Source organism: Hermetia illucens, chromosome 2 (genome assembly GCF_905115235.1).
Source record: "Hermetia illucens chromosome 2, iHerIll2.2.curated.20191125, whole genome shotgun sequence".
Classification (NCBI taxonomy): Eukaryota; Metazoa; Arthropoda; class Insecta; order Diptera; family Stratiomyidae; genus Hermetia; species Hermetia illucens.
In genome coordinates, this window is record NC_051850.1 from 135563600 (window position 1) to 135816749 (window position 253150).

At 43.5% G+C, this 253150-nt stretch overlaps 4 protein-coding genes across 4 annotated transcripts; 3 read left to right on the plus strand and 1 right to left on the minus strand.

The window, feature by feature from the left end:
• The first annotated feature begins 25966 nt into the window (after positions 1–25966).
• On the plus strand, positions 25967–26655 carry LOC119648329 (protein LLP homolog). Its single transcript, XM_038050021.1, has 2 exons — positions 25967–26248; positions 26338–26655. Exons 1-2 carry the CDS (start codon positions 26066–26068, stop codon positions 26590–26592), a joined length of 438 nt encoding a protein of 145 aa, XP_037905949.1. The 5' UTR covers positions 25967–26065; the 3' UTR covers positions 26593–26655.
• A 404-nt stretch (positions 26656–27059) lies between these two features.
• On the plus strand, positions 27060–37675 carry LOC119649864 (syntaxin-17). Its single transcript, XM_038052234.1, has 2 exons — positions 27060–27517; positions 36095–37675. Exons 1-2 carry the CDS (start codon positions 27211–27213, stop codon positions 36610–36612), a joined length of 825 nt encoding a protein of 274 aa, XP_037908162.1. The 5' UTR covers positions 27060–27210; the 3' UTR covers positions 36613–37675.
• Positions 37676–44330: 6655 nt separating this feature from the next.
• Positions 44331–150419, minus strand: LOC119649870. The gene is made up of 6 exons (XM_038052242.1): positions 150180–150419; positions 118676–119162; positions 51336–51580; positions 45074–45295; positions 44821–45008; positions 44331–44767 (listed from the first exon to the last, which is right to left on the minus strand). The coding sequence occupies exons 2-6, from the start codon at positions 119095–119097 to the stop codon at positions 44636–44638; spliced, it is 1209 nt and encodes a 402-aa protein (XP_037908170.1). The 5' UTR covers positions 119098–119162; positions 150180–150419; the 3' UTR covers positions 44331–44635.
• A 75400-nt stretch (positions 150420–225819) lies between these two features.
• LOC119649977 (transmembrane protease serine 9-like) lies at positions 225820–240987 on the plus strand. Its single transcript, XM_038052416.1, has 7 exons — positions 225820–226106; positions 226194–226301; positions 226532–226666; positions 232413–232523; positions 232770–232910; positions 240641–240810; positions 240875–240987. Exons 1-7 carry the CDS (start codon positions 225981–225983, stop codon positions 240945–240947), a joined length of 864 nt encoding a protein of 287 aa, XP_037908344.1. The 5' UTR covers positions 225820–225980; the 3' UTR covers positions 240948–240987.
• The last annotated feature ends 12163 nt before the right edge of the window (positions 240988–253150 follow it).

Genomic DNA, 253150 nt, shown 5'->3' on the forward strand with positions numbered 1-253150 from the left:
TCCCCTGTGCTTAAATAGAGCTGGTGACGAACCCCATCCCACCTTCCACAAGAAAAAAATTGTGGTGGGCGTCGTCCACAACTCCATTGCACACAATCCGTAGATCGCACCTTTCCAATCTTGTGCAGGTAAGACTAAGAACTGCCATGCCTACTTAAAAATTGGGTAAGGAAATAATAAGTCTCACCGTGCTTCCGATTTTTCTGAAAGACATATATATTTTAAATTAAGTTAAAGAGTTATGAAAGCTCTTGGTTTTTCACAAGAGGAGTCCCAAATTACCTGCATGCTTCCTCCTTGCGTACACCTAGGGCTCCTGAGCCAGCACTATTATAATGTTCTCTTTGAAATTTGCCCTTGCAATTACCGCAGATGCAGCTTTCGCATGGGGGAGGGTTATCTGATCTATCTTAGTGCTAGTTATTGGCTCCGTTATTGTTTGGAGCTCTTCTCTACTGTCGGAGTATCGCTACATGGCGCTTTCTTGCGCGTCGCTATCCATTCTGAGCCCTAAAAGTTCTAGGTCTAAGTCGTCCAGCTTCTGCTCTTCACTGCTACTTCCCTGGTTGATCCAGTCCTTTCCGCCTCAACGTTTGGTTGACTCCAGCGATCTGTCATCTACCCCCATCAGGAGGAGTGTACCCTTTCCCTCCACCTTGCTTCTAAAGACTTTCCATAATCGCGTATGGAGATCCTCATTCTGCACCATGAGATCTTCCATTTCTATTGTCGCTGCTTTTGCGAGAAAAACTGTCACCATGTGTGCTCCAAATATATCATCCCCAGCACATGTTGACAGTTCTGATCCTTCCCAGTCTGGTAATTTAGGAACTATGGCCCTAATCCACTCTGCAGTGTCTTCCGTCGCGCAGTCCACCACTATATAACCTGGTCGAAAGCGTATCCCGGTGAACACAATTTTCGCAGTTCATCCCTTCCACATCTGCCTAACGACAAGGTCTTCGATTTCGTGCTCCTCACGAGTCAGTGTTTGCTCGGGAAACATTTTTGGCAGTATGGCCAGTTGAATGCCCTTAACCGCACCAGCATAGCTATTGGCGACCTTACTGAGTCCTGCCCTCACCTCTGACCTGCCCGGGTTTTCATGTTTGAATTTTTTTGGAGCATTCCTGTCATGCGGGCTTATCTCTGCTGCTCCTCGCTTTTCCGGCTCCGGTAAAGATGGCTTAGGTCTATCCTGAGCCTTCTTAAGGGCTTCTTCTGGTTTTAGGCCTTCCTTCAGGTAGCACGGGTACCACCTGCGCCACTGAGACCTGTCTCCTTCCTGACGTCCCATATACTATATTTATCTCAGACGTGCATTTGCTAGACCTTGCTTTTTGAGCAGTGACGTTTGTTGGTTATTGTCCACGCAGTATACCAATGTTGACCTTGGATCCACTGTTTGACGTCCCAACTTCTCCCTCTTGGCTGTATTCGTCTGGCTCTCAGCATTTCGGAGATGTGCCTCCGCCTGATTAACCAGTTTGTGTGCGACACGGGGTCCCGCTTTATTGGTTGTAGTTTTTTTTTATTACTGGTACTTATTTGATTCCCACGAGTATGGGGGTAGGACGTCGGCCGTGCCATAGCCCCCGGTAGCATGGTAAGGTCTAGCCTACTGACTGAGGCGATGATGTATCAGTAAGGCTCCATTCGAATACAGTCAGTTACCCCCGACTACAAACTATCCAATGGGCACGGTTCGCATGACGCCCGCATAATTTCGGGAGGTGTTTTTCGACTCCCCAGTGTAGATCCGTAGCGTTTTCTGATTAGTAGGGTAACCTCGTACAGGTTTTGGCTATCACCACTCACGTGAGGGGGAGAAGAAAGGAATTCGTTGATTGAGAAAACCCCCTGCCATTCGATCTCTCCACCAGTCGAGCTCAATTTTCATCGGTAGAAGATTCCGAACGTAATACACAACACGGGTTTGTATATCAACACTCCCCAGCATCTATCTAGCAATATTTTCCGGAGCAGTTCTCCCGTGTATGGATAAATTTTCTAACGAATCCCATCTCACCTTCTATAAGAAAAAAAGGTTTTTTAACTGTATCGTCCGCCACTCCATTGCAAAACACACAGTTAGGGGTTAGTGTTAAGTAATTCTTCACATATATGTATTTTTGAAATTCTAAGTTTAATTCTTATAAATATTTAAGATATTTTTAAATTAACAATTCATATGTTATTTTCATTAATGTACAATTAACATTACTATTTAATTCAACGAACTCAAAAAGACTTCGGTGTTCAATTCCCAACTTGATATCTATAATTTGTGACAGGTCTCCTAAAACAAAATCATTCATCGCACACTTTTTTGAGATCTTCCACTCCCTTGGCGTGCCACGCAAAGTGGATAGATCCGCGCCATCTATTTGCTCGCACTCGCAACATTCGAAATAAATTTCGAATGCTGCGAATCCTGCCGCGCCACATCACTCCGCCCCCAGATGAAACCTAGGGGTTTCAGCGACTGATCCCCGAACTTCGTTCGCCGTTAATCCACAAAGCGGACACGACGTTGCTTCGGGGCGCACGCGGGTTTCAGTCTGGACAAAGAGACCGCCTTTTTGTGACCACTGATCTCGAGCTGGAAGAAATGTTCTCCCCGCTCGAGAACGCGGTACGGGCCCTCATATGGAGGCTGCAGCGGCTTCCGGACGGCATCCGTCCTGATCAGCACGTGCGTGCAAGTGTCCAGCTCCTTGGGCGAACAGGCAGGTATGGATGAGTGTCGAGTGGGTGGTGGCGCTTTGATGCGTCGGAGATTGTCTCTCAGCAGACGCACCAACCCCGACTCCGTGAGACCCGATCTCTTGTCGAAGACCGGATCGCTTGGGAGTCTCGGGTTCTCCCCGTAAACCAGCTCCGCGGGGCTGGCAGCAAACTCCTCTCGGCGGGTTGTTCGAAGGCCGAGTAGGACGAGAGGCAAGACTTGCGTCCAGGACGGGTCGTCGCGTGCCATAATGGCGGCTTTCAGCGTCCGGTGCCAACGTTCCAACATCCCATTGGATTGTGGGTGGTATGCCGTAGTCCGCTGGCGTTTAAAACCAAGGAGTTTGCCTAACTCGGAGAAAAGGGTGGACTCAAATTGCATTCCCTGGTCAGTGATGACCACTGCAGGGACGCCAAAGCGAGGTATCCACTCTCGACAGAGGGCTTCAGCACATGATTGCGCCGTGATGTCTTTCAGAGGTATTGCCTCAGGCCACCGCGTGAACCTGTCGATGATTGTGAGGCAATACTTATAACCGTGCGAGTCTCGCAAAGGCCCTATTATGTCGAGGTGTATGGTGTGGAAACGCTTGGTAGTGCGGGGGAATGAGCCCACTTCTTTCCTAACATGCCTGGAGACCTTACATTTTTGGCATGCGATGCACTCTCTGGCCCAGGAATTAATATCCTTGTTCATGGAGGGCCAGAAGTATTTTCCGGTGACTAACCGGTTTGTTGTCCTGATGCCGGGGTGCGCCAAGTCGTGAACTGCGTGGAACACTTCCTTGCGAAATGTGGCCGGAATGTATGGCCGAGGTCCCTTTTCCGAGTCTTCGCAGCAGAGCGAGAGGCTTGAGCCGAAGATGGGCAACTCCCGAAATTTGTATTTGGGGTTGGACTTGAGGCTCTGAAGTGCTGCGTCATCCACTTGCGCCTTGGCAATAGCCGAGAAATCGAGTGAGGCGGGGATGTTAACTTCGGAGACACGAGACAAAGCGTCAGCAACAATGTTGTCCTTCCCGGACACGTGCTGGATGTCCGACGTAAACTGGCTTATGAAGCTCAGGTGTCGAAGCTGACGAGGGGACGCTTTGTCGGGCTTCTGTTTCAAAGCGAACGTGAGAGGCTTATGGTCCGTGAACACTGTGAACGGCCTGCCTTCTAGGGAGAAACGGAAGTATTTGATGGACAGGTATGCGGCGAGCAGTTCGCGATCGTAGGTGCTGTAGTTCCGTTGAGCGGGATTCAACTGCTTCGAGAAGAAGCTCAACGGCTGCCAAACTTGGTCCACCTTTTGGTGAAGGGCAGCACCTACTGCGTTGTCAGAGGCATCAACAAAAACGGCTAGGGGTGCATCTTGCAGAGGGAATGCCAAGAGCGTAGCGTCAGCCAGTTGTTGACGAGATTTGTCAAACGCGCAGATAGCCTCTTCAGACCACACGATCTCTCGTGTGTCCTTAGTTTTGGGGCCAGACAAGTACGCGTTCAAAATGGACTGGAGATGGGCGGCCTTGGGCAGGAAACGACGGTAGAAGTTCAGCATGCCCAAGAATCTCCTCAACTCCCTCACTGTCTTTGGACGCGGGAAGCTTGTTATCGCTTGCACCTTGTCTGGGTCGGGCTGTATTCCTTCAGGGGAAATGAAATGGCCGAGGAATCTCACCTGTTGTTGAAGGAATTTGCATTTCTCAACGTTTAGGACTAAACCGGCCTCAAGGAGACGTTGAAAAATGCACTCGAGATGGGCTAAGTGCTCAGACTCAGTGGTAGAAGCGACCAAAACATCATCCAAATATACGAAACAGAATTCGAGGTTTCGCAGGACTGAGTGAATGAACCTTTGAAAGGTTTGCGCCGCATTGCACAATCCGAAAGTCATTCGGGTGAACTCGAAGAGTCCAAAGGGTGTGCATATTGCCGTCTTTGGAATGTCTTCAGGAGCTACTGGAATTTGGTGATAAGCCTTGGTTAAGTCCAAGGTCGAAAAGATGCGGCAATTCGCGAGGTGATGCGCAAAGTCATGGATGAGTGGAATTGGATATCGGTCAGGAACAGTCTGTGCATTTAGTCTTCTGTAATCCCCACATGGGCGCCATTCGCCGTTTGGCTTAGGGACCATATGCAGTGGGGAAGACCAACAGCTGTTTGAGGGCCTGCAGATACCCTGTTGAACGAGTTGTTCAAACTCTTTCCGTGCAATTGCCAGTTTCTGAGATGGTAGAGGACGCACCTTCGAGAAGATCGGGGAACCAGTAGTGATAATGTGGTGCTGCACATTGTGCTTCACTGGTTTGGAGAGACTACAGTTGGTAGTAATCTGGCTGAACTTTTGGAGAAGTGCCCGAACACGAGAGTCGGTAATGTCTTCTAAAAGAACGGAAAGATTATTGCCTGGGTGAGATACCATATGTCCCGACGTATTAAGGTTGGTCGTGGAATCTATAAGAGACTTGTTTTGCAAGTCCACCAGCAATCCATAGTGACACAGGAAGTCTGCGCCTAGTATGGGGAAGCTGACATCCGCCAGGATGAAACGCCACGAAAACGTCCTACGCAAGCCAAGACTCACGTCCACTTGCCTATACCCGTACGTGTTTATGCGGGAGGAATTTGCTGCCGCAAGTTTGAGCGGTTGAGGGAAAAGTTGATGATGCTGGGGTACGGGAAGGACCGAAACCTCCGCACCCGTGTCGACGAGGTAGTTGCGCCTGCTGAGAGGGTCGAAAATAGTTAGGCGACGTGGCGCTGCGTTCTGGGTGGCCGCCGCCAAGACCCCCCGCGGACCTAGTTTTTTGCGGTAGGAGAGAATCTACACGGTAGCGTACATCTTGTCGCTTTATCCCCGAATCTGCGGTGGTACCAGCAAATCCCTGGGTCCGTGGACTGTCTTGACGACCTGCTACCTGATCGCCCTTTTCGGATGGCAGACCGCGAGCGTGCTCGCGATCTGGCGCCCGAACGCTGAGCGTCCAACGTCGCCCTCATCTCGGCCATACTGGCTGTTAATGCAGCAATCTCGCGCCTCAATTCACCCACCTCATCCGACGGTGGTTGAACGGCCGCCAAGGTTGGGCGTACGTACACCTCCTGAACCTGGTCGGCCGTCGCTGCCAGTTCCTCCAAGGAACCGGAGACGCAAGCGAGGATCGCCTGGGTGCCCTCCGGGAGCCGACGCAGCCAGAGCGACTTGATCAGGTCTTTGCCGATCTTACTCCCACCCAATTGCCTCATTTCACGAAGCAATTGGCTGGGAGTTCGATCACCTAAGGTTAAACCTGCCAGCAAGTGGTCTAATTTTGCCGACTCGCTTGCCGACAGGCGCCTGATCAACTCGCTCTTGAGCTGCACATACGATGTCGACTTCACCACGTCGGACACCAGAAGTATGGACTCTTCGTCCAGGCCGACCACCGCGTAGTTGAAGCGGGTCGCGTCCGATGTGATGCCGGACATTTGGAATTGTGCTTCCAAATGCACGAACCACAGTTCGGGGTTCCGCCGCCAAAACGGAGGAACGCGTACGGCGAGGGCGGTCACTTGCGGGTTCGATGGGCCCGCCGCGTCCCTATTGTCAAAAGACATCTTGTTTCACGAAAAGTACGAGATTGAAATGCAAACGCGGTGAGTTTATTCTGAAACGCGGTGGACTTTACACCGACACGGCAGGCCGCACCCACAAATGCACGCACGAAACGAGAAAAAACGAAGCGGACGCTATCCAGCGCAGACCAAAAACACCGCCAATGAGAATGGAGGACTCGCGATGTTAAACACCTGCACGCCGTCTCTTGCAGCGATTTCAATTTTTTTATTATTATTTATACAAAAAGTTGGGACAAACTCATTACGCTTAAAGAAGAGTGAAAAATACATGCGTGCCACGCGAGCATTTTAAAGTAAAACTAAAGAGAATTTCCTCAGGTCGTTAAGTTGCAGCGGTTACATTTGGTATGTATTTCGTCGTGGGGTCTTCTTATTCCGATAGCCGAGTAATCTGATGGTGATGAGTCTAGATCTTGCGACGGGCGCTCCCCGCAAGCGGTGGGGCTGCCGTTTTAATGGTAGCGAAAGTAGAAAAGGATGTTGTGCAGGAGGACGTGCGTACGGGAAGTCGCGTGAAAATCCACTTCTGGTGATGGTCCGACGTGTGTCGCGCAGTACACTGTGTAGAGAAGGTTTGTTGATGGGGATGATGATGTGCTTGAGTTTTTCAATTATATGACACCTCGTGCACAGCATTGAGGAATTGAGACTTCTGCATTTGGAGCATATCGATCTTCTCGATTTGTTCTTGGACGTAATCCGCTTTCCGTTTGAAGTAGTCTTTGGAGTCTTCGAGGTTCTTTTCTACGTAGTTGATGTTTTGGTGCGAGTTCCGGGGTCACCAATTAAGTAATTCTTCACATATATGTATTTTTGAAATTCTAAGTTTAATTCTTATAAATATTTAAGATATTTTTAAATTAACAATTCATATGTTATTTTCATTAATGTACAATTAACATTACTATTTAATTCAACGAACTCAAAAAGACTTCGGTGTTCAATTCCCAACTTGATATCTATAATTTGTGACAGGTCTCCTAAAACAAAATCATTCATCGCACACTTTTTTGAGATCTTCCACTCCCTTGGCGTGCCACGCAAAGTGGATAGATCCGCGCCATCTATTTGCTCGCACTCGCAACATTCGAAATAAATTTCGAATGCTGCGAATCCTGCCGCGCCACAAGTGCCTTATCAAGGAAATAATCCGTCACAACGCGCTTTCGGTTCAACGATGGACCTAGGTTTCTGCCCAGTTTACGTACTTGTGCGAAGCACCTCGGGTACATTTGCTTACACTACACTAGTTCTTTCTTTACGCCACGGAAGTATAGTTGAATGGACTGGTTTGCAATCATGAGAAGACGTCCTTTGCTAAAGATGTTCATCTTCGAGGCGACCGTGAATCTAAGGTACTTAAAGGGTGAGCTTTGACCTTATAATCGCAGGTCGATATTGAAGGCAGGGTCGGAATTTTCTTTTTAGTAGTCAAAGTGGAAATCTTCATTAGGTCAAATCGATGCGTTGGACTATTCATGGCTTCACCACACTTCTGGTACCATCGACCCTACTAGCGACATTTTCGCTGATTTCTAAAGTAAAGATAAGTTGAATATACGCCTTATCGAGGTTTTCCTTGTATCTGAGCTTCCACGCTATGGCAAGCTAAGCCAGTCAAGAATTTTGGAGAAGTGATTTTTCAGACATTTTAATTTTGAACCACCTGCCTTAGTATTTGGCTTTTTACAGAACTGCCATTCTACCCATAACGGTCGCATGTTGTGCAACTTGAAAAAGGGAGTGGACAACCGCCACCTTGCAGCCCAGCATATAGGAGGGAACTGTGTCATCAGGCTAAATGAGGTTGATATAAATCAACCTCAACCAATGCGACACAGCTCTACATTTGCCCTCGCAAACAATTCCATAGTCGGATGTGGACATGATACTAATCTGCGAACCTTACGGAAATTATGGTAGTGCCACGTGGGACTCATTTCGAAGCGCGGCAATAAGTGCAAGTGGCGGCAAACTATTCAAGAAACAATGGAATTCCCGGGGACCGGCTTTGTAAGAGCAAAAGTCAATGGCGTTCATATCTACAACTGTAACGTTCCTCCTATTGCAACATTAGCGCAATATGACGAGATGCTAGACGGCTTGGCGTCGGACGCTAGAGACCATAGCCCCAAAATCATCGGGGGTTTCAACGCGTAGACTTTAGACCGGGGAAGGCGAGTGACGAACACCAGGGACCAAATCCTGCTTGAAGCCTTTGCGAAACTGGACATCGTACTAGCCAACGTTGAATATGTGCCGACCTTCCAAGGTAGAGGGCTAGACCCAATCGTCGATCTGACTTACCTCAGTAACACTTCGGCGAGAGGGATGGTCTGGCGGATGAGTGAACACTACACCCACAGTGACTACCAGGCTATCTTTCTCGGCATCAGAAACTGGGCAGGCGACAGTCAAGTGAGCAACAAGAGTGAAAAAATCAGGTTAACTGATCTACTGAAGCATTCGAGGAAGAGAAATTCCTAGCGGCTTGAGAAGGAGGTCACGACCCGGCGATGAAAAAAGTGAGTAAGTTATGTAATTAAGGCATGCGACTCTACAATGCCACGACGGAAGTTCTGCCACAGTAGGAAACCAAACTACTGCAGGAACTAAGAAATATCGCAGTTGAGAGCATCGTATCTGCGTTCGTCGAGCTAGCGGATGGCCTATCGGAGCAGCAGTATGGGCTTCATGGGCCCACGGTCGACGCAATAGTAATGGTCGTGGACCTAGCTCGGGAGGCATCCGCCGCTGGTAAGCGCTGCGAGGTGGTGACGCTCGATGTCAAGAATGCCTTTAACTCTGCCAACTGGGGTTGAATTAACAGAACCCTGGCACCCTGGCTAATCGAGAGTTACCTCACGGAGAGAGGTCGGATGAAGCAATGGGGGAAGGAACATGTTGTGACAGCAGGTGTTTCCCAAGGCTCAGTATTGGAAGATAAAACGAAGCGGGTTTTTATTACCAATCGCAGGGAAAACAATACTGTCAAAATCTGGGTTGGTAATTACGAGGTCGTTTCAAAATCGATCATCAGATGCCTCAGGGTAATGATCGGTGCCAAAATGGGTTCTTCATAAACACGGGATTTCAAAAAACCCCATAGAAAAAAATTACAAGGGGACAGATCGGGAGAGCGTGCCGGTCATTCCAAATCGCCTCTAATTGAGATAAGGCACTCTGGAAAGTGTTCCCCCAAAACAGCCATCGATGCTCTTGAAGTGTGTGCTGTTGCACCGTCTTGTTGGAACCAAGTGTCCCCCAAATCCAAATTTTCTAGCCGTGCGAAAAAAAAATTCTGTAGCATGTTTACATACCGGTCCGAATTCACTGTCACTGTAACCTCATTTTCCTCAAAAAACCAGAGACCAATAATTCCAGCTGAGGAAATTGCACACCACACTGTGACTTTGGGTGAATGCAAAGGCTTTTGATGCAATTCTCGAGGGTTGGTGTCAGCCCAGTAGCGCATGTTTTGTTTGTTAACCGACCCACACAAATGAAAATGGGCTTCATCGCTAAAAAAAACAATAGCACCCTCGGGAACGACATCAAGAAGAAGCTCACACACGTTCATCCGAGAATTGAAGTCACGTTCTGAAAGTTCCTGCACTATCGCCGTCTTATAGGGATGAAATTGAAGATCATCACGAAGAATTCTTCTCACAGAACGATCGGATAGTCCAAGGGCAGATGCGTGTTTGCAGAACGCCGTGGCGATCGCAACATTGACGCTCTCACTACTTCAATGTTCTCAGGTGATCTAACGGGCCGAGGGACTCCAGTTCTTCCTTTTGTCGCACTTGCAGTTTGTCTGAATGTAGTGACCCATGTAACAATTGATTTGCGGTCTGGGACGGGAGCCAACGGGGCTAAATTAAAGCGATTCCGAAATGCACGCTGTGTTGCAATAACCGAACATCCGCTTGAAAAGTAAACTTCAACGGCAAAGGCACGCTCCTCACTATTCCAACGCATGATGGCGACTGAACCGTGTCGGGACAAAACTTTACAGTATCCCCTGTTGAACGAGGCCACTAGCGCTCCGCTATGACATCAACTAACTGAGTGGCGCGCATTTTAAAAAAGGAAGTTATGCTGCCGCACCCTGTAGAATAATATCCGGTGAGGCAGTGAGTGTTACCGCGGGGATGATTCCCTTGGAGCTCCTAGCGAATAGGGCACACTGTCTGTACCGGAGAAGGTGGCATATCTGGCCGAAGTGACTGCGGGCTTCCGAATGTCACTATGGCAGCAACGGTGGAATAATTCCGAAAAAGGCCACTGGACTCATACACTGATACCGTGTATTGAGAGAGAATTACCACCCAACACAATTCCTATGGGACACAGCGGTTTCAGGAGGTACTTGAGTCGCTTCGGGTTGAATGCGTCCTCAGACTGCCCTGAATGTGCCGCTGCACTTGAGGGTCCGGAGCATGTTATGTTCCATTGTCCGAGGTTCAGGATTGAAAGAGGGAAGTTAAGCAATGCCCTCAGCGCAGTTATCGCACCCCATAATTTCGTGGACAGGTGCTGAGGTCAGAAGCAAATTACAGTGCGACAAACGCAACAGTAGCTGCAGGAATTGGATCAAGGTCGGAAAGCGCGACGGATGCATGACAGATATGGGCGCAGACGTTGGGGTGGTTTCAGTGGGTGAGAATCTAAGATTCGACCTCCAACCATAAATATAAATATAACAAAAAAAAAACTGGATGAGGGTAGAGCAGAGGCTTCATTGTTCCCAATTTCTTCCCTTTGTTTCCAACTCACGTTTTATTTCCCTAAAAAATCTGAAACTAACATAAATTTCCAGTCGATTTGATTGCTACGGAACGTTCGACCATTCTATTCGCACATGTCCGAATCGCATTAATTTGAATAAAAGAAGGGATTGATTCATGCCCAGACAACTAGCTCTTGATCATGGTTACCACTGCTGCTGCTTCCAGTCTATTACCATGAACAGAAATGAAGGCTTTAAATCCACTTCGAGGGTATTCAATTACCGTTCACGCCTTTTTATCACGTTTTGGAACAACATATGCGATGTGTGTGATATTCATCAAGAGCCGGGTACTTGGTATATTCAAGTGGGGAAATGTTCGAGTGCAGACAGACTGGTGCCATGCATCAGCTTCGATCATGGCACTCAGGCTCCCCATAACGGCCGGGGACTGTTTTGGTGAGAAACATATCAACATGTTGTGCATGGCGGCTATAAAGCATAAAAATCAAAATGAGGCCCTCATCGCCCACCGAAATACTTCGCCCTGCGTATGTAACGTGTGCGTCATAGTACATAATATGTGCAATCACGCGTGGGCTATAAACAAAGAGCTCGATTTAATTGCTCCGGGATGCAGTCACTCAACCAGCATTTCCCTCTTCCAATTATGCAGTTTGTATTTTGGGAAGTGTAAAGTACTCGATAAGATTTAAGGCTGATATACGTACTCAAAGGAGCATGTACACTTATTAGGACCAAATGAGAGTAGTCTCATCCTGCATCAGGTGCATGTTGAGCTCATGAAGTATGCAACATGAATTTTCTATATAAGGATATTTGTGGCTAAGTGACTTGCCTAGTTATAATGAAACCCGGGTAATGCATCTTGCGGCTTTGGATATCTATCAGCCCCCGTATGTTGGGCTCTATTTACTTTGAATAGCAACTTGAATATTCGCATTAAGAAAATTGGATAAAAAAGGAACAATGTTACTAAAAATGTAACAATGGAGTCAATCAGAGTTGAAAACAAAATGGGCCAATGGGAAATTTGACCGAATCAAGATCCGATTATCTCCCGTCTTACCCATTTCAAGTGAAATGCAGACAAAATTTGCTATTCGAATGAACAAGTCGGAAACCGTAAGTTTGGCGCTTCAGATATGAAAGGTTTTAAAAGGTTGTGGCAATATAAGCGTGCACCATGTTTTTAAAGTTTTGTGTAAAGCAAAACCGTATTAAAATCGGTTCACTATCTGTCTTTTTTTTTTAAGGAGGTGGAAGTCTTCAAAAGACTTTGGCCTGGGCACGCCAGAGTGTGGGATTTTTACCCGTTAAAACTACCCCCAACTCTCCCCTACCCCGAGGAACCACCTTTGTGTATTACCTCACAGAGCGGAGTTAGCTTACTTTAGCTAAGTCTCCTTCCGTCTTCCCACGGGGCTCGTAACTGCACCTCCCTCACTTCTTCTGCTTTTCGCAGTTTATCCTGGATTACTATTTCCGAGTTATCACAATCTCGGCAGATGCTAGCACTAAGTGCCAAGCATTTAGGCTCGAACGATCCTACCTACTTATAAACTAAAGGGGCAGTGATGGTGATGGCCGGTGGTAGGTTAATCCGTCGAGAACTCTCCGCAACATCGAGCACGAATGTAGAATGGTGTACTTCTGCATGGTTTGAACAAGACTGTGCGAAAGTCCCAGGACATCAAGGGAAGCCGTGAGGGATTTAGGTACAATACCTGTAGCTGACAATATTATGGGAACTACAACCACCCGCTCGCGACGACAAATTTCTTTGATTTCCCGAGCCAATGGCTCATAGTTCACCTTCTTCTCCACGTATTTCCGTTCAATGTTGCTATTATGGAGGATAGCAACATCAATAATATACGCGGAGCGACCCGTCTTGCCAACTAGCAGTACGTCAGGCTTATTGTGTGCGATATGGCGATCAGTCAGAACTTGCCGGTCCCAATACATGCTGTGAGCAGAACTATCAAGTACTACTTGCGGCTCATATCGGTAAACCGGACATGTTCCCGTGATCAGCCCATGCTTGTATACAAGGTTTTGATGGATAACCTTACATACAGCATTATGCCTAGTGATGTATTGCACCGGACCTGGAATTTGGACATAGTTGTCCGTATCCGCCGCTGGACGTTTTCTAGATCGGTCTTCATCTACGGCAATACTCCACAAGTCAGTGAAGAGATAGCGAATACATTCAACGAGCTTATTTTATTCTTCCCCGAGAGATGCGGTTTCAGTACCAGCTTTACACGTCGCAGGAATTCGGACAGCAGAGCATCCTTCAGATCACCAACTCGAGCATGGGTTCCTTGCAGAATTCCTAGGTACTTGTAGAAGTCTGTCTCAGTCATAGCTTCGATGTGGAGGTCTCCAATGCTATGTCCGGCATGCAGCTCGTGATGATCTTTGCGGATGGCTTGGATTCAGCACTTGTCTAATCAAAACTCCATTCGAATATCACGGCTGAACATGTCTATTATTTGCAACAGACTTCTAAGATGGTCGTCAGTCCCAGCATACAGTTTGATGTCATCTAAGTACATCAAGTGTGTCAGTTCGCACTTAGCACGTTCAGTGCCATACAAAACCAAAGGGGACTCAACGAATCCCCCTGGAAGATGCCCCTCCGTATACGGATGGGCTCTGAGGTATTAGCACCCTCAGATGTACGCACTGATAAGGTGGTATGCTACCTTTCCATGACTGTCGCCAAAAACTTTATTAGTTTCGAATCAATGCGATACAGATGTAGGATATCGATTAGCCAGGTAAGCGGAACGCTATCAAAAGCCTTGGCATAATCGATATAGCAACTAAAGAGGTTTCTTTGGCCTCTAGTTGCTTGTCCTACAACTACCGACTCAACTCGGCAGCCCTTCTGCTCCTTGGGCAGAATGTTGTTGGTCTCGAGGTGCGCATTGATCCTTCCACTAATAATGGACGTTATGAATTTGAAGAGGATTGGTAAGCAAGTAATCGGCCTTGTGTCTGCGGGGTCCTGCACCGTGTCCTTCTTAGGGATAAGGTAGGTAATCCCCGCAGTGAGGAAGGGTGGAAATTCCTCCGGCCGACTCATGACCTCATTTATACTGCGTGCCAACCGACTGTGTACGCTGGTAAATTTCTTATACCAAAAATTCTGCAGTTGATCCAAACCTGGGCCCCTTCAATTCGTCGAGCTGTTTATGGCTTGTCGAACTTCCTCTTTGATAACATCCGCCAATTCATGCCAGGTATGGCGGGTGCCATCGGTGGTGATCTACTTAGCGTGCTCAGCATGCTGAGTGGGTAACCCCCAAAGTCCACCCCAATACTCTTTCGCTTCCGTCACCGAGAACTGTATTGTCTGGACGCTCTCTTGGGATTCGTTGAGAGATCTGAGAAAGCTCGGCTGGTTCCTCGCGTATGTTGTATTCTGGACACGTCTGGAATGACTTTCGCCATACCATCGTAACCGACTGCATATGACAGAAAGTTTCTGTTTTAGTGCGTTCAGAATTTCAACTACGGGTGTTTCACTGGGGATGGCATAGTTCCGGTAAGCCCTCTGCACTGTATTTCTCACCCGCCTGCTGGCATTGCCAGTGCTTAGCTGAATCAGTCTAGCAATGTCCTGTCTTAGTGAATCCTGCCGACGAAAACCTCCACCACCATGGGAAAGCTCTTTGGTCACTCAAACCAATAACACGAAGGTGAATTTTCTGACCGTGCAATCTGATAGCCGCAACTGTATCACAATACACAAGTGATTGTAGTTGCAGCAGCGACATATCAGCACACAGATGAGATGCAATTTCATCATGGATTTGAGATAGAATTCCCGGAGTTGCTGGAGATGTATAGAGCCTGGGAATACCTGGTCTATGCAAAGGATCCATATCCGAGAATTCTATACACGCTCTTTGGAATTCGTCCCGAACCTCAGTCGAAACCTCAGCTGGACGGTGGAGAAGAGTGCCCCATCGACTCTCGGTCACCAGTTTCCCCGATGACCTCAAGTCGAACACGCTCCCTGATGGTGGCCAGGATTGTGTCACTGCGAGTAATAAAGCGGTACTGGTCTGCAACTCGTTGCACAGTCACGTGCGCGAATTGCGGGAAACGCTCGACGAATCTCTGGTGCAACAAGGGGCGGTAAGATGTTGTACCCGTCCCTGCCGTTATGCTTCTGGTCGTCGTGGCACCTAGACGTCGAACCGCCCCACGACTAGCGGTTTCGACGCCGTGCTATCCATTACGGGAGCCCGACCCAGTCACCAAGTCAGACGACTCCCGCCGGTTATCCGTACCGTACCTCAAATTTCTCCTTCTTCTCATTGGTTGGATTTGCATTTTATAGCTAACTGTCAGGTGTGGGGATAGCTTCCTCAGTGAGTAATCTGCAAGACTGCAAAGTTCCTGCAGTTTCCTAACCTACCCCTTGAGACGCTGCCGTGGCGTACAGCCATTCAGACTGAAGCTATCCATCCCTCCTCCTTTCACAACCGGGCTTGGGACCGGCTTTGGCGGAGTTCTTCTATTGTTATTACTATTATTATGGAATTGATCGCATCCCAGTCTTCCTGGCCAGCTACCATTCTCCGGACAAAATTTTCTGGTGATAGCACTTCACCTAGAGTTTCCTCTAGATTCCTCCTTTCTTCCAGGAACCTAGGACATTGAAAGAATTAGGTGAGGTGTCCAATTTAAACCTGTACAGGTATTGATGGTATCCTCCATGGCCGGTGAGAAATTGGGTGAGATTATATTTGATCTCCCCATGCTTTCTCTCCAGCCACTCCCCGATAGAAGAGATTAACCTGTAAGTCCAACGACCCTTTTCTGACTGGTCCATCGCTGTTGTCATCTGTTACGGATCTCTCCCTTTCGGCTTTTTTCACCTGCGATACGGGAGAGACCTGGTGTTATAAATGTTTATTATTTCAGTTGCCAGAATGTCAATGATGATGATACGATTCCCAACTCTAATGCAGGCGTAATTTCTTTTGCAGCACTTAGTGATAAGGACCGCTTCCGTCTTTTCCTCCGTGAGTGTCAGCCCAGCACTCTCTAACCAAGCCTTAACAACATTAATTGCTTCGCTTGAGTACAACTCAGCATCCTCGAGATGCTTTGCGACCACAACCAGTGCTATATCATCGGCGTAACCCACCACCGTGGCCTCCTCCGGAACCGGAAAGTTAAATACATCATTATACATGATGTTCCACAGTAGTGCGCCCAGTATAGAGCCCTGTGGGACACCCGCGGAGGCAACGTACTCCTTGGGTCCATCATCGGTATTATACCAGAGTGTTAACTCACACCAATCGTCGCCAGAGACTTTCGTACAGGGTGCGGCAGCATAAGTTCCTTTTTTAAAATGCGCGCCACTCAGTTAGTTGATGTCATAGCGGAGCGCTAGTGGCCTCGTTCAACAGGGGATACTGTAAAGTTTTGCCCCGACACGGTTCAGTCGCCATCATGCGTTGGAATAGTAAGGAGCGTGCCTTTGCCGTTGAGGTTTACTTTTCAAGCGGATGTTCGGTTATTGCAACACAGCGTGCATTTCGGAATCGCTTTAATTTAGCCCCGTTGGCTCCCGTCCCAGACCGCAAATCAATTGTTACATGGGTCACTACATTCAGACAAACTGCAAGTGCGACAAAAGGAAGAACTGGAGTCCCTCGGCCCGTTAGATCACCTGAGAACATTGAAGCAGTGAGAGCGCCAATGTTGCGATCACCACGGCGTTCTGCGCGCAAACACGCATCTGCCCTTGGACTATTCGATCGTTCTGTGAGAAGAATTCTTCGTGATGATCTTCATTTTCATCCCTATAAGATGGCGATAGTGCAGGAACTTTTAGAACGTGACTTCAATTCTCGGATGAACGCGTGTGAGCTTCTTCTTGATGTCGTTCCCGAGGGTGCTATTGTTTTTTTTAGCGATGAAGCCCCCAAACAAAACATGCGCTACTGGGCTGACACCAACCCTCGAGAATTGCATCAAAAGCCTTTGCATTCACCCAAAGTCACAGTGTGGTGTGCAATTTCCTCAGCTGGAATTATTGGTCCCTGGTTTTTTGAGGAAAATGAGGTTACAGTGACAGTGAATTCGGACCGGTATGTAAACATGCTACAGAATTTTTTTTCCCACGGCTAGAAAATTTGGATTTGGGGGACACTTGGTTCCAACAAGACGGTGCAACAGCACACACTTCAAGAGCATCGATGACTGTTTTGAGGGAGCACTTTCCAGAGTGCCTTATCTCAATTAGAGGCGATTTGGAATGGCCGGCACGCTCTCCCGATCTGTCCCCTTGTGATTTTTTTCTATGGGGTTTTTTGAAATCCCGTGTTTATGTGAACCGTCCAAGAACCCTACAAGATTTGAAGACCAACATCCAAGAAGAAATTGCCAACATAACACCTGCTATGCTAACAAGAGTCATGACAAACGCCAGAAATCGGTTTACGCAATGTATGGAGAATGGGGGGGGGGGGCGTCACCTAACAGATTTGATCTTCAAAACAATGTAAATAAAAACTTTAGACATGTACCTACATTATAAAAAATAAATAAATAATTTCCGATGCATACAATAGTTTTTATTGAGTTTTGAAAAAAGGAAGTTATGCTGCCGCACACTATATTAACCTATTTTTTTCACTGCAGTTAACGCCTTCCTAAATTCCGGACATTTACCACTTTATCCCGGTTATCCCGTCCATCCTTTCCTTCGCCCTAAATGCATTTGGGGTCTCTATTCCACTCTTTGGCAATATGTCCTTTCTCCCCACACCTCCGACATCGATCAGACCGATCGATGCCGCTAGTGCATGCCTTCGCGAACTGTTCAAACATTAGGCATTTGAAGCACCTCTTTAAAGAGATCTGGTCCCTTAGTCGGCAAACAACCCATTCAATCCGAACCTTCCCCACGGCCAACAACTTTTGCGTTGACTCCACTGGCAGTCGCATTGTGGCCGTTTGAGTACCGCCATAAGCTTTTCTTAGACTCACGATAGATCCTTTGCAGAATTTCTCCAACTTGAAGTGTTGCTTCAAGGCAGTGCAAATCTCTTCTCTGGATCTTACCTCATCGAGATCCTTGCACTGTATATAAATCTGAGGTTTTGGAACGAACCGCGACATTCTCCCCAAGTGAGTTTAAAACTTGGTTACGAAGGCCGTCAGTTTTCCCCATGCTGGATTTTTTCAGCTCTCTGTCTGTCTGTCTTTTTTTCCGATGGAAGGTGGAAAGCTTCAAAAGCTACCGCAGGCTCCTCCCACACGGTTATGTGGGACTCTTACCCACTAAAACCACTTTCTTTTCCTTCCACACTCCCCGCGGGACTTCCATTTGGTATTACGTCGCGAGGCTGGATCAGAATTTATTCTGCGCTTATGTTAATATTCGTGTTCCTCTCGCGTTCATCCTTTCGGATGCCTTCTTCCTGATTAAGCTTCTTTCCGATGGCTGCAATCACCTTTTCAACTTCGGTCCATATCACTTTCCATTTCAGTTCCATTATATTTTCGGGTGTAAAATGCTCCCCGGTTGTAGCTTCTAATGTAGCCCTTTGGGCAATGAAAAAAGACGTGTTCTGCGTCCTCTGCAATATTTGGGCACTTTGGGCAATATGGCGAATCCAAATCCAAATCGATACAGATATGCTCGATAGCCTCCGTGTCCGCTCAAGAATTGAGTTAGGTCGAAACCTACTTCGCCGTGGGGTCGCTCGATCCATTTCCGGATATCCCATATGATAGAGCAGTAGCTTACTCCAAACTGCAATTTTCGGTACAAAGCTAGAAGATAGCTTTGTACTGATCAAGGGAGTAAGTTGCTCAGAATTTCTAGTTCGAAACTCGCTTCTGGGATACAACATACCTTGACATGGATGCGTCACATGCCCGTCGCAACTTTTCGCCGATCTGTAAAGCTTTATTTTCTGCGCTTCTTTCAAGTGCTGTATTTCGCTGCAAAACTTCTTCGAAAATCTCCTCGTCAAACTTATTAGCTGTCCACCTTTCAGCTCTCGTCCGAGACCATTTTATTCGTTTACCATGCCTGATTTAAAGAAAGATGGCCTGGTGGTCGCTATGTGTATATTCGTCACTGACATACCACTGGAGATCCTTAGCCAAAACATGGCTAACAAAAGTGACACCTATCACGAACCCCATTTCTCTCTTACGGAAAGTGTTCCAGTGTTAGCAACTACAAGATTCACACGAGAAAGAGCTTTGAGTAATATACGTCCTGTTGCGTTCGTTTCTCGGCTGCCCCATTCTTCAGCCCATGCGTTGAAATCGCCAGCCACTATCTAAGGGCTATGGTTGTGTGCATCCGTTGCTAGCCTCTCCACCAAAGAATGGAACTCTTCTGTCGTAAGGCAGGAGCCGTATAATAGCTGTATATTCCGCATATTTGTGCTCTAGTGAAGCCACTCTCGAGAATCTTCGTGGTTCCTTCTATGGCCCGATTTCCACATGTCCATATCGCTGATTTTCCGCTCTTATTCGGGATCCGAACTCCACTGTCTAGATTTTTGTACTGCTCGCAGATAATAGCAGCGTCGATTTTGTTTTCAAACATCGTCTGGGAGAGCAGGTCCTGAGCCGTTTGGCAGTGGTTCAGGTTTAGCTGTAAAAACCTTATTTGCGCATAGCGTCGATCGCCTTCCTATACACCAGACATGTGCTGCTGCCTGTGATATGAGCGCTGCCAATGTCGTTTATTTGCTTGCAGAACAGACAATTGAGATTTTCTTCGCAGACTTTTGCAATGTGGCCTTTTTTTCTCATTTAGGACACAGGTCAGACTTATCGTGAACGCTAGTACATTTTTTCGCCACGTGCCCAAATTCTAAGCACCTGAAGCATCTTTTCAGAGTTATTGGCTCTAGTAGTCTGCAGACAATCCAGCCAATCCGAACTTTACTGACCGTGATAGCCATTTTGGCCGCTTCAAGTTTGTGTGCCGCCATATGTCTTCCTTAGCCGTAGAATATCTTGCTCCTGGATCGATTGTATTCCCAGCTGGAATCGTAGGGCTTGAGAAATTTCTTCCTTCGTTGTAATCTCATCCAAGTCCTTACACTCAATTACCACGCGATTTTTACTGAGCTTCACTTTTGCTGCCTCACCCAGTGACGACTCGATTTTTTCTGCAAGTATTTTGAATTGTTTTCGCCTGGTTTGAATTCCAGCAATAGGTCGCCCTTCTGCGTTCGCCTTATTCGGTTCACACTTTCACCTAGCTCTATTAGCGAGGTGTTTCTTTTGACCTTGCGCAGAATATCAGCGTACGTTAGTTCACTATTTTTTTGTTATTATTAGCACATCGCAGTAACCGTCTTTCGCCGAAAGGTCTGGTAGTCTTTCGCGAATTTGCCGTGGAGGCGTTTTCTCCATTTTGCGTTTTTGGTTGCGTTGAGGATATTCCGCTTCCCCATTAGACTCACTTAGTCTTTTACGGGGCTCCGGAGTTTCCTTTGTGCCCAGTATACGTTGTGCATCCTTGATAGTGAAGGGGCTGCCCCTAGATGGGAACACTCTAGGCGTTTACTGCAGTGCTGTAGTTTTTCCCTGTTTCTTACTTTCACTACTTTTTTTAGTCCCTCTCGTACTTCAAGATACGCAGCTCTAATAGCACGCACTTGGCCTTTAGTCGCGTGGTCATTATATCGGGCATTGACATACTCCATAAGGTTTTTTATCATCGTCCCTAGCTTAGTTATCTCCTCAGGCTCACTACTCGCATCCCTCATCGAGGCGCGTTGGCTAATTTTGTGAACATTATCAGACTTTGCGGTCGCGGATCTTAAATGCTCCTCTTAAATGGGTCGCTCTTGCTAGTGGGAACCAGGCTGGATGTTGTAATACCATCCAACGTCCGGACGGATGTCTCTTCTCCGGGTTGATAACATTCACCGTCCATTTTTTATTCAAACAATCTACTACTAATCAAATCAAGCTAGTTACCTATCGTAGCATTGCATTCCATGCACTGTCTATTTGTCGGTTTGTCTGTCACACGTACTTTTCTCAGAGTGGGAGGGGTGGAAAGTGATGATTTCTTTAATGGACCCATTCTCAGAAACTACCCAACCGCAAAATCTGAAAAAAAAATTATGAAGCTGCCTCTATATGGCGTCCAGGCCTCAAAATACTTTCCATATATCTGTTCAAATTAAGTTAATAATAGTATATTACCACATTTTTGGAAAAATAGAGTAAACCTCCCTTAAGTTTATCCCAGAGTTATGAAAGTTGGTAGTATTATAGTATAAAATATAATATGAAGCATGTTATCCCCAAGTTTGATCAAAATCATACTATTAGTAACAAAGTTACAATAGCTGGAAGTTGTTTTTATTTGACATGCTAAATATGCATTGAGTCTAGGTACGTGAGTAAAATCTCTGTGTCTTGAACTGTTAGCATTCGGGTTAGCTTCAGCACGTGCCGTCCGGTCATGCGCAGTCGGTGTTCAGGACTGGCTAGTAGCCTTGGTGACCGTGTTGGTGCTAAGGTGATGCAACGTCGTACTTGTTTCGTAACAACTGTACCGTCAAAGACTCGATCCCCTCATGATCGATTTCTCTGATAATTGCCCAGTAGGAGGTGCGTCGTCATCCACGAAGTCTCTCATCTCTTCACGCAAGGTTTTCTTCAATTTCCCATTTAACGTCTTCTGTGGTTCACGATATCTGGTTTGCACAGATTCGATTTCACAAACTTGCACCAAACTAGTCGCGTTCATGCCTCTAGCTTCCCTTTCTATCGCTTGTTCCATTAAAGGGGTGAAGCCCATGGTGTTTTACGTAGGCACCTGTCGTGAGATTTAATCATACGGTCCTCTTAAGACACGGATTGATTTTGTGACCACAATCAGAGCCCCGCTGAGACAAGTAACAACGGTACCAGTCTATACCAAGTGCATGGCTTAGCATTCATACTGGTGGATGCAAGAATTACCTAAATCTCTACCGAACTATGGAGTACGGCACCCGTGTTGATACGCAACACCACGTCGAGGCCCGAAAGTCTCTTCTCGCTTGAGCATAACCACAACCACCATGAAACTCCCACTAGGGGGGCCAACCACAAATAACCGAGCTGTCCTCACATACAACAGGAGTTCACCCGAAGTATGTGAGTCCAGAGGCTTTCCCGGTTCCCATGGTACCAGTATACCCCTGGTAAGGTTTCGTGACCAATTTGCCACTTCAGAGGAGTCCCCGTGCAGACTCGGGTCTGATCGCCCTGATTAGGCCTTTGGAACATTCGCCTACTGAATCACGGCCGGCAAACCAAAGTGATTACAGCGTCTCCCGGTGCCACCCCTATGGAGGTTCTCCTCGGCCACTTAGTTTTGGTTTAGCCGATAGGGTTGCGCCCCATCTTCCTCGCCCTCACCTCTGAGCACCTCCATTAAAGGGCTGGAAGAAGTTACTAACAGATTGGATTTACTCTGTGGTCGCTTCGCCAATGCGAGTTCTGATACGAGGGTTTCGCCACTATATGCGCCATCCACCGTTCGTAGTTCCATTGCAAAGGAGCGCATTGAAGATCATCATTATCAAGGGCACAACAACCGGTATCCGATTTAGGCCTACCTTAATAAAGAACTCCAGACATCCCGGTTTTTCGCCGAGGTCCACCAAATCGATATCCCTAAAAGCTGTCTGGCGTGCTGACCTACGTCATCGCTCCATCTCAAGCTCAGTTTTTGTAAATCTTTTGATCTTGAAATAAGATCTGTTGACTGACAACAACCGTGCGCGGGTTTCATCATCGTAGCTGTTATCGGTTGTGATTTTCGACCCTAGATAGGAGAAATTGTCAACGGTCTCCAAGTTGTAGTCTCCTATCTTTATTTTTCCCGTTTGACTAGTGCTTTTTAATGTTGTTGGTTGTTTGGTTTTTGGGGCTGACGTTGCCACCATATATTTTGTCTTGCCTTCATTGATGTGCAACCCATCTGGATCTGGATGAAGGCAGTTTGTACGTCTCGGATCGTTCTTCCCATGAAGTTGATGTCGTCAGCATAGGCCAGTAGTTGGGTGAACTTAAAGAGGATCGTACCCCTCGCATTTACTTTAGCACCACAGATCACTTTCTCGAGGGCCAGGTTAAAGAGGACGCATGATACGGCATCCCTTTTTCGTAAACCGTTGTTGATCAAATGGTCTTGAAAGTGATCCTACTGCTTTTATCTGGCCCTGCACATTGATCAGGGTCAGCCTAGTCAGTCTTATCAGTTTCGTCGGGGTACCGCATTCTCTGTACAGTTTTACCCTGGCTATGCTATCATGGGCGACTTTAAAGTCGATGGAGGGATGGTGCAACAGATTCCAACAGTTTTTCCATCGCTTGCTGCACAGAGAAAATCTGATCTGTTGCTGATTTGCCTGGAGTGAAACCTCTTTGGTATGGGGCAATGATGTTCTGGGCGTATGGGGTTATCCGGCCTAACAAGATAGTGGAGAATATCTTATAGTTGGTACTCAGCAACGTGATACCTCTCTCTGATATCTCCCTTTTTATGTATGAGACAGATAATGCCTCTTTGTCAGACGTCAGGCAGTGATTCGCTATCCCACACCTTATGCATAAGTTGATGAACTACTTGGTGTAATTGGTCGCCTCCATATTTAACCAATTCGGCTGTAATTCCATCGGCTCCTGGCAACTTATGATTTTTTAGCCGATGAATTGCACGGACTGTTTTTTCTATACTTGGTAGTGGCAGTATCGGCTTCAGTTGGCGGGACCTCCAACTCACCGATGTTCTGGTTGTTCAGTAACTCATCAAAGTACTCAACTCATCGCTCTAATATGCCCATTCTGTTGGAAATCAGATTTCCCTCTTTGTCTCGGCAGGATGAACATCGAGGTGTGTAGGCTTTATCCTGCTGACTTGCCGGTAAAACTTGTGCGCCTGGTGCGTTTGCTCCCTGTATTTTTCGAGTTCACAGACCTGTTGGTTCTCTCAGGCTTGTTTTTTCAGTCTGTGAAGTCGCTTCTCCGCTCGACGGAGTTCGTGATAAGTCTGTGTGCGTGGCCGCGTCCTTTGAGAATGCAACATTACTCGGTATCCAGCATTCTTTCGTTCAGTTGCTAGCTTACATTCATCGTCAAATCAGCCGTTCCGACTCTTTTGGTGGCTGGGGCCAAGTATGTGTGTGGCCGTATTTATGATAATGTTCTTGCGGTGGTTGTGAAGATCATTTGTTGATGGTTCATCTCCAGGACCTCTGTTGACTGCGGTTATTGCGGTATCCTTTTCCCTCCTATAGGTGTTGCGGTGGGTGTGTTGTGGATGGCTTCAGTGTTAACTCTCACTTGATTGTCAAAGATGGATTGTAGGTGGTGTTGTATTCGAGCTCGGAGAACACTACCACTGAGATAGTGATCCGAGTCTTTATTGGCCCCCGTATATGTTCTGACATTCATCAAGGCTGAGAGGTGGCGGCGTTCGATCAACACGTGGTCAATTTGGTTGAAAGTGGTCCCGTCTGGAGAGGCCCATGTATATTTGTGAACCGCTTTCCGCGCAAACCAGGTAATTCCAACAATCATTTCGTGTGATGCTGCTAACTGGATAATGTGCAATCCGTTATCATTGGTATCCTTATGTAAGCTATGGGAGCCAACGTATCGCCTGAATACTGGCTCCGTCCCTACTTAATTGTTGAAATCTCCAAGTATGATTTTGATATCATACTTGGGACAGGCTTCGAGGGTCCGTTCAACTGCCTCGTAGAAGGTATCCTTCTCCGACTCTGCAGTCTCCTCTGTAGGGGCGTGAATGTTAATGAGACTTATATTTCTAAATTTGCCTCGCAAGCGTAGAGTGCATAGTAGTTCGCTTATGTTTACAAAGCCGATAACAACTGGTTTCATTTTCTGGCTGACTAAGAAACTTACTCCGAACACATGGTTTACTGGATGGTCGCTATAATATATGGTGTATAGCTTTTTCTCCAGGAAGCCGGTCAATGCCAAAAGCACCTCCTGTAACGCTGTTACATCAGCCCTATATTGGGACAGGGTATCGTCTAGCTGCTTGGTAGCTTCATCTCTGTACAGGGAGCCCACGCTCCATGAGAAAATGCGCAAATCGTTATTCCTTTGTCGTTGCCGGGTTCGTCGTTGTATTATCCGTCCAGTCCGAGGCTCCTGTGGCTTCGTAACAAGTTGTTTTCCGTGTTGGGTTGTCAGCCCTACCCAACCCCCAACCTGGACGACCAGTTGGTACAATTTGTCCCGTTTTTAGGCGCGGGAGACTCGCCTTCATCCTCCTCCGTCTGCAGCTTTTCGTTAAGAAAGGGCTCCCAGCGGTCACCACGTGGAGGTGGAGATAAGGTTTGGTAGTAGAGCTGTTGGTATTGGTTCAGCAGGCGTTTCCCGGATTATATGCTCCATCGTGGGTACCGATCCACGTTTCGCCTGGGACCTATACTACCCTTTCTGAGAATGGCCCCCTTAACGGAATGATCACTTTCAACCCCTCGCACTCCCAACCTTTCCAACAAATGTTAAAACTAAGACCGGCTTCGAAAAGTACTGATCGAGTCCTTTAATTTGATACTCCACATGACTATATTTGATGAAAACACCATCTACACCCCCCTTTTGCATGTATGCTGACCAAAATCAATCGTTATTTAGTTGAAAGATGGGTAATTGAATTTCAGAGTCCTATTTTTTGTTCTTACGTCCTTTGGCGAAGGTAATAATGGAGAAATATTCGGCATTTTTGAAATTAAGCTCTCCAAATAATGAAGATGGCAGCTTGTACAGTTTTATCAAAAATTCAACAGGTTCTCGAAAACAGCACGAATAAATCGCTGTCAATTCTTATTTGTTTTGACAGCTTTCTTCTCACACGTGCCGTCGTTGGCCAACAGTCTTCCGTATTTTAGTTTCGTGATTTTTGTTTTTAGAGTATTCTAAGCAGCTAAAATGGGACGCAAAAACAGGTCTCGAAAGCGCCGTGACGCAATGAACCTGATCAAAAAGGAACGCTATGCAAAAAAGGATCTGGAGCGCCTGAAAAAGATGCTTGGCATCGACGACCAGGGAAATGTCGACATGAAAGATTTGTCAGAGGTTGCCGTGGTTAAAACTGCAAAACAAATTAAGCAGGTACGATATGCGGAAATTCGTACGGTTTTCCTCATAAGTGTTTACATGTCTCTTTTCAAAAATATTAACTGGACACTTGTATTTCGTAGGAAAAACGCAAGAAGGAAGAGGAGGAAGTTCAGCGTGAGCTGCAGGAAATGGACGACAAAGGCGAAAACGTCGAAGTGGTCAACGAGAAGACCGGTAAAGTGCACATTTACAATACGAAAACGTTCAAGGATCAACACGGATCGTACCCACCGTGGTTCAAGCCCAGGAAGACCGAGAGGAAGACGAGGAAGTTGTTACACGCCAGAAAGCAGAGATTCAAGCAGGCCTGGTCCACGGCGAATGTCCCGCTCTGAAGTGGAGTTTTAGATTTAAGGAATTGGATGTGCTAGAGTTTGTTAAGAAAATCTTTGAACGAACATTTAGTGTTTTCGTTGCGAAAGTTAAGGGTGTAACCGGCAATTCTACAAGAGGATTTGGCGATGAGGGCGACGGGGATGTTCATTGCCAATTTCGTCAGCTTTTTTTTCGCCTAACAATGGTGTTTTTGGGAAGCAGATTGTATTCTGTATCTTTTGTTTCGACACATACCAAGGTTTAGATTGTTAAAAGCCCTGTAAGTCCTCAGATTTGATTTGGAGAGCGACTGGTGCACGATTCAATTATATTTGTGTCTCTGAAAACGATGCAGCTCAGACCGAAACCACCCCTCCCTTTGTTTTGATACACATTCAACGACATGGCTGAGCTCAAGGTCGAGTAAATGAAAAGCGAAGGAGATACCAAAACAAAATGGAAGTAAACGTCGCGGAAAACAAAGAGCAAAAGTGTCACAATCATATGTTATCTGCTTGAGTGAAATTCGGGAGTGTGTACCTCGCTCGATGGCGTAGTTTCGATTGTGAAAGTTATTGTCCGAAATCTACCATTGTCTACCTTATCCGATATCTTTTAGTGAAGCGTTTATTCGGAAAATGGAGGAAATTCCGGTGAAGCGAGCCGAACTCTCGATAAAAAAGTTCAATGAAGTGGCGATCCCGCATCATCTGGGTTTGCTGAAGAATCACAAGAGCAACATTGAAAAGAGTCTGGCGCTGGGCGACTGGGACAAAATTAAAAAGGAGGAAATCAACGCGATGCGGGTCGTCAAGCAGCTGAGGAATCTCCTGCTCGAGATGGACGTTCTGCGGGGCAAAATTAACGATAATGAAGTGAATAAATTCGATAGCATGATTAAGCCAGGCAGAGTCAAGGCCATGGAAGCGATCCAGGAATATATGGGTGAGTGCCGTTCTGATGTGTCTAGTTTGAGTCTGATTTATTCAATGCGGCAACGTTTTGAAGGATAAGCGCAGTTCATGATGTCAAGTATCGAGTTTCGCTCTAATGCATCGGCATAACGGCTGGAAAATGAATTTTTTTTTTAGAGAACCCCAGATAGAGACAGTACCTCATCTTAGTCATATGTTCTTATCTATGTACTTCAAAGCAGTACCAAATGGAATTTTAATTCCGAAATTTTTCGCCAGATTGAGGTGCATTGAAGTTATGCAATATGCTGGGAAAGCAGAAGTGAAGTTAGCATCTGCAAGTGCCTCAGTGCAAAGCAAATGAAGCTATCGTAACCATCTCCAAGTGAAATTTGAGTGCATGAAAGATCGCTAACATTTCACCCGCTGGCCGAGCTGACAAAAAAGCTTGCGAAACAAAAACAAATCGGGAAACCAGAGACTTGACGCTTCAGGTATAAAAGGTTTTGGGTTTCCCTTTGTGAGGAGCATACCGCAGTTCTCCATTGGTTGATAGCATTTATTTGAGATATTTAAATTGCTCAGTGCTGTCAGTTGCAGTAACCAGGAAAGAACTGAGCGAATTGAATATCTCGGTGCGTAATGAAATTGTTTCACGCATTAACGCAACCTGGATGAAGTGGCATTCCACAACTGGTGTTCTTTGTGATCGACGTATCAGCGAACGTTTCAAATCTAAAATTTACCGCAATGTCGTCCGTTTGCCGCTCTCTATAGTTCGGAGTGTTGGCCGACTATAAAAAACAATGAACGGTGTCTTGCGGTAATGGAGACGAAGATGTTGTATTGGACTCGTGGCGTGACACTTTTTGATTACATCCGAAATGGGGATATCCGCGTTCGATATGGGGATGCACCGATCACGGAGAAACTCCGAGTAAGGCGCCTTCAATGGTATGGTCACGCAATTCGCGTTAACGAGAATTCACTTACCAAGATTGCTCTGAACATCGAAGTCTATGGTAGGCGACCAAAAGGCCGGCCGAAACAACGGTGGCTTGATACGTTGGATGGGCATTTAAAAGCCTCGAAATTGCATCGGCGATCACGGCTAACCGATCCCGCTTGTGAACGGGACAAAGGCTGAAGAAAAAGAAGATGTGAGGAGCGATGGGTGCATGACAACTCCGTGTCACATAGTTAAAAATTCGATTGCCCTCTAGTTTTTAGAAAGCGATTTGAATAAATCATTTGTTGGAAAGCCCTGTATTGATAATAGTCAACCTCATACGCTCCACACTCTGAGTTTCATATTATTAGCAAATGCGAAGTATTTAATCTACAACAGATACACAAAATGGCTAGGGAGAAGTAGATTCTTCATGAATGGAATTTTAATATTTCACTCGAATGTCAATTATTCTCGTTAATTATAACGTCAGCATCATATTTGTATGGCTTAAGATGCGGTAAATTCGCAGCAAATTGATAAGTTTGCACTGATATAACTTTGACACTAATAGTCGGATTTCCCTAAGATGTGGCGTGTGTATTTACGAGACAGTCCTCTATGTCGGTGCAAAATTTGGTAAAATGAACTAGCATGACTCAAGGGGGGTTTTCAGTTAATTTCTAAAAGTTTGTAATATACTATTAATATAATAATAATTGTTGACGCAGCAATCCATGTTGGATCAGGGCCTTGAAGTGTGTTAGAGCACTTCATTCAAGACCGTAACGGTACACTAGGAGGCAATGTGGTCAGCATTGCGCTCGCCCGAGATTATTACCCTGATTTGACTCAGGTACTCATTCACAACTGAGTCGACTGGTATCCGATGTCAAATCACGATACAAATTCCACTGCCACCAGTGAGATTTGAATCGCGACCTTCCATACGACAGCCTTGCGCTCTAACCACTCAGCTATCCGGACAATATACTATTAGTAAGTTTATTTGAGCAAATATCGGAATGGGACATATTTTGAGGTCTAGATTTCGTCTAAGCACACCATCAGTTTCGAAAAGTACTAATTGAGACCTTTCATTTGATACCCTACAAGACTATATCCGGTGAAATTTTTTTTTAAATCCCCTCTTTCCATGCATGGTTGCAAACTCCACCTAAATTTATGTCACTCGCTGTATGCGTGGGATTTCATAGTTCCCATCTATCCATCAAATTTCGTTCGGATCGGTTTTACCGTTTTCCTCCTGCCTTCATTAATGTGCAGCCCGAGATCTCACGCCGCCTGCTCGATCTGAATGAAAGTAGACTGTACATCTTGGGTTGTTCTTCCTATAATGTAGTTGGGTGGAATTGAAGTGGATGGTGCCTCTGGCATTTACGTCTGTATTTTGAATCACTTTCCCCCCAGGGCCAGGCTGAAGAAGACGCATGATAGGGCATCCCCTTGTCTTAGACCGTTGTTGATTTTGAATGGTCTCGAGAGTGATCCTGCTGCTTTTATCTGGCCTCGCACATTGGTCAGGGACAGCCTAGTCAGTCTTATTAACTTCATCTGATCTGTTGCTGATTTGCCTCGAGTGAGGCCCCTTTGGTATGCGCCAATGACGTTCTGGGCGTATGGGGCTATCCGACCTAGCAAGATAAAGGAAAATATCTTATAGATGGTACTCAGCAACGTGATATCTCTATAATTGCTGCGCTGTGTGATATCTCCCTTTTTATGTATGAGACAGATAATGCCTCGTTCCCAATCGTCAGGCATTGATTCGCTGTCCCATACCTTGAGCACAAGTTGATGGACTACTTGGTGTAATTGATTGCCCTCATATTTAACAAATTCGGCTGTATTCCATCGCATTGCACGGATTGTTTCTTTAATGTTTGGTGGTGGCAGCATTTCTCCGTCATTTTCAGTTGGCGGGACCTGCAACTCGCCGATATTTTGGTTGTTGAGCAGTTCATCAAAATACTTAACCCATCGCTCCAATGTGCCCATTCTGTCGGAAATCAGATTTCCCTCTTTGTCTCGGCAGGATGAGCATCGAGGTGTATAAGGCTTCATCCTGCTGACTTGTTGGTAAAACTTGCGCGCCTTGTGCGGTTGCTCACTGTGAAGGATGAAGAAATCGAAAAAAATATTCAATATTTTTGCTTAGAATCGCATGGTGAATCGCCTGGCATAGAGTTTGTTCCGTAATTTTGAAGCACCCTGTATACATGAAGGATATAAATACGAATTGTCAAAGTACTTTTTTAATAAGCAAATTTTACGTGTTTTTTTTCAACTTTAAGCCCTTTGACGATATTTGTCCCCTATTTGTGGGTCTGCCAGAGTAATTTTTTTTTTGACGAAAATATGACAGGCTTGACAACCCGCCCACGCCTTAATCTTTCAGGAAGCCATTTCCAGGTAATATTGTTTGTGTTACGAGTCATGTAAATTTTCATGTAGCCAGCTCTCCGACTATAATGGGTGCTTGTCTGTCAGAATACCTATGTTACGCTTGAGGCTCGCATCATGCTCCAACCATTGCACGTACGCGAGAGTACTTCTGATTTTCCATTGTGCCTTGGCTGGGAAGCCCACAACAAAATTCCTCTTGAAGTTTGGCTTGGGTGTAGCGTAGTTGGGAATGCTCAGGATTTCCGTTGTCTTGCGGACCAACTCCTGACTGACGGAGTGATAGTACTGCATCCTACAGCGTATTTAATATGGAGGTACAGTGGAAGTTGATGTAGGAGTACATTGAGAGCATCTGCGGGCAGGATTGCCGAGTCTCAGTAGCGCCTACACATTGGATCCTACTAAGTTTGGTTCGATTGTTTTTTTGGTTAGCGCCAGAGTTGGGCAAAATCATAATCATGATTACGTGATTATGATTATAAATTTCATGTTTACCTGATTGTAATCATAATCAAGCTCTTGTGATTACAATCATAATCACGTAATCATGTAGAATAATCATGAACTCATAATTCTGCATTTTCAGATGCGATTGCCTTATCTCGTTGTTTAATAATATTATTTGTATGATTTTCAGCTGAAATGAGTTCGAAGAATTGATTTAATTGTGTTTTTTGATGCTTATTTTAATGGCTTCTTTGAGTAGTGCGGAGTGAATGATATTTCTCATAAGAGATCGCTAGAGGGAATTGAATATTTAATCACATAAGAGGGCATTAAATTTCTGGATAGGTACTGACCACGTGAAAATTTCAAAATATTTCGTTGGATATATGTTGGGCTATGGTGGCATCAGATTTTCAAGATTCAATTTCGAGAAAAACGCATTTAAAAAGTAGAATGCGATTTTTAACTATAAAACCTTAACTGACTATTAATCTGCTATACCTAATCCATAAACCTTAGGTTTCTTGAAGAAACACATGTTTTGTGTAAAGCAAAACCTTTTTGTGTAAAGCAAAACCTTATTGAAACCGGTTTACTGTCTGTCTTTTTTTTGTTGTTTTGAGGAGGAGGTGGAAAAGTTCAAAAGACGCTGGCCTGAACACACCAGTGTCCTCTTCTGGCGCTGTGGCAGACTGATCGAAGGCTGGCCAGTTCATCATTGCACCAGTAGTTTCGTCTTCTACTGAGGAATGAGTACCTCCTAGGCATGGACGCGTCACATGCTTTGGCGATGCATTGAGATGCATTGGGCACCATGGCTCGACATATGTCTCAAAAAAGCTTGCCTGGTGATCGCTGTGGGTGTAGGGTTCGCTGACACACCAGGACAAACCACGAGCCAGCGCAAGACTGACAAAGGTCAGGTCTGCAACCGAACCTGACCCCCCTTTCTGAAAAGTGTTTATAGCACCTTCGTTAGGCAACCAAACGTTGAAGTCACCAGCAATCACCTTTGGGCTTTGCCTCCTTGCGTCGAGAATACGATTTTCAAGCATTTTTTCGAATTCAGACAGTGTTAAGTTTGGTGGGGCGTAGCAGCTGTATATATATACACCACTTATTTTCGCCCACGCAAAGCCACTGGCTGCCTGACTTGCAATACATTGTATGGCCTGTCGACCGCAAGCCCATATCGCCGCTCCACCAGTCGAATCTGTGACCCATATGCCACCGTGACAGTTTCTATACGGTTCACTTATGATGACGATTTCCATCTCAGATTCGAACGTAAGTAAATCTTGAGCGACTCTGCAATGATTGAAGTTTATTTGAATAAACCCCATTTTCTCGTTGCAGTGAGCGCCTTCCTCAATTCCGGCCATTTACCACTTCCGGCAATATGCTGGTTATCCCCATGGTTATGTCCCATAGGCATTTGGGGTCCCTATTGCACTCCCCGGCAATATGGCCTTTCTCCCCACAACTTCTGCATCAATCGGATCCATCAATGCTGCTGGTGCATACCTTCGCGAAGTGCCCAATAATGAGGCGTGAGGCATTAAACGGTAGACAACTCACCCAATCCGAACTTTTCCGGCCGCCAACAACATCTGGGCTGCCTCCGCTGGTATTAGTATTGTGGCCGTTTGAGTACCGCCATAGGCTTTTCGTAAACCCACAACAGACTCCCCGGTAAGTTCTTCCAATTTGAATTGCTGCTTCAGGGCAGTACAAATTTCTCCTTTTGATGTCATTTCATCGAGATCCTTACATTGTATGTAGATCTCATGTTTTTGGGCACGCACTGCGGCATTCTCCCCAAGTGAGTTTTTTACTTGAGTGCGGAAGTTATCAGTTTTGCACACACTGAATTTTTTCAATTCGAAAATGAGATACCCTTTCTGGGTTCTTCGGATTCTGTTCACATTTCTGCTCAGATCTTTTAGGTCGGGATCAGCTTTGACCTTTTTGAGTATTTTCGCGTAGGACAGATTGCCCTTACTGGAGATAACAACCGCATTTGGGCGAGTTCGTTCTTTTGCTTTTCCTTTCGCTTTTTTGTTGGTAACTTCTGAAGGACATTACAACACAATCATGTGCTGGGGCCCTCTGTCGAGAGTGGATTCCGCGCTTTGGTGTTCCAGCCATAATAGTCACAGACGAGATCAAGGACCCCCTCTCATACGGGGTGGCTTGTTTTTTAGTGCAACTAGATGTTCAATTTCTTGCAAGGATGTGTTCTTAAAAGTCCGTCATCGGGAGATGCGACTCTAATCTGTTGATTTCGTTATTACCACCACCACTTCAAGTCCAACGCTAACGTTGAGCTTTGCACGATGTTACGAATGGGCTATACTCGACTCCGAGGTTTGCGTTTGTCTCAAATTCCGTCCTCTGAGGCCTATGCGATCATCCGTTCGACAGCCTTTAAGGCTGGTATCTGGTAAATTAAGGAAACGTCCTACATAGGCTCGCAAAAACGTCATGGTTTCGACTGGCAGTCGAGTGCTGTGGCAGAACGAGGTTTAATTCCAAGCATTCGTCGACCACGGAGCATGTTTTTAATTCGAGTTGGCATTTAGATAAAAAACTAGCTAGATTACCGGAAGCTGAGCGCTTTGGGTATAAAGGTTGTGTTCGCCTTATGTGAGAAACTCTCTATAAACGATTCTCCATTCGTAAAAAGCTAAGAATATAAAAATATTCCATTATATTTTGCCAAATTCCAAGATACACATACAGTCCCCGACAAAAAATGTTCGCACTGCGAGTCACTCGAAAATCCATGTTCAAAAGGGGTTTTTTGGATTTATCATGAAGTTGGAGAATAAAGTTGTGTTTCATGTGATTGCATGTTCTTATTATTTACACCAGCAGAAGATCTATTCAAAGAATATGGTGGAGAGGAAGTTTTGAGGGAAAAGGTAGTTTGCCGAAGATTTGTGAGAATGCGATCATACAGACATAGGTCATCGATTAGCCAGGTGTACGGATCGCTGTCAAAAGCCTTGGCGTAGTCGGTATAGCAATTAAAGAGATTTCTTTGACCTCTAGTAGTTTGTCCTAAAACTACCGTGTCGATAATTAGTTGCTTTTTAGAACCCCTTGATCCAACTCATCAGCCCTTCTGCTCCTCGCTGTTCGTTTAGAGGTGCGCATTGACCCTTTGGCTAATAGTTAATGTTATTAATTGGAAGTAAGTAATCGGTCTTGTATCTGTGGGGTCTTGAATCATGTCCTTTTTAGGAATAAGGTAGCTAATTCTTCGGTTAACTAACGACCTGATTTATCGTTTATACGAACTGTGTTTACTGGTAAACTTTTTGTACCAGATATTCTGCACCCGGCGCAGACCAGGCGCCCTCCTGTTCATCGAATTGTTTTTCGGGTACGTTGTAAATACGTCTGGAGTCATATCGTCCCAACCGACTTTATACGATGGAGAGTTTTTGTTGTAATGTGTGCAGAATTTCAATTACGGGTGTCTCATTGGATAGCTGCGATAAACCCTTTACATTTATTCTTGACTCGTCTGCTGTCACTACTCTACGGTTGACGTTCTAGAAAAAATTCCTATAATGAATCCCGTTAGTCAAGCCAATAATATGAACGAATCTTCTGACCGTGCAGCCTGACAGCCGCAACTACACAAGTGACTGTAGTTGTTATAGCGGAATATCAGCACACATGCGAAATGCAATCTTATCATTGTATTGATAGAGAGCCTGAGAACACCTGGTATTATGCATAAATTCTATACACATTCTTTGGAATTCATCCTGAATCTCAGCGGAGACTTCAGTTTGACGGCGAAGAAGAGTGCTTTGACGTTTACTGAAACGGTTGCCCGCAGTGCGGCATGGTGTTGTTGATGTCGAAACTTTTGCCACCATCGATTCTTGGTCACCAGTTTCCGCAATGACCTCCAGTCGAAAACGCTCTCTGATGACGGTCGAGATTCTGTCGTTGCGAGTAATAAAATGGTACAGGTATGAAACTCGCCGTATATTTACGTCCGCATACTGTCTGAGGTGCTTGATGAATCTTTGATGAACGGCGGCGGTATGATATTGTACTTGCCTTCGCAATTCTAATTTCGCAGCAGAAGTGGCTGACAGGCTCATTTGCTCAATTAATTTGATCCGCTGCTCACGCGAATATGCGAAACAACTGTAGCCAGCAGAGTCATGTTTTTGGCGCTCCACATTTAGCGGTTTTGAAGCCGTGCTATCCATTATGGGAGCCCTATTCAGTCATCTCGCCCCTCCACTAGGTACCCATACCGAACCTTTGTCTTCTTCGTATTTAATGGGTGTGTATTTTATCCCCATTTGCGAGGTGCGTAATTTTAATCACAAACTTGCACTCTTCCCATCTACCTCCTGCCGCAGGAGCTTTTTTGTTTTTGGTTCTTATATAAAAGAAATGTCGCGCGATATCCTATGTTTGTATTTTAGGTACCGGATCAAGAACGAAATGTCGCGCGATATCCTATGTTTGTATTTTAGGTACCGGATCAAGAACGCGCGAGAATTTTATGATTGACGTGAAAGGTTAAGGCGTTAAGGGACGCCCCTCCACCCCCGTACTGTACTCAGGTGCGGACGAAATTTCAACGTTAATTTCCCCATTTTCTTATGTTTGGGATTAGCGCAGCTCTCGTGATTCATCTTAGTTAACTCGGATTGTCTTTTGTTCATCCCTCAACTTCATAAATTATTATAAAAAGCTTTTATATTTTTTCTTAGTTTTCTACATATAATTCTCAATTTATACTATTTACAGATATGCAATTTATGACGTCTGCATCAAAAAAATCCCACAACACCTACATCGAAGATGACGAAACTGTTGCAGAAGTTGAAGGAAACTTGCCACAAATTCAAGCCGACTTCCAAAATCAACAACACCAGTTGCAAGCTCGACAAGCATGTTTGGAGCAGTTCGAAAGTCTGCATCGCGAAGTTGAGGACCTGCATTCAATGTTTAGTAAATTCGGCGAACTTGCTCACGAACAAGGTGAACAAGTGAATATTATTGCCGACAATGCAGAAGAAGCTCTGGAAAATGTGAACGAGGGTGAAGTGCAACTTCGTACTGCCTTGAAATACCAAAAAGCCATGTACCCTGTGGTAGGAGCTCTTTTAGGTACAGCGGTGGGCGGTCCTATTGGACTTTTAGTTGGACTTAAGGCTGGTGGGTTGGCAGCAATTAGTTGTGGAATCTTAGGATTTACGGGTGGGAGTATTTTGAAGAAGACTGAAGTTGAGAATGGGATTAAAGAAGAGAAAAAGGAGGACTGACATTGGTGTACAATTCAGTAATGTTATATTTTGTATTCTAAGGGCTGTGTCCGGTTTTGAGTGCTTAGTTGGAAATTCCATAGGTTGGAATCTGGAAAAAATACGTTGAGAAGAAATCTCCTGAGATTTTGAATTAGTGTTATCGGAAACTTAAGAAAGCGTTTAGTAATATTCCGAGGTTGATTAAAAGATGTATACAAAAAACATGACATTAAAATAGGTTGGAAAAAATCTAACAGAAAAATTAAGGGAAAATTACCCGCAATTGGCTTTGCCCGAGTATTATTGATAAGTGCCGTTTCAATGAGATTACACTTTTTAAAATAAAATTTTCGATGCCGTACGCATCACCACGTTCATTAAGTTTGCACCTTGGCTTGTATACCTCCTAGCATGAGTACATTCATATTTGTGATAATAGTCAATTTATTTTTAGGTGTTTACTCCAATTTATGTTTCGTATCTTTAGCAAATCAACAGGAATAAAGATTGTGAAATAGTTGGAATTGTGAAAAGTTAAGTTAAAGGAGTTCAAGGTGCTCGAGTGTAATCCTGGAGAAGCACGGCACGTTATATGTAAAGTCCCCGTTTCGTTCAATTTGTCAAAAAGTTGATTGTTTCCTTTTCGGTTTATTGACAGGCGTTCAATAGCTTATATACTCAATCGTTTCAAGTTGGAATATATAAAATTTTGACCTACTTTTTAGGCCTTCCCCTGGTTACCCGTAGTTCAAATTATTTGTATCTGTTTACAGAATATTGTTTCCCTGGTTTTAGAATAATGTAGCAATGAAGTGTTTTCGAATGGTGCAAAACGTTTACTATACGAAGCCATAAAAAAACTAACATTCTAGTATTTAACATTTTTCATATAGAACATACACATACAACTAGACATTATTCAATTGTATGATATACACAAAAAATTGATAATTTTTTATCGATGTGCAAATGTAATTGTTTACTAACTGTAGGAAAATTGATGTAAATTTATTGTTGTAAAAATTCATATTTCTAACAATTGAGTAACATTACAATAAAATTAATGCTTCAGTTGATTGAATTGTGATTTTTTCTTGTGTCTTCTTCACTAAACCATCAATGGTTTTTCGGTGACAAGAATTCAGTATTTCGTTGGGAGATCGAATTCCCAGCCAATTGCTGCGCGAAATGAGCCAATTGAGTGGGAGCAAGATCGGCGACGACCTGATCAAGTCGCTCTGGTTGCGTCGGCTCCCGGCGGTTCTTGCGTGCGTCTCCGGTTCCTTGGAGGAACTGGCAGCCGACAAGGTGCACGAAGTACACGTACGCTCGTACGTCCATAGCGGCCGTTCGACCGCCGTCGGACGAGGTGGGCGACGAGATAGCCGCCTTAACAGCCAGTGTGGCCGAAATGCGGGCGACGCTGGACGGTCAGCGTTCGGGTCCCAGATTACGAGTTCGCTCGAGGTCTGTCACTCGAAAAGGGCGTTCGGGTAGCAGGTCATCAGGACAGCCTACGGACAAAGGCATTTGCTGGTAGCATCTCAGATTCGGTGATAAAGCGACCAGATGTACGCTCCCGTGTAAATTCGCGCCTACCACAAAAAACTAGGTCCGCGGGGGGTCCTGGCGACGGCCACCCAGAGCGTAGCGCCACGTCGCCTAACTATTTTCGACCCCCTCAGCAGGCGCAACTACCTCGTGGATACTGGTGCGGAGGTTTCGGTTCTTCCCGTATCCCGGCACCATCGACTTTTTCCACAACCGCTCAAACAGGCGGCAGCAAATTCCTCCACATACGGGTATAGGTAAGTGGAGGTGAGTCTTGGCTTGCGTAGAAAGTTTTCGTGGCGTTTCATCCTGGCGGATGTCAGCTTCCCCATACTAGGCGCAGACTTCTTGTGTCACTATGAGTTGCTGGTGGACTTGCAAAATAAGTCCCTTATAGATCTCACGAACAACCTTAATTCGTCGGGCCAAATGGCATCTCACCCAGACAATAATCTTTCCGTTCTTTTAGAAGACATTACCGACTCTCGTGTTCCGACACTTCTCTGAGCCAGATTACTACCGAGTGTAGTCTCTCAAAACCAGTGAAGCACAATGTGCAGCACCACATTAACACTACTGATTTCCCGATCTTCTCGAAGGTGCGCCCTCTGCCACCCCAGAAACTGGCTATTGCGCGGAAAGAATTTGAACAAGTTGTTCAACAGGGTATCTGCAGGCCCTCAAACAGCTGTTGGTCTTCCCCACTGTATATGGTCCCTAAGCCAAACGGCGAATGGCGCCCCTGTGGGGATTACAGAAGGCTAAATGCACAGACCGTTCCTGACAGATATTCAATTTCACTCATCCACGAATTTGCGCATCACCTCGCGAATTTCCGCATCTTTTCAACCTTGGACTTAGCCAAGGCTTATCATTAAATCCCTTTAGCTCCAGAAGATGACTTTCGGATTGTGCAATGCGGCGCAAACTTTTCAAAGGTTCATTCACTCAGTCCTGCGAAACCTCGATTTCTGTTTCGTATACTTGGATGATGTTTGGGTCGCTTCTTCCACTGAGTCTGAGCACTTAGCCCATTTCGAGTGCATTTTTCAGCGTCTCCTTGAGGTCGGCTTAGTTCTAAACGTTGAGAAATGCAAATTCCTTCAAAAACAGGTGAGATTCCTCGGCCCCTCCATTTCCCCTGAAGGAATACAGCCCGACCTAGACAAGGTGGAAGCGATTATAAGCTTCCCGCGTCCGAAGACAGTGAAGGAGTTGAGGAGGTTCTTGGGCATGCTAAACCTCTACCGTCGTGTCCTGCCCAAGGCCGCCCAACACCAGTCCGTTTTGAATGCGTACCTGTCTGGCCCCAAAACTAAGGACATCCGCCCATTTGACAAATCCCGTCAACGACTGGCCGACGCTACACTCTTGGCGTTTCCTCTGCAAGATGCACCCCTAGCCGTTTTTGTTTATGCCTCTGACATCGCAGTAGGTACTGCTCTTCACCAAAAGGTGAATCAAGTCTGGCAGTTGAACCCCGCCCAACGGAACTACAGTACCTACGATCGCGAACTGCTCGCCGCGTACTTGAGCACCAAATACTTCCGCTTCTCCCTAGAAGGCAGGCCGTTCACAGTGTTCACTGACCATAAGCATCTCACGTATGCTTTGAAACAAAAGCCCGACAAAACGTTCCCTCGTCAGCTTCGACACCTGAGCTTTATAAGCCAGTTTACGTCAGACATCCAGCACGTGTCCGGCAAGGATAACATAATTGCTGACGCTTTGTCTCGTGTCTCCGAGGTTAACATCCCCGCCTCACTCGACTTCTCGGCTATTGTCAAGGCGCAGGAGGATGACGCAGCACTTCAGAGCCTCAAATCCAACCCCAAACACAAATTTCGGGAGTTTCCCATCTTCGGCTCGAACCTCTCTCTCTGCTGCGAAGACTCGGAAAAGGGATCTCGGCCATACATTCCGGCCACCTTTCGCAAGGAAGTGTCCCACGCTGTTCACGACTTAGCGCATCCAGGCATCAAGACAGCAAATCGGCTAGTCACCGAGAAATACTTCTGGTCCTCCATGAACAAGGATGTTAATTCCTGGGCCAGAGAGTGGATCGCATGCCAGAAGTGTAAAGTCTCCAGGCATGTAAGGAAAGAAGTGGGCTCATTCCCCCGCGCTACCAAGCGGTTCCACACCATACACTTCGACATAGGATCTTTGCGAGACTCGCACGGTTACAAGTATTGCCTCACAATCATCGACAGGTTTACGCGGTGGCCTGAGGCAATACCTCTGAAAGACATTACGACGCAATCTTGTGTCGAAGCCCTCTGTCGAGAGTGGATACCTCGCTTTGGCGTCCCTGTAGCGGTCATCACTGACCACGGAATGCAATTTGAGTCCACTCTTTTCTCGGAGTTAGGCAAACTCCTGGGTTTTAAACGCCAGCGGACTACTGCATACCATCCGCAATCCAATGGGATGCTAGAACGTTGGCACCGGACGCTGAAAGCCCCCATTATGGCACGCGACGATCCGTCCTGGACTCAAGTCTTGCCTCTCGTCCTACTCGGCCTACTTACAACCCGCCGATTCGGGGAGAACCCAAAACTCGCAAGTGGTCCGGTCTTCGACAAGAGATCGGGCGGTCACAGAGTCGGGGTTGGTGCACCACCCAGCCGACACTCGTCCTGGTCCTGGTCAGGACGGATGCCGTCCGGAAGCCGCTGCAGCCTCCATATGAATGCCCGTACCGCGTTTTCGAGCGGGGAGAACATTTCTTCCAGCTCGAGATCGAGGGACGCAAAAAGGCGGTCTCCCTGTCCAGGCTGAAAGCCGTGTGCGCCTCAAAGCAACGTCGAGCTCGCTTCGCGGACTGATGGGGAACGCAGTTCTGGGTTCGGTCGCTGAAACCCTCTAGGTTTCATCTGGGGGCGAAGTGATGTGCCGCAGCAGGATTCGCAGCATTCGAAATTTATTTCGAATGTTGCGAATATGAGCGGGTAGATGGCGCACCGGAGCTCTCCACGTTTTTTAGAACTCGCCACGGGAGTGGAGAGCTAGCGGTGAGAATGTGCTGATGGTTGGGGGCAGAAGGACCGCATGGAGAAGAACAGGTCTCTTCTGTCCCAGTCGTCGGCGAATGCACCACGGGCTCAGTAATTAAAGTCGTTCAGCCTTTTTCCATTTAAGTAAGAGGTGTACGAATAAGTTTTCAACATTTCCAATTCGATCTTGAGTGAAGTTATTTTAAGCTCCTGCTGAATAAATGGATCCGTGCATAAATAAAACTTAAGGATTTCTTCTGTTCGACCCCAGTAAAGACTAGGACTGGATTAGTTCACTCTCAGGCAAAAAAAAAAAATGGATTTGCGTTGAGCCGGATTCGAACCTTCGGCTGGTTGAGTATTCTGCGGAATCTCTTCTGTGATATCGTTTGTATGAGGCTCATTTATCTCCTGCAAAATGCTTGTCAAGATACGCTTCCTTTGCAATTTGGCAGCTGCTGGTCTTCAAATCAAACATGAAAAATGAATAACAGTGACACAAAATTTAAACACAGTTAGATATTATTAATTAAAATTGGGGCTTGAGAAGAGACAGAGAGAAATTTTAACTTCGAATTTCGGCTTTCATCGGGGTTTTTGTGGAGTTACTTGTGCTGTAAGGCACGGAACAATATTTTACTGACCTTGACATTTCTCTGCCGAAATTAACTTTGATACTTTGATATTTTCATGAGCAACTGCCAGCTGCCTGGTCTACTGAAGATTTTTGATTTAACTTATGACGTCACACAATATGGCGCGGACTTTTCAATGCGTGTGAATTTGGTTGAAATTTAAAACAATGATACTCTAAAAAAAACAGTTTTTTTTTCAAAAATGGTGTCTGAGCAGTCCGCATTCGATTGTAATACTGACTAGCCGTTTTATCCAGAAGAAGCGGAACAACAGATAGTCTTGTAAGATTGCACTGTAGAAGTACTTTACATTGAAAATAAGGCGGAGAGACTGTTACAATCCAATTTCGTCTGTCGGAAATTGCAGTTGAGATGTAAAAACCGTGTTGGATGGCATTGTCGGCGAGTGGAGCTGGCGGGGACACCTATAAGTAGGCGTGGTAGCTAGCAACACAAACTTGTGCGCGTTGGATGAGTTGGATGTTTGTTCCCAACAATTTTTACACTCTTTGACGGTGGGAAGAGAATTTTACTTCCTATGGTGACTTTGACGGCATTATTCTTTATATACACAGCAGATCCAATATCCCCTGTTGCGTTCAATTAGAGTGGAGGAGAATTGAGTACAGTTACGGCGAAATATGTTCTTCAAAATTCGCATGATAAACGGACAACGTTGGTCGTTATGAAAATCATTGCTCAGTTGCAAAAAATCTAGCTAGCTGGAGCGTTTTCAGTTACTTGTCTATTACGATGAGATAGTTCAGATTCGCTTGCTTAAGGGTTGTTGTACCTAGGAATGGATACTCTTGTTGGAAGTATTATGTATTTAGCCTCATCATCATCATCGGCGCAACAACCGGTATCCTGTCTAGGCCTGCTTTAATAAGGAACTCCAGGCATCCCGCTTTTGCGCCGAGGTCCACCAATTCGATATCCCTAAAAGCTGTCTGGCGTTCTGACCTACGACATAGCTTCATCTCAGACGGGGTCTGCCTCGTTTTCTTTTCCTACCATAGATATTGCCCTTATAGACTTTCCGGGCGGGATCATTCTCATCCATACGGATTAAGTGACCCGTCCATCGTAACCTGTTGAGCCGGATTTTATCCACAACCAGACGGTCGTTGTATCGCTCATAGATTTCGTCGTTATGTAGGCTACGGAATCGTCCATCCTCATGTAGAGGGCCGAAAATTTTTCGGAGGATTCTTCTCTCGAACGCGGCCAAGAGTTCGCAATTTTTCTTGCTAAGAACCCAAATCTCCGAGGAATACAAGAGGACTGCAAGATCATTGTCTTGTAGAGTAAGAGCTTTGACCTTATGGTGAGACGTTTCTAGCGGAACAGGTTTTGTAACCTGAAATAGGCTCTGTTGGCAGCTAAGAACCGTACGTGGATTTCATCGTCATAGCTGTTATCGGTTGTGATTTTTGACCCTAGATAGGAGAAATTTTCAATGGTCTCAAGATTGTAGTCTCCAATCTTTATTGTTTTCGTTTGACCAGTGCGATTCGGTGTTGTTCGTTCTTTGGTTTTTAGCGCTGATGTTGCCACCATGTATTTCGTATTGCCTTCATTGATGTGCAGCCCAAGATCTCGCGCCGCTGTTCGATCTGGATGAAGGCAGTTTGTATGTCTCGGGTCGTTCTTCCCATGACGTCGATATCATCGGCATAGGTCAGTAGTTGAGTGGACTTAAGCGTTCTCAGTCCCAGTTGCTGCAAATCGGACGGAGTCGGGATTTTGTAGAAGCGTCTAGCTCCTTGTTATTTTTCTGTGTTGAGGTCAAATGACGAGTAGGCCAATGCCGCCGGCTCTCTACAAAACGTCGCTCGCGGGGCAGTGGAATATTTCTGTTGAGTCATATCTCTGCCGCTGCTGGTTATCAAAGGCTATTTTGACACAACTGGTAAGAGGTATCATATAATCTAGAAGAATGCTGCCAACTACTCTCTATTGAAGATGTTGGGTTATGCGCAGGAGGCAACTTTTTAGAGAAGTAGGGAAGTGGTTGGTGAAGGAGAGGGTGCCATCTACTACTAGTTTTTTCATGAGAGCAACTTGATGGAGTTTTTTTGGCGCTATACTAAACAGCTTGCGTCTCAGTTGCCCCGGGGAACTTCTGTAAAAGTTGACTATTCCTAGGAACTTTTTGAATTGTGAAGTACCTGTAGCGTTACTGTGATGAAGCAATGAAAATCTCGTCCCTTTATATATCTGAAGCTTCGATATCTGTTTTCGCTCCTTTGGAATGTCTGAACCATATCTTCTAATGGAAGGTGGTTATCTTTTTAAAATTTTCGGAAGAGACTAGTATCCGCTGCCACCCTCGTGACATGCTAATAGTGTATGAGCTTCATGGCCACTTCCCCGGTAGTGTTAAGTTTCCGACAGTCCCCACCAGAGAGACAGTCTCCGTTTGCTGTGGGAATCATATGTACAGCCCTGGCCTAGCGGCAAAGAAGTTCGAAGACGTGGAGTTGCAATGACAAAACACCAGTATATTCTTTGAGAGTTTGCTCGGCGAAGATTCAGTAATGAAAGATTTATTATAGAAAATTCTTTATTTATCCACTTTATGGTATCCCTTTTGAGATACGTACATCAATGTATAAAAGATTCATGGAACACACAAGAAAACACCATCTAGATATGTATTAAATGCAACTGAAAAAAAGATCTGTGTTTTTGACTTGGTATCAGTTGATGCTATGCACTTTGACGACAACTTAAAATTAACGGCATCCGGCTTATATCTAAATATTTCTTAATTACCTCTTATTTAAATGGTTTTCTATATCACATATTTACACATAACGGCTATAAAAGTGCCTTATAAGACACAGTACGACTTATTTAGGGACAGAATCCATTTGGAGACGATCTGCATTTGAACAAAATACTAACTAAATTCTCCAATTTCCGACTTTGTGCCTCATAATTTCGTAATTTGTCTTGGATTGCGTTTATTTCGTAGTTTTTGCGTTCCTGGAAATTAAAATATTTAACCGGTGAGAGTAGAACATGATCAAGATACTAACCAAGTTATTAACGCGAGTTTTCAACGAATCAATCATATTTGTTGCTTCCTCCACAGTTTTGTGTAGCTCATTTGCAGCAACTTTATCAGAAGCGATCATTTTTTCTACTTTATGAAGTCGGTAAATGAGAGCTTCATTATCGACTTCATTTTCAAGGTCCTTGGCTTCGATACCATTCATGTCACCGTCTGGAAAATGTGGAAAGCACCTTTATGGTTTTAAAACTTAATATTGGGGATTGAATGAGGCCTACCTAATTTTTTGCAACTCTGACCATCTGTGTGCAACATAAAGCCTTCTCGGCATTTACAATAATAAGATCCTTCCGTATTATAGCAAAGTTGGTCGCAGGGCTTGTGCTCCTTGCACTCATTTATGTCCAATTCGCAATATTTTCCGGCAAATCCTTTTGGGCAGCTACAAAAGTCGGGTTTAACGCATCTTCCTCCATTCGAGCATTTTGTTTTGCAAACAGCTGAAAGATGATAAATAAGGAGAAAATTAATTTCGACAATTTTGCCGCAAACTAAGACTTGACACTAATTATTTTTAATTTTCAACTGGTTTGTGATTGATTGATAAAAATTTCTTTAAGGCTGTAGAAGGACCCCCATAGGCGGGAGCAGAGGGAAGAGTCTGAATGGCCATGTAACACCCAGGAGTCTCATAGATTAGGTGGAGTCAATTCCACTAGGCCAATAGTATTTACTATTAAACCAGAAAGTCAGTGTCTCGCTGGGATAGTGGCTCCTCTGTGAGTCCCTCAAAGTAATTCCTGTTTTTTGTAAAAATCAACTGAAAAGGATAGAGACTAGTGGGCTAGCAATTTGAAAATCTCGAATTTTCTCTCCGCTTTTCGGGGTGGGCTGATCTTTCGGCTATGACATTTTGATTTCGACAACGATTCTCGAATTAGGAAACGTTCCTCAAAGACAGTATCGAGGCTTCCTACAAAGCCCGCTCGCTCTAACTTCAGGGAGAATTTGAGCGATGTGGACTGGATAGATTGGGGTTAAGCGAGCGAAAATGGTCGGAATCTACCTCTTTTGTGGAACTGTACTATTGCATTCTAGCGAGCCTGCTGAAATTAATGTGAGTTCAGTGTCGGATTAATGCTTACAGTATACGCTTGGCGTGCCCTCATGTTCCGGGATGGGTGTGATAGGTGACCTGAGTGTCAACGGGGGTTCTGGCAACACCTGGCTCGGACATGTGATGGAGAAACACTTTATGGGAACTACAATGACAACAATGATTTTTGGCTTTCAGCAGCTTAAGAGATGGATGACTTTTTCATCAAGCTTTTCAACTGTATCACATTTGGTGAAGTTCCACCTCTTGTGGATGATATGGCTGGTCGCCGAAACATGTAAATCCAAACTGTTCCTTCAAGTGAAAGCGAAAAAACCTATGCAATTCATGTACTCAACCGGGGCAAAGTTATTGGATTTGACGGTGTCCCGGCAGAACTGTTCAATTTCGAGAAGGCTTTCAACAACAGAACTGGGAACTGCTCTTCCCGAAAGGAACATTCCGGAGAGACTAACAGCTATTATCAGAGCGGAGCTGTCATACACTGGATCGAGCTAAAGTTTCAGAGAAATTTAAAACCCAAAGCGGATTCCTTCCTGTTAGCCGCCAATTTTTCCATGCTGCTTCGGCCGAAGAACGTAGAGAGTTTGGATGAACAATTTTACCTTTCCTTAAATACCGCGACTACGCTGATTACATCTGTTTGGTCTCTCAGCGATCAAGCAGCTGTAGTCATTGCATTTTTCTTATCTGCGTTACTGACCCTGAAAGTTGGGATTTATGAATATACGCAAAACCTTCCCTGCTTGTTGTAAAAGGTGAATAAAAAGAATGTATGCACGCTCCTCGACAATTATAGCAAGGGTCTTCAGAATGCTCGCCCTTCTCCAACTTGAGCGGGAATTCCAACAATATAAGCTGAACATTCTGAGTCTAATCGAAGTAAGATGGTGTAACTCTGTAGAGTACTCCTCCCTCTCTTCCGACAATGTGCTTTTTTTGGGAACAGGTTAGATGAATGCATTTATGCACAGTGTTGGACTCTCGCAATGCCTGTCATCAGAGAATTAGTCTGGAATCTTTTGACACATTACTTCACGCTAGCCCTTCCGCTCTCCCGGCTTTGGGAGCCTTCAAGTCAGGGAAACCCTTTCACCAAGGGAGAGGCGGGGGGAGGGGGGGGGATAGTTGTTAGCTCAGTCGAGTTCAATCTTCTTCGCAATAAAGAGAGCCCGAATATCCCGAATATAATGCGCAACACGATTCCTGCTGCGTTCGCTCTTCAGCATTTCTCTGATGATATTGTCTGGAGAATGCTCCCTCTCTCAAGAGAAAAAGGTGCGGTCAGCGTCGTCCACCACTCCATTGCAGAACACACAATCGGGAGATCGCGCCTTCCCAATCCTTTGCAGATAAGGCTGAAAACCTCCAAGCCCGCTTAGAAGTTGGATAAGGAAGTAATCAATCTCACCGTGCGTTAGGTTCAGCCACAGGTTTAAATTGTCGATGAGCCGTGGAGTCCATCTACCTCTTGGCTTCTACTCGGTGAGGATGCGTTGACGTTCTTCACGGGCAACAACCTCTCTTAAGTTCTCACCTTTACGGCGGTAGATAGTTTTTGCGCTCCTTGGCAAGGAGGGCAACGGGGATCACTTCCACGATCACCATCACGGCCGGTTCGGAGACAGTGCGATAAGCAGACGCCACTCGCAAACTGCCTCACCTCTGTACTTGAGCAAGGCGCTAACGATGCACCTCCTTGTTAAGGGAATTCGACATTAGCGCAGACTCAAGGCTGCGACTCCAGCTATAGCCCTGTCCGCTGCTGGTTTGATTTGCTCGAAGAAGCTCATCTTCGAGTCGAGCATTAAACCAAGATATTTAACCACTGGTTGTGACTCTATAGTCAACTCGCCGATCGACATGGGTCCCATGGTCGGGATTTTCCCACTGGTCAAGATGACTACTTCGGTTTTTTCCAGCGCAAGGTTGAAACCGTGAGCAGTCATCCATCCGCTTATCCGTCACATCAATATGCCAAGTCTGCTTTGCGCCTGTTTAACAGTGCGTCCGGCAACAAGTGCCGCAACGTCATCTGGTATATCGAGTCTCAGCAGACTAGGATGGATCCCTGCGTTACTCCCGACGTGATTTCCATCCTCCTGCAACTTCCACTGCCTCGTAATTGGTGGTACATTGCTCCCGCGCAAGGTTAGCTGGGTATCAATTGACCGATGCTGTACGGGCAATCAGGTTGACGACTCCATGATCAGAAGTAGATTTAGGAGTTGTCACCTAGATGTGCATAGCAAGAGGGGCGCTGACATCAGCCTCGAAAGGTATCACCATCTTATAGTCGCCTACGTTCGCTTGCGTGTTGTATCTGCCATCTCCTGCAGGGTTGGAGAGCTGCGACCCCCTAACCGCAACATTGACTGCTTGTATGACTCAGTTGTCGCTCGACAGTGGAAAGCTATCTTGCGTAAATAATGAGTAATCTGCCTGAGAATATCGATAAGTGTTGGGCCGCCAACGAAATTGCTCTTTTCTTGGCCACGTCCCGACGGAGCATGATAAGATCTGGCTGACTACAGAATCGTGGAAGCAAATCGATGAACGGAAGGGGTTCAAGGCTCTATTGACCGTTGTGGGTGATGGCGGGGGCGACGTGCTCATACTTTGATACCGAGCGAAATTCTGAGAAGTTCAGCGCAGTGTATGCCTTCACAAAAGAGAATTGGTTAGGGAAGCGACAAGATACCGGAGATTGCAATGATTTCAGAAATGTGTACCGCATTACGAAAGAGCTTGCATGTGGTCGCAAATCGTTCGATGGTCCTGTGAAGGACGTCAACGGTTGACTTCTCATCCACGATGATGAACAACTGAAGAGTTGGAAAAAACACTTCAATGTGGTTTTTAACCGTATCAAATCCGGTAAGATTCCTCCTCTTGTGGATGAAATGGCTAGTCACATGCGGATACGGACTGTTCCTCCAAGCGAAAGGGAAATAATTTCGGCCAACAACGCAATCAAACGGAGTAAAGATGTTGGGCTTGAAAGTCTCCCCAGAGAGTTTGCAAATCTGCAGCTTCCACTCGTATGCAAATTTTGGAAATCCGAGATCTTTCCAGAGAGTAGAAGAAAAGGCTGATCGTTAAGAACCGAAAGAAGGAGACTCGCTTTGAGTGTGACAATTGGAGGGGTATTTGCGTGCTCCCTGCTGTCGCAAAGATGACAGCTCAAATAGTTCTGGAACACACCAAAGAACATCTCGACAGTTTGATCGACAGTGAGCAGGCTGGTTTCCTCCTGCCTTAACCATGTTAACACCCTACGGATCATTTTGGAACAGTGCGCGGAGTTTAAATTCTCCCCGCCTGTGCTGTTCATCGATTTAAAGAAAGCTTTCGATAGCATGAACTGGGAGTGTATCTGGAGTGCTCTACGCAGGAGGGGTATTCGGAAGAGACTAATAGATATTATAAGAGGGACATATGATGGGGCAAAATGTGAGGTGCTGCACCGAGGTAAAATCTCTGAGGATTTTGTGTTCGAAAGCGGAGTTCGCCTTCTTTTTATCGGCAACGTTTTTCATGCTGCTTTGCTCTGACGTCGTCGAGGAATTCCTAAAACATCTCGACTATGCCGATGAGATCCGTTTGCTCACTCACCGGGCCATGGACCCTGGCCAAATCTTGGGCAGTGAGAGCTTTGACCTTATGGTGAGACGTTTCGAGCGTATCAGTTTTTGTAAGCTGAAATTGGCTCTCTCTCTCTTTCTTTGGAAACAACCGTGCCCAGATCATAACTGTTGTGATTTTCGACCCTAAATAGGAAAAATTATCAACGGTCTCAACGTTTTAGTCTCCTATCTTTATTGTTCTCATTTGATTAGTGCCATTTGATGTTGTTGGTTCTTTTGTTTATGGAGCTGACGTCGTTTTAGAGCTGACGTGACCACAGACTGTACATCTCGGGTTGTTCTTCCCAGAATGTCAATATCGTTAGCATAGGCCAGTCGTGGGGTGGACTTGAAGAGGATCGTGCCTCTCGCATTAACTTCAGCATGACGGATCAACTTTTCCAGGCTAAAGAGGATGTATGATTGGGCACTGTTGTTCATGTTGAATGGGCTGCCGATTTTATCTGGCTAGCACGTTGATCAGGGTCAGCCTATTTGGCCTTTGAACGTCGGCAGGATACTGACTTCTCTCATGGCTGTACATATATATGTTTTATTGTATGTTTTACGCTGGCTATACTATCATCTTTGGTATGAGGCGATGATGTTCTGAGGGCATGGGGCTATCTTGCCTAATAAGATAGCGGAGAATATCTTATAGATGGTATTCATCAACGTCATACTTCTATAATTGCCGCATTGCGTGTTATTCCCCTTTTTATGTATGGAACAGTAAATGCATCGCTGCAAATTGTCAGGCATTGGTTCGCTGTCCTATATCTTGAGCATCAGTTGCTGAACCGCTTGGTTTAGTTAGTCGCCTCCATATTTAACCAATTCTAGACTTGCGGTTTTTAGGCCGATGAGTTGTAAGGATTGTTTCTTCCACGATGGCAGTATTTGTCTGTGGTATTCAGTTGGTGGCACCTCTAACTTGCCGATATACTTCATAAAAGTGCTCAACCCATCGCCCCAATATGCCCATATGGGCGGAAATCAGATTTCTCTTTTAGTCTCAGTAAGATAAACATCGAGGCGTATAAGACCTGTTAGTAAAACTTTCCCGCTTGGTGTGGCTGCTCCCTGTACTTCTAGAGTTCACAGACTCATTTGTTCTCCCAGGCTTCCCTTTCTGTCTGTCGCTTCTCCACTCGACAGAGTTCGTCCTTATTTCACTTTGAAAATCTCCAAGTATGATTTTAATATCATGTTTCAGGTTTCGAGGGAACGCTTTACTGCGCCTTAGAAGGTGTCGGGGGAGGATTCACTTTTTGCTGCCTAGAAAACCTACTCCCAGCATATGGTTTACTGGATGTCAACTATAATATATGGTGTTGTGGCTCTTTTTCAGGTCCTGTGCCTGATCAGCGCATCTTTTGCAACGCTGTTACATCAGCCTTGTATTGGGACAGGATATCGCCGAGCTGCTGGGCAGCATTGGTTCGTACAGAGAGCCAATGCTTCATGAGAAAATCCGCGAATTGTTAGTCCGTCTTCCTTGCTGGGTTCGTCGGTGTACTCATAAGTCCGACGTTCTTTTCGTGGTTTGGTAATTTCGTGAGGTCAGCGGACGTTGGAAAAAGTAGTTTAAGATTATGCCAATCCTGTAAAGCAATAAAGCAGTAATGTGGAAAATATTTGAGTGGTTTAAGCCTCTAGGATTTCTGTACGCAAAGACAGGTGGAAAAGGAGGCAAACAGATATTGAATCGATTTTAGATAAGTTTTCTTTCCCGCAAAACATCAAATTAACGCAAGTAATTCGTGAATACGTGATGATGACGACGATGATACTCACGTTTCGTACATCCAACTGATGATTTTGAAGCCTGCTCCCAACCAGGACAACAATCGTAAACGATCTGTTTTGTTGTCTGGTGCCGAATGATGTCCCTATAAGCGGGTTCCTGGAACATTTTTAGGGTTGTGCAGATTTGGTTGATGTGGCACGGTTCGCTGACATGACGCCAAGTTGGTCTTGTGTACACTTCAGTAGTTTTAACCGGCACTTGGATGGTTTTGTGTTGCATGCACACATGCCGTCTGAAAATTTAAAATCGGATAAAAATTTAATTTTCGGAAGTAACCGAAGAGGGTTTCAATAATTAAAACAATTAAGATACTAAAACTTAAATACATTTTTAAAAATCAAATGCAAAAAGTGGTCAATTGAGCTGTTTGGCTGCTCCTATATTATGATCAGCTTGAATAGCCGGAGGATACGAAATCCATATTTATTTTTGTCTTACGACATTTTCTCACAATTTTTCTTGACTTAAACATATACATATAGAAGGAGTTTATGTTTGTTGTATTGAAAAGATACTTTCTTACTTGACAATTTTCGGAGGCAATTACGGGGTGCCCCAAACCGTCCATCAGCCAACACTGCGGGACCACACAGTCCATAGTTCAGATATTTTCTTATATGCTAAGCAAAGACACTTTTCTTACCCACGAATTATATTCAACATCTTTTCTGCATTCAGTTGCATTATCGAAAGATACATTCAGCTTCTAGTTGAAGTAAGACCCATCTCAAAAGTTCGGTAACATTGGATAGCGAAAAGAAGAATCTTTTCCGAAGCAAATGTATCTTAGCTTTGCAGTTGAATTAAGCCTGAAAGCTATCAGTTTAGTTAAAAAGCACAAATTCAGCTTGCACATTGCATGTGGGTATCTGCAGATACTTCCATAGTAGTGTAAAGTAAATTAGCGCAATGTTTCTAATGGACATAGCTACTACCTTCATTCAAACGGAAGTAACTTGGATTTTATTGAGCAGTTCGGCTTTAGCACCGGTAACTAGATAGTAATAGTGATAGTGGACCGATAGTAGATAGATAGTAATAGTAATAATGATAATAACGGACGAGGTAACGAAACGAAATGCGAATAATATGTTAATAAAAATGCATCTGTAAATTGCAGCAGTGGTACTGACTTATGTAAGTGGTTTGTAAAGATTTTACATTTCCGCAAATTTATTCCATTTGTAAAATAAGGAGGGAGGAGGAATAGAGGAGGAAGATAAGAATCTACAAAAATGTCCCCTTAGATAAGTAGGAATAGACTGCGGAATACAACAAAAATGTTGTAAGCATATAAACAAGTGGAGCTGCATTCTTATAAGGGTGAAAGATTTCACCTGTGCAGACAATTTATTACTACATTTTCGTCGGTAGATGCAAAACTTCTGTGAAGCAAGTAATTAATATAAAAATGTCTACATGTACCTGGTTGTTGGAAGCACTTGGTTTGCGCGGAAAGCGGTCCACAAACATACATAGACCTCTCCAGACGGGACTACTTTCAAACAAATTGATCACGTGTTTATGTCAGAACATATAGGGGAGCCAATATAGACTCGGACCACTATGTCGTCGGCATGGTGTTCCGAGCTCGAATAACAACACCACCTAAAATCCCCTCCGACAATCAGGTAAGAGTTCACACTGAAGCCATCCACAACACAGCCCTTCGCGATACCTATAAGAGGGAAATGGATGCCGCAATAACCGCAGTCAACAGAGGTCAAATGCAAAAGTAGTGGATACTATTATGGAGGTCGTAGATGCGGTTCATCGAGCCAAGGTACACAGCTGTCGATCTTGGCGGATAATGCTCCTCATAACGCTTCACGGCAGAAATGCCTTCAATTCCATACGATGGGCAGATATGCTAGGCACATTAGAGAATTCATTTCACGTGCCAAGCTTTCTGTTGCGGATATTGAGGGATTCTCTGAAAGACCGCTCCCTACTCTATGACACCCTAGAGGGTCAGAGGAGGATGGAAACCACGTCGGGAGTAGCAGAGGGATCCATCCGGCAGGACCTCTGGAACGCTTCTTATGATAGTCTGCGAAGACTCGATATGCCAGGCAACGTTGCGGCACTTGTTGCCGGACGCACTGTTGAAGAGGCGCAAAGCAGATTTGACATATTGATGCGACGAGTAAGCGGATGGATAACTGTTCACGGTTTCAGCCTTGCGCTGCAAAAAACCGAAGTAGTCATGTTGACCAGAAAGAAAATCCCGACACTGTGTCCCATATCGATTGGCGAGTCGACTATGGAGTCAAAATCAGCGGTTAAATACCTTGGATTAATGGTCGACTTGAAGATGAGCTTTTTCGAGGAAATCAAAGCAGCAGAGGACAGGGCTGCAACTGGACGACGAATGAGGAATGTTGGGGGTCCTATATCTACTAGGGCGCGTCTCCTTATGGGAGCAATGCAGACGGTTCTGCTTTATGGCGCGGAGGTATGGGCTGATGCCCTTGAAAAGGAGGTGCATCGTAAGCACCTTGCTCCAGTGCAGAGGTGGGGAGCTTTGCGAGTGGCGTCTGCTTATCGCACTGTCTCAGAACCGCCCGTGATGGTGATCGCGGGAGTGATTAAGGGAGGTGGTTGCCCGTGAAGAACGTCAACGTACCCTTATCGAGTGACAACTTTCTTGGCAAAATGAGCCAAGGGGCAGGTGGACTGCGCGGCTCATCGGCAATTTAGACTCGTGGTTGAATTGAACGCACGGTGAGATTGACTACTTCCAAACCCAATTTCTAAGCGGGCATGAGGTTTTCAGTCTTACCTGCGGAGGATTGGGAAGGCGCGATCTCCTGATTGTGTGTGTTCAGCAATGGAGTGGCGGACGACGCTTCTCATTGCGAAGAAGATTGAACTCGACCGGCGGAGGGACCGGGCCGTAAGGGTTTCCCTGAACTAACAACTCCCTTCCTTCCCTCCCCTCCCGTTGGTGAAAGGAATTCCATGACTTGAGGACTCCCAAAGCCGGGAGAGCCGGAGGGCTAGCCCCGAGTAATGTGTCAAACGGTTCCAGGTTAGTTCTTTGATGACAGGGAAGTGTTTAGTTGGTAGTACGACAGCGAATTGTTGCGGGAGTCCAACAGTCTGTGCGTAAACGCATTCACTTACCCTACTCAAAAAAAACTACTAGAATTTTGGTTGTGACTCCTCTCCCCTTGCGCAGGTTGACAACAGTTAGTATATATGTTGTATATTTCGAGCATCCCAAATTTCCTTTTTTAACCAAAAAGCAAGGAAAATTCAAAGCCGCAATCTCGTAGTCCAGATTTTCAACAAAAACCCTCCATTCTGATGAAATAATGATTCCAACCGAGAAATACCAAAGTTCTTTGGAACAGCGTGAGAAATAATACAGTTCAATAAAATAAATTTGGAATATTGAAACAGCTGGGAAACTCGGCGCTACAGGTATGAAAAGTTATGTAAGAATATTCGAAAAGTACTAACGGATAATTATTTTATTTGATACGCCATATAACTACATATATTTGTTAAAAGAAAATATACCGCGCCAATTACCTCGTGAAGAGCGGTTTTTGTGGATTGTCCTTAAGGTAGGCCTGCTGGGACTGAGAGCAAGGCGTTCTCTCCACAGTCGTTCTTAAGAGGATTTATTGAACGTACTCTAGGGTCTTCAACGCGAAAGAGGTGAGGCTGTTGGGTCGAACGTCCTTCGTGGACTCATGGCCACGCCTGGCCGCTATCGGTATGAAAACTACTCGTGTGCGTCTCTAAGATATAACTCCGGTAAATCTCGATAAGACACGATACAGCCTTGCTGCTTCTGTAGCATCATCATCGGCATCAACGGCGCAGCAACCGGTGGTCTAGACCTGCCTTAATAAGGAACTCCAGACACCTCGGTTTTGCGCCGTGGTCCACCAATTCGATATTCCTAAAAGCTGTCTGGCGTCCTCACCTACGCCATCGCTCCATCTCAGGGAAGGTCTACCTCGTCTTTTTTTTCTGCTATAAAAATTGCCCTTATACACTTTTCGGGCTGGATCATCCTCATCCATACGGCTTAAGTGACCCGCCACAACCTGACGGTCGTGGTATCGCTCAAAGATTTCGTCGTTATGTAGGCTACGGAATCGATCATTATCATGTAGGGATTCGGAGTATTCTTCTCTCGAATGTGGCCAAGAGTTCGCAAATTTTCTTGCTAAGAACCCAAGTTTCCGAGGAATACATGAGGATTGGCAATATCATTGTCTTATCCAGTAAGAGCTTTGACCGAATAGTGAGACGTTTCGAGCGAAGCAGTTTTTGTAAGCTGAAATAGGCTCTGCTGGCTGCCAACAACAGTACGCGGATTTCATCAACGTAGCTGTTATCGGTTTTGATTTTCGATCCTAGATAGGAGAAATTATCAACGGTCTCAAAGTTGTAGTCTCCTATCTTTATTCATACCGTTTGATCAGTGCGGTTTGATATTGTTGGTTGGTTGGTTTTTGGTCCTGACGTTGCCACCATATACTTTGTCTTGCTTTCATTGATGTGCAGCCCAAGATCTCGCGCCGCCTACTCGATCTGGGTGAAAGCAGTTTGTAGGTCTCGGGTCGCTCTTCCCATGATTTCGATATCGTCAGCATAGGCCAGCAGTTGGGTGGGCTTAAAGAGGATCGTACCTCTTGCATTTACCTCAGCATCACGGATCACTTTCTCCAGGGCCAGGGGGGATGTATGATAGGGCATCCCCTTGTCGTAGACAGTTGTTGATGTCGAATGGTCTTAAGAGTCATCCTGCTTCTTTTATACGGCCCCGCACATTGATCAGGGTCAGCCTAATCATTGTTATCAATTTCGTCGGGATACCGAATTCTCTCATGGCCATGTACAGTTTTACCCTGGCTGTGCTATCATAGGCGGCTTTAAAGTTGATGAAGAGATGGTGCAACTGATGACCATATTCAACAGTTTTTCCATCGCTTGCCGCAGAGAGAAAATCTGATTTGTTGCTGATTCGCCTGGAGTGAAGCCTCTTTGGTATGGGTCAATGATGTTCTGGGCGTATGGGTCTATCCGGCCTAGCAAGATAGCGGAGAATATCTTATAGATGGTACTCAGCTGTTTCTTCTACACTCGGTTGTGGCAGTATTTGTCCGTCGTCTTCAGTTGGCGGGACCTCCAACTCGCCGATGTTCTGGTTATTCAGTAGTTCATCAAAATACTCAAACTATCGCCCGAATATGCCCCTTCAGATCAGAAATCAGATTTTCCTTTTTGTCTCGGAAGGATGGACATCGAGGTGTGTAAGGCTTCATTCTGGTGACTTGCTGGTTAAACTTCCGCGCCTGGTGCGGTTGTCCCTGTACTTTTCGAGTTTACAGACCTGTTGGTTCTCCCAGGCTTCCTTTTTCCGTCTATGAAGTCGCTTCTCCGCTCGCCGGAATTCGTAATAAGTCTCCGCGCGTCCTTTGAGAATGCAACATTACTCGGTGTGCAGCATTCTTCCGTTCCATTACTAGCTTACATTCATCGTCAAATCAGCCGTTCCGACTCTTTTTACGGATGGGGCCAAATATGTTTGTGGCCGTATTTTCAGATGATTGTGAAGATCATTTGTTGATGGTTCATCTCCAGGATCTCCTTAGACTGCGGTTATTGCGGCAACAATTTCCCTCTTATAGGTGTTGCGAAGGGCTGTGTTGTGGATGGCTTCAGTGTTAACTCTCACCTGATTGTCAGAGCGGATTCTAGGTGGTGTTGTTATTCGAACTCGGAGCACCATGCCAACGAGATATTGATCCGAGTCTATATTGGTCCCCCTATATGTTCTGATATTCATCAGGGCTGAGAGGTGGCGGTGTTCGATCCATACGTGGTCAATTTGGTTGAAAGGGGTCCTGTCTGGAGAGGCCCACGTATGTTTGTGGACCCCTTTCCGCGCAAGCCAGTTACTTGCAACAACCATTTCGTGTGACACTGCTAATTGAATAATCCGCAGTCCGTTATCATTTGTACTTTGATGTAAGCTATGAGCCTGAATACGGGCTCCGTTCCTACTTGGCTGTTAAAACCCCCAAGTACGATTTTGATATCATATCTGGGACAGGCTTCGAGGGTTCGTTCTCCTGCCTCACAACGCTGTTACATCAGCCTTATATTGGGACAGGGTACCGGCTAGCTTCAGCAGCATTCGGTCTATATAGGGAGCGCACGTTCAATAAGAAAATGCGCAAATCGTTAATCCGTTGTCGTTGCCAGGTTGTAAAATCCATCTTGTGCCAGGCTCCTTCCGTGGCTTCGTAACATCGGTTTTCCGTGTAGGATTGTCAGCCCTACCCAACCCCCAATTTGGAGGACCAGTTGGTACATTTTGTTCCGTTTTTAGGTTCTGTAGTATGACTGGCATTATGGCATCTGGGCCCGAAGGTTTATATGCAGAGAAGCTGTTTATAGCCCAGGCGATTTTATCCTCGGTAATTGCCGATTTGATAGCTCCGCGCGGCTGCATAACCTCCAAGGAGGGCTTCGACTCACGGTCCTCCTCGGTGGCGGAGAAATGCGTCCCCAGGATTTCACCAGAAGATTCCGTCCAGGAGTCAATTTTGCTTATTGTGCAGGTAACATCAGACCCTCCACAAAGTAATGCTCATAATCTGAGGGTTCAGAGCAGATTGACTTTTTTGCCATTCTATTTAACCTTCTAATAATTAAGTAACTTTTAGGGAGAAGATCACCTCAGTAAAAATGAAAGTTAGTTAGCCTTTAGTTCTTGTTCCAGGTAATTAGCACCTCAAGCTCATGGCTCTTCGCTAGTTGACGTTCATGCCCCAAAGTTGTACAAAGACTTGTCACCTCTTGGTTGCATTCGTACCGAGAGTTGTTATGAAAATGAGCACCGTATTGTTGTGAAGCAACTTTTATACCTAACTTACAAAGCGCATTGCCAAGGAAGACATCGAAGCTTTGTGAACTGGTAGGATGTTGTCTCCAGTTCTTTTCGAATCGTCAAAATCAGGTTTTCGGTAAATAATTTAGTTAAGAAAATTATATGAACATTTTTAACATGAATATAATTCGTGGGTGTTAAATTTTTTGTTGACCGAATATGGGGGAAAATTCAGCTCGGCTTGAACGTGGTCCTGTGCTTCGTAGTATACGGGTTGGACACATCCCCTAATTGTGCCAATCAAATAAATAGAAAAAACAAACAACCTAGATGAGAATGCGAAAATGTCCTGTAATAAGAAAATACTTGTGACTCTGGGAGCCGCTGATCACATTTTGCTACTTTCAAGGTGTTGGGGTAGATTATAGAATTCTTGATAAGCATTTTCTTGTTTGAAAGCCGCTAAATTGTTTTTCTTTGTGTTTCAGAGCGGAAGTAATAATAGGAACAGAACATCTGCATCCTTTTTCTCATATGCTACCTTGGTTAAAAAGTTCTCGGAATTTGTTCAGATAAAGTGAAATTTACGATTGTAGATCAGTCAATATTGTCCTTCTCAAAGTAATGTCCATTGACTGCAACGCAGTGCTTGATCAAATCCTCAAGTGTGCTTGACATGTCCATTAGAACCAACGAAGAACGTTGCTACACCACCAAGTGTGGCGATATCCAGAGAATTCGGACGCAAGAAAGCAGAACTTTCGGTCGAAGGTGAGGACAAGCTGGTAACCCCGGTGAGATTATATTAGATATTAACCTGCAATATGCCAAAACCTCATCGTATCTACCGGCGGCAAGGCTGGCAAAGGTGCAGGACTGTCCTTATATATTTCTGGTTCAAGAGCCATAGGTTCGTTTTAACGGAATCTGTGGAATTGTATCAGTCAAGGGGAGTAGGAACTTCTTCGATGAAAGATCATCGAGACCGAGGGCCTGCGTTCTGATGTCAAAATTGTAAGTGGCAACTATGCTGGAACATTTTTGCGGTCAACTTACAATACCAGGTTAATGGTAAGAGGAGAAACGTCATAGTTGCCTCTGCTTACTTATCCTACGATTCTTTGTACCCTTCGCCGACTCAAGAACTAAGGTATCTGGTAGTGTATGTAGAATTAAGTGGCCTGGGAATTCGGTATCACGACGAAATTAATAAGACTGACTAGGCTGACCCTGACCAATGTGCGAGGCCAGACAAAAGCAGCAGGATCACTCTCAAGCCCATTCGACATCAACAACGGTCTACGACGAGGGGATGCCCTATCATGCGTCCTCTTTAACCTGACCCTGGAGAAAGTGGACCTGTGATGCTGAGGTAAATGCGAGGGGTACGATCCTCATTAGGTCCACCCAACTATTGGCCTATGCTGACGATATCGACATCATGAGAAGAACTACCCGGGACCTACAAACTGCCTTCATCCAGATCGAGTAGGCGGCGCGAGATCTTGGGCTGCACATCAATGAAGGCAAGACAAAATATATGGTGGCAACGTCAGCACCGAAGACGAATCAACCAACAACATCAAACCGCACTGGTCAAACACGAAGAATAAGGATAGGAGAATACAACTTTGAGACCATTGATAATTTCTCCTATCTAGGGTCGAAAATCACAACCGATAACAACTATGATGATGAAATCCGCGCACGGTTGTTGTCAGCCAACAGAGCGTTTTTCAGCTTACAAAGACTGTTCCGCTCGAAACGTCTCACCATTGGGTCAAAGCTCTTACTGTACAAGACTATGATCTTGCCAGTTCTCATGTATTCCTCGGAAACTTGGGGTTTTAGCAAGAAAAATTACGAACTCTTGGCCGCGTTTGAGAGAAGAATCCTCCGAAGAATTTTTAACCCCCTATATGAGGATGGACGATTCCGTAGCCTACACAATGACGGTTGTGGATAAAATCCGGCTCAATAGGTTACAGTGGGCGGGTCACTTAATCCGTATGGATGAGGATGATCTCACCCGGAAAGTCTATAAGGGCAATATAGAAAAAAAAGACGAGGCAGACCCTGCCTAAGATGAAGCGATGGCGTAGGTGAGGACGCCAGACAGCTTTTAGGGATATCGAATTGGTGGACTTTGGCACACAACCGGGATGTCTAGAGTTCCTTATTAAGGCAGGCCTAGACCGGATACCGGTTGTTGCGCCGTTGATGATGATGACGAGTAGCAAATGCAATCCTAGAGGAGAGAAGCTGTTTGATTTCATCATTTTAGCTGATCTGATGCCCGCGAACGTAGGGTGCGCCCTTACGTTCGTGGGGCTGAGAAGAAGTGGAGTAATTGACCTAACAATCTGCACTTCAAACTTATTAAAGTTGATTAGAAATTGGTGAGTGCTAGATGAAGTCTCACTTTCAGATCACCGTCACTTAGAATTTAGTCTGACTATTGCAAGCGAACAGCCTGTGATACAAAGACGGAATCCTAGGAAAACGAATTGGGCAAACTTCTTAGCGACAAAGATGAGCTCTCTAGGCGACTAAGGACTTTGGTGATTGAAGATCAATTGAAAACTCTAAATCGCACACCTTTAAAGTGCTTTGAAGAGGCTTGTCCTATTTTCCGAGGCCAAAGTGGTAAAACGGTTCCATGGTGGAACCGAGAACTGTAAAGACTCAGGAAATCAACCAGACGACTTCTAAATCGTGCTTCCAAAAGCAGTAAAGATGAAGACTGGCTAAACTTCCGGAACTCACAGCGTGAATATAAGAGACTCGAAAAACGTTCGAAACGAGACTCTTTTAGAGAATATTGTGAGGAACTGGAAGGTGAAAGGGAGACTCCAGGCTGTGTAGAGTCTTTAATAAGGATCAGTCGGCCAAGCTGGACTCTCTTAGAAAACTGGATAGTACTTTCACGAACTCCAGAGTTGAGTCTATACAGACTCTCTGGGAAGTACACCATCCAGGAGAACAGGTCTCAAAAGTGAGAAGAAGAGATTTGGCGGTTTCTGCAAATCCTTCAATACGAAGGTGTTGCAAGGGTTACTTCAAAGCACCTGGCATGGATGGCATCTACCCAGCGATGCTAAAGGAGGAGAGAGAGCACTTAAACCAACTTCTTCAAGGATGTCTTGCTCTGGGCTACGCCCCTACATCTTGGCAGAGGGTGAAGGTTGTCTTCATACCAAAGCTTGGAAAAGATGACTATTCAAATCCAAAGAACTTCAGGCAAATCGGCTTAACATCATCTTCCCTGAAATGTTTGGAGAGACTGGTTGAGCGTCACATTCGCGAGAAGTCGCTAAGCTCGCACCCTTTAATGAAAATCAACATGTTTACCAATGTGGAGTCCTGTGAGTCTGTTCTTCATTCTTTGGTTTGAGAGATAGAGGATACAACTCTGAAGGGTGAGTACGTGATGCGGTTGCTCGTGGGCATTGAAGGGGCTTTTGATTGTGCATCCTAACAAAAGCTCTGTGATGCCGCCAGAGGGCATGGTCTTGACGAAACTCTAATAAAGTGGGTCCACGCTATGCTAAAAGCGCCCACAGACGACAAACCAAGTTGGTGACCAAGTTGGCGGTTGCAGTGCGGTTGGACGTCTGTGGAGAAATTCTCCATACAAACTCAGGTTGGAGCAACGGTTGCAGCAACGGTTGCGCGAACATCAAAATGCTTTGATATTTTGTGGGCGTGGCCTCTAAATGTGAAACGGTTACGAATCGGTTCGGTGTGTGCTTGATCATTTGAAAAGCTTTCGAGCGATTTTAATGTGATGCGAGCGCTTGAGACGTGTTTTCTGGATAGGATGGGAAATGGAGATTAGATTGCTACTATGTAAAATTAAAGTGCAAGACTTTTAATTACCCGGTCGCTATAAGTTAATTACGATAATGTCTTAGTTTTCTTCTTTTTTGTTCGCTCATATGCTTTTCGTAAAATGCATGTAGCTTATTTGGAATGTAAAGACATGTTCTGTGGTATCTTATGATGTTCCTTATCCTTGAATATTCAAACAGATGAACATTTGATACTTCATACATTTCATTATTGGTTTATGACGCTTCGGATGCACTTATTTCTTATCGTTCAATTGAATGGTTCATAATTCTCGTTTGAACAGGTGTTTAGGGTAGTGAATTAGATTCTATGAGTTGAGGAACAGAAGCCGATTTATACTGGATGTACTTTCTTATAAAAAAGACGGAGTTGTTGTTTCGTACGGCTAAATCCCCCCGTTAATTATTTGTATATGTTTACATCAACTCTTAAAGAAAGAAATTACGAAGGAATGATCCCTCTGGTCTACCTTAATCCTTTTATTAGGCTGTTTAATTGCAAGTAGGCGACGAATGGCTGTGTAGGTTGAATTCCCGTGAGGCACATGCCTCGTAATTAATAATTATGTTCTGTATTAACGAAAGCTAAATACCGCGTTTGGGTATTGTTCAAATAGGAATTTCGTTCGTAAAAAAAAATGGGTTTGCGATGTACCTGTACTCTGTAACTTTGCTTACCATTTTCTGAAAACGAGAAATTATAGTGACGCTTGTCCTTTGCTTTATCTTGAAATTAACTCGTTAATTAAGATGCAACAGGTAATCACAGGAAAATCATTTAAGATACAATAATCAGCAATTCGCTTAATATACCGTTAATTTCTTTGTATTTATAAACATGAAATTAAATTAAATTATGGGCACTGAAAAATAAAAAGTTGATCCATCAAATTCTAATTAATTGGTGAAAGATGACGATTAAGTACAAATATAAACATACGAAAATGTATATCATTTTCGTATGTTTATATTTGTACTTAATCTATAGGTAAAATGACCTTCTATAAGCGGAATAGCTACTTCTATACATATAATTTAATTGTTTGGAAGCATTTATTAATTTTTCAGAATAAATATAAATGTATATCACAAGAAAAACAAAGCATTAAATGCAATGTTCAAAGGTGGCACATACATTTCCTCATTTTGCTTTTGTAAATAAGCACATTATTTACCATAGTTTTCCCAGTTTTGCTGTTTAGCAACCATTTCCCTTGCAACGGATCGTCGGCTAACTTAATTAGTTTGCCTGCAAAATGGAAAGTAAGACCGACAATGGCAATCATGGTAATTAGGTTGGAGACAAAATTTCAAATATGTGTAAAAAAGGAGAGGAACGCAATTAGTGAATGTTCACAAGTACCATATATCTATTGTCAGGTTTACCTCTTTATCATGTTTTATAAAAGATTGTTGGTTGAGTGAGGTGGAAAATGCCGACAATGGAAATAATGATGGCCAATAAAAATTGAAGTCTAATAAATGTTGGGATGGGACGCATATATTTTGTTGGGAACCTTTTTTAAATATGCACGGCGCCTTTAAGAATTATGGCTTGCATTTCAGGAAGGACAGCTTCAATTGAGGAATAGGTAGCTGTACGAAGTTTCCATTGTTTTTATTGTTTTGCAAGCATTTGCCTTCTGCAGGATCAGTATATTATATTATTATATTATAGAATATTTATGGCGTAAGTATTTTCCGGCGGGGTTAGCTGGCTAATCCCAAATATGAGGATTATGATAGGCAATAAAAAGTAAGTCTAGTTTAAAAATGAAAGGAAAATTCTTAATACATGTTCAAAGGTGAAACATATTTTTAATATATACTTCGCGCTCGGTAATGATTAAAAAATGGCCCTTTAATAGATGGTGACTTCGCCATACCGAATACGATAGAAGATGTTTTCACGCTGGGGCAATTGGGAGCCCTACGTTTGACTACAGTCAATATTATTGAAGCCTTAGCAACTTCAAGTGAGCATAGCGGTGAATAACCTTCCGTTCTTCTGAGTGAAATTGTACACTGATGAAGGGAACAAGTGATTCCCGAAATATCGGTATTTGCAAGAATAAATATCCACACCAACGAAAAAGAAACAACAAGTTTTATTATTTCAAATTTCTTCCTTCCTTTCTTCCTGTTATTATTTAATCATATAGTTACATATAAATACATACTTATAAGATGAAAAATCCTAATTGTTGTTTTCATTTATAAACAAACTTTGCCAAGGCACTGCTCCAACTCCATTAAAATACCTTGTGTATTTCATTCTTGTTTCTTTTGCTATTGAAGCTGCATTTCTCGATGCAGTTGGTTGAAGTTCAGAAAGCTGCTGGCTGTCTTGTCTCCAAGCACCCAATTGAATATCACCATTATTTATATGTTCAATATCAACACTTCCTCTTAAGTAGACCGAGGGGTTGGTTGTCCTTAAAAAATTGTGGAGATAACAACATGCTAGAACTATTATGCTAGCTTTTTTAGGGTTCAAATTCATGCGGTTTATAAGTATGCGGAATCGCGTTGCCACAATTCCAAAAGCATTTTCCACAATCCTTCTAGCCCTTGACACCCTGTAATTGTATACCCTTTCTTCTATTGATAGATTATTGCGGCTGTACGGTTTCATCAAATTCCTCAATAATGGAAAGGCGTCATCCCCCACAAAAACAAAGGGCATATCTACTTCAAAAAATTCAGGTATAGCTTGTGAGTGTGGAATGTTAAGTAATCCATCATTCAATTTCTCAAAAAATTTGCTATTCTGAAACACACCAGCATCAGAAACACGCCCATTTGCGCCGGCTTCAACCATTAAAAACTCATAGTTCGCGCTAACTAACGCTAGTAATACAGTTTTTTTATAATTGAAATAATACGACCCTGAGCAATTAGGTTTTTTTATTTGCACATGTTTCCCGTCCAAAGCGCCAATGCAATTTGGGAAGTTCCACCTATCCCCAAATTCGGTGGCAACGGCTTTCCATTCGTCTTCGGTTGCCGGCAGCTGTAAATAAATAAATGGTGTATTTACTTTTGCAACTTAACACAGCCAATGAAGGTGTTCAATTTTGTAAATTAGAAGAGGACTTACCTTAATATATGGCTTTAATACTTTAATTATTGCCGAACACGTCTCCATTATCAACACTCCTAAAGATTGTGGTGAAATTGCAGTAAGGAATTTCAAATCTTCAAAAGTCTGTCCACTAGCTAAAAACCGAAGAGTTGCGGACAGACGTTCGTTAGGAGATATCGCATCACACATTATTGTGTCCTGTTTCTTAATGAATGGACTTACTTTTCGCAATAATTCATTATACGTTTCACTGTCCATTCTTAAAAAGTTCTTGAAGTCACTGGGTGCACTAATTTCCAACTCTTTCAACAAGTTCGAATGTGATAATTCAGGCCTATTTAAATACCAACTTTTAGACCAAACCTTTCTCCTCTTTATTTGGGTTGGTTCTTGTATATCATCATTACATAGTTCGTCTATTATGACACATAACAAGGCCCTTTTCAAATTCACACTCATGTTTATTTTATTAACTGCACAATTTATAAAATCCACTGCAAATACGTTCAATTCACTCTTAAATCTCTATATATACACTTTTCCCACGCAATCCAATTCTACCACCCACTTCCAGTTCACGATAATGTAACCAAAATTACTTTCACGATGCGCGAATGTACACTCCTCGAGATATCGCAAGGAAATGAAGTTGCAGCACCTGTGCGGCGAACAAACCGAAACCTCGTTACCAATAGTTATCCTTCCGATGCTTGTAGTTCTTCTAAATAAAAATAAAACTAGGTAGCTTTCTCCTACTACAATATATTTTAATAGTTAGTAAATACGTATTTCGAGAGCTACTTACTCTCTTCCTCAGTACTTAAGCTACTAAATCATTAGGAAGTTTTCCCTGATTTTTATATAAAAGAAATTAAAGGTCTGTAGGGACAGATGATAAAAAGTTGTTTAAAAGTTAAAGATCCGTATGTGGGTACACATTCTAAAAGGTAAAGAGAAAAACGTAAAAAGGTCCACATGCAGGTAGGGATAATCTTATAACTTTTGGGTTGATGGCCATCAATTATGTGGGTGGTGCGGTCCCTATGTTTGTCAGCGAGTTTTTTAATTAGCCTCGATGCACAATTCCCTGCATCGGTGTTCATCAATTTGGCCGCATCCTTCCGCAATATTTCCAAGCTCTCCCATGCGTCCAAGGTGTGTGGCTTATTCCCTTGTCGTACCAGCTCCAAATTTTGCCTCGTCACAGAATGACCCTCCTCGATGACGTGCACCGCAACCGAAGAACACACCGTGTTGGCTCCTTGTCTTTCTCCCTTCTCTACTTCCTTTAGGTGTTCTTGGAACCTAGTCGTGATGAGGCGTTTTGTTTGGCCAATGTAGACCATATCGCAATCATTGCAGCTGATCTTGTAAATCCCACTTTTTTCCTCTTCCGTTAATTGGTCCTTTTCGCTCCCTAATTGTCTTTTGAGGGTTGCGTCTTTGCTTGATCCGACCACTTTTATATTGTATTTTCCTAGGAAGGATTTTATTCTATAAAAGTCTTTGGATAATGGTATGCTCACCCATTTTGTATCAGCTAGAGTGGTTTCTTGCTCGAAGAATGTTGAATGTTGGTTCTTCCATATCTGGTCTTGCTTTCTCTTAATCAGTTTTTTGATTATTTCGACCGTGTAACCATTCTTGATGGCTGTATCAAGAATGAACATTCTTTCTTTATTGAATCCATCCTTGCTTAGGGGGTATGTATCCAGGTTATACTACGATTCGATTTTATAATAATATAATACCAAAATCCCATCAAATCCATATAAAATCTAATTGTAGTATAACCGGGGAGGTCAAGAAACGCATGGAATTACAGGCCCTGAATATTACAATCTCGGGTCTCTACGCGCAATAAGCAAATCAAAACTTAAAGGCATATAGCACCCATTTAAAATTAGCCAGAGAAGCAACATCAATTGGAGCCCCGCTGGATCAAATGTTGGTAAAAATCCAGAGAGCGACACGAAAAAGACATGTAACGAGCAGTTGAGTTGTTAGAGTTGGGTTTGACGATTGGAAATAAAATCATCTTAATAAATAAATCGTGCGTTTTCACTTTCAAGAAAACATATATCTCGCCACACTAAAAGAGAGCGCGGAACATAGCGACGCTCACGACGCAACGACGTGCACTGTTCGATATTTCGCATCGTAATGACCATTACGGCGCGACGATGTGCACTCGTCGAGATCTCGCAACGAAATGAAGTTGCCGGTCGGTTGCTGCGTCTGTGGCAAACGAACCGCAAACTTGGTCACCAACTTGGTTTACCGTGTGTGGACGCTATAACGCAGAGATTGCTGTGTGCTGAAGTGGGTGTTTTCGCTACCTAACAGCCGAAGCGACGAAAGACTGTTCTCAAGGCTCCCACTTTTGTGGAGTATGTTGATTAACTCACTACTATGCGAAATGCAAAATGTGCGAATACACGTTTAAGCTTATGCAGATGACGTGGCTGTGGTGGCTGTTGACCGAGGACTCGGAATGGTGTGTAGAAATACACAACGCGCCGTTGATTTGATTGACAGTTGGTGTAGTAATGCTGTTAATATGTTGCTATTATTAGACTGATGTTCGCACGGAAATGAGAGTATCTCATAGACTAATTCGATTAGATTTATGGGAAAACAATGGGCATGGGGTGCGCAGAGCATTGGATAAGTCATTGGAAGAACTGAATCAAGTTTTCGTAATACCTTCCGATTCCCAGATCTGTTTGATAGGAGATATGATGTAAGATGAAAGAGAAAACTGGGACGAACTAGAAGAATGCGTGTCAGGATATATTGATATCTTCTACGAACAGAGCTCTGGAGCAGGTGTCTATCTCTCGAATAAAACGGAGAAGTGGGCTCTTTCTTTGGGACAATACACAACGATCTTCAAGGCTGAGGTGTATGCGATCCTAAGGGCGGCAACCTAGATGATTGACGAGCGGTTGAAGGGCATCGCAATTCCTAGCGATAGTCAAGCTGCATTGAGAGCGTTTAGTAGTACTTTGATCATTTCAAAAAACGATCAGGAATGTAAAAACCGATTGAACTCTGTTTCTATCGTCTCTATATTCAATACGGTGGAATTACTCCGGGTTTCTGGTCATTGTTGTGTAGAGAGAATCAAACAAACATACTGCAGAGTTTATCCTGTCGAAAAGCAGGAAAACTTACAGAAGTATTGTGGGCATTGTGACTGGCCATAATTCACTAGCTGGGCATATGTTCAGAACAGGAATTATCTAAGATGATACGTGTCCATCCTGTAATCAGGAAGCGGAATCCACGGAACATTTTCTATGTGAGTGCCTCGCCTATGGACGTATCATACATAAGATTTTTGGGGCTGATGTGCTCCAACTGCAGCGGATAGCATCACATCCACTAACGGAAATCCTGCGATACATAAATCCTGGATATGCAGTTAGACGGGGGAATTCAGTACAATGGATCGCTAAGGTCTGAGTGTTCAGAGGCTTTGCCTTTCCCGCACCACAAACACACACACACACATCACAGGAGCTCCGATTGGGACAGACCTGTGTTCGGACTTGAGTTCCAGTGACCTAGTCGTGGTCCAACTGAAGCAAGGGGGGCAGAGAACCGGTATGTTTCCACGACTTGCATGGCTCACGATCGATCAGCTCTATCAGAAGATCTACAACATTTGACGAACAGCATAGCAACAAAGAACGCCAAAATATTGATAGGCTGCGACGCCATATGCTTTGGGGCAGCTCGCGAAACAACGAGAGAACGGAGTCTTTCAATAATTTTATTATCACTAAAAACGTATTGAAGAACTGTGACGGCTGGGAGGAGGTCCTTGATATCACCCTACTAACCGACAATGTGATTCTTAGGGTGAAGATCTGGAGAGTGTCTGACCAGAGATCCTTCTCAAATAGTTGTATACTTTTCAATCTACATCTCGCCGCAGAGGTCTCCAAACATTTCAATGACTCCGGACTGGAGAAAGATTGGTCACATAATTAAAAAGAAACTCTCCGGCGCGCAAATTGGCCAGATTGGCACGACAGACCAACTGGAGTTAAAGAGTAACGGCTCTGGAAAAGACATTCGATACCGCCTTTAAAGTCTCGTGTCCTGCTGAATACAGCACTGCCACCGTGTTGTAATGAAGATTTCTAGTCTCAGGAAGCTGACCAACATCTGTTGCAGGCATAAATATTGGCAGCCATACAAGGACTACCTTGGCGGTCTTGGGTGGACTATTGTCAAAACATCGAAAGCACCACCGAATTCGCGAGGCTTAGTAATATTCCATCCAAGGAATATAGGAGCGAAGCCTTTCTAAAAAGTCGGAAGGCTCCTGAATCTTCTGGCGAAATCTTGGAGCTGCTGGTTCAGATGCATTTTACGCCAGCGAGCGGGACTGTGAGTCAGAGCTTTGCTTGGAGGGTTTGCGGCCACTCCAGCCGTGCGAGCCTTTGCAATCGGTAATAACCGAGGATAAGATCGGCTGGGCTATAAACAGTTTCTCCGTATATGAATCTCCGGGTCCAGATGGCATAATGCCAGTCATGTAACAGAAGCAGCGAGGAAAGGGTTGTGCTGCGGCTTGCTGGGATTTACCGGAGCTATATCCCTTCAGGATATGTACCACAGTCTTGGAGATGCACACGAGTGGTTTTCATGGGGAGACGCGTCCTGGACATCTGCTTAAGAAAGATTACGAGAGAACGTCTTTCTCTAAGATCCAGCATGCCTACCTCAAAGGAAAATCCACAAAAACCGCCCTCCACGAGGTAATTGGCACGGTTGAGCGGTCGCGGCAGTACAAGTAGTATACCCTTGCTGCCTGCTGGGATATAGAGGGATCTTTCAACAACGTTAGTACCAACGCCATTAAGGAAGCCTTGCCCAGTATTGGATTGGAGGGGTATCTTACGCATTGGATTATATCCATGCTAAGCACCAGGATAATCCAATCGGATCTGGGAGAAGGACCGCCAAGCCAAGGGTACCTGAATTCCACCTAATATGGCTGAATGAACAAAGATTGGTTCCTTCCTCTAATGTAAAGTATCTGAGTGTAATCTTGGATCCAAAACTAAATTGGAGATTGAACATAGGGGGTTGAGGGTCCGCGGTCGAGGATGGTTGTCTGGATACATATAGCTGTGGTGCGTCGAATCCTAAAGTACGGCTCCATTGTATGGTAGCAGGCTTTGGGCAAAAAGTACAATAGAACGAAGCTTAATAGGATTCTGAGAACCGCGGGTTCAGGGGTTCTGCAGTCCTACCTGGCAGATGATCTCAATGTACTCCTGCATCTCCTTCCCCTAGACCTCTACATTAAATACGTTGCAGCGTACAGTGCCGTCAGACTACGTGAGTCCGGATGCTGGGCAGTGAAATCCTACGGTCACAGCAACATCTTAGACGAAGTACCTCGGGAAATCTAGACATCTGCCACGGACTATGCCACACGCAAGCTGAACTTCGGGGGAAACGTTGCTGTGGACTTTCCAACCAGGCCAGAATGGAAGACCGGCGGCATGTTGCAAGGTTATGACACAGTATTCTTCATCGATGGATTAAAGATGGTATGTAGGGGGAATTTTCTGGAATACACACAGTGTATCGGAGTCCTCTGGTCTCCCAGGTTACTCCAATGTATTCCAAGCGGAAGTACTGGCGATACTGGAAGTCTGTCGATGGCTGTAGCATGATCCAAGCCCCAAGCGTAACACAGACATTCTGACCGACGGTCTGGGCGGAACGCTCAGGGTCACCATCTTCTAGGTTTACGATCATAGGAACATAGAGGGGAATGAGCGGGCTGACGCATTGGCCAGGTGGGGCTCTGCTCTTTGCAGCCCTTCGCTGGGTACACACGGTGGCTCAATGGCGACTATCAAGGGCGGAACCTACTCGCACTACTTAGCAGCTGCGGGCCTTAGATAGCGACGGACTAGACTACCACCTGTGCGAAGTCAAGGCGGATTTGGCCCGCTTATAACAGAACCCGATCACGAGAGTGCCTGTGCCAGACGCGTGCAAATGCATACAAGATTACGGCAGTCGGCGCGGGGTACTGGCTCATAGGGAACCATATCTCTAAGCTCGGCATACCCTAAAATTCGCATTTCCTTTGTGGCGGGGCGCGAACCTGGGCGCCATTATGGATTTGACTTTACCGGTGCATGCAATAGTCGCGGAAAACAGCTGAGGATTTGACAGTGATAGGAGCAGACAACTGATCACTTGTTGTGCTTGTTTACCAGAAGTGTCATGAAAGAAAATGGAGAACAATTTCCCGTGCGCCGAGAATCGAGTGTAAAATGTAAAAAGAAGCAGTTGTAATATTAAAAACAGTTGTTGTCGTATTAAAAAGTTAAAAATAAATAATCACTGCATTTCCAAGCGTTGTGTTTCGAGTTGGTTTTATTTAGAATGTAATAAACAAAAGATTCCCCAAAAAAGGACATTTTCCCACACCTTTGTAAATGCTACGGATTGGCTGTGAAGATCTGAGCTGGCTGGGCTCTGCCTCATTGCTCTCATAAAAAGTCAAAGTTTTAGGAATTTGTGGTATCAAAACGGCCCACCACAGCGCTTATTGGGTTCCTCGGAGCGGCCAATGATACCTACCTACTTACCTCATGTTCATGGAGTAAAAATATATTTGCACGTGTTCAGCGGTATGGAAACCTTCACCCTTACGTTTTAGGAGAGCACCAAGCTTTCTACAGAAGAACTTAGAAGCACAACTCATTCACTGATTCCAGTAAGATCCATTGCCATTCATCCTAGATGTTTGTTTAAGGAAGCGCTGCCGAAATGTTCGGACTGCAATTTTAGTGAAAGTGATTAAGTCGACGATGGACTTCACGAAGGTCCCATTTGGAGCAAAAAATACTTGATGAAACGAATAATGGAGAAAAATTCTAGTCGCATATGTTCCACGCTTGGTCGAATCCATGTCACTGGCCAAAGAAGGCTGTATATATGTATGCTAAGTCTCCGCACGCAACAACTAGTTGCATTAAAATCAGTTTACATTCTGTCTGTCTGTCCGTCATACGCATTTTTCTCGGAGACGGTTATAGCGCTCACATATGCAGTGAGTCACACCCTTTTACAATAAATTTAGGGGGGTCCCCATACATGCAAAAGGGGGGTGTACAATTTTTTTTCATCAAATATAGTCATGTGGGGTATCAAATTAAAGGTCTCGGTACTCTTCGAAGTCTCTAGTATTTTCGAAGCCGGTATTAGTTTTGACATTTGTTGGAAAGGTGGGGAGTGCGGGGGGTTGAAACTGGTCATTTCTTTAAGGGCGCCATTCTCAGAAACTACCAAATCGAAAAATCTGTAAAAATCAGGAGGCTGTGACTATATGGTGCCTGGGCTCCGAAATACCTTCCATACCGATATCTCTTCAAATAAAATCATAATAGTATATTACTATAACTTTTTGTAATTGGCTGGAAATCCCCCTTAAGTTCATCCTAGTACCACAGTGCAGTGATGTAGGCTATAATGTAGAGCATGATCTTACCAAGTTTGGTGGAAATCGCACTATTACTAACAAAGTTATAATACGTCAAAGTTGTTGCTTCTTTGAAAATTGAAGACTATGAATGTCAATATCACCTGAAAGTGGATATTCTCACATAATGTTTGGATATATTACGTGCTACGTACTAAGAAATACACAAAACCTTTCGTACCTGAAGCGTCCCGCTTCCGGTTTTCCGACTTGTTCTGAGGTGGTTTTAATATAATTATTAGGATTTTTTATTAAGATTTTGTTTGTAAACCAAAACTTTTTTAAAATCGGTTCAATGTCCGTCTGTCTGTCACACGAACTTTTCTTAGAAACGGCTATACCAGTTCACACGAAATTTGGTGAGAAGGTGGAAACTGTGAACGCCCAGACATGTAGTGAGTGATATCCGTTGCGGTTAAGGGGTAGTCCCCATACATGCAAAATGGAGTATAATATTTTTTTTCCACCGAATATAGTCATGTTGGGTATCAAATGAAAGTACTTTTCGAAGCCGTTCTTAGTTTTGAAATTTGTTAGAAAGGCGAGGGGTGGGAGGAGTGGAAAGTGATGATTTCTTTAACGGACCCATTCTCAAAAACTCCGTATGGATGAGGATGATCCAGCCCAGAAAGTCTATAAGGTCAATATCTATGGTAGAAAAATAAGACGAGGCAGACCCTGCCTGAGATGGAGTGATGGCGTAGGCCAGGACGCCACACAGCTTTTAGGGATGTCGAATTGGTGGACCTCGGCGCAAAACCAGGATGTCTGAAGCTACTTATTAAGGCAGGCCTAGATCGGATACCGGTTGTAGCGCCGTTGATGATGATGATTCTCAGAAACTACCCAACCGAAAAATCTGAAAAAAAAATCATAAAGCTGCCTCTGTATGGTGTCCAGATCTGCTCAAATTAAGTTAATAATAGTATATTTCCATATTTTTGCGGCAATTGGGTAAAACCCCCTTAGTTTCTCCCAGAGTTATAAAAGTTGGCAGTAGTGTAGAATATAATGAAGCATATTATGCCCGAGTTTGATTAAAATCATACTATTACTAAGTTACAGTAGCTGAAAGGTGACTTTACCGTGTAAATTTGTTGCAACTAAATATCAATATCACACTAAAGTGAGTTTTCTGACATGCTAAATGCAAATGGGATACAGTGCGCGCAATTTCTATATACGCACCCCATATATTGCTCGTTGTGACTATATAGAAGCCTTGAGAAATATAAAATTTATATGATAGTAAATGTATCTTTATTTAAGTTTAGAATAAGAAAAAATTAACAAAATACATCTTAATTTTTTTTTAAATTATAAAAAATTACATTTTTACTGCGCAATTTCTATATACGCACTTGCACTTTTAACCTTATTGAAATAAATAAACGCATATTGACTAGTTACTAATATTTTGTTTTGCCCCCGTTGGACCTTATGACTTCGTAAATTCGATTTGGCGTTGAGGCTATTAAATTTTTAAAGTATTTTCTTCGATTTGGTCCCAGCATTCTAAAATTTTTGTCATGAACTCAAGTACGGAGCTAAATTGGCGTTCATTCGCATAGACTTTCCTTGTAAGTATCCCCCATATTTTCTCTATGGGGTTAAGATCAGGACTTCGATGGGACCACTGCAAATTTTTTATTTGTTTGTCATTTAAAAATGATTTCGTGTATGCAGTAGCGTATACCGTGGCGTTGTCATGTTGGAAATTCCAGTCAATGTTATTATTCTTATCTAAATGCGGCATCAAAATGTCTTCCAGAAGCTCAGTATAAATTACTGAGTTCATTTTGGTTGGTACGATTCCCTGTCGAAGGTTACAGGCAAAAGAAAATGCCCCCCAAACCATAACACTGCCGCCTCCAAAGTTGCGACTCATTCGAGGAGCTTCATTTTTTTTAGATCGTGCCAAAATGCGCTAAATCCAGCTGGATCGTAAAGCTTGAATTTCTTCTCTTCCGAGAAAGTTACTGCCTTCCATTTTTCGTCCCATTTCATCCACGATCTATCCAATTTGAGACGAGCCTTATTATTTGTCGGTGTTAAATGAGCTACTTTAGCAGGTTTTTTATAGTTAATGAAGTTATCAGTAAGGAAAATATGTTGCAACCGTCTCTTTTTAATAGGAGGAAGGAATTTCGGCATAATTTGGAACGAACCAAATTTTATTTCTAGTAGCTTCCTCTTTAATCAGGGCGATTTCTCTTTTCCCGATTTTTTTATTTCCACGCGGATGCTCATTTTCCCTTTAATCTAAAGAAATTCCGCCCAACTCCGTCGGATCTACTAATTTACCTCAACATCGCTGTCATTGTGCAACCCGAATCTTCCATTCTGGCAAGTGGGGCTTTTTCTTCTTCGGTTAACACTTGTCCACGAGGCCTCACTATAATCTAAGCTAAAAAAGTTAAAGTTGAGCACCGTTTTACGTAGAACACTGCAACATTTCACGTCACTGCAAAAACTACAAAAAAAACTTTTCAAAATTAATTTTATAGACGTTTTACCTACCTGCGTATATAGAAATTGCGCACTTGCAAATGAGCGCTTTCGATCAGAAACAAAATATCGCACAAAATTTTTCCGCTAAACGAAATGCCGCTGTCATAACGAATTCTCAGAAAACCAAGGAACTTATATTCCTTTCAATTGTTTCACACAATCTTCGCATTCTATGCATTTTCTAAGAAAAGAGGAAAAATGTGACTGCATATATAGAAATTGCGCTCGCTGTATTCTGTTGAATTCTTTAATAATTAAATAATTTTTAGGGGGAAGATCACTTCAGCAAAAATGAATGTTAGGTTATTCTTAGCTCTTGTTCAGGGTAATCATAAGAGTTTATAAAGATGTCTCTACCCTAAAAAATAGTACAAAGATTTGTCAGTTCTTGGCGTTGGCTTTGCTGTGAAGCTTCCATAAGCAACTTTTATACCTAACTTACGAAGCCAAGAAAGCCATCGAAGCTTCGTGAACTGGTAGGATGTTGTCTCCACTACTTTTCGAATCGTCAAAATGTATTTTGGGTTAGGTTTTCCGCAAATAATTTAGTTAAGAAAATTATATGAACACTTTTAACATGAATATAATTCGTGGATGTTAAATTTTTTGTTGACCGAATATAAAGGAAAATTCAGCTTGGCTTGAACGTGGTCCTGTGCTTCGTAGTATACGGGTTGGGCACATCCCCTAATTGTGCCAATCAAATAAATACGAAAAACAACCGTCAAAATAAACCTAGATGAGAATGTCAAAAATACGTCAAGTTCTGGTATAGAAAAGAAATACTGTGACTATGGGAGCCTCGCTGATCACATTTTGCTATTTTTAAGGTGTTTCGTGTAATAATAGCATGGTATGCGGTAGATTATTTATTTATTGATAAATACATTTTCTTGAAAGCCGCTAAATTGTTTTTCTTTCAGTTTCTCAGCGAACAGAACAGAATATTTGCATGTTTTTTCTCACATACTACTTTATATTAAAAAGTTCTCGGAATTTATTCACATAAAGTGAAATTTAAGATTATAGATTAGTGAACATTGTCCTTGTCGGGTAATCTCTTTTGACTGCAGGGCAGTGCTTGCTGATCAAGTCCTCAAGTGTGCTTGACATGTCCATCAGAACCAACTTCGGATTTTCCATTACCTTCTTTCGGCTGCCGAAACGCGTATCTCGTAATAGATTCATGTCTTTTTTTAAGGTTTTGTGTGAAACAAAACCTTATTAGAATCGAGACGGTGTCTGTCTGTCCGTCTGTCCGTCTGTCTGTCTGTCTGTCTGTCTGTCTGTCTGTCACACCCGATTTATTCGGAAACGGCTGGACCGATTGTTACGAAAATTGGTGAGAGTATGTAATCTGGTGATCCCTTTACATGCAGTAAGTGGCGCCATCTTGTGTTAAGTTTAAGGGGGGGGTTCCCCATACATGTGAATGGAAGGTGCAAATTTTTTTTTCACAGAATGTAGCCATGTGGGGTATCAAATGAAAGGTATCAATTAGTACTTTTCGAAACTGGTGCAATATTTGATATTGGGTGAAATATGGAGGAGTGAGCGCTCAAAATATGGCCCACAAAAAGTGTAACAGGTCTCGTTCTCAGAACCTATCCAACCGAAAAATCTGGAAAAAATCACAGTGGTGCATCTCTACGAAATCTAGGCCTCAAAATATATCCGGTTCCGACATCTGCATAAATAAAGTTAATAATAGTATATTTCATATTTTAGAAATTTACCCGGCACCCCCCTTATGTTCATCCCAGAAGTACAAAATTTGGCATGCGTGTAATGAAGAATATAATACACAATTTGGTCAAGTTTGAAGAAAATCCAATTATTATTAACAAAGTTATAGGAGGTGAAACTTTACAATTTTTTGTGAATTTCGTGCACTCTACAACCTGCATGACGTCATCATCACATATCAATTCGTCAATACCACACGAAATAAGTTCTTATGAATTATTTTGTTTTAGTTTTTTTGGTTATTTGCCAGCCAGACATGTGTGCATGTAGGTATATAATATATGCGTGCTAATGAACTTTGCGGGTAGTGCCTAATTCAAATAGATATAAGAAGTAAATCGGAAATATGGGTACGATCAATTTATATACGTGCCTATATGTGTACAGTATTCGGAAATAGGCAGTTTGTTTGTTTAGGGTGGGTGTAATATCTATGGCTGTAATATGTACGTATGTCTCGTAGTTTGGAAAAATATGAAGGAGTATGTTGGATTTGTAGCTATATACGGATAGAAAAATATGCGTTGAAATTTCTTACATAAGATGAACACAAAACCTTTATATCCGAAGCGCGAGCTTCCGGTATTCCGACTTGTTTTTCTTTTGGGGTAGGGTAGGTGAATGCATTTACGCACACAGTGTTGGACTCCCGGTTCGGTACGTCGTCGGACTACCAACTAAACACCTCCCCATCGTCAGAGAGCTAGCCTGGAACCGTTTGTCACATTACTTCGGGCTAGTCCCCGAACTCTCCCGCCTTGCGGAGCCTTCAAATCAGGGTATTCCGTTCACCAACGGGAGGGGAGAGGAGGAAGGGAACTGTCAGTTCAAGGAACCCTCTGCGCCCGGCTCCTCCACCGGTCGAGTTCTATCTTCTTAGCAACGAGAAGGGCCCGAACGTAATGGGCAACACGGTTCCACCTGTCAGCAGTCCTCAGCATCTCTTCGACAATGTTGTCTGGAGAAAGTTCCCTTGTGTTGAAATAGAGTTGCTGACGAACCCCATCCCACCTTTAACCAAAAAAAAAAATGTGGTGGGCGTCGTCCACAACTCCATTGCAAAAGACACAATCCGGAGAACGCGCCTTTCCAATCTTGTGCAGGTAAGACTGAAAACTTCCATGCCCACTTAAAAATTGGGTAAGGAAATAGTCAGTCTCACCATTCTTCCGATCCAGCCACGCACCTAAGTTGCCGATGAGCCGCGCAGTCCATCTGCCTCTAGTTTCATTTTGCCACGAGAGCTGCCACTCGTCTAGAGTGCGTTGCCGTTCTTCGCGAGCAACCACCCCTCCCCTTGGCTCATCTCCCTTGCGCTTGTATATGGATTGACGCTCCTTAGTAAGAAGGGCAACGGGGATAACTCCCGCGATCATCATCACGGCCGGTTCAGAGATAGTGCAGTACGCAGACGCCACCCCCAAAGCTCCCCGCCTCTGTACTTGCACGAGGCGTTTACGCTATATCTCCTTGTTAAGAGCGCCAGTCCATACCTCTGCCCCATAGAGCAGGACAGACTGCGTTGAACTCATCAGGAGACGTCGCCTGCTAGACGTAGGACCCCCAATGTTTGCCATTAGCCTACTTAACGCCAAAACTCCAGCTGCAGTCTTGTTCGCTGCTGCTTTGATTTGCTGAGAAAAGCTCATCTTTGAGTCAAGAGTCAACCCGAGGTACTTTACCGCTGATTTTGACTCGATTATTGACTCGCCGAACGATATGGGGCGCAGGGTCGGAATTCTCTTTTTAGTCAGGATGACTACTTCAGTTTTTTCCAGTGCACTTCAGTTTTTTCCAGTGCGTTCATGTCTTGGCATTGTGTAACGGGGCGTTATCATGGTGCAAAAAACATACGGTTCTTACCCACAAATCCTTTCATTTTCGCCGAATTGCTTCACGCACATGTCTTATAATGATATTGTCTTTAAAAAGAAAGAATTCTAATGCATAACATTGTTGTATTCGATGAAAACCGTGAGCAACGCTTTCATTTTCAACTCAAAGCTACGTGGTTTTTTCGGTTTCGGAATTCGTAGCGTGGCATACACTTGCACAATGTCTGGAATGGCATCGTGCTCATAAACTCGCATCTTGTCTCCAATAATGATTCAAAAGACTCCCCGCCTTATCTTCAGTAATGGGGGAAATCGTTTCTATGGTGCGACCTAACCATTTTTGAAAAAATAAAAACTATATTTTCTAAATTATCAGTCTTTGGCAGTTTTTATCCGCGACACCTATTGTGTGATATCTGCGCTCTGCAAGAAACCCGACGGTCTGGTGCCAAAAGCTGCGACATTGAACGCGAACGCGGTAAAAATGGCTATAAACTTCTCTCTTTTGGTAACCCACACACCCAATATGGTGTTGGCATTGCCATCTCAGAGGGTTTCCGTGATGCCATTAAAGAAGTCGAACGATTTGATGATCGGCTCACCATTATATCAGTTGATCGCACTATTCACTTCTTCACCGCGTACGCACCACAGATAGGTCCACCTGATGCCGAGAAAGATCTGGCAACTTCTCGATGAAAAGACTTGTCACGTGCCTGCTGACGATTATATTATCATTGCCGGCGACCTTAATGGTCATGTGGGTCAAGAGTCAGACGGTAACAGGTGCCATGGGGCAATGAGAGTGGCGAGCGTATAATCGATTTTGCGGACACCCATGACCCTGTACTTATGAATACATGGTTCATCAAACGATTGTCTCATCTTCCTATATTTAATAGTGGGGACAGTAAATCACAAATTTACTATATTCTCATAAGACGGCGATATTTTACTACTGTCACTGATTGTAAAGCCGTTCCCTATGAGACCATCGCACGTCAACACCGGTCGTTGATTGCCGTCCTGCGAATTAAGCCACCGATAAAACAGCATGAGGAGCGCACTGGCCCGCGGCGCATTAAATGGTGGCGATTTGGTGAGAAGAAACAAGAAACGATCTCACTCATACGATTGCCGAAGAATCATGGAACCAAATGAAAGACACGATCCACAAAGTAGCCTCTGCAACCCTCGGGCAAGCCGGGTAAGCGGTACATCAACCGAGATATTTGGCTTTGGAATGATGATGTTGAAATGAAGGTCCGTGAAAAGAAACGCCTTTGCCAAAAATTTGTCGACGATAAAACGCCTGCTATTTGGCAAATTTATAAGAATGCCAACCGGGAAGCAAAGAAAGCGGTCGCTGTCACCCGAGCGAACCATTACAAAAATCTTTACGATAAACAGGACACTCCGGATGGCAAGAGAGATCTGTATGGACTTGCTAAAAGCCGTAACGAACGCACACAGGATATCGAACACTTCTGTTGCGTTAATGATGGCGAGAATACTTCGAGGAGATTTCACCTGAAGAATTTGCTCATCCTCCACTTCCACAACCATTGTCGGCATTTGGACCAGTTCCACCTTTCAGCGAAACTGAAGTCGAGGAGGCAATGAAACAAATGAAATTGGGGAAAGCTAAAGGACCTGATGACATCGCATCTTAGCTGCGGAAAGCGAAGAGCTGGGACCCAACACTGTGGCTCAGTGAATTCTTTAACCGGGTTATTCAGGAAGGAAGAACACCATCTGACTGGCAAGAAAGTACTACTGTTCCAATATGGTAAAAGAAAGGTAGTCCGGCAGAATGTTCAAATTACCGTCCGATCCGATTACTTTCCCATACGATGAAGATTTTTGAACGCATTCTTAACCCCCTCCCACCACTCCTCTTTGTTCTTGTTATGGACACCGTCACACGGGATATCTAACGTCCAGCGCCCTACACACTGCTTTATGCAGATGATGTTTTCCTAGCATCTGATAGCAAAAATGATCTCGAGCAACTTGTTCAAAAATGGAATGATCGCCTCATGCAACACGGTCTCAGATTGAATTTAAACAACACTGAATTTTTGACGACCGATCCTCATGTCACTGTCAGTGGCAGTGATCTGCCCAGAACTGAGCGATTTAAAAAACCTCGGGTCAACGCTATCAGCCAATTGAGAACTGCTTCACGCATTAACGCAACCTGGATGAAGTGGTGTTCCACAAATGGTGTTCTTTGTGATCGACGTATCAACGAACGTCTCAAATCTAAAATTTACCGCAATGTCGTCCGTCCAGTCGCTCTCTATGGTTCTGATTGTTGGCCGACTATAAAAGACAATGAACGGCGTCTTGTGGTAATGGAGACGAAGATGTTACGTTGGACTAGTGGCGTCACACGTTTAGATCACATCCGAAATGAGGATATCCGTGATCGTTATGGGGTTGCACCGGTCGTGGAAAAGTTGCGAGAGAGGCGTCTTCGATGGTATGGTCACGCAATTCGTGCTAACGAGAATTCACTTGCGAAGATTGGTCTGAACATCGAAGTCGATGGTAAACGACCAAAAGGCAGACCTAAACAACGGTGGCTTGATACGCTAGATGGGCATTTGAAAGCCTCTAGATTGTACCCATATCAGGCATTCGATAGAGCCAAATGGCGAAACGGATCACGACGAGCCCGCCCCGCTTGTGAACGGGACTAAGGCTGAAGAAAAAGAAGAAATGCACACTCAAACGCCTTATTAAAGAAATACACAAAACTTTTCATATCTGAAGCATCCCGCTTCTGGTTTCCCGACTTATTTCATTTTCTGCGTAATTTTCAAATTGCTAGATTTTGATTGCAAAAACCGTCTTTTACGGAGTTCTTATGGATTGACCGAACAATACTGAACTTTTATGGGAAGTTAGTTTTTTTATAACTCTTCTTCAAGATATTATATTTTGCATTATTCACACTTCAAGCTTTCCTTTCAATAAAACACGACCATAGACTTCCCACAACAAAACCTGTTCCCATTGCAAAATCGATTATCATCGATTCTTAATGCAAGTCGTCAGCATTTCCTAATGAGGGAACTTTCTGCGACTTCATCATCATTGATTCGCATGAACTGCAACAAAGTAAAAGTGAGGCTAATGGACTCTGCAGTTTATTGCGGTCTCCTTGCATTTAATCTATGCAACGATGCAAATGCCAATGTAAAGAACATTTTTATTGGTTCTGAAACGAGTATTAGAATGCTTTCCCGGCATCTATTAAATTTCATAAAACGGTACTTGAACCGCCAAGGCCTCGCGTTACATCAGGAAATTGACGCTGTGAAGGGTAAATTTAATGCTTGGGGCTTGTCAGGCGAAGATGAAAGAACCCACCAAATGGCTTTACATTACATATCGCGGTTTTGATTGAAACTGCATGACAGGCTGATCAATGGATCATTGACGCACAATTTTGCATAAAATACTGCGAGTTAAGATGTTAACAAGAAGCGGGTTTGGATTACGCTATGACGTTCTAACTTATCATCGTAATCGACCTAGCACCTTTTTTTAATCGATTGTGGCATGGGGCTAGAGGGATAGAGGTTTCAATATTTCCTGTCAGAGTTGATTAGTATTTCTTTATTTATTCCCACAATTAATCACGCTGAGTAGAACTAAATTTATAAATCGAAGGAAATATCAGCCTAATTTGAACTTACGAGGCTAGAAATCTAGTGATCACAAGTGCAACCCAGTGCTGTGGTTCTATCGAATCGAGACAGTTTTTCATGTCTAAGACTGTCACTCTGAAAATGAGGAAAGATCTGATAATTTCTGGAAGAAAAGTTTTCGTGATACCATACAGGGATGAGGTAGTTGGCAGTATCCTCCCTGATTATTCTGGGTAATTCAGACTCTGTAAAACTCCTTTGAAAACCCAGGTGAATGTAACAAATTCCTTTACCGTATAACACGAAGAGAATAGAACGCGATGACTGAGTTACATATATAGTATGAGTGTCTGCCTCTCGACTTCGTGCCGCAGGTCCGAATCCTTTGATATTTGTGTTTGCCTTTGTCCTTATTCTGAATCTGCAGGATTGTGATTTGCATCGCATTGATTGTCACTATAACCACACTGAAGCAAGGTTTCAATGAAAATGAAATAGGGGAAAAATAGCAACAGAGGATAGAAGTGGAGAGTGGATATTTACGCTCTACGATTGGTTGGATATACATATATATCCTACTATGCACCCGTTTTGCATTTTTGTAGGTGGATGTGGAAATCTTAGGAAGACGCTGCTACCTCTTCCAATTCCCCACGTATATCCCCCGGCGACCACCGTGAAGTGCTACCGGCCTCAGCATCTTCTCCACGAGATTATGGGGTTCAATCACAGCCATTTAACCTCTCACTTTCAATCGTGAATCTCGCACAATGGCACATAACATGTTCCGGGTGTTTGGGTTTAGCGGCGCCTTCGTGACAGTCTGGGGACTCATCCAATCTGAAACGATGCAAGTACTGTATCCACCGTGTTATCCCATCAGTGACTCATCAGTCAATACACGGGATCAGTATGTGGGTCCAGTGGTCTCAATCGAAATTACCCCACTATTGCTGTCATCTCCAACAGCTCCTTGCTTTTGTATTTTCGGAAGCTCGCAGTCATTTCGGCCGGATTCGCTCTCCTTCTCTGGTAGAGACAGTGTGCCTCATTTGCTAGAAGATCCAATAGAATCATCTCTGCAATGACATACACTGCCTCACCGGATACTGTCCTATATGCTATGCAAATCCTCAGCGTGATTGGCCGGTATGACGAACTCACCCTTCTCAAGTTCATTGTGCTATCCAATGCGCACGCCCAGAGAGGAGCCGCGTACATCAGGTTTTCACCACCCCTGCAATAAGCAGCCGGCGACTACGTTTAGGCCTTCTAATATTAGGCATCATCCTTGTTAAGGATGAGCTAGCTTTTCCTGCTTTTTCGCGCGCATAGTACAGTGCCCCTTGAAGGGGTATCTAATGATGTATTTTGAAACGTATCTAATGATCTATTTTGAAACGATCTCGTGATTACCAATTGGGATTTTGATAATATTGTTTTCCTGCGAATGATAATGAGGACTGCCTCCGCCTTATCGATCGCTAGGTCCAGTTTCACCATTTTGTAGCCATGCTTTGATGGTATGGATTCACTTCCAGACAGTTCCGCATCCTGGGGATGTTTCACAACTTCTACCACCGCGAATCAACGTTGCTTTCTTTGGCACATGAAGGAAGCACTCCGTTATACATTATGTTTCACAGCAAGGGCCCCAATATGTCGTCCGTCTCCCAAGAAAGTCTCTCCAAGAGATAACTCTCGATTATCCTAGTTAAGTAACCAGGGATACCTCTGCGAAACGCATGCTGCCATTTCGGTAGACCACCCGCTAGCGCAACGAACGGAAGCAGCCTGTCCCATATCACCATCACATTTTCCCCATAGTGTCTAAAAGACAGAGAGGGCGATATGAAGAACGTGTGCCAGGCGGTTTTTGGGGTTTCGGCAGTAGAACCAACCTCTGCCTTTTCTACTGGGTGGGAAATCCTCCTTCCACCATGCACTATTCAAATGTACTAATGAACCATGCGTTCCTGATTTTATCAGCCGACTTCAGGGTTCAATTTCGGAGCCTTGTTGCTCCCAATTCGTCCACAGATCTGTCGTAGTTCCTCCTCGGTCTCCCTGGTGATTAAAATGACGTCCTATTAACCCGTTGGTTGAGGTCTACTTTCTTTCTGTTGTGGAAAAATGATTGCGATATTTTGAACAAGAGCCGTGGGCACGTCACTTGGGTTGACTTTTGTGCATGAATTTTGTTCCTGTAAGCTGCGCTCTATGGGTTCGTATTTACCTGAAGGCACAACTGCTAGTAGCAATTCTTTTTACTTTCTCGCATCATCTTTTTAAAGCTGTGTCGAATATCGCGATATTCTTTCTTCGATTGCCGATGGTCTGTGGTGGCATTCTAGAGTCACATGCCTTAGTTATTCGTTGACATAGTTCGCTCATTTTTTCCAGCGCCGTTCCCTTCGGGTTTTGACCTTCCTTTAAAGTCGCCTGGAGTGTCTCTTCTTCGAAAGCGCCTGTGGATCAGCCAACTATCCCGGTTTTTCCACTTCAGTTGCTCATTTGAATGTCATTGTCCGCTTCTGATGAGTGTAGTGTTCACATCTCTCGCCAACGAGCTACTGAGGTAGGTCAGATTGACAATCGAGCCTAGCCTTCTGTTTCGGAAGATGGGCATGTATCCAACATTGACTAGTACGATGTTCAGTTTCTCGAAGGTTTGACCCCTGTGTGCGTCTTTTGACTTCCATTCCCACCTCCCTAAGATCTCTTGTAGCATTAGATGCCAAAGTAACCAAGTTTTCTACTACTGAGGCCCTGGGGTCGCTGGATATCAACGGTTGGGAGCCCAGTTACCCAATCCTAAAAACCGCCGGTACTGGCTTTCAGAATCCCTGACCGAAGTGCTCGCAGATGCAATTCTTAAAAAAATATGTTCAGCTCTGGCCAAGCTTTGGTCCAAAGCTGCGGTCAGGTTGCTCCCAGAGCAGAGGTGAGGCAGCGTCTGACGATTTGCCTCTGCCCTGATAAAAAACCGTAAAGGCGTCATCGCTTAATATTTTTAAAGTTTGGGGGGTCCGTGGACCAAAAAAAGAGGGAGTAAATTGCTTCCCATTTGGTCCGGTCTGATATTAAATGGATGCGGACTTAGGACCCTGCGATTCTTAAAAAAATATATATCTAAATTTTTATATAAATTTAATATGTTAGACTATTCACTTTAATGTGATACTGGTATTCTGTGCTGCCTTGGAGTACAGTAAATCCAGAAGAAGTAGACCTTCGAGTTGTAGGTCCGAACCCAAGACAGCTATTAAGAATATCGAGTTAGTGTGCCTCGACGCAAAACGTGGATGTCTATGGGCCCTTATTAAGGCAGACCTAGATGGGACACTGCGAGATCTCCGATATTCTGGTCGCATTCCGTATAGAAGTATTTTGCATGATGCCCACTTCGGCATTCGGACAACGAACCGGCTAGTTGCTAACAAATATCTCTACTTGCCCATGAACAAGGGCGTTAATTTTTGGCCGAGAGAGTCTATTGCAGTAGTGTAAGGTCACGAGGCATCAATAAAGTGTTTCCACTCAGTACATTTGGTAGGTCCTTGGCAAGACTCGCATTACAACAAGAATTGCCTCGCGATCATTGAGCGTATGATCGTACCTCTGAAGGACATTACAATACAGTGATGTACGGAGGCTCTTTGTTGGGTGCTTGGGTGTTGTAACCGTAATAATCACAAACCCGGGAATAGAATCCGAATCTGCTCTCTTCTCGGAGCTCGGAAAGTTCCTAGGTTTCAAACGTCATCGAACAATTGGATACCATCCGCAGTCAAATGGAATACTGGAACGCTGGCTTCGGACTCTGAAAGGTTATATTATGGCATGCGACGATTCGTTTTGGTCGCAGGTCTTGCTTTCGTTTTGCTTGATCTTTATATAACGCGAAGAATTTCCTACCAGCCCTGTCGATTTGGTTCACGAGGAGAATCTACGATTTTCCGGTGTCTTAGTGCTCGACAAGAGAGATGGTCTTGGAGAGACTGTAGTGTGCGCCAGGAGGGCATGGCCAAATTGAACCCCTCAATGCTGTCGGGTCACACGCAGTCACTGGTCAACACCTCTAGGTAGCTCGAAGTCTGAAACCCACGTTCTGGTGTTGCCTAGTTATTTACTTTTTGTTTCTTCTTCTTCTGTATTATGATATTAATCCTAGAGGCTCAACATCGTTTTCTGCACTGCTAATGGATGGGTTTCTCAAGCGAGAATTCCCCGGTAGTATATCACTGAAGAGGGAGGAAATTTTATCGTGGGGAAGGTGGAAGGTCGCCTCTTTTCAACTCTGATGAAAATTCTTGGTCAACGGGGATCAATGGTCAGCCCTCTTAAAAAGCGATGGGACCCCACAATGTTGTTTTTGATAACATCATGCTAAATTTTGAATTTTCAGCTCTATCCTTAGAGAAGAAGAGGATATAAAGAATCTGCAGGAGAAAGAAGAAGCTCCTTCCTTTCTAAGTCCACTGGAAAATTGCGACCGTTTTCTCCTTTAGAAAGTTATGGCACCTCAAAGAGGGGCTATTTTGATAGCAGTAACTACTTTCTATCTTTAATTTTCTTAGGAAAAGCCCTGAGCTTTTCTTTTTAAGTGCATCTTTCAGACTAACTTTTAGGAGTGCTCGCTCATAGCGAGTGTCTATGAGCTAAATCTTGTTTCAAATGCGCCAGATGCTTAATACTAATGTTGTATATTTAATTTTGTCCTTTTCCTTTTCCTGAAATGCCGAATAAGAATTTATATTTCATCGAGATACAATGTCCGAAGAATTTAACATGCCAAATACGTGCTTCCATTGCCGCATGCCTGAATTGGATTATATCTGGCAGCCTGTTTTTGCCACGAAGAGCTTCCATTTCGTTGCTGGACTTCGAATCCATTGTAACTAATTGTAGAGCCAATCCAATAGCAGGGTGTGAGATGATTTAAATTGTGTACTTCGAGAGTGTTCTTCATTCTTCAATAAGACTACCTCATATAATCCGAGGTGAGGTATTGAGTGATCTTGAAGAGCTTGATGTGATAAATTTGACGAATGGCTCTGGTTCCCACTCTTCTATTCATAAGCAAATTACAAATTGTAGCGTAGGCAACTTCGGCTGCGTCCCAAAATCGTGAATCTGCACTTTTCTTTAACTCCTAACTCGTTTGGTATCGGATCATCCCATTCATGCTTTTCGGGCGCCGCTGGGAATATATGATAGGGGGTTGTTTTGTTTAGAAATTCTCTTCTGTAATTTACAGCCTCCCCTTTGGAGTACTGTCATCAAATCTTGCTGTATGCCTTTCACTCGATCAATATTATCTCCTCTCGTCTACGTAAAAATCGTCAGAAATGGTTGACATGTCTAAGGGTGCACAATCTTTAATCTTTAGCTAATTGTCGTAGTATTTGTAATGCTATGTACGGGTTAGTAGCTGATTTTAGTCAGCTTGTAGTATCTGTCGGTTCCGAGGGATCACTTCCTCAGATTGGTAGACCAGTAGCTTACTCCAAACTACAATTTTATTTTATTATGTATATATATATTTCGGTAGCAACTTACTCCCTTCATCAGTACAAAGCTACTTCCTCAGTTTTCGCTTTGAAATCCGGGGATCCAAGTATATCAGTATATGAGGGAGAGTGTTTCGAATGCGAGGCTTTGTCGGTAGGCGGGTGAGAGACTTTCCAGACGACGTTTCTTGAGATACATTAAGAAACACCCCCGCTTGTTACGCCGGCTAGTAGTTGTGTGGATGAAACATACTTCCTCTGTGCTGGGAAGTCTACCGGGTGTCTCAAATATTGGTAGTCTTCCATGAAGTCGGTATATTGTCGCCTTAAAGCCTCATCAATGTCTAATAACTTCTCTAACCTGTAGGTACTACATTCTCCTTGAATAGGATCCTCATTCTGTATCTTCCGGATTTTTCATGTGTGGTTATTTTCCTGTACCATCAGAGTGCAGAGGTGTTGAGCCAACACCTAATGGCCAAAGGAGAACCTTCAAGTGGTGGCCCTGGGAAACGCTGTATTCACATCGACTTCATGGTCGTGGATGCAGTAGGTGAGTGCTCTCAGGTCTGGGGCGATCAGACTCAAGTTTGCAAAGGACTTATCTGCACTGGCCCTTGCCACGAAACCTCAATAGAGATATGGCTCTCTGAGTGCATATGTTGTAAGGGACTTCGTGGAAGTTTTATAGTGGTTATAATAATAATCGTTGGCACAACAATCCATATTGGATTAGGGCCTTGGAGTGTGTTAAAGCACATCATTCAAGATCGTAACGGTGCACGACAGGATTACAACCCTATAGGAGGCAATGTAGTTAGCATTGCGCTCGCCCGAAATTATTACCCTGATTTGAATCCTGATTTGAGTTGACTGGTATCCGACATCCAGTCACAATAACAAATCTCTCTGCCACCAGTGAGATTTGAAACGCGATCTTCTGCTAGGATAGCTCAGCGCTCTAACTACTTGAGCCATCCGGACATGGTGGTTACGGTTGTACCTATATCGCGGGCAGAGCTTCTTGTGGGCTCAGGCGCTGTACAACTTCGGCGCCGAACCCCTTAGTTGCGGTAGAGTTTTAGGTAGGCGTCGCATCCAATGGTATGAATGCTGAACCTGCGCACAGTATAAACAGATACCCTACATCAGTCACGGCGGGGCCCTGATTTTGGTCTTAAAATCGAACCTTGTCCGAAGAGGACCGTGAGGTCAGGTCGACAAGGGAGGTATTCATGTTAAACTACCAGGACTTAATTATACCATCCGAGTGTTACCCTTTCTTTCGAGGTCACAGGTCGACTAACTTGTGATTCTGTGATTTTCAAGAATCGTCACACTAGCTGCCTGTTTTGTCTTCCGTGGCAATAAAGGATGTGATGAACTCAGCCGAATCATATATTACTTAAGGAGAACCTTGCGTGAAACTTGATACAATCACCGAACTGAAGACATCCGAGCGGAACAAAATTTCGATGCGTCCTTATGTTCCACATGAAGGGTCGGTTAAATCATTGGGTGATAATATCAACTCCTCCCCAGTCCTGGCCTTAAGCTACATTCGTTAAGGCTGCTCCGAGGCCAGAAATTTGCAACGAAGAGGCTTTGCTGTGATCCGGAACCAATTAGTCCTCACAATGTGATTAATTCCGGAGTGGTGTTTCTAACTTTAACTTCGGCTGTGGCCAGCAGTATCGATTGATGTGAATCCTTCTCAGCTGGTAGTGTTTGTACAGTTGGTATTATTAAGGTCCTGGTTGCATGTGCTGTATTCTGATTTGGATGGAAAATTGTTAATAGTGTGCTGTTTGTGTAAGCAATTGTAACATAATTGTTGTTTTCTTACGGCTTCTCGTCGTTGTTACGAGGTCATTGCTTTGAATTGGTCGAATTGTTGTTATGGTGAAGTTAGTTGCGAATATCATACGCCTTCGCTTCACTAACTATAAGTTCATTCACTCTCGAAGTTTTCTGGGATAAGTTCAAGGCTTATAGTGTTTTGAAGCAGCTTGTTAGGAAACTCAAGTATGCCTCCAGACTGGGTATATCCGCCGAAACCCCAGTGGATGCTTCTTATAGTCGTTTCGTTTTGAGGTTCAGCTTCTACATTTAATGCTGTACGGTTACATACATATGAATTTGACTTCCGGTATATGTTCACAGAACTTCATTCGAATAAGCGCAGCCGATTTTGAGAGAAGACGGTCGGTAAACCGATTTTAATATGATTTTTCTTTACATAGCTAGACATATTTGGATTACGACTTTATTTTAGATCTCTGATACAGTCCTTTCTTTCTTTCTGTGTGTTATTTTTTCATTCACTTCAGTGTTCTTCTTACTACCGTTATTATTACATGGTAACTTTGCAGCACCTCGGTCGAATCCGGGGGTTGAGACTGCGGGGTTGATGTTCAGCTTACTCGGATATCACACCGTCACAGAGTGATTTCATCACTGAAATTTTTTGATTCTCTCCATTACATTCTGTAATTGCTTCTAGTGCAGCTTTGTTATTCCGTTTGGTTTGCTTGCAAAATTTATTTTTTTTTCTCTCATTGAGATCAGCAGATTTTTTCTTTTTATCAAAGACATCTCCCTTCGACTATATTTTAACCTCATCTCTGACGTGCTGTATAAAATTTCCCCCAGTTATGGTACTTGTTGATGTTAGGCCATTTTTTGTAAACTTTTGTATTTATTATGAACATATTCATAACGCAAAAATTTAAAATGGAGTTATCCCATTCTGCAGGTATATTTCACACAAAATATTGGATTATTTGAAGTTGCAATTTGCTGTAAATTTTAGTTGTTTATTTTTCCTTTAAAAAGAGTTACATAAAACTCTGAGTCCTTTCACCCATAGCCAAACATAAATATCCACGCGATAGTAGGCCTCAATCGATAGCTGGCGCTTTTCTAAAATAATCAAGGGAATATAAACACAGTCTACATACTCGTTTCACTGTGTTTGAAATGGATTACCTACAACATATTTCCGAGCATATTCCATCTCTTTATGTTCTCGTAATTTCGCACAATGTTTATGCACTATTGATCCCTAGTCAAAACAAACTAATGAATGCAGAAAACCCTAACGTATTCTAGGATTTGTTGCTTTTAATTCTCGGCAAATATTCAGAACCCAAGCAAGCGTTTCATGTGCTCAAATGTACTCTACTGACTAATACTGATGCACATTAGCCATGAAAGGAGCTATTTTAGGAATATCGCACTAAAATTATGAACACTAACTGATCCAAAGTGCAGACACTGCAAAAAAGACACCGGGAAGGAAGCTAATAAAAATCATACACTATGGTGACTATTTCATTAGCGTCTTCAGGGTGTGATTTGTCAATTTGAACTGCGAGTGCTAAGTCAATTTAAATGTACTTACGGTTATGAGAGTATAGATTCAACTATTTGAGAAATTAAATTTTAGAAAAAAGTGTGCACATTAACAGTTTTGGATTACAAAGATTAAGAGAACTGAACTCCACAATTTTATTTTTAAGGTTTCACTTTATGGGGAGTGAGGTTAAACGTAAATTTCAAGTGATACAGAACTCATTCTCAGATACAGCCCAACCAAAAAATCTGGGGGTGTCAAGATTCACTTTACCCCTATATCGACTGAAATAAGGTTTATAATAGCACAAATATACCACCGAGATTTTGAAATTTACTGAAAACTACGGTAGTAGTGATTATAGGGCTAGAAATAGCTATTCAGGCAGGCTATGTTAACCAATCCAGAAATAAACAAGTTGGAATGCCGGAAGCTAGACGCTTTAGGTATAAATGCATTATGTGCATCTTGTGTGAGAAATTTCCTATGCACGTTTTTCCATTCGTACATACCTAAAAATTCAAAATATATGTATTTCGAATCCAGTTTGGAAAAATACTAATTGAGCCTTTTTTTTCATTTGATACCCCATGTGACTATATGCTGCGAAAAAAAGATGTTCCACCTTCCCTTCCCTTTCGGGTGCCTCCTTTAACTCAGTTCAAAATGATGCCATTTGTTGTATGTAGAAGGATTCATAGACCACACGTTCTCACCGAATTTCGTGACAATTGGTTCAGCCGTTTCCGAGTAAATCGGGTGTCACAGACAGAGAGAGAGAGAGAGAGAGACGGACAGATAGATATTGAATCCATTCTAATTATGTTTTATTTCACACAAAACCTTAAAATATGTGATAATTGGCCATGCGGGGCTACGAATACGCACCTGTGTAAGTGCAGTTCAACTTGGTAAGAACTTGCTTAGCTTTACGCTAACCAGGCTCGAGAAGGTGGGTCGAGTTCTTTGGCGCACCACATGTTTCGGAGACTTGCATCGCACAATAGATTGCATCCCTATCTAACGTGTCAACTCGCCTCAAGTGACAGTAATGCATGGTACATGGGGTCTCAATCTAACCTTAACATTTTAAGGTCATAACTTATGAAGATAAACGGTTGCTATATGTAAAAGTCATGTGAACCAGAACACGCCAACTACACCTAAATGTCATTATTATTGGTTCTGGGCAACCAATTACCCAGGACTCAAAAGTTGGCTAAAATGGTATAGTGGATTCCATTGCTGTTATGAAGTTATCGCCCTTTTCCATTGTGTGAGCTATCCACTGGCATTTCCACCAGTCTACTGAAGCTCATTGTTCAAAAGTGTTGTCGAAGGCTTGCCGTTCTCGAGTAACTACGATCGCCACTTCCCATATGCTAACCAATCCCCCGACCCCAGTGAGGATATCAGCATGGGATAGTTACAAATCGATGTTGGTGTAGAGTCAGCGGATTCCAAATTTTGGACAAAAGAGCGAAACAGGATTTAGCTCTGTTAATGTGCTGAGTGACATTACATGGGTTCGGTGCGGTCTTCGGCAAAAAATACTCGTTGAGATACAAATTGACGGCCGCAATATTCCGCCCATTATTTCAAACATGCAGAACATGATGACTAGTCAGGCTAAGAACTCTGGTTATCTTAAGTAAGTCCCAAATTCCGAGTGATTGTTTTTCTTTGAACCTAGAGCTATTTGGGATACGTTCATGATTCGGTGGGGAGTAAATAGATGTCATCAGTGTAGTCCTAGCCCATTGAAACCCTCCATGTCATCCGATCAAGTCAACATGGGGAATATCCTCGATAACGATCATCCCCTGCATCAACTCACTGGGAAAGAAGCAATTCTACAGAAAATAAAAGGAATGCAAGGAACAGTCTTGCGCAGAGCCAGTTAAGGCCATGCATCGTGGTGAAGTGGTCCTTGCACCTTTTGTGTTGTTCATCATTACGAATGAGAAGGCTATCATCAGCGAAAGGTCGACAACCATTTGCAAGCTTTTCCGTGATGCCGTATATGGAAGCGAATTCATTGTTATTTGCAGTAGGTTCTACTTCTCATAATGCAGGAATTTCTTTTGCTAACCTGCAGAGCTTTCGGCTCTTGTATTCATCTATGTGTTTCGTTCGTTCCCGCGGTTAGCTAAACTTTGTGACGTGACAAATACCTTGAAGATAAAAGTACTTTTAATATACACTCCTTGTTGATATTATTGGTCAGATTGTTCAAAGTGCTGCGTACAGCTAGACAACCTTTTCACTGCTAAATCACGAAAATTCCATCGTATTGAATTTGGGAGCTTCTACTTTTACAAGGGGAAACAACCATGACATCCCAACAAAAGTAAATGACTATCAGTTGATGATATCTGTCCAGTGTAGTGTGTGTAGTGATTTGTTTCCCAGAAGTCTCCGAAAATATGGGTTTTCGAAGCTATGTAATGATCAAATGCACTGCCAGCTGAGTTTCTGAGAAGTGTTTTCATCTGTTTTCATGTGAGATGAGAATCTTTTTGTTCAACGATTTCAAAATTTGGGAGCTCCTAAGTCCGCATCTAGTTGATCTCGGCTCGAACCAATTGGGGTGAAACTTCCTTCCACATTTGTGGTTCACGTACCCCTCCTTTTTGAGCCCAAAATTTCAAAAAAATGGCTGACGGTCCACAAACATCAATGGCCTAGTTTGGGTCTGAATATGTAAGGCTGGTTTCACTTGGATATAATTCACATTCAAGTCGCGTTTGCGATTATACATAAAGGAGCGATTACCATCTGTAGTCACTTTCGGTCACGCTGCTCCCAGAGGGGAGGTATCTTCTGATGAATTGCCTCTGCCCTGGACGGAACCGTCAGTCACCTATTTGGAATGTTTCATTATGGTTGGGAGGGTTGAACAAGTCGGAAACCGGAAGTTCAGCGCTTCAGGTATGAAAGGTGAAAGGAAGAACCCATTTATACGTAGCTTGTAATGTATATGTATGTACATATATTTAGCATGTCAAACTACTCACCTTAGTTTGATATTGATATTGAGTATTTTGAATTGCAGTAAATTGACATGGAAAGGCAAATTTGAGCTACTGTAACTTTATCAGTAATGGTTTTCAGTCGATTTCATACAAACATAGTAATATACTATTATTAACTTAATTTGAGTAGATATTGATATGGGGACTTTTTGGGGCCTTGACACCGAATGAAGGCAGCTTCATGATTTCTTTCAGATTTTTGGGTTGGGTAGTTTCTGAGAATGGGTGCGTTAAAGAAATAGTCAACCCCCCGAACTCCCCACCTTTCCAACAAATGTCAAAACTAAGACTGAATTCGGAAAGTACTAACTATTTAATGAAAAAAACACACCCTCTTTTTAATGCATGGGGACCCGCTTAAATTCGATGTAGAATTATGTAACTGACTGTATGCGTGAGTGTTTACAGTTCCCACCTTTCCACCAAATTTGGCGTAAATCACTGCAATCGCCTCCGAGAAAAATGCGTGTGACGGACAGACAGCCAAACAGTCGACAACCAGTAGACCGATTTTAATTAGGTTTTGTTTTACACAAAACCATAAAAAATGACTGATGGTTTTGTCCAGGGCGGAGGCAACTATTCAGATGCTGCCTCATCTCTGAACTGGGGAGGGGGGGGGGTTCTTTTATATGAATCCGCCCGCCGCCTAAACTAGGCGGAAGCGAAAATTATTTTTGTTTGAGAATTGAGGAAGCCCTAAGTCCGCATCAAGTTGATGATGGACCGGTGGGTTTCACTTAGTTATAAGTTGCATTCATGCTGTGTTTGCAATTATATATAAAGGGGCGATTACCACCTGTAGCTACTACCGGTCACGCTACTCGCAGGGCAGAGGTGAGGTAGCGTCTGAAGAGTCGCATCTGCCAAGGACTAAACCGTCAGTCACTGCTTTGAATTTTGAATGTTTGGGTATTTCGCTCAAAAAGAGGGGTCCGTGGATCACAAATGTGGAAGAAAGTTCCCTCCCAATCGGTCCGATCCAATATCAACTGGATGCGTACTTTGGGCTCCTTTAATCCTCAAACAAATATAATATTACTAACTTGGGATCCATACAGATACCATTACCAACTTCGGAGCCATACAGGTGCACTTCCTGTTAGACTTGCTACTACCTGCAAGGTATTTCGGGATGCAGAAGTCCTTGTTACAAAAAAATCGATTTCTCCAACCCGACACACGGGATGACCCCCTTAAAGCGAGCGGATTGATGACGCCACCGGCGCTCTCCGCTGCTTATTTGAACTCGCCACGAGAGGTGAGAGTCAGCGGTGAAAAAGTTCCGTTGGTTGGAAGTAAGGGGACCGCATGAGAAACCAACCGGCATATTCTGCTCCAACCGTGATTGAAGGTGCACGCGTTTTAACTTTCATAATATAGTTTATTTTTTGTTACCTTAAAAACTTATTGCAACTACGTTTACACATTTGTGATGTAATTACGGTGTCGAGTGTGTCCGCAGCACTAGATTTTTGCTTGAAGCTGTTTTATATCAACGCTGATCACTATTGAAAGCGCACGAGAAATCACTGTTTAATTAAAGTACAGTTTGATTAAAGCCTAATGGATGCAGTAAACATCAATTCAATATCGGATGGTATCTACAAGCTTACCAGAGTGTTCCCTACAAGTTGTTTACCTTACCGCACTTAACCCAAATTGTTCGAATATTCGGTGAATTTAGCGCACATTTGGTATCGCCGTCCACACTTCAACTCACAAGTAAGTTTAAGGGGGTCATAAATTTTTTTTTGGCATCAATTATATCTGGATATAGTGTAGTAGTGGGGTAGTGGGGGGGGGGGGGGGGTGGGTACAGGGTAGTGCAGGGACATGCTCAACCATTTTAGGTGGCATGCTCATAGTCATCTTCCTTTTGATTTCCGGGCACAGGAATAAAGGGGGCCTTCAGATGACTTCAGATAATTAAAGTTTACCACCCGCCTAAAGTCAAGGAGGATCTGGTCCTTTTACAACAATAGCCGATTGCGTACAGGGTTACGGCGGGTTTCACGGCATACCTTAGAATTTTACAGCAGGCAGCATTGTAGGATTTTATGGAATTAAAACGGCACACCACGGTGTTACTTGGCGCCTCAGAGCAGCCATTGGCACCTACCCATAAGTCTCTCTCAAACTCAACTGCAGCAATAATTTAGAAATATTCTAGACTCATATTTAAAAAGTTTAATGAATACCATATATTCATACATGTTGAACCTGATTATACGAGTAAAATGCAGGTTCTTTGGGATTTGCCCGCTTGTAATTTGATAGTTCTTCTGGTAGTGAATCGGTCTATAATGTGATGGGAAAGACATCACCAACCATTTTATCTCTTGCTATCTTATATCATTTGCATAATTGCTTTGGCCATTTTATATTATAATATTCATATGAGAATCATGGTTTTCAATAGCTATTCGAAAATGCTTATAATATTGAAAGAAGAAACTGCAAACAACAAGCAAAAACAAAAAAAAAAAACAATAAAACTGAAAAATTCAAAGTGCAATAGCCTGAAAATCAGAAGAAAGATTTATATTTTTAACATTAACCCTCCAAAAAAATATTGTTTTATAAATTTCAAAACCCGGGATTTCTTTTTATCATAAATTCAGTACTTTCAGCTAAAAAGTAATCACTGCCAGCTGTCTGGCCGTGCAATAAATTTGAGGTGCATGAGCATTACCATCGCTATGTAAACATGCCGCACCCAAATCACGAATCGATAAATCTACTTTGTGTAATATTAAATTATTGTTCGATTATCGAACAGTTCACACCTCTTATCCTGGCAATCGGATAATATCGCTTATTTATCGCCACCGTAAGAGCATTATTTTCAACATGACGAAGCTAATCCGCTTAAATTGCCTTTCGCAGATAAAGTGCAAGGCACGGAAGAAGACGGGGGATGCCACCGAAGAGCTCTTCATATTAAAATGCATAAAGGTTGAAATTTGCATTTAGTCAAACAACACGTAAAAGTTAAGATGGAAATGCAGAAACGAATATCGGTAATTACTTTTTTTTCAAAACCTAAGAGGTCAACAGTTAACAATTGTTGGAAACAAGAAATGCATTCAATCTGATTCGAGGTTTGGGGCAGTTCGGATTGAAAGGACGTGGTTTGCTTAATCAGCCGTCAGCGAACTAAAGAGGACATGATAACCCGTTGTTGGTCTGCCACTGTAACTACTGATCCGGACACCATGACGCGTCATTGATATGTCCTTTCTGTAAAATTTATTACCACACTAAATCCGTCCTTTTATGTCGAGGAATACCTCGATAGCTTGTATTTGTCCTTTTGTTGGTGCATGGACTGAGGATCTCTCCAACGAATGAATCAACGTCGCGGCCAAGATCTGAAGGGATTTGTGATATCCAAATGGACAGATAATGATTTCATTTCAACTTGGGAAGATATATTGTGCAACTGGTTGCATCGCAGCAGTTCATTGTTGATTAAATTGGTTTTGGATAATCTGGTCGATGAGGGTCGAATTATAATATTATGGCATCACGATTCAAGGTAAAGATGACTTCATTTGAACCAAAATAAATTTTCGTGGTTATTATGTTCTAGAGAAGCAGAGACATGTGATGTGTGTTCAGAATTGGTTTAGAAGCTACAAATTCATAAACACTGTAATTATTAAAGAACATCTGAAATGAATCAGAACTTGGAAGCAAAGGCTTGCGGAACAAAATATAGATTTTAAAACCCAAACACTACATATCCACCCTCTTTGCATGCAAGGGAAGTTCCCTCATTAAACTGAACATAGAACGACACACTCACTGCATGCTTGGGAGTTTACAATTTCCACCTTCTTACTACTTCTGACAAAAATGCGTGTGATAGAGAGACGGATGGACAGGCAGATAATGAACTTTTTTTTAAAAATTCCATTAAACATTATAAATGATGTCAGTTTATTTCGCTGTTCTGCTAATTATAGTTGTTTAAATATTTTGCCCGGGAGGTGTCAGGCAGTAATCCGTTAACATTTTTTAAAAACTGATGAGGAGCTGGAAAAAAGAGAAAATGCATTGCTACTCGCTTTTCTTCCGCCACATTGCAGGAGGACACATATCGTTTTGAGTAATTCTTATTCTCAACATATGCTCAGCTAGTGAATTATGGCCTGTCAGAATGACCACAATACGCCTGCAAAACCTCCTGCTTTTCGACAGGATAAACTTTGCGGTACGCATGTTCCGCCCTGGCAGGAAAAGTTTGGTGTGTCGAGCAGCATTTAAGCTCTGCCACCTGTCATTGTGGGAAGCTTGTTCCTAGTTTTTGAAAACAGACTTAGCCAATGCTAATGATACTCCAATTGGGGCCTCCGGTCCCGGCATATGGGAGATTGACTCCTCTTTCGCTAAAGCATCCGAGATTTCATTTCCCTCTACGCCACAGTGACCAGGTACCCAGAGTAGTTCCACCACATTGAATCTAGAGATAGAGTTCAAACGGTTGCTGCATTCCTGAACGATGTTCGAGGTGATCAAGGGACTACTCAACGCCCTCAATGCAGCTTGGCTATCACTGTAGATTGCGATGCGCCTGCCCTTTAACCAATCGTCAATCACCCAGTTTGCCGCTCTTAGGGTCGCATAAACTTCGGCTTGAACAACCGTTGCATATTGTCCCAAAGGAAAAGCCCACTTCTCGTTTTTATTCGAGAGGTAGACTCCGACTCCAGCACCCTCTTCTGTTTTTGAGCCATCGGTGTAGAAGACTTCCGTATATCCCACCACGCATTCCTCTGGGACTTCCCAGTTCTCTCTACGCTTCAGGGTAACCTCATATCTTCCACCAAACAGATGTATGGGGACACGAGAATCAGAAGGAATTGTAAGAACTGGATTCAGTCTTCCGAGTAACTCTTCCAATGCTCTGTGCTCCCCACATCCGTTGTTTCGTCATAGATCTAATCGAATTAGTATATGCTGCAAATTGAGTAGTGCATCCAGAGCTGCGCCGGATGTCGTGCTTATGGCACCAGTGATACCCAGACACACAGTTCTTTGCAGTTTGGCTAGTTTATGGTGAAAACCTTTTTGTCTCACCTTAACCCACCACGCTACGGATGCATATACGAACATTGGCCTAATAATGGCAACGAATATTCACATTACCACATGAGGTCTGAGTCCCCATGTCGAGGCAAAGGACCGTCTGCACAGCCCATAAGCTGTGAGAGCTCGTTCCACCTTTACCTATACATGTTTGTTCCAAAGAAGTTTTTTATCTAGAGTGACTCCCAGATATTTCACTTCTTCAGAGAGTTGAAGGGTAGTACCCCTCATCGCAGGGATGCTAAGTTCATCCAGTTTTCTCCTTTTTGTGAATAATACTATTGTTTTGTTTGGATTAGCTGAAAGACCATATCTGAGGCACCAACTGTCTATTAAATCAACGGTACGTTGTACATTCCTACACGCCGTTCGAAGCTCCGGATTAACAGCAAGGACAGCCACATCATTAGCATAAGCTTGAGCGTCTATTGGCAAATTTTGCAGTTCGCATAGTAGTGAGTCGATCAGCATACTCCACAGAAGTAGTGAACGCACACCTTCTTGGGGGCAGCCCTTCGTTGCTTTTGCGGTCAGCTAGTGTTCGACACCAAACTCAGCGCACAGTAATCTCTGCCTTAGCATAGCATGGATCCACTTAATTAAAGCATCATCAACACCATGTTCTCTGGCGGTATCCCAAAGTTTTGGAAAATGCGCACAGTCAAAAGCCCCTTCAATGTCCACGAACACCCTCATCGCGTACTCACCATTCAAAGTTGCATCCTCTATCTTTGTGACCAAAGCATGAAGAGCAGACTCACAGGACTTTCCGCGCTGGTAAGCATGTTGGTTTTCATTAAGTAGGTGCGACCTAAGTGCGTTTCCAAGAATGTGGCGCTCTACCAGGCTCTCACCTTTTCAACCGCTTTCGCAGTGTTCCCGTTCCCCTTGCAGCACTTGCGTGTTGAAGGAGTTGCAAGAACCGTCAACTCTCCCCTTGCCGCTTCTCTCAACCGTTCTCCCGAGTGGTGTACTTTGAGGGGTCTGCACTGAATCCAGTCTGGAGCTCGTGAAAGTACTGTTGGGTTTTCTAAGAGAATTCAACTTGGCCGACTCACCCCTTTTGAGGACTCTGCGAAGGAAAACGCTAGTTCATTCAACAATGAGCCTTATCACCGTAGTTTTTAACGCATCTGCTCTTAAAAGGATACCGCGTCCCAGGAAATTACCTCTGTATTGGTAGACAATTGAAATTGCAAGCCTACGGAAAGATATATCCTTGAACCGGAACATCTTATATGAAAGTCTTCTAGGCGTCGAGATGCTTGAATCGCATCTGGTCGGATACGAGGATGATGTTGCGGCGCTGGTTACCGCACTCACGATTCAGCAAGCTCAGCGCATACTGGGATGGTGATGCGGCGAGTAACAGATGTGGATGGCTGAACATGGATCCTCCTTAGCTCTGGAAAAAACTGAAGTCGTTGTCCTGACCAAGGAGGGAGTTCCCACAGTCCTCTCTATTCACGTTTGTGAAACCTTGGTTTTGTCGAAGCCGGCGGTTAAATACCTCGGTATAATGATAGACACGAATATGAGCTTCTTTGAGCAGATTCCCAACACCGCAGATAAGGCTGCGGTTAGAATGTTTACGATTTTACGTCTCATGTCCAGTGTGGGAGGTCTCTTACCCAATAGGTGGATGGTGCCTGCCATCCCTTCTTCATTTACAGAAGGTGAGGGGCCCATCGCCATCACCTTTCGATGATGGCGAATCTTCATTGATGCTGATTCTAGCTGTATTCACTTTTTTGTTAGTGAAAGTGATGAAGACCAATTCCGTTTCATTTAGTTTGATTTTACAGTCTTTGGTCTATTTTCGTAAGGATAGTAGCGTCACCTGCAAATATCGCTTTGTCATTGAAAGTTATGTCATTGGTATACAAAGGATTTTCTCTGAGTAGCTGCTTGGGACATACAATTTTACAATCTCAAAGAATTGGAGGTTGTATTCAATTTGTTCAGAATGCCTTGATGCCACACCTGCGCCAGGACGGTATAGAGAAACACGGCTGAGGACACCTTGTTTTTTCTATTACATTTTCAATCAGATAAATTGAATTGAGAAATTTACCGAAACCAACTTGGTGAGGTCGTATAAGGTTTCGATTCAGAACAATCTGCTTAAGCCTGTTTAGTAGCAGCTTTTCAAACAACTTGCCAATAGTGCGAAATAGTGCTGCTTTAAGGATCATTATAACTTTGGCCACTTTCCATTGTTGAGAAACCCACTTTATTCTGAACGCTGCGTTGATTATTTGTAGTAGCCTGACTAGGCCCTGTTCTGGTTACTCTTCCAGTATTCTTCCTGTCAAAGGGTAGTATAGGTCGTCGGGCGAAAACATGAATTGATATTCATGATGGAATATAAAGTCTGAGAACTGTCTGCAGAACGAACGAAATTGATTGTTAGGAGTTCTTTCTTAATCAAACACTGCAGACGAAGAATTATGAAGGCCACTCCCAACAACGAAAACGGGCAAGCGATCTACGTATTTTTTCATGAAACGTTCCCACACAGAATAGGAGTTACTAAGCAGCGAGCTGTTGCCCTGCCCCAATATAAGGCTGATGTCACAACGTTAGGAGAGACGCGCTGGACAGGGACCTATTTCTTGGGAAGAGCCATTATACCATATATTATAGCGGCTATCGATAAAACATGGTTATGTACTCTGCCGAGACTCCAGAGTCGGAGAATTCTATGAAGTAGTGGAACGAAGCTTTTTACGCTGGCTTCCATAACTTATAAAAATAAGGTTTTGTTTCGCAAACAAAACCTTAAAAAATATCAGTGATATGGGACTGGAGATTAGTCAACTAACAGTGTCACATGAGAGACTACTTCCCACTAAATTGACCACGTAAATTGAAGGTCGTGACCGTCTTGATGAATATCAGAACATGTAGTGGGGCCGATGTAAACTCAGATCAGTTACTCGGTGATGGTGTTCTGAACTCTGAAATTCTGAAATTTTGCATGAACTCCGTGGAGCGGTGGAAGGAGTTCATAGATAGTAAAAGGAAGGTTGGGAAAACCAATAGATCTATGAACTTGAGGCAGGTAGCAACCGCACTGGGCGCAAAAAAAAATTACTAATCTCGCTCATCTTGTCGAGACAAAGAAGGAAATCGGATGTCCAACTGTATGGGCAGTATATATAAATTTGTAAACAACCAGTGTATGGATGCTATGCAGGTTTCAAGACGACGGACAAATGCTAACCCCATACTTCTGGGAGTCAAATAAAAAATGTAGAAAAGATAAAGGCAAACAACAGCAACAAACAAGCGGGACCACATGCCGGGCCATCATGCGGAGGCAATACCCAAGAAAGGAGAAGTGAGGAAGGCAAGCAGAGGATCCTAGCTCAACAACCTACCACGAATACCGCAACAAAATTGATCAGAAGGCAAAGACCAGCAAAAGTACATTTGACTGTATATCAGTCATGGGGAACGAGGCATACGTCAGTGGCGCCTGTATTAAAAGTTATCTGTGCTATCAAGACGAAAGACGCTCTTATGGACGATTGGGATAGAGCTAAGTCTTCAACTGTGGATCCAATGGGGAGAGGTGCAGAGGAGATCAGCCCACAAGAAGGGAATACCCCGAAAAACCAAGTCCGAACCTAATAGGGAGGAAATCTCGAGTAGGCTAGGGATGAAGGTAGGAGTCAGGGGGCCTACAGTAGGCTATGCTAGTGCGATGAAGAGCAGAGAAATTATTTCCTATATCAGGGCAAACCTACCGAGGTCTTAGGAGGAATCGTGGAAGTCGTAGTCGAAAGGCGAAATTGAGCAGGGAAACCGACCTGCTGTTCACTGAGAATGCTAAGTCTAGACATTGATTTTCTAGGACTCACGACGAACAGCGAGATACAAGTAAGCGCCACGTCGAAGGAGCAGGATGATACTCAGACATCGGAGAGATTCCAAGCATTAATGGAGTCAATGACCGGCACTAAAACAGCCCAAGTAATGCTGCAGCACGTAAAAGCGGTATCCGCAAGAATTGCAAGCATAATTTCCAAGCACATCATTGGGAAGAAGCCTGGCCGCATCAGGTGCAGACTCGTGGTCTGTAAGGAGGAAGTATGTAGCTAATTTGGTAATTTATATCGCAAAATCCAAAAGCTGGCATCATTCTCAAATACAGGTCAAAATGTATATACAGATATATACATATGTATGTCCATCAAAGGTCCTAGGGACGGTCCAGCTTTCATTAGAATCCAGAGGAGTTGTGGCGTCGGGACGTCACTTGCATGTCTCTAGAATTTCCCGTTAGACTGGTGGAGTTCTACGACAGGAAGAGATTATTACATCCTTTGGCCGCGATGCTATTGGTGACTAGCATTAGACAAGGGGAAGTAGGTGTAGCTTTAAGAAATATTCGTATAAATTGGCTGGTCAAGAATTGGAGGATGTCGGATGAGCCTTCAACGTCGAATCGCGGAAAAGTAAGACTCGACATCGTTGGTAACTCAGAAGTAGAAAGGGTGATAAAAATTCAAGGAGAAGAGATTGGGGCGTCTACATAAGGCGTCTGAGCAATAAAGTGGCTAACCCTTCAGGTGGATGGTGACATCAGGATCGAAGTGAAATACCAGACAGTGGTAAAATACTTTAACGAAGTCCTCATTGACGCATACGAAGCCAGTATGTACTCTGGTGGAATATACATATTTCCTGATAGAATAAGATCTCAGGTCCGAAAGTTTTTTAATCTGGTGAAACAAACCGGGGACTGGTCGAGGTGTAAAATGCACTGACGATCCTCTGTGTGTGTAGAAATGGAAGATGGAACGTGAGGAGGAATGAGGAGGACAGGGTAACATTAATTTTCTGGAGTACTATTCTATGTCGGAAAACGATAATATTCTACCGGACATCCCGGCAATAGATAGAAGGAGGAAAAAGGAAAACTAGGAAAAGAGGTAAGCTCGGAACTTAATGTTAGGTGGAAAATGGGAACCTTTAAATCTCGTAAATCCCCGGAGTTGATGACATTTTCTCAGCACCACTGAGAGGAGCATAGAAATCATTTTAGGATATTTTCTAAGGTTGGTAAGCAGAGTAATGGGATATGTGTATACTAATTCCGAAAGCGAACAAAAGGATATTTTTCACCCCAGATTTTTCAGACCAATTGGCTTAACATCGTTTGTGGAGTAGGGGAAAAGGTCTTAGAGAACTACATTAGAACTAAGGGTCTAACGAATCACCTGCTGACGGATGTATTACGCGATGCTATAGAAATCAAAGAAATTGCACTGCCTGGGTTTTCGGATGTCAAAGGGGGTTCGATAACACATCGCATGCAGAGATATGAGATATCCCAATTCGCAAGGGTACGGGTAACACAGGATGTTAGAGACCAAGCAACTAGAACTGGTGGTAGGTACAAATCCTATTGTCGTGAACAATACTCAAATCCATCATCAAAATGGCGTATAATAGCTAACGAAGTCTTTGTTGAGCCAACATACGCAGTAATACAAGTCTAGGATTACGTTGACGATATTGTATTAATTTATAGTGGTAAATATTGGGACACCATATGTGAAAGCATACAAACTGGATCGAAAATTACTGGTACTTACTGCAGGAAACCGTATCAATCCAGTCAAGGCCACCATAGTAACATTCACTAAGAACCGCAAACTTGATTAGCTATTAGACTACATGGCATTGAGGTTAAATGAGTAGAAATTAAATATTTGAAAATTACACTAGACCAACAACTACATATTCTGCCAGACACACATGAGAACATACGTCGAAAAGTTACGGGGGGTTTGATGACCTGCAACAGTAAATCCCATGTTGACCTATAGGGCAGTGATCTGGGCAGATAAAACTGAACTCAGTACAAAGTACGATCTCCCTGGAGTTCCATCTAAGATTGACTCCCCATCATCTTCACATACAAATGCAAGTGAGGAAGGCAAACTTCAACTACCTAGATCCGAAGGCAATTGACATTCATTCATTCATTACAGATACCAAGACGTTTCAATCCGACAAAAAATTTGAAATTTGAACAACAGGGCAAACTGAGAGAGCGTAACAGATGGAGGGGGCACTGGGTCCAAGAAAAAAGGCACTTTGAACCATGGGTAAGCACCCTGGTATATTTTAGACGGAAATATGTCGTATACAGAGCAGCTATTAGGGCACTTAGGTATGGAAATGCCTTAATAGACTGAATACGCTCAGCACGAAAAATAAGGTTTGGATATTCAGTCTTCCAGGCCACATTTGGTTAGAAAGCAATGAGGCAGTAGATGAGCTGACGGAATACGAATCCAAACGCTAGTACGATTGTTCAAACACCAAGAAGAGCTTCCAGACCAATTGGGATTACACACTGGTCGTTTCAGGCTCAATTATCGTCTCATGAAGCTAGGGATGTCTGTGGACGATGTCTGCTGTGAGGAGAGTAACAAAATTTCTATATTTATTATATATATACCGGATGCCAAGTTAAAATCCCGAAAAGTAGTGAACATCTTAAAATTCCTGTCAGTTACAGGCTTTATTGACGTACTATAGTTAATAATTACGCTGTAACCATTAAAGGGCCCAAGAGTTCTTCTAAGACGCAGAATCCTTTCAAACATTTTTTGACACCTACATGAAGATGGACAATTTCGTTGCCGATACCACGATCGTCGTGGATAAAATTTGACTCAATAGGTTGCAGCGGGCGGATCACCTAATCCGTATTGGTGAGGGTGATCTAGCACGGAAAATTTATATGGTGGAAAAAAAGAAGTGGCAGAACCTGTCTCAGAAGGGCCAACGGTGTATACCAGAACGCCAGATAGCTATTAGGGATATCAATTTGGTAGACCTGGGCGCAGCCTCATGCCGGAAGTACAGGAGATACATGGAAAAGTAGAAAATTCACTAGTAGATTACCAAATGAAATAGTTCAGGGAAATGATCATACCAGCTTTGAAAGAAACATTCGGAAAATGGACAAGATAATCAATTGTCTTAATTTCAATGATTATAGAAAGGAATTGTAGTGTAATGTTAAATTATGATTCATTTCTACAAAATCATGGACGTTGTATAACACAAATTTCACATTATATCAATCATGCGATCGGCAAAGCGGCCCCAAGCCAGGTACCAAAAAAGTGCAGGTGATTTGCGACAATTTGAGCAACCGGATAAGCTTCGTTTGATTGTAAGTTTCACTATTCTGTGCGAATGAAGGTTGATCGTCCGGCGTGACCGTTAATAATTAATGCACACAAATTTATTGACAAAGACAAATGCAATCTATAGCTTCCATCTGGTAGCCACGGGCGGCTAGAGGCCTTAATCTGAAATGTCGCAGTTCTTCGCACGACAATTTTCAAACAAGGTAAGTGGAAACCAGATGCGTGCGGCATTTATCCTTGACTCCAGATGTACGATTCAACCTCAGACAAAGTATCGCTTCCTTAAACTTGACACGCTTGACCATTAAATCATTTCGCCATTTCATCGTGGAGCAATGACAAAATTCTTAGCGAATATGGTGTCGTCAGTCAACCGTTCCGCTTGTCAGCTAAATTAAATAAAGATTGCAAACGACGCGTAAAGATTGCCCACGGAGCAAGTTGGACGAAAAGTGATTTGTCGGTGGGAAGTGTTGCTAATTAGTGCATTCACTTCCAGCTCATTTTGGTCATGAATTCTTTAATCTGTGGCAGAACTTGAGCGCAAAGTCCTCTAAGGGAAATGAAAACAGAGGGAACAGAGGGATCCGAAGGGGTCCGGAAGTTTACAAGTTCCTTTCGGGTTCTCTTGGAAAACACTAGTGGAAATTGAAGTGTTTCATACGTAGCTCATAAGTATCGCTTTACATACCACTGATTTTAGATACCGCTCAATTTAGATACAAGTACGGACAAACTAATATTGAAGAATCTTAATGAAGCTATTAAAGCTTTCAGTGCCTACTATGTGAAAGCGAAATGCTTGCGGGGTATTTTTAAAACACACAAACGAATGGGCTTTCATGTGCCATATGCAAGCAGGTTACCATCGGCCTTGTTACTGACCAGCGCAATTCCCAATTATGTGGGGTAGAGAATCATTTCCCAGCTCGTATGGGATATGTTCTCACTAATTTCTACCATCCAGGCGGCCCCGCAATCTGTACGATATTTATTTGGTGCAAACCGCATGCAAGTAATTATTTTCTTTAATATTATAGCCAACATTTTCCACGCTTAATGAGCTATTATTGATTTTTATCGCTTTCCACATTCAAAATTTATTTTTAGATACGCATTGGGTTCAGCCCGTGGTCAGTGGAATGAGGAAGGTTGGATATGTTCTTGTACGTAGAATTGATTTTGATTTTGTTAGGTCTTGTTGTATGGAATGTGCAGGAAAAGTACTTGAAATTATGATACAAGTTATTATAGATGGTCAGAAATATGTTCAAAGAATTTAGAGTTATTAGTTTGGATAACATGGGGGAGATAGCAGGATGTGATGTCAATGCTCACCACATATGCTGGGGAAGTTTGAACATCAATGCAAGAGGATCGAGACTACTGGAGTATCTAGTTGGAACCGATTTGCAGATCCTAAATGTGGGTAATGAACCCACTTTCTTCAACGTGGTTAGGCGAGAGGTCATCCACATCACGGTGGCATCTCCTGATATCGCGGCTCTGATCGGAGAGTGGAGAGTATCAAACGATATCAAACTCTCGGATCACAGACGCATTGATTTCGTTATGGGCATGGATCCACCTCCACCCACTCCATTTCGGAATCCGAGGAAGACAGATTGGGTGATGTATCAAATAGAATTGAGCGCCCGAGTCACGATCCCTGGGAAGCGCATCAAATCCATTGCTGGAATTGAGAACACAACCCAGATGATCACAACTAGCATGAGAGAAGCTTTCGAAGAAAGCTGTCCACTCAAGATGCCAAAGAAGGGTAAAACACCATGGTGGAACGCGGGTTTGGCAAAACAGAGGAGAACGACAAGGATGCTCCTTAATCGTGCTCTGAAGGGTGAATCAAGCACTAGCTGGAATCGCTATAAAGAGGCACAGAAGACTCTAAAGAAGAGCATAAGATCGGCTAAACGATCATCTTGGAGATGCTTTTGCGAAGAGACTAACTCTCTTGAGGCAACCTCAAAGCTGAAGCGGATTCTGCTCAAAGAACGTAGCCAGAAACTGGGGTATTTACGTTTGCAGAATGGGAAGTACACAGAAAGCGATGAAGAAACGGCAAACCATTTGCTTGAAGTACACTTCCCAGGCAGCATCCAAAATCTAATCTCGGGGTCAACAGGTGCATACAGCCCTCAACCGAGAGACTGGATACTGCAAAGTAGTATCACTGGAGCGAGTGAAATGGGCATTTAACTCGTTCCATAGATACAAGTCTGCAGGTCCGGATGGTATCATCCCTGCACTAGTAATAGAAGGAATGGATGCCCTGGGTCTACACATTCAGAATATATATCGTGCATGCCTAGCACACGCTTATATTCCAATTAAATGGCTGGCGGGATGTGAAGGTGTTGTTTATTCCCAAACCAGAAAAACCCACCTACACAGACGCAAAAAGCTTTCGACCGATCAGCCTAACGTCCCTTCTGCTAAAAGGACTAGAAAGACTAGTAGATCGGTTCATAAGGGATACACACATTCCTAAGTGGCCACTTCACCATAGGCAACACGCCTACCGGAAAGGCAAATCCACGGAGACAGCACTCCATGAACTTACGGAAAAAATTGAAAAGGCGATGTCCGAAAAAGAATACGCCTTAGGCGCATTCATGGACATCGAAGGTGCCTTCAATTATGCCTCATTCGCGGCAATTTGTGATGCGGTAAGACAGCATGGAATCGAACCGCTGCTAATGAGTTGGCTCCTTCACATGCTAGAGTGGAGAAAAATCCACATATCGGTCGGCCAGAAGTCTATTGAAGCAGGATGTCTCGGGGGCTGCCCACAGGGAGGGTTCTCTCTCCACTGTTATGGTTCTTGGTAATGGATATCCTGCTGTGGCTCCTGGAGGACAAAAAAGTCTTCGCGCAAGCATTTGCGGAGGACCTAGCCGTAATATGATAATTACCGGCAAGTTTGCGGACACAGTATGTGATCACTTGAATGCAACTCTGTGGTGCACGTAGGAAGACTGGACTAGTTATGTTCACTAGGCAGCTATACGCTACCCACCTTAGCAGGGGCGGAAATCCAGCTAGCACAAACAGTCAAGTAATTAGGAGTACATTTCGACTCCAAGTTAACGTGGAAGCAACACATCCAGGAACAATATCAGAAATCCTGCAGATTGCTCTGGTGCTGTAGGAATGCGATAGGTTAGACCTGGGAACTTTCACCCAAACGGATATACTGGATGGATGCATCTACTCGTATAATAAAACCCATTTTGATGTACCGGGGCACTCTAGCATCGCCGGTAATGAGGAGGCTGACAGATTGGCTCGCCGAGGATTTGGATCCACAATGGTGGGGCCAGAACCAGCTCTTGGAATCCGACCATCTACTGTCAAGTCTACTCTGAAGGGTGAAATTGCAAGGATTCACGCAACCGAGTGGAGAAATTTGGACTCTTGTCGGCAAGCGAAAATCCTTGAGAAAGAGCCTAGGGCCACTAGAGCGGCATTTTTGTTGTCCCTTAAGAAATGGGACATGAAAACCCTAGTAGGGCTTTTGACGGGACACTGCCCCTTAAACTACCATATGGAAAAGATTGGGGTAGTGGTTTCGGCTATGTGCAGCCAATGTGAGGAGGAGGAGGAGGAGACGGCCCTGCGCTTTTTATGCAGTTGCTCGGCATCCTAAGATCTCAGACGAAGACACCTTGGCAAGGTTTTTTTCAATGAAGAATCTGCACACTCTCTGGCTCTGGAGAATGTTCTAAGTTTCGCTAAAGCCTGCAAACACCGTAGGCGGGAAGCCATTGAATAGGCAACTTACGGGGATAGTACAATGGACCTAACAATGGCCTGAGTGCTCGGAGCTGCGGCTCTCCCGAGTTAACTAAGCTAACTAACGTGGATAACAAATATATTTTTGCTTAAATAGTAGGTGTTTTAGTTTTATTAGCATATTGTCCATATACTTCATTTCAGTTACCAAAAATGTGCAGCCTGTGCTTAAGTCACTAGTGACCTGTAAATGAATGCTTAACAATATCTGAGCATGCGTAGTTAGTACTAAACTCAGCATTTATAATCGTAAACGAGGTAGGGTCCATACTATTCTTTCCATATTATAAGCAGTGCTCCTACAGTTTTTCAGACTATCCAGTCTGGATCATTTCTGCCCATATGGATTAGATGACATGCTGATTATAATCTATCCAGGCGAGTTTGGCCCACAATCAAATGCTCCCGGTATAGCCCATAAATTTCTTCGCTGTGTAAGCTATAAAAGTGCCCATTCTCCTGTAGAGGGTGGAAACAAGGAGGATTTTCTTCCTAAAAGCGGCTCACAGTTTGCAATATCGCTTGGTAATAAACCAAGTTTTCTAGAAATACTTAAGATCATTTCTTGCATAGTAGGGTATTGTATTTATCTGTAAAAGCAAGGATATCCTATCTGACAGAATTCGAATGAGATTGAAAGTTCCTAATAGCGGGTGTAGGAAGCCGGGGCTCTGCATCAATCCAACCAAGACCGGGATAGTACCATTCACTAGGAAGTGCAAGCTTGATCCCTTAATAAGATGGCATCGAAATCGAATAAGAAACAAATGTCAAATATTTGGGTGCTACGTTTGACCAAAAGGTACTCTGAAAGAGGCACGTTTGAAATATAGGTGCACAAACTTTGACGATTTAGACACCAGAACCAGGAAAGGACTGAAGGTGCCCGCCGAATATACTTTGTTGGATATACACTGCAATGGTAAGGCCAACGATTACTTATAGGGCGGAAATCTGGACAGACCAAACTAAAATCGGATGCAAATTTCAAAGACTGTTAGTAAGAATTAAAATAAAATAAATAAAAAAAAATTAAATATTTTTATTTTAGTTTTTTCCTACCAAAAAACAAATCGCACAAAACGACATACATAACAGTAGAATTCAAACATTGATGGCTTGTATATGCATCATTTAGGATACCTATGAAAACGTGCTTAATAGCATCCCTGGAGGCCTTTATGGGATTGACTTTTCATCTTCATATACAGGTACGCAAGGGACCCTTCAGAATGCTTGAGAAAATCAACAAGGTCCAGAGCTGCCTAAACCGAAAGGCGATACCTAAATCACGGATGCCGACGGATAGAATTATAGTCATTTTGATAGGAAATTTAAAGCACAGTGAGGCAACAGGGTGAACTAGGAGAGCGGACTAGTGACTGCTTAAACCAGCAACTGATTACCTAGTATAATGACGAGTCCGTCACACTAGAGCGAGCGGCTTTTTTCCAAGAAAAGAGTATTTTGAACAACTGATTAAGTATACCAATATATTTCGGGTGGATAGGTTAGTAATTAAATATACTTTTATCACACTTTTATGACAGTAAGGCACTACGGTTCAACCAAGTGAACTCTGCACTGGAGTAACGAAAGACAATAAGATGAGCTGACAAGGTAAAGACTAGAAAGGTTGCTAAATGGACCGAAAGAGATTTGCAGTCATGACACTAAGGAAAGAGGGGGTATTGGTTACCAACTACCAACTGTTCCAATCACAGTAACAGGAAATGGAAAGTAATCATCAATGTTACTCGCTCATCATTTTACGTCTCTACCAAGTTATCGAAGTACTGTTGCTCTAGGCTTGATGAGACAATGATATTCTTTGACCTACGAGTCAGACATCTGTGAAGAAATTGATGAGAAAAGAAAAGAATCTAGTCACTACAGCTCGAAGGCTGCCATATTCAAGCGTCTTTGGAAGTAGCTGGGGTCTTCAATAGTCTTCTTTTTCTTCAGCCTTTGTCCCGTTCACAAGCGGGGTGGGCTTGTCGTGATCGGTTTCGCCATTTGACTCTATCGAATGCCTGATCTGGGTGCAATCTTGAGGCTTTTAAATCCCCATCCAGCGTATTAAGCCACCGTTGTTTAGGCCTGCCTTTTGGTCGTTTACCATCGATTTCGATATTCAGACCAATCTTGGCAAGTGAATTCTTGTTAGCACGAAGTGCGTGAAGATACCATCGAAGACGCCTCTCTCGCAACTTTTCCACGATTGGTGCAACCCCATAACGATCGCGGATATCCTCATTTCGGATGTGATTAAAACGTGTCAGGCCATTAGTCCACCGTAACATCTTCGTTTCCATTACCGCAATACGTCGTTCATTGTCTTTTATAGTCGGCCAACACTCAGAACCATAGAGAGCGACAGAACGGACGACATTGCGGTAAATTTTAGATTTGAGACGTTCGTTGATACGTCGATCATAAAGAACACCAGTTGTGGAACGCCACTTTATCCAGGTTGCGTTAATGCGCGAAACAATTTCATAACGCAGTTCTCTATTGGCTGATAGCGTTGACCAGAGATATTTAAATCGCTCAGTTCTGGGCAGGTGACTGCCGCTGACAATGATTGTGCCTCTTTCAGGGGGATCGGTCGTCAAAAATTCAGTTTTGTGTAAATTCAATTTGAGACTGTGTTGCATGAGGCGATCTTCAATAGTATCCGTTATTAATTTATTGTATCTTTACACCACTGAAATAGTGAGGTAGGGATTAAGAATTTACCAGACATAGTCCTTGCCAACCATAAAAGGCAACTAAAAGGATAGAAATATGTGTGTTAGCAACCTGTAGAGTTTTAATTGCTGCTATGGAAAGTTATCCATGTCTCGGATAACTAACGACGTTTGGCTATCGTAGCAGAGACTCTGGATGCATTTCTCTAGAATAGTGCTTACGGCAATCGCAAGCCGCGCCCTTATTACTTGGGAGACAATGGTACAGCGTTGCAGCTGGAGTCGCGGCCTTGAGTCGGCTAATGGCGAATGTCGGGGGGCCTATATCAACTAGGAGACGTCTCCTCATGGGAGCGACGCAGTCCCTTCTTCTCTCTGATTCTTCTCTTTGGTGCGGAGGTATGCCCTTGACAAGAAGGTGCATCGTAAACGTTTCGCTCAAGTGCAGAGGCGGGGAGCTTTGCGAGTGGCGTCTGCTTATCGGACCGTCTCCGAACCGGCTGTGATGGTGATTGCGGGAGTGATCCCCGTTGCCCCCCTTGCCAAGGGGCGCAAAGCTATCTATCGCCGTAAGGGCGAAAACTTAAGAGAAGTGGTTGCCCGTGAAGAACGTCAACGCACCTTTAGCGAGTGGCAACTTTCTTGGTAAAATGAGCCAAGGGGCAAGCGGACTGCGCAGGTCATCGACAATTTAGACCCATTGTTGAACAGAATGCACGGTGAGATTGATTACTTCCTTACCGAACTTCTAAGTGGGCATGGAGGTTTTCAGTCTTACCTGCACAGGATTGGGAAGGCGCGATCTCTTGATTGTGTATTCTGCAATGGAGTGGCGGATGACGCTGAACACACCTTTTTCTCTTGCGAGAGGTGGGACGGCCTCCGCCAGCAACTTTATGCAGACGCAGGGGAGCTCTCTCCAGACAACATTGTCAGAGAGATGCTGAAGAGCGCTGGCAGCTGGAATCGTATTGCGCATTATGTTCGGGCTCTTCTTATTACGGAGAAGATTGAACTTGACCGGCGGAGGGATCGGATGGTAAGGGGTTCCCTGAACTAACAACAACTCCCTCCTCCCCTCCCCTCTCGTTGGTCAAAGGAATTCTCTGACTTGAAGGCTCCCAAAGCCCGGAGAGCGGGAGGGCTAGCCCGAAGTAATGGCCAGGCTAGTTCTCTGATGACAGGGAAGTGTTTAGTTGGTAGTCCGGCAGCGTGCTGTTGCTGGAGTGCAACACTCTGTGCGTAAACGCATTCACCTACCCTACTCCCAAAAAAAAAAAAAAACAATAAAGTACAACGTTATGCACAATTGGATCGTTCGATGCAAAGGAGGAAGAACTTTTTATGAGAAATTGAATGCCGTCCTAAAGGTGACATTGTGATCGTGATGGGAGATCTGAATGCCAAGGTGGACTCTAACAGCACCCTTCTCCGACATGTATTTTGAGCCACGGTTTTAACGACCGTAACTATAACGGGGTAGGGAGGATTCTAGATGTCTACAGCTTCTACCGTCTCCTCATTGGTGCACATTGTTCTAGCACAGAGCTTATCATAAGGTTAGTTTGGTCTCTACCAACCGACTGCTAATATGAACCAATTATCGCTCGAAAGTGGGAAAGTGGGAGTTATTTGCTGATCAGACGGCAAATACCTTGCATCATTCGCCTGAGAATGAGCTGTATAGATCATACCTGGAGCTTCATTGCACATCTGTGGTGACTAACGCTTTATTTTATTATACTTCGCACCACGGCCTACATCCACGCGTCCCGCGGGGATAAGGACCGGTGTGCCAAGAGGTGATCAAATCAGTTAGCGAGATCTCAATGAAGCTGGTCCCTCCCAAAGAAATACGGACACGAAGGCGGAAAGGAAGCCTCAGTTCTGACTGCTGCTGGGAGTTTCCTCTAAAGATGGCAAAATGTAAGAGGGACAATTTACCATCCTTCGGGAATGCCAAGATTTAACAATCAAAGTTTTCGCGATGGGCTTCTTCATTTGGAGTGCAGTGATGAGGCTGCCTTAAAGTGGCTCCAGCAGATAATCCCTACTTGGAATTCTGGCGGTCGCCCAAGTTCACAATTGTGAACACTGAGCTACGCAGGACAGAACATGTCGGGTGTTTGTTATCGGACCCGCGAATAAAGGCAGAGGACATCATCCACATGTGGGGTGAACAGAACTCGGGCATGGACTTCGGAGACTGGAGGGTAAAGTTCATGAATGCCAGGAAGGATAAGTCTACAAATGTGGAGGGTTTCAGCTCGAATTGAACCAAAATAGTCTCAATGTGCTCGGGGGAAGTCAGCATATGGTGCTCCACTTTTTCCTAGGTAGATTGGAAGGAAACTGTAGAGCATCATCTCCATTTTGAGAGCGAAGGACAATGATGGTCTCGGATTCACACAATATAGACCAAATTGCAGAATCATCAGTGCGCTCTCCCACAATGGAGCTGCGGAGGATAGTGCATACAGTGACGGAAAGCAGACGAATACTCTGCGGGGTGAAATGAGACCTTTGATTGATGAGGACATGGGAACTGCCGTACTTCCAAGTGCAGTTTTTCTCAGAGAAATCAAACACGAGGAGGTCGAATCTCTGGCGAACGGTGTGGGCGAAACTCCGCCACACGTCGATAGCGGTATACGCTTTTAACAATTTTTCATTACACACTACACTAAGTTTATGCCGAAAAACATAAAGATTGGTCAAATTTACCTGCAGCATGCCAAAGCCCCCTATCTGTTGACAAACCTGCAGGAATGCCCCTACATTTTCCTGGTGCAAGAGTCATAGATTCGATTTAATAGAATTTTTGGCATTGGATCAGTAAAGGGCTCTAGGATCTTCGACAATTGAAGTCCATAAAGCCAAGAGCTTGTGTCCTGATGTAAAAACGGTTCCAGGCAACCATGCTGAGACAGATCTGTTCCCAGGACTTAGTTACAGTCATCGTACCATACCAGATTAATGGCGAGAGGAAAAACATCGTAGTTGCCTCCGCTTATTTACTCCATGATTCTTTGTATCCTACACCGAAGCAAGAACTAAGGGATCTGGTAGCGTATGTAGAATCAAGTGGTCTCCGAATCTTAATAGGTTGCGATGCGAACGCACAACATATTTGTTGGGGCAGTAGGGAATGTAATCCAAGAGGAGAGAAGCTATTTGATTTCATCACTTCAACTAGTCTTATGACGAGGTAATTGGCAAGGTTGAGCAGTCACTGCAATACAAGCAGTACATCCTAGTTGATTTCTTGAATATAGAGGGAGCTTTCAACAATGTTAGTGCCAACGCCATCAAGGAAGCCTTGACCAGTATTGCATTCGAGGAGTATCTTACGCATTGCATTATATTCAGGCGCCAGCATAATCGAGTCGGATCTGGGAGGCAACCTCTTGACTAGAGCTGTGGACAGATGCATGCCCCAGGGTGGCGCCATTTCTCCGGTGCCTTGGTTGATAGTAATGGACGAAATTTTACGAACATTGGACAGTAGCGGAGTGAAGATGGTGTCGTATGCCGACGACTTGGTAATATTAGTGCCAGGGATGTTTCTGTCCATTATGAGCGACATCATGGAAGGAGCGTTGCGAAGGTGTGCAGTGGGCAGCAAGATGCGGATTCGGCATAAACCAAACCAAAACGGAATTCATGCTACTTTCCACCAAGACAAGGATACCTGAATTCAACCTACCACGACTGAACGAACAAAGGCTGGTTCCTTCTTACAATGTAAAGTATCTGGTTGTAATCCTGCATCCAAAACTAAATTGGAAATTAAACATAGAACTGAGGGTTAAGAAGGCCTCTATGCCTGTACGAGAGCCTTTGCAAAGAAATGGTGTCTCCGGCCGAGGATAGTTCTCTGGATGTACACCGCGGTGGTGCGTCCAACTCTAGCGTACGGCTTTATTGTGTGGTGGCAGGCTTTGAGCAAAAAATACAATTGGATGAACTTTAATAGGATTCCAAGAACCGCGTGTGCAGGTGCTACTGGGGTTCTGCAGTTCTGCCCTGTATATGCTCTCAATGCGCAAGGATGTCGTACGGAAGGTCGCGGTTCGAATTTCACTGGTGGCAGTGAGATTGGTATCGTGATTTGACGTCGGATACCAGTCGGCTCAGCTGTGAATGAGTACCTGAGTCGAATCAGGGTAATAATCTCGGGCGAGCGCAATGCTGATCACATTGCCTTCTACAGTGTACTGTAGTGTACCGTTACGGTCTTGAATGAAGTGCTCTAACACATTTCAAGGCGCTGATCCAATATGGATTCTTGCGCCAACGATTATTATTATTATATGCTCTCAATGTATTCCTGCATCTCCTCCCTTAGACCACCACATTAAATACGTTGTAGCGTGCAGTGCCATCAGACTACGTGAGTCTGCATGCTGGGCAGCGAAGTCCAACGGCCACAGTAACACCCTAGACGAAGTACCTCGGGAAGTCTGGGCATTCCTCATATTGGAAGTCTGTCGATGGCTGGAGCATAATTCGAACCCTAAGCGTAACATAGCCATTCTGACCGACACACAGCGCCGACATCCTCCAGGCTAGTGGGGCAGTGCAGAGACGCGCTGAATAATCGCTGAACCCCCCTCCTCTGGGTTCCCGGGGATAAAAACGTAGAGGGGAATGAGCGAGCTGACGGATTGGCCAGGGGGGTTCTGTTCTTGCCAGCCCGTCGGTGTCTTGCTGGCGGCTGTCAAGGGCGGAGTCTACTCGCACTACTTAGCAACCGCGGGCCTTATATGGCGAAGGCTTACCAGCTGTGTCAAGTCAAGGAGGATTTATCCCGCTTATAATAGAGCCCGATCACGAGAGCTCCTGTGCCAGATGCGTGCAAATGCATTCAAGATTACAGCTCTCTGCACGGGGCACTGGCCCGTAGGGGACCATGCCGCCAGGCTCAGCAAACCCCCATGCGTTTTATCTACGATTGCCCAGCTCTAGCTAGAGCCAGGCTACGGACACTGGATAAACCATTCCTTGGGGACCTCGGAGGGATTTCTAGCTGCATGGTGGGAGAACTACTTTCCTTCGTGAATGCTACGGGCTGGCTCTGAAAATCGGATCCGGCTGGACTCTGCCTCCCTGCTCTCATAACAGCAGTTAGGAGTTTGTCACGTCAAGCCGGCACACCTCAACGCTACTTGGGCTCTTCCTACCCTATACCTACCTACCTATCTAGGCCAGATGAAAACTGGTATGTAGTTGTCTCCACAATTATAAAAATTGCGAAACATTTCTTGAAGGATGTTAGACCGAGAATTGGAACCATGAATGGTTCTGGTGCAGGATCAGAGAGATGGGCATAGTTTTTAGTGGGTGGTACCTGGTGGCGCCTCTTATATAATAAGTGTTCAAACTGAAGCGAATGTGCCTTTTTGATGTTTTTATGTTTATGTATGCACAACGAAAGAGAGTACAACCACTAGTTTACACTACAGGGTGCAATAGTATTATAGTAAAGGAAGATTCTGTCAGTTCGTTCGACCATTCAATCTAATTTTATGTAGATAACTTTATCCGCAGAAATTCAAATAATTCAAAGAAACGAACTACTTACCCGTCATGGTTTTTATGATAGTTTTTCCCACGAGCATTCACTACTGGCGTCTGAACTGGAGCAGCAGTTGTTGTTGATGTTGACTCCTCCGGTTCTCGCCTCCATGTATCGCGTCCGAAATCAGGAATATCCAAATAAACGGAATTTCTCCGTTGCAAGATAGTAGTTGAATTTCTTGCAACCTTTCTGGGCCCACCTGGACGTCTTCGGCGAACGTGTGGAGGTCGTGAATTTATTGCAGTCAATTTCAGTGAATGTTGCGGTTGAGTTGCATTCCTCGAAGGAAGCTTGGGTGCATTCTGGACTGCAGTTGAATTGTTATTGTTCTCATCATGGTGTCTGAGATGTGTTGAATGATGCATGCGGGCTGATATTGATGTTGCTATCACCGCGATGGCTACAAAGATTTGAAGCAACTTCATCTTTTGTGGCGTTTTCACTGACTTTAGAGTGATTTCTGAGAAAAGAGGCAATTCCTTTTGGTGACCTGTAATAGAAGTTGCGTCGTTAAAGTCAATTTGCAATGGGCACGTATTAGAAGATGCAATAGAATGCAAATGTTCGATTATGGAATCGTGAGTTGTGAAATATTCCTTGGGACATTATTTGCCGCAATCCATTTGAATGTTTCGATTTATGTATATATGTGGTATGCAGCTACGAGCATTGACGACCAGCTCGAGAGATTTGAAAAGGGTCTGGTGGAGTAGAGGTGAGATAGCTTCTATTTTTCATTTGTCCAAAGTTGGCAAGATAATTTGTCTACAAAGAAAGTGGACGTGCCCACATCCTCAAAATTGTTGTCTACACTCTGAGGCTTATTCGAATTCAGTGACTTATGCGTGAGAAAGTTGCAACTATTATTCTCAGGTAGTTGCCAAGAAGTTATCTTCGAGTTGAGGAATGTTAATAACCTAGAGAAACCTTCACCTTGCAAATGTTTGCAGTGCAATAATGTACACCCACTTTCGCGGCCTTTGACTCCTTTTCACTGCCCTGTTTACCTAGTAGCAGCTGACGGGTTAATTGTGCATTAAAGTTTGTAATTACCATATGAGCAGCTTCCTCCATACTGTCTCCTCAAACATCTTCACTTTGTGTTCTTTCAAATGAACATCATATTTGTCCATCAAGCCCACCTACGGCTTGTGTACTATACCTTCCACCGTACTCCTCATTGCCATTTAGAGATTCTGAAGAACGGTTTCACTGATCATGTCGGCGCTCAAAATTCATTCATTTTTGACGCCCACCGATTTATGTTAAATATATTTGCCGTCCATGATTCATTGAATCACGGCGAACTGGTATCATAATTTCTTTTCCTTTGTTTGCGGTGTGATGTCTAGGCACAATCTGAATGGATCTAGTTTCATTTTTAGCGGCTTTAAGATGCGTCGTTTCTCTTTGTTCCGTAACCAATTTTTTCCAAAACAAAGATCGATTACTTCTTACCTTTTACAATCGCATTAACTTATTGATCAGTTTTTTGTCGTTAGTGGTCTCATGACTGTCATGGAAATGTTGGACTGGAGAAGGTACATAAGTCGAGGGAAAAATCAAATATTGGATTGGGTAAACAAGTGGATTAACTTATCAAGGAATAATCCGGAAAAATCGAATGAAAGAAGAAAGAAGTTGTAACGGATAAGTCCCCCTTAAGCGGTTTTTATCAATAATTTGACATTAAATGGGTAGAAAGATAACCAGGATGTCATCGAAGGTATATCAGGTCGATTATGCTATCGAAAATATGTTCCTATGTACGAGTACATGTAGTAGGTGAACTATATTATTCATTCAATTAATTATGATTTAAAAATTATCCGTAGGTTTTTGACAAAAGGGATAGTTACGAATGAATTTCAAAATATCAGAAAACTTTTCTTTTTTTGGACCTCCTGCGGCTGTCCACGACCGCCGCATGTCCATCACCTACTGTATCACTCAATCCTACTAGCTCCATTCCTTTCTTTGAACAGTCCGGCGTGTGATACACAACCCATTTAGATAATGTCCGGAGAGGATCACTCTCCGGCTGGTTCCCGGCCGGGCGACAAATGGCGTCGTCCCAGTCGTACCCTCCCTGCCACAACTGCTGAATTTCGATCCTCGATCAACCGATCGGATCGTATATGCTGGTCACTAGACTCAATACTCTTCGTTTGGTATACACAATTTGCTCGCACAGGTTGATGATTCAGATAGCTGGGTGCGACAATGGGTGATACAAGCAGTCGATGTTGAACTTGAAGGGACATTATTTCGTCGTCGATGCACCCAAGTTGAGTAAAGCTGCTGGGTTTGACGGTCTCCCCGCAGAGTTGTTTATCGCTGCACCTGCTGTTACTGCAAATCTTTTACTTCTACTCGTATGGAAATTTTGGGAATCCGACACTTTTCCCAAGGAGTGGAAAAAGTGGATGATCGTTAAGGTTCAAAAGAAAGTGATCCCTTTCAAGTGTGACAGTTGGAGGGATTTCTGCGTGCTCTATACCGTTGCAAAGATTATGGCTAAAATTATCCTTGAATGCAGCAAAGAACATTTCGAAAGCATGATCAGCAGAGAGCAGGCTGGTTTCCGCTCGGAAGCCTCCTGCACTGACCACATCACCTTTCTGATCATTCTGTGCGGAGTTTAGATCTCACCCTTACCTGCTCTTCATCGATTTTACCAAAGCCTTTCAAAGTGCGAACAGGGAGTGTGCCTGGCGTGCTCTTCGCAGGAGGGACATGCAATCCAGAGAACCTGGTAGCTATTATCAGAGCGGCATAATGATCTCGCAAAATGTCAGGTGCTGCGCAAGGTAAAATCTCAGTGGATTTTGAGGTGAAAAGTGAAGTCCACCTGGATTGAATCTTGTCACTGATATTATTTCTCTCCGTTATGGGTGACGTTCTTTATGTTGCTTTTTCCAAGGGATATGGAATAGTTCAGTGGGGGATGACGTCTTCCCTCAAACACTGGCATACAGGCAGAGTTATATTGAAGATAAACAATAACAAAGCCAAAGTTCTCAGTGTGAGGGGTCATCGTATTCCCCCAAACTGTGCTTCGAATGTGTTAATCAACCAAACCTTATTAGAATTGAGTCGATGTCTGTCTGTCCGTCTGTTCGTCTGTCCGTCTGTCTGTCTGTCTGTCTGCCCGTCTGTCTGTCTGTTTGTCTGTCTGTCTGACACACTCGATTTATTCGGACAGATTGTCGCGAAAATTGATGAGAGCATGTGATCTGTTGTTCCCTTTACATACAGCAACTGACGCCATTTTGTGTTAAGTTTAAGATACATGTGAATGGAGGGTACAATTTTTTTCTTTATAAAATGTGGCCATGTGGGGTATCAAATGAAAGAGCTCAATATTTGATATTTGGTGAAACGCAGGGGAGTGGGGCCCCAAAATACGACCCCCAAAAAGTGTAACAGGTGCCGTTCTCGAAACCTTTCCAACCGAAAAATCTAAAAAGAATAACAGTGGTGCATCTCTTCGAAATCTAGGCCTCATTCGGTTCCAATATCTGCACAAATAAAGCTAACAATAGTATGTTTCCACATTTTAGAAATTTACCCGGCAACCCCCTGGTGTCCACCCCAGAAGTACAATATTCGGTATGGGGATAAGGGATGCATAACGCACAATTCGGTCAACTTTGAAGAAAATCCTACTATTATTAACAAAGTTATAGGAGGTGAATCGTTGCCATTTTTTGTGAATTTCGTGCATTCTACAACGTGTATGACGTCAACATCACATGTCAAGTCGATAATACCACACCGAAGTAAGTTTATATGAATGGGGTCGCAAAGAATTATTTTGTTTTCGTTTTTTAGTCATTTGTATATGCATATCAATTACTCTAAACAGACATGTGTGCATGTGGCTATATAGTATATGCATGCTAATGAAGTTGGCGGGTAGTGTCTAATTCAGATAGATATATTCGTACATTAAACCAACCGTATTTAATATACGTACTATATATATACATATGTATACTTTTGTGCATGAAGTAAATCGGGTACAATCAATTTATTTACGTGCATATATATGTACAATATTCGGAAATAGTCAGTTTGCTTGTTTAGTGTGAGGATAATATCTATGGGTGTAATATGTACGTATTTCTTGTAGTTTGGAAAAATATGAAGGAATGTGTTGGATTTGTAGCTATATAGGGATAAGATGAAAAAAAAACCTTTATACCCGAAGCGCGAGCTTCCGGTATTCCGACTTGTTATATCATGGGAGCGGAATGTTACACAACGTATTAATAGCGTTAAATTTGCTTTGGTTGCCTTGCCTAAACTCTGTGCTGTTCTGTGCTAGTGTTCTTTCTGTGTTGCTATATGGGAGCAAGACATGCAAAGTGACCTTCAGTGTCACCCAAAGGCTCTAAGCCTTCTTCAATACTGCAACATATCATCGTAATACTCTGACCTGATACTATTACAAATGAAAAACTTGTTTGGCATACATGCCTGGTACCCGTACGCGATCTGATGGGAAGGCGAAAGTGGCAGTGGGTAGGTTACAAATAAAGGAAGGTCGATAATTATATTGCTAATTACGCCATTCATTGGAGTTCACTCTCCAAAAATGGCTGACGGGTGGGAAATCGAGCATACACACAAACAGCATTTGTGAGGTATCAGTTTCACTATTCACACTATACCTCTTAAACGGTTAGTAAAAGTAGAATATTGTGTCCTTGATACTAGATACTTCATCTTAAAAATTAATGTTATACACGGAAAGCTTAAATAATCCTTCTCTTATTTGCGCAAATATTCAAAATCCAGATGCAATTCATTTTCCCTTTGGCGGGGTATAGCGCATTAATCACACCTATGCGGTGCTGTTCGCGGTTACCTAAAATGTGCTTCAGCTCCCCCACGACTTTCCGAGACGCTCCACTCTTCCGTGCCAGTGCCCTTGAGACGACCAATTTGTCAGCCATCGGGAAGGGGGGATTCCACTACACCCCATAGCCAGCAATGTAATTACCGTCTCTTCATATTGTTGACTATAGGTTAGTTCTGCCGTTTCCCCCTCTTGGTCAACGTGGGTACGGGTGCTGGGTCTATGCGCCGATGATACGATTATAACACTTAAAGGACACTTGTACTGAACGGTGTCACCTTGATCTGCATTTCCATATTTTAGACAGGGCCACGAAGCGCAGTTATAACGTTGGGCAGCAGCTAGTTCGGTGCCTCAGGCGGCAGAAACCATACTTCCTATATATATAAATTGATCAACGCCATCGACACTCTACGCATTAATGCAGTTAGAGAGAATACTATGTCCCGTCACACTGAGAACTTGGCTTTTATATACATAATAAAATAAAATTGTAGTTTGGAGTAAGCTACTGGTCTATCAATTTTAGTATTTTAACTATTGTCATTGCGACCGCAAGGAGTATGCAGATACTAGACTATTATAAAACTACTACTTCAGCCAGATCTTATGATGCCCTTTCGGGACGTGGCGACGACATCCAAAAAATGGACGTTTTTGATAGCATCTTAATGCTCATCGATATTCTCCAGTGTATCTGCCGTCCTTTAGGAAGTATGGAGACTTCTGCTGAACTACATGTAGTCGCTCGTGGGAAGCATCGTTCTCTAGTGTATTGGAAGTCTTCGTTAGTGCATTGTACTGTACGATTGTGATGCTCTTTAATCTGAACCGGGATCTTGAAGTCAAAAGTCTGTCAGAAACCGGGCTCCCAGCTCAAGAGAGTGAGCCTCGCCGTAGCCATCAGAAACAACCCGACGCCGGATTTGCGTCTGCTACCGCTTGGCTTTCCAGAGTACAAAAGCATATTGTCATTAGTGTGGCAAGAAGGTGAGGAGTACTCTCCAGAGCCCCACCATGTTACCTCGCTTGGGTCCTAAATGTCCAGCACATATAGTTGGAATTTCCGCTCGAGTTGGGGAAAGCGAGCATTCTGAGGACCCTTGCTGCCATTCTCGAAGAGCGTGCGCATATTCCAGAAACCAAGTCCGTTTTGAATAGCCAAAGGTCGTAGCCGTGAGGTCAGTTCCTATCTAAGGCGTTGTTGATGTTTCAGTAGCAGTAAAGTTTCTAAATTTGCAGGTTTCTAGCCCACAAATTTCGATGTCTTTTAGTCGCCTCTTACAACAGGTAGGGAAGACTCCAAATAAATGGCGGGAGGGTGAGTACTACGCATATTATCCAGTACGAAAAAACTTTTTTACCAACCCAATAGTTCATGTCATTGAACTTAGTCTGTTTAAATAGAAAACCATATCAACAGCTAATTTGTGGCGTATATTCTTCTTCTTCAACTATCATCAGCTCATACCTCGTGTGCAGGATGACCTTCACACTGCATATCAGTATAAAAAATTATTTTGAACTTTTAGCATTAAAGGGTGTGATACCCTGTCGCCAAGCATCGATTGATATGTGCACAATTAAAGATTAAATATTATCATTAGCTTGTGTTAATTATTCGACTTTTTCATTTGGTATTTCCGAGTTGCATGTCTATTTTTAGGAAAGAATTGATACTAATTAATTCTCAGACTCGCTCGGAAGTGTAGACTTGTTGACTAGAAAACATTTCATTCAATTTGGCGGGCGAGTGGTGGCGATTATCGCTACAAAAATATAATAATATAAATATAGCTTCTATGGACATCTAAATTATGTAGATCAAAGCTCAATGATCCTTAGTAAATCAAATTATTGTCAACATTAAATCTATTTTCTGTGGATTTGATTGTTCTTTAGGGTCAAAAAGATGTGTGATAATTAATAAGAAATGAATCTTACAAATGAGGAAAATAACATTCGAACATCTACATTACAGACAAATAATAATGTGTAATCAATTAACGATATCAATGCTTTCAAGGTTTGTTCCTGCATGTTAGGAATAGAAGATACCTTTTTTGGGGTAGTTGGGTTTTTCTAGATGGATAGTCAGGAATTTAGTTAAAATCCTAAAAAGTGTGGCGAGACGACAATATTAAACAAGTCGGGAAACCGGAAGCTGGGCGCTTCAGGTGTGAAAGGTTTTGTTGAATTTGAAGAGATATCGATATGGAGAGTGTTTTGAGGCCTGGGCACCATATAAAGCCAGCTTCATGATTTTTTTCAGATTTTTCGGTTGAGAGGTTTCTGAGAATGGGTCCGTTGAAGAAATCATCACTTTCCACCCTTCCCGCTCACCGGCTTTCTAGCAAATCTCAAAACTAAGACCGGCTTAGAAAAGTACTAAACTTTCATTTGATACCCCTCATGACTATATTCGGTGAAACAAATTTTTACACTCCACTTTCACATGTATGGGGACCCCCCCTAAATCTCATCGTAGAAGGATATCACTCACTGCATGTCTGGGCGTTCACAGTTCCTACCTTCTCACCAAATTTCGTGTCAATCAGTATAGCCGCAAGGAAGAGGAGGGCATAGACAGCTTCCAGCGACCTCTGAACGACACGGCAATACCGCCAGTCACCAGTGACGAGCTGGTGGAGATCAGCGCTAGGATAGGAGATACAAAGCTCCGGGTCTGGATGGCGTTCCGAATAGGGCTCTTAAGCTTGGCGTGAAATCCAGACCGGACATGTGCGCTGAGTTGGTGCTACTGCCTAAGGCTGGCAAACCTCCAGGTGAGCCAACCTCCTACAGACCTATTTGTCTTTTGGATATTGTGGGCAAAAAGTTAGAGCGAGTAATCTATAATAAATTACTCCCGGTTATTAAGAGCCAAGATCGGCAGTATGGGTTCTGTAAAGCCACATCAACCACTGATGCCATCAACAATTTTGCCCGTATTCAAATTGGGAATCATATCATCATTTCGAAGCCTGCCATCAAATATTTGGGGGTGATGATAGACAGGAAGCTTAGCTATAAGCCACACCTGCAGTATGTTTACGACAAAGCATCCACTGCAAGTGTGGTCCTGGCAAGGATGATGCGAACGTGGGAGGGCCACGACATGCTTCCAGGTTGCTTATAGCTAGAGTAGTGAGTTTGAACCTGCTCTATGCAGTTCCAGTTTGGGGAAAGGCATTGCAGGTTACATTTAACGCTAACAAACTGAGTTCAGTCTACACAAGAACAGTCCTAAGGGTGTGCTCGACATTCAGGACTGTCTCAGATGATGCAGCCTTCGTCATCTCTGGAATCATGCCCATTGACATCTTGGCAGATGAGATGGCGAATATATATAATGCAAAGTCTGTCTCTCCTTTATCGCAGATGAAGAACGCCGAAAGGGAGAGATCTCTGAATAGATGGCAAGAGTGTTGGGAACGCTCGGGAAAGGATCGGTGGACACACATGCTCATCTCTGCCATCAAGGAGTGGTTAGAGAGACGGCACGGTGAGATTAATTATAATCTCACCCAGTTTCTCGCGGGGCATGGAGGATATCGCCAGTACCTGTTCAGGTTTAAACTAAATACCTCACCCAAACTGAGATGGAGTCCCAGAGAACCCAGAGCATGTATTCTTCCACTGTCCAAGGTTTGTGCAAGAAAGGAGGAACCTAGAGGAGACTCTAGGAGAGGTGCTCGTACCAGAGAATCTGGTGCGAAGAATGGTCGTCGTATCTATCCAGAGCAAACTGCGAAAGGCAGAGGAGGCTAGAAAAGCGCGGTTATGTACGCCGCGTAGAGACGAAAGGGGACTAAGCTAAAATGAGCTGACTCCGGCCCGTGATATAATACCGTACGGTGGTTCCACTCGGCTTGGGGGGAGTCGAGGGTGGTTTTAGGGGTTAAGAATCCCACACACTAGCGTGTCCATGCCAGTGTGTTTTGAAGATTTCCACCTCCTCAAAAAACAAAAAAAAAACAGGTAGTTAGACATACGGACAGACAGACAGACAGACATTCCTGTGAGGAGTGGCCAGATCTCACAACAGCCGCGACCCCAGCTGGCGGTTTGCAGCATACCCATTGATGTGTAAATATGTGTTCATGCACATTTCTTTTCTGACTGTGCATGAGCTAGTGTTTGCTCATCTCTGGTGCGTGGACCAAAATCGCTATGGGAAGGATACCCAGAATATAAAACCACCATGAAAGGCGAGAGAAGGAGGAAACTTATGGTGCAGGGACTCGGAACCGCAGTACCGCTGGCTTTTGGGAGTGAGCAAGCGGGCTCCCGGCCGTCGATATCCCTCGACCGCAGTGCCTCGGTGGTCGACAACTTGGCCACCATGGCATATAATGTTACAAGTGATTTGGATCTGGATAAGGAGGTGTTCAAGCGAAGTACGACCTTACCGAGAACACCAGTAGCAAGATCAAACAAAGATGAATTGAAGGCAGATCGTTGGACGACAAAAAACCGTGATAACACCCACCCCATACGTTCGCGACAGCAGGAGGTGCTCTAGGAACAAGAAAGGGATCTATTCAAAAGAAGCTCATCTACTTTGAGATCTCCACCAAGGCTAAAGACGATGAAGGATAAAGTACAGACAAGATCAAGAAACGCCAAAAGTGAAGAAGCGTATAAAAGGAGTAACCCTGCCGGGGTTTATAGGGAGCAGAGCCCCGATCCGGAGGAATTACCCTTTATCCAGCTTGGGGCAAAAATAATTGAGCTGTCCGAGTTCATTAAGGACAAGCACAACGTGCACCAAGCCATAAAGAGGCATGGTGAGGGCTATTAGAGTCCTCTATAATAGATCGCAGATGGAGGAAAAGGATACTAAGGATATGCCGACCTCCGCGGCACAAACAGTGTCACAAGCGACCCAAGTGTCGAGTACGTGAAAAAGAGGGGGATCCTTTAGATAATCAGCAGGCCCCTAAGAGAAAAAAAGGCGGACAGGAAACTCTGAAAACCAGCACTAATAGCTCTGAAGGAGGAAAGCGTGCAGCGAATGTAGAATAGTCGACCAGCGTTGCGAAGCCCAAGACGAACGGAAACGATGGATGGACTAAGGTTACCCGCAAAAAAAAAGAAAGGAAAAGCAAAAGAACTAACTCGCCCAGATGCGGTTGTTATATCCAGTAAGGGCAATCTGTCCTACGCGAAGATACTCAGAAAGGTCAAAGCAGATCCCGACCTAAAAGATATGAGCGGAAATGTGGATCGAATCCGAAGAACTCAAAAAGGGGATCTCATGTTCGAGCTGAACAGATCCAGCGTGGGCAAAATTGATGACTTTTGCACTCAGGCGAAAAACTCACCTGGGGAGAATGCCGCAGTGCGTGCCCAAAAACATGAGATCTACATACAATGTAAAGATCTCGATGAAGTAACATCGAAAGGAGAAATTTGTACTGCTCTGAAGGAGCAATTCAAGTTGGAGGAATTTGCCGAGGAGTCTGCTCTAAGTTTACGAAAAGGCTATGGCGGTACTCAAAGGGCCATAATACGAGTACCAGCGGAGCCAGCACAGAAGTTATTGGCGGCCGGAGAAGTTCGGATTGCATGGGTTGTCTGCCGTTTAAGAGAACAGACTTCACTAAAGATGTGCTTTAAATGCTTCATGTTTGGGCACTTTGCGAAGGTATGCACCAACAGCATTGATCGATCTGATCGATGCAGAAGGTGTGGGGAGAAAGGCCATATTGCCAGGGAGTGGAATAGGGACCCCAAATACCTATTGTGTGAGGTGAAGGAGGGACAGGATAACCGGCATAGTAGTAAATGTCCGGAATTTGGGAAGGCGCTCACTGCAATGAGAAAATGAGGTTTATTCAAATAAACCTGAAAGGGTCGCTCAGGATTTACATGAGCAGACCACGTTCGAATCTGAGATGGAAATCGCCACCATACGTGAGCCGTACAGAAACAGCCACGGTGGCATATGGGTCACAGATTCGACTGTCGGAGCGACGACATGGGCTTGTGGTCGACAGGCCATACAATGTAGTGCAAGTCAGGCAGCCAGTGGCTTTGTGTGGGCCAAAATAAGTGGTGTATATGTATACAGCTGCTACGCCCCACCAAGTATAACACTGTCTGAATTCGAGGAAATGCTTGATAATCTTGTTCTCGACGGAAGAGGACGTAATCCAAAGGTGATAGCTGGTGATTTCAACGCTTGGCCTCTTGAGTGGGGTAGCAGAGAATCAAATACCAGGGGGCGCAGTTTATTAGAAGCATTTACGCATATGGACATAGTTTTGGCTAACGAAGGTTCTGTGAACACCTTTCAGAAAGGGGGCTCGGTTTTAGACTTGACTTGCGTTGGCGCGAGGTATGTCCTGGTGCGTCAGCGAACGCTACATCCACAGCGATCACCAGGCGATCTTCTTAGAGACATGTATCCAGCCACAGGGCACAGACTTCCCATGCCCAAAACTGAGAAAGATTTCAGGCTGGTCTGCAAAATCTTTGGATTAGCAGACCTTCATAGAGGTGTGGTTAGATCAACCTGATAAAGCAGGCGCCTCTACGGAAAGAGCCGTCCATGTGGCCCAATGCATCGCCAAAGCATGTGACGCGTCCATGCCTAGGAGGTGCTCATTCCCCAGTAGGAGACCAAACTACTGGTGGAATGGCGAACTGGCTGGTCTTCGATCAGCCTGCCACCGAACCAGAAGAGCGGCTCGGGGGGCGGTAGGAAGAGTCGATCAGGGGCAAAAAGGGCGCGCCTATAAGGCAGCCCGCAAAACTGTCAAACTCGCCATCCACCGAAGCAAGAGGAAATGCTTTAAGGAGCTCTGCTCGGAAGTGGACGTAAACCCGTGGGGGGGGGGGGATGCCTACAGAATCGTGATGGGACGATTCAGAGGCCGTTCATCTCCGCAGATCACATGTCCCACCCTCTTGCTGAAAATCATCCAGGGGTTATTCCCCCGGCAAGAGGAGAGCACCGACACATTCCAGTCACCTCCGAATGTGACGGCAATTCCGCCAGTCACCAGAGACGAGCTGTTGGATATCTGCGGTAGAATAGGAGGCAATAAAGCGCCGGGACTGGACGGAGTATCGATTAAGGCCCAAGCTTGCATTGAAATCCAGGCCGGACATGTTCGCAGAGTTGTTCGAAGCGTGCATGTCCGAGGGGATATTTCCAGCGGCATGCAAGTGGCAGAAGTTGGTACTTCTGTCTAAGCCAGGTAAACCTCCAGGTGAACTGTCCCCATACCGACTCACAGGCTCATTCCTGCCATCGAGGAGTAGTTGGAGAGACGGCACGGTGAGATTAGTTATAATCTCACCCAGTTTCTCACGGGTATGGAGGATATCTCCAATACCTTCACAGGTTTAAATTGGAGACTTCACCCGACTGTCCAAATTGCGATGGAGTCTCTGAATACCCAGAGCATGTATTCTTCCACTGTTCGAGATTTGTGGAAGAAAGGAGGAAACTAGAGGAGACTCTAGGAGAGGTGCTGGTACCAGAAAATCTGGTGTCGAAAATGCTAGCATATCACGAGAATTGGGATGCGGTCATCTCCATGATCGTATCTATCCAAAATAAAGTGCGAATTGCAGAGGGGAGCGGGAAAACGCGGTCACGTGCGCCGCGTATAGAAGAAAGGTGATTAAGCTAGAGTAAGCTGACTCCGCCCCGTGATGTAATACCTTATGGAGGTTCCGCGAGGCAGGGAGTAAGTCGGGGGTGGTTTTAGTGGATAAAAATCCTACACGCTGATGTGTCCAGACCAGTGTCTTTGGAAGATTTCCACCTCCTCAAAAAACAACCTTAAAAAGTGCCAATGTTGTATTGATTTCAAAAAAGTTCCCCCCAAAATTTATTGTAGTGATCTTTTGATAAATCGATGACTAACTCAACTGATGTCATGAAATTATGTCTCGCCGAAGATAGGAAACTAGTTGCCAAGGGAATTCATCTATTCTAGAGAAAATTAATAGATCATCACATTCTTTACAGCCTGCGAGAGATTCAGTTCAATTAACATTTATCACATCTTAAATGTATGATTTATTTAACAATAGAGAGACAATGATCTAGCCAGGAATGAAACGTGGGTTTGTGACAAAGCAAAAACTATCCAGACGAAATGATGAAGATGAATTCGACATAATCTAAATCAAAAAATCATTTATAATGTTGGGCTTTGCATAATGGTGACAGATTAAGTCATCATTAGTTTTGATTCCACTTGAAAATTAATTGATGCAAATGCCTTTTTGCAGTGAATATCATGGACTATATCAGGAATTTCATTAATCGAAATTTTTTGAGGTAGAAGCATATGTGCTTCAGGCAAATGTGAAGTAGTAATTGATAAATAATTAAACTATGACCCAGAAACTCGTTGGTGAGTTGACAATTTCCTTTATCTATTAAGAGACAGCGAAAATTCATTCGTAATTGTAATAGAATTATTAGAAATCTTACGTCGTAATAAAGCTATTTGCTGGCATTGAATGAAGTCATTCGTTACTGTGAATACATTAAGAGGCGATGAAAGTCTCATTTCTCTGTTTCTCCGCGATTCCAGTTTTAACAAAGACATGATTCCTGGCAAAATATCTTTCAATCTTGTCGTTGTAACAGAATTGATATTGGCAGCTAACTAAACTGGGGAGCGACTGGTTCCAGTGAAAAACGATGATGTTGCAAGAAATATTTTGAATTAGTCATTTGGGTGTTTTGTTTATTAGACATTCATTTATGTAACTCCTAATGCCCATGTAGAAATAATACAGACAATTGCAATTAATTGCTGTAGAATTCCGTTCTCCACGCGTTTTCCATAAAATCTTTGTCGTTTTTTTCTCACTTCAAATCAGCTGCGCTACTGATATTCAGGAGCCATGAGTTTACGCCTGTCCACTTTGTCATGATCAATAAAAACGTGATAAAGTACTTGACGTATCTAAAATTATTCTATAATTGTTGTTTGGCATGATCTCGATGTAAATATGTATATTCGCCATGAACGCCTTCAAGTGCTCTTAACATTTGCAATACATGTGTTTTCAGTTCGGTCAGACAAAAACTGCTGAGATCCTAGACGCAGTGCTTGTGTAGTGTACAAACAAAAAGCGCACGTAAGTCTAGAGTTTCTAGCCTCAGTCATTCAAATAGAAAAAAATTAATGGCTTCCAGAATTCTAAAGTAAGCACTCACTGATCGGTCGTTTCCCATCAAATCAAAACTGCAGCTCGTATTCGCAACTTAATTCGTTCTCCTTCTGAATATCGCCGACCTTCTATCAGAGTCAGATACTTAATCTCTTTGAAAATTAGCTGGATCGTGTCTTCCTGATAGTTTCCAATAAATTTTCAAGTGTATCGCTAAACGATCGGCGTGAAAACAATTCCAAGGCTTCATTGAAGTGCATCGTGCATTGGAATGAAATGTGAATTTGATTGATTCCGCCTCAAGTGCATTGATCGGATTTCTTCTTGGTACTTGGAACGTTTTGATGAATGGACACTAAGAGGTGGCTGGTGCTTGATAAAAGCAAGAAGTTTGTTTGCTTAATTGAAATTATAAATTGTCTACTAAAGATTGGGAGTTCACCGTTTTTGTGCGGTAGGTCTTAGGTTTTTAAAGTTACAATGGTTTCCGATAGGAAGTAGGCATCCAGGAACTTACTATCCTGCTTCGATATGATAGCAGAGAATGAGCGTATTGAACTGAATGATTATTGGTCTTAAATACGGAGAATCCCAGAAACTTCAGAGAAATTCTCAGCTTAAGTAAAAGACTATTTTATCACTTGGTGAGGTATAGCACGTTCACCACACCTATGCGTCATTGTTTGCGGTTGTCTGATATACGCTCCAGCTTCACGAGACTTCCCGTTAACTCCTTCGTTACTGTGTTGCGCCAAGTTGCCTTGGGCTAAAACCTCTCGTCGACCGCCCTGGGAGGATAGAATTGTTGCCCCTCCTTAATGTGTGACCTTTACACTGCCACTTCCGCCTTCCATTCACATCGCCCACGGTTTTTCATTACAGTATAGTATAGGTGGTGAAAGGGTAGTATAGGCCCTAGGGCGAATCGGGGATTTGTACTCACGATGGAGTCAAACCTGGGAAACGCCTGCTGAACCAAACCCTATCTCCACCTTCACGTGGTGACCGCTGGGAGCTCTTTCTTAACGAAATGCTGCAGGCGGAGAAGGATGAACACAAGTCTCCCGCGCCTAAAAACAGGACAAATTGTATCAACTGGTCCTCCAGGTTGGGGGTTGAGTAGGGCTGATAATCCTACATGGAGAACAACCTGTTATGAAGCCATAAAAGGAGACTCGGACAGGATTGACTAGACAACGATGAACCCGGCAACAACATGGAACGAGCACTCCCTGTACAGAGATGAAGTTGCCAAGCAGCTGCGTTTGACAGGGACTGGTTTCCTGGAGAAGAGTCATTACACCATATATTATAGCGGCCATCCAATAAACCATGTGCTCGGAGTAGGTTTCTTAGTCAGCCAAAAAATGAAAACTGCTGTTATCGGCTTGGAAAACATAAGCGAACGGCTATGCACTCTGCGTTTGCCAGGTAAATTTAGAAATCTAAGCCTCATTAAGGATATCTTCTACGAGGCAGAAGAATGAACCCTAACAGCTAAGTAGGGACGGAGCCCATTTTCAGGCGATACGTTGCTTACATAAGGATACCAATGAGAACTGACTGCGGATTATTCAATTGGCAGTGCCACACCAAGTCGTTGCTGGAAAACCTAATTTGCGCGGAAAGTGGTCCACAAACAAACGTGAGCCTCTCCAAACGGGACCACTTTCAACCAAATTGGTCATGTGTTGATCGAATGCCGTCATCATTCAGCCTTGATCAATGACAGAATATATAGGGGGGCCATTATGTCGTTGGCATGGTGCTCCGAGCTCGAATAACAATACCGCCCAGAATACCCTCTGATCTTGCCAGTCCTCATGTATTCCTCGGAAACTTGGGTTCTTAGCAAGAAAAATTGCGAACTCTTGGCCGCGTTCGAGAGAAGAATCCTCCGAAGAATTTTTGGCCCCCTACATGAGGATGGACGATCCCGTAGCCTACACAATGACGAAATCTATGAGCGATACCATGACCGTCCGGTTGTGGATAAAATCCGGCTGAATAGGTTACGGTGGGCGGGTCACTTAATCCGTATGGATGAGGATGATCCCGCCCGGAAAGTCTATAAGGGCAATATCTATGGTAGAAAAAGAAGACGAGGCAGACCCTGCCTAAGATGGAGCGATGGTGTGGGTCAGGACGCCAGACAGCTTTTAGGGATATCGAATTGGTGGATCTCGGCGTAAAACCGGGATGTCTGGAGTTCCTTATTAAGGCAGGCCTAGACCGGATACCGGTTGTTGCGCCGTTGATGATGATGATGATGTTCCGCCCATTAATGCAGATAGGGAGAGTGCGATCACCCTTCACACTGAGAACCTTGGTTTTGTTTACCTAACTCTGCTTGCCTTTCTTTTCAAATCCAGAGCCAGGCAAAAGGCTATGAGGTCAGAGAATAGAGAGATAAGCATAATCGACGTGTTTGATGGCAGATGTCGTAGTCTATTGAATTCCTTCATGTCTGCTAGTGCAGTCAGATTGCAGACTTCGCTTTGGGCTTTAAATTCCTCCAAAATGCTCTTCTGAAATGATTGTGTTCTGTGGCGTTGTCCGCTCCTTCTAATCAGGGTAATAGTAAATTCCCTGTATCACGGCTCACACTACGCTGAACTTCCCGGGATTTCGCTGGATACTGCAATTCGAGCTTGTCACACAAGCTATCACTCGCTACGGTCAACAGTGCCTTCAACCCCTTCCATTCTTCGACTATTTTCCGGATCAGATAATGTTTCTTGACCTTCATTTGGGATCAACGCAAAAATAATCGCTAAAGGTTGAATTTTTAACTCCATGAGGTAGGTACGATTTAGAGGAAGAAAAACATATGGTCTTTCATTATGGTAAAGTTAGAATTTTCGTTCTCATCCAGGGAGGAAGACGTGGTATGTAGAAGGAAAGGGAATGTTCTCTTCCCTAGCTTTGTTGAAAAATCTACTTCAAACTGATATAATTTCGACATTACAATGATAAGACGTAATTTTTAATCTTACTTTATTTGATTTTAAGGTTGGATGTTAAACAAAACCTTATTAAAATCGATTGACCGTCTGTCTGTCACAGGCACTTTCATCCAAAATGGCGAAACCGATCCGAACGAAACTTGGTGGACAGATGGGAACTATCAAATTCCGCGCATACAGTGAGTAACACAAATTTGCATGGAGTTTAAAGGGGGGTCCCCACATATGCAAAGGAGGGATGCAAAATTTTTTTCAACCTGTGTAGTCTATCTCTATGTCATATGGTATATTAAATGAAGGGTCGATTAGTACTTTCCGAAACTTAAATTTTGCACATGACAGTATTGTACATACACATGCCAAGCTTCATGGAAATCCGGCTATTAGTGTCTAAGTTATAGCAGTTCAAACTTATAAATTTCGTGCGAATTAATGTATCCTAACCATGCAAATAACATACTGACGACATAATTAACTAGAATAATTGACATTTGAGTGAAATATTAAAATTCTATTCATAAAGAATCCATTTCTCCCCACCCCTTTTTTCTATCAGTTTCAGGTTGTCTTCTTCACATTTGTTAATAATATTGAACTGCTATCGTGAAGCGTATGAGGTTCACTGCTATCAATACAGTGCTCTCGAGATATACCTTTTATACCTGAAGCGACGGCAGGGGAGAGGAGCAAGGGTACTTGTTAATTCGAGGAACTCCCTGCCATTTGCTTCCCTGACCTAGCTTAAACCTTTTTGAGGGAAAATTAACTCGGATGCAATGCGTTACACGGCGTAGAGCTTGTCGGTATCTTTCTGACCGTGTTGTCCGGAGAGAGTTCCTTTGTGTTTATCTAGAGTTGTTGACAAACCAATTCTACCTTAAACAACAAAAAGGTGTGACCAGTAAAACATAGACTAAAAATTTCCATACCCACTTTTGGTTCAACTATGGAATTAAGTTGCCGATGAGCCGCGTATTCAATCTGCCTCTTAATTCTTTTCCGTAACAGAATTACCACTTATTTATTGTATCTCGCCTCTCTTTACGAGTAAGCATATTCTTTAAGTCTTCTCCTTTATGCTTGTAGATGGTTTTCATCATCATCATCATCAACGCTGTAACAACCGGTATCCGGTCTAGGCCTGCTTTAATAAGGAACTGCAAACATCCCGGTTTTGTGCCGAGGTCCACGAATTCGATATCCCTAAAAGCTGTTTGGCGTACTGACTTACGCTATCGCTCAATCTCAGGCAGGGGCTGCCTCGTCTTCTTTTTTCAACCATAGATATTGCCCTTATAGACTTTCCGGACTAGATCATCTTCATCCATACGGATTGAGTGACCCGTCCACCGTAACCTATTGAGCCGGATTTCATCCACAATCTGACGGTCATGGTATCACTCATAGATTTCCCTAACAAGAAGTCGAGGGAGATCATTCCAGCGGTTAACATTACAGCTAGTTCTGAGAGCGTGCGATAGGCCACGAAGCTATACGCCTCTGTACTTGTATGCCGTTAACGATGCATCTCCCTGCCAACAGCATCAGCCCAATAACTGCTTAAGACCGAAGCTCTTGCTGGAACCTTATTTGCTGTTGCTAAGATTTGTTCGAAAACAAAACACCATCATTTGCCTTCGCTTATCAGCGCGGGTCTCGCCATCTTCCAGCCACAAGGAAAAATCATTGACCGATAGTGGAACACCAGTTAATAAACTTTTGTCGGGATATCGTAGGCTCGTGGCGCCGTTTTATTTTTAATAGAGGAAGCTGAGTCTTCCAACCATTTCATGATGAAAAAAAAACAATCCCTACTACCTTCCGCACTGTCGACATCAACCCCAGTGGGACAAGGAATACTCCCTTCGCGATGTGGAGGCAGAAACGTTGGAGTGGATCTGATGGCTCATTTTCACCGCCATTCCCAGAATCCGCTAGAAATGCGAACGCGGTTGCATTGTGATATATTTTGCTTTGTAAGCTAGCTAGCTTTTTCCAGATCCGCTTGGAAGACTGGACACTGCTCAAGTCCTCAGTATATGCAACGCTTTCACGCGGGGAATTTAAATCAAGTCTCAAATTAGCTACATATTGAATTAACAGCCAATGCCAGTCTCCAAGGAAACCACTTGCCTTCAGGCGAAAACAAAATACCTGAGCCACAACTCACGGGTTGAGCGACATCTGCGACTAAGGGGAAGCCAAAGCGAGAGCGGTCGTCTGACGATCCTCACTTGTCAACCCAAATGGCAGTAAAGTTGGTTCAGTCGGCAACGGTTGAGTCATCATTTGCAGTCAAGGCTATCTACCACGTGTAAACCGTAAAATGTTATGGCTAAACTTTGCTGACAAAGTGCAAAGCAGGAGGATTGTGAAGTATCCGCTGTATTAATTGGTTGTCGGACTAATTCCTGAAATTTAAATCTGTCGTGGTACACTACATGTTAAGAGGTTAAAACTTACGGCATGCCGATCTTTTGCATGGCAAAAAAAAGCTAGGCCCATTCATGGCTGTTGACTTAAAATGACCTCTAAGCTGTCCTGGTTAACGACTTGTCTGATGCTGATACTTAACCCTAAAAAGTCAACAGGGAGATATGGAGATTCGTTGGTGATCTGTATATTTCCGTATGACAAGGACGAAGTTCCCATTCATAAGAACTATTTACTGTATCAAGAGTAAAGGCAGGAGGTCTAAGACTAGGGGAAGCCCAATCATACGTCCTCTTTAACCTGACCCAGGAAAAAGTGATCCATGATGCTGATGTAAATGCAAGGGTACCATCCTCTTCAACCGACCGAAAATGAAAGAAACACCAATATCGAAAAGTACTTGTCAACACCGTTGATAATTTCTCCTATCTGGTGTCGAGCATCACAATCGATATCAGTTATTATGACGAAATCTACTTGCGGTTGTTGGCAGCCAGCAGATCCTATTTACAAAATCTGTTCGGCTCAAGACAATAATCTTGTTAGTCCTTATGTATTCCCCGGAGGCTTGGGTCCTTAGCAAGAACTCTTAGCGGAAAAGGAAGACGTGGCACATCTTGCCCCAGATGGAGGGATTGTGTAGGCTACGACATCAGGCAACTTTTAGGGATATGGAATTGATAGACCTCCCCACAAAAACGGGATGTTTTGGAGTTCCTTACTAAGGTAGGCCTGGACCAGATATCGGTTGTTGAAGCGTTGATGATGAAAGGCATGGAGATAATAGCAGGTTGCGATGTTAACACGCAGTATATTTGCAACGGAAGTTTGAGCATCATTATTAGGGGACCTTATCTCTTAACGAATCTAGTGGGGGCCGAATTGCAAGTCCTCCTTGGGTAATAGAGTAGACAACCTCTTATTTAAAATTGTCAATAGCGCACTAGTTGACCTATTTGCCCTTCATAATATTTAACCTTGATGGAACTTTGGCTGCCTTCTAGGTATATATTTGAGTATTCAAAAAATTCCTGGTGGTTCCTCGCTGTTACAAGGGTCCAGGGAAGCAAGTCATTCAAGGCCCTTCGCCATTATTTGTTTGCTTGATTATTCTCTCAGGAATACAATTTTAAATCTTACTCCTTTTGAAGGGGACTATGTAACTGAGGAAAGGGATTTTCTCTTTAGCTCCATATAGATCAAGAAGCTGTTTTAAACGCGGAGGTTTTCTTATTCTTCGGAGAAGGTAAGGAATTCCAAGAGTCGAAATCTTAATCAAACGCAGTTCATAGTGGTTATTTACGATGTTTATGTCAGCTGCTATTTCAGAGGTGTTGAGATGATAGTTCTTTTCAAAAGATTCAAGGATTTGCTCTACTAAACACGCTCTCGGTTGGCAATTGTCACCATCATTAGTCACTTCTTTTCAGAGAGGCAGAGAATGTTTAATTGGATTCCACTACTGGAGCAATAAGAAAGACTACAAAGTGCTGGCCGCGCTGGTAAATACGTGTTGTCAGTGGAGTGAATGCTAACAATATATGCAAATAATTTCAGCTTCGTACACGACTGAATAAAACTCTTGTCAGCTTTATCTCTATTAATAATCACCACCAATGAGCTTTCAGATCAGATATTTCTTCTGTTTCATGTTTTAATAGGATTTGAAAGCACCTTCTCTTCCTAAATCTCCTCATTCCGGAAATTACCAAATATATATGTACATCTAGGCAAAGGCTAAGGACGGGATACTGAGGGCATCGCTTTTATCAGAAACTCTTACTTGCCCCGCGTACGCTTTGTTCGAGATTTGTATTCAGCAAATACCTACTATTCTAGTATATAGACTAAGATAAATTCGAACGCATCTGTCAGATGACAATACTAATTTTATCTTTTATCAACGATCTTGAGTGGAAACAAATTCTATTTATACTTGTGAGATACAACGGAGCCAAATTCAATGATTTATTTCATGTTTTTGTCAAAGCTTCATATGGGGATGTCTAGAGAAGTGCGCTAAAATTGAATTTAAAAAATAAATAATGTACAGAAAACTGCTCAGCATTTTCGGTGAATCTTTTGTTATTGAACTGGCAGATGAACAAACAAACACAGAGCCCCATCTTAATTGTTGAATCAACTCATATTGTAGACTTAAATTGAGACCTCTCCTAGACGTTATTTATTTTATTGATCATCCCGTTTTCTTGCACTAATATACATATTTAGTTTAGCTGCCTTGCATTTATGCTAAAAATTAAGTCAACAAAAAAGATGAATGAACTGGTTTTCTACAAATGCCTTGATATGCAATATGCGTGGCTCTATGGTATGATTTATATTGTCATGGCTTTTGAAGAAAAGAGCTGCCCAGTTTAGCTAGTAGATCAATATATGCAAGTAAGGAAGACTTTCGAGCCGCCTGTGAAATGTGATTGGGGCGAGCATTCCCTTTTCCTACAATATCTGGAAAAAAATTGGCAATAGAAAATACAATAAACTCATTGACTCCCTGGCTTTATACATCATATCAGTTTTTTTGATGGTTGATACTCTGGTCGGCATGCGAATTATCTTAGCATTTGTGCTATCTTGTGAAGCATTTCCTTTTGCCTATTGCATAGCATTTATATTCCTCCTTAATTTACTCCTATCATAACACGGTCCTCAACCCTAAATACCATAATTGATAAATTTTTAAATTTTGAAACAGAAGCAGTCGTTGACCTTTTTGATATTTTATTGCTTATAATGCTATGCGCATTTTCTTGCTTATGCACAATCGAGTGCATTTTGTCTAAATCAGCCCAACTTAAGCCTGACAAGTGATTTGTCCGGGATTTATAGGAGACTCATCGTTTCGTTTTATCCAAAGGGTGCCTTTTATTCATTTTTTTTTATGTTAATTTAAGTTATAAATTAAACCTTGTTGTTATAACATGTTAATTATTTAGTTAAATCAGTTAATTCAATAATGAAGGCTTTTATGCTTGAGGCGCTTGGAGTGTTGCGCAAAATGGCAGAGGATTGGATTACAAGTGTTCTTTGGTTAAGTCATGAATGGGAAAACTTGGAAAAAGAGTAATGTAAACTAATGACGTGGTGCATGATTCGTAGATCGAAGGTCTGACTTCTCGGGAGAGGATAGCAAGTATGCTGTTACTTCTGCTTGATACTATATATATCATATAATATCACAAAACTGATATCACCTTAAATTGTTATATCACATTACCATGGTCGAGCGCAATCCAGGCATAACTAAACACTACAACATCAGCTCAGATCACCGTATTACCTAGCATCACGACATTACCAAAGTGATGGCGATATTACTTCTATGAGAGGTAATCTTTTGTAATGGGATATCACATTGCAAAACTTCGCTGCTCTTCGTAGCAGAAGTGGCGGCGGCAGTAGTTGGGTGACGAACCGATGCCAACGAGGAATCTATTATTGTAATGATTGTCTGTTTTTTTGGCATGCTTTGAACTGACTTCGCCCTGGCTTTGAGTAGAGATTTGGAGTAGAGTAGTAGAATAGAGATTTGTAATTTTATCCCCAGGTAATGAATGCCGGCTGCTGATTGATGTGTGTATGACGATGATGTAATATTTCTTAGTACAAGTAGCCGAATCTGTTCTCACGGCCGGTTTTGATGGGAAAAAAACATTTCGCTTTAGCCCATGAAGAGGAGCGCAGGTTTTTGGGGAAGTCGTGGGATGGGTTGAAAGGAACCAGGAACCGACGTCGAGGGGGCGTGCCATATACACAAAAAAATACGGAGATATTCACGTGAGCAATATTCAGTCAAATAGATAAGGTAAAACAAAAATAGAAGACTAACTTTTTTCTGAAATGTCGAATAATTATTATTTCCTATATACCGAAATTTCGAGAAGCAGTTGTCCTCTTCCGCAGCGAGTTTTAGTATTTTAGATAAATGGTCCTCGAAATATCAGTATATGACAAATATAAACTCTTATTCGGCATTTCAGGAAAATTTTACTATCTTATTTTTGTATTTTTTTTTCTTACTTAAAAGCAAGTCCGACAAAACGACATAAATAACAGTAGAATTATATAAGGTGACTTGCTCCTGGTTCCGGGAGTCAATTTGATGGGGGCGGTCGGTGGTTTTCACAAGGGGTTTGCGGGTTTGTTTTTTTGAACCGAACGATTGAAAGAGAAAGTTGGAATTACTAAAATTGGGCGGTTGGATAGGAGAATTTCGAATAACGACTGAGGTTCGATTAGTAAGTTTTTCTTGCCAGCTCGTGTCATTTGGCTATCATTCGATGCGGAGTGTTATTCCTAGGAATTTTCTTTAAAAAGATCATTTCATCATCATCAGTCCACCGAATTCCCGGAGAAAATGAGTGACAGTACGCCTGTCTATGAGACGAAGGAACTGTTAATGGTGCGGTTAATCTGCAAAACTCGGGTGGGTAGTTACTGATCTGTAGAGGAGTTTCGCGATGCAGTTTGAGTAAAATATGTGAGGAATGATCTGGGAAAGATCTGGAACTGTCTATAGTGAAAAAAGAACCCTTAGACGATCAACTTCTCATCGATCTGTTTTTAAGGTTTTGTTTGAAATAATTATGTAAGATGTGTATGCAAAGAGTGAAGTGAGTTCGATATTTCGAAGTGTACGGCTGAACAAAGTGCCGTGAAACTTGGTGAGAAGATGTGCTTTGTGAATCCCTTTACATGTTTTTGATACTGCGTGAAACATAGGGGAGTGATGGCTCAAATGGTGGGCCCCGAAAAGTGTAACAGGTCTCGTTCTCGGAACCTATCCAACCGAAAATTTGAAAAAAATCACAATGATGCATCCATACTAAATCTAGGCCTCGAAATACATCCCATCCCGATAGCTGCTTGAATAAAGTTAATAATATCATATTACCATATTGTAGGAGTCTACTGGAAAACCCGCCTTAAGTTCATCCTAAAAGTACAAAATTTTGGAAAGTTTGATAAAAATTCAATTATTATTAACAAAGTTACAGAAGGTCTAAGTTGTGTATTTCAAGTAAGAGTAAGACGTGTATGACGTCATCACCAAGTAAAGTGAACTCATATGAACGGCGGAGTTGAAGTTCCGAAATACATATGTACATACATATATCAAGGAATATTTTGAATTAGACGTATGCATGAATAGGAAAACGTGAATAGGAAATTTCTCACATAAGATGAACACAAAACCTTTATACTCGAAGCGTCCAGCTGCCGGTATTCCGACGTGTTTCGGAACAAGATAACCTATTTTCTTGGTGCAAAATAGTGAAGTTAGTTAGGATTAGCATCCATTTGCCCACACATTGCCAATAATTTGTGAGTGCTTCAATGTCATTTTTACAAATATCCGGTTTGCTCATTTCGGTAAAGGCCTGGCATGAACATCCTATTTCTAAAGTGAGCTCAGTTAGTTCCAAACAATTCGCCAGAAGTCTGCTGCCTGATTCATATTGGGGTTGCTTTCCCGTTTTGGGCAGATTATGTTTCTATAAAACTCTCTTTAAGTTTGAAAGGATCTTAACTGCTTCCCAGATGGCTTTTTGGCTAGGGTACCGCAGCGAAAGATCGCGGTCCAAATCTCACTGGTGGCAGAGAGATTTGTATCATAACTGGATGTCGGTTACCAGTCGACTTAGCTACTAAGTCTTGCATGAAGTGCTCTAATACATTTGAAGGTCTAGATCCAACTGGAATGTCGCGCCTTGGATTATTAGTATTATCTGTTTTTTGCGACTAGAACATAGTTTTTGCTTCTGAACTTCGGGGATTTGAGTGATTGACACACCATTGGAGAGGTGGTAGTCACCAATGCCGCTCTCACCATGTCTATGCATTCTTGTTGATAGGTTTCTGTGATGTGCTCGATCATTCCCTTTTGTCGGCTTTTCAACTCTCCTTTTTAGTCAAAATACCCAAAACGATAACCGGCAGTTAGTTAACTTAATTTGCCACGGTGAGCCGCAGTTTCAAGTACACAAACCCTTAGTTAAACCCATTATATTATCTCTCAAAATTGAGTTTTGCAAGTTTAATAATATCTTCCAGAGGCAGAGATGGCGTAGATTCTTTGTTGAGTGTGGTAGTTTAAAGACCGGTGTCCAATTACTGGCCTTACCAGGGTTTTCTTTCTCAAAGATTTTCACCTGGCGGCAAGAATTCAAATACATAAGTTTATGTGAATCCTTGCAATTTCACCCTTCAGAGAGAGCATACTTTACAGTGGATGGCTGGATACCAAATGTTAACTTTGTTCCCCCGTTGTTGAGCCAGATTCTTGTCAAGTCAGTCCACGCGGCAGAGGTGTTAAACTTATTTGCCTAGCCACCGACGTTTTCCATTTCATCTTCAAATGTATGGCGGTTAGATTTAATTTAGCTTTGAGCGCAGTGGCTGGCGTGGTAGTAGTTACTCCAGTAATAATTAAGCAGCCGAGTCTTTGGATATGCGCCAACAACTTCCTAGGGAAGTTCAGTCTCCGTCATCTGATGAATACATCAAAATGGGCTTTATTATGGATATGAATATCTAATGAATCCGTTGTGGTGTCTTTTTTATCGCAAACCTATATAACAAGAGTAATTTGAAGGATTTCTAGTGTGGCGCAGTAGGATTAACGACATTCGAAATTTGTTTGTTTGTTCTTTGGAGACAGACATGGAGAGCAATGGGTCTCTTCTGCCCGAACCGCCGGGGTGATCACACGCACTCTCGCGTAGTAAAATTTAAAACATATTATATGGTATATCAAGTGAATTTGCGAACGCAGTCTCCTCTGCTTCATGAATCAAAACTTTCAATTTATACTTTTCTCATTTCTAAATAAATAGTTTTAAACGTGTAACAACCCTAATGTCTATGAATTTAGTGCGGTTTTAACGAGTGATTAATTCAAGCAGATTTAGAAGCAGTTAGCTGTCTGAGAATCCTTTTGTAGATGGAAGAAATTCAAAGTGAGAATTTACCCGGAAAAGTGGATTTACTCTAAACCAGTATTATTTCTGGATATGATACTTCCTTGACTATTTGTACGCCAGTTGATTTTCCAACGTTGACAAGATGGATAGTGTTTAGTTCCCCCATCTAGCATTTCTAGTGAGCATAACCAGTCCAGTCTTCTTTACGTTCGCCTTGTCTTCCATGGCGCAGCCACCAACTGCGAATTATTGTTGCATTCATGCGGCCACATATTGTGTCCGCAAATTTGCCGATAATTACGACCGCTAGATGTTTGCGTGGAGTCCTTTTTGTCTTCCAGGGATCATTGCAAGGTGTCTATTACCGGGTGCCAAAAGATAGGAGAGAGGACTCCATCTTATGGAGAGCACTTAAAATATCTTGACCAATTTCTGGATCTTCCGCCACTCCAGCATTTCAACCGATTAATAATAGATCGATTTCATGTTGTCAAAGAGCGTTACAAACGGCCGTGAATGAGTCATAACTGAATTCACCTTCGATGTTCATTAATATGTTAGAGCTATAACTATAGAAGACAATAAACGGCGTCTTGCGGGAATGGAGACGAAGATGTTGTGTTGGACTAGTGGCGCGACCCGCCTTGATCACATCCGAAATGAGGACATTCGTGATCGATATGGGGTTCTAATGATCGTGGAAAAATTACGAGGGAGGCGTCTTCGATGGTATGGTCACGTAATTCGCGCTAACTAGAATTCATTGGTCAAGATTGGTGCGAACATCGAAGTCGATGGTAAACGACCAAAAGGCCGGCCGAAACAACGGTGACTTGATACGCTGGACGGGGATTTGAAAGCTTCGCGGTTGCATCCAGATCAGACTTTTGATAAAATCAAATGGCGAAACCGATCACGAGTGGAGCCCGCTTGTGGACCTGACAAAGGCTAAAGAAAAAGAGGATCTGATCCACTTGTCTTTTCAGTTTTTTTTAATAGAAAGGAAGTTATACTAATCGTTTGGAAGTTTTTTGTGTCTGCAATGCCTGCGCGGTGTTTATTTCGAATATGTAGATCAAGGGCGTCCATCGTTTCTACTACTAGACCAGGAATAATGCTCTCTTGGCTCGCGGACTTGTATTAATGGAACGAGTTAAATTCCCATTGTATTCGTTGAAGTGGTACAATTTTCCGTGCTAAAGTTTCTATGTTGAGGGATATATGCAGCTGTTGTCCTGAGCTATGATTTTAAATGCAGTCTGGGAAGTGCACTTTAAGTAAATGATTTGCCGTTTCATTGTAGCTTTCTGTATATTTTCAGCTCTGTAAACTTAGGCAGCTGTTCGCTTCATAAAGCTCAGTTTTAACTTTTAACGGAGGTTGCCTTAAGTGAGTTAGGCTCTTCGAAAGAGTAGCTTCATGATGGTAGATAGGCTGAACTTATAACCTTTTTCAGTGGTTATTGTGTATCTAGGTACCAATTTCCGCATTTCAGGGCGCGGTTCACGAGTCTCGTTGGCATTCTTTTCTGTTTTGCAACATCGGAGTTTTACTGTGATGTTTTACCCTTATTGGTGGACATCCCTATTCGAGAGTGTCTCTCATATTTGTGGTGATCCTCACTCGAGCTTGTCCGGATAGCTGAGTGATTTGAGTACAAGGCTGTCGTACGGAAGGTCGCGGTTCAAATCTCGCTGGTGGCAGTGGGATTTGTATCGTGACGGCGGATACCAGCCAACTCAGCTGTGAATGAGTTACCTGAGTCAAATTAGGGTAATAATCTCGGGCGAGTGCAATGCTCACCACATTGCCTCCTACAGTGTACTTGACCGTTCCGGTCTTGAATGAGGTGTCTAACACACTTCAAGGCTCTGATTCAATTGGATTGTTGCGCCAATGATTATTATTTTTATTCACTCGGGCGTCCAATTCTATTTTGTACATCTGTCTTTCGTGGAATCCTATATGGAGTGGATGGGGGTGGACCCATCCCCATTACAAAGTCAATGAATCCCTGTCAATGGGAAAATAAGCAGAGTACCAAAGAACCTCTTTATCTCCCTGTTGACTTTTTATTGTTAATTTGACCGTTATTCTAGCATTTACATAGATCGTTAACCAAGATAGTCTGGGGGTGCAGTGGGGTTTGTACTTCCATTGTAGGTTAGGATGTCCGAAGTTTAAGTCAACGATTTCTCCACTAACAACTCAAGATTTTTCCATAAGGTATATAAATATGTTATATTGCAACTATTGAACCAAAGACTGATTAGTGTAGTGGCCGTTTTAAAATGACGAACTCTCTCACCAGATATATACGCTGAACTGTTCCGGTCATGCATGTCAGAGAGCGTTTTACGTAAATTATGAAAGGGGCAAAACCTGACGGTTCATAATTTATGTAAAATGACTTCTAACATGCATCTTGGCATTACCCTCCCCCGGAAAGTATTCACCGAAATTTTGGAGAAACCAAACCGTATTCCGCAAATATGATTAGGGAATTTCAAGGTGGCTTAGAGGCCAGGCGATTTATATTAGATCAACTAATTATGGTTAAACAGGTCTCCAATGCTGAGAGCATACTTTTGACGTCTACCACTCAAACTTCAAGCAGGCATAATCGGTCAGTACTGCACGAAATAATGCTATAATTGAATATTCCGGAGACACTATCGCGGCACATAAAATTAACGATGACAAGTCCTATAGCCCAAGTTATTTAACATTTTTTTCCCGATCTTTTCTCAATGCAAATATGGTAGCGAAAGAAATCGGACAGATAAATGAAAACCAGAAAAAGGACGACACCTATACAGAACCTTAATGAATACTTTTTCTTTCTCTTTAGTCTTTACCCCGTTCATAAGCGGGGACGACTCGTGATCTTGCTTTATCAAAGGCCTGATCTGCATGCATGGGAAACTTTCAAATCCTGATCGAGCATATGAAGCATATGATCGCTTATCATCGACTTCAATGTTTAAACTAATCCTGGCAAATGAATTCTCGTTAGCACAAATTACATGACCATACCATCGGAGATGCTTCTCTCGTAATTTTTCGAAGATTGGTACAACCATACTGATAAGTACAATTTTGGAAATGTTGCCAATTTTACCTTTCTGGGAAGTAAGCTATTAAAAAGCGACAATTGACTTACTTTTCGTTCCCTCTTTTCTAATGTGAAAATGCATGCATAGAAAGACGAAGCTGCGCATCTATAAAATGATCATTAGACTTGTTGTATGCTATGGCTTCGACCTGCAGACCTTAACTCAAGCTGCAATAAAAATACCGAATGCCTGTGAAAGAAAGGTTCTACGCAGAATATTTTGAGCAGTTTGCGTGTAGATGAGTGGCACAGACTAGCTGGTCATTTACAGGTATAGCCAGTCGAAAAACCGACGAAAAGATAGGAAAATGCACTCGACGACGGCGGTGCTACTAGATGTTTTTTAACATCTAGATAACCGCTGGCGGAGGACGCGGTCACTAAACCGAAAAAGTTGGAGGCAAATGTTGATATAAAGGTCCGAAACTTACTGTAGTGCTGTGAAACAGCAAAACCTGGGATTGACGCGACAGGAGAGAGAGTTGAAGATTTCAAGATTAGTATTGCGGGGAAAATCTCTGAAATAGTTTTAGTTACAAACTGGTCACATTAACGTATATCCGGAATATCTGAAAATGAACACAGTGCTGAACACAATGCATCCAATTGCTGGATGATTTTCCAAGAGACAGAGAGATACCCCCCAAAGCTGGGATATCGAGGTCTAGCTTGTTTTAGACAGCACCGTTGCATAATGCAATATATGTTTGAGTACTATTTTCAGAAGGATTGTTCAATACCTTCTCAGGTGATAAAGTTCGATAGATTCTTTCTATGAGCGTGTCACTAATGACGACGTAGATGTCGTATGCCAGCCCACTCAGCTGTTTGTAAGTACCTGAGCCAAATCAGACTAATTTTCACGAACGAGCGCAATGCTAACCATATTGCCTTCGAACTAGAAAAAAAGTGGTTTAAAACTCTTCAGGGCCTATATCTAACTTGCACTGATGACAGGTATGGCGACAAATTGAGACAGTAAGCACTGGTATTTTTGGGCCACGAAACAGCGAAACAACGCCGCCTTGAATTCAGCCTTACTTTTACTTTTATTCATCACGTTTTAGATACTCCAGAAAACCCTTTTTCGAATTTTGCATGGTGGATTTCTTCAATAAACTTTTCTAATACTCGCATTCTTAAACATTCATTTTACGTGAATCTGGTAAGGCGTTCCCTTTTGGGCCATGAACACTGTTAGAAAGGGTGCGGGGAAAGGAGATATTTCTGATAATAATCTACGCGGTTGACGTATAGAGGTTTATTACCTCATTTTCAAATTTTGTTTCTGAATCTAAAGGAATTTTTTTCCATTTCCGCCTAAGGTATATTTGGGACTAGTTGTCTGCTCCATTGGGATAGCTTTTACCCACAAAAGGGGAATATTGTTTGCGGTTTTCACTTAAAGATAGACTTCATGCTTGAATCCTGCTGGCAGATCTAGCCAAAACCTGTTTGACAATTATGGATGCAGTGAAAAGGAAAAATAGAATTAGCAAAATTTGCTATCCCATTTATTGATTGTCAAACTGATAGGAGGGTTATTATTGGAGAAACCATTCGAAGAAGATTAGATTATTCGCTGCTTCACAGAATTTTTTTGAATAGTTTGCTGCGTCATTCTGGCCGATAGTATGCCAAATAAATATAAGAATTAGGAGATAATATTGAAAAAGATGGTTGATATCAACTCATGTTTCTAAAGTAGACATCAAGTAGACTCAATACTCTCTTGGAAATACCCTGCTCTACATTTTTTCTTCTCTTCGAAAAGTTCCCATTAATATAATTTCCAATTGATAAGTCAACTCCTGAGCGAATAAGCCAATATTGAAATGTAAACCAATCGAACAAATAAGCAAACACAATAAGAACAAATTTCACTGTCAACTGCTCGCTTGACCGCTTGCAATCTACAATCAGTTAACAATCCCAAGGAAAAGTTCATGGTCCTATACTTGAACCTTGCGGTACACCACTTTATCGTTCACATATTGACGCTTTGTACGTCTTGGCGTTATTTCAAAACAGCACTCACTTTCCTCCTCCTATGGTGAGAATACCCAGGAAATATGCAAAATATCTGTGTCTCTGATTCTAGATAACAAAAGTACTATTAACAAATTGCAACACGTTTTTATCTGATAAACAGCACACGCTTGATCCGCACTTCAGATCGACTCACAAGTTCGACCGATTTGCCGAGAAATCGCGCACGTTACGTACAATAGCAACCCGTCTGGGAGCTTGATTCGAGGCAACTGACTTATTCTGAAATTGAAAGTCAATTGCAATCCGCAGATTCGCGAATTTGTGGATCTTGTTTAGCTACGATCCGCGATCTGAAAGAGTATTGTAGATACATATGTTGGTGGTTCAACTGGGACAATGCAGAATGCTAGCAGTAAAATGGATTTATGTGGAGGAAGTTCTTTGAATTTCAAACGTGTTTCTAGCTTAGGGGGTTCATTGGAATGAGAACCTCAGAGACTTTCATTTTTAACTGGAGAGGAAGCCTTTAAGGTGGATGCTTTGCTGGGATGATCGAAGCTATGAGTGAGAATTGATATGGGTTAACTTCAGCAGTAGAATTTGATTAAAATTCAAATTGCGTGAAATGGTCATCCAGTAACCCGCTTAGGTGTGAAATTCGTACTTTAAAGTATGTGACATTAAAATTTCATTGGTTTATTGGTATTCATCCCAATCACTCGCATAAGTACCCTAGGAAGACCAAGCATTATAGTTTGCATGTTAAGTCCATCTGTTCTAGATCCTCCTATTCTTCTTATGTGACCTTTGGGTAGTATTATTCACCTTCAAGAAAGAAGAAAGATGCGGGACCGGTTCTACATGAGGACACTCAGTCTCGGTCAGAGGCCGAACGATTTACTTGCTGACAATGGGAGGGTAATTAGAATGATAATTGTTTAGCTAGAGATACATTCATATGTACATATATGCGTCGCATCTGATGCGGAGGCAACCCCAGTGCCGATGTGCCTTCATAATTAATTTTTTGGGAGCGGAATCATCTATTAATTATTGTTTTCTAGCAAGAAATGGTAAATTAGAATTCTAAGCTGACAATTGAGCGTTAGTTGTTTTGCTGAACACCTTTCATTTGTATCTTTAGATTGCAGGGTATTTTCGCAAAAACCTACAGGATTATTCAATGGTTAGATTGACCATTGAAACACCCAGAAAGAGCATGACCCTATCTTTCTGACATTAGGACAACGTTCTGAACTACTTAGAGGTCGTGATTAGCTTCATCGTCTCTACAAAGAAGCAGCAGAGGCAACCCATCAGACGCTACTTCAGGATTAATGGCATCCATATCTATAGCTGTTACTTTCTTCGTAACACAATACAAGTCGGAAACTGGAAGCTTGGCGCTTCAGGTATGAAAGGTTTTGTCGATATTTTGTGTAAAAATATCTTGGTACACAACGGTTCCAATTATACATAGCTCGTAATGTCTTTAAACATATCCGATATTCAATTCGATGTGGTACTGCCATTTTGTATTTCATGGGAAATAATTTGATGTAAAAGGGGGAACTGATCTACTATAGTAGAACTTTGTTAATAATAATAGGATCTCAACTTTCCAGTATGATATTCCCTACCAAAGTATACCTCATTGCAAAATTACGTGGATCTAGAATGAACTTAAGGAAAGGGGGTGTGTTCACTGTAAACTTTCAAAATATAATTATATACTATTATTAACTTTATTTGAGCAGATACCGTAACGGGGAGTACTAATCGAGACCTTTCATTTGATATCCCCTACGATCATATACGCTGAAAAAAAATCTTTTAGGTATACGGGGTTTCTCCTTTAAGTTCAACGTCCAACAACGTAATTTACTACATATGTGTGGGTTCACAGTTCCCTCCTTCCCACGAAAGATCGGGTCAATCGATACAGTCCTTTCTGGAAAAAGCACGTGTGACAGACTGACTGACAGACAGACAGACAGTGAATCGATTTTAAAAAGGTTTTGTTTTCAGCAAAATTGCTAATTGGAAGAATCCCCTGTAATTCGGTTCTTCCACCTGGTTGAGCTCTATCTCCTTCGTGAGAATAAGAACCCGAGCGTAATGTGCAGTACGACTCCATCTATCGACGATCTTCTTACAATGTGGTTCAGAAAGAGCTCCCTTTGTTGTACCTGCATAAAGTTGCTGTCGGATTCCATACCACCCGTCATCAAAAAAAACCTGCTATCGGTGTTGTCCTTCACCCCATTGCTGAGGACACGGTTAGGGAATCTTGCTTTACCAACAGTGTACATGTAACATGGAAAACATCCATGCCTCCTTGGAAGTTGGGTAAGGAATCAATCAATTTTATCATGCTTTCACATCTGCCATGGATCTAAGTTACCGATGAGCCATCTGACCCTCCTACTCATTCAATGCATCTTTCCATTTTTCCTTGAGTCCTCCTCTTGTGGGCGATTTTGCTTTCCTTAGCACGGAGTACAAGTGGGATTACTGCTGCGATCATCAAACCAAGGGCATCAGCCAAAACGAATGCGCAATAGACAAGAATGGAGTGTGTTGCACTTATATGAATACGTTTTCTATTAGAGGAAGGATTCCCAACGTTTGGCATTAGTTGACTTAAGGCCGAAAAGTCAGCTATGACCTTGCCCGCTGTTGCTTTGATTTGCTCGAAAAAGCAGATCTGTAAGTCGAGCGTCGGTACAATGTACATAACCATCGGTTTTAACTCTATAATCGAATCGCCGTCGATAAGGGACGCAGGTTCGGGATTGTCTTTTTTGTGAAGATACCACTTCTGTTCTTTTCAGGGCAAGGCTGTTTGAGCAGCCTCTCCATCCACTTTCTCGTTGCATCAAAATGCTAAGTCTGTTTTGCGACTATTCAACAGTGCGTTCAGCAAACAGTTTTTCATCATCTTCTGCTTAATGAATAAAATGCACTCACTCTTCTTGCAGGACGAGTCTTACCAGGATATTTTTAGATACGTTTCACAGACCCAGCCATAGGCTGGATCCTTGCACTACCTCGACGTGATCTCCATCTGGCCCTCCAGCGTTTCATAAGGCAAGAAGACGCCCTCAGGTAAATCTCTGAATATCCGCAAGAGGTAACCCAAAATTGAAGGTGTTTCTGACACGAAGCGTTAAGAGGAGCAACACTCATCGAGATCAAACCTTCTTGATAGCATTCCCTGTGGATCTCCCTTCTCATAAACTGAACTGTCTTACCACTTTCCAAAGACAAGGAAAATTTCCCACACCCTTTAGGTAAGCGTTGAATGCACTGAGTAGAATGTAGGTTCGGCAAATTTTTTCATAGAAGAGATTGTCTCATTAAGGTCTTCTCTGGTGAAAATGAACAATCACCTTTCAGACCTTTGTCATCAGCCCGCCGTTGACTGGGTCTTGCAAGCAGGAAGCTGCGGAGTCTCCTTTTAGCTTGTTAGTATTTTGCCATGGTAGTCCTTCCGGTCACTTAAACGTTGCGCCAAACGACGGAGCTTATGGCAATCCCTCCACAGATTGCCAATTCCCGCCGTCCACCAATATATAGAACGCTTGCAACGACTGGGTGCTTCGATGTTCACCTTCGCGATATTTCACGCACAAGAGAGCGCCATGTTGGTGCTCCTTAAGAGATTGAACCACTTTAAATGCGATGTATCAGCGGTTGCTCACCGAGAAGTCTTCCAGAACTTGCTACCCCTCCACCGACTACACCACTTATTACTTCTTTTGCAGCCTGGGTGCCGTCGACTCCGAGGACGAAAAATTGGGTTCACGATACAGAAGCAATTATTTTTATGAAGGGTAAGTAAGTAAGTAAGTAAGTAAGTAAGTAAGTAAGATGTCCGACATCCAATCACGATACCCTTTGCTACCAGAAAAATTTGCGCCGCGACATGCTGCTACAGTAGCTTTGTGCTCTAATCACTGAGGTACCGGGATACGTATAGGATAATTCCCTATAATGCATCCTTTTAAATTTCTAAAGGGTAGGGGCAGTATTATGGTCTAAGGATGTCAAGGCAGGTTGTGGACCCCAAAGGTCGGCCTCCATGAAGATCTGAGCCGTCGTGTATCTTCCCTTTCTATTGCGGCATTCTAGTCCACCGTTTTACGGTTGTTATCCACTTCAGGTGGTTTCAGTGGTCTAAAGTTTCACTCTACCAATTTTACGTTTAGCCCATTTTGCTTGTTTTCAATTTTCCTTCTTCTTTCTTCTCTTTGTTACTGTGGTGTCAGAGAGAATGTTGCTGTCTTTCGACTTAGAACGCGAAGGAGTTTCGAGGAACAAACATATCCTGTCCTCTTCATTCTCGGTAAATATCCCATCTTCCTTCTTCGAACAGACAGAGGATATTGACCTATATTTGCTATAACTTTGTGTAGCCTGGTTGCTTCTGTGGTTTGTTCAATCCCGCCACAAAATTCCCCGAGGTTGCTTTGTTTGCTTTCGCTGATCGCGTTGCTAAATGTTGTCAGTGCATTTTCGTACCTCGGAAGTCCTGGGTTTATTTCACCCCGTTGAAGAGGGGGGATATTCACTAGAGAATATCCTTTGATAACGTGACTGACTTAGCTGGGCCGTTGGCCTCATATGCTTTAATTCCAGTTTACTTTTGATGTTATTGCTTGTGTTCCTTTTATGAGTCTGAAACTGTTGTCCTGGGATTCTTTAGTATTCTTTCTATTTTAGAGACTCTAATGTCGAGTCTTATTATTCTGCGATACAACATGGAGAGCTCATTCGACACCCTCCAATTCTTGACCAGTTCATTCACAAAAGTGCTATGTCTGGTATCTCTTATATGGTATTGGTCACGAAGGTTGGCGTGTTACCAACATTATATATTTGTAGTCTACTGCGAATTTGAGAACATTTTCCAGAGGCAGAGAGTGTTCAGATTCTTCATTGAAAAAACCTTACCAAGGTGTCTTCGTCTGAGATCTAAGGAGCCCGGGCAGCTGCATATGAAGTGCAGGGTCGCCACTTCCTCCTCCTCATATTGGTTGAATATAGCCGAACCCCCGAATCTGGTCGTCATTCTTCCGAGCAGTTGAGACAGTTCCAGAATCGGATTTCTCGCGAACACCCCTGCGCCCGATTCGTTTTCCGTGACTGACCCGTCGGTGAAGATTAATATGTCTGTAATCTGAAAAGACTCATGACCATTTACCGACCATTCTTCATGTCAACAAATGTCCTGGAAATGAAACGCAAACTTTTGTTTTTTTTTTTGGAAAGGGAATCTCAAATTAACTGAGTACTTCTTTCTTGCATATTATGAATCTACCCGCGATGCGCCTAGGTTTCTTAAGCCAGCACTATTTACTATTTGCCTTTTGAAATTGTCCTTGCAATTAATCTTAGCGCTAGACATTGCTCCTATTAATGTTTGAAACTCTTCTCCAAAGTTACCTCCGACAAGGCACTTTCCTGTATCTCATTGTTTTTCGTGATCCCTGGAAGATCCAGGTAGAGATTGTCTTGCATTTACCCCTCAGTGAGCAGCAGGTTCACTTCCCTGCTCGATGCTGCTCTTTCGGTTTTTATGGTCTCCGCGATTTCTTTGGAGATCTCGCAGGGCTTTCCACCCGATGTGTTTTCAAAAGTAACTCGGCTTTGCTTTGGACAAACATTACATCTTGCTTCTAAAGACTCTCCACAACCGTGTGTGGATATTTTTACTCTGAGTAGGTATGAGACTCAGAAAATCCGCCCTCTCCATTGCCGTGCTGTGTAGTCTGCCACCATGTGAGTTCCTGGTATATTATTCTCAGCACATTTCAATAGCTTTGTCCCCTTTCAGCCAGGGAATTTCGGGGCTATGGTCCTAAGCTACTTTACCGAGTCATCTGTCTCGCAATCTGACCTGGTCAAACCTGCCTGCTGCAACGCCGGTGACACCCAACCGTATACTCGTGGATGGGCAGAGAAAAGGGAGCTCGGGAAAAGAAAGACGAACACCCAGCAAATCAGCAGGTTCTCAAAAACAAAAAGGCATATCCTCTACCTTGAAGAAGGGGTTTAAAACCTCAATAGGCGGGAAAATAATGCCTAAAACACTAACGCCACCAAGAGAGTCGATGTCCGATCAAAAGGTATGCGACGGTTAGACTAAGGTTGGGCCAAAAATCCTAAAAAAAGAAAGAGAAAAAGAGGATACGTCCCGAGGCAATCATCATCCCATGTCAGCTGCTAGATATTGGCAAGGTCCGTATTGGATGGGTAGTATGTCGCCTTAGAAAGCAAATCTTTTTGAATAGATGCTTTACGTGTCTCTTGTACGGAAATGTGGGGTCACCTTGTGGGGAAATAGGACACAGTGCTTGCCATGGTAATAAGGAGCCGAACTTCCACTTTTTGTGGTGAAAAGGAGGACCTGGACAGGGGGCATATTGTCGGAAGTGGCCATAACGAGTTCAAAAAGCACTAAATGTGCTGAGAAAATGGGGTTGATCTAAATCAACCTCAATCACTGTAGGCTCGTTCGAGACCTAATCTCGCAGACCACCCACGAATCGGCGGTATATGTGGATAGCTGATCCTATAGGTGAGCCGTAAAGGAATATATGACCCAACCCAAAAGTTGGTTCGTGTGGGCAAAAATAGACCACATATATGATTGCTATGATCCTCCAATCCTGACGTTGGTTGAATTCGAGGACATGTTGGACGGACTGGTCTTGGACGCAAAAAGATGAAGGCAAAGGCGTCATTGCGATTGACTTCAATGCATTGGGCACAGAATGCGGAAGCGCATTGACGAAACCAAGAGTGCGCTATCTCTTGGAGGCTTTCACGTTGTTAGACATCATATTGGCTAATAATGGTCAGGTTAACACTTATCCGAAAGGGGGGTGCAGTTTGGTTGTGCATCTGACTTTTGTTGGTCCTTCACTAACTCACGATGTGTCCTGGAGAGTCACTACACCCACAGTGATTACCAGGCACACGACTTTGGCCTGAAAAGCAAGCGATTTAAAACTGCTCGTCTAAGAGTGACGAGAACGTCTGGTCTGCGAAAGTTATTGACGATCAAATATTCATAGATGTATTATTGGACCACAATACTATATCAGGCACACCTTCTGAGAGCGCCCTCCATATTACGGAGTATATCGCGACAGTATGCGACTCATCGACGGGACCCTCAGTAGAAGGAATAGTGAATTCTCTGATCTTCGGTCGGCGTGTCATCGGGCCAGACGAGCGGCCTAGAAAGCAATTGGTAGGATTATCTAGGAGGTGAAGCAGCGTGTTTGCGAGGAAATTCGAAGAAACTTAAGCTTGCGAAGCAAAAGGGACTGTTTCAAACAACTCTGCGCAGAGCCAGATATAAACTCTTGGGGAAGTGTCTGCACGGTTGTAATGGAGAGATTCAAAGGTCAGGTTGCTCCGCAAATTACATATTGTGACCTCCTACTAGAAGTTGTTGCGCAGAGATCTTTAGATGTGGCTGTAACACTCCAGTAACAACGAAAGAAGTACTGAAGATTTCCGACATGCTGGGAACTAAGCACTGGGCCTCGACAGTATGTCAAATAGAGCCGTTAAACTGGCTGCTAAGTCTTGGCCATACATATTTGTAGAGTAGTTTGAAGCATGCTGGGTGGGGGTCTCGCCTGAGACATGGAAAAGATTAAGGATGGTGTTCCTGCCTAAACTTGGAAAGCCGCCTCGTGAATCATCACCCTACATACTTATATGTCCATTGGACACTATGGGGAAAATATTGGAGCGAATAATATACAACAGATTGCTCCTGGCTGTAGAGAGTCTGGGAGGCTTATCAGACTGACTATTCGGCTTCCGTACAGTCAGATCGATCATCATCGCCCTAAATCTGGCCACTGGCTTAGCTGCAAATTCAATGCACGGAAAGGGTGGTATTAGCAAGTATTGTGCAGTGATTAGCTTCGACGTGCAAAGTGAACTTGTTAGCATTGATGAAGGGAACAAGTGGTTCCCGAAATATCGGTATTAATAAGAATAAATATCCACACCAACGAAAAGAGAAACAACAAGTTTTTTATTATTTCGGTGCAAAATGTGTTTAACTCGGCCAGTGGGAATCTTATAAGAAGGTCTCGGGCGGTGATTGTTGTACTCAGTTTCTCAACTAAGCTAGTCGACAGCAATTTAACAGGTAGAAGGCTCTGGTACGACACAGTCAATGGAGAGAATATATCGTCTGCGCGGGTGTTGCACAGGACTTTGTTGTGGGGCTACTATTGTGGAACATCGTGTATAATGACGTTCTCATCATTCCAGTTGTTGGCTACAGTAGTGGGTTACGCCGATGACATTGCAGTGATTGCTGTTGGAAAACATCTAGCGGATGTGAAATTGTACTCATCCGAAGCAATCACTGCTACAAAGATGTCGCTGAAGATGCAGGTCTTGCATTCGCGGAGGATAAAACAGAGGCTGTGCTTAATACGACGGTAAGGAAACCACTACCAGTATCAGAATAGGGAAGTATATGATCGCTTCAAAATCACCTCAGAATGATGATAGATGGGAGGCTAAATTGCAGCAGCGCTTACAACATGTTTCCACCAAGGCGTCCAATGTTGGCATGATCCTGGCAAGGGTGATGGCAAATGTTGGGGGTCCGTGGTGTACTCGTAGGCGGCTTATAGCTAGAGTGATAAGCTCTATAGTATATTGCTCTACGCAACGCCAATTTGGGCAAGTGCATTGCGCGGTTTACAGAAAGACCGCCATAAGAGTGTGCTGTGTTTATTGAACCATCTCAGACGAACGTCTATGCGGTAGCGGAAATGATGCAGATCAACATTTTGGCCAATGATGGACCTAATCCTTCCGCATCTAATTCTGCCTTTGGTCGGCATGTAGAAAATGCCGAAAGGGAGGAATCGTTAAGCAGGTGGCGACAACAGTGAGAACGGGCAGAAAAGGATCGATGGACCCACAGATTGATTCCTAGTATCAAGAGAAGAGAAAGAATGGTGAGATAAACTATTATTTCACGCAGTTTATCTCGGTTGCGCGGTTGCGAATGTAGTCGATGGGCGAAGAGAGAAGTTAGAGCCATCTTCACTCCACAACGAAACATTTGGGGTGGTTCTTCTCGGAAGAGGACAGGAGTCAGGGAGTGGTTTAATTGGGTAAAAATCCCACATGCTAGCATATGTGTACGAGCGTCTTTGGAAGATTTCCATCTCCGGGAAAAAAAGACAGAGAGACTTTGAATGAGCCTTAAAAATTAAGGAAATCGGTTTCTAATTAAAATGCTAAAAGAAAATATACAATAAATAATAAAATTAATGCAAAAAGTGGTCAATTAAGCGGTTTGGCTGTTCCTATATTATATTCAGCTGAATAATAGCCGAAGGATGATACCCATGTTTGTTTGTCTTACGACATTTTTTCGTAATTTTTCTTGATGTAAACATCTACATATAGAAAGAAGTTATACGTTTGTATTGAAAAGAGACTTTCATACTTGACAATGTTAGAGCAATTACGGGATGCCCCCAACCGTCCACCAGCCAATACTGCAGGACCACGCTGTCTGTCGTTCAGATACTTTCTAATATGTTCAACAAAGATAATTCTTCTACCCATGAATTATATTGAGTATCTTTTCTGCACCGAAGTGCAATATCGAAAGATGTACAGAGCTTCTAGCCAAAATAAGAACCGGTTCAAAGTTCCCTAACATTAGATAGCAACCAAAAGAATCTTTTTCAATGCGAATGTATCTGCATGGTACTTGTATTTAGTTTTGTTGTGCGATGAATCGGCGGAAGCTATCCACTTTCGTTCAGAAGCACATGCACTGCTGTTGAAGTTGCGCATTGCCACTGGATATCTGTACTTCTCTAGGAGTATCTACAAGCAAGAACAATGAGTACCTGGTACTAATACGAGTATTTTGAATCTATTATAGTTGTGGACTTGATTCAACGCGGAGCTAAGCCGTACTGAGTTGCCACGAATATTTCAGAATTAGTGCTAGTAGGTTTCGGCTGGGCTCAATGGAGTAATCGGAGCTTTTGAGAAATGAGGCATATCGAGTAGGAGTCCATTTGCAAACAGACTTTCTAGTTGAAACTTTTGTAAGATGGGAGCAGCTAAAGGCGCTGATGCATTCGTTCTTCTTGGGTTCGTTTTAAGATTAGGAATTTTATGTGTTTTAAGAAGCAATTCATTCACAAACAGCTCAGAGGTGACATCGGGTAAGTTCCGCACTGACTATTTCGTCCAGGTCAGAGCCAACTCACCAGGTGTTACCGGTAAACCTCGCTATCCAAAAGTATCAACAGTTGCTGCTTTATATACGTTCTCGGATACGACAAGAGTGCAAATTATATTGAAGGACTCATTAGCACACATACTTTTGAGGGTGGACCGGTTAGTCTTTACTTCTTTTTGCTCAAAACGATGTGTTCGTAGAGAGCCTAATCGTCTCTGGAAACACCCCAGATCGAATCTATTTTTGTAGTTCTTCAATAGTTATAGAGAAAAATGAACCATACCTTTTTCTATGTGGTTTTTCGTTTGAATGAATTAAACTATTCGCGGAGAGTTAATAATTCAGAACGTATGGATGCCATTATAGAGAGAAGCTGAAACCTTGCGTTGTATTTACAAAAGATGGAGGTGATTTGTAATACATGAATCTTCTAGTTTGGAATGCTTTAGCACTTTCATATGAAGCTCCATCTGCACAACTTCCAAAGCAGATATGGGGGAGCGATAGAAGCTTCTAAAGCTTTTCAAACTAAAATTAGCTCATCGCGAAGAAACCCATTTAGGCTTCCAGTCGACGAATTCGTCAAGAAAATAGTATGAACTTTTTTTCATGGATATAATTCGTGGGTGTTAATTTGTTCGCTAGTTGAATATAATGAAGAACCAAGTTGGAATCAGACGTGGTCGTGTGCCTCATAGTACATGGGTTGGTTGCATCCCCTAATTGCTCCAATCAAACAAAAACAGTAAAACCAACCGTCAAAATAAACCTAGATGAGAATATGTCAAAAATACGTCAAGTTCTGGTATAGAAAATATACTGTGACTATGAGAGGCCCCGTGGATCACATTTTGATATTTTCTTGTGTGAAATTTGTATTTTTGTCTTATTAAGGTTTTGCATAAAATTTTATGCTAGTTCCGAAAAACTCACTTCAGAGATAATTTGTATTTACTTAGCTAGTGCAAGATATAATATAAATTAAAAAAATATATGTAAAGCAATGTTTAATGACTGTAATATTAATAAACTAGTGTTTCTAGCTGGCTATCGACCGGCAAGGCGCTTGTCCAACAACTTATGGTGGAAATATCAATTAGCAACTGTAAGCAATACTCACTCTAATTAATTTTACTAGATCCAAAGGCGATAACAGACTAGATAATAAAAAACACATATTTCAATCTTTCAACGGTTGCATAAAAACTACATTGGATAAAAGCATATATTGGTCAATTTGTCATTGAGAATTACATAGCAGTCAGTCTATGTTATGATATAATAAAGAGCGATAACATGGACATTTGTCATGCTGTACTGGCATTTATATCATTCGTACAAAAAATTGCTCAGAAACCCTGTGCTTACATCAAATTTCCAATTACGTGTAGGTAAGTAGGTAGGTAGGTATCAGCGGCCGCTTCGAGGAGCCCAGTTAACGCTGGGGTACGTCGATTTGATGCCGCAATCTTCTAAGATCATGACTGCTGTGGAACGAGCAAGCGAAAAAAATCCAGCCGGCTCAGATTTGTAGGGTCAACCCATAGCATTCATGAAGGAAAGCAGCCCTCCTACCATGCAGCTAGTGATCCTCCGAGCTCCACAAAGAATGGTTTACCTAGTGGCCGTGGCTTGACTAGAGCTGGACAGTGGCAAATGAAATGCCTGAGGGTTTCTTCTTCTTCTCCGTAGCTTTGGCAATGCGAATTGTGGGGTATGCCAAGTCTGCCGCCATGTTCCCCTATATTCCACTGTCCCGTGTAGACCGTCATAATATTGTATGCATTTGCAAGTGGCTGGCATAAGAATTCCCGCGATTGGCTTTTGTTATAGGTGGATTAAATCTTCATTGCCTTAGTACAGGTGGTGGGCTTCCGCCGTCTGAGATGGCTTATTGGTACTGACTTTGGAGTAGGAATTCAATTGACCTCCTTCGCCGGCTTTCGATGACTTACTTGACCCCCGAAGTCGACAGTGTCGGGTTGGGGATACTAATGGCTGGTATTCCAAACCGGAAACCAGTAGTCCGTCTGTCACCTTGCTCCCTGTTTCAGCACATCGGTGTCACAGCTGGAAATGACTGTCCTGCCCTCGACGGCTACTGTCTACTGGCTGGATGTCACCAGCTCGTCCTCAAATATCTCTGGGAATTTGCAAGCGCCTCCGCGCACACAGGCGACATGTGTAGTACAAATGGTTGTATCAGTCCAGCTATAAGACACTTCCGACTGCGTTTTGGTCGTCGGAGTTCGTCAACATTCATGCTACGATGGCGCCGGCTACCTTCCGGCAACCATATTCAAAAAGTTTCTTAAAACTTAGTTCGTTGTCAAGCATCAGGCTGTAGAGATTTAGTTTCTGAAGTTGTCTTCTGTTCTCGACCAGGCGGTCCGCCTTTAAAGGTACTTCCTCGATAAACTCATTAACCATCTAGAAATACATACTCCAACCAAAGTGTCTTTAATTCGTTTCCAGTTTCGAGAGTTAAGTCCATTTTTGATGTCCAATGCCAATACGGCACACTACCCGCTAAAATTTACCACCTTTTTCCTAGGTTCATCACTACCATTTATATTTCTCGGAAAAAGTGTGAGGTCCTAACATTGCCTGTGAGCGGAACAGATATTTTCAAATTCGGATGCCACATTCAACAGCCTACTTATTAAAATCTCCCGTTACGATTTTCAGGTCACGGTCTCTCGCAGCATGTTAAGTGTATATGTGGATTCATTTCATCTTCGCAATTGTGAATTTCACTTCCTGGTGCTCTATTACTTTTTGGAAGGGCTGTTGTCCACAAACCCATAGCAGTGCTTGACCTGTTTAGTTTCTGGTCCAAATGCCACCAATGCTTGAAGTTCCTGAGCTCTAATATAAGCTCTTTTTAAGGTTTTGTTTGCAACACAAAACCTTATTAAAATCGTTTCAATGTCTGCCTGTTTGGCTGTCCGTCTGTTTGTCTATCTGTTTACCTATCTGTTTACCTATCTGTTTGTCCATCTGTCTGTCTATTTGTCTGTCACATGCACTTTTCTCAGATATGGCTATACCAATTGATACAAAATTTGGTGAACTGGTGGGAACTGCGAATGCCCACACATGCACTGGGTTACATCCTTCTACGTGGGGTTTAGGGTTTTGCACCGAATACAGTCATGTTGGGTATGAAATGAAAGGTCTCGATTAGTCCTTTTCGATGCCAATTTTGGCATTGCCTGGAAAGTCAGGGAATGCGGTGGGTCGAAAGTGGTGATTTTTTTAACGGACCCATTCTCGGAAACTACCTACGCGAAAATTTAAAAAAAAAACCATGAAGCTGCCTCTATATGATATCCAGACCTCAAAATACTCTTTCTATGGATATCTGCTCAAATTAATTTAATAATAGTATATTACTATTTTTTGGGGAAATTAACTAGAAACCCCTGTGAACTTTATTCTAAAGTTATAAAAATTTGTAATATAGATTATAGTAGTAGTGACATATGACTTTTCATCAGGTTTGAAATCTGTTAAATTTCTGTTTTTTAAAGATGCCGAGCTTTCGAATCCTCATCCTGGAGCTCACGCGTTTTTTAAGACACTGTGACTATAGATGTTTTGAAACACTTTTAGACGCTTTCTTCACCTGTTCCATTTTCTTGGAGTTGAGCTTATTTGTATCTTGGGGCATGCTGACCTATTGATTCCTGATGTTCGTTCGGTCACTTTTGTGGCTTCTCCTACTCTGTATTTTGAATGGACGTTACTTGTCTCGATTGGTTGACGCTTTCTGCTGCAGCGCTTTTTGGCTTCTTTGGTTCTATGTCTTGTCGTACACTGACCTGATGCCTCTTATCATGGTCCTTATATCCTACATTGCAGAGTCCCACAGTCGTATGATCGCTCCCGACTTGTTGCTATGTCTTCGTTAGCCGGTATTCGTGCACTACACCCCCTCGACTAAACGATAGGAATAAACTATAAAGGATCTGAAGTGGTTCACTGAGCAACCAGTTCTTCTCCCTTCCACGCGTGACACTCTTTATTGCACAGAAGCCAATATTTCCTCTGCTGTGGCACTGACTTCCATCAAACAGTCGCTGAGCCCAGCATCGTAAGTTCCATACTAGCTTCCTCTTCCCTATTTGGTTTCATTTTTGCGTGTCTCCTTTTATCCACGCATAAGCGTTTTGTTTTCACCTATCCTTTCTGCAGATGCATGCATGTCTCCGATTATAACGCATTTATCGAGTATTTCGTTACTCGCAGGAAGGGATATGTTTGATAGGAGATTTGGTAACTGCATACAGACTTGCATACAAAATCGTGGGTGGACAGTTTTTTCATTAGTAACGTAATGTATGCATATATTATGTGAGAATATCCACTTTCGTGTGATACTTTGACCTATTATAGTTTTGTTAATAATAGTGCGATTTCCACAACAAATTGACCCATTCAGGAAAAGCTCCACAATTTTTTGATCTCCACCAATGTGAAAGGTGGCAATATATAAAACGCAAGAAAGCACGTTAAATGCTACGGGGGGAGGTAGGTTTAGAAGAAGCGATCCGGCCAACACCCATGAAGAACAAAGCCCTGACCTGGAGGAACTGCCCTTCAAGAAACTTGGAGCAAAAATAATTGAGCTGTCCAAGTTCATCAAAGATAAGAACAAGGTGCACCAAGCTATTAAAAACATGGTGAGGGCTATTAGGGCCCTCGCAGGAGGAGAAACAAACAAGGAAAAGCCGAAACTTACCATTTCAATAGTGTCACAGGCGACCCAAGTGACACCGAACCGTAGTGTTAATGATCTGCAAGCAAAAAAAAAGATTCCGGGAGAAAGACGCTAATCTTCAAGGAAATCAGCAGACGCCTAAGAGGAAAACAGGTCGGGAAACCGGAAGCTGGACGCTTCAGGTACGAAAGGTTTTGTATATTTCTTAGTACGTAGCACGTAATATATCCATATATTATGTGAGAGTATCACCTTTCGGGTGATATTGACATTCATAGTCTTCAATTTTCAAAGAAGCAACAAATTTGAGGTATTATAACTTTGTTACTAATAGTGCAATTTCCATCAAACTTGATAAGATGCACTATATTATAGCCTATATCACTAAAAAATTTCATGGTACTAGGATGAACTTAAGGGGGGTTTCTACCCAATTACAAAAAAATGTAGTAATATACTATTATTAACTTTATTTAAACAGATATCGGCATGGAAGGTATTTCGGAGCCCAGACACCATATAGTGGCAGCCTCCTGATTTTTTTCAGATTTTTCGGTTTGGTAGTTTCTGAGAATGGCCCCCTTAAAGAAGTGATCACTGTCCCCCGCGCTCCTCACCCTTCCAACGAATGTCAAAACTAAGATCGGCTTTGAAAAGTACTAATCCTTTAATTTGATACCCCACATGACTATATTTGATGAAAAAAATTTTTACACCCCCCTTTTGCATCCCCATACATGCAAAAGGGGGGTGTAAAAATTTATATTCGACGTAAAAGGATGTAATTCACTGTATGCGTGAGCGTTCACAGTTCCCACCTTTCTACCAAATTTGGTGTCAATCGCTACAACCGTCTCCGAGAAAAATGCGTGTGACGGACAGACAGACAGACAGACAGACGGACAGACAGACAGACAGACAGACAGACAGACAGACAGATAGATGCTTGAACGTGGTACTTGCCAACTCTGGGGGAGCCAACACATTCCGAAGGGGAGAATTGCAATCGGTGGTAGACCTCACCTTCGTCAGTGATACCTTAATCAGAGACTTGGAGTGACGTGTCAGCGAGGAGTACACACACAGCGATCATCAGGCTATCATCTTTCAAACCTCGCAAAGGAATAATTTGAAGCCATTAACACGAATAACGATGAGCTGGGTAACTAAGAAATTCGACGCAGAAATGTTCAAGGAGGTACTTCTGGAAGATACATTGCTATCGGGAAGCGCACAAAACAAAGTTTCACAGGTCGTGAAAAAATTGCAGCGGGCATGCGATGCCGCTATGCCTCGACGTAGCACTTTCCGAAGACGAAATCCTAATTTTTGGTGGAATTCCGAAATTGAGGAATGCCGGAAAAAGTGTCTCAAAGCTAGGAGACGCTCCCAGCGCAGAAGAAATCGATCTGAGTTCGAGGAGCTACACGTGCAATATAAAGATGCGAGGAAAAAATTGCAAGTAGCTATCGCAAGGAGCAAATCCGAACATTTCAAGCGGATGTGTACTGAAGCTGATTCCGACCCATGGGGTGGCGCATATAGGTCAGTGATGTCATCACTAAAAGGCGAGCGCTCCCCACCGATTACTTGCCCAGAGTTGTTGCAGAATATAGTGAACACTCTATTCCCAGTGGATCTGAATGGTACAAGTTTGCCTGCAGTACAGTTAAATCCCGACGAAGTTCCGATAGTGGAAAATGAGGAGGTTCTAGACGCAGCAAAAAGATTGATTGAAAAAAAAGACTCCAGGACCGGATGGAATCCCTAACATTGCCCTGAAGGTAGCCGCCAGGACAGCACCAGGTATGTTTGCCCAAGTTTTCACGGCATGCCTTAGGGAAGGAGAATTCCCCGAGCAATGGAAGGTACAAAAGCTAATACTCATTCCGAAGGCAGGTAAACCATTGGGTGACCCCTCCTCATATAGGCCGATATGTCTGGTCAATACCATTGGCAAACTTTTTGAACGAGTAATATATAACAGACTGCTCGCTGTTGCGGAAAAGGAAGGAGGCCTTTCCGACAAACAATTCGGATTTCGTAAGGCAAAATCAACTGTCGACGCAATCAGCATGCTGACTGGCTTGGCTCAGGCTGCAATAGAAGAAGGAAAATGCTGTGCAGTAATAACCCTCGACGTAAAAAATGCGTTCAATATTGCAAAATGGAAAAAAATCATCGAGGCACTCGAAAAGATACAAGCCCCGAAGTACATTGTACGCATTGTGGTCGAGTTTCTCCTTGGGAGAAGACTTTACTGCGACTCGGACGATGGGCTAAAAATATTCCCGACAACTTGCGGAGTGCCACAGGGTTCTGTCCTGGGTCCCTTGCTGTGGCTAGTTATGTACGATGGAGTGTTGACGCTACGCCTATCGGACAACGTGACAACTATTGGCTTCGCCGATGATATCGGAATAACGGTGGTCGCAAAACACCAAGACGAGATCGAGATCTATGCAAATGAATCGATATGGGAGATCAATTCCTGGTTGAGAAATTCTGGCCTTTCACTTGCCGAGCATAAAATAGAAGTAGTTCTCATTAGCAAGAGAAGAAGGAACACAACTGTGAAAATCAAAGTTGGCGGAAAAACAATTTACTCCCAACCATCGCTCAAATACTTGGGAGTAATTATTGACAGAAGACTCAACTTCAAAAGACACATTGAGTACGCCGCAACTAAAGCGTCTTCCATCGCTACAACGATCTCGAGGATACTACCGAACATTGGTGGGCCAAGACAAAGTCGACGTCTTCTGCTCTCCAGGGTAGTCAGCTCCGTGCTACTCTACGCAGCTCCCGTTTGGGCAACTGCTCTGAATAACAAAGTGAACTGCCGAAAATTGGGAATGGCATATCGATTAAGTGCACTCCGGGTATGCAGTGCATATCGGACAACATCAGGAGAAGCGGCATATGTACTAGCAGGGATGCTCCCCATAGACATCTTGGCGAAGGAAAGTCGGCGACTCTACGACAAAACGTATGCAGCTGGAGAGTCTAGCGCATTTCGACGGCAGTTGGCACGGTGGGAATCTATCGAACGGTGGCAACAGCGATGGGACGAGTCCCAAACTGGTCGTTGGACATACCGCATCATTCAGGATATTCGGAGATGGTTTGAACGAAACCATGGGGAATTAAGCTACGAGTTGACACAATTCTTGAGTGGACATGGAGGTTATCGTGCCTATTTACATCGATTTGGTCACGACGAATCACCATGCTGCCCAAGATGTGGTAACGTGGCTGAGAATGCGGAGCATGTCATATTTGATTGCCCCAGGTTCACCGCGCACCGAACAAGAATGGAAGCGGTCGCAGACAGGCGTTTAACACCCGATAACATTGTGGAGTTTATGCTGGAGTCAACGGATGCCTGGAACCAGGTTGTAAGGGAACTGCAAGCTATTCACCAACAGCTTAGGCAGGAAGAACTACGACGAAAACAAGGAAGGGAGAGAACCATAATGAGCCGCAGTTAAAAGCTGATCCAGCCCCGCGATGCAATACTTGATAGGAGTTCCGTGGGGAGAGTGGAATGAGAAGGAGGTGGTTTTAGTGAGTAGAAGTCTCACATAACTGCGTGGCAGGAGACAGCAGTAGGTTTTGAACCTTTCCACCTTCCAACGCCGAAAAAAAAAAAAAAAGACAGTTAGTAAACCGATTTTAATAAGGTTTTGTGTTTACACCCCAAGTGCAAACGTCAGCAATCGAAGCAAAGCCTAAGGCTAACGAAAATGGTGGATGGACGAAAGTCGTTAATAAAAAGGCGAACGACAATGCAAAAGTGCAAACTCGCCCAGAGCCAATCGTTATTTCAAGTAAGGGCAGTTTGTCTTACGCGGAGATTCTAATAAAGGTGGAATTTGACCCAAATCTAAAAGATCTGGTTAGAAATCTCAGCAAGATCCGAAGGACCCAGAAAGGTGATCTCATGTTTGGGTTAAAAAAAATCAGCTTGGGAAAAATCCGACGGATTTCGTATTCAAGTGAAGAACTCCCTTGGGGAGAATGTCACAGTTCGGGCCCACAAGTATCAGATCTAAATAGAGTGCAATGATCTTGCCGAAGTGATATTCAGAGAAATATGCAATTAACGCAATGATTGCAATAATCTAGGGGAAACTACGAAACGCGGAAGAGGTGAGAAAGGCGCGGTAATGAACATCGCGCATAGAAGAGTGAAGAAATAGCTAAAGTGAGCTAACTCCGCTCGGGATGTAATATCTTACGGTCCATGGGGCAGGGAGGAGGTAGGGGTGATTTAAGTGGGTAAAAATCTCACACTTGGATACGCTGGGCGCTTTAGGTATGAAATCGTTGTTATATTTATTATGTAAACCTATTTCGGTGGACAATTGCTCCATTCATATGTAGTTTGTAGCGAGCACGGATATACAATGCTTTTCCTAGGCTGTAATCAATTTAAGGGAAGGAACTATCGTTGACTTCCTACAACTTTGTTAATAATAGCAGAATTCCCATTAAATTCCCAAAAGACCGTTCATTATATTATGAGGGGTACATGGGAACTCGAAAAGCTGTGATCCTTACAACCTGCTCTACAAACCTAAGATCTGTCCAGTGAAAGTCTGGCGTAGTGCAGGTGAAGATAAGGTGAGATAACCAACACTGCTTGCTTTTCAAACGTTTGAAGAATTCTTCAACACTGGGAGGAACAGATTTCTCGCCGCTGGGAACTTTTATGCGAACTGTCATTAAGATTAAAGAGAAAGAAGAGCTTCTCATTTCCAAGAAACAAGTAAACCCAACGAAAGCTTCAAACCATAACCTCGTCACAGGAAAAATGCTGAAAGAACGTTTTCAACGCAATTCTACGTTTCGTTTTAGGGTAGGGTTTGAAGATTTCAGTAATAACCCAGGTTACATCATATGGACCCATATGTCTGCTATCTATCCTCTCAATGGTTTTTGAAAAAAATATTACACCCTGTTTGCTTTCCGCTAGATACAGGTGATTTTAACCTGTATCTAGCGGAAAGCAAAATGATTCCTCCGAACCAGTTTGGCTTTGTACAATCTTTTCTGATATAAGGGGTGTATTTAAAGATAGAAAATATTGCTCAACTTGTGTTTAAAAAGAGGGCTTCGTTGACCACAAGGCGTATTCACTTTGTTATGCCGACATAATTTTCCTGGCCGGTTTTGACGTTCTAATATTCCAGTTTGAAATTAAAATTCTGCCACGGAAGGGAAATTTGTCCGAGGGGAAAAAAGAAGAAGAGGAGGTAGGTGAGAAGTGCAGAGTGTCTCATGCACGTTTTTTTAGGGTTTGTGTAAACACAACATTTTTGAAAAGGTGGGGTGTGCGGGGGGTTGAAAGTGACCATTTTTTTAAACAACCCATTCTCAGAAACTACCAAACCGAAAAATCTGAAAAAAATCAGGTAGCTGTCACTATATAATGCCTAGGCTCCGAAATACTCTTCATACAGATAGCTGTTCAAATAAAGTTAATAATAGTATATTACTATAATTTTTAGTAATTGACAGGAAAACCCCCCTCAAGTTCTTCCTATAATCACAAAATTATTACAGTAATATAGGCTATAGCATAGAGCATGAATTTGGTGAAAATCGCACTATTACTAACAAAGTTATACTGGGTCAAAACTGTCGCTTCTCTGCAAATTCAAGACTATGAATGTCAATATCACTTGAAAGTGGAACATTTTTACATAATATATGCGTATTTTACGTGCTACATACTAATGGGATAACTGCGCACTAAAATCCCTTTATAAGAGAAATACACAAAACCTTTCATACCTGAAGCGTCTAGCTTCCGGTTTCCCGACTTGTTTGAGGTTCTGGTTGGTCGCCATGGGAGAAAGTTGACGAACAGTAAGCTCCGCCGGATCGAAGCCACTTAGATGTGTTTTTCTATTAAGTGCGTGAGAGTATGATCCGAGATTTTTATTCTATATGACAGCCTTTGTCGCCGTTACGTTAGCCACCCTTTTAGTGGTAGTGTCTAGCGTAAGTACCTATGCGAGAAAAGGATGGTGCCATGTCTGCGATAACAACATCGTCCATCGAATCCATCGCGGCTCTGACCGCTGTCGAGAGTGAAGGCACCACGTCGACGATAAGAGGAACCATATGAAAGTACTTGATTATTGTTAATGTGTAATTTTGCGCTAAATGTAAGGTACTCTTTACGGAATAAATGCGCCCTGGTGAGTTGTCTTAGAGACTAATTTAATTCAAACGAGATCACTATGTTCAGCTTATAATGGAGCGATCTTCGATGTGTTAACTGCAAGGACACATTCGGTCCACCCTGATGGACATGCGCAATTTAGGTATAATTTTACTACTAATTAATTTTGTTGTGTAGTTTAATAGTATTATTAGTCTTGTACATCTTAGAACTTAGGATTAATTTTTGTGAGAGAATGGGACTATGTTACTTATCCCTTTGCCGCGAAAGACAATAATTCGTATTTATGGAGAATACAAGATTCGTAAGTAAGTAATATATATCACAAAAACAATAGGAGAGAATATATTTAAATAAAAATGAAGAGAGGATGCAAAAAATCAACAAAAACATTGCATATAGCTTCGTTATAATAGAAGGACATTCCTCCTGCTTATAGAAAGAAGGAATGTCGTTCTATTATAACGAATATAACGAATTACGAATTTAAATGAAAGAAGTCAAAGTGTATGGACAGAAGAAAATTGAAGATTTGAACAAATTTGGTTTGCGATATACCCACAAATTTCTAGTCGAAGTAAGTTTTTTTTGTTGTTTGTAAGAATTTGAAAGTTTTTTTATTTTACTGTTAGAAAAGAACATGAACTTGCCTTTGTACATTTAATAAGAAATAATTATTCTAATGTTTTGAGCTCTAGAGATCTTTTTGCTCCCTAACCTTTTCCCAAGAAGCGTCAGTCTTCCCATGTTTAAATAGTGTTCTCCCCATTATATTGGAAGCGGCAGTTGTCGAACCATTAGTTTGGGGTGGGCCACCGCAGGGCCACCATATCGTCTGGCCCAACATGGAGAAGAAAGGAATTCGGGGCCGCTAGTCGCGTAGATGTCCGAATCGGTTCAGATCCTCCCCCATCCATTCCTCACGCGTTAGGTTTTTATGAGTCCGTCCTTTTCCTTATTAGGCCGTTTAGCATTTGAGTTCCTTTTGGGATTGAAATTCTCGGTGGTATCACTCCGCCTCGAGGCGTCGCTACTATAGTAGTTTTCCCCGGGTGGGCTTTGTTTTGTTGACTACTGAGTCAAGGCATGTGGTTAAATCTCGGTGTCCTGGCAGGGAGATAATATGTGAGACCCAAGAACCCCGGCCCACATCTCACCGAACTGCTAGCATTCGGCTTAGTTCCAGCACCGTGCTTGCACCAAGGTGATGCAACGCTGGACTCTCATTGTAATAGATTTGGGGCTCAATGGGGGGCCTGAGCGGTTGCGTACGTAACAATGTTTCTCAGAAGCTGGAACTGTGAACAACCACGCATGCGGCGAATGCATACGAACACGTAAATCTGGGGTTAGTATATTTTCAGAATCTACTGCGAGCCTTATTAACTTCGTCGTAGATTCGTATCGTCAGACTGGAAGTTTGATGGAATTTCTACTGTTATTAACAAAATTTGCCTCTTTCGCGTCAAATTGCTACCCCCTAAGAGATAAAGTGTCAGTACCACATTGAATTAAATATCGATTAGATTCAACGTATGCACACTATGAACTATCTATAAATAAAATATTTGGTGCGCCAAGATTCCGATTTCCGACTTATTAAAAGAAGTTGCTCCCAGTACAGTTGTACGCAATTCTGGAATCTTTTCAGTTGTAATGCAAAATCAGGGTGCAAATGCTCCACGTCTCGTGATTACAACATTCAAGCTGGAGTTCTCAAAAGCCGGGCCCTTCTGTTTTTAAGGTTTTGTGTGAAACAAAACCTTATTAGAATCGATTCGATGTCTGTCTGTCTGTCTGTCTGTCCGTCTGTCTGTCTGTCTGTTTTTTTTTTGTTTTGTTTGTTTCATCGTTGGAAGGTGGAAAGGTTCGAAACCTACTGCTGGCTCCTGCCATACAGTTATGTGAGACTTCTACTCACTAAAACCACCTCCTTCTTCTTCCACTCTCCCCACGGGACTGCTATAAGCATTGCATCGTGGGGCTGCATCAGTTCTTAACTGCGGCGCATTATCGTTCGCTCCCTTTCTTGCTTCCTTCGCAGTTCTTCATGCCTTAGCTGTTCATGAATCATTTTCAGCTCAATTACCACTTGATTCCAAGCCTCCGTTGATTCCAACATAAACTCCGCTATATTTCCAGGTGTTAAGCGCCTGTCTTCGATCGCCTCCAGCCTAATTCCGTGTCCTGTAAACCTTGGGCACTCAAATACAACATGCTTCACATTCTCAGCCACGTTACCACATCTTGGGCACCATGGTGACTCGTCGTGTTCAAATCGATAAAGATAAGCCCGATAACCTCCATGTCCACTTAAAAACTGTGTTAGCTCGTAGCTTAGTTCCCCGTGATTCCTTTCCATCTATCTTCGAATGTGTGGAACGATACGGTAGATCCAACGACCAGTTTGTGCCTCGTTCCATCTCTTTTGTCATTTTGCGATGGATTCCCGGCGTGCTAGTTGCCGTCGAAGTACAATAGACTCCCCGATTGCATACATTTTGTCGTAGAGACGCCGACCTTCATCCGTCAAGATGTCTATGGGGATTGTCCCTGCCAGTACATATGCTGGTTCTCCTGATGTCGTTCGATAAGCACTGCATACCCGGAGTGTACTTAGTCGATACGCCATTCCTAGTTTTCCGCAGTTTGATTTGTTTTCCAGAGCGGTTGCCCAAACTGGAGCTGCGTACAGTAGCACGGAACTAACTACCCTTGAAATAAAACGACGTCGACTTTGTCTTGGTCCACCAATGTTCGGTAGTATCCTCGAGATCGTTACAGCGATGGAAGATGCTTTAGTTGCAACGCACTCAATGTGTTTTTTAAAGTTAAGTCTTTTGTCAATCATTACTCCCAAATATTTAAGTGACTCTTGGGAGTAAATTATTTTTTCACCAACTTTAATTTTCACGGTCGTGTCTTTCCTTCTTTTGCTGATTAGCACTAGTTCCGTTTTATGTTCAGCAAGTGATAGACCGGACTTTTTCAACCAGGAATTGATATCCCATATCGCTTCATTTGCATAGATTTCGATCTCGTCTAAGCGTTTTGCCACTATTGTTACCCCGATATCGTCTGCAAAGCCAATAGTTGTCACGCCGTTAGGAAGGCGTAGCGTCAGCACTCCGTTGTACATAATTAACCTCAGTAAGGGACCTAAGGCAGATCCCTGTGGTACGCCGCACGTCATTGGGAATAATTTCTCTCCATCGTCCGAGTCGCAATATAATCTGCTTCCAAGAAGAAATGCAACAACGATGCGTACAATGTACTTTGGAACCTTTAGTTTGGTTAGAGTCTCTACGATTTTCGTCGACTTTGCAGTGTTGAATGCATTTTTTACAGCTTTTGCAGCTTCCATTGCTCGGGGAATTCTCCTTCTCTAAGGCATGCCGTAAAAACTTTGGCAAACATACCTGGTGCTGACCTGGCTGTCACTTTCGGGGCGATATTCGGGATTCCATTTGGCCCTGGGGTCTTATTTTCAGCGAATTTCCTTGCTGCATCAAAAATTTCCTCTTCTACCACTTCAGGAATTTCGTCGGGGTTTACATGCCCTTTAGGAAGATTTGTGTAGTTCACATCCTCTGGGAAGAGAGTGTCCACTATGTTTTGTAGTACTTTGAGCCAATGGGCAGGTACACTAGCATATTCCAGGCGGAAATTTACGCCATAGACAAATGTGTCTCCTTTAATCTGCAAAGGAACTACAGGGGGCAGAACATAGCTACTCTCACCGATAGCCAAGCAGCGATTAAGGCACTTAGGTCCAACCAGGTGAACTCTAAACTGGTATGGGAATGCCTTGAGAGACTGAATACACTCGGCTCGTCCAACAAGGTCTGGATACTTTGGGTTCCAGGCCATGCTGGGCTGGAAGGCAATGAGGCAGCGGATGAACTAGCCAAGAAGGGAGTGGGGATGCCTTTATACGGGCCAGAACCCTTCTGTGGAATCGGAAACGGTTTCATGGCTATGAATCTAAGAAACGAAGAGAAACGGTTGAGGGAACTATATTGGGCGGGCCTACCAGGGATGGAGCAGTCCAGGGTGCTTATTGGGGGATACGAACCCATGCGCACAAAGGATTGCTTAAACCTCACCAAAAAGAACCTCCGAATCATAGTGGGAATTCTCACTGGTCATTGTCGGCTGAACTACCACCTAGGGAAGCTAGGGATATCTACGGACACTGCCTGCAGGTTCTGTGAGGAGGAGGACGAAACCTCTATGCACGTCCTGGGACAGTGTCCGGCACTTGTGCAAAGTAGGTCGATACATCTGGGAGAACACTTAATACCAGATGCAAAGCTGAAACTTCTGGAAGTGGGGAACATACTAAAGTTCCTAACGGTTACTGGCCTGCTTGAGATACTATGATCAACAGGTACACTATAACCAGTAAAAGGGGCACAATAGTTCTTCAAGGACGCGGTGCGACTTTCCCTTAACAGAATAATAATAATGTTTTGTAGTAATTTTGGACTGTCTGTCCGTCTGTCTGTTTCTCTGTCTGTCACAGCCGATTTATTCGGAAACGGCTGGACCGATTGTCACGAAAATCGGTAGCAGTATGTGATCTGCCGTTCCCTTTACATGCAACAACTGGCGCCATTTTGCATTAAGTTTAAGGGGGGGGGAGGGGGGGCTCCCCATACATGTGAAAGGAGGGTGCAAAATTTTGTTTCACAGAATGTAGCCATGTGGGGTATCAAATGAAAGGCCTCAATTAGTACTTTTCGAAACTGATTCAATATTTGATATTGCGCGAAATATAGGTGAGTGAGGGCTCAAAATATGACAATCAAAAAGTGTAACAGGTCTCGTTCTGACTCTATCCAACCGAAAAATCTGAAAAAAATCGCAGTAGTGCATCTCTACGAAATCTAGGCCTCAAAATATATCCGGTTCCGATATCTGCACAAATAAAGTTAATAATAGTATATTTTCACATTTTAGAAATTTACCCGGCACTCCCCTTATGTTCATCCCAGAAGTACAAAATTTGGCATACGTATAATGAAGAACATAATGCACAATTTGGTCAAGTTTTACAATTTTTTGTGAATTTCGTGCACTTTACAACCTGCATGACGTCATCATCACATATCAATTCGTCAATACCACAATGAAGTTGGTTCATATGAATTGGGTGGAAAAGGATTATTTTGTTTTAGTTTCCAACGAGACATGTGTGTATGTTGGTATATAGTACATGCGTGCTAATGGACTTTGCGGGTAGTGCCTAATTCAGATAGATATAAGAAATGAATCGGAAATATGGGTACGATCAATTTATATACGTCCATATAATTGTACAATATTTGGAAATAGGCAGTTTGTTTGTTTAGGGTGAGCGTACCATCTACGGCTGTAATATGTACGTATGTCTCGTAGTTTTGTAGTTGTATACGAAAACCTTTATACTCAAAGCGCGAACTTCCGGTATTCCGACTTGTTTAAACATTTCAGTTCAATTTGGTCATATTAACAAACGGCGCAAAATCTTATGAATAATAGATTTCACAAAAGTTAGAATATGTACATATGCGCTCTGAAAGTTATTTAAATGGAATTTGTGCAATCTGAAATCATCTTTTGTAGAAAAAAGATAATAACAGGGAACTTCTATATTTATTTGTAAAACTATTTTCTTTAGCTAATTTTAGATACTTAATTTACATATACATATATATGGTAGAGCTAATGGTTATGGATTTACATATGATGCGATCGGAGCTCAACGAGACGTTTTGCTATCTGAAAGTAAAACTGTCATATCTCGTTGCTAGAGTACACACAAAAATTAATTATGTGTGTCTCATGCTCATCAGCTCAACTTTGCCACTGACCAGCACAACTTCCAATTAAGTGGGCTATTGAGTAAGCTTCCTGCAAAAATATGTAGGTATTTTCCGGCCTAATTTTATTTTCCTATGTGGTTACCTCCACAATCTGTGCAATATTTTTTTCAGTGCAAACTTCAAAGCCATCATTTACTTTCTTTAATATTATAGCCGGCATTATCCACGCCTAACGAGCAATTATTGGTTTTTATCGCTCTTCAAGATCTATATTTAATCTTAGATAAGCAGTGCAGCTTGCGTTCAGATTTGTGGCGAAGGAAATGGGGTAAGCAAAAATAGATGGGGTGCAGTAGGGATATTGACTTTGTTTTCGTTCTTTAAATTTAATTGGGTGTAAAACCTCATTGGTTTATATAATTAAAATGATTTCTGATTTATCGACTGGTAAAATTTTTCGATTATTTGTATTGGCGTATTTAGTAGTGGGTACTTCATTTCTTTTCTCTGTTCACGTTATTTCCCTTAAAAATTGTCTAGCTTTAACCGAAAGTCAGAAATTATTAATTTGTCCTGATCGTTAATATAAAGATATGTATATGTGTTTGGTTGGGTATTGATAGTCCCTGTTGTGGGTTGCATGAAGCGTTCTCTACATGTAAATGGTGGCCCTAATGAAGATAGTTTCATAAGTAAGTAAGTAAGCGGTCCTTCTGAGGAATGCGCCAAGTATCATCTTCATTCCCGATAATATGAAAATCTCTTTAACTCCTCCTCAAGTCCGTAGTGGCGTCCACCAGGTAACCTTAAAGCAGAATCTATTAAATAACAAGTCGGGAAATTGGAAGCTAAATGTTTCAGGAAGAAAAGGTATTGTGTTTCCCTAGATTAGGAATCGTTCAGTAAATGAGAGAGAGATTTTTTAAAAAGCCATTGATACAAATGATTTGATCTGAAAAGCACTGTATTGATTATAGTCAACATCATACGCCTCACACTACGAGTTCAATATTATTAGCAAAAGGGAAGAAGTTAACCTACAACAAATACAAACAAGTCAAAAACCAGAAGCTCGGCGCTTCAGGTATGAAAGGTTTTGTTGACTCTCCATTTCCATTTATATATAGCTCGTACCGCCAATACGTTCAATATATGCGATATTCAATTTGACGTGGTATCGACATTTTATCTCTTAGCAAGCAGTTATTTGACATGAATGGAGCAACTTAGGCTTACAATAACTTCATTAGTAGTAGTATCATTTCCACCAAACTTTCCAGCATGGTGCTTTCTGTCAAAACCTATCCTACCGCAAAATTACGAATCTAGGATGAACTTAAGGGGGGGGGGGGCGTAGTAATTTTTAAAAATATGAAAATATACTATTATTAACTTTATTTGAGCAGATATTTTGAGGCCTAGATCTTTCAGATGATTCGTTTGAGTAGTTTCTGAGAATGGGTCCTTGAAGTAATTGCCCCTTTTCGGACCCCCTTTTTTATTTAGAACAGATATTGAACATTAATAATATATGTATGTAGATTGAGGAAAATGAATCGAAAAGAAAACAAGTCGGGAAACCGGAAGCTGAACGCTTCAGATATGAAAGGTTTTGTGTATTTCTTTTGGTAAGACATTTGAGTGTGCATTTGTCCCATTAGTACGTAGCACGTAATACAAGGTGTCTCAAAAGAAATGTTATATTTATTTAGCTTACTGCGTAAACGCAACGTATCCGAGGGGCGCGGGGGTTATGTCAATCGGCAGCCTGGCTCGTGGGAATTCAGCCGCTATGGAGCGTTTCTCGGGAGCAGACTGCGCGTTGTGCGTGCGAGAGTTTCACGAAAACGGCGATTCGGCAACTGTAGCGAATTTTCTATTCTGCAGTATTCGGGGATTTCGCTACTTAAATGATGCGCCAAGCATTCCTTTCATTCGAAATTATATTAAAAAGTTTGAAGAGACTGGTACAACGCCTGAGAAATCAAAATCCGGGCGACTTTGGTAATCAAGAACGGTAGAAAACGTGAAGAATGTTAATCAGTCTGTTCGCTTTAAATGTGCATAGATCATCATTACATCGCATTATACACAAAAACCTAAAGCTGCACCCCTAGAAAATTCAATTGGTGCAAGAATTAAAGCCCCAAGATGCCAGTCAGAGGCTTAATTTTGTAAATCAGGCGATTGAGCGATTTTCAGCGTTTACCAACATGAATTTTCATCTTAATGGCCACGTAAATAAGCAGAACTGCCGCTACTGGAGTGCAACGAATCCGAAACGTAAACATCAGAAACCCCTACATTCGCCTAAAGTGACCGTAAGCGCTGCGATATTGACCCGAGGAATTATCGGCCCTTACTTTTTTGAAGACGAAAGGGGCGTGCAGTTACAGTGAATTCAGAGCGTTATGTGGAGATGTTAGACAACTTCTTGGTACCTGAACTGCAAAACTTTCCTGGTTATAACCAAAGAACATGGTTCCAAGAGGACGGAGCAACTTCACACACGACCAATATGTCTCTGCCTGAAATTTTCTCAGGCAAGTTGATCTCCCGGAGAGGTGACATAAATTGGCCTCTACGCAGTCCAGATTTAACCCTTATGGACTTTTTCCTTTGGGGTTATCTTAAATCTAAAGTTTACGCCAATAAATCAATTTCACTGGCGCATTTGAAAGAAAATATCCATCACGAAATGGCAGCCGCCCCTGAGTCCACCTGCCGAGACGTCATAAGTAATTTTACTGTTCGATTAAATCAGTGCCGAGAACGCGATGGTCTACATTTAGATGATATTATTTTTAAGAAATAAATCCCCAAAAAGTGTATTTTAATAATTAATAAACATTTTTTCTATATGCGCCTTACTTTTTTTTTAATCGATCCACTAAATATAAAATTTCTTTTGAGACATCTTGTATATGCATATATTATGTGAGAATATTCACATTCAGTATTGAATCTGCAAAGAAGCGACAAATTTGACCTATAATAACTTTGTTAGTATTCGTGCGATTTCCACAAAACTTGGTAGGATCATGCTAAATACTATACCCTGCATTATTGCAGGATGGTGCCATAGTGAACTTAAGGGAGGTTTTGCATCCAATCATTAAAAATTATAGTAATATATTTTTATTAACTTTATTTGAATAGATATCGGTATGAAGGGTATTTCGGAGCCTAGGCACCATATACTGCAAGCCTCTTGTTTTTTTTCAGATATTTCAGTTGAGTAGTTTCTGAGAAACCTCAAGCTCGCCATGCAGCGGAGTAAGAGGGAATGTTTTAAGGAGCTCTGTTTGGAAGCGGACATCTCTGGGGTAGCGCTTATAAAATCGTGACAGGATGATTCAAAGGCCGATCATCCAGGGGTTATTTCCCCAGGAAAAGGGGGGGGGGATAGTGACATCTTTCGGCGTCCCGTGAATGTGACCCCGGTTCCACCAGTCACCAGGGACAAGTTGCTGGAGATCTGCAGTCGAATAGGCGAAAAAAAGCCCCGCGTCTGGACTGTATACCGAATAAGGCCCTCAAACTTGCCGTCAAATGTAGACCGGGTATGTTCGCGGAGCTGTTCTAAACATGCTTCTCCGAGGGTATCTTTCCTGCACCATGGAAGCGGCAGAAGCTGGTGGTGCTGCTTAAAGTTGGAAACCTCCTGGGGAACCGTCCTCTCATAGACCCACATATCTTCTAGACACTGTGGGGAAATGTTTGAACGGATTGTTTATAACAGTCGTCGAGAGGCAAGGCGGCCTTTTAGATAGTCGGAAGGGGCTGCATCAGCAAATATTGTGTAGTGGTGATCTTGGATATGAAGAATGATTTCAACTCGCCTAATTGGAACCTTATATGAAAGTGTCTGGCGACCACCCCACCGCGCCGCTATTATCGATAGCAACTTGCAATAGCGGACACTCTGGTATAATACCGATGATGGACTCAAGGAGTGCATTGGATCCGCGAGTGTCCTACAGGGCTTTTTACTGGGCGCACTATTGTGGAACTTCATGTATAATGATGTACTTAATCTTCCGGTTCCGGAGGAGGTGGTGTGTTACGCTGATGATATAGCGCTGGTTTTGGTTGCAAAGTATCTCCAGGATGCTGAGTTGTACTCAAGCGAAGCAATCAGTGTTGTTAAGGCTTGGTTAGAGAGTGTTGGACTGGCACTCGCGGAGGAAAAGACGGAAACAGTCCTTATCGCTAAGGGCCGCAAAAGAAATTACGCCTGCATTAGAATCTGGAATCGTGTCATCAATTCCAAGCCGGCCATAAAATACTTGGGGGTGATGATGGACGGAAAACTCAATTCTAAGCAGCACAACGAGCATACCTGCGAAAAAGCATCCACCATGAGTATGGCTCTGGCAAGGATGACGCCAAAAGTAGGAAGACCGCGGCATACTTGCAGGCTGCTCATAGCCAGGGTGCTGAGTTCTATCATGCTGTATGCAGTCCCAGTTTGGGGAAAAGCGCGGATGCTAATTAACATCCTGAAAACCGAAATGATGAACATTTATAACATCAGGTTCATCTCTCCCTTATCGCAGGTGAAAAAAGACGAAAGGGACGAAATTTCATGTTAATCGTAACAGTCGTTTCTGAGAAAAGCGCGTGTGGTAGACAGACAGACAGAGAGACAGTGAATCGATTTTAGTAAGGTTTTGTTTTCAAGAAAGAAAGACTGATATTGAACCGAATTTAATAAGGTAAGGGTTATAAAAAGGACTAGAGAAAAATAGCTTCTTCATACATTTTATTTCCATGGGTTAAAATGCAATCAATTTGTGCGAAATTGATAATTTTGAACTGCTATAACTTTGATACTAATAGCCGGATCTCCATGAAACTTTTCAATATTATGCGCGATACTATCCTCTCTCTCTCGTTCTCCTCTGAAAACGAAGTTGAGACTATTGAAGGAGATTCTATTCTTTTGACATTTTGGTGTTAGACTTCAATGAAAAGAGAACAGATGGTGCAAAGCCATTCAAGGAGAAATTCATGAGGGCAGGGCATAGCCATTACAATCAAAGGCTTTGAAAAAGTCGGTGTAGATTGTGTGCAGAGAATCGAGTATGTCGGAAGGGTGCGGAGTAGATGCAAAAACAAATTAAATGTAATTAAGCCGAGGAGTGGTTCAAATTCTCGTTACTCGAGGGAACCTTTAATGTTTGATAGATATTTGGAATAAGCAATCTTGATCAAGCTTTTCGTAGACGGTTTTAAAGTTTCCTTGATTAAGAATAAGCGGAAGATTAGTTGTTGGACAATAAAGGAGTGAATTCCGAACATGGATTGACGACTCATAAGGGTGGGGCACTTAAGAAGATAATAGGGACTAGAGAAATATGTTGCTTCGAGGTAACTGACAATCTTCCTCCTGTTGAGTAGCTCTGAACTAAAAATTTCATTGTCCAGACAAGTATCAGTAAGACTGAACATATAGCGCTTTGCGGATGCAGTGGATATCCGATATTTGACAAGAGTGTGTATTCAGTAATTCCCAATTACCCTTCTCAATTTCATAATTCCCATCGCAACATTTATTTACATATATCCAAGATGTAACATTTAAAATAATTAATTTTACTTATATTTTAAAAAACCTAACAAATGGTCGCCTTCTCCTCAACTTAAGAATCCATTTTAATTTGAGCAATTCCAAATTCTATTTATTAATAATTTTCTATTCTAATTGACTGGGCAAAATGTTCAATGATCCCCCAGCTGGTACATAAACTGGCCCAGATTATTTATTATTGGATGTAGGCAAAGCGGTTGATTTTTGCTGGGACGAATTTACATGCCGTTGCCAATGCAATTTGTGTCGGTTTTGTATTTTGCTGCGCCGCATTTAAATTTTGATGTTCAAGATCGGGGTCAGTAAGAGAAGGAATAACCGCGACAGAGATCGGTTGCGTGTATTCAACTGGATTCGCGAGGATATCGATTTTGGGTTTAGTGAAAGGGATCGAGCGGGTGGCTCTCTCGACGATTACCTACCCTGTTGTGGTGAGGGAGCTCAGTAAGGAAGATTCTCTAAGAAACAAGAGGTGACACCTGAAGCCAAGCCGGTAATCAAAACCCTAGGCCAAGGTGTGACTACCGTGTCGAGGGCTAAATGAACACTGAGGCCTTGATTGGTGAGCTTTGGGTACCAGACGATCCCCAGTTTCAACTAGCCTTGTCTTGGCAGAAGGGGACACTGCCGAAATCGACTCCCTTTCCCCGATAACATGGATTCCGTGGCAGCCAATTATGGGAAACTAAAAAAAACCTTTAAAAAACCAAAGTTAAACCTTGATCGTGACGATCCAACCCCGAGTGAAGGGACATCCCTAAGCTCATCGATGGAGAACCTGAATCTTGACTGAGATTCTCCACTTAATCAAGTGAGAACCAATCTGATTGGGACCCAGTCCTTCACGGACTAGCCGAAGCAGGCCCCTACTGTCAGCACTCCTGTCCTCGGGATCCAATCAGCGCCACCTGCTGAAACTAAAGTTTTGCCCATGGGTAAGCAACAAGCAGGGCTCAACCGGCAACGGCTAAGCCTTAATTTGCAGTCAAGGCTATCGAAGGGGATGGATCGAAGTTTTATGACGACACAAATCTACCACGTGTATATCGTAAAATGTTATGGCTCGAGTCGAGTCTTATATGACGGCACTAATCCATCGATACTGAGCAGTGCGAACGGCTTAAGAAGAAACTCCTTCTTGCTATAAGGACTGCATCCTCCTGTTATGACTCCTGGTAATGGATACCTTGTGATGGCTCCTGGAGGACAAAAAAGTCTTCGCGCAAGTATTGCAACATATTCATTGGATGTATACATCAATAATAAAACCCATTTTGATGTATGCATGCATCGTCTGGTGGCCGAGGCTGAACTTTAGGAACAGTAGGAAGCTGTCAATGCAAATTCAGAGGCTGCGGCACTCAAACCTATCCTAAATCTACCCGCGTTCATTTGGTGGTGAAACGGAAAGCAGCCAATGACGAATACAGTCTTAATACCATAGAAGCCTGGAAACATCCAGTGGTTCTGATGCTACCCAATGATATAGTTTCCAGATTGGTCTTTGAAAAAACGTACATTGTTGTAATCACGAAGGAGAATGGTCAATAAATGGCCATGGGTCTTTTCAGATTACAGACTTAATGATCTTCACCGACGTGTTAGTCACGGAAGACAGAGCGGGCGCAGGCGAGTTTTCGGGTAATCCGATTATGGAACTGTCTCGACCCCTCAGAAAAATGACGACCCTATTCGAGGTGGAGATATATGTCATTCAATTAGCGGTGTCTGCGAAAAAAATGGAGGGGTCGCACCATTCGAATCTGATCCGACAGTCGAGATAATGCTGCTCGAGCACTAAACAGCAACGACAGATCAAGCCAGGTGCTGCTGAAACTTGGCCAACTAAACGAAACACTCCTGATGTGGGAGTCAGAGCACTGGGACATCGCTGGTAATGAGGAAGCTCGCGAAGGGCCTGGATCCACAATGATGGGGCCAGAATTAGCTTTTGGGATCTGGCCATCCATTGTCAAGTTTACTCTGAATGGTGAAGTTGCAAGGATTCACGCAGCCGAGTGGAGAAATTCGAACTCTTGACGGCAGGCGAAAATCCTTATGAAAAAACCTGGGGCGCTTTTATTGTCGCTCAAGAAGTGGGATATAAAAACGCTAGTAGGGCTATTGACGGGACACTGTTCCTTAAACTACCAAATGGAACAGCTCGGGGTGGTGGTGTTGGGTACATGTAACCAATGTGAGAAGGATGAAGAGACGGCCCTGCACTTCATATGCAGCTGCCCGGCTTCCGCTGACCACAGACGAAGACACCTTGGTAAGGTTTTCTTCAATGAATGAGTGATTCACGGGGACAGTACAACGGGCTCAACAAACAAATACCACGCCCGCGGTCGAGCCGTTATTTTTTTTTTTCTTTTTTAGTTACCATACTTATTTTATTTGTTTATTTTAACCGTTTCCTATGTAGGGAAACATTTTAGTAGAAAGTTATTTTCCTGGCGAATATCATTCATTCGATAACATTTGGCAAAATTTATGCCTTAAATGCTGTAAACAACACTAATAAATTATAATTTCGCCACTAAAGTTACGGACAGGAATTCAGGAAATGTTCAAAAAATGATCACATGTCCCACAAATATATGAATTTCGGTTAGACACATGTACCCCATATACGCGGTCAAATTGTGAAATATATTGGCCGAAAAGATACATTGCAGGAATCGTAACCCATAAATAACCCACTGCATAAAGATCGAAGTCATTAACTCACCTCGAAGCAGAGAACAAGAGTCCGAGTGCAATTAATTGCAGTGCACGGGAGGCAGGATAATTTATGGCACGATGGGCCTGGAAGTAACTTGCACTCGAGTAGCTTTTACTTACGAATCTCAGTACGTCGTTCTAGTGTAACTTGATAGATTATGTAACGTGTACGGATTACCTTCGATTAAACACAGCCTAGCTGATATGTAATCCGACTAATCATAGTTTAGTGCGAAACGGCGTTTAAATTTATTCGTTTTTCCATCCATTCCAGGAAAAATATGTCTGGTTAACACTAGTAATTATGAAGCATTAGAGGATACCAATAAATTTGTATGCATGTCACCTTTTACTGGTTTAAGATAAAGATGCTATCAATAGTTACAAAGAATTTCAAATTGAAAACTTTGTATACACTCCAGTTTGAAATATAAAACTATCAAGGCGAGAGAGAGAGAATTAAGAAACTTTTGTATTAGAATGCATAGTCCATTAGAAAAGGAAAACATTTCCTTTAAATAAAGCAAATGAAACAAAAAACTTTTTTAATATCTGAAATAGTGAATTCATGGAAAATGCCCATATCCAACAAAGCCTTGAAACACATATTCGTATCTGATTCGAAAATCTTTCAAATTTGAAATCTTGAACTTCTAATTGCTTCTTGACTCCCTGACTTCTTAATTTCCTCCGTAGTTGCACGTTCAAATTGTAAGGAACCGTGAGATGCACCGATAAACGTTTTAAATATCCATTCCAATCACGTACCACCTATTTTTTCTCCGGAAAAGGAAGTGTAGAATTTTTTTATTATTTTTTCGTAGAATTCTAGAAAAGAGATGTTTGGAACATGATTTTCATATATCTTTTGCAAATGTACATTACGTAAAAGTTCCTCGTTTTTAAGGTTTTGTGTAAACACAAAACCTTATTAAAATCGGTTTACCGTCTGTCTGTCTGTCTGTCCGTCTGTCTGTCTGTCTGTCTGTCTGTCTGTCCGTCACACGCATTTTTCTCGGAAACGGTTACAGCGATTGACACCAAATTTGGTAGAAAGGTGGGAACTGTGAACGCTCACGCATACACTGAGTTACATCCTCTTACATCGAATTTAAGGGGGGGTCCCCATACATGAAAAAGGGGGGTGTAATTTTTTTTTCATCAAATATAGTCATGTGGGGTATCAAATTAAAGGTCTCGGTTAGTACTTTTCGAAAACGGGCTTAGTTTTGACATTTGTTGGAAAGGTGGGGAGTGCGGGGGGTTGAAAGTGACCATTCCTTTACGGGGGCCATTCTCAGAAACTACCCAACCGAAAAATGATAATTTCTTTAACGGACCCATTCTCAGAAACTACCTAATCGACAGGTTTGAAAAAATTCATGAAGCTGCCTCTATATTGTGCCCAGGTCTCAAAATACTCTTCATATTGATATCTGTTCAAATTAAGTTAATAACAGTATATTACCATATTTTTGGTAAAATTGAGTAAAACCCCCCTTAAATTTATCCCAGAGTTATAAAAGTTGGTAGTAGTATAAATTATACTATAATATTAGTAACAAAGTTACAGTAGCTCGAAATTGTCTTCATCTGACATGCTAAATGCATATTCTTAACGGGCTACGTATAAATGGGATAGTTCTACACTCAAATATACTCACAGAAGAAGCAAACAAAACCTTTCATACCTGAAGCGCCCAGCTTCCGGATTCCCGACTTGTTTCATATTGCGAAAAAGAAGAAGTTCCCTAAATTTAATTTACTACAGTAGATTCAATCCAAAAAATAATTAAAGTTTCCGGAACGATTAGAGAGAAAGAGGGAGTGACTCTTTGCAGCTCCCAGCGTCGCAAGAAAAGTGGCGACTTCAATGAGGGTGCATTACTGTCCTTCAAAAACGTCCGGTATGATGGCATTGTGGTCAAAGGGTAGTATACGTCCCAGAGCGAACTGGACTGCACCCACGATGGAGCATAAAACCTGGGAAACGCCTGCCAAACCAACACCAACAGCTCTACTACCAAATCTAATCTTCACGTGGTGACCGCTGGCAGCTCTTTCTTAACGCAAAGCTGCAGACGGAGAAGGATAAAGACGCGTCTCATGCACCCAAAATCATGCAAATTGTACCAATTGATCCTCTAGGTTGGGTATTGGGTAACGTGTTTCGAAGCCACACGGACTGAATTAACAACACAACACCGAAGTGAGCACTCCCTGTATAGAGCGAATGCTGCCCAACAGCTAGAAAATACTGTGCTCCAATATAAGGTTGATGTAACAGCGTTACAAGAGATGCATTGGACAGAAACCAGTTTCCTGGAGAAGAGCCACAACACCATATATTTTAGTTGCCATCCAATAAATCATGTGCTCGGAGTAGGTTTTTTAGTCAGCCAAATAATGAAACCTGCTGTCGGCTATCGGCTTTGAAAATATAAGCACTCTGCGCTTGCGAGGCAAATATAGAAATAGAAGCCTCATTAACGTTTACGCATCTACAGAGGAGACTGCAGAGTCGGAGAAGGATACCTTCTACGAGGCTGTAGAACGAACCGCCGAAGCTTGTCCCAGGTATAAATCATACTAGCAACGGAACGGAAGGATGCCGCACATCGAGTGCATTCTCCTCAAAGAACACGGGCACGCGCGGAGACCTATCACGAACTCCAGCGAGCGGTAAAGCAACTTCGCACACGGGAAAAGGAAGCCTGGGAGAACTAATAAGTGTATGAACTCGAAAAGTCCATGGAACAACCGCACCAGGCGTGGAAGTCTTACCAACAAGTCAGCAGGAAGAGGTCATACACAACTCGATGCTCATCCTGCCGAGAAAAATAGGGAAATCTGATTTCCAACATAATGGGCATATTGGAGCGATGGATTGAGCACTTTGATGAACTGCTCGGTAACCAGAATATCGGCGAGTTGGAGGTCTCAACAACTTAGGACGACGGACAAATATTTCCTCCACCAAGTATAGAAGAAACAGTCCGTGCAACTCATCGGCTTAAAAATCATAAGTCGGCAGGAGCCGAAGAAATTAAAGCCGAATTGGTTAAATATGGAGGCGACCAATTACACTAATTGATTCATCAACTTATGCTGAGAGTCTGGGATAGCGAATCAATGCCTGACGACTGGCAAAGAGGCATTATCTGTCTCATACATAAAAATGGAGATATCACGCAGTGCAGCAATTATAGAGGTATCACAATGCCGAATATCATCTATAAGATATTCTCCGCTTTCTTGCTAAGTCGGATAGGTCTATATGCCCAGAACATCATTGGCCCATACCAAAGAGTCTTCATTCCAGGAAAATCGGTAACAGATCAGATTTTCTCTTTGCGGGAAGCGATAGGAAAACTGTTGGAATATGAACATCAGTTGCACCATCTTTTCATCGACTTTAAGGCCACCTTTGATAGCATAGCTAGGGTGAAACTCTACGCGGCCTTGAGAGAATTCGGTATCCCGATGATATTGATAAGACTGACTAGACTGACTTTGGCCAATGTGCGAGGCTAGATAAAGGCAGCAGGATCCCGCTCGAAACAATTCGACATCAGCAACGGTCGAAGACAAGGGGATGCTCTGGCCCTGGAAAAAGTGATCCGTGATGCTGATGTAAATGCAAAGGGCACGATCGTCTTTAAGTGCGGACAACTTAATGAAATTAATGAAAGCCAGATGAAGTACATGCTGGTGACGGCAGCGCCAATAACTAAAGAACGAACAACATCGAATCGCACTGGTCAAATCGGAAGGATAAAAATAGGAGACTACAAATATCAGACTGTTGAAAATTTCTGCTATCTTGGGTCGAAAAGTACCACCAATAATAGCTACGATGATGAAGTCGGCGCACGGTTGTTGGCAGCCAACAGGGTCTACTTCAGCTTACAAAAACTGTGCAATACAATGAATACAGTCCTCATGTATTCCTCGGAGACTTGGGTTCTTAGCAAGAAAAATTGCGACTTCTTGACCGCGTTCGAGAGAAGAATCCTCCGAAGAATTTTTGGCCCCCTACATGAGGATGGACGATTCTGTAGCTTACATAACGACGAAATCTATGAGCGATACCATGATCGTCAGGTTGTGGATAGAATCCGTCCCAATAGGTTACGGCGGACGGGCCACTTAATCCGTATGGATGAGGATGATCGGGCCGGAAAAGTCTATAAGGGCAATATCTATGATAGAAAAAGAAGACGAGGCTGACCCTGCCTGAGTTGAAGCGATGGCCTAGGTCAGGACGCTAGACAGTTTTAGGGATATCGAATTGGTGGATCTCGACTCAAAACCGGGATGTCTGGAGTTCCTTATTAAGGCAGCCCTAGACCGGATACCGGTTGTTGCGCCGATGATGATGATGACGGCATGGTAGAAATGAATGTGAATATGAACTCTCTTCTGAATTTCAAAGGTTTTAGGTTTGTTGTTTCAAGAATACAGTGGCCAAACGAAGAAAAACTGCAGAACCCAGCATGATTGAGAACGAAGCCGTAAAAATATTGCAAAAATTATTCAAACTTTACGAAATTCCAAGTCAATGAACCGGAAAGTTTTTATACTTAAAAATTATCCACAGAAAATGCTGAAAATTAGCATATGTCTAGTGACGATGAACGCTCAGCAATTGGCTCCTTCTTGTTTAGACTGAACCTTAAAATTAGCCAAGTCCAATGACTGCATCCGGAATATGCTCAATACGTGGCCAAACTTGTCTCCGGCAAATGAAATATTTCCTTCAACTGGAAAATGCATAAATAAATCTTGCAGTACAGATCGCATTATGGGACGGCTTTTAATGCATATTTCGGCTTTTATCAGGATGAATTTATTTTTGGAAGAATCGAAGTCAAATGCAATGTTTATTTACGTAGAGATGCAGAGAAAAATCGCTGGAGAATCAATGACCTAATGCATTCAATTCATTGAACGATGTGATAGCAGGAAATGCATATTTCCTCGTATATAACATTGTGAACGGGGTTGGAATTTGGAATCAAGAAATCACAATCTTCAAGATTTTCTGAACAAGTTTAGGATCACCTACATTCGCCGAGCAAATTGTTAGAAAAATAGAAAATTGGCACGAATACTACAATATCCAAAATATCCAAGCAAATTGTTAAGGGTGTATATTGTATAAGTATCAAAAGTAGAATGAGCTGATGCGAAATATATTGTACCTTTCTAAAATTCAATATCGAACCCTCCGGTTCTCAAACCTCTCATCTATCGGCCGGTGATGGCCGTAGCGAAGCGTACTATTGACAAAATGCAGTGAATCTAAACTAGAGTCGAAAAATTTCTCTCCCAACTGAGCATGTTATTCGAACTGTCCCAATTGGAATTGGGTATCAGAGTATACGAAGCGAGTCTCGCTGATACCTGGTGGCCTCAGTAAATAAAACACACCATGCTACTACGGGTTATTACTTCCGCATTTCCATACCATATACTAAAACAAGTCGGGAAGCCGGAAGTTTGACGCTTCAGGTATAAAAGGTTTTGTGTTTCCCTATGTGATGATCATGACGTAGTTCTCCATTGGTTTATAGCATTGACCCGAGATATTGAAATTGCTCAGTTCTGGGTAGGTTACTGCCATTGCAGGTTACTGCCATTACCGATACCTTTCATTTGACACCCTACACGACTATATCCGGTGAAAAGAAATTGTTAATACCCCTTTGCATGTATGGGGAGCCCCCCTTTAAATTGCATCTAAATTTATACCACTCGCTGTATGCGTGAGATTTCATAGTTCCTATCCGTCCACCAAATTTCGTTGCGTGTGACAGACAGACAGACAGACACTGAATCGATTTTAATAAGGTTTTGTTTTACACAAAACCTTGAAAAAAAGAGAAATACCAAACAAGCGGTACATAATTCCGCACAATAATCGTTGTGTCAAGTGGAGGCGCTACTCCGCAATATTAAAGGGGGAAGTTGGAAAACTAGGTGAGAAGCCAAGCTCAACATTGCTCTAATACAAATGCTGCAACCAGTATAAATCAATGATCAGAAAGCAGATACAAGCAAAAAAATAATAAATAATAAGGTTGGGTTAACAGTGATCAGAAGAAAAAGATGCCTCAATGGCGTAGGAGCCAAAGCTTATCAGCGCTGGAACCGGGCAGTCTAAACCTCCAACAGCGGAACTGAAGAAGCAAGAAACAGAATTCAGCCAAAAAGGCGAAATGTTCTCAAGGAAATCAAGTTGAAAGAACTGGGGACCCCCGCACTAGCTATGCTAGCGTGGTTACGGGTATTCAACAGAACAGGGGTATTGCATGCAGTATGGCGTTCAGTAAAAACTTTTAGGTTCCAATACAGGCTCTACGCAGAACTATCAAGTCCAGCCTGAAGTTCATATCGGTAAACCAGGTATGTTCCTGTGATCAGCCCGCCCTTATATGCAAGGTTTTGTTGAATTCGCTTAGTTAGTTAATTTAGTTTACTGGGGGGAGCCGCAGCTTCGAGCACTCAGGCCATTGTTAGGCCCATTGTACTATCCCCATAAATCGCCTATTCAACGGCTTCCCGTCTACGGCGTTCGCGGGCTTAAGTGAATCAGAGAACATTCTCCAGTGGCAGGAAGTGTGCAGATTCTTCATTGTAGAAAACCTTGCCAAGGTGTCTTCGTCTGAGATTTGAAGAAGCCGGGCAGCTGCATAAAAAGTGCAGGGCTGCCTCTTCCTCCTCCTCATATTGGCTGCACATAGCCGAAACCACCACCCCAATCTTCTCCATATGGTAGTTTAAGGAGCAGTGTTCCGTTAAAAGCCTTACTAGGGTTTTCATGTCCCACTTCTTAAGGGACAACAAAAATGCCGCTCTAGTGATCCTAGGCTGTTTCACAAGGATTTTCGCCTGCTGGTAAGAGTCCAAATTTCTCCACTCGGTTGCGTGAATCCTTGCAATTTCACCCTTCAGAGTAGACTTGACTGTAGATGGTCGGATTCTAAGAGCTGGTTCTGGTCCCACCATCGTGGATCCAGACCCCGAACCAGTCTGTGAGCCTCCTAATTACCAGCGATGTTAGAGTGCCCCGGCACCCACATCAGGAATGTTTCGTTCAGTCGGCCAAGTTTCAGCAGCACCTGATGACAACTCCACATCAACTGGCTTGATATGTTGTTGCTGTTTAGTGCTGATAATGCCGCCCGACTGTCGGAACAGATTCGAATGGTGCGATCTCTCCATTTTTGTCGCAGACATTCTTCTGCTGCCAATGAAATGGCATATATTTCCGCCTGGAATATGGTCGCGATTATTACGAGGGGTCGGGCCTGTTCTATAATCGGATTCCCCGAGAACACCCCTGCGTTCGATCCGCCCTTCATGATTGACCCGTCTGTGAAGACTATTAAGTCTGTAATCTGAAAACACTCATGGCCATTTGTCGTTCATTCCTCTCTTTCAGTGATTACGACAGTATATGTCTTTTCAAAGACGAATCTGGAAATCATATGGTCGGTTGGCATCAGGGCTACAGGATGTTTGTCAAGGAATTTCCAGATAGACGCATAACCGTCTGATTGGCCGCCTGTTCACCCCTGAATGGTATCCAGTCTATATACTCCATTGGCTGCTTTCCGTTTCACCATGTGAATGGGGGGTAAATTTAGCATAGCTTCAAGTGCCGCAGTCGGCGTAGTACTCATTGCTCCAGTAATACTTAGGCAATCAACTCTCTGAATTTGCGTTGACAGCTTCCTACTGTTAGCAAAGTTCAGTCTCGGCCACTAGACGATGCATGCGTAGCTCAAAATGGGTTTTATTATGAATGTATACATCCAGTGTAAGCTATCGCATTCTTACAGCACCAGAGCAATCTGCAGGATTTCTGATATTGTTCCTGGATATGGTGCTTCCACGTTAACTTGGAGTCGAAATGTACTCCTAAATACTTGATTGTTTGTACCAGTTGGAGCCCCTGCTAAGGTGGGTAGCGTATAGTTGCGCCACCGGACGTTCCTAGTGAACATAACTAGCTTACCATCACTCGATTATGGGTGCACCAACTGTGGATTTCATGCGGGATTGCACATACTGTGTCCGCAATCTTACTGGTAATTATTACGGCTAGATCGTTCGCAAATGCTTGGACGAAGCCCTGTTTTGTCCTGCAGGAGAGCCATAACAGCGGAGAGAGAACCCCTTTCTGTGGGCAGCCCCTAGAATATCTTGGCTCAATAGACTTCTGGTCGACCAATATGTAGGTTTTTCTCCAATCTAGCATGTGAGGGATCCAACTGGTTAACAGCTGGTCGGTTCCATGTTGTCTTGCCGCATCACAAATTGCCGCAAATGAGGCATAACTGCAGGCACCTTTTTCTGATATCGCCTTTTCAATTTTTGTTGTGATTGCATGGAGTGCTGCCTCCGTGGATTTGCCTTTCTGGTAGGCCTGTTGTCAATTGTGAAGTGACCACTTAGGAATGGGTGAATCCTTTAAGAACTATTCTACGGGTCTTTCTAGTCCTTTTAGTAGAAAGGACGTTAGACTGATCGGTCGAAAGCTTTTTGAGTCTGTATGGGTGGGTTTCCCTGGTTTGTGAATAAATATCACGTTTGCATCACGCCAATTAATTGGAATATGAGCGTGTCTTAAGAATGCGCGATATATATTCCGCATATGTGGACCCAGGACATCTATTCCTTCTACTACTAGTGTCGGACTGATGGCATCCGGACCTGTAGACTTGTATTTATGGAACGAGTTAAACGCCTATTTTACTCGTTCTAGCGATACTACTTTGCATGACAGATTCCAGCCTCTCGATTGAGGGCTGTATGCAAGATTAGATTTTGAATGCTGCCTGGGAAGTGCATTTCAAGCAAATGGTTTACCGTTTCTTCAGCGCTTTCTATGTACCTCCCGTTTCTCCCGTTCTGTAAACGTAAATAACCCAGCTTTTTGCTTCGTTCTTTAACAAGAATCCGCTTCAGCTTTGAGGTTGCCTCAAGAGAGTTATTCTCTTCGCAAAAGCGTCTCTATGATGATCGTCTAGCCGATTTTACTCTTCTTTAGAGCCTCCTGTGCCTCATTATAGCGATTGCAGCTAGCGCCTGAATCACACTTCAGAGCATGGTTGAGGAGCATCCTTGTCGTTCTCCTCTGTTTTGCCAAATTCGAGTTCCACCATGGTTTTTTGCCTTTCTTTGGCATCTTAAGTGGACAGCTTTCTTCGAAAGCTTCTCTCATGCTAGTTGTGATCATCTGGGTTATCTTCTCAATTCCAACAATGGATTTGATGCGCTTCCCAGGGATCGTGACTCGGGCACTCAATTCTATTTTATACATCACCCAATCTGTCTTCTGTGGATTCCGAAATGGAGTGGGTGGGGGTGGATCTATGCCCATTACGAAATCAATGTGTCTGTGATCCGAGAGTGTGATATCGTTTGATACTTTCCACTCTCCGACCAGAGCCGCAATGTCATGAGATGCACCGTGATGTCGATGATTTTTCGCCTGACCATATTGAAGAAAATGTGTTCATTACCCAAGTTAAGGATTTGCAAATCGGTTCCTACTAGATACTCCAGTAATCTCGATCCTCTTGCATTGAAGTTGGAACTTTCTCAGCCTATGTGGTGAACGTTGATATCACATCCTGTTATTACCCGCATTCCCTTACTTGTGGCATATTGGCTAGTTCTGATGAATGATCCACTGGGAACTTCCTCTGCATCATTGGGGAAATATGTAGCGCACCATAGTATCACTTTATCTCCTTGTTGACCTTTTATGGTTAATTTAGCCGATGTGGTCGTTAACCAAATTAGCCTGGAGGTCTTTTGAGGAAGGTATATAAATGTCTTGCAACTATTGATCCTACGACTGATAAGTGCAGTCGCCGCTTTACAATGTTGCAAAAATATTTGGGAAATATGGCACCTCTTCTACGATTCAGATGAAAATGCCGAGGGCTAACGTCCCCTTCAATGGCTTTAGGAGCGGATACTTGTAACGTGACGGTCCCTAGTCCGTAGTAGAGGCGGCAGGCCGATTATTCCTACAAGACTCATCCAGCGTGTACCGTTTACGGCCACATCTTAGCCTCTGTGACCATTCAGCTCTCGCCACGGTAGTCACACCTTGGCCTCTCGTTTATTAGAGGATCTTGCTTACTGACCTCCCTCACCATGACAAGGTAGGTAATCGTCGAGGGAGTTTTTTGTACCGTTAATGTAGTCTCCGATTCAGAACAGACAGACCTCTCTAATTTTCTTGAAATGTTTATGGCTCGTGGTACCTCTTCTTTCGTAATATTACATCTGCAAAATGTTTGCTAGGGATAATTACATACAATATACTGTGGAGGCGTCCTTTAAAATCCGCTTTCCGGAAACTGTGTTGCAGTCTAGACGTTATAATGGGATTCATTGAGCTATGTGAAGAAAAAAAACTCCGCCAGTTTTCCAAGTATTGTATTCTTAATCTGTCTATTTTTTTAAGGATATCAGTTCCGTTGAATCCACCGTACTTCATTTTTGAGCGGTTGCTGGGTATTGATAGAGCCTCGGAATGTCCATATTTTTAATACATCTGCTCGCGGCCGTTGCGATTTTGTTGTGAAAGCGGATATAGAGGTCCATTTTCTCGGTCTACTCAACTGCTGCCTACGCGAATCAATGTGATCAATGAGGTGCAAAGGCGTCAAACTGCCTCAAGTTTAACGGTTTGACGTAATGCTGCCCGTTTCGGCAGTCCGGCCCGAATACCAAGTCAGACGACTTTTTCCCGTTATCCCTGCCAGGCTTAAACTTTTTTCTTTTTCTCATTAGTTGTTGGTGTATTTTACACCTGATTGACAGGTGATTGCTTCCTCAGTGAGTAATTTGCGGTACCACAAAACTCTTGTACTTACTTCGCCTAACCCATTAGACATTCATCATCAACGGCGCAACAACCGGTATCCGGTCTAGGCCTGCCTTAATAAGGAACTCCAGACATCCCGGTTTTGCGCCGAGGTCCACCAATTCGATATTCCTAAAGGCTGTCTGGCGTCCTGGCCCACGCCATCGCTCCATCTTAGGCAGGGTCTGCTTCGTCTTCTTTTCCTACCATAGATATTGCCCTTATAGACTTTCCGGGTGGGATCATCTTCATCCATACGGATTAAGTGACCCGCCCACCGTAACCTATTGAGCCGGATTTTATCCACAACCGGACGGTCATGGTATCGCTCATAGATTTCGTCATTGTGTAGGCTACGGAATCGTCCATCCTCATGTAGGGGGCCAAAAATTCTTCGGAGGATTCTTCTCTCGAACGCGGCCAAGAGTTCGCAATTTTTCTTGCTAAGAACCCAAGTTTCCGAGGAATACATGAGGACTGGCAAGATCATAGTCTTGTACAGTAAGAGCTTTGACCCTATGGTGAGACGTTTCGAGCGGAACAGTCTTTGTAAGCTGAAGTAGGCTCTGTTGGCTGACAACAACCGTGCGCGGATTTCATCATCGTAGTTGTTATCGGTTGTGATTTTCGACCCTAGATAGGAGAAATTGTCAACGGTCTCAAAGTTGTATTCCCCTATCCTTATTCTTGTTCGTGTTTGTGTTTGACCAGTGCGGTTTGATGTTGTTGGTTGATTCGTCTTCGGTGCTGACGTTGCCACCATGTATTTTGTCTTGCCTTCATTGATGTGCAGCTCAAGATCTCGCGCCGCCTGCTCGATCTGGATGAAGGCAGTTTGCACGTCTCGGGTGGTTCTTCCCATGATGTCGATATCGTCAGCATAGGCCAGTAGTTGGGTGGACTTGAAGAGGATCGTACCTCTTGCATTTACCTCAGCATCACGGATCACCTTCTCGAGGGCCAGGTTAAAGGGGACGCATGATAGCGCATCCCCTTTTCCTAGACCGTTGTTGATGTCGAATGGTCTTGAGAGTGATCCTGCTGCGTTTATCTGGCCTCGCACATTGGTCAGGGTCAGCCTAGTCAGTCTTATTAATTTCGTCGGGATACCGAATTCTCTCATGGCCGTGTACAGTTTTACCCTGGCTATGCTATCATAGGCGGCTTTAAAGTCGATGAACAGATGGTGCAACTGTTGTCCATATTCCAACAGTTTTTCCATCGCCTGCCGCAGAGAGAAAATCTGATCTGTTGCTGATTTGCCTGGAGTGAAGCCTCTTTGGTATGGGCCAATGATGTTCTGGGCGTATGGGGCTATCCGGCCTAGCAAGATAGTGGAGAATATCTTATAGATGGTACTCAGCAACGTGATACCTCTATAATTGCTGCACTGTGTGATATCTCCCTTTTTATGTATGAGACAGATTATGCCTCGCTGCCAATCGTCAGGCATTGATTCGCTGTCCCATACCTTGAGCACAAGTTGATGAACCACTTGGTGTAACTGGTCGCCTCCATATTTAACCAATTCGGCTGTAATTCCATCGGCTCCTGGCGACTTATGATTTTTTAGCCGATGAATTGCACGGACTGTTTCTCCTAAACTTGGTGGTGGCAGTATTTGTCCGTCGTCTTCAGTTGGCGGGACCTCCAACTCGCCGATGTTCTGGTTGTTCAGTAGCTCATCAAAGTACTCAACCCATCGCTCTAATATGCCCATTCTGTCGGAAATCAGATTTCCCTCTTTGTCTCGGCAGGATGAGCAACGAGGTGTATAAGGCTTCATCCTGCTGACTTGTTGGTAAAACTTCCGCGCCCTGTACTTTTCTAGTTCACAGATTTGTTGGTTCTCCCAGGCTTCTTTTTTCCGTCTGTGAAGTCGCTTCTCCGCTCGACGGAGTTCGTGATAAGTCTCTGCGCGTGCCCGCGTTCTTTGAGAATGCAACATTACTCGGTATGCGGCATTCTTACGTTCCGTTGCTAGCTTACATTCATCGTCAAACCAGCCGTTCCGACTCCTTTTGCGGCTGGGGCCAAGTATATTTGTGGCCGTATTCATGATAACGTTCTTCAGGTGGTTGTGAAAATCATTAGTTGATGCTTCATCTCCAGGTCGTCTATTGACTGCGGTTATTGCGGCATCCATTTCCCTCTTATAGGTGTCGCGGAGGGTTGTGTTGTGGATGGCTTCAGTGTTCACTCTCACCTGATTGTCAGAGGGGATTCTAGGTGGTATTGTTATTCGAGCTCGGAGCACCATGCCAACGAGATAGTGATCCGAGTCTATATTGGCCCCCCTATATGTTCTGACATTCATCAAGGCTGAGAGGTGGCGGCGTTCGATCAACACGTGGTCAATTTGGTTGAAAGTGATCCCGTCTGGAGAGGCCCACGTATGTTTGTGGACCGCTTTCCGCGCAAACCAGGTACTTCCAACAACCATTTCGTGTGACCCTGCTAATTGAATAGTCCGCAATCCGTTATCATTTGTTTTTTCGTGTAAGCATTAGACATTGCGGTGGCTAATAGCCAATCAGACTGAAGCTATCTATTCCTTGTCCTTTCATAACCTGATTGGGGTCAATTACAAAGGAACCATGCTGTAAGGACTCAGATGAATGGAGAAATTTTTTTTTTTTTTTTTTAAGATTAGGGACACGTGAACCTTGTAGGGATTCTAAGAATGCAGTGCTCTTTAGACTGCGACCTTGAGAAAATCAAGATGTGCGTTCCGCCTATTTATAACAAATGACATGAAGAAAGGATACGACCCATCACTGACTAAGCTGACGAAAATTTCTCGAAAATGTCTTCTTGGAGGGTCAATCTGTGCATTCTTTGCTTGTAGGAGATTCATCAGATTCGCTAAAGGTATAAACCTTTAGCGAATGGGGAAATTAGGAAACCACCAAATAGGGGGAAATTCGAATCAGCCTAATATATGATCTCAGTGCTGGTGCTGATTTTATGTCTTTATCATTTAATTGCAGCTTTTTTATTTGTTTCTTTTTTTTTTTTGGTTTTCGAAATGAACGTGATATCACTGTCCCTTATAGATTTCCAACGTGATCGTCTCTCTCAGAACTTTATACTGCAAAGAAAGCCGTAGGTCAGATGTCCTCTATAAAGGATATTTTTGTAGTTATAAGGGTATTCTCGTTTTTCAAGAGTTATATATTATATGTGAATGAACAAAACAAATACGGTAAATGTTGGTGCCCTAACTGGAAAGACCGAGGAGCTCGCAGGGGCCCCTTGGAAAAGGCACATTGTTATTTGCGCTCTGCAAGAAACCCGATGGTCTGGTGCCAAAAGCTGCGACATTGAACGCGAACAGAGTAAAAATGGCTATAAACTTCTCTATTTTGGTAGCCCAGACACTCGATGAAAAGATTTGTCATGTGCCTGCTGACGACTATATCATCATTACCGGCGACCTTAATGTTCATGTGAGTGAAAAGGGAGGCGGTAACAGGTGCCATGGGGGAAAGGGGTTAATCGATTGTCATATCTTCCTACATTTTATAGTGGGAACCGTAAAACAAAAATCGACTATATTGTCATACGACGCCGACATTTTACCACTGTCACTGATTGCAAAGCCGTTCTCTATGAGACCATTGCACCTCAACATCGGCCATTGATTGCCGTCCTGCGAATTAAGTCACCGATAAAACAGCGTGAGAAACGCACTGGCCCGCGGCGTATTAAATGGTGGCGATTTGGTGAGAAGAAAGAAGAAACGATATCACTCACACGATCACCGACCATTACGAATGTGGAAGAATCGTGGAACCAAATGAAGGACAGGATCCACAAAGCGCTGTCTACAACCCTCGGGGTCACCAAGCCAGGTAAGCGGTACATCAACCGAGATACTTGGCTTTGGAGTGATGATGTTGAAATGAAGGTCCGTGAAACGCCTCTACTATAAATTTCTACACGATAAAACGCTGGCCAATTGGCAAATTTCTAAAAATGCCAATCGGGAAGCAAGAAAGCAGTCGCTGTCGCCCGAGCGGAACTGCGGAACTACTGATGCAATACACGCTGCGCGGTTTCTCATGGAGAAACACCATGAGAAGCATCGTCCTGTTTACATTGCATTTCTGGATCTGGAGAAAGCGTTTAACCGTGTGTCACACGAACTCATCTGGTATGCTCTACGACAACACTTAATGCCAAAAGAACTTGTGCGCTGGGTCCAGTTGCTCTACCGTGATCCGAAAAGTAAAGTTCGAAGTGTGCTTCGTATCTCTGTTGGTGTTCATCAAGGAAGCGGCCTCTCACCACTCCTCGCTGTTCTTGTTATGGGTACCGTCACACGGGATATCCAACATCCGGCGTTCTACACACCACTTTATGCAGATGATGTTTTCCTAGCATCTCATAGGAAAAATGATCTCGAGCAACTTGTCCAAAAATGGAATGCTCGCTTCATGACGATCGATCCCCATGAAATAGGCACAATCACTGTTAGCGGCAGAACTGAGCGATTTAAATAGCTCGGGTCAACGCTATCAGCCAATGGAGAACAAATTGCTTCACGCATTAACGCAACCTAGATGAAGTGGCGTTCCACAACTGGTGTTCTTTATGATTGACGTATCAACGAACGCCTCAAATCTAAAATTAAGCGCAATGTCGACCGTTCTGTCGCTCTCTATGGTTCTGAGTGTTGGCCAACTATAAAAGACAATGAACGGCGTCTTGCGGTAATGGAGACGAAGATGTTACGTTGGACTAGTGGCGTGACACGTTTTGATTATATCCGAAATGAGGATATCCGTGATCGTGGAAAAGTTGCGAGAGAGGCGTCTTCGATGGTATGGTCACGCAATTCATGCTAACGAGAATTCACTTGTCAAGATTGGTCTGAACATCGAAGTCGATGGTAAACGACCACAAGGCAGGCCTGTGGCGCAGCAGGTTTCGCGGCATTCGAAATTTATTTCGAGCGGGTGGATAGCGCCACTGGTGTGGAGAGCTAGCGGTGAGAAAGTGCAGTTGGTTGGCGGCAGAGGGACCACATGGAGAAGAATCGATCTCTTCTGCTCCAGCCGTCGTGCAGCGTGCGCGTAGTCTTGTTTATCGAATTCAATCAAAAAAATAGTAAAGTGTAGTTTTTAGCGGCACTTGGCATCGAATAAATACTAGATTAAGAGACCATTTGCAGTGTTTGAATACTTCTTGAATATACCGATAATTCATCAGAAAAGCAAAACCAGGGAAGAGAGCAGAAAAGCCGAAACAACGGTCGCTTGATACGCTGGATGGGGAATTAAAAGCCTCGAGATTGCACCCAGATCAGGCATTCGATAGAACTAAATGGCGAAACCGATCAAGATGAGCCGACCCTCCTCGTGAACGGGACAAAGGCTGAAGAAAAAGAAGAAGAATGCAGACAACCTTGAAGTTATTTTGGTTATTGTCTTACATTTGAAGCTATTCTGTCATAATCCATTTTTTCGGAATACACACGTAAAGTCTCTAGACATTCCGTCAATATTTTTCACGAGCATCATACAAATACGGAACCTAATCTGCTCTGTGGATAAATATTTTTATCAATTTAATGGATTTGTCAGCATGACAAAGCCCCTAATTAACTGACAGTCTAGGCATATACATGATTTATGAATTATCTCCGAATTGCGTCCATTGGAACGTTAATGCAAGTGCATCTCCGCTGCGGTCCATTAGCTGATAATTTTTGGCCACAATAAATATTAATAATGCATGATTACAAATGCATCAAATTTATCAGCAAAATACAATACTGAGGGGATGAAATATGCAAACCATTACTGACCAAAAATGGCTCGTCTGACACAACATTTGCTTAATTATCTGTTTGGGTTTCAAGGAAGCAATTTTCATTGTTCCAGAGTCGCCTGCAGTTTTCCATTCTATTTTTTGCACACTTTCATAAGTGCAGATACTTCAACTTTCAGTCCAATGTCATTCAATCTATTTCACATTACGCTGCTTTGCTCTCAGGAGATGCATTAATATTTTCCGTCCCCGCACCTCACCTAGTCAGCGGAAAGCACATCCATCTTCTTATCCAACAACTTAATTTGCTTTTAATTTCAGTCTATCCAGGTGTTAACTGAAGACTGGTATTATGCAAGTAACGAAGCCACCATGACTTCGAATTTTGCCGATGCAAAAACTACCTTCAGGTGAACATCAATCACTCGGGAGTTGGGCACCTCGTCTCGAACGTGTCGTCTCTGTACAATATGGAGCCAGTTGGTAATCGATTTTGGGTGCCGAAAGTGGAGTGTAATCGACTCCAAGATAGTTAATCTGGGACTCAGTTGGACATTAATAGACATTTGAAAAATTGCCGGAGGAGCAAATTGCAGACAAAGTTCATATGGGAAGTTGATCATAATTATAAACATGACCGGAAGCCACTTTATTATGTCGGAGATACGATTTTAAATGGGTGCTTGGTTGTCTTATTCAATCCACATATTTATGTAAGCCGACAAGGATTGGATTTTGACCAGGGGGAGGAGAGAGCAGATATGCTTCAAGCAGCCGTAACATTAATACCTTTTACCATCCTTCATTATCCCTTTGAAATTCATTTATATATCATAATTGGATTACTGCGTCATGAACTTCCGTACTGCAGCAATTTGAATGCATTTTCCATTCTTATATCATATCGGTGTATGGATACATATATATATATACGTATGTATGTGAAGAATTTATTTATTGGTTTTCCCCTTTCATCTTGCTTACACTTGTAACACATTCTTGAAGATTGACGCACACACTCCTCTGGATAGACATTGCATATCTACCCCGGGTGGTCTATTTGAGCCTTTGTGCCCCATTTATTGCATCATTTTCGGAATGACGTCACCCGAAACTGGCATCCTTTTCTTCAATGTCATTGGCCATATCCCATTTTCATTTAGCGCCACATCCTAGCTTCTGGTTCATTCAACAGTTCATATGTATTCCTATCATACACAATTTAAAATTTCCAGTGAACGTCTTACTTCGAACAGGATCGTTCGGGACTTATTCCTTGAGTTTAGTCTAGCCATTTAGTGTTGAATTTCTTGAGGAGGACGAACTTGTGCATTTTGCGAACAGGAACTTCGTTATTCGCATACAATAATAAGTGTTTCCTGGAAAGGACATGTACTGGCAACCCACCTGAAAATGGTCCTAGAAAAGGAATAGCAGCTTTTCTGTTCCAACGTCTTGGGAAAGGACTTCTCTTGCAACGTGTATGCAGGAAAGCAATGATTCGAGAAGGAAAGGACATGAACATGAACTAGGTACACGTTTTAGGAACCTTTCCAAGTTATCCATTGTGTGGGAATATAGGATGTTGCTAGAATGGAGATTTCAGGTTATGACATTGTGGAGAACCATAGTAAATAACGTTTTAGTGCATGATAATAGTTTTATATTGTGACGGTGTTCAATGCTCGGTGCCAGAAAGGATCGGGTCAGGTTTTATATAATATTCGCTAGGGTGGCGACACAAAACGTTTCTCAACTGGTTCTCAACTGGTTCGATATAAAATGCAGTTTTTTAAATAACTGTATTGAATAACGCTTCAAATATGATGATTAAAAGTGGATAATTGTAGAGAATGCGAATACTTTGGGCAAGTGGATCTCACGATCTATAAATCCTATTAGCTATTAGTTAATTCGTAGTCGTCGTCGAGGCTTTACAGCTGTTTTCACGCTTTGGCCTTTCTTCAATCATCTAGACCCATCGATTGCAACTTTCAATTTTCATATCCGAGCAGTGATGCGCTGTCTTGATCAATAGAATCTGCCCAGTGCTTTCGGGGTTTTGTTTTCGCTTTCTTTGTCTTTCTGATCTCCCTTCGCAAGCCCTTTTGGGTATCCGAATATCGTTCATGGTGACCAAAGGGTAATATAGATCCCAGAGTAAAAACGTGGATTGGTACTCACGATGCAGCATAAAACCTTGGAAACGCTTGTTGAATCAACATCAACAGCTCTACTACCAAATCCTATGTTTATCTGGTGATCCCCGAGACTAGACAGATCCAATAACCCATGTGCTCGGAGTAGGTTTTAGTCAGCGAAACAGTGAAGCCACTCTGCTTGTAAATACAAGCTTCATTAACGTCTATGCTCCTACAGGGTCGGAGAAACATACCTCCCTGCTCCAGCTATGATATCAAAATCATACTTGGAGATTCTAACCACCAAGTAGGGATTGAACCCGGAACCAGGCGATACGTTGGCTCCCAAAGATTACATAAAAAAAACTCATGATAACGGATTGGAGATTATTCAATTAGGCGTGCCGCACGAAATGACACCATTTTTGGGTTAGAGAAGGTCAATGCATTTACGAATAGAGTGTTGGACTTCCGGACGGGACGCCTTCGAGTTACCAACTCCATCGTCAAACAGCTAGTCTGGAACCGTTTGTCATATTATTTCGGGCTAGCCTCCGAGATCTATCGCTTTGTGTAGTCTTCAAATCAGAGAGTTCGTTTAACCAGGAGAGGAAGGAAACTGTTAGTTCAAGGAACCCCCCGCCATCTGGCCTTACCACCGGTCGAACTGTATCTTCTTTGCAACGAACGCAATGCGCAATACTGCTCTGCATGTCAGCGGTCTTCAACATCTCATCGACAATGTTGTCTGGAGAGAGATCCCCTATGTTGCTTCGTTCAAAACACACAATCAGAAGATCGTAACTTTCAAATCTTGTGCAGGTAAGACTGAAAACCTCCATGCTCATTTCGAAATTGGGTAAGGAAATAGTCAGCTTCTGCAGCCTTGTCTGTCGCTGCTTTGAGTTAAGTTTCAGTCCAAGGTAGTACCGCTCGTGTTGATTCGATGTGAGACGCAGGATCGGAATTCTCTTTTTCTTCAGAATGACCACTTTGTTTTTTTGCAGTGCAAGGTTGAAATCATGAGCACTCTCCCATCCACTCATCCGTCGCATCAATATGTCAAGTCTGCTTTGTGCCTGTTCGACAGTGCGTCCAACAACAAACGTCGGGACATCATCTGCATAACCGATCCGGTACGACTCTGGTATATCGAGTCGAAGCAGACTATTATACAAAGCGAGAATAGATCCCTTCGATACCCCCGACGTAACTCCCACCCTCCTCTGACCCTCTAGCGTCTCATAGAGCATAGAGCACTTCCTCAAATAATCCCTCTATATCCGCAAGTGTGTCTAGAATGTCTTTCTATGTTACGGAATTCAAGGCATTATTGATGTCAGATGTTACGAGGGAGACCACCCGTCGAGTTGCGCGGTTGTATGTCCGCGCTCGATGAATGCCATCCACTGCTTGCATGACAGCATCATCTCTGGATCTTCCTGCCGTGGGGCTAAGCCTAAGAATCACTTCAGCGAGTCTACTTGTGATAAGCTTGTCGGGCATTTTCGCGGCATCCTTAAGCATACATAGTGGCCGGTATGAAGACGGCAACTCAAGCTCGCCTCTTCCTTTGGTGATCAACGCAAGTTTCGAGAGCGAACGAGAAGGGAAAATACCCTTATTAGCAGTAGGATTGACTGATGCTGGAGCACTAGTTTGTATATCTCTGCTGGGATACTATCGGGCCCTGATGTTTTTTCATGTTTTTTCATAGAGAGGACTGCCTTATTCAACTCTTTTATAGAGAAAAGTGAGCAGACCTCGGCGCTCTTCGTGCTGCTGTCATCATCCTGTACGGAGCGCGCAGGGAGTCGTGCTCGTACAATGCGGTACATTTGCTCGGCCTTACAAGTAATTCAACAGGATTTCGGAAGAGCCCCGATTTGTCGGGGTTGGCAGTTTGCAAACCCGTGGGTCCTCACTTACCTCCTCGACCAGGTCCTGCCAGCAGTGAGTTTCGTTCCTGTTTATTAAGCTGCGGAGTCCCCTTTTGGTTTATCTGTACTGTGTCATAATGGTACATGCCCTCTCCCGGTCGTTTTGTGACACTTGACTGACGTGCCACGTCTAGATGCCTTCCTGGGTATGGAAGCTCCGCAGGCCATCGTTATCAGACCCTTAACTGAATTTAAGGCAGTATCAGCTGCAGCTCCACGAAACTCAGTAATGCCCTTCACTGTAGCTCTACCTGCTCTCATAGTTTTGACAAACTTCCTGGCGTCCACCTTCAAGACATTCCATGCACAGAAAGAGCAATGTATTGATGGTCGTTTGCCGACAAGTCTTCCAAAACTCGTCCTGCGGAGTTTACATCGGGAATGCTGCCTTCGCAGCCTGGGCGTCGGAACGTTGGGGTGGATCCGGTGTTTAAAACAATAAGCGCTGTTCTCTGGAGTCTGGGTGAGGCAGGCCCATTCAAATACTCTAACATTAAAGTCACCCGCGACCAGGCATCGCCCCTTTTGCACAAGACTGTGTCCTCCAGGGCATCAAGTATGCGTCGAAAATCGGCATTGTCTCATTCGGTGTTAAACAGATACTGCAAACCGTTACCCCTAAACAGTGAATATCGGGGTGCTTGGTCTTTGTTTCAGTACTTTTCACTGATGAGCACTGGCTCAGCTAGCAACTCCAGTGTATATTTACTTTGAGGGTGCGGATCATTTTGGTCGTGTCCTAGTTCTTTCCAGTTCTGCTCTGAACACTGGACACCGCCCTGAGCATGTAATGTACGCAACGCTTTAATCAGACGCGCGGCGATCCCTGCATGAAAGGCAACTCTCCCTTTCGTTGGAAATGTTCGTTTTACGGCCTGCATCTGTGATATCTTGCCATACAATATTTGGTGGGGGTGGCCCGGATTTGTATCCTACACCTTATCCAACCAATTCTCGTTTTCCCGTTGTTGGAAAGTTTCCTCACGTACAGCTCGGCACTTTTTACCACAGCGAGTTTTTGGCCTCGGGAGTTAGCAAAAGTGCGCTTTTACATTTCTTGGACTTTTAACGATCATTCCCTTCTACTACTCTTTGGGAGAGACCTCCCCCTTACAGGTAAGGAGAAATAGCAGGTTTGTAAAGACGGCAGTGGCAGCAGGGAAAAATTTCGACGGGATTTCGTTGATGGTTAGCAATTTCATCCACAAATGTAGAACTTCAGTAGATATTATATTACATCGTTGACAACTACCGTAAGGTGGTCTTCCCGCTCCTGCGGAGATTTTTGCTAACGTCCTTAACTTGAGTATCAAAAAACTTTTTTTTTCTTGCGTGCATTGCCAATCAATTGAAACCTAACTGGTCTTATAGCAGGTTTTATGCTTGAACAATGTGCACCCATTAGAGAGTTATGTAGTACAGGCTGGATTGCGTTTTTCTATCGTATCCCCGAGCTCGTTACAACCCTACTGGGACTGTATTGGATCGCTTATAGAAGGCCTTTTCTATCTCAGACACGGGATTTGGGGGTGAGTGGGACTGCTCCACTGAAGCGTTTCTCATTTTGGACTGGGATCTTTCAATTGAGATCCTGACAAAAATTGGCTCCTAGGACATAATGATGCATAATGAGCCGATGAAGTAAACAGTAAATCGAATTCATGCTCACTTCCTCCAGGCTTAATCGAGAGAAACAGCTGAGTGTCGTAAGATGGAGAGGAATATTCCCCAGAATTTCAGAAAGAGAGAGTTCCTTAGTCCTACCTCACTTAATCCTAGAATGTTGAGCAATAATGTTGGCAAGGACTGCACAGGCCTCTTAACGGATAAGTATTCTTCTTCGACGAAAAGTTTTGTTGAAGTTAATAAGTTCAAACCGCGCAAAATGAAATTTTACTTTACTTCAAAGGAGACATCGGGTCGAAAACCTACTGAGGTCCCCGAAAGAATCTCGAGGGCCGTAAAGGCGAAAAGGAATGGGTCAAACAGCGAAGTAAGCCTGACGCCTGATGAAGAGGACGGGGAGCTGCACGACATTGAAATACAGGGTGCGGCAGCATAACTTCCTTTTTTCAAAACTCAATAAAAACTATTGTATGTATCGGAAAATATTTATTTATTTTTTATAATGTAGGTACAAGTCTAAAGTTTTTATTTACATTGTTTTGAAGATCAAATCTGTTAGGTGACGTCCCCCATTCTTCATACATTGCGTAAACCGATTTCTGGCGTTTGTCATGACTCTTGTTAGCATAGCAGGTGTTATGTTGGCAATTTCTTCTTGGATGTTGGTCTTCAAGTCTTGTAGGGTTCTTGGACGATTCACATAAACACGGGATTTCAAAAAACCCCATAGAAAAAAATCACAAGGGGACAGATCGGGAGAGCGTGCCGGCCATTCCAAATCGTCTCTAATTGAGATAAGGCGCTCTGGAAAGTATTCCCTCAAAATAGCCATCGATGCTCTTGAAGTGTGTGCTGTTGCACCGTCTTGTTGGAACCAAGTGTCCCCCAAATCCAAATTTTCTAGCCGTGGGAAAAAAAAATTCTGTAGCATGTTTACATACCGGTCCGAATTCACTGTCACTGTAACCTCATTTTCCTCAAAAAACCAGGGACCAATAATTCCAGCTGAGGAAATTGCACACCACACTGTGACTTTGGTTGAATGCAAAGGCTTTTGATGCAATTCTCGAGGGTTGGTGTCAGCCCAGTAGCGCATGTTTTGTTTGTTATCCGACCCACACAAATGAAAATGGACTTCATCGCTAAAAAAAACAATAGCACCCTCGGGAACGACATCAAGAAGAAGCTCACACGCGTTCATCCGAGAATTGAAGTGACGTTCTGAAAGTTCCTGCACTATCGCCATCTTATAGGGATGAAAATGAAGATCATCACGAAGAATTCTTCTCACAGAACGATCGGATAGTCCAAGGGCAGATGCGTGTTTGCGTGCAGAACGCCGTGGCGATCGCGACATTGATGCTCTCACTGCTTCAACGTTCTCAGGTGATCTAACGGGCCGAGGGACTCCAGTTCTTCCTTTTGTCACACTTGCAGTTTGTCTGAATGTAGTGACCCATGTAACAATTGATTTGCGGTCTGGGACGGGAGCCAACGGGGCTAAATTAAAGCGATTCCGAAATGCACGCTGTGTTGCAATAACCGAACATCCGCTTGAAAAGTAAACCTCAACGGCAAAGGCACGCTCCTCACTATTCGAACGCATGATGGCGACTGAACCGTGTCGGGACAAAATTTTACGGTATCCCCTCTTGAACGAGACCACTAGCGCTCCGCTATGACATCAACTAACTGAGTGGCGCGCATTTTAAAAAAGGAAGTTACGTTGCCGCACCCTGTATATTGTCTATAGCTTAGGGTGGACAGCGACGTGCAGCAAAGCACCATATCGGAGGAGGAGGGTGGTACTTCGACAGTGAAGAAAATTTTAAAATACTAACTCAGTTAATAGTCAGCACTAAAATAGCCCAGGTAAACCACTACTCTCACTGGTGGCAGTGGGATTTGTATCGTGATTTGACGTCGGATACCAGTCGACTCAGCTGTAAATGAGTACCTGAGTCAAATCAGGGCAATAACCTCGGCTGACAACATAACACCACATAACGGTGCTCTAACACACTTCAAGGCCCCAATCCAATATGGGTTGTTGCGGCAACGATTATTATTATTATTATTAAACCACTACTATGCAAAAGCTGTATCTGCAGTAATTGCAAGGCCAGGTTCCAAGGATAGCATTTGGAATAGTGCTGGCCCAGTAGCTCTTGGGTGCACCGGTACACCTTTTGCGAAAAATCAAGATCTTCCATCATTCTTAAAAATAATTTAAAATGTATATATCTTTCAGAGTTCCTGACAAGAGGTACTAGACATCATTTTAGGGGATCTACTCTGATGAACGGATTGCTCAGGAAAAATCAGATTCGAACTTGAGTTCAACTCCATAATAAAAAGAATAATCAGGAGTACCAGGAGAACCTATGGGGCGGTAATCTGGGCAGAAAGAATTGAAATCAGTACAATAGCCAGGGAGTTACATGCGCACTGGTGGGGCAATGAGGACATGCCCAACGGTAGCCTCGGAGATCCTTCTGGGATTAACTCATCTTCATCTGCATATATAGGTGCAGGCAAGGAGGGCGATCTTTAGGTTGGCCGGGAGTAGCAGTGGGGCGGAGAGCTGCCTGCATTGAAGGAAGATTGATATTATTTCTAGGCGGTACCCTGAATTATCGAAATCAAGGGATAACATGACAACGAGTTTTCCACCTCCATAAGAAGTTTGAAACACGTTGGAGTAACAGCGCAAAATGGGGGAGCGTGGCTGTGACATTCGGCTGCATGGATTCCTCACAGCAGGGGGAGTGGGTGCCGGAGTCATTAATCCAAAGAAAATGTATTTGGAGCAAGCGGATAAGCACACTAGCATATTCTAGGCGGAAATATAGGCCATAGCCAGATGCGTCTCTTTCAACCTCGAAAGAAACTACAGGGGCCAGAACATTGCAGAGGCGCTGCTAGACGAACCACTTACTTCTGTGGAATCGGAAACGGGTTTATGGCTATCTTCTTCGTTTCCTTCAACGTTTGTCCCATTCACAAGCGGGGTCAGCTCGTCGTGATTGGTTTCACCATTTGGCTCTATGAAATGCCTGGCCTGCAATCTCGAGGCTTTTAAATCCCCATCCTGCATATCAAGCCACCGTTGTTACTTGACCATATCATTGCAGACGTCTCTCTCGCAATTTTTCCACGATCGGTGCAACCCCACATTGATCGTGGATATCCTTATTTCGGATGTGATCAAAACGTGTCACGCAACTAGTCCAACGCAATATCTTCGTCTCCATTAACGCAAGATTTCGTTCATTGCCTTTTATAGGCCAACACTCAGAACCATAGAAAGCGACAGGATGGACGACATTGCGGTAAATTTTAGATTTGAGACGTTCATTGACACGTTCATCACAAAGAACACGAGTCGTGGAAGGCCACTTCATCCAGGTTGCGTTAATGCGCGAAGCAATTTCATTACGCAGTTCTTCATTGGCTGATAGCGTTACCCCGAGGTATTTAAATCGCTCAGTTCTGGACATGTCACTGCCACTGGCAGTGATTGTGCCTGTTTCATGGGGATCGGTCATGAAAATTCAGTTTTATTCAGATTAAATCTAAGACCGTGTTGGATGAGGCGATCATTGATCGCGATCATTTTTGCTATTACATGCTAAGAGAACATCATCTGCATAAAGCAGTGTATAGGGCGCTGGACGATGGATGTACCGTGTGACGGTGTCCATAACAACAATAAAGAGGAATGGTGAGAGGGCGCTTCCTTGATGAACACCAACAGAGACACGAAGCAGTTTTGATACACTCGCCATACTTCGAACTTCACTTTTCGGATCGTGGTGGAGCAATTGAACCCAGCGCACGAGTTCTTCTGACACTAAGTGTTGTCGTAGAGCATACCAGATCAGTTCGTGTGCAACATGGTCAAACGCTTTCTCTAGATCCAGAAATGCAATGTAAAGAGGGCAATGCTTCTCACGTTGTTTCGCCATGAGTAACCGCGTAACGTGTGTTGTGTCAGTAGTTCCGCAGTTTTTGAAAAATGTAGCTTGATTCAGGGTTATTTCAACGATTTCGTGAATACGGTTGTCAAGAATGCGTTCAAAAAGCTTCGTGTTATGGGAAAGTAACCGGATCGGACGCTAGTTTGAACATTCTGCTGGACTACCTCTTTTTCCATATGGGAACAGTGGTACTTTCTTGTCAGTCAGATGGTGTTCTACCTTCCTGAATAACCCGATTAAAGAATTCACTGAGCCACAGTGTTGGGTCCCAGCTCTTCGCTTTCCAGAGCTCAGATGTCGTCAGGTCCTATGCCTTTCCCCGATTTCATTCGTTTTATTGCCTACTCGACTTCAGTTGCACTGGGAGGTTTAACTGCTCAAAATATCGGCAATGATTATGGAAGTGGAGGATGAGCGAATTCTTCAGTTGAAGTCTGCTCAAAGTATTCTCTCCATCTATACGTCGCGGCTTGACGGTTGGTAAGCAAAGTACTGTTGTTGTCATTAACGCAACAGAAGTGTTCGATATCCTGTGTGCGTTCGTTACGGTTTTTGGCAAGTCGAAACAGATCTCTGTCACCATCTCGAGTGTCCAGTTTATCGTAAAGATTTTTGTAATGGTCCGCTCGGGTGATAGCGACTGCTTTCTTTGCGTCCCAGTTCGTCAGGCTATTTTATCGGTAGGTTAGTTCGCAGGATGGCAACCAACGGGCGATGTTGAGGTGCGATGGTCTCATAGGGAACACAATCAGTGACGGTGGTAAAATGTCGGCGTCTTATGAGAATATAGTCGATTCGCATTCTACTGTTCCTACTATAAAATGTAGGAAGATGAGACAATCGTTTGATGAGCCATGTATTCATAAGCACAAGGTTATGGTTGTCCGCAAAATCGATTATACGCACGCTACACACAATGATGATATATTCGTCAGCAGGCACGTGGCAAGTCTTTTCTTCGAGAAGTTGCCAGAAGACATCTTTCGCGGCATCAGGTCGACCTCTCTGTAGTGCGTACGCGGTGAAGAGGTGAATAGTGCTATCAGCTGATATAATGGTGAGCTTCATCAGCCGATCATCATATCGTTCGACTTCTTTAATGGCATCACAGAAACCCTCTGAGATGGCAATGCCAACACCATACCAACATTTAGCGTGCAGACAAGTATTTGTTTTGCTGGGACTAATTTACTTACGTTCTGACTCATTTCTCGACAGGACCGGGGCCCGTCCTGTCGCGTCGAATGAGGAGGACACCCTAGCATTTTTGTGAGGCTTATTACTCGATCCGATCATGCTGTTTCTAACGACATTGGATGCATTTTCTTGATCGGCACTGTCGCGGAACCTGTCACCAAGAGAGATTAGGTAGGATTTAGCATAGTGGAATAACTCTAATTATACTTTATTTATCTTTTTCCGTGCTCTCAGCATTTTATTTTTGTTTTACTAAGGATAGTACAAAGTACGTTGCCACAAACCCGCCTCCTTTACTCGGGCTTGGGACAAGCATACTACGTTAATAGCATAGCGGAGTTAAATGGGTTTATGTTATGGCATTAAAAAAATGAAGAGGAACGGCTGAGGGAGTTATATTGGGGTGAGTTAACCAAGAATGGAGCAGTCTAGGGTGCTCATGGGAGGACACGAATTCAAGCGCACAAAGGACTCCCTGAACCCTACCAAGAAGAACCTACGCATAGAATCATCTAGGGAAGGTAGGGATACATACGGACACTGCTTGCAGGTTCTGTGCGGAGTGTGTCGAAACCTCGGTATACGTTCTGGGACAGTGTCTTGCGCAAAATAGGTTGAGGCACCTGAGAGAATACTTAATACCAGAGGCCAAGTTAAAATACTTAGAAGTAAAAAGTATATTAAAATTCGTAACGGTTGTAGGCATGGCTGACATACCATAGCTAATATGCACACCATTATTAGTAAAAGGAGCACAATAGTTCTTTAAGGACGCAGTGCAACCTCGCTTAACAGAATATTAAATAGTTGAAGCCCAGGACGAAATCTAGCGAAATGCAGTTGGTGTCGTCGTCGAGTAATTTCTATAACGAAATACGAAAACCACTGGGAGCATATAAGCTATTTCGGAAAACGGATCAATGAGATCACTGGTTCCAAGCAAGTTGAGACCACCATCAGTTTGTGAGAAACATCTAACGTTTTACAAGTTGGCTTTCTTTTCTTGGGAGATAAGTGACCCCAAACCCTTACACCCGTTTGAGTAGTATATAGCATTTCGGCTGTGAACAAACGAAAATTAACCAACTTACCTGAACTACAAATTGTTTCCAAATGGCCTCCGCATGGGGTTGATTGCTAGCGTTTATTATTTACCCTGGAAGCTTCCTTCATCTTTTCTCATTCAAAGAAAATAGTTTGCACGCTTCCTGTAAATTTAAACCATGTCCTGGTGCGAGCATAATACCTGCGATAGAGTAGCAGGAAATTAGCGTGAGCTTGATTATGGGGCAATTAAGGCTGAAGCGAAGACAGACTTAGGGTAAAGGTAAAGACTATTCTTGTATTTTCAGCACAGGAGTAGAAGGCTTGCATTAAGCAAATGGGATGTTATAGTTAATTCGAACTGATGACAGGATTTTTAAAAGTCTGTAATAAGACGCAACCCCTCATGGGTTCAAAGGATGTATAAAGCACTTTTCTCGGATAGTCGACTCATTGAGGAAATTTGCTATTCCTCATTAGATTTAATGTCGTTGATATCCTTTTGGAGAGACATTATCTGTACTGATTTGAACTCATGCTGGGCTTCTAGCTCATAAAAGATTTAACAGTATTATAATACGATTCAAAGGTTAAATTTCAGTAGAATACATCAACGCTCTATTAGGGGCGTGCGTTTGACCCTTAAAGGGTTATTTTTAGTAACGCCACTTACATCATCATGCCAGACTAGATAAGTTTAAACCATCCCTTACTCCTCACTCATTCTCGTAGAATAAATTCAAAATTAATTTATCGATTTTATTCCGCTTCATTCACCCACGTGAGCGCCTACAGCTACTAATAACTATCATCTATCAGGAATTAATTGAGTTTGTAAGCGAATCGAGCGCTCATGCAAAACACTCAGGATGAAATTAGGACTCGCAGTTTGCGCTACTAAAATGAATTAAGCCGTTATCGGGAGCTTTCCACATGGTTGCGCAAAAGAACTCATTCCATAGTGAAGAACTCTATTATTGTTCGTTATGAATTTCATCTTGTTAGGGTGAAGAGCTTGCTGAGGATTTAGTCTCCTTAAGACTTCTATTCTGTTAAATCCAAAAGAAAGGGAGTAAAAGGAATCCTTTGAAGACATAACATAATTTTATTCGATTTTGCAGCGATAATTTCCATCTGCAAGGACTTCCATTGTTAAAAAAGTTGCACGAAGAGCGTACGATTAGAACGATTAGTTCGAATCTTCCCTTTTGTATATATTAGACTTGGAATATGTTAGTACCATAGTTGGCTTATCTTGGCTGAATTGAGAAAATTTTAGATGCAAATATGTTGGCTATGGTGGCTACAAGTCTACCTGACTCATCGTTATATACTAGCTTTTCTGTGATTCCAATATCTTAAAGTTTTTAATTTCCGATAATTTCAGTAGTTTTTCTTTTTTTTAAAAGGTGGCTTTGTCTTCACACACATCTAATAAATGAACCTTCTGAAATTATACTGTTTGAGAATTGAGGGAATCCTAAGTTCACATTTAGTTGATGTCGAATCAGACCAACTGGAAAGAAACTTTCTCCCACATTTGTGGTCCGCAAACCCCTTTACAAAAGCATGGCCGACAGATTCGTCCAGGGCAACTGGTCCGTGGACTAAAAATACGGAAGAAAGTCTCTTCACAATGGTCCGGTCCCACATTAACTGAATGCGGGTTTGCCTTCTATATTTAAATTAAATAATTTCGCTTTGGCCTAGTTTAGGCCAGAATATATGTATAAGGCGGCACTTGGACATATTTCACACTCATATCGAGCAGGTATATTCGGTGACGCTGCTCCCAGAATAGAGGTGAACCAGCGTCTGATGCACCTTGTGCGAAACTGTCAGTCATTTTTTTTCAACCATTCGAAATCCCGGACAGTGGTGTCAGCTGGACAATTGTTTGAAATTTGTTCCTTTGTTCTTGGTAATTTCAATCAATAAGGTTGCATAATTCGGCAAGCCCTCACAGAACCTCTGAGCAAACCGTCTTCGGGCGGACCAAGAATTTGTAGGGCCGGGCTGGGAGCTTGGAGTAGCCATAGTACTCCTAAAACGAAACGAGGACGTCGGAGGTCCCCTCAAAAGCAAGGCTGATAAGAATGTTGGTCACCGGAAAAGGACAAGAGCCAGTACAAGAAGGCCGTACATACTCTGACCAAGATTGTCAAGGATAAACAGGCTGGTACTGCCGATAAATGAAATGAAAAGGACCTCGCTAAATACCAGGTGATTGTTGAAGAATATAACAACAAACACGTTCAAACGCAATCGATCTCAAGACTAGGTAGAACATCAGTACAAGCGAAGCACAGTGTGGAGGGGCTAGGACGCCAAGCAATTTCTGAAAACAGGGAAGGAGTAACAGCCAACAGACGAGTCATGAACTACAAAACTCTTAAGCATCTTGGCCAGGAGTTATTTATTTGTGATACTATTGGATAGTAATTCCGTCGGGGATGTTTACTAGTGTTAAGATTTGGCTGTCGGGGATGATAATCGAGCAATTCTTGGACGGCAAATGATTCATTTTCGGCCTCGACTTCTCCCAGGTGGTCCGTGGAATCTACGTTATAGCATGCGAGGACTAATTCTCCCTAGAAAATCGGTCGCTCGCATCTGGTTGTCGAAAATCCGCCTGAATAAATACAAGTTTGTTCAATCTCAGTGCCTTCAAAACCTTAGGACTCCCACAGACGACTGGATGGTTACTTAGAATGAGGAACGCCCACTGACAAACTCCGTATGCAAGCAAATCATGCTGAGGATAGTGCAGATAAGTCAGCATTACTTGAAGCGAGTTTCAGCTGTGTTTCAAAGGAAATATTATAATTTTTTTCATACCAAAAGAGGCACTGATCGGGACAGACCTAGAGCATGTATTCTCACCTAAAGGAACTGCTTGCTTTTTGTGCCCGGTTCTGAGTTTTAGTGACCCAGCCGTTGTGAAACTGGAGCAGCCAGTAGCGTAGAACGAATATATTTACTCGGCTTTTATGGCTTACGACCGATCAGTTCCGCCAGAGGAACTTCAATATTTGACATCGACCACATTATTAATAAAAATTCATCGGTGAATAAAAGGGGGATTACGCCAACCTTCTAACTTCCCAGCTCGGCTCCTTGATATTCCCCTACTAATCGACAATCGGTTTCTGAGGGTAGAGAACTGGAGAGTTTCTGACCAGAGGTCTTTCTCAAATGACAGTCCTGTTCTTTTCAGTCTAAATCTAGAAATCCCAGGAGAATCGACTGGTAGATGTTTGGTCAAGTTACGAAGAACAAACTTCCGTTGCCAAAATTGGTAAGATTGGCACTACAAACGACCTGGAATCAAAGGCTGGCGCTATGGAAAAGTACAGTGAGAAGACATTACCATCGTGGTGGAGTGAAGATCTGTTCAGCCTCAAGGAGCTGACCAAGGAGATGCAAGGAATGATTGAAGAAGTGCAATTCGGTCATCAAGACTGCCAAGAGGTGGAAAGCACCAGCAAATCTGCGAGACTTAGCAACGTTCTGTCTTGCTGTTGGTTCAGACGCATTTCCCGCCAGCGAGGAGGACTGTGAGTCGGAGCCTTGCTTGGAAGGTATGGCGGCTTGGAGCCTCGGTCGTGCAAGATTATCAAATCGATAATTACCGGAGATAAGATCGGCTGGGCTATAAATAGCTTCTCTACATATAAATCTCCAAATATGGAGAGAACGCCTGTCGCTAAGTCAGAGCACGTTTACTTCAAAGGCAAATTCACTGATGCCGCTCTGCGCGAGGTATTTGATATAGTTGGGCTGTGATTACAGTGCAAGCAGTGCATCCCTGCTGTCGTCCTAAATATAGAGGGAACATTCAACAACGTTAGTACCAACGCCATCAAGGAAGTCTTAACCAGTATTGAATTGAATGGGTATCTTACGCATTGGATAATATCTATGGTAAGAATTACGGTAATCCAGTTGGATCAGGAAAGTAGCCACTTGACCGGAGCTATGACTAGAGGTATGCCCCACGGTGGCACAATCTCTCCGGTGCTCTGGTTGCTGGTGTTGGGCGTAAATCCAGGCATGTTAGACAGGGCGGGGTGAAGGTGACGGCGTATGCTAACGATTTTCCAGAGACGTTTCTCTGCATTATGACAATATGGAAGGGCCGTTGGGTAAGGTGCGTCTGTGGGCCGCGTTCGGTGTAAATTCAACCAAAGCAGAACTGATGCTATTGACCGAGACAAGAGCACTCGAATGCAACGCCCCGTGGCTAAACGAAAAAACATTGGTTCTTTCCTTCAACGTAAAGTATCTGGGTACAATCCTAGATACGAAGCTAAATTGGAGGTTGTACATATAACTGAAGGTTAAGAAGACGTGTATTGCCTTCCAGCCAAACGGCAATTAAGGCGGCATTTTCTAGGGTCGTGGGGCAGTACAGAAACGCTTTGAATAGTCTGCGCGGCACGCTCAAGGTCACTTTCCTAAGGGTTTTCAGTCATGGGAACATAGAGGGGAATGAGCGGGCTGAAGGATGGCCAATCGGGCTCTGCCCTTCCTAGGCCGGCGGTGGCCACAGATTGTGTTCCGCTGGTGACTATTAAGGGTGGAATATACTCGCACTACTTAACAGTTGTGGACATCAGATGGCGAAGGTTCACCACCTGCGGCAAGTAAAGGAGGATTTGGCCCGCCTGCATCAAAACGCTACCGCGAGAGCCCTGCGGTGGTCTGCACGGCCACTGGCCAGTAGAGGACCATGCCATGACTCGGCGGCGAATAGGAAGAAACTCTCAGGCATTTCCTTTCCTAGCTCTGGCTAGAGTCAGGCTACGCACACTAGGTAAATCATTCTTTGAGGACCTCAGGGAGATCTTTAGTTGTAGGATGGGAGGCTACTTACGTTCGCAAATGCTACGGGCTGGTTCCAAGATCTGAGCACACCGCAACTAATGGTAAGGTCTTAGGAATTTGTGGCATCAAAACGGAGCACCTTAGTGTTAACTGAGCTCTTCGGAGCAACCACTGATACCTACCAACCTACCATAGGTTCATTCATAACTACGAGCCATCCCTGTTGTTTCTCGGCTGCATAGTTTTGATAATAAATCAAGAAATAGAATTATTGCCTTAATGGTTTTCTTCCTACTATGTTTCGTCATGTAATGTTTAGTATTCTATTAGTTGTGTCTGGATAGCTGAGTGGTTAGAGCAAAAGGGTTTCGTAGGGAAGGTCGCGGTTCGAATCTCACTGGTGCCAGTGGGGTTTGTATCGTGATTTGATCTCGAATTTCAGTCGACTCAGCTGCGAATGAGTACCTGAGTCAAATCCGGGCAATAATCTCGGGCGAGCGCAATGCTGACCACATTGCCTCCTACAGGGTACTGTAACCCTGTAGTGAACCGTTACGGTCTTGAATGAAATGGTCTAACAGACTTCAAGAACCTGATCCAATTAGATTGTTGCGTCAACGAATATTATTATTCTATTAGTTTTCAAAGTGAGACCAAACTGAGACTTCAGTTCCTAAGGCAGCCCGACTTGGTTATGTTGACTTTGGTGGCATCGTACCCTGCAGGCCAGGCCCTCGTTTAAACCGCAGTAAATAAGGAACTCATTTGCACGCCTTGCTTGAGTATGAGTAGATTTGAAACCTTGGGACTGTCAAGAGCCGAGTTCCTCGGCCTATTTATTTTTCTCTATATTCCTGTAATCGAAAACCCAGAGAAGTATGACTTTGCATATGTTGCCTAGACTGTTCAGGGTTTCTCTGTGCTGCACCATCAACACAAAGGAGTACAAAAATTTTATGGACGCTTGATTTTCCGCTATAATGACTACTTTACACTTCAAGCCCGGATTATGTCCCATCATTGCCAGGTTTCCAATATCACCAGTATTTTCGTATCTTCGAAGACTGTGCTACTCGGCTACACCATGTAAACCTGAGTATACTCTCACTTCCTTGGTAGAATGCAGTATCGTAAGCCTGCAACACTTGGCTGCTCTTGCACTCTGCCCTAGTCGGAAATATTGTTTCTTTTTGCTTTTGCAGTTCGGCTTATGGCTGGCGTAGCCTAGCAGCGTACTCAAGGAATTTGGCAGTATACATCCTATAGCATATTTATTTTGAAGCTACAGGGGCTGTAGCCTATTCCAAGCCATAGTTGAGAAAGTAGGAGGGAGAGATAGCTGTAGCCTGAATAGCTGAGTTTCATCTAAGCGTCTTAGGTGAGTAGGGTATCACGAACTACGTAGCCTGACCAGCAACATAGTTGTGTGAACACTGGCACGTTTCGAACCACCTGAAAGAGCTACCACCGAGGCCACCGAGGTTTGCGATGAGCCGTCGTTGTGTTTACGATTCGCATCTGGACTCGTTTTTTAATCTGCAGCTCATTAAAGCGCACGGCCCCACTAAAGTCAAGGAAGAGGCAGTGAAGGATGAAGGAGACACTGTTTGACTCACTCCCAAAAAACAATGTCAAAATACTGATTTTAATGCAACAATCGGAACTGAAAGCTGGTATCGGGGAGATTAATTGACTTCGCCAGCAGTAGAAACGTTGTCGTAAGCTCCACATGCTTCCCGCAACGGTGGATCCACAAACAGACTTGAGAATCACTGGAATAGGATCACTTGGTGAAGGCAACATATCGGTACAGAATCTCGGAATCAGCCCTACCAAAATCTTCGCGGCTGATAAACTACTGGACGATGCTACGGCGTTGGCATATGCAGCCATCCTGGAGGAGAAACTATTACCTATGCTACACGGCATCAGCAATACAAATTTACACGGGTTGTGGGAAGAACTTAAGGACAATCAATCATGGAAGTCGTAAAGAAGGTCGTGGGATACAAATCCTGACGAAGGCGAATCGACTGGTTTGCCGATGAATGCAGAATATCACAAGACACAAGGAACGAAGCCTATAGATAACATATCCAACGTGCAACCAGATCCAAAAAGAAAAGTATGACGTGCTACGGTGAATTTCGAGGAGAATAATTAGACCTAAGACACGGAAATATTTTGGCATGTAGTTGCTGAATAGTAATGAAAATCTTGCTAATAGAGACACTAGAAAAGCATATAGACTAGTGAATACAATTAAGAACGGTTATTAACCCGGGACTAGCCTCTGCAAGGACAAAGATGGAAACATCATTAGCAATACCGGCAGCATCAACAAACGCTGAGCGTCCTATTTCGAAGAGCGTTTGAATCCGACACCTGTGCCCGCATACAAGTAGCTCAAATCGATGGCGTCATTGGTGATCCTGGCCATAGTCTTTTGTCCTATACACCAATTGTGAAGACTAGAATAAAACCATTCGCCGAACGACTCATTGGTGAGTGATAAGACAGTTTCAGGCTGGGGTGTTCCAGAACCGACTAGATTTTCACCGTTAAACTAATTCTGCAAAAGTGTTGCGAATATAACGTGTACCAAATCCTTGTCGATTTCAAGCAGGTTTACGACAATAAAGATTGTGGAGTACTGCACAACATAATCCTGCAATTTGGTGTACTAACTAAAGTAGTACGACCGGCGTTCTATCTTACAGGTCAGGATCAAACACAGGTTGGCTAATCCTTTTGAAACACGTGCTGGTTTGAAAATTGGCTAAACACACACAAGAAACATAAGGAAAGTCTTTCGGCGAATTTTCGGAGCAGTTCACGATCATGATGGATGGCGCATCTAGCACAACCATGAGTTGTATGAACTGTACGATGAGCAAGAAATCTCGAAATTCGTTAAACTACAACGCTTTCAGTGGGCAGGTATGTCCAACGAATGAGCAACGATACCATGCCTAAAAAGGTTATGAACGGACGACGAGACTCCTTTTCTTCACGAAGGTTTTCTTCCGAACGTAGAAGCCACTTTACATTGTAGGGAAGTAAATGGATGGAAATGGGAAATGCCTGCCCACTTAGCCTTGGTTGGGATTCGGATACCCTTTTCTTGATAGCATTAATTTCTGGGATTTATGGCAAGTTCGCATATTGCAACCCACACACACACCTTTGATAAAGTGCTCATTATAATGTCGCCGGTAAGGGGGGAGGGAAACATTCCGGACCCCGATTTCATCTTTCATCTATTATTATCCACAAAGGCTCCGGTGAGATGGTGTCCCCCTAGGTGGATTTTGGTTAAGTCGCTACCTTCCAAGTCAAATCGAATTATCCCGCCTACATACGCATACAAATTATCTATTACTTAAGGCTCCCCTCCAATCCTATTCTGTTTAAAACCCTTCTTGGTACTTTTGGTACGCAGTTTGGTACCATTCTCTATGATTGATCTTAAGTAGATTTCCACGACATGGTCTGGAAAAAGATCAGGCTTCGACTCATGACTGCACCTGTCCATCTTCCGTATGAAAACCATGCGCGCGTATTTCATAGATATTTGAACGAAATACAACTCCGATAGATCTCTACAAGCCCCAGAATACCGATTTCACGTTGTTTCTGGAACCTCCGTCCAAATGGGGAGAAGTTGTTTATAGCCCAGTTCGATATTTTCAAATGACAGGGATGCATAATCTCCAAGAGTGGTTATGATTTGCAGTCCCCCTTGATAGCGGGGAAATGTGGTGGTACTAACAATTTCAGATTCCTCCCAAAAAACTGAAAACGTTTTCACAAAGAATAGGTTCCAGTTCTTTGTCTTGCCTTCAATAATGAAACTAGACTGCCTATCCGAATGACTTCAAGGTTTAGACCAGCCATTGCTCCTTTCAGTGTCCCTGTAGTGTCTATGGGTCAATGAGAAAATGTCCTGACATAGACCTCTGCCACTCCTCTGCTATGTATGATGGGCATAAATCAGTAAACGTGTCAGATGAACTGGAATTCTGGCCCAAAATGTTGGCTTGTGCTAAATTAAGCTGTTCACTATTTCACTTTTCTGTGCGGGAATCCTATGAAGTTGTATTTTGTTCAGAGCACTTGGTTTAACGGCACCTTGTCAAAAGTGGGCTCGTCAATCGTTTTCGCTGGTCAGTTTGCCGCTCTTATCGTTTTGAGCTTAAAAATGTACTATTGGTGTTTCGTTTGGGAACCATTTTCATTAAATTATAAGAAAACTTTTCGTGAACAGCGCTTCTTTGAGTTTTTGCAGGTCGTCAACAATCGACAGGCTGCCGAAGATCAAAGTGGAACTTAGAGACGCATAAAATCTAATGTAAGTGTATATGGAAATGTCCTTGCTGAAATAAAGTGGTTCTATGCGTCAGTGCTGAGCTCCCGATGCTACTTCACCGGTCTAATCTGTGGTTGGTACATTATCGTAATATTTCTGCTTCCCAGCAGCCCGGATGGTCAATTATACTTCCTCAGGTAGTTCTTGCATGGCTGTCAAGCTTTAGATGTCCTTCCCGAGACTGGGCAAGTTTTCGTTCCACCATGGTGGCAACAGCCAACAGAGCCTATTTCAGCTTACAAAAACTGTTCCGCTCGAAACGTCTCACCATAGGGTCAAAGCTCTTACTGTACAAGACAATCATCTTGCCAGTCCTCATGTATTCAAGAAAAATATCGGCCGCGTTCAGGAGAAGAATTCCGTAGCTTACATAACCACGAAATCGATGGGCGATACCATGACCGTCAAGTTGTGGAAAAAATCCGGCTCAATAGGTTACGGCGGGCGAGTCATTTAATCCGTATGATGAGGATGATCCAGCCCGGAAAGTCTATAAGGGCAATATCTATGGTAGAGAAGGAAGACGAGGCAGACCCTGCCTGAGAGAGCGATGGCGTAGGTTAGGCCGCCAGACAGCTTTTAGGGACATCGAATTGCTGGACCTCGGCGCAAAACCAGGATGTCTAGAGTTGCTTACTAAGGTAGGCCTAGACCGGATACCGGTTGTTGCGCCGTTGATGATGATGATGATGGTGGCAAAAGTGTACAGTGAGATTTAGATTGAAAAATATTTAGAAGTGATCCGAGAATTGGATCCGATGTGACACTCTCCAGTTCTCTGCTCTGAAGGTCTGATCTTCAGTTAGAAGGGTGGTATCAAAGCCATCCGTTTTTACCACCCTGGACACTATATGCCATAAGACGGCTATTTTTTAAATCTAAATCTCCGTTTTGTTTTTCTTGGTTTGGAACGGCAGAGTCAATTACAAAGAAGGTAACTTTCTTAGGGCACCAGCTGACAGTTAAAAGTGGTTGCAAGCATTATTGATTTTTTTTTTGAGTACGGTAGATGAATGCATTTCGCTCAGAGTATTGGACTCCCGCAACAGTTAGCTGTCGGACTTCTTGTCATTAGAGAACTAGCCTGGAACCGTTTGACACATTACTTCGGGCTAGCCCTCGAGCTCTCCCGGCTTTGGGAGCCTTCAAATCAGGGAGTCCCTTTCACCAGCGGGAGGAGAGGGGAGTTGTTAGTTTAGGGAACCCCTTACCATCCGGTGCCTCCGCCGGTCGAGTTCAATATTCTTCGCAATAGGAAGATCCTGAACATAATGAGCAATATGATTCCAGCTGCGAGCGCTCTTCACCATCTCTCTGACAATGTTGTCTGGAGAGAGCTCCCTGTGTCTTCATGAAGCAGCTGAAGAGAGCCGTCCCACCTCTCGCAAAAGAAAAAGGTGTGTTCAGCGTCGACCGCTACTTCATTGCAGAACACACAATCAGGAGATCGCGCTTTCCCAATCCTGTGCAGGTAAGACTGAAAACGTCCATGCCCGCTTAGAAGCTGGGTAAGTACAAAATAATCAATCTCATCGTGCGCACGGTTAAGCCACGGGTCCAAACTGTCGATGAACTGCGCAGTCCATCTGCGCCTTGGCTTATTTTGAGAGAGTTGCCACTAGGTAAGGGTGCGTTGACGTTCTTCACGGGCAACCACCTCTCTTAAGTTCTCGCCTTTATGGCGGTAGATAGCTTTACGCTCCTTGGCAAGGAGGGCAACGGAGCTCACTCTCGCGATCACCATCACGGCCGATTCAGAGACAGTGTGATAAGCAGACGCCACTGGCAAAGCTGCCCGTCTCTGCACTCGAGCAAGGCGCTTACGATGCACCTTCTTGTCAAGGGCATCAGCCCATACCTTCGCGCCATAGTGCAGGACCGACTGCGTTGCTCTCATAAGGAGACGTCGCCCAGTAGATATAGGGCCCCCAACATTTGCTATTAGCCAACTCAATGCCAAGATTTTAGCTGCAGCTCTGTCTACTGCGGTTTTGATCTGCTCCAAGAAGTTCATCTTCGAGTCGAGCATTAAACCAAAGTGTTTAACCGCTGGTTTTGACTCTTTATTCAACTCGCGGATCGATATGGGACACCAGGCATGACTTTTCGGGCATATGGAGTTCCAGCAGATTATCATAAGACGCGTTCCGGAGGTCCTTCCCTAGGATGCTCCCGACGTGATTTCCATCCTGTGGCCCTCTAGCGTCGCATAGAGCAAGGAGCTTGGCACCTGGAATGAGTTTTCTAATGTGCCTTGTATATCTGTCTATCTTACGGAATTGAAGGCATTTCTGACATCCAGTCTTATGAGGAGCACTATCCATTGAGATCGGCGGCTGTGTGCCTCGGCTCGTATTATTATTAGTGATGGCGCTTAGGACGTTTGATGCTCAATGTTTAAGTCAGCAAGTGTGGATGGAATGGGTTAAATGGGGATTGGATCTGGGAAACTCCAGGTACGTGGATATAATTTTTCAAGGATCTAAAATTAAGACAAATCAAATTTAATAAATAAGCACATTATGAGGTATTTCAAGGCAACGTTATCCCTCCGAAGTTTTTTAATTAAGTTCCCATTGATTTTTCAGGATCGTTCAAACTATTCTTTGTTGTGTTAATTATTATGGTGTTATGATGTGTCATTGTTGTGTCAAATCAAATACATTTATTTATTTATATATTTATCCTTTCGGAAGAAGTCCCAAATTTCATGAGAACTCATAACCGGCACTTTTGTTACCAACAGAGAGTTATGAGAAATGTGCAGAAAATTATGGTGTACTCCTTGTCTATTTCTTGTATTGTTAAGAATTTGTGAAGTGGCTTCCGTAAGAAACAGAATAATTGGGGGCCGTCCAGCCAAAGTTGGTCAATTTCCATCCCTCGTGAGTTTTGTGAAATATTTTAAAAATGCGATTGGGGGAAATGGCTTCAACTAAATTCAGACTAATTCTGGGATTTATGCTTTTAAGGTGGCCCTAAATATCCAAGATAGTGGCTTTTGTGGTGGTGACTTAATCTCAAATAGGCATGTGGTTTCCGCTGCGCATTGTTTCCGAGATCAATCAAATCCTAGCAAGGTAAGCTTTAGTTTGAAGAGTGTTGTAATTCTTTGGCAGTTTGGGCAAGGGTTAGGAATAAACCACAACCGAGTAGTTCTTTTGATTATTGTTAAAATGCGAAAATTCTTTACACTAAGATAATTTCGGACCGAAGGGAATTACCTCCTTTTCCTCCTGTTTTACCCGAAGGGTAGAATTATATAGGTTATAAATACATAATTTCAAATTTCAATATTTTTTTGTTCCAGATAAAGGGTATCGCTGGAGACGTTGACAGAAAAGTAGAGTCAGCTCCCTCACGGAAAGAGCTGACATTTATACATGTTGCATCTCATCCCCGATATAATCCCGATACGCAAGCATTTGACTTTGCTGTTTTGTCCGTAAGTGTTTTGGTAAAATTCCAGAATTAGTTGAAATTAAAGACAGATGTTGACTACTTGCCAAAATGGTACACATTTCTCAACAATGTACCTTTTTTTGGGAGTAGGGTAGGTAAATGCGTTTATGTATATACTATTGGACTCTCGCAACAGTTGGCTATCGGACTGCCAACTAAACACCTTCTTGTCATCAAAGAATTAGCCTGGGACCATTTAAAACATTACTTCGGGCTAGCCCTCTCGCTCTCCCGGCTTTGGGAGCCTTCAAGTCAGGGAATCCCATTCACCAACGGGAGGGGGGAGGAAAGGAGTTGTTAGTTTAGGGAACCCCTCGCCATCCGGTTCCTCCGACGGTCGATTTCAACCTTCTTCGCAATAAGAAGAGCCCGAACATAATGCGCAACACAACTTCAACTGCCAGCTCTCTTCAGCATCTCTCTGACAATGTTGTCTGGAGAGAGTTCCCCTATGTCAGGTGGTTCAGGTGCGTTCAGTGTCGTCTGCCAATCCATTGCAGAGCACAATCAGGAGATCGCGCTTTCCCAATCCTGTGCAGGTGAGACTGAAAATCTTCATGTCCGCTTAGACGGTGGGTAAGAAAGTAATCGATCTGACCAAATTGTCGATGAGCCGTGCAGCCCATCCCCCCTTGCCTCATTTTGCCAAGAGAGTTGTCACTCGATAAGGGTGCGTTCTTCACGAGCTACCACCTTTCTTAAGTTTTCGCCCTTATGGCGGCAGATAGCTTTACGTTCCTTGGCAAGGAGGGCAACGGGGATCACTCATGCTATCACCATCACGGCCGGTTCTGAGACAGGGCGATAAACAGACGTCACTCGCAAGGCTCCCCGTCTCTGCACTTGAGCAAGGCGCTTACGATGCACCCACAAGAGATAGTTTGGCACGTGACATGCTAGGATAACTGTCCATCGTGCGGAATTGAAGGCATTTCTAACATCAAGTGTTATGAGGAGTACAATCTGTCTAGATCGGCGGCTGTGTGCCTCGGCTCGATAAACCACATCCACCACCTCCATAACAGCATCCACTGTGGATCTTCCTATTCTGAACCCGAACTGCCATGGGGATAACTACCAAGCAGCGCGGATTGCTTCAATGATCAGCTTCTTGAGCACTTTCCCGGTAGTGTCAGGCATACACCCCAAGCTGCAAGTCTGGCTCTTGGCGGAACACCAGTTTGTAGACTTCTGCCGGGGTGCTATCAGGACACGGCGCCTTCTTGTTATTCATAGTGAGAATCGCTTCTTCGAACTCTCTGAAAAGGCATTCGCCGATGCTTTCCGCCTAATTGTTATCAACCCGTACAGGATGTCTGGGGAATAATGCCCATACAATGCGGTCCATCTGTTCGACATTTAGTATGCAGGGCTTCCGCAGAGCCCCGATTTTCAGGGTAACAAGCTTATAGCCAAGTCCCCATGGGTCCTTATTCACCTCGTTGATCAGGTTCTGCCAGCCGCGAGCTTTGCTTTTACTTATCGCGCTACGGAGTCTCCTTTTTGCTGATCGATATTGTGCCTTTGTGGTGCATGCCTCCTCGTTGGCGTGTAAACTTTGTTGGAGCGTCGCGTTGGTGCTCGCCCGCAAATAGCGTCAACCACTTCGATCGCGATGTACTGGTGGTCGCTTGCGAGAAAACTTTCTGTACTGGCCACCCGTCCACGGATGATGCCAGAGATTCCGACTTAAAAGTGATATCAGGAATGCTTCCTTCATAGCCTGGGTTCCGAACCGGTGACGTGGATCTGGTGTTTAACACTACGAGCCCGGTTTTCGCCGCCATTTTGAAAATCCGCTTCCCTCTGGATTCTGGCTGAGGCATGCCCCATTCAAGGCCCTAGCATTAAAATCACCGCCTCCCAGGATTTGCCCGGTGTCCTCCAGAGAGTCCGGCATCGTGTCATTCGGCGTCAGGTAAACGCTAAAAAACGCCATCCCTAAACACTGAATTCAGACAAACCCATTCCTTCGGCCTTGGGCAAGAACACGAATTCGAACGTCGTCCCGAAGAAAGATGGCGGCGGTGCTCGGTGATTCGAGATGCCATGAAGCCGGGTCCCTATTCCGGTATTGCTCGCTGATTAGCACTAGATCAGCATTTACCTCCGAAGCGAACTGCGCTAGCAACTGGTGAGCGATTGCACTCCGGTGCATGTTAATTTGTAGAATGCGGACCATGCTATTCGCGTTCTAGCCCTTTCTAGTTCCGCCCTAAAGATTGGACAACGTCCCGAATCCACATTGTATGCGACCAAACGCGCCGCGATTTCTGCAGAGAACGCAACTTTCGCTTTCATTGCGGGTTTTCCCTTGATGACCCACTTGGCCGCATCTCCGGCATGCTGTTCTCCTGCCAGGTCCCTTTCAAGTTGCTGACGTGTGTCCATAGTCCAGACACCTGTACCACTTGGTGGGGACTATCCGTATTCGTACCCCGCATACAGCATCCAATTTATATTTTACCGCTGCTAAGTTGTTGCCTCGCATATTGCTAGGGGACTTCCCCCACGGCGAGTTTTTGGCCTCGAGCATTTACAGGGGTGATGCCTATCCGGTCATTGGTTATCTCTGGACATGCACGCTTTATCGCCTCCTCCACTTCGACCTTTTCTGTGAGGTAGTCAAGATCCCGGATTTCTAGAGAGCAAATGGGCTCTAGGCTAGGAATAAGAGACTTCTCCAACAATAGCCCCTTGACCGCTTCGCTAAACGTACTCTCGCTAGTTGTCTCCTGGCCCAGTTTGACGAGGACTCCTCCACCTCTCGTTTTCCGTATATGAGATACCTCTGCTTCGTTGTCTTCGGGTTTCTTTCTGTATTGGATTTCACTAAGGACTTCCGTAAATGTCTTGCTTTCCGTCGGCTTAATGAGCGGAGCGGTCTAGTCCTTCTTCGTTTCCTCGTCTTTTTTGCTTCTGGCTTTTGGTTTTCAGCCTCCTTCTGTTTGGGGAGTCTGGCGGCGGGGTCAGTTGTTTCCCTTTTTCCTTTTTCGCCTTCTTTTTTTTGGGCCCTGGAAACTACTTTGATAAAGTCTCCTTCAGACACGTCGTCCTCTTTTCGTTTCTTCCTCAGTTCTCTTTGCATTGAGCTATCTGCGATCCGTTCGACGCAAGCAGCATTTTCAGCGGGGAGTGCGGATGTTTCTGCTCTCCAATCGTCTTCCGCTACTCTGCACGTTCGCCTATAAAAAGAATTCCAGGTCTATCAGCCTGTTTTTGGTGCCTTTGCCGACCGCATACGCTTCACACTGTTGCGTATTTCCTGATGAGCCTTCCCTCTTCGATTCAAGCTAGGACGGTCGACTGCACTTCCACTCAGTTCGTGTCCGAATTCACCTGCTTTGAACTAGCGATTCTGACGGGGCTTTTTTTGGGAACAGGGGCACTACAGAGTATTGGAGTTGCCTTCTTCGCACCGTCAGCCGCGCCACTTGGTCCGGCTTTCTGTTTATTTTGGCGTCCCGTTGTCACATCGGGTATGCCAGCCTTCGTTGCCTCTTTCGCTGATCGCTGCGGCGAATGAAGGATTTTTGTGCTGCGCTCAAACGCACTCAACTCTTCCTCCTTCTCTGCTTTTCGTCGATTTTTTTAATTAGTTTTGGTTTATTCTCGATGGAAAACTCACCAGCGCATCGTGTGCAAGGGGGAGGGCTGCTATAGACAGGAATGGGTGTACCGTCCGGGATGCGGCCCCTACCCCAGCTCCCTGAAACCTGACCTACGCTTAACTGATTCCGGAATTCACGGAAGAATTACACTTGTTCTCATTCGTAGCGGCAACAAAATCCTTCAGTTCTCTGTACTCCTCAATCCGCTTCCATCCACTGGTAGTTTCTGAAGGGCGCCATAAACCTCTTCGGGACAATACCAATGTCAATGCTAAGATATCTGTCGTCCGATCAGCAAGATAGTTTTGCCAATGCAGAATGACAGCCGGGTCTCGTAAGTGAAGTGTGGTAAATTTGGGGACCTAAGCTTCCCACCCGTGCGAGAAGATAAAGACACGATATAAAGTCAAATGACCATCTTGTTCCAGGGTAGGGTTAGCGCTTTCCTTGTTTTGCACATTTAGAAGATAACTTTTAAATTTGGATCGATATGTGTTGGACCTGATTACAGGTACGCTGCCGGTTATTTAAGACCCAACCCACCTTATGGCAGACTGTTTGCTCGAATAATGTGCTTCCAATGATATAGCGGGGGAAGGTGCAGTAAGCACTAACCTCTATCCATTGTCATTAGAGTCCCCAAAATAGTGATCCGTCATCATATGTTGAAGAGTCCACCTTGACATTGAGATCACCCATCACGATCGGAATGTCACCTTTATGAAGCCTCTTCTGAACTGCGTTGGGTTGCTAACAGTAAACCTCCATCTGCTCTGAATGGTGTGGTGCTCAGAGGTGGCCGTGAGGAAGACGGGGCGGCCACTCTTTCGGCCAAACCAAAACCATGTGGCCGAGGAGAACCTCCATAGTGGTGGCACCGGAAGATGTTGTACTCACTTTGGTTTGCCGGCCGCGATGCAGTAGGCGAATGCTCCAGAGGCCTAATTAGGGCGATCAGACCTGAATCTGCACGGGGACTCATCTGAAGTGGCAAATTGGTCACGAAATCTTACCAGGAGTATACTGGTACCATGGGAACCGGGATAGCCCCTGGACTCTCATACTTCGGGTGAACTCCTGTTGTATGCGAGTACAGCTCGGTTGTTTGCGGTTGGCCCCTCTAGTGGGAGTTTTATGGTGGTTGTGGTTGTGCTCAAGCAAGAAGAGACCTTCGGGCCTCGGCGTGGTGTTGCGTTTCGACACGGTTGCCGTACTCGGTGGAGATTTAGGTAATTCTTGCATCCATCAGTATGAATGTTAAGCCATGCACTTGGTGTAGACTGGTACCGTTGTTGCTTGTCTCAGCGGGGCTCTGATTGTGATCACAAAATCAATCTGTGTCTAGAGGACCGTAGGATTAAGTCTCCAAGACAGGTACCTACGTTAAACCCCCAAGGGCTTACCTGCTCTGAAGCGTGCGTATTACTGCATGATTGGGATGTTTCTCATCCTGGTCCACAATTTTGCATTTAGTATTTTGTCTGATATCAGCGTCCGCCTAGACGAGGCAGTAAGTATAAATCTGACATCGGACTCACTTTTATTTCCATTAGACTCGACAGAATACAATAGCGCGATGTTACTAGAGGCAGTATTTTTCATCAATTGCTTAACCCTAGAATGTCCCGCCTGTATCGCTGAAATTCTCGCCGGAGTTCTAGCAAGTCAGCCTTGGTACGTCGTCGGGAAGTTTTCGCTTCTTTCAAAATCCCTCTTATTAGTAATTATCACTAGTGAGTTGGTTCCACCTATTGGCTAAGACGACAAAGTGTTACAAGGACATTCAGAGTGTAGTGACTTTTCCCCACTCTTCTCTCAAACTACCTTGACCTTGTCTAGGGCTCCTGCTACAAATTAACGGCAAGGTTTCATCGTTGGTGCAGAAGATAAAAGAAAAAAGAAAAGCCTCCCGGTAAATTTGAAGTGGAGGTCGTACAAATAATTGAAAATTCGAAATTGTGGAATTTGGCAATCGATTGAAACTAGATATCGTAAAAATGATTATTGGGTTCTTTTAATTAAATGACATTAAATTAATTAATTTAATTATAATTAACTATTGAATGTATATTTCATGTTTCTAATTAAAATTGGAATTTATTTAAATTTTCTTTTCAGTTAAATGGTGCAATTACTTTGTCAGAAAATGTCCATCCCATTGTGCTAGTGCGAACTAGGCCACCAGAGAAAACAAAGTGCTTAATTGCAGGGTGGGGATTAATGACTGAAGTAAGAATCATAGCAGTGGCTATTTATGCAGAATATTTTTGATATTTATTTAAATTATAGCAAATGGACCATCTTGCTTCGTAGACATACATAGAAGCCATTCCGTAATTCGAATAGTCTTTGTATCGTATTTGCTTGCGCATGTGCTACGTAGTTATCTGTTTGAAAGTTATCTGTTTTGAAAGCCGATTAGTTTCTAGATCGGAACCTTCCATTATATCTAACTTAAATATTTTTACATTTCAGCAAGGAAAGGAACCAAGTGGGCAACTCATGTATGCTGAGGTCATGCTAGTTCCAGATCAGCAATGCGTTTACCAGACAGGCGCTGATATGTCAACAATGTTTTGCGCTGGTGTTCCCTTTGGAGGAATCGACTCTTGCAGTGTAAGAAAAAAAATCATTGACTTTACTATGGAATTGTTGATGGCCGACAAAAGCATCCATCCATCCATCCAAGGAGAAAATAATAATTTAATATATTTCAAAGTTTGTCTACTAAAATGTCCACTCCTGGTCAATTTTCCCCTTAAAGAAAAGAAGCTGCTTTGGTGTTGCATACATATCCAGCGGTGGCAAAGTTTCGAGTTGTATTGGTCCTTGACTACATATTTCAAACGTTGCTCTCTTATTTAGAATGTAGACCATCAGTCACAATGAGGGACCATCGGACTATGAGCTTTGGCGAGATTGCTTGAAAATTCTTCGAATTCCACTAATGTCATACTTTGGAGTAAAATAGTCGTATAAAAAGGGATTCCGTTAATATGCATCCTGAAGGGTGCTGTTTCTTTATCGGTGGATCATTATAAATTATCCCAACTGAATGGAGCTGCTGGACAGGCTGGGCCAAAAGGTCATGAGCAGGTTCGCTATGATTGGAATTTAGTTACATGAGCTTTTTCAGATGAGACTCATCTTTTACTTCTCCTGATGCGATTCTTGTTTTCCAACTCAAACATCTTGCACACCCTGAATAGTGTTTGTAGGAATTCTTTGTCCTTTTCCCTCATGTTTACGTGGATCCGATCTCACACACGGTTTTCTGTAAGATTCTATTTTAAGTATCTTTCTTTTGAATGCCGCCGCCAATTCATTCAAACTTTGCCTTACCAGCCAAAGTAATTTGGTAGCGGGAGCCATTAGTTTTGTCGCGCTAGATAATTCAGGTCCAAAAATATCCCCCTTCTGAACTTGTCTAATCAGTTTTGAGTGTTTTTAACGTTTTGTGTAAAACAAAATCTTATTAAAATCGGTTTATTGTCTATGTCGTTGTCCGTTTGTCTGTCTGTCTGCGTTTTATTTTTTGTCTGGGGGAAATCCATCAAGGATACGCATCTGGATTCTAGGACACGCATGCCGGACTCTTCATCATCATCATCAACGGCGCAACAACCGGTATCCGGTCTAGGCCTGCCTTAATAAGGAACTCCAGACACCACTGTTTTGCGCCGAGGTTCACCAATTCGATATCCCTAAAAGCTGTCTGGCGTCCTGACTTACGCTATCGCTCCATTTTAGGCAGGGTCTGCCGCGTCTTCTTTTTCTACCATAGATATTGCCCTTATAGACTTTCCGGGTGGGATCATCCTCATCCATACGGATTAAGTGACCCGCCCACCGCAACTTATTGAGCCGGATTTTATCCACAACCAGACGGTCATGGTATCGCTCATTGATTTCGTCATTGTGTAGGCTACGGAATCGCCCATCCTCACGTAGGGGACCAAAAATTCTTCACAGGATTCTTCTCTTGAAGGCGGCCAAGAGTTCTTGCTAAGAACCCAAGTCTTCGAGGAATACATGAGGACTGGTAAGATCGTAGTCTTGTACAGTAAGAGCTTTGACCCTATGGTGAGACGTTTCGAGCGGAACAGTTTTTGTAAGTTCAAATAGGCTCTGTATGCTGACAACAACCGTGCGTGGATTTCATCATCGTAGCTATTATCGGCTGTGATTTTCGACCCTAGATAGTCGAAATTGTCAACGGTCTCGGTAGTCTCCTATCTTTATTCTTCCGGTTTGCCCAAAGCGGTTTGATGTTGTTGGTTGGTTGGTTTTTGGTGCTGACGTTGCCACCATATATTTGTCTTGCCTTCATTGCTGTGCAGTTCAAGATCTCGCGCCGCCTGTTCGATCTGGATGAAGGCAATTCGTACGTCTCGGGTGGTTCTTCCCATGATATCACCATAGGCCAGTAGTTGGGTGGACTTAAAGAGGATCGTACCTCTTGCATTTACCTCAGCATCACGGATCACTTTCTCGAGGGCCAGGTTAAAGAGGACTCATGATAGGGCATCACCTTGTCGTAGACCGTTGTTGATGCCGAATGGTCTTGAGAGTGATCCTGCTGCTTTTATCTGGCTTCGCACATTGGTCAGGGTCAGTCTAGTCAGTTTTATTAATTTCGTCGGGATACCGAATTCTCTCGTGGCCGTGTACAGTTTTACCCTGGCCATGCTATCATAGGCGGCTTTAAAGTCGATGAATAGATGGTGCACCCGTTGTCCATATTCCAACAGTTTTTTCATCGCTTGCCGCAGAGAGGAAATCTGATCTGTTGTTGATTTGCTTGGAGTGAAGCCTCTTTGGTATGGGCCAGTGATGTTCTGGGCGTATGGGGCTATCCGGCATTGGAAGATAGTGGACAATATCTTATAGATGGTACTCAGCAACGTGATACCTCTATAATTGCTGCACTGTGTGATATTTCCCTTTTTATGTATGAGGCAGATAATGCCTCGTTGCCAATCGTCAGGTATTGATTCGCTGTCCCATACCTTGAACACAAGTTGATGAACCACTTGGTGTAACTGGTCGCCTCTGTATTTAACCAAGTCGGCTGTAATTCCATCGGCTCCTGGCAACTTATAATTTTTAAGTCGATGAATTGCACGGACTGTTTCTCTTAAATTTGGTGGTGGCAGTATTTGTCCGTCGTCTTTAATTGGTGGGCCCTCCAACTCGCTGATGTTCTGGCTGTTCAGTAGCTCATCAAAATACTCAACCCATCGCTCCAATATGCCCATTCTGTCGGAAATCAGATTTCCCTCTTTGTCTCGGCAGGATGAGCATCGAGGTGTATAAGGCTACATCCTGCTGACTTGTTGGTAAAACTTCCGCGCCTGGTGCGGTTGCTCCCTGTACTTTTCTAGTTCATAGACTTGTTGGTTTTCCCAGGCTTCCTTTCTCCGTCTGTGAAGTCGCTTCTCCGTTCGACGGAGTTGGTGATAAGTCGCCGCACGTGCCCGCGTTCTTTGAGAATGCAACATTACTCGATATGCAGAATTCTTCCGTTCCGTAGCTAGCTTACATCCATCGTCAAACCAGCGGTTCCGACTTTTTTTGCGGCTGGGGCCAAATATCTTTGTGGCCGTATCAATGATAACGTTCTTTAGGTGGTTATGAAGATCATTTGTTGATGCTTCATCTCCAGGACCTCTGTTGAGTGCGGTTATTGCGCCATCCATTTCCCTCTTATAGGTTCGCGGAGAGCTGTGTTGTGGATGGCTTCAGTGTTCACTGTCACCTGATTGTTAGAGGGGATTCTAGGTGGTGTTGTTATTCGAGCTCCGAGCACCATGGCAACGAGATAGTGATCCGAGTATGGACTCTTACCGGCTAGAACCTCGCATATTTTCTCCACACTCTCTTCGCAGGACCACTGTTCTGGTATTTTTTCGCGGTGCTCTTTAGTTCTTAGCTGTTCACTCTAAACGAGGTGCTATCGCTTTGCGTGGGGTTAATTGCAGTAGCTTCCCTGCTACGTCTCCGCTGCGCTTCTGCTGTTTTTAGCTGCTGGTGGATCCGTTTCACCATTGCGACGACCGCGTCCCATGCTGTATTTGATTGTATAATCAGATTTTCCACTATTAAACTGGTATTTAGCTCTGTTTAAAGTTTTCTCCTTGAGCTTTTAAACCTTGGGCAGGCGAAGAAAACGTGTTATGCATTTTTGGCTGAAACTCGTCTCACCGTGGTTTCACATAGTCCACATACTGGAATTCTCGTCCTGTCTCATGCTGTTTATCATGCAGCCAATGACCGCATGTGCTCACATTGCTTGTTTAGGCTTGCTTCCTGATTCTCGTAGAGACACGACTTGCCTCGTTGGTTAGAATATCCACCGGGAACATTACCGCGACCACGCATGCTGCCTCATAGGATGTTGTTCGGTAGGCACAACATGTTCAGAGAGCGCTTAACCGATATGCAGCTTGAAGCTGCCTGCGATTTTTCCTATTTTTACCGCCGACGCTCACGTATAAAAGGAGAGAGATGACAACTCGCGATAAAAGTAATTATCGACTGTGTTTCGGGCGGTCTACATTTGAAAGCGTCCTTGCCAGTGTTGAGTTGATAGTCGCCACTTTCTGCCCAGCAAGCTTTAAGTGGGATTTAAATTCAGCTTGGAGTCGAATGTTACTCCTTGGTATTTCAACGATGGCTGAGAGCTAACAACATGCTCCCCGATGCAAATTTTAACATTTTTTGTTTCCGCCGCTTTGTAAAGAGAACCCACTCCGTCCAGCACGTGGTCTTTAAGCCAAGATTGATGGTCCGTATAGTCTCATTCGCATATATCTCTACTTCGTCGGGGTGATTGGATGTTATGTCCATTCCAGTCGTAAAATGCCATTATACATTATGTCCCATAGCAGAGGGCCTAGAACAGATCCCTGGGGAACTCCTGTCGTTGTTACATACATCTTCGACCCTGTGCCCGAATCATAAAGTAGCTGCCACTAGTCGCGTAGGCGAAGATTGTATTCAATATATTTTGGCGTTTCTGTCGCGATGCCGCTTCGATGATTTGGTTCCAGTTGGCAGAGTTGAACGCGTTCTTGATGTCAAGAGCCATCAGTGTGCAGTATTTCCCTTGGTCATAGACTTTTCTGGCTAGCTCAGAAACCAGTTTGGTAGCATCAACCGCTGACCGAGCCTTTTGGAAGCCAAACTGCCTATTTGATAAATAATCGCCACTATCAAATAATGGGTATAGCCGGTTATAGATTACCCGTTCGAGGATCTTACCTATTGTATTTAGAAGACAGATAAGTCTATCGGGGTTGGTTCACCTATCGGCTTACCTGTCTTCGAGATCAATACAAGCAAGTATTTTTCTCTTCTTTTAGGCAGTCTGTAAATACCCTTGCGAACATGCTTGGTGCTATTCTCATTGTCAGTTTCAGCGCCTTGTTGGCGATTCGATCAATGCCGGGGGCTTGAGTCTCCCGGACCCTTTTCACTGTGTCCAATACTTCTTCTGTGGTTACTGGAGGTATGTCTTCGGTGCTCATTGGTATCATTGGGAAGATTGTTTCCGGATGTTGAGGGAACAGGTGGCTTGAAGCAATAGTTTTTACTTTTCGTCATGGCCCACTGCAAGTTTTTGCGTGCCTGTTTATATTCGAGGTATCTGTCTGTCTTTCTGTTTGTCCGTCACACGCATTTTTCGCGGAGACGGTTTTAGCGATTGACACGAAATTTAGTGGAAAGGTGGGAACTGTGAATGCTCAGGCATACAGGGAATTACATCCTTTTACGTTGATTTGAAGGGGGACCTCATACATGCAAAAGGGGGGTGTAAATGTTTGTTCACCAAATATAGTCATGTTGGGTATCAAGTGAAAGGCCTCGATTAGTACTTTCCGAAACCGGCATTAATTTTGACATTTATTGGAAAGGTGGAAATGGCGGTAGGTTGATCATTTCTTTCACGGACCGATTCACCCCTTAACGAAAGTCGCTTCTTGCCGAATTCGGACTTTTGCTTTATTTTTCTTGGCCTTCTTGTATGTAAGTTGCCAGCGTCGCCAGCTTGCTGATCGACACCGGCTGCTGATCTTCTGAGCCTTTAGTTCTATTTCTGGGAAGCCGTTTCGGTTTTTTCCAAAACGACAGATTTTTTTCTTGCGCTTATTTATTTGCTAATAAGTTGGGGTTGGGAAGTTGCTTGTCACTTTTGTCGCTTGTGATACAGTTAGAGGAGTAGGTTTCCCCTTTTCCTGAGACTTTGATCTTTTTTAAGGTAGTCAATTTTAGAAAGCGCTAATGATTATCACTATGATATTATGGCTTGATCGGGGATATGATTGTCCTTCGCACTTGAACTCAGTTAGTTCAACTTCAAGTTGCATGAAAAATAATTTCGTCGTACCGCCACTTCGCTTTATATACGATTGATGTTTTTACCAATTTTTCCAACTTCCAACGTTTGTAGGATGCTGATGGAAACTTCTTTTTGTAATGGCTTTAGCATTTGGAAACATCTTGGAATCGAGACACTTCTTTCAAATTTTCTTACCCCCGAACATCTTCCAATCCTTATGCGGTGAATACTGTAATCACTTTTCTCAACTATTGGGTCCTCTTTTTTTCTTATTTTTCTGTGCCTCTACTTTAACTGTCTTTTTGCAAGATTGTACTTTGTTTTAACATCCCCTTCGCTAAATTGCATTCTACGATGTTAAAGTTATATATCTTCAAGCCACTGCAGTTGAAAGTCGGAGATGCCTGGTGATCATGTTATGCTGAGCATATTCGTAAATTAATGTTAGCTTTATATTGAATTAGATAGTCTAATATAATCAAGACCCATACTCATGGCAAACTGGAGTGAAAAATCATTTTGAAAAGCCGATCCTTAAAATTTAGCGCTGCTAGTTAAAATTAATATTTTGATAGGGAACCAGTTGAGGGGTTTGTGTATCGTCCGCTCGATAAATGGAATAGGTTTTGTAGGAAAAAGTAAGATTTAAGCAAAATACACAGATTAAAGTATGCACTAAGTTCAGTAGTTAGCTCAAACTCTAACATCACAGTTTCAATTCTTTTCATATCTGAAACACCTCGCCTCCAATGTTTGACTTGTTTGTCACACTCTTAACTCCCCAGCCCTGTATATGCCAAATCTTGGTCAATAAGAAGCTACAATTATCCTGCATGTCGGGCAATACAGGAGTTGTCATTTCCGAAGCAAGAAAGATATATGTGATATCCTCCGTGCCCATTAGCAATTGTATTAAGTCGGAGCTATCTTCTCCACGACATTGTTTAATCCTTTTTGAAACATCTGCGTGAATTGTGCAGGTCTAATATCTTTTAGGTTTTAACTTCAAAAAAGGTTTAGTCCGTGCTAACTTCAAATGATATTCACTGGACTTTGTGTCTCCTCCATCATAGAACTGGCAACCCTCGTTCATAAAGATTTCAATGTCGATCATGCTTGCTATCAGATATACTGCTTTGTCGGCTGTTATGCCGTAAGCACACGATGTTTGCAAGAATTAGAGGCACTTGACATATCGAGAGTTATGATTGGGTTAGTTTATTTGTTTCCGCGCACGGTTGCTGGCAGACAACAGACCCTATTTCAGCTTGAGAAAACTGTTCTATTCGAATCGTCTCATCATAGACCAAAGATCTTTCTGTACAAGACAATGGCTTTGTCATTCCTCATGTGTTCCTCGGAGGTTTGTTGCGGTGGGCAGGTAACTTAATCCGTATGGACGGGGGTGATCCAGCCTGAAAAGTCTATAAGGGCCATGTCTATGGTAGAAAAAGAAGATAAGGCAGACGCTGCGTGAGATGCAGCCATGGTCTAGCCTAGGAGCCCATACAGCTTCTAGGGATATTGAATTTGTGGACCTCGGCACAAAACCGGGATGCATTAAGTGCCTTATCAAGGCAGGCCTAGACCGGCGGTTATTGCGCTATTGAGGACGATGAGGTTTGTTATTTTCGCAATTTTGATTACCATACTGGGCGCACCTCGCTCGTAAAATTTGAATTGTCTGAGTAGAAGGCAACCCCCTTTTTCTGGGATCGGCATCAGCTTTCTGTTGCTCTTATTTGTGGGGTAACATTCCCCTTTCAAACACGCCTTAAAAGTTTGAATTAATCTATTTCTTACTGTTTTCACACTACACTAATAGAATTCTGTTCAGAACATCGTCTGAGCCTGAGGCTACTCTTATTCACTAACCAAAAAATCCTGAACTGTATCTGAGGACGATTTCCTTCAACGATTTCTTTGCCAGTCCCAGTTAAAAGAGCTACTAATAAATTGATCCTTAACCTAGGTTCTCTCTTCTTTTTCTTTTTTTTTTGAACAGGGGGATTCTGGCGGTCCAATAATATGTGAAAACCAATTAACTGGGGTTGTATCTTGGGGAAGAGGATGTGGTCGAGCGCAGGATCCCGGCGTTTACGCGGACATAATTGCAGGCAGACCATGGATTCTCGCACAGTTACAAATAACAAGAGCAGCTGCCCCTATATTTAGGTATGCGGTTTCTTTTTTATGAAAAGATATTTTATTCAACGAGAATTTACATTTCTTATTTTAGAAAAAAATCTCCAATAATCGAATCAAGTATACCAGCTTTAACAATAGCTTTCTTAGGTTCTGTTTTACTTTAAGTTTGTAAAAAGTAAAAAAATAAAATTGTGATAATTTGAATGTTTTTTATTGATGGAAAGTTTCGAAAATGCAGCTGATCTTATATGCAGGGTGACAACAAATAAGTGTATACAAACTTTTTCGCTCTATTAGCAAAAGGTAGAAGTTTTTCAACGGTTCCTGGTATTTTATTATTGTTGTGTGAATGCTGGAGTACATTAAAAATTACATAATTTTATTTGAGCCTGTTCTTACATCTTCGTTCAGTGATGACAAGTAATGACTCAGCTATCGTGGCCTTGCTCCGGCTAGGAAAACAACTGTGAGATAGCGCGGGAACTTGCTTGTTCGTCCATTGGTTTCTCCCGCGATGAAACAATTTAAGGAGCTCGGTAATGAAGGTGATTATCCTGCTAAAGGAAGAAAACGACTGCGAGAGCAGATGTCGCTATACAGGTGTTTCAAATGCCTGGAATTTGGATACATTTCGAGAAACTATATAAGCAAGTAGGGTAGGTCTAAGTTGTTTCGAAGATGCGGAGAGGAAAGGCATATTGTCAAAGAGTGCAATGCGAATCCTAAATTCTCGCTATGCAGTGAAAACCAGGAGAGTAACATCGACTATATCACAGGCAGTTACAGATCTCCGGCGTTCAAAACGGCGATTTCAGCTTTTCGCAAATGAAATTCCCACAGTTGAATTTAAACCATTGTCTGGCAGCCCAGGACCTCCCAAAGCCAGCCTGAAAATAAAATTGACGTTGGCATCATATGTGAATACTACAAAGATCTCCGCAATGGTGTTTTTACATAGGACAGACGCGGAAAAGCGGTAATTTGTACTTGCGGAAACCCAGCAATTGAAGACATGAACAATAGTCCAGAAGACGGATTCACAACAGTTAAGGTAGGCAGCATTCATATATCCAGTTACTACGCTGCGCCAAGCCTCACGCTAGATGAATTCATACTGATGGTTGAAAGATTAGCTCCCGAAGCAAGTCGCCATAGCCCAGCAATAATAGCTGGCGATTTTAATGCTTGGGCCGAAGATTTGGGTAGGGGGAAACAAATGGTATAGGCCGCATGTTGCTCGAAGTATTTCCACGTCTGAATATGATACTTTTCGGAGGCGAGAACTGGGATCGGTAATAGACCTTACGTTTGTTAGTGACACATTATCTAAGGATCACCAATGGCAGGTAAGCGAGGAATACACGTACAGCGACCATCAGGTTATTATCTTCCAGATGGAGCGTCGAATGAGAGGAAAACGTATCAAGAAAGCTGCGAAAGCGGTTGCGGGATATAATTAGTACCCTCTTCCCTCAAATGAATCGAACGTGCTTACTGTTCAGATAGATTCCGATAAAATTACGGAGGTAACCACTGAAGAATTCCTTGAAGCTGTAAAGAAGATTGTCGAAAATAAAGACCCAGACTTAGATGTCATCCGAATAAAGTTCTGGTAGTGGCCGCTAAAACAGTTCCAAGGTGATTCGCTGAAACATTTATGACGTGCCTCAAAGAAGGGGTTTTCCCGTAAAAGTGGAGGAAACAGAAACTTGTACTAATTCCGAAGCCAAATAAAACTTTGGGTGATCGTTCGTCGGGTCATCTACAGTAAGCTTGTACCGATCATGGAGAGAAAGGGTGGTCTGCCAGATAGGCAGTTAGGATTCCGAAAGATAGTAGAGGCCAATAAATCTTGGGCGATAGTACTGTCAACGTGAAAAATGCCTTCAATACTGCAAATAGAGCAAAAAAATGGGTTTAGTCGAATTGGGTGTTCCCAAATATCTATTATGTAAAGTCGTAGAATTCCTCCGAGAGAGGATATTGTGTTACGATTCGGACGATGGACTTAAGACGCATAGAGCAACTTGCGAGGTTCCACAAGGATCAGTCCTCGGTCCTTTCTGTGGATAATAATGTACGATGGAATTTTAACCAATCACCAAACGAAGGAAGCAAACGTTGATAAAGAACTGAATTGGCGAACACATCATTCACTCGCAACCAATGCTTAAATACCTAGGAGTCATGGTTGACAAAAGACTAAAATTCAAGGCCCGTATTGAGAATTTAGTAACAAAGGCTTCCGGGGTTGCTACATTTTTGGCAAGAATGTTTCCGAATGTAGGTGGCCCTAGGCAAAGCTGTCGGCTTCTTATCTCGAGAGTTGTCTGCTCTATCTTGTTTTATGCAGCTTCAGTCTTGGCATCGGCATTAAAGCTATAAGCAAATAGAAGAAAAATCGCAGCCCCATATCGTTTGAGTGCATTGTGAATTATCTGTCCGAGGTTCGCCGCACACAGAGCGGAGGTAGAAATTGACGCTGGGACGCGATTGTCAATCGAGAATATCGTGGATGAAATGCTAGCCTCTGAAAAATCTTGGAGGGTGGCGGAAAAATTAATGAAGACGATCCACAATCTGCTGAAGGAGTCTTACATAACTGTATACAGAAGTCAACGGCAAGTTTTGAACCTTTCCACCTTCCAAAGGTAAAAAAAAAACAAAACAAAAAAAGACAAACAGAAGGAGAGACAGATATAAAAGGCTTTGTTTTACACAAAACTTAAGAAAAGAACTTAAGCTCAAGCCTTACAAGCCACTAAAGTGCCAGCCAGAAAATAAAAAAGTAAGGCTTGAAAGATATCTCCTGCTCCAACGGCGGGTCGCAGGTACGGAGTAGAAAAAATCGTCTTCATGGATGAGAAGTTTGCAACCGTTAAACACGATAGAAGTTGGTCAACCGAAGCTCCAGGATCGTCATTCGTCATTGAACATTGCCAAAGTTCGCAATCTTTTATGGTACGGAATGGGATTCGCGCCAATGCAAGATGGACGAAAGAGTCAAAATTCATAAAGGCATTTACTGCCGGGATATCTTAGAAGCTGTGGCTTTTCCGTGATCCCAATAGCAATTTGACGATGGAAATTGGACGTTTCAACAGAACGCGGTGCCGGTCCACTGAGTAAGAACAACACAAAGTGGTGTAAAGCAAATTTGTCAAACTTCAAAACATTTCAAAAATTGCCGTTCTGCTCTCGGGATTTGAATCCAATGGATTACAGTGTATACTCGATTTTGCAGTCCAGGGCCTGTGTAATACCCCATAAAAGTTTGGAGTCCTTCAAGCGAGCGTTACTTCGAGAGGGGGATAACATAACCATAGAGGAACTGCGGGCTATAGCCCGGACTTTCGTAAAGCGATTGACATAAGGTATTCGTATTGAAGGTGGTCCCTCTGAAACCGGCTGGATATATTATAACCTAGACATAACATAAGAACTTTTTATAGTTGATTGAACTTATGCTGATAATGCATTTTTTTATCGAAACATATTGCAATATTTTTTGTCACCCAGTTAAGGCATGATCATCATCACCCGTGCAACAACCGGCATCCGGCCTGCCTGAATAGGGAAATGCAGACATCCCGGTTTTGCACCGAGGTCTAAAAATTCGATATCCCTAAAAGCTGTCTGGCGTCCTGACCTACGCCATCGCTCCATCCTAGGCAGGGTCTGCCTCGTCTTCCTTTTCTACCATAGATATGGCCCTTATAGACTTTTCGTAACCTATTGAGCCGGAGTTTATCGACAACCTGACGGCCGTGGTATCGCTCATAGAATTCGTCGTTATGTAGGCCACGGAATCGTGCATCCGCAAGTAAGGGGCCAACAATTCTTGGGAGGATTCTTCTCTCGAACGCGGCCAAGAGATCGCAATTTTTATTGTTAATAACCCAAGTTTCCGAGGAATACATGAGTACTGGCAAGATCATTGTCTTGTCTAGTAAGAGCTCTCACCCTATGGTGAGACGCTTCGAGCGGAACAGTTTTTGTAAGTTGAAATAGGTTCTGTTGGCTGACAACAACCGTGTGCGGATTTCATCATCGTAACTGTTTTGGGTTGTGATTTTCGATCCTAGATAGGAGAAATTAGGTACGGTCTCAAAGTTCTAGGCTCCTATCTTTATTCTTCCCATTTGACCAGTGCGGTTTGATATTGTTGGTTGGTTGGTTTTCGGTGCTGACGTTACCACTTTGTCTTGCCTTCATTGATGTGCAGCCCAAGATCTCGCGCCTATTGCCGCCTGCTCAATCTGGATGGACGCAGTTTGTACGTCTCGGGTTGTTCTTCCCATTATGTTGATACCGTCAGCATAGGCCGGTAGTTGGGTGGACTTAAAGAGGATCGTACCTCTTGCATTTACCTCAGCATCACGGATCACTTTCTCGAGGGCCAGGTTAAAGAGGACGCATGATAGGATATCCCCTTGTCGTAGACCATTTGATAATGTCGAATGGTCTTGAGAGTGATCCTGCTGCTTTTATCAGCTTTTTAACGGATCATAGAAAGCATAATTTTCCACTACAATTCCGAACAATTAAAATACTCATTAATTTAGACCGGAACCTTGTAGTCAAGAGCCTGTCAAAAACCGTCAGTTACTTGTCTTTCTAGAGTACAACAGGGGAGACGAATACTATCCAGGATCTCATCATCTTACTTCGCCTGGGTCCAGAATGTCCAGAATCCAGAATGTGTGGCTTATATCGATGGAATTCTCGTGGAAGGCCCTCGATATGGTTGTCGAGGAGCGTGGGAACATTCCAGAAATCAATAATTGGCAGTTTTTACAGCCAACGATGAAGTAAGTTCCAAACCGAAGCCTGGTGTTTCGGTAGCAATCAAGTTTCAAAATTTGCGATATGCTAGCCCACAAACTTCAATCACTTCCGATCTGACATAAAAGAAGATTGTGCGTGTATTCCTAAACTCTAACGCTCAGGGCAAACCTGCAGAAAATGGTAGCCACCAGACTAAACTGTGGTGGTGAAAGGGTAGTATAGGTCCCAGAGCGAAACGTGGACGGGTACCCACGATGGAGCATAAAACCTGGGAAATGCCTGTTGAACCAACACCAACATATCTACTACCAAACCCCATCTCCACCTCCTCGTGCTAACCGCTGGGAGCTATTTCTTAACGAAAAGCTGCAGATGGAGAAGGATGAAGGCGAGCCCCCCGCGCCTAAAAACGGGACAAATTGTACCAACTGGTCCTCCAGGTTGGGGGTTGGGTAGGGCTGACAACCCTGCACGGAAAACAACTTGTTACGAAGCCACAACAGGAGCCTCGGACAGGACGGATTATACAACGACGAACCCGGCAACGACAAAGGAATAAAAATTTGCGCATTTTCTCATGGAACGTGCGCTCCCTGTACAGAGATGAAGCTAATGAGCAGCTAACCGATACCCTGTCCCAATGTGGGGCTGATATAACAGCGTTACAAGAGATGCGATGGACAGGGACCGGTTTACTGGAGAAGAGCCACTACACCATATATTATAGCGGTCATCCAGTAAACCATGTGCTCGGAGTAGGTTTCTTACTCAGCCAAAAAATGAAACCTGCTGTTATCGGCTATGAAAACATTTGCAAACGGCTACGCACTCTGCGCTTCCGAGGCAAGTTTAGAAATATTAGTCTCATAAACGTTCACGCCCCTACAGAAGAGACTGCAGAGTCGGAGAAGGATACCTTCTACGAGGCAGTAGAACGAACCCTCGAAGCCTGTCCCCCCCAAAATCATACTTGGAGATTTTAACAGCCAAGCAGGGAAGGGGAAAGTATTCAGGCGATACATTGGCTCCCATAGCTTACACGAAAAAACAAATGATAACGGACTGCGGATTATTCAATTAGCAGGGTCACACGAAATGGTTGTTGGAAGTACCTGGTTTCCGCGGAAAGCGGTCCACAAACATACGTGGGCCTCTCCGACGACTTTCAACCAAATTGACCACGTGTTGATCGAACGCCGCCACATCTCAGCCTTGATGAATGTCAGAACATATAGGGGGGCCAATATAGACTCGGGTCACTATCTCGTTGCCATGGTGCTCCGAGCTCGAATAACAATACCACCTAGAATCCCCTCTGACAATCAGGTGAAAGTGAACACTGAAGCCATCCACAACACAACCCTCCGCGATACCTATAAAAGGGAAATGGATGTCGCAATAACCGCAGTCAACAGAGGACCTGGAGATGAAGCATCAACAAGTGATCTTCACAATCACCTGAAGAACGTTATCATGGATACGGCCACAAGCATACTTGGCCCCAGCCGCAAAAGGAGTTGGAAGGGCTGGTTTGACGATGAATGTAAGCTAGCAACGGAACGGAAGCATGCCGCATAGCGGAGAAACGACTTCACAGACGGAAAAGGGAACCCTGGGAGAACCAACAAGTCTCTGAACTAGAAAAGTATAGGGAGCAACCGCACCAGGCGCGGAAGTTTTACCAGCGAGTCAGCAGGATGAAGCCTTATACACCTCGATGCTCATCCTGCCGAGAAAAAGAGGGAAATCTGATTTCCGACAGAATGGGCATATTGGAGCGATGGGTTGAGTACTTTGATGAGCTACTGAACAACCAGAACATCGGCGAGTTGGAGGTCCCACCAACTGAAGACGACGGAGAAATACTGCCACCACCAAGTTTAGGAGAAACAGTCCGTGCAATTCATCGGCTAAAAAATCATAAGTCGCCAGGAGCCGATGGAATTACAGCCGAATTGGTTAAATATGGAGGCGACTAGTTACACCAAGTGGTTCATCAACTTGTGCTCAAGGTATGGGACAGCGAATCAATGCCTGACGATTGGCAACGAGGCATTATCTGTCTTATACATAAAAAGGGAGATATCACACAGTGCAGCAATTATAGAGGTATCACTTTGCTGAGTACCATCTATAAGATATTGTCCACTATCTTGCTAGGCCGGATTGCCCCATACGCCCAGAACATCATTGGCCCATACCAAAGAGGCTTCACTCCAGGCAAATCAGCAACAGATCAGATTTTCTCTGTGCGGCAAGCGATGGAAAAACTGTTGGAATATGGACAACAGTTGCACCATCTGTTCATCGACTTTAAAGCCGTCTATGATAACATAGCCAGGGTAAAACTGGCGGGTCACTTAACCCGTATGGATGAGGATGATCCCACCCGAAAAGTCTATAAGGGCAATATCTATGGTAGAAAAAGAAGACAGGGCAGACCCTGCCTAAGATGGAGCGATGGCGTAGGTCAGGACGCCAGACAGCTTTTAGGGATATCGAATTTGTGGACCTCTGCCGAAAACCGGGATGCTTGGAGTTCCTTATTAAGGCAGGCCTAGACCGGATACCGGGTGTTGCGCCGTTGATGATGATGATGATGAAACTTCTTTGGTATGGGCCATTGATGTTCTGCGCGTATGGGGCTATCCGGCCTAGCAAGATAGTGGAGAATACCTTATAGATGGTACTCAGCAACGTGATACCTCTATAATTACTGGACAGTGTAAAAGCTCCCATTTTATTTATGAGATAGATAATGCCTCGCTGCCAGTCGTCAGGCATTGATTCGCTGTCTCAATTAAGGCAGTTAAAGTTAAATGGGGCACAGTGGGTTAGCTACATTTTTACGTGATCTTTGACGGTTTAGTGAAAGATGTTCCAGCTGCCTCCAAAGCTTTCCGAGGAACTTGTACTTTTCCTTCAATTTTTTTTGTTATGTGCTTCTGGAGCGACCCACGCGTCACCATCTTGGGATAGTGAGTGGTGGTGTACCCATCAATGCAGTTATTTCTTTTCCTTAACGCGTGACCTATCCACTGTCACTTCGCCTTCTGACGAATTTCCTCACTCGTTTTTCGTGTTCATTTATTATGTCCTTAGATATCAAAGAATATTTACATCACCTTCAGGTAAGTAGTTTGATAAATTAAGGGCATATTTTTCATACTTCGAAATTATTATCATTTACGTAAAACTTTTTATTTAGATAATTGGTGTTCCAAGATAGCTAAAGATGCACAAATTTAAAACAAAACTTTATTAAAATCGGTTTACTATCTGTCTGTGGGCTTGTTTATCTTTGATGTTAGTCTGCTCGTCATTTCATTGTGGCTGAACATTTCCGCGACAGGTTGCCGCTGTGTGTAGAATTTTTATGCTCTCCTTTTGAGCAGAATCTCTACATGGTGAGGAGGATTGGATTTGAAGCGACCAAACCGCTTTTTATGCTTTTCGTGTGCACTTCGCATTCCCTCCTTTTGAACCGTCCCTATTATGCAATTCACCTCTTTTCCGTTTTCGTTCGACTTTAGAATTTCCCCAACATTGTTTGTCTTAAGCAATCAACTAATCTGAATCAGATATTTCCTGTAACGACTGCATCAAATGTTAGTTAATTTCGGCGTATCGTCGCTGAATGTTTTGCGAACCAAGTTGTTGTAACTTGTTCAGTGATTTTTGCTTTGCCTGCATTCTGAATCTGTAGGTCATGTTTACCCTCTCCTGGTTACCCGCACACGCTATTATTTCTTCCTAGATCACTGCTACTTATAATAATATAGAGTGAACCACTCTGGCCGCAAGTAATCTGTGTCTGTATCTCGGGCCCTTACTGTTGTTGCACTGATTTACTGTTTTTACGCAGGCATAGTCAAGGTGTCCTTTAAAATTGAAATTCGCGTCTATTATCATCCACATCGGCTTTAGAATGATGGTGTGGCTATCGATCCCAATATTAATCGCTTCTCTTTTCTTCTATGGTTGATATTCAAGATCACCTTCGCTCTTTGTTCCGCCAGGCCTAGTTAGACCATCCCCAGTCGTACTTTTATGGCGGTGATAGACTCGTCAGCATAAACTTCAATATCTTCAGGATATTTCGCGATAGCAACCACAGTCAAATTATGCGCAGAATTGATTATCGTAGAACTGAACACTGAACCCTGCAGTACTCCTGCCGAGTTTTTGCCAAGGAGCTATTATGGTGTGTCTACTGGCTGGTTATTTCGCTGTGGTAGCAGAACCTCCCAACATAGCGGGGGAAATCCTCTTACCATGCAAACCTCAAATACATCTGTCAACCAGTCGGGTCTGGCGTTTATAGTAGATTTCAAGGCACTGTTGTGACGGCATCTGAACTGGAGGCTTTATTCGCCTTATTTTCCACCAAATTTCCACAAGTTCTTCTTCGGAGGCATGGTGAAGACGTCCGATTCTTCTTATGTGAGGAAAGAGCGCTGTCACCTAAGGAGAAGTTATGAGTGGGTATTCGCTTTCTTAGTTTCTTCATGATACCGCTCTGTTACCCAAGGATTTAGGTCAGCCTTTGTGATTTCGTTATGCGTCTCATTATTTGTATTGTCTTTTCTGAGCATGTACCATGTGTCGATGGAAGGGATAGACCCCGCTCCTGTATGATGGTTTCAAAAGACATCCAAGCTACCTTGGCTAATGACCTATGTGATGCCGAAACCCCAATGGTCAAACTGACTATAAAAAGTGAACAGAGAGGTAAGGAGGCTCTATGGTGCTCTGCTTATTTCCATTATAATATTCAGGAAATTCCCAGTGGATCATTCATTAGAGTTATCCAATATGCCAAAATTGAAGGCATGGGAGTAATAGCAGGATATAATGATAACGCCCACCATGTATGCTAGGGAAGTTCCAACATCAACGCGAGAGGGTCGAGACTACTGGAATATCTGGTAAGAACTGCATTGATTTCGTAATGGGTATGGATCCGCCTCCAATCACTCCATTTCAGAATCCACGCAAGACAGATTGAGCGACGTACAAAATAAAACCGAGTGTTAAGTTACGATCCCTGGGAGACGCATTAAATCTATTATTGGAATTGAGAAAACATTCCAGGTGATCACAAGTAGTATGAGAGAAGCTTTTCAAGAGAGCTGTCCACACAAGACGCCAAAGAAGTGTAAAATATCATGGTGGAACTCGGATTTGGCGAAATAGAGGAGAACGACAAGGGTGTTGCTCAACCGGAAACCGGGGAAACCCACGTACACAGACGCAAACAGCTTCCGACTGACCAGTCTAATTTTCCCCTTCCTAGAAGGACTGGAAAGATAAGTAGATTGGTTTCTAAGGGATACAGATATCCCCAGGTGGCTACTTTACTGTAGGCAACATGCCTTCCAAAATGGCAAATCCACGGAGGCAGCATTCCATGAGCTAACAACACATATTGCGAAGGCGATGTCTCATAAAGAATACGTCTTCGGCACATTCATGGATGTCGAAGGCGCCTCCAATTATGCCTTATTCGAGGCGATTTGTAACGCGGCAAGAGAGCATGGAATCGATCCGCTGTTAATCAATTGGATTCTTCACATGCTAGTGTGGAGAAAGATCCACATATTGGTCGGGCAGAAGTCAATTGAGGCATAGGGGTTGCAAATAGGGAGGGGTTCCCTCTCCTCTGGTATGGCTGCTGGTAATGGATACCTTGTTATGCCTCTTGGAGGGCATAAAGGTCTTCGCACAAGCATTTGCGGACGACCTAATCGGAATAATTATCGGTAAGTTTGCGGGCACAGCAGATGGCCGCATGAATGCAGCACTGCATGTAATTCACAGTTGGTGCCTCCTTAATGAACTCACGGTGAACGCTAGGAAGACTGGACTAGTTATGTTCACTAGGAACGTGAGGTAGGACCGCTACACGCTAACCACCTTAGTGGGGGTGGAAATCCTGTTGCCACAAACGATCAAATATTGATGAGCACATTTAAACTACAAGTTAACGTAGAAGAACAATACCAGAAATCTTTCAGGTTTTTTTATTTCTGTAGGACTGCGATACGTAAGACCTGGGGACTTTTAGCAAAACGGATTCATTGAATATATACATCGAAAATCAAACCCGTGTACGGGGTCTGGTCAAAAAGTTCCAGGACTTTTCCTTTACGTTAGCGTTGACAGCTGGTTTGGCGCTTATTTTTAGCGGGAAACTTCTCGAGTAACCTCCGTTTTGTTTTGTTGCTTTAACCTTTTTCAAACCGATTATTCAGGTGTTTTAGTGAAGTCTGTTTTTTGCATTCTGCGTTTTTTGTCATGGACATGAAGAACGAGCAACGTGTTTACATGAAATTTTTTTTGGACAAATCGTTCACCGAAACTTTTCAAATGCTGCAGCAAGTGAGTCACGAGTGGTTTAAATGGTTCATGGAAGGTAGAACATCAACGGAAGGCAACCCTCGTTCAAGAAGGCCTTCAACCTCGATTGATGACTTTCATGTGGCCATAGTGAATGCCCTTGTGCGTTGCAATCGTTATTTGACGATTTAGAGATGGCAGAGGAGTGCGACATCTTATTTGGGTCATGTCAGGAGATCTTGACCCAAAAGTTGGAAATGAAGAGGGTTGCAGCCAAGCTCATTCCATGACTGATTACAAAGGATCAAAAAAAGTTTGCACGCCGGAAAGTTTGTTAGGAGCTCTTGGAAATGGGCAATCCCAACTTCTTGAAAAACATTATTACGTGTGACGAGTCTTAGATTTATGGCTACGATGTTCGCCAACACCAAAAAAGCTGCCTAGATGAGGTTAACCGTTAAAGTGAAGCTCACTGTTTTCTTCGATTCGAAGGGCGATATCCATCCTGAATTCCTCCCATACGGTGAGACAATTAATCGTTATACCTCCAAAGCCTAAGAACTTTACGCCAAAATATTCGTCGTGATGACAACCCTTCCCCATCTCCCCCTATTTTCCTGACCTGGCTCCGTATGACTTCTGCTGTTCCCAAAACTCAAGCACCCAATGAAAGGACAGCTGAACAGCATCCATGAAACAGAGTTTTCTAGATGCATGGAACACTGAAAACACCGGTGGGAGAAGTGTATCGTTCCTAAGGAGAGCGTTTTGAAGGGGATAAATTAGAACAATTGTATATCTTTGTCATAAAGAGTTATTGAGAAAGTTCTTTTCTTTTAGACTTGACCTCGTATACATTTATTGCTGCACAGAAAGCTCCTGACGCAGATTCCGAGTCTCGGTTGCCTAAGGATTACTGGAGCAATGAGTAGTATGCCGATCGCCGTACGCGGAGCTATCCTAAATCTACTCACATTTACACTTCAGCGTGCTCGTCCTTTATGAATTTGGCAACTCAATTATTTTCCCTATGAACAGAGTGCTGTTTGCTTCTCTTCTTCGTTTTCTATTTGAGTAATTCCGGCAGTTCCTTTGATTTCCACTTTTCGGCGCCTATTCCTATTGGCATCAAGGGACAGGGTCGTCCAGCTTCTCCTAAATGGATCCAGCATTAATTCTTTGTATTCTGGCAGCCAGATAGTGTCCCCACAGCAAGCGCTGACGAACGCTTCTTTGAGGA

Excerpts from the sequence above, each read along its gene's own strand:
- LOC119648329 (XM_038050021.1), top strand. The coding sequence starts at position 26,066 with ATGGGACGCAAAAACAGGTCTCGAAAGCGCCGTGACGCAATGAACCTG. Across the intron at positions 26,249-26,337 it reads CTGCAAAACAAATTAAGCAG|GAAAAACGCAAGAAGGAAGA; the intron begins GTACGATATGCG and ends TGTATTTCGTAG.
- LOC119649864 (XM_038052234.1), top strand. The coding sequence starts at position 27,211 with ATGGAGGAAATTCCGGTGAAGCGAGCCGAACTCTCGATAAAAAAGTTC. Across the intron at positions 27,518-36,094 it reads AGCGATCCAGGAATATATGG|ATATGCAATTTATGACGTCT; the intron begins GTGAGTGCCGTT and ends TACTATTTACAG.
- LOC119649870 (XM_038052242.1), bottom strand. The coding sequence starts at position 119,097 with ATGAAGTTGCTTCAAATCTTTGTAGCCATCGCGGTGATAGCAACATCA. Across the intron at positions 51,581-118,675 it reads TATCATAAAAACCATGACGG|ACGGCATGTGTGCATGCAAC; the intron begins GTAAGTAGTTCG and ends TTAAATTTTCAG. Across the intron at positions 44,768-44,820 it reads AAACTCGCGTTAATAACTTG|GAACGCAAAAACTACGAAAT; the intron begins GTTAGTATCTTG and ends TTTAATTTCCAG.
- LOC119649977 (XM_038052416.1), top strand. The coding sequence starts at position 225,981 with ATGTGCAGAAAATTATGGTGTACTCCTTGTCTATTTCTTGTATTGTTA. Across the intron at positions 226,302-226,531 it reads ATCAATCAAATCCTAGCAAG|ATAAAGGGTATCGCTGGAGA; the intron begins GTAAGCTTTAGT and ends TTTTTGTTCCAG. Across the intron at positions 226,667-232,412 it reads TTGACTTTGCTGTTTTGTCC|TTAAATGGTGCAATTACTTT; the intron begins GTAAGTGTTTTG and ends TTTTCTTTTCAG.